Source organism: Plectropomus leopardus, chromosome 10 (assembly GCF_026936395.1).
Source record: "Plectropomus leopardus strain MGB_pleo_1.0 chromosome 10, ASM2693639v1, whole genome shotgun sequence".
Lineage (NCBI taxonomy): Eukaryota > Metazoa > Chordata > Actinopteri > Perciformes > Serranidae > Plectropomus > Plectropomus leopardus.
This window is the reverse complement of record NC_142185.1, coordinates 20,003,710-20,292,067: the sequence shown is the minus strand read 5'-3', so window position 1 is coordinate 20,292,067 and position 288,358 is coordinate 20,003,710. Positions and strand designations below refer to the sequence as shown.

The 288,358-nt window shown below is 38.0% G+C and overlaps 8 protein-coding genes across 17 annotated transcripts in view; 3 read left to right on the top strand and 5 right to left on the bottom strand.

Annotated features, from left to right (window-relative positions):
- The window catches only part of cirsr (corepressor of RBPJ and splicing regulator), an 8,273-nt gene extending 5,504 nt beyond the window's left edge, over positions 1-2,769 (top strand). Inside the window, exons 8-10 of the mRNA XM_042495317.2 lie at positions 605-711; positions 1,032-1,117; positions 1,527-2,769. Of these exons, the coding sequence (XP_042351251.1) occupies positions 605-711; positions 1,032-1,117; positions 1,527-2,247 (914 nt within the window). The 3' untranslated portion in view covers positions 2,248-2,769. The remainder of the gene's footprint in view (positions 1-604; positions 712-1,031; positions 1,118-1,526) is intronic.
- A 1,558-nt stretch (positions 2,770-4,327) lies between these two features.
- sp9 (sp9 transcription factor) lies at positions 4,328-7,126 on the bottom strand. The gene is made up of 2 exons (XM_042494296.2): positions 6,686-7,126; positions 4,328-6,128 (listed from the first exon to the last, which is right to left on the bottom strand). The coding sequence occupies exons 1-2, from the start codon at positions 6,704-6,706 to the stop codon at positions 4,830-4,832; spliced, it is 1,320 nt and encodes a 439-aa protein (XP_042350230.1). The 5' UTR covers positions 6,707-7,126; the 3' UTR covers positions 4,328-4,829.
- A 2,637-nt stretch (positions 7,127-9,763) lies between these two features.
- Positions 9,764-62,016, top strand: ola1 (Obg-like ATPase 1). The gene is made up of 11 exons (XM_042494298.2): positions 9,764-10,201; positions 10,311-10,402; positions 15,592-15,735; positions 17,485-17,612; positions 33,371-33,546; positions 37,087-37,167; positions 37,522-37,619; positions 50,286-50,426; positions 50,978-51,074; positions 56,704-56,826; positions 61,547-62,016. Exons 1-11 carry the CDS (start codon positions 10,187-10,189, stop codon positions 61,646-61,648), a joined length of 1,197 nt encoding a protein of 398 aa, XP_042350232.1. The 5' UTR covers positions 9,764-10,186; the 3' UTR covers positions 61,649-62,016.
- Positions 62,017-69,375: 7,359 nt separating this feature from the next.
- On the top strand, positions 69,376-82,225 carry sp3a (sp3a transcription factor). Of its 3 annotated transcripts, none has more exons than XM_042494480.2 (7): positions 69,376-69,557; positions 69,942-70,039; positions 71,605-71,694; positions 74,122-75,376; positions 77,262-77,448; positions 77,533-77,729; positions 80,245-82,225. In XM_042494480.2, the coding sequence occupies exons 1-7, from the start codon at positions 69,551-69,553 to the stop codon at positions 80,535-80,537; spliced, it is 2,127 nt and encodes a 708-aa protein (XP_042350414.1). In that variant the 5' UTR covers positions 69,376-69,550; the 3' UTR covers positions 80,538-82,225. The 3 variants fall into 3 exon arrangements, with proteins under 3 accessions (XP_042350414.1, XP_042350413.1, XP_042350416.1); XM_042494479.2 differs by having other exon boundaries at positions 71,596-71,694; XM_042494482.2 differs by lacking the exon at positions 71,605-71,694.
- An 80,077-nt stretch (positions 82,226-162,302) lies between these two features.
- Positions 162,303-167,324, bottom strand: cdca7a (cell division cycle associated 7a). Of its 2 annotated transcripts, XM_042494836.2 has the most exons (11): positions 167,167-167,324; positions 165,978-166,118; positions 165,761-165,883; positions 165,478-165,672; positions 165,266-165,343; positions 164,717-164,908; positions 164,484-164,612; positions 164,242-164,391; positions 164,009-164,145; positions 163,839-163,920; positions 162,303-162,958 (listed from the first exon to the last, which is right to left on the bottom strand). In XM_042494836.2, exons 1-10 carry the CDS (start codon positions 167,185-167,187, stop codon positions 163,887-163,889), a joined length of 1,200 nt encoding a protein of 399 aa, XP_042350770.2. In that variant the 5' UTR covers positions 167,188-167,324; the 3' UTR covers positions 162,303-162,958; positions 163,839-163,886. The 2 variants fall into 2 exon arrangements, with proteins under 2 accessions (XP_042350770.2, XP_042350769.2); XM_042494835.2 differs by having other exon boundaries at positions 162,303-163,920.
- Positions 167,325-168,480: 1,156 nt separating this feature from the next.
- On the bottom strand, positions 168,481-198,497 carry map3k20a (mitogen-activated protein kinase kinase kinase 20a). Of its 2 annotated transcripts, XM_042494483.2 has the most exons (20): positions 198,148-198,497; positions 195,340-195,529; positions 193,295-193,382; positions 189,374-189,475; positions 187,752-187,817; positions 187,591-187,619; positions 186,758-186,895; positions 184,879-184,965; positions 183,981-184,055; positions 183,778-183,884; positions 179,309-179,444; positions 175,028-175,072; positions 174,908-174,938; positions 174,665-174,804; positions 174,474-174,536; positions 174,291-174,380; positions 171,036-171,152; positions 170,843-170,917; positions 169,943-170,093; positions 168,481-169,778 (listed from the first exon to the last, which is right to left on the bottom strand). In XM_042494483.2, the coding sequence occupies exons 2-20, from the start codon at positions 195,496-195,498 to the stop codon at positions 169,051-169,053; spliced, it is 2,427 nt and encodes an 808-aa protein (XP_042350417.2). In that variant the 5' UTR covers positions 195,499-195,529; positions 198,148-198,497; the 3' UTR covers positions 168,481-169,050. The 2 variants fall into 2 exon arrangements, with proteins under 2 accessions (XP_042350417.2, XP_087939381.1); XM_088083255.1 differs by lacking the exons at positions 168,481-169,778; positions 169,943-170,093; positions 170,843-170,917; ... (4 more) ...; positions 174,908-174,938; positions 175,028-175,072 and adding an exon at positions 175,953-178,238.
- Positions 198,498-198,638: 141 nt separating this feature from the next.
- rapgef4a (Rap guanine nucleotide exchange factor 4a) lies at positions 198,639-250,054 on the bottom strand. 4 transcript variants are annotated; one of them, XM_088083253.1, is made up of 33 exons: positions 249,332-250,051; positions 249,088-249,163; positions 247,270-247,480; positions 241,894-242,036; positions 241,696-241,784; positions 240,131-240,277; positions 220,946-221,018; positions 215,551-215,615; positions 214,430-214,480; positions 214,211-214,317; positions 213,090-213,211; positions 212,796-212,979; positions 212,618-212,702; positions 211,359-211,419; positions 211,125-211,201; positions 210,860-211,006; positions 209,267-209,382; positions 207,985-208,070; positions 207,612-207,690; positions 207,349-207,499; positions 206,428-206,516; positions 206,255-206,285; positions 206,061-206,139; positions 204,468-204,614; positions 202,704-202,801; positions 201,887-202,012; positions 201,557-201,735; positions 201,340-201,430; positions 200,153-200,203; positions 199,871-199,958; positions 199,684-199,748; positions 199,516-199,570; positions 198,639-199,352 (listed from the first exon to the last, which is right to left on the bottom strand). In XM_088083253.1, exons 3-33 carry the CDS (start codon positions 247,335-247,337, stop codon positions 199,225-199,227), a joined length of 3,078 nt encoding a protein of 1,025 aa, XP_087939379.1. In that variant the 5' UTR covers positions 247,338-247,480; positions 249,088-249,163; positions 249,332-250,051; the 3' UTR covers positions 198,639-199,224. The 4 variants fall into 4 exon arrangements, with proteins under 4 accessions (XP_087939379.1, XP_087939380.1, XP_042350214.1 ...); XM_088083254.1 differs by lacking the exon at positions 214,430-214,480 and having other exon boundaries at positions 249,332-250,054; XM_042494280.2 differs by lacking the exons at positions 240,131-240,277; positions 241,696-241,784; positions 241,894-242,036; ... (1 more) ...; positions 249,088-249,163; positions 249,332-250,051 and adding an exon at positions 238,476-238,599.
- Positions 250,055-256,482: 6,428 nt separating this feature from the next.
- On the bottom strand, positions 256,483-286,162 carry ppp1r9ala (protein phosphatase 1 regulatory subunit 9A-like A). 3 transcript variants are annotated; one of them, XM_042494257.2, is made up of 20 exons: positions 285,997-286,162; positions 282,838-284,922; positions 271,992-272,124; positions 271,532-271,652; positions 271,020-271,124; positions 270,077-270,212; positions 268,183-268,341; positions 267,988-268,041; positions 266,673-266,902; positions 266,344-266,440; positions 266,126-266,252; positions 265,808-265,959; positions 264,268-264,592; positions 264,124-264,181; positions 263,961-264,032; positions 263,039-263,240; positions 262,375-262,419; positions 260,501-260,617; positions 258,778-258,966; positions 256,483-257,743 (listed from the first exon to the last, which is right to left on the bottom strand). In XM_042494257.2, exons 2-20 carry the CDS (start codon positions 284,767-284,769, stop codon positions 257,585-257,587), a joined length of 4,413 nt encoding a protein of 1,470 aa, XP_042350191.2. In that variant the 5' UTR covers positions 284,770-284,922; positions 285,997-286,162; the 3' UTR covers positions 256,483-257,584. The 3 variants fall into 3 exon arrangements, with proteins under 3 accessions (XP_042350191.2, XP_042350192.2, XP_042350193.2); XM_042494258.2 differs by lacking the exon at positions 262,375-262,419 and having other exon boundaries at positions 285,997-286,161; XM_042494259.2 differs by lacking the exons at positions 260,501-260,617; positions 262,375-262,419 and having other exon boundaries at positions 285,997-286,161.
- Between the last annotated feature and the right edge of the window lie 2,196 nt (positions 286,163-288,358).

Sequence of the window (288,358 nt, the reverse complement as noted above, 5' to 3'; positions counted from 1 at the left end):
TAAGTCATCAATTATCAATGCATTACTTAAAATAAAGAACCATTGCAAGCTGAGTGGATATATATAGATTTTTTTTGATTGCTGAAATCTATATTTCTGTTAAACATGGTTGTTATTAGCAGTAGAATAATTGTACAAAAGAAGAAGGAACCAGATTATCTGTGCTGCTGGACATTTGTGGCCAGTGTGTCAGCTTTCATCAGACTTTGCAGCAGGTACACCTACTGTATCTTTCCTGTCGGGTTTCAGCTGGAGCTCCCAGACTCAGGCTGATTCTGACTTCTGCAATCAGCGAGTTGAGTAGTAAAGTAATAATGTTTACCCTGGGAGAGTCCAGTCAGCGCATGGTGTTGATGGTGGAGTGCCGTAATGGTCCCCCTCCTGTGCCGGGAGAAAAAAAATGTAATTATTGTGTATTCTGATTCCCCTAACTGCTGCTTTGGCAGAGAATGATATTGTATGATTTGCTCAGCCGGAAGTGGAGTGAGTTGATTTGATGTCCCATTCTGTTAACAAAGCCGCCCCTGAAATTCCCACTGTGGAGATAGTGGTTGGCATGGGTTTGACATCAATGGGACTCTGAGGCTGTGATTTGTGCTAACAGGTCCGTCGATGCACCCCTCGGAGTTAATGGCGGAGATGCGAAACAGTGGGTTTGCCCTGAAAAAATGTGTCCTTGGTAGGAATGCTACTGTTTGTGATCCATCGCAGGTAATTGTCTGTCTCGCACTCCCATCTTTGCACACATAGAACAATATATGAACACACACACACACATACGTGTACCCTTCAGCGAGAAAAGTATATCTTTGATATGTCCTCATAATATATATAAATGCTGCACAGGGGCAGGTTTTGGGGGCAACTTAAGTCAAGTGAACAGATTTGATAAGATAAATTGTATCATTTGTTAAAGGTGTTAAGCTGGTGAATTCACATAGATTTCTTTAAATTTGCCTTTTGAGATATGCATTTATCATGTTGCCGCTTTGATTTCAATGCCAGTTTTGATGTGCAGTGTGCTTTCACAGGAATTTGTTGCCAGTGATAAAGAGGAAGATCCCGAGGTTGAATTTCTGAAATCATTAACAACCAAGCAAAAACAGAAGCTCCTCAGGTAAAAAAATTAAGTATGATTTATAAATCTTAATATATGAAAGCTGCAAAGAGTTGATCACATTTTTTTTTACTGTTTTTGTAATATTGTTTCAGTATTGATTGAATAAAATGATGGAAATCCTGAAAAGTTATCTGATAAATCGCAAGGTCACTGTGATGCTTTAATATAAATGTTTTTTAAATTTAAAAAGAAAATACACATGCATTTGTAGCTTAGTATATAGCAGGTGTAAAAAGGGAAATACATCAGTTTTTTTTCTAATTGATTGTTTTCTATTTTGGTGGTGTTTTACATTTACCTTAAAACGTCCTTATGCCGTCCTCTTACACTTAAATGTGATTTATAGACATAAATGTTGCTGCCGCGTTGAGAATGTCAAGTAAATTTTTGTGTTCCGGTTTTACAGAAAACTTGATCGCCTGGAGAAGCAGAAGGCCAAGAAAAAGAAGAGCAAAAAACAAAAGAAGAAAAGCAAAAGAAAACACAAGAAAAAGCATGAAAGTAGTGACAGCTCGAGTGACTCCTCCACTAGCAGCAGCAGCAGCAGCAGTAGTGATAGCGATAGTGGCTCAGATTCAGACAGCCATGGCAAGTTCAAGAGCCAAAAGCGAAAGAAGAACAAGAAAAAAGATTCCTGTCGGGATAACAGCTCTAAGAGCGAGCGCAGAGTCAAGAGTCAGAAAAAGGCCTCCTCTCATAGAAGCAGGTCACCGAGCCCTCACACTGGACAGAAGCGGCCTGAAGAGGAGTCCGGAGATTATAGACAAACAAGGACAGAGAGGGGAAGGAGCAGGAGTCGAAATCACAGCCCGGAGAACAAGATCAAGCTGGAGGGAGGTCAAGAGAGAAAGAGACACAACAGCAGGGACAGGCAGAGACCTAGCAGCTCCAAGTCTGGCTTGGACAGAAGTAGGAGCCGCGAGAGAGGCAGGGAGGACAGAGGTAAAGACGGGCGTCACAGTAGAGATGGGGAGAGGAACAGAAGTAGCACAGATGGAAGGAGAGGCAGAACAGCAGATGGGAGGAGTAGAAGCAGAGAAAGGAGGAAAGAAAGGGAGGGCAGGGGAAGAAGTAGGAGTAGGGAGAGAAGAGAGAGGAGCCAAGATAGAGCAAAAAGAAAGCACTGACTGTTTTCTTTTCCCTTTTACAATATTGGATAAAACCTGTTGTATGTTTGCTTTTTTGTTTTTGCAATGGCTGTTTAATAGTATTCTCGGTTATCATCCCTCTATTTAAAAATGTAGATACTGTGCCGTAGTTGTCCTTTTTCTCCAGTAGAGGGAAGTAGTGGACAGAAGATATCTAGCAGTAGCTCATTGCACGCATGTGTTGTCTAGCTCTGTCTGAAAGGCTCGAAATTAATTGATTACTATTGGAAGCAATTTGTAGCAATGATCTGCTGATAACAAAATATTGGACTCATTAATAGGCAATTGGCCGCTAGAATTTCTGCAATTTTTTTCTTGCTTTCATTATTGTGTCTTTTTAGGAAACATTGTAAGATGTAGTGCTGAAGCAGATGTTGATTTAAAAAAATAGACCTATAAGCGTTTTAAATTTCTGATTTAGATTTTTAATCATCTCAATTTAATGCGTTTGTTTTGCGATGGATGAGGTGAATGTCCGCGTTAAAAATCGGATGAAAATGAGGATTTGTCTGTTGATTCATTACCGTTTGTATATTTCAACTAAATACTAAATGGTCTTAAAGCTCTTGGCACATACAGAAAATTATGACTATTACTTTTTAAATTAATTATAATGTTTCTTAATATTTCAGGCCGGTTTCCTTTAAAGACATGACACAACGTGTTATTACGAAAGCTGTGAAATGCGTCCAACTGGGTTTTCTGCGGGCGTGAAAAGACAAAACAAATATGATTTCTGACCAGATATATTCAACGTGTAAATACAACCACATTTTAAACGAAACAAAATTAAATTTTTCTTATTGTTTTGGTATATTTTATATTTTGATATGGTAAAAAAAAAAAAAGATGTAGAATTTTTAAAAAATGACCCACCTAATTTGGACAGTTCTTTCTTCCTATTGTTCGCATTAATTTTAAGACTTAACATTACGTATTTTCTTTGACTTCAAAATGTAGAAAAAAAATTATTTTGATCCCAATTTAAAAAATAAACAGTGTTGGAATGTTAATTAAAAAACAGATTTGCTTAGATTGTTATGGCGTTTACTTAAATTGTAACATTTTTTACGCCAGTCTTGCTTCTGGGTTTTTTTTATTTTATTTTGCTGAAATTCAAATTGGCTATCCAATTTGGTAGTTTTCACTATCTGGCCGTTTTCTCGAAGCCGCTGTTGCACAAAAGGAAATGAAAATAATTTCCCTCTATTGCCTTCTGGTCAATTTAACATCCTCTTCAAAAAAAAAGAGGGGTGTCTGGATGAGATGCTTTTCCCTGACGTATTCCCAGTCCTGGACCCACGCTGTAATTATTCCCCGGCTTTTTCTTTGAGAGTCGGACGCTGCACTGGGTAAGCACAAAGAAGTCAGAGAGCATCCTTGAACCCTTTCAATACGGGGCCACTGATATTCAAATAACATGCAGGCACCATTTGACTGCGCTGAGCAAAGAGCATTTCAGATTCAAACATTTGCATGTGACTCTTTGCCCCTTCTTTTTCTAAGTTTAAAAAACTGTTCCCATAACATCTATGTGGCTCCTGGCAAAGAGAAAGACGCCATATCCTTATTCTCGGGCCATCGATTGGTATGCAAATGAAAGCAGTTAATTTGGACAATTAGAATAAATATTCAGGGACCTTTGTCGTCAAACCCCCTTGGAAACCCCCCGATAAAGTGAAACTGAACAAAAGATGTCTCGGAGATTAATTAGATATTTGATAAGACACGAATCCCTAATCGCAAATACAAGACACATGGGGCTGCGATGTGCTCCAAGTCATAATTAATACCATTTAACAAGATTTTCATTTGGGCATGAAATGTTTTTTCCGGGGCATTAAACATTGATTTATTCCATAGGGGAAATAGTGAAAGTCACGGTATTATAGGTGACTTTAAGAAAAATAGCCTCACGCTTACAAAAAAAAATTCTACATTAAATAAAATTAAAACCTAATGCAAATAATTAAACCAAAAAAATATAAAATCTACATGACACAATTAGAGCCTTTTTTAAAGATGTTTTAATTACGATAAAATGAAAGTCTTATACGTGTGACTTTATACAGGTAAACATTTATATATAGATATTTTTTAGCAAAGAAATAAAATGGTTAACCAAAGTTGAAAAAGCTGTGTACATACATATCCACAAAGTGCGTCGAAAGTAAACTCCCTGATTGCCAGGATACCAACACGAATAAAACAATCATAGCCTAACATTTACATGAAAATAACACATAGTTTAGTCGTCAATATACAAGATGTAACTCACATTGTCCAACCAAAGTTCAACAGGTTTCGCGCACCCTTTATAGCAAACATCCATTTCATTTTCAAGTTGCCCCTAAAAATCCCCAAAGGCCTACAGTATAAATCACCGTGTTTTCTTTAGATGGATTTACGAATGAAATACTCGTTACGCCTGTGGAGAATATATTTTTTAGACTTTGCAATCGCTTCTTGAAATATTCTCTCCTTTTATTGTCCGTCAAATAAGACCCGTTTTCAATGCTGTGCAGTTTTTGAATTTAGATTTTGGGGGGGGTGAAGCCTTATTAGGGCTCGTCGTGGGGAGACTGATCCTTAACAGTGATTCTGGGATTTACCCCGTCCAAAATAAGTTCAGGTGACTCGGACCTCGGGGTCTCCAGGTTACTGGTGTCGGTGTCACTGTCGCTCCCCTTTTTGCCTCCTCCACCGGCCGTGTGCGTTTTGATGTGCTTGCTCAAATGGTCACTCCGCATAAAGCGCTTGTTACACACCGGACAAGCAAACCTTTTCTCGCCGGTGTGGGTGCGAAGGTGTCTCTGCAGCTCATCCGACCGAGTGAACCTTTTGCCACAGAAAAGCCAGTTGCAGACAAAAGGCCGCTCGCCGGTGTGCCACCTCAAATGCGCCTTGAGGTGAGATGTCTTTCCGTACACTTTACCGCAGCCGGGAATGTGGCAGCTGTGGAGTCCCTTCCTGCGCAGGCTGGCCCCGGCGGGTCCCAGCCGCTCGGCCTCCTGGCAGTTCGGACAGTCACATGTTGCTCTGCCGGAGTACCGCCGGGACGACCTAGAAGAGCTACTTATTCCTGAACTGCCCCCAGAGATCATGGCGTTGGCGGCAGAAGTGTCTGTGTACGTGGGGATGACTGTTTTGAAGCCGTCCTGTGTTAACAGGTGCTGGCTGGTGGACAGTAGGTGAGACGCGGTGGGGCTGATTCCAGTGGAGCTGAACGCCGAGTGCGTCAGCGAGGAGAAGTCCGGGTTGTAGCCACTTAGCTGGGAGTGGATGGCTTGAGGCGTCCCGGAGTGCAGTGAGGTCTGGAGGGAGCTCGCGGGGTTCTGGACATCGAGCCACGAGCCGGGGTTGGTGTGGACATCCCACCACGAGGACGCACCGTTGGCAACGTCGCCAGAGATGGTCGAGTGGAAACCGGACTTGTACCACGACTCGTACGGGTGCGCCATCCCCACCCGCGGGTACAGAGTCTCTGCCGATGTGTGGACTTTGGAGATAAAAGCTGACTGTCCGGATTCTTGGGATGTGACGCTGGCAGAGTTGGAAAACAGACCGCTGTACTCTGTGGAAAACGCAGAGGAGGTCGGGGAGGTGGAGGCTAAGCAAAAGGCGCTGTTGCCTGTGCCACTGGTCGGTGTTAGTCCTGTCGACGCGCGGCTTGTTGCTACTGTGAAACCGGGCAGGCTGGATCCCAAGTTGCAGCTGGAGGAGGATCTTTTCCACGGGTGAAATCCACCTTTTGAGAAAGCGCTCGAGTCAGGCAAAGTTGTAAGAGGACTGGTGTTACCAATTTTGTTGCAAGTTGCAGCCAGCATTGCTAGAGGTGTAGTTCCAAACCGTGGCTCTTCCTGAGAAAACACACACACACACGCACACACATACACACACAAAGTTGGACTTAAAATGAACAACAACAAAAATTGCTCAAAGATTTACGTTTAAATCGGATATTTGGGAAACAGGCAATTGATTCGGGATTTAACAAATAAATTATAGCAACTTTAATTATCAAAAGTAGCTGTCGTAAATGCATTTGGAGAACGTGTTTTAACAAGCGAAAGGCATAAATTAAAACAACGTACACGCAATAATAATACACTTTGTTTTTTGTTTTTTTTTAAACAAACTTTCTAATAATATTTACCGCGTCTGATATCTACTGTGAATGTACAGCAAGTGGGAAATACTAAAAACGCTACAAAGTTTTTTTCTAGATGTCTTTACGACATTAAACTAGTTATTTTTAATAATAATTAACCACTAAAGTAATTGCTATTCTTACAGTAAGACGTCAAAAATGCAAACTTGAAAGCAAGCATGTTTATGAAAGCAATAAACACTTTAACTTACAGCCGAAAACAACTTTACGCATAACCTTTGCGCATAAACACAAAGTCGGACTCACCCCAAGTATAGACGTTGCCATATCCAGGGTCTGTGCTGTGATGAGAGTGTTCGCGATTTCAATGCTGTTCGGCTCCAAATTTGATTCAGACTCACCGTGTTTGACTCGGGTCACACGGTTTCTCTCTTGGCTTGCAGCTCCCAACACTACCTAGTTGTAGAGAGCGTGTTCTTTGAAGTACAGCTGGCGAGGACGCGCAGCCAATCTAATAGCCGCATTCATGGCCGGGGATGAAGTCAGCCAATGAGAGACCCGACCGCAGACAGAAACACCAAAAACCCCGCCGTCAATCATCTGTTGTGCAGCCTCTGCTCAGACTGTCATACAAGACACGATTTGGTATTTTTTTTAATGCATACAGTTATTTTTATGTATTCTCACACGAAGGCTCAATGTCTCCTTTTCATTGCAGAATTGAGTTCACACGTCAGTTCTTCAGGAGGTAAGCGTTTCACTCTTTTTTAAATCGTCTGTGAATTGTGGGGACACGTTGCAGTTCCAGGTTTCCATTCTGATTTTTCAATGTTCAGATCATGCGCAACACGTCATTGAGAAATTGTTGCGATTTGAGCACATAGTATCCTGAACAATGTGAGGGACGCTGTTGTTGCTGATGACTTTATCAGAAGAGTGCAGAGCCAAGCGCATGCCTCTGCTGCTGCTGTGTTTGGCACGGTATAGTTAGCGCTTCGGGGGAACAAGTGGTGTTATATGCTCTGTCATAAAAAAAAAAAAAACCTTATTTACTTAAAGTGCTGCTTTTCATATTGGAAAAAGTCACAGATGGATTAAGTTAAGTGAAGAAGTCCAGAAACAGGCCTGACAGCGCGGACCTCACTTCTCCAACCGCGGTTAGATCATTTATGAGCTGGTTGAATAAAACCACTTGAATGCATGACGGAAAAACAGATAATGGTTCGCGATAGATCAAGTAACATACCGTTTGTTTACCTCCAGTCAAAAAATAAATAAATACGCGCATCTGTGCTCGTGCGTGTGGCACGCGCCCCCTCCCTGCTTACTTGTTGGGGGAGTGCAGGTGAGGGGTTAATTAAAAATGACAGCTTGCTTTATCAGCGCGTGTAGATGTGTGTTTTTTAAGACAAGTATTTTATAAGCGGAAAAAAAGTTTCCAGGGGATGCCTGCTGTAAGGCCGCCAGTCATCTCTATAAACTGCTTTAGGAGGCACGGTGTCTGTGTTGCAGCCGAGAAATAAAAAAAAATGTAACGCCACTTTAATCACTCATTTATTAAATTGTGGACAATTAAAGAGGATGTTTCAACACTTTTCCTAAACTCGTGACTATCTCACATATATTTTTTTTCTTTTAATATCACAATTCAATAAGCCCGCATATCCCATAGCTTGTTTAAAACGCCCAGGGATAATGGCATAATGTAAAATTGACCTGCTCTGACGTGAACCATCATCCCTTTAAAAGTTAAAGCAATTTTCCAGAGAAAGGCTTGACCGAAAGATGTGCATTACAGTATTCAAAACGGGCAAATAATGCTCCATTATAGAGTATGAATGCTGCCAGTCAACACAGGCGCAATTTGTTCAAATACTTTTTTTTTTTTTGCTTTAAAACCACCACCTTTGAAGGGGTGAATAAAATCAGTCTCATCAAATACTGAGCGCTGCCGAGAAAATGGAATCATTTTTTTTGCAATCATGGCAATTTGACAGAGTGCTGTTAACAGTATTAAATGTCTATTCTACATAAATAAAGTTGATTGCTGCTAAATATGTCATATTAATTCGAGCGTTAAATGGAAATGAACGCACAATGTGAGGGCTTTTCTTTTCATTATACTTTAATATAACAAATCGGACAATAGTTTTACCCTTAAATTTAATTAATAATATATTTTTTAAAATAAAAAAATATTTCTTCCCCATTAGTAATATTGATAATATTTCAGTGTTCTGTCCGTTTGTTCAAATTAATATTCTTGTTCACATGCTTTGTGTACTATTATATCTTAATAAGGAGCAATGTGACGCTCATATAACAAAGGAATCTGTACAGTCTTTATGCACCAATATTTTTTATTTATCTGCTGTATTTTAAAGTTATATGGAAAAAAATGTGTTTGTCACATTAACCTAGAATAATGAAGTAATAGTGATTTTTCAGACGCTGTTTACTTGGGACAAAAGGGGAGAACATGACCTGGCCTTGTCATTCAAGTGAGAATTTTGAGTTGAATCTGCAATTCTGGACTCCATTCGTGAGCACATCTCTGTGGCAATTAGGAGCCTATTACAAGCCATTAGATTGATCAATGTACCTTAAACAATGGGAATGATTTATTTGGTCGAACAAAACGCTCTGCATCTATTGTGATGAGTCTAAGTGGGGGTGCATCCATCAACAAAAGATAAATGATTAATTCAGACCTATTCATTTGAATTCTTTCTACAAAGCCAGCCCTCACTTGCCTCAAATCCAGATTATTAGAGCCTCATTTTCTGCATGTTAAACCAGACAGGCTGCTGGATTGGGTGATGGTTTTTGGTTGTGCCCCTGTGTGCTTTAATTTGTATTTCTGCTGGGGGAAGTTTATTTGAGGACATTTAACTAATTGTTGTAATTTCGCGCGCTCATGTGGCTACACCTGTTTCTCTCAAAGGGGGGTTGGAAGGAAACTATGAGTGCAAGGATGCTTTACTTTATTTCTGTGGCGCTGAAGCTGCACAGTTCTGTCTGACAACTATACTTGTATCATGAGAGGAAGCTCATTGAACAGAAAAAGTGGGCACCAGTGTGAAGATTTTGTCAAGATGCTTTTACTTAGAATATCTTCCTTTTCTCACAGACATTTGGGGATTGTTTTGACATTTGACATTTTTTTTCTGCGCTATTGTATAATGCAAAGATGATAATAAAAACAGTATATTTTTCTTTGTGGCTTTAAATGACAATGTCTAGCTCCTCTAGCATTTTCCCCAGAGTTTGCTCTTGCACTTTAAGGTTGCAGGTCATTGTTTATTTTAGTGGCAGGTAAAGGATTTATTGCTGTAGGAAGTCGATAAGTGATAAAAGAAGGGAAAGTGGTAAAATTGCTCAGACCTGTCAGTGCAGAGACGCAACTCGTGGATGTCTTTAGTTAGGCGACTGTCAAGACAGATGATTCAAATGTTAATAAAAAGCAGGCAGCTGTTGACAACACAGACAAGCCTCTGATAAAGATTAACTACGCTTTCAATACACACATTTCAACCAACAGTTCTGTGTAAGATTGATCTCACAGCAGCTCATCAACCTCCATCGATAGTATTGACAGCTAAATTTGGAAGCGCAGGTCAGCCTGCCAACTTACAGTGTCAACTTTCATTTCCAGAGGCTGCATGTTCTATTTTGAGCGCGGGGGAACAAGCCAGTTGAAGTGCAGTCGACTGGTTACATTTTGAGGACTTAGCTTAGCACATTTTCTTTCAATGAATGTTTTCTCTGAGCTGTTGTGGAAGTCTGCGAGGAAATTAACTGTGGGAAATGGCTCCAAAGAAGGTGCAAGTTACAAGGAATGGCTTCATTGGAAAAATGAGCATGCTTTGTAGATTATGTAATGGTATTTAACCCATTCTGACTACAGACATTTCCACACTGTCTTTATTAGGGGAAGGGAGATGATGCACCAAAGCCACCACCACTGATTGGAAGATTTGGCACTTCACTGAAAATAGGAGTTGTTGGCCTGCCCAATGTTGGGTAAGTAAAGAGTTTTTATCTACATAGACAGTGTCGCATTCGAACCATTCACACTAGAAGCACCAGCATGTGCAGCTGAACTCTGCCTCCCATGATACCATAAATAAAATGCACTCAAGGCAGGGTGTAAGCAGAGTACAGTAGAAAACATGACTACAGAGTAGAAATTAGATTTAAAGAAACATTGTGAATTAATTTTTCAGAAACTCCGGACTATAAGTCGTTCATGTTTCCCTAAAAGAAGCATTGACACCTTATTTACACCACACGTTATACTGGAACAAGCAAAATTACATTAAGTGTGACGTACATTATTTTAGATGTACACGAGAGTCCAAAAAAGGCTCCCACTTAGACAGCTGTCTGTGGGGAAAAAAATTATCAGTGTTTTAATGACTATAGGAGTGTTCCTAAGTGTCTGTTCCCTGCATGGCAAGAATCAAATCCTGCAAGAGCTTCGTCTTTCCTTCCCTGCGTCTTAACTTTCACTCTGACTAAATAATGTGCTCAAACTTTTACAAAATGCTTCAAACATGACCTTTTGTAGGGTGATAGCAGAGAAATATTATAATAAAGGGTAAACCTATGACTTCAAAGAGTTGTAGTGCGTCAAAATTCATAGTTTTTATAAAATAGTTAAAATGCTTTGGCTGTGTATCCTGCACTGAATTTACAAATGTGAGTTTTATTATTTCAGTAGCGTGTTTTCAGTTAGAGGAAATAGTTAAATTCTATGTGACATCTCATTGATGAGAATGTGTCCATCTACTTTTGAATAAAATTGTATGACAGCTAGCAAGAAAGATCCCATACCATCACAAATGCAGAGAGGAAAAGCATGAACAAACCTTGCTGTCCATTGGTTTTAAATAGCCACTTTTCACTCATGCACCAGTCAAAGGTCAGGGTGCATCATTGCTCTAAAGTCAATCACAGCGAAAACACCTACTGTAGACAGTCAAGCACAATCACCATCACATTCATGTGTCTGGTAATTTATAGTTTGCAGTTAACCTAACCTGCATGTTTTTGAAGTGTGGGAGAAAATCTGTGGAATCAGAGGGTAAACCGCAGTGTGAACACAGTAAACACAGCACCACTGAGCCTCTTCACAGTCTCTGCTTTAGATTAACAAATCATTCGACTATCAGCAGAGACAGCACATTACAATGCGATTCACGGAACATATTTTTTACTTTTAGATTTTTCACTTGTTTAAGTCTCAAGATTCAAGAAAATTTTATTTGTCCCTGTAGGGAATTTATCTCAGTCATAAAGGCTGCCACATAAAAATACATGCATAACTCTCAACTGTCTGATTTGCACAGTGTCTCTATTACACTTGCATGAAATAGTGCTGTGTCTAAAAATTCATCATGGCTATTTGCCCGTAGCTGCTCGAATCAGCTCCCAGTCTCACAGGTATACAAGCTTCTCTACATTTTAAGATTAATCCAATTGTAATTTCCAGGAAAAAAACACATCTAGTTTTAGAACTGAACAGCACCGAATAAAAGTCCACCATAGAAATCATCATTAAAAACACTGTTGTTATGTTTTCTTTTTCATTGATCTTATCTCACTCTTTTTATTTTTTTTTATAACTAGAATAATATTTCTAATGTGAAAGGCAGTGTCTTTATGTCTTTAATTATGATATAATGTTTTGCAGCTAACCTTAAACTCTACAGCACAGTGAAGTAAAGGATTGCTAGCTGATAACCAATGATAATACGTTACAGGATATAAAACCGAGTCCCGGATCTTGTTTCTTTTTTGTCTATCAAATTATGCAATTATATAAGGGGTGGGAAAAACGGTACATGTATAGTGTTAGTGGTTAGGATGTGTGAAACGATATATGTAAATAAAGTATACAATGCCTAACACCTAACAGTACACTGTAAATTCTAATTAGTTAAACGTACTTAAAAAAAGCAAGTAAAGTGCCAAAGATATTTAATGTTGTACTAACAAATGTTGATTTAATGTAGTACATTTATACTCGCGTTTACATGTACTCTTGACTTAGACAGATGACTCAGAATAACAGTTTAACAAGTAATTTTTTTAAATTGGGCTTACTAATGTGACATTTCCAGAAACTTAGAATTCCTCATTTACTTGAACAGCAATCTGGGTTACTCATTAAAACCATGCAAACTGACAAAGTAAGTGTTACTTGTATAACTGAGGGTGCATATATGTTAGTGGTTAGGGTGTGTTCACATTGAGCACCTAACAGTAAAGAGACGGTGCCTTAAAAATAAACTAGTTTGGAAAAGTCTATCTCCCGTGTTTTTGTTTAATCATTGTTGATCAATACATCAATGTAATACAACACAATTAGTTGATATGAAAAATAAAAAAATGTGAGGTAGTTGTGGAATAATTCAATTCTCTGACAAAATGAACCCGTGAGTCAAAGAGTTCCTCAGTCTGTGTAATTTTCATCTGTAAGGTAGACAACTTGACAAGAATCTGTGCTACATTGCCACAGTTTGTGTTAGGAGGCTGACACACTGTCTGCATGTCAGACCTGGTCTGACAAATCCACCTTGTCAGCATCCACCAAGACCTTCAGCAGCATCAGTGACAGAGCGTAATCACAGGGCAGACCCAACATGACTTTCCTCTGAGCTACAGGAAAGGGCTACAGTGATAGGTTATCTTCTGCTCAGCTGACAGCTTCTCAGAATTTTGCAGCTCCTTAAAACATTTTTGAGACATTTTCAGCAGAACTGTTGTTTTCAAGTAGCCCGGAAAGTTTTTCAAGAGCATAAAGCTGCAGGTTTTGAAGGGACAGAAAGTCCAACGATGTCGAGATTTTGTCCAGTTCCAGTATCCAGGACTAATTTCATTATATATTCAGATACTGGATAACAAAGAATAAACACAGATGTTTGTGCTTTCTCACATTTAGTGTCCTAGCTGTTTTGCTAGATTTTTTGAGCTTATTGCTCAAAGAGCCAACTCCCCAGAGTCCAGTGTTTTCATTTCTTACCCCAGCAAAACCACAATTTCTTCCTAGTATAACAAGTAGAACTCATTGAGGTTGTGGCCTGCCACACCACATTTGTGTCAAAGTACAACTTGTCAACCCTCCCATGGTTTCATCATGAATGAACCATGCTCAGATGCCAGCCTGCTGTTAGTTGGGCGTAACTGACCACTCTTCACACACACATGGGAAACTTGAGAGTGTGATTCAGCCAATCTCGCAGCTATTTCTACACTGAGTACAGCACATGTTCTCTTTCTGCTCAAAGACACGAAAAAGTTGCGCTCATTTAACCCCTTATTGGGACACACGTAAAAGTCTGCGCAGTATATGGCCTAACAAACTCATGTTGATTCTTAAAAATCTCCTCTAGGTAACCCAGACATTAATTTATTTTAATGTGTACCTGTCTTTTGCATTTTGCATCAGCTCAGACTGTGTTGTGTAAACTTGAGGGATATATATATATATATATATATATATATATATATATATATATATATATATATATATATATATATATATATATATATATATATATATATATATATATATATATATATATATATATATATATATATATATATATATATAGTGAAACTATCTAACCTTGTCAGGGCCGTAGCACCAGTCTCTCTATGCAGTCTCTTTGGGCCCCTGGCCCTTCTTCTATTGATCCATGTGTTTCTCAAGCACCTTTTTCTTTCACAAAATCAGTCTACCTTTTTCCCTTTCCTTTCTTTTTTTTTCACTTTTTTTGGAAACCCAATTTCCATGACAGTGTACGTAGGTGCTCCTGCTGCATTATAAGTCACTCACTCGGCTTTAGAGTTTTTTTTCCCTGTCTTTATACAGATTTATTCAGCCAGTTCTAATTCAGTTATGATAGTTATTACTTAAAAATAAAGAAATTGCAAACATAACCAACATTTTCATTCTAGGCTTTTTGCGGGCCTCCCTCTCATTGGGGCCCTGGCTAAACAGTCCTTTTTGCCCCTACTACAACGCCCCTGAACGGTGTCATTATAAAACTAAATAGAGCATCTTGCATGAGGATAACCAAGTGGACTGGGATTAACGAGCCATTCAACCAGTAAAACAAAGAATCTAGAATCTTCTTAGCTGATCTCTAGTTAATGCAAACATCAACCGTAACACGGGTCATGTAATTTATTAGAACCACAGAAACAGAGGTAAATGACAAATGTGCAGCTAACATGTTTTGTTGTTTGTAGCTACTCCTGCACTCTGACCTCTATGAAGAAATGAATCGATGTAGGAAAATATGTGTATATGTTATCAGGTAGTGACTTGCAAAATCATGAATTTAAACTGTATGTGCATTGACTGTACAGTTCCTCTCTTCCTCATAGTTCTCTTCCCCCAGCTTAACCTTGTGACTAACATTTACAACTGCAGAGTAAATGCATTGTTGTGAGACTATCTCAGACTGTCTGAGACTGTCCCCATGCTAAACTCTTATTTGCATTTTAGTAATTTGCTATGTAATTATTTCTATCATTAGGAACATTTTAACACCTGATTATATTTGCAGTCTCCCTGTGGACTGTCTTTCTTTTTTCCCCCAAGGTGACCCAAGAATAGCCTTCAAGTATGTTAGAGAAACAATTTAGCTTTATGTAAGAAATTATTGCATGCACTTTAGCAATCTTGAGCAATTTCATGCCTATAGGACGTAGCAAACAATCATTTCAATGTGAAGCACCGAGTGAGGAGGGAAAAAATGGAAAGTCCTGGATTATAGTTAACTGCCATGTCATTATTACTCTTAAACACTTGCCATTGTCTGTAGATTCTGAAGTACACTTGAGCTGCTTGTGCCATAGAAAATAAATCTCTGTGATCACAACATGGGGCAGCGTTTGGCTGATCCTGTTCAACAGCTGAGATCTATCAGAAATGTAATTTGCCCCTGATTCCTTGTACAATTGATCTATTATGGGATTATCTGACCTTGTAATTGGGCAAAGTATTTCATGGAGTATTTTTGGTTCAAGCGCTCAAATATTCAATCCATTAGAATAACCTTTTCCCTCTTGTGCAGGAAATAAATGAATCTAATCTTGCATAATTTACTGAAGTGTATCAGGATCATCCTATCGAACCATCAGGTTCTGCACACCAGCACTTTTAGATGGATTGACCTCACTGCTGTTTTTATTTTCAGGAAGTCAACCTTTTTCAACGTGTTGACAAAGAGTCAGGCTGCAGCTGAAAATTTCCCCTTCTGCACCATTGACCCAAATGAAAGCAGAGTGCCCATTCCAGATGAACGCTATGATTTCCTCTGCCAATTCCACAAACCTCCCAGGTATGGGGTCTCATCGTTCTACTATTATTCACACTTCAGATCTGTACTCGCTGACGGTCTTCTTGCAATAGGTATGAGAAAACATATAACAATGTTGTTGACATGTAGCTGCCAGTTCTGTATGATGTATGATTGCAGCTCTACTCTGATGTTTTCTGTTAAAGGAAAAGCTGAAGCGTCTGAACCTCAAACACCTGGTTATCATACACATTTACAGAGGCTGTTAAAGCAGGCTGAATTCAGATTTGCTGGGCTATACTGACAATGTACTGGCGAGAGATCCCTTTTTGACTGACAAGAATGGTGTGATTAGCACAAAGCATTTCAGTGCATGAACTTTGGTCACAAGAATAGACATAAAAATAAAACATAAAAAAAATATAAACAACTCTGCATACCCACCTATCTACCTTTCTCAGAATAATTCTGGTGATCATTCTTATTATAATCATTTTATTATATTTTTTTCCCCAAGAAAAGACCATTTACTGTATAAAACAATTGGCTAATGTGACATCACCCGTTGGTTTGTGGACTGCCATTTTGGAGCCTCGAGTTTGGCATTTCAGCTGTCGCCATCTTGATTTTTTGGAGCCATAGGAGATCATATTTAAGCCAGAGGCTGGCACTGCGGAGGAGCAACTTGAGGCCGAGGGCAATATCGGCAGACGTAATTTAAAGCCTTAATAAAATGTAAATAGGTCAGTTCTATAAAAAAAACACTCCCCTCACAGTTGTCTTAAAGGTTAAAATTAGCTATCAAAACTGTTTTTTGTACGGGTTGTTAACATGTTTATCTCTGCTGTAAAGTTGGGCATTTTAATACGGAGGTTAATGGGGATTTACTGTGTTTTGAACTCAGCCTCAAGTGGTCATTCAATAAGCTGCAGTATTTTGGCACTTTTGCATCAGATTTTTTTTTCAGCCTCTGAGGTTTCTGCTTGGAAAAGACCAAAATCAACAATAAATCGATACACAAAAAGTGCAGGAGAACAGGGTGTCCTGGGCCTCTTAGTCACATCCACCTCTCGCCTCTTCACAAAGTTACCCTCTCACCCAAATATAGTCACTGCTGAAAACAAACAAAAAAAAAAGATGATGATGATGGCTATAATGCTGAACTGGAAGCTTCAAAACAGAAGTCCACAAAGCAATGGGTAACATCACAGTAGCTACATCCATTATTTTACAACCTATGGTTACATTTATTTTCTTACCAAATTAATACCGTCTTCATGTATAACACATAAAGTAAATGAAAAAAGTGGATTATTGCTAGGTTTTGCCTCATATTTATTCACTACAACATCACATTGTAGCAGGATTCACTGCACTGTTCACATTGTACCGTTGGTGGGCAAGGTTTGTAGGGGTGTCATGTGGCTGCAGCTGTCCATGTTAAAAATTTAGAGTAGGACCAGCCTGATCTTTAAAGATTTCCACTTTAGGGTTTTTTTTGTCGACTAAACATAATTTAAAAGAATGTCTAATATTTTGTTCACCCCTTTAACAAAATTATATTGAAGCACCCCACCAGCTGATGCTGTCCAGTACAACAACATCATAAATTGCAATCTGAAAAAAACTGTAGTTTAATCTAGCACAATTAAAATTTCACATTTCACAAACACAGAGCTTTTTCAGGGCTGTTGTATTGGATTGCAGCACAATGGTTTCTGTGTTCTGCTCTGTTATAATGTTTAAAGTCTCAAATGCCTGACTTTTTCCCTTTTACTCCCTGGGCTGCAGCAAAATCCCAGCATTCCTTAATGTCGTTGACATTGCTGGCCTGGTGAAAGGTGCTCATGCTGGCCAAGGCCTGGGAAACGCCTTCCTGTCCCATATCAGCGCCTGTGATGGCATCTTCCACATGACACGTGAGTCACAGGCTGAGGTCTGCTTTACCTTGTATGATTTCATATCATCCACAGAGCACAGTATTTCAGATTTTTAGCTAAATCAATTGCAATGGCAAAATTTGGTCTCACTAAATAGCCCCAACGTCGTCTTTTTGAAAGCAAAGGCCTTAGTTGTGCAAAAGCTTTCCTGGTAGGACATCTCGTATGGTGCGTGCCAACGTCAACATACAGTCAGTGTTAATGAAGTCAGATCAAACCTCACATTCCTACCGGGAGGCTCCCTGAATGAGAATCCCAGAAGTGAAAGGATCTGTGTCTAGTTTAGGCTTCACACAATCAGTAGCATATTCTGAGGTTTGGAAACATAACAAGACAGTACAAAAGGAGCTACACATAATACAGGAATATGATTCCCAATGCCATGTTTGATTAAGTTTGGGCACAGTGGAGGTAAGTAAGTTATTTATTGACATAATATGAGCATGCAGTTTTTACTTTTTGTCTTTTTTCACACCCGTCATACATTTATAATAATGAGTTAAATCATAATAAATCAAGAAATACTATTGTCACTACTTATAAAACAATAATAGCGGTAAGGATAATAGAAATAATGGAATTTAAGGTAATTTGAAATACTACCTTCTGTGTACAGATGTGATTATCTCAGTAAATTATTCCCAGTGTGGCTTTAAATGACTTTCCAGGTCTCCCTCAACTTCTCCTGTGTCTCTGACATGGTCTTTGTCTAACACAATTAAAGTATTATACGGTAGAATAATTCAAATTACAGCAATTGAAATGAATGCAGAGGCCCTTTTAAAAATAGCTGAATTTGTTTACTGATTGTATGCTGTTATTGACTTTCCCCACTGTGTGAAAGGAGCTCTGATTAGAGTGTCGGTGATGGCAGGCAGTAAACTGGGCAGAAAGGGTTAAGATTAAGGTCATTTTTCTATATTGTTCCAAACTTGTATCACTGACAAGAGTATTACATTTGTTTCTGCACAGTCTTCAAATAAGCTTTGACTGTGTAGTTTGTGAGAAGTGGAACTGGGAGACCACCCACTGTAAGACTTAGTAATGATTTACAGAGTGGACAAGACATGTAAGGGCAGAGACCGACACTGTTGTCAGTTCAGTTTTTAATGACTTTTGGTAACATTTAAGTTAAAGGGTAAGGCTGGTGTTATTCTATATCTTTCTTATTGTCAACAAAGCCCTTAAAGAGATCAGACCCAACAATGTGTTAGTCCGTTTCTCAATACTTTCAGACTTCAAAAGCCTGTTTGTGGCTCTTTGAAACAGGTTACAAATATATAGTTGGTGTTTGTTTTTTTTTTTTATAAAAAAGAAGGATGTGTAACTTCCCAAAACATCTGGGCACTGTAGTTTAACAAACTTTACTCAAACAGGAGTTAAAAGTGTATTTCTTGGGAATTACTTTCAACTCCTCCTCCTCCTCCTTCAATGCCAAAAAGATGTAGAAGGATTTTAGGGTCAACTTTAATTCATTTTTTTTCTTAAACCATATTTAAGAAAAATCACAAATAAAATTACCTTGTATACACGTTGCTACACCGAATATTTGCAGCAGCAGGACCAACTCAATTGCCAGCAAAAAAAATGGCCATTGTATGTGTCTGCATATCACAGAAATGTTACATTTTCACATTATTATGTTGAAGGTATGCTGAGACTTAACATTTCAACAACTCTGTAGTTAACATTTAGCCAAGTTTCAGCTACCACTTGGCTATGATTTAGAAAAGATCATGTTTGGGCTTAAAATACCTCGCTTTTTGGGGCACAGTCTCGGCAGGAAAGGCAGTGATGTCTTGGCAAAAAACAGTCTCTTTTGTTGCCATTATCCCAGCTGGAAAAGCAGCAATGTCTCTGTAAAAAAGAATCACTTTTTGTCCCTCATTCTCAGCAGGAAATTCAATGTCTCTTTGAGAGACAACAGCTTTTCGTGGCACTATCACCACTGTAAAAACAGTGAAGAATCGATACAAAACACCCACATTTTGGGGCGCCCAGTAGCTCAGTTGTTAGATCGGGTGCCACATGTACAGAGGCCTTGTCCTCATAGCAGCAGCCACAGGTTCGATTCCACCCTCGGCCCTTTGTTGCATGTCATCCCCTCTCTCTCCCCTTTCACGCTACAGCTGTCCTGTCCAATAAAGCCAAAAAAACCACCCACATCTGATTAAGAGGCCGTGAGAAAAGCAGCGATGACTTTACAAACAAATGTCTCATTTCACTTTCAGAAATTATTCCATTCGGTTCAGTGCCATTTCAAAAGTCTAGAGGAAATGCAAGTTTAAATAATTTTCTTCCGCATTCAGGTTAGCTCAGTGCTAAATTGTAAATTAGCTGCTCACCCGCTCATCTGGTGCACTTGCTCTATAGGTCCATGGATGGTAATGGGGCTGGGCCCCACAACGCCGTATCCAGTTCCCTTTGGTTATGCAATTGACCTGACTGATGTGTTTTTTTAAATAGTTTTTGGGCAGCAGATATGTCATAGGGGAAGAAGTTAGAAGGACAAATTCATTGTAGGTTTTGGTCTTTTCATGAGATTTTCACAGGTAGAAAAGTGTTCAGATTTTACGCCCTGGGTCAGTGTTTTCAAAATGTCTAGAATTACTCTGCTCATTTTCTTGTGGTCTGTCCACTTTTTGAGATGTCACTTTACATAATTTGATATATACATTACTGTCACTTATGTGGGTTATATGTATGTTTAAAATCATTATGTACATAACTAAAAACACCCACAGTCCCTTTGGTATGGGCCAAACGTATATATACCAGATCGTCTCTCAAAACCAACTCTATTGTTTGTACTTGCACAAAGACAAACATCCGCAACAGTCATAAATAGGAAGATCGAAAACTTCTTCTGTGTGTGTGTGTGTGTGTGTGTGTGTGTGTGTGTGTGTGTGTGTGTGTGTTTACATGTATCTGCTCTGCCATTGTTTCCACTCTCACGAAGTCCTTGGAAACAATGTGGTATGTTTCACAAGTTAACCATTAAACATAGCTGGTTTGTTTTGTAATTATATCTATCTGGTGTGAGGCAGACTGCAATGTTGAAGCCACTACTTTTATATAGCGTGATTATAGGGTTGTGGGGGATCACACTTTTTCGTGTCTGGAGTGGTATGTTTTGGGGATTTTTTGTCTGGGCATTAGCAGAAGGGTTTATAAAGATGCTTAAGGAAGACACTCAGCGTTAGTCAAATGAAACATTGATTGTTAGTACAAACTCAGGACTTGCCCTGAGCCTGATGAAACTAAGTCTGGAAGTCATGTTGAGCTTTTACTAACCCAGATTGATCATGGTGTATGGACTGCTTACCTGCTGTTATTATTGTGAAGAACCCTTTGTTTGATTTGCATTAACAAAGAATGAAAAAATAGAGAAAATTTAAGATGAATTGAAGTCATAGGCGACCATGTTGAACTACAGCGAAACTATATCAAAGCATTCATATACATCCTTTCACAACCCGTTCAGGATAATCCAAGTCTAATTTATAGTTGTATGTTCAGTACTTGCCAAACAGACAGCCCTTTTTGATTGGGGAGCTGCACTAAAAGTGAAACTTATCTATGCTCTCTTCAGACTCCATTGACAAAAACAGTAATTTTACCTTGCGGCAATTGGTTTGTTAGTTTTTTGTTATTGTCTGACTTTGGTGTTTTAAAGGGTTTACCAAAAGTGTTTCAGATTTACCAGTGTTACACAATAACAGAAACAAATTTCCAGTTGAGGCAGCAGTAGACCAGCAGCTACCGTAATCGCCAAGTTAAAATCACTGTTTATGTCCATGGAGTCTGGCTCTGAAGAGAGCACAAACAAGTTTAACTTTAAAGTCAAAAAGGGATGTCTGTTTGGGCAGTATATTGAGCATAAAACTAGATAAATGAGACATACGTTTTACTGCACAAGTTGTGTTAGAGTTTGTAAACCGATGCTTTGATATAGTCAGCTGGATTCAAACATGGACCCAAATGACTTAACTTCATCAAAAATTTTCTCTGTTTTTGGATTCTTTGATCACCGCAGTCTTGTGGGAAAAAGGTTTTCTTCATGAATTCACCATAACATGCCGAGTAAATGATGGACAAGCAATCATTTCATGGGTGAAGTATTTCTTTAAACTTTAGAGATCAACCTTAGTTTTCTGTTAGTTCTGTCCACGGCGTTATTGTGTGGTCTTTTATTCCCTGTATAGGGTTACATTAATTTGAATAGAAGTTGCGTAATTTGAGAACAGCAGGTTTTACAATGGTTTAAAGGCGGAATAGGTTACCACGTAGTGTATTTTCATCTTTTGAAAAGATCTAGCTTTTTCCAGGGAGTAGTCTAACTGGATTTTCCTCTCGTGTCTCAAAATTCCCCCAGTAGTGCGCACAATATGAATATTTTTCAACCTCTAATGACTTTGAAAAGCCTGTGTAAACAGAGGATTTGCTTTCAACAATACCTTCCAACAACTATTAAGGCGCGTGATGACATCCTGAAAGCTGATTCTGTTGAATAGTTGGTGTTCCCTGGTCTCATAACAAAATGGTTTGCAGGCTAAGTGTTCCCAGTGCTTCTGCAGTGACTGGAACACGGCTGTATCCTCGCTGTCTGAGACAAGACACAGACATGTTCTACTTCATCTGCTCTTCTGTTCCCTGCTAGCAACTCTGCCAGCTCACCTGGCCTTATTCCCAGATGCTTGGTTTCCAGCAATTAGATGTTTGAATGCTCACACACTGTCCCCCTCATCACTGCAGGAATGCTCTGGTTCACTTCTAATGAAGACTTATTTATGGTTGCACGACACTCTGTAAGAATCTCGCCTTAAGATACTGCGGTATAGCACATTTAATCTTTAGGGACTGGTTGTGGTTGTAGGCAGCCGACTGGAAAGTGGCTGTTATTTTTGGCATAGGCTCTTCTCTTGCTGTGATATTCATGCTTTCAGCACCTGAACTCCTGGTTAACTTCTCTCTCATCATCTACTGCCTGAAGGAGACACAAAAAGTTCCCATTTTATGAAATAATGGTATAAGTTTTTATGGAAGTACACCTGATCAATTGCATGAGATCTTATTTTTAGAGAAGTAGAGATGCTACATTACTCTTTTACTGGACAGAAACATTTGGTCTATTAATCCAAAAGTCAAAAACTAAAATTAATTAGAAAATCATTTATCAATTAAAGTGACAATCTTGAATGTTTTCTGATAAATAAATGTCTGTTAATCTACTATCACCGAATGAAATAACACAATGCTGACTGAGCCCACTAATGAAAGCTCTTGCATTTGCAGTATTAAAAATTCGGCGTCTGTGGTGACATTCCTAGGCAAAAAGAACAAGCGGCACACAGTTAGTGATGCGTTTTCTGTTATTTAGCAGTGGTTGGTCTGCTAGAAAGGGTAAGCAGAGCTATCGTTACAGACCCACTTTCCAAATCACTAGCATGTGAAGCGAGGAATTTTTTTTTTTTCTCTGCTGGCATTGTGAGTAAACAGTTACCATGGCCGAACCATTCACTGTGAGGTAACGATGGACTAGGTTAGGTTAAGTTACAGCTCCTTAAAAGTGAAGCCATAACTTATATATTGTTATTTGATGCTATTGAAAAGGCCGCCTGACATCTTGATTGACAGCTGTGTGTGCCAATAAGTGTGCTCAGGATCAATGGCAGTGCTTGAGATTGGTTTGATAAGTGTATGGACAAGAACTTGATACTCTGGAGATCACTACTTTACAGCTACTGGCTTCAAATGATGTCACCAGATCAAGATGACATCAGCCGTATCGCTGATATTTTGGCTTTTTGTTCAGTTAAAGGAAGTGGAGAGTCGTTTTCCATCTTTATTTACAATCTATGGGCTAAACAAAGAAAATTACTGACACCACACAGGCAACAATCCAAGCATCCCTGGAAAATAAGATTCAAAAACACAACTGCAGTTGCCACTTATCATTTTAGGTGTCGCCAAAGAGAACGGATTGGAGATCTTCAAGATTGTAAAATAACTGTTAGTTGCAACTCGAAAACTTTACATTATTTGTCCGAAATTGCTATCATGGATAGAGCACACATCCAAAGTACAGAATCCTAAGAACAGCACTTTTGATTTTTGTTTTATATTTCCTGTGAGTACTCAAGACAGTGACTTCCTCAAGCATTAAAATATGACAGAAAAAGCAAATCTGCAAAGGTCTCTTTTATACACAGAGTATACATTTTATATTCACAAAATTCAGTGTAGATGTAAACCCAGACTTGTGGCCACAGTAACTGTAGTTGTGGTAACAGCAGCTTGTACAACATCTAACAAACCAATAGCCAATGAGCTATGTTAATTCTTTAGTTGGTTTGCAGTCTTGGATACCTGGAAAACACCTTCATAAAACATTACTTTTGGCAGACTGTTGACAGACTTATGGAGCTATGCATCTTTGTGTTTTTTAAAATTATTTTATAAATTTAGAAAAAGCCTATTTTACTCTTGTTTGCATTGTTTAAATGATAATAAGCATAAGTAATGATTGTTACCAATGTCTGAAAATGTTAACAACTTTATTAAGTTTGATTTAGTTGCTGTGTGTTAGTTTGTTTATCAGATCTGTTAAAGTGTTGCTAGGAGTTAATCATCTGTTCCCATTTTTGGTAGCAGTGTTCATCTAATAAAATAAAAGTCAGTCAACAACAAATTGACAACATTTTGGCCTCTTCAGAAATTGTTCCTATTCACTCACCTCTAAAAAATGTCAAAATTTAAAAAGCTGATATATACCCCACAACTTCCACATGAATCATCATTAACTAATGAATACCAAAATCTGTTGATACAGAGTGAGTGAATTAATAAGTTGGCTTCACTTTGCTTAATCTGTAAGGACACTGTATTTGTGTTTCATTATTGCATCATTCAGACATCATCCCACACTACACTAATCGCTTATAGTGAACAAACCAAACTGATTATTTAGCCACAGGCATTATGAACAAACTGGATTGACTATTCAGACAGAGATGATTTACGGCCACCCTGCCTCCTCACTGACGCCAGTAATGGCTGGTCTCCAGGAATCCTGCCTTATCACTCACCAACTCACAAATTCTCAAACTTGACAAACATCCAAAACGCTTCACCCAGCCCAGTGACTTCCATGTGTGTGACTATCTAAACAGATCAGGCAGTGAGTGAAGCTCTCAGCAATTCAGCTGCTGAATCAGTTGTTGCGTTGATGTATTAATTTATACAACCAACAGTCACTATTAGAAATGTCATTTTTATTTTGCTGAAAGATTTTTTTTTTATAAGCAGTGTAGTTAAAAGTAATATAGACCTGAGCGAGAAAATGGAAATCAAATAGTGAACACATCTGTGCATTCTTTTACACATTTACAAAGGTATGACTTCGACTTGGTAATATTTCATACCTTTATACCTTCCTTAAATTTAAAGGGAATTTGGTATATGAAGGTGCGAGTGTGCTGCTTACTTTCAGCTTTTTAGATTATTAAATACACAAAGAAACCCACAAAATGTTAGGAAAAGTAATATTCTCACACCGATTTTCCTTAGTAGAGAGAGAAATACAACTGTACACCTTTTGAATTCAAGCTTCTCTCGGTCACTGGTGACTGACAAGGCGTAATTGCCTCATTAACTCATCATAAAACACACTTTATTCAGACTTGACAGAAACAATATAAAACTAACCCAAACCATCTTGCTATCATGGAGGGAGAGTAGTTGATTTGGGTTATCTGGTTTGGCAGAGAAATAGATCAGTGTATCATCGGCATAACAGTGATAAAACATGTTTTGGAAGCAAGTGAACAAATGATCCAGAGGAAGCGTGTTCAAGGACCAATCCTCTTGTATTGGGGATACTGTGGCATGTGTCAGATTTTGTTTTATTGTGTCTTTATCAGATTTAAAAAAAACAAAACAAAACTTTAGCCATAATCTACTCTGTTGTTGCAAAGTTAACTGGTTTATAAGAAGCAAGCAATGCACCTCCCACACAACACTTGGACAAAAATAAACTGTGTGGTACAACAGTCTCAGCTGGGTCCTAGCACCTGCCTACTGTTGTGTCTTGTTATTCTTGAGGAAAAATGTAAGTATTTCATCATAGATCAGTCAGAAATCTATGCTTCATTGTGCAGTATGTGGTTCTTTGTTTAAGTTTACTATTGTTTCAACCAATACTGCAATTCTAAATCTAGATCATTTAGCCGTGGGCATCATCCTCCCATTGTGTGTGTTCAGAGCTGTGTTGAGGTGCTGTCACAGCATTTAAATGAGCATTTTGCTTCAGCGAGAATGAAGAGTTTTTGTCAGCCTCCACTCATCGTGGATGATTAGAGCAAAATGTCTACCCATCTTGACTGGAGATCGCCACAGCTCCAGATAACATGCCCGGTGATTGAAGGTCGCAATATTTTGAATTCTAATGGGGCTGCAAGATGAATTGCCTGAAATAGACTGTAGAATCTTCCTGCTTCCTCCTCATGCCCCCCTTGCCTGTCCGCTGTGAAAAGAACCACTGGGAATGGCAAGGCCCGATGATCATAGAATTATTGGATGGTGATTCTAAACCCTTCAAAGAGGAGTTGCTATGGAGATCTCGCTCCAAACTGTGAAATGATTCACCTTTGAAAGGCTGGAGGGCCTGAAAGCTGAACACATCATTGTTCAGGTGGCGGTTGGTTAGGAAATTGCTGGTGCCTGTGCAATCAGCAGCACTATAGTAGTTAAGGATCTAAAAAGGTTTGTTCTTTGAATGATGTGGGACAACAGTGGTGTGCATATGACGGTTCCTTTCAATCAAGGCACTCTCATGCTCCGTGGTTTAACAAAATAAATGGAATGACAGAGGTTAAGATAATGATAAGGGGAATTAACACTGTTGTTTTCTGTCAGAGTTCACAAAAACTGGAGCCTCCCCTGTGCATTCACTTTCACACAGATCACTCTTGTCTGATGTGTAGGGCTTTTTTTTCAGTCAGTCATATCAAACATAAAGATGCACCTTTTAATACTCAGTTTGGTATGAGACGCTGCAATTGACAGTCGATCACATAGGAATTGGAGACACCTTGCAAGGTACAGATATTCATACTATTGAGCACTGTGATTTCACTGTTTTGAAAAATGGGATCATGTAGAAAACATGAGTGTTTCTCTAAAGGGCTCAAACCCCCCATTTTTTGGTGTCAAACTACTTTTTAGCAGCCAATGTATTTGCCGTAATTGACATATGCAAAGAAACAAGGCTGAATATGCCACAAACTCTGTTACAGAAGCATTTCTGTCAATTGCTGTCAATTTTGTGTATCCTAAAATGAATGTCAAGAAGATATTTCCTGAATGAACATAAATACCCTTGTGTGCATTGCCAGTGTTTCTATGCTGGAAAGACATCCATAATGTGCTTTTCCTGACAGACTCATAAAATAGCTTTTACTGCTCTGAATACCAGGAGAATTGCAGCACTGAGTTTGCATGAACATTTTAAAAGCAGCGTGAGGAATGCAAGTTCTTTAGATGTGCTCTTACCCATCTTGCATGTGAAAACATGCACAGGAAGTTAGAAGTCAATGAATACTGTAATTTGACTGAATTATGTTGACCACATATCCTCCCAGGTAGCAACATCAGAGGAAGCAGCTCAATCAGTATTGATCTAGACTTGACTCAGATGACTGCCTTGTCTGTGTATAACTGACAGAGAAGTGATGGTATAAGCTTGAGCTCGTTTGTTAGTTTTTGGTGTTAAACTCGTAGAGACTGGGAACAGGTTGCGTATTTTTTAAAAACTTTACTTTATATTGAAAAATGCGTTCTTAAATTTGTTGCAGGGAACTTTTGCATGGTAAGGTTAAAGTAAAAAAGATGAATAAAGTCATTAAAATTTATTTGTTTTTTTCCCCTTTCCTGTCTGTTTTTCATTTGTAAATGTCAGCTCATGGAGTTAAATCTCCTCAGGCTGCACCAGCTTGCAGTGCCGCTGTAAGTCCATAATTTTGCTGAGCTTAGCCTGATCCCTAATCAGGCCGTTAAACACCACTCACCCTCTAGAGACTAATCCTTTTGTTCTGTCAATAAAGAAGCACCTGTTAATAGTGTCTTCAAAACATACACTATTTGAAATGAAGCAGTAAAATTCAAATTGTGAGACAGTCCTGACTCCTGAAACTGGACCTTTCTAACCTCTTTTCTCTCTCTCTCTCTCTCTCTGTGTGTGTGTGTGTGTGTGTGTGTGTGTGTGTGTGTGTGTGTGTGTGTGTGTGTGTGTGTGTGTGTGTGTGTGTGTTTTAACTGTCATGCATATGGCTTTGTGTGGCGCCGCAGCCTCATAAGAGCTGTCTTCACAGAGCCCTACCCAGACCCAGTTGTTAAAGGACTAATTGTGGAGATTTCCCCCTCAGATTCGCTCCTCTCTTTCACTTCGTGCATTTGTTCTCCAGCTCTAAGCCTTGAATGGGACAGCGGTAAAGTAGATGTGAATGTTAAATTAGGCGAAATTAATTAAAGCAAATTACTTTGGAATATGCGGCAGTCAGAGGAGAGTGTCAGCTGATGACTAAATAGTGAGTGATCAGCTGCTCCTGCTCTCTGAAAGCCTCTTTGAAATTGTGATTTATCAGCTTTTTATTAGGGATGTATAACAATAGTTAGAAAGTATCAATAACTGTTTTAAGAAAGTAAGAAAAATTGTTGCAAAGTGATTCTGATTGCTTTAGGTGTTAAAATATTTTAATAAATGGACTTGCGCATAGTAATTTCTCATGCTTGCCGTAACTAATTTAGAGAGACATGAGTGGTTTATTAACCTGTTTGAAACCTCTTTGCTCCTCATTTGTGTGTACTAAACTGAACAACATGCATTTCCCATTTGAAACACAGTGTATCAAAACTGTACATCATAATTGTTTATAATATATGTATATTCCTGCAGCTAACAAAATGATTATATTGCATTATATTTTCTGAGTTCATGCAGACACAATAGCAAATTTTCATTCCAATCAGTGCTGAACAGGGAGCTGGTAAATTGGAGCAGCAAAACAATAATTCCACTGATTAGCCCCTTTCTGTGCGGCGTAAGTGAACTGTTTATACTGTGGAGTACCTCTGCAAGAGGAGAGGAACCAAAACAGCCTGATTAGGCAAAGAGTAATTGGATAAGTTCATTTCACCATGAGGACAACGCACAGGATGACAGCTTGCACAAAAGTCTACAGCTTCTGTTGACTCGCATGAGTAATAAGGCCACTGGCGTAGGATTTTTCGGTTGTCTGTCATTTTTGTTATTGAGCGTTGATGTTTATATGTGACTGATGAGTGATGCTAGATTGTAAAAGCCCTGTCGTTTAGTTTCCTGGAAAATCAATTACATGTCCCTCCTTAATCCAGTAGAAGTGCAAGATATAATATTTTGTGTGTGTGGAAGATGACTGAAGGGTTTCATATTGGTTCATTTTACAATTTGGTGTCCTTTTGCAATTGAAAAACACTTAGAGCCCATTTTAAAAGGAAATGTTTCTAATTAATGAACCAAACCAAGAGTGTACTGTGAGCCTGAGCTTAATGCTTATGTCTCCATGCTAATATGCTGATGTTTAGCAAGTCATGTTTACCATAGTCTCACATAGCCAGACCTATGTTGCTTTGTGCTAGCACTGGAGAAAGGTCTGGCTGAACCCATCATAATTATGCACTAAGGGTTTGTTTGTATTTCTTTACAGCAGGGGTCTTCAATGTTTTTGAGGCCGTGGACCCCTGAGCTGAAAGAGAGACAGAGCAGAGATATTCTATTAAATATATTGCATAAAATAACCTGCAGGGCAGCCTGAGGTACTATATACACCCATTTATGGTGCGTAGGATATTAAGCTATAAGATTGTAATTATTGGCAGATTCATGTATTTCTACATCATGTTTGTTTTTTGGGTGGACGTTATGTAAGAGTGTCTTGCTCGAACGGTTACAAAATGATCCATTGTGGCTCACAAGTATGTCTGTACACTTGAAATAATAGTAATACTGCTAGCTAGCCAGTATTTTTCAATAACATCTAAATCTTAATTAGCTAGTTTGCCTTGCTGTTAATGGCTAGCATCATTGCGCACAGATTCAAGGTTAACAGTGAGCTTATCCGTAATGTTGTGTACTGCAAATTTAATGTTTGTTTTTACAAAAAGTCCGATTTGTCTTTGTAACATGTTGGATTCGTATAAATATGTATATTTTTGACATATTTTAATTGTTGAAAAATAAAACCAGCAACTCAAATTCAAATTTCCAAACAATAATTTGGCAGCCACCCTGCAGTAACTCTTAGGCCCCCTTGTGTCTTGGCCCTCGTTGACCCTCGTCAGTGTTTGCTCTGCCAATTCAACATGCTGATTTGGCAGCTGTGGAGCCCGTTGGTGAATAGAATCGCTCTGATTTTTATTTTAGCTCAGCTCAGCTCAGCTCATGAGAATAAAAACAGAAGTGAAAAATGCAAACAAACAGCTAAATTTAACACTGGCGAACCGTAAATATGCTTTTCAATATTGGGTTGTGTTGTTTAAGTGCTCACTGGCCAACCAGTATAATGGCGGTCTTCCTATCCCGTTTTGAATGATGATTTCAGACGACCGCCATCTGCAGGAATGGTTGAGTATTTCCTCTCATGCAGTTGCAGAACATACGTGCTTGTTGGCAGTCGGTTGGGTGTGTTCCTGTGCAGCTTTTTGGCCGAAACACTGCAAAGTTAGGCGAAGCAGCAGGAGGCTGTCATCGCCACTAGTTCTCTGATGTCAGTTTTGTGTGTCACGGCCTTTTGGGGTTGTGGATCCCTGTTAAAGACCAAGGTTTTAAGCCAATTCCGACCATCTTGTGCAGTGCTAAGCCTCAACAGTGCCCTTGCAAAAAAGGTGTTGCAAGGGAACTGTTTTTGTGGAGAGGTGAGCACTGACATTAACATGACAAAATCCCCACAAAAGAAAACACGAGAGAAAACATTTGGAGATGTTTAAGCATGTAGTTTGCTACTTCAGAAGTTGTTCTTTGGCTTCTGGAGCCAGCCTCAGGTGGCCATTTGGGGCACTGCAGCTTTTGGCACTTCAGCATTGGCATCATTTTTGAGCCCTGGGGGTTGCTGCTTGATGTATATCCTCTTAGTTTAGCTTGTTAGCATCCTGATCCCCGTTTATCTTATGGAGAACGGGAACATCTGGCAAGCTATCCCATTGTTGTTGAGACATTTCACTCAAAACCACAAATGTTAAACTGATAGTGGCACTGGAGGAAAAGTCAGGGAATTACATAAGTTATTGCAGTTCATTCTCTGGAGATCGTGAATGTGTGTACAAAGTTTCATGGCAATCCATTCAACAGTTGAGTATTTCAGTCTGAACCAAAGTAGTGGACTGACATTGTTTTGCAGCCAAAAAACTGAGATGGTCTCAAGGGCTCCGTTCTTTGACAAACAGGATATTTATCTGATTGGCAGGGGAGGACTTTATTGTTTTGACTAATATGCCTGGAATTCTGTTTATAATGCAGCTCTGTCAAAAAAGTCCTGAATCTCAGGTGTGTTTTTGTACATCATGACTACGCACAGCTGTGAATCATCAATATTTCCTATGTATCCCTGTTAGAACTTGGTGAGAGACAATATGACATCCCTGTGATGAATAGCGTGGATCACTTGGGTGACGTAATTATCTCGCAGGGCCTCACCTGTCAACACACGTTCACCGTTCAGGTGTCAGCATGTGAATATGGATTGTTGATAACGTTAAGTGACTCCACCATGCACATTCCAAACATAGTGTCCCTCAACATAGTAATACTTAAGTAATCATTCACCTGACATCCACTTCCCTGTTGAATGAGATGGCATCCCCATTATGCCACAATGTGAAACTTCACAAGTCACTGCTGACTGATTTACAAAACATGCTTAGCCATATTCCAAATGTACAGGACTTATGCCCAGTTGTACACAAGTCATACATGAACCCAAAATTTTAAGTTAACCAGGTAATATGCAACAATTTCTCTCGACATCTCTTAATAATGTTTGCTAATTGCAATAATCAATACTCCTGACTTATTGACACATTTTGGGGCACTGTTGAGTATGCTCACAGAGTAAATTCATATATTGTGAACCTCTCAATTTCCCAGACTTTGATATAAAGCACATGATGTGAGTGATTTTTGACTACTTGTATGATGACACAAAAATCTTCTAAAAAGCAAAGAGGGATTAGGTCGACAAGAAATACCACCCCAAACTTCATGGTTAACACGGAAGTAGATGCTAATGATAAAAACATGGAAGCACTAGGGAAAGCAGTTGTTGTAAGCCTCAACTGACTCATTTTGTGAGGAAAGACAGGCTTTTGTTGCTTCTCTACACTCTTCACTGAGTTTGTTTGTTTAGTACAAATGCTGCCTGATGTTTGCCTGATCATGCCTTCACAGTGGTAGGGTTGACGGAAAAAAGGGTTGGGCTTATTTTTTTTCTTGTTCAAAGATCATCTGTTGTGGTGCCCAGTAGCTCACCTGGTAGTGCGGGCGCCCCATGTACAGAGACTGTGTCCTTGCTGCAGCAGCCTCAGGCTTGACTTCAACCTGTGGCCATTTGCTGCATGTCATGCCCTCTCTCCCCTCCTTTTATGTGCAAGCTGTCCTTAAAAAAATATAAAAGCCCCCCCCCCAAAAAAAGAATTTATTACTGTATATGACCATATATTGTCATTTTTGCTACTCTTTCTGTGTTCAGATTCTACGTTCATTGGAATGGACATAATGAAATATCCTAAAAAAAATGTAAAAAAAAAACCAAAAAAAACAACAGTTTTTTAATTAAATAAAGAATCTGAATATCACTTCACCAGAGAAATGTGGTAATCCCCTTATATTTGCAAAATAAGTGACAAACTGTGCCCCAGCTGTATGGGTTGTAAATTAAAGAACATATTGCAGTCCACTACAGTTGCCACTGATAATGTTAAAGGCTGTCACTCTAATGTGACAGATGTACGCCCGTGCCCCCCCTCTCTCCCCCCCTCCCTCCCTCACCCCTGAGCTCTGCTGGAGAATCACAAGGAGTCCTGAGAGCTGCTGCTGCTAAATGGCCTGCTTCAAAGCCTCATTACCTAATCACCAGCACAGCCAAGGCGGCTAAGACGCAAATGATTAGGGGAAGACTGTCGTCTATGAATGCTGACATTTTTCTCTTAAATCATACTGACTTTTGTGTATTTCACACATTTTTTTTTAACTTAATGGCTAATAGTTTTAAGACAGAGGGGCACAAAATGCATGACCAAACACTCCACATTACATGCAGATTGACACACCAACTGTTTAGTTGCACTTAAAGCCAATTTTAGTGGAACTTACTTTGACACTGTAAGCTGGTTTCGTACAGTTCTGACACTTGCACACTGAAAAGAAATATTAAATATATTCTCGAGTATTTTTATTGTATTTGTTATGACTTTCCTGTGACTCCCGCTGTGCTTTTTCATGTGCATGTTTATTTTTCCCATATTCTCTGTAAAAAGCTAATGATTTTTGGGACTAGATCTAATCACCGTTGCACATTCGTTCTCAGGAAGTCAATGTCATTGATTCTGCGGCTGTGATCCTGTTGCTTGTACTGTATGTTTTCAGTGTTGTTGTTCTTGCTGTAAAAAAAAAAAAATCTTTGTGTGTTTGTGTCCTGTCCCTGCAGGTGCTTTTGAGGATGAGGATATCATCCATGTTGAGGGGACAGTGGACCCAGTGAGGGATATGGAGATCATCCATGAGGAGCTAAGGATGAAGGATGAGGAGATGATCGGCCCTATTATTGACAAGCTGGAGAAGACGGCCATTAGAGGCGGTGACAAGAAACTCAAACCAGAATACGTGAGTCAATGTCCCAGCAGGCCCTTTGCTCCCCCTCACAGCAAGGCACAAATAATAACCCTCCCACACACATGGCCAAGGAGAAAAAAGAAGTATGTTTTTTTTAATCTCCCTCCAATAGGTCTCACCCCTCCCCCTGCCCCGTTTTTTCTCTTTCTGAGATTGAAAGTGATCAGGGGTCAGGGGTTTTCTGCTGTAGAAATCATTAATAGAGAGTTACTTATTCAGCTGCTGACCCTGGGTCACAGCACTGGGCTAATGAAAGTGTTTCCACACAGCTCTTTTCATCTAAAGTAATACTCAAATCATGGCACAGCTCTCGCTCATGCTTATACACCTACAGCAGCTCAGGAAATTGTATAAGGCCATACAGTGGGTGACACATATGCCAATACCGCGCTATGAATACTGTAAATGTTTAGAATATTCTTTGACAGAGGATTCCTTGGGTTCAGGGCCAAATGCAGGGTAAGATCAGAAAAAAAATCCTGGATGTCGGATCAAAATGCATGTGGATGCATTCAGATATTGTTAAGGTAACGAGACTGAGCAGCCAACGTTAACAATGATTTAGTTGTAAATGTCTCATGATGCCCTTCCATCATCGGAGCGGGATAGGATGGGTGAGCACGCGAGGGGATCTGGCCTTTCACTTGGAGCGGCATGCCCAATTTCAGGCCCTGACACAGCGAGGCTCTGGCCACTCATTACACTAACGAGAGGGGCTTTTTCACCTGCTGCAGAGGCCCCGTGTTTGGTTGGTTCCCCTCAGACTAAACCCCCCCTTGCAGCCAACAGCACTTCCCCACACCCCTGTAGCCCCACAGACAGGAGCCATTCAGGCTAGGCAGGTGGCCGCTTACGCACATAATTGCTAACAATTTTAGGCAATGAATAAAAATGATACATTACTTGTCAAAGGTTGTGCACACGTCGGCAAGTGAAATCTATAGAAGACCTCTTTAGATGGCAAAGAATGGTGCTTATCAAAGGCTGCAGCGAGCTTTTAGATGGGAGGGATTGTGTGATTGTCTCACAGGCTGCGCCGGGCGTTTGACACGCTCAGCTGTGCACAGACACATATACATGTTTATGTAAGCATCTATATGCAGAACATGTGCATCGCGACGACGTCTAAAAATGTGCAGTTTAAAGGAAACAATAGTGCTTGTAGTTTCTCCTGGAGAACCGCAGGATGCAATGAAATAAAAGGGACATTTTATGTAGATGGTGATTACTTCCTTAGATTTTCCTCTTGAGTAATTTACAAGAAACCAGATCTAATTTCCATTGTTGCATTCACTTCCCTATAGGCTCTACAGGTCTTTTACATGCCTAAAATTTCATGAACAAAAATTGCTCTTATTCTGCTTGTAGTTGGTTCACAGAATTATTTTTCCATTGACATTTCCTGCTGACATAATTCAATATGACACACTTATAGAGCTGGTTTAGTGGACAAAATTGTTTACATTAAACTATGTCCTAAAAATGTTTTTGTTTTTTGAAAGTATACTTTCTCTCATTTTATATTTTCTGTCAGTGGAAGTGAATTAAAACTGCAACAAAATGTACCTATGCTCTTTGCTATATGAAGAAAATAATAACAAAATGATGTGAAATTCTGGAGTAATTATGACAGAAATAGTTGCAAAACATAAAAATTACAGTAGTTTCTCCAAGAAAAATATAGGCAGTGTGGTACATTCCCTGTCCATTATTACTACCACAGACACTATCCCTTAACATATCAATATATCAGAAATAAATATGCCTTAGAATACAATACATTGTACATGCACTCCTAAAAGAATAATTTGAATATTTGTGGTTTGTGTTTGGAGAGCATTTTGTTTCTTTTTTTTTAATGTTCTTCCTGCTGAAAGAAGACGTTGGGGAAAGACAAAACACACGAGGGGATGATTAGTATTGTAAACTAAAAAAGAATAACAGTGAGAGGAATGCTGTTTTATCTGATAGGCAGGGGAGGCAAAATTAATGTGAAAAAACTAAGGCTTTATTGGTTTATGTTTACATACGCTGTAGCTCAAAGCTGAAGATATGCTGTTTAAGAAAACAGGATTTTGTAAGAAAAAAAATCCAAAATTTGAAATTTATTGTAAAATAGTATATTATGGTTTAAATTTGTTGTCTGGGTAAAAAAGTCACTGAATATTTCATTGTGAGTTTCAGCTAAATTTATGTGCATGCAGCAGCAGCGCACGGCTCATATGTATGCATTGTTATAAAGATTTAAATCCATTTTGCCGGTGCTGTGTTTACAAGAACAATGTTTCATTGCTTTTGTCTGTGTGAATCCTCAAAATCCCTATCCTTACAAAACAATAATAAGAAGCCGGCCCACCAGCGGCGCTTCATGGTGGCAGGCATATGTGTTTGACCCCTGTGGGACCTATATGCCTTTTATTAACACCTGCCTGTTAGAGGAGCGCTGCACGGCGGCTGCGAGCTGATGAGGGAAACCTGGAGCGGGTTCAGCCTGTGTCACTGGCCGTTTGCTGTTTCCATTTCACAGATGATTAATCTCTCTGTGAAGACTTGGGACGGCGCGGGCGGAGTGTATGCAGCTCTTCCTGCGCTCTCTCCCGCTGGCTGCACTCTGGCTGCCTGACTAAAAGGCCTTTAGAATTCCTGTGGAGAGAGATGTGCAGAGAGTGAATGCAGCTGGCTGGGGGTCAGTGTGTGGAGCTTTTTCTGCCATTGTGTAATTGAGGCTCTGGCAGGATTTTTTCCTCAGTTCTTTCAAAAGGGAGTATGATTGTGAAGTGCTGCAAGGGTTTGGGGAGGGAAAAGGAGGTAGGGGGAGTGTTGCAGGGGGTGGGGGAGTTTTTATATGAAGGGGGAGGTCAAGTTGACAGGAACAAAAAGAATGTGTTCCGCTAATTTCTGTGGGGCTGGATCAACAATAATAGGCTCAATTTCTTTATTACAAATTTTATAACTACCTCCCTCCCATTTTCCCACCCTTTTCCGCTTCCAGATCCTGTCAAGACCCAGTCTTGCCTGTGGTCTCAACCCACAAGTACCTCGGTAATGAATGTGGCATACATAGCTGGAAATGCTCAATATTTTCTCCAGAAGAAACAGTGAATAATTAGTTCTGTACCTCACTAGTGCTTATTCAGTATGACTACATTCTGCAAAGTGCCTGAGGAAGGACCAATAATTTACACCTAACTAACCAAGTTCCAATTAGTTCCCCGCTCTTTCCAATTTAGTCTCCTCTCTCCATCCTTTTCATTAAACAGTCCCGATGGAATATTGATGTTCAAAACTGCGACTCTAAGCGAGACACCCCAGAAGGCATTTTGTCATGATTTAAAGGAGGGAAGGGGGTCTTGTGCATGCCATCCCTGTCAAAGCCAGGCCACTCCTGCTTGAATGCGAGCACAGCCATTGTTCATTTTGGCATCAGGATGCCATGCATTTAGGAAATAATTACCCCATACCCTGCTGGGTTTATATTCTTTTTCATCTCCTTTAATGGCTTCTTGTTCATTCTCTTTTAACCCCAAACAGGACGTTATGTGCAAAATCAAGAGCTGGGTAATGGATGAAAAGAAACACGTCCGCTACTATCACGATTGGAACGACAAGGAGGTAAGCCTTTGATGTTACAGTCAGATTTATTAATGCGATTTATCTCGGTAATCTTTTTATCTGACCTAAAAGTACAACTGCTGTTTCCTCCTTTCTTTTTTGTCTTTAGTGCAAATCACCAGTTAATATTATGCACAGTCTTTTGTTTGTTTTATTTTGACATTACTTTTGTACAAGCTAATGACATCTGGCCGTGCTGATCTTAATTTAGAGGCTTTATAGTCGCTCCCCACAGCGCCTATACACCAGACTCTAATTTGATTTGGCTTCACTTATCTCTGCCTGTGCTGTCCCTCAAAGGCTACTTTTGAAAGTTTGGATTCTCACCACTTGCCCTGTCTGTCTCTGTCGTAGATCGAAGTGTTGAACAAATACTTGTTTTTGACTTCCAAACCAATGATTTACCTCGTTAACCTCTCAGAGAAAGACTACATCAGGAGAAAGAACAAATGGTAAGTGCTTCGAAGAAAGGCGGAAGCCAACTCATTGCACTCATTAATCATCACCAGAGAGCTTTCCTTCTACTTATGCACAGAGTTACATTGATTTCTCTTTCTTTGATTGAATCTGAGTATCAGCTGTAAAAAGTGTGTGCATGCGTCTGCTGTAATGTGAGAATTATGTGTGTGTGTGAGTTAGTCCTCGCTGATCTACTGACTGCGGTCTCCTGCTGACAGAAACGGTCATATCTTTGTGAGAGGATCTGCCTGGAGGTGGCACTAAGTAGGCTCTAACACAACATCCAGCTCTGCAAACCCCAACCAGCCTCCAGACTCTGTACTTCATTAAGCACAAACCCGCATATGGTCCCCATTTTCCATCAAAATTTGTCATATCATATGGAAGGCTTTAAATGACAAAAAACAAACATGTGTACATTCAAAGCCAAACAAGTAATTAATATCATCTGGAGAGATTCAATAAATCATAGGGATTAAGCTCTTTGAATATTATATTATCCAAAAATGTTTTGCTCCAGATATTTGATTTTGTCTTCACATGTTTTTGCTCAAGTAGTTTTACAAGCGAAAAACTTTACAGCCATGAAATTCCCACAGATCACAACGACAGCTGAGGCATTCTTGATACACAGTGATTCTGTTTATTTGCAAACTAATAATCCTCTATTATTCCAAATAAGACAATATTCTGAATTTAGTGTAGGTCATGTAAACAGCATATTCTGAATTAGGCTTTTTGCAGAATGTTTCGGGTTTTAGAAGCTGTCTTTGTAGGGAATTCAGAGTATGCGGCTGTAGTGGGGTTTTTACAACAGTTTGCGACACACAGCCTCTTGTCTGTTTATGGTCAGCTCTGAGTGTTGTCATGGATGTGTTGTGCTAACCCAGCTTGCTAACAGTTTGCAAGGCAGGTGGAGAGATGCATGCCCAAAAGAAAAGACAAACATTTCTGGTTGAAAGAAGAAACACACCTTAAATATTTTGAAAGATATTAATCAGTCTTCCCATGGTCTTGGAATTCTTTAGGAAATTAGAAAAAAATTTCCAGGCCTGAAAATGGTTTGGAATTTACAGAATATTTTGGAAAAAAAATTGAATATACATTATTTTGGCTAATTCAAAATATGATTTATAAAATCCCAAAACATGTCAGAATTTGCACTTGCTAATATTAAATCTAGTGCTTTGCTGCATGACCGTTGATTAGATCTTCAGTTTTCTATCCCTCAAAAAGGGCCACCACCTTGACCTTTGTTAGGTACCCTCGCTGGTCTGGTCTGCTGATGTATGCAGCTAGTTGGCGGCACAAAATGTCCCACTCGTGAGTATGGATAGTAAGCGCTAGCAGTTTGCTTATCTGTAAAATACCTTTTAAGTGCGTGTTCAGTGATCTGTGGCTTTAGCGCTATGTAGGCCCACCCATTTTAAACTACTAAATAAAGTAATGAAAATTAGGTAAAATATTATGGAAAAGTTTTGAAAATTTATTTTTAAGAACGTGTGGGAACCCTGTTGAGCATCAACAGGTTTTTCATTATGCGCAGATATCAGCACTGACTTTTTCAAAAAGTCCACCACTGATGGAAAATGTAAAAAAAATATTCTGTTTAGACGCAAAGAAGCAAAGTTCTCGTGTTAGTGGCTCCAGTCATTCTTTTTCATATTTTGATGTAATTGACAATTTTAGATTGCCTCATTGAGAGTCTTCACGCCTACATGTGAATGTAAATATTAGCCATGCAGCATAGTGGAAATATTGTCTCTTTCAGAATAAGTTCATAAACTGTGATATTTTGTGCAAGTAAATGTACTTGATTTAAAAAAAGGGATTTACTTTCAATGTTAAAATTTTCACTTTTTTTCTTTGCAGGTGCAATACTACTCAGAAAGTGAACTTAGTGAGGACGAGCTTTAGTGCACTAAATAAACTTCTTTGCTGTGTTTCCAGCTCAGTCAAACCACTTTTTATAGTAATGTTGTCATGTGGCCACAGTGAGAGCTGGTGTTAGACATCCATTATATCTGAAAGGGCTACTTTTCCACACTACAGCCGTTTTTGTCAATAACACCAACTTGTGGATTGTTAACGCACTTTTCCAATCGCCCTCTAGGCTTGTGGTGTCAGTTCTTGCAAAATTTGTTTTTGCTTGGCAGCGTTGTATTACAAGGGGAAGTTGTTTACCTATGACTGTTTGTTAAAATGTTCCTGACACGAAAGTATGAGTGTGTGACGGAGGGAGGGGGAAGAGAACTCATAAATCAAATGATTCATGGCATGTGGAACATCCGTCATCGGTAGGAAGAGGGGTTTTTTTCTTGTTGCGTGTGTGTGCGTATTTTAACTGTGTGAAACGCAATAAATCTTAGAGCGTTTTAAACAGCCAAACAGTAGTGCTCAGGTGTCCTGAGGGCGCCACGATGAACAATGCCGACATCAAAGTGTTGATGTTTGACAAGTGATGAGTCACTTCCCTTGTCCAGAGCGGAGCTCACACCTGTATGGAGATGATTACAGGTAGATCTAGCTGGCCCTAATTGTACAATAAATGCTGCTCTCAGCCCTAATGGCAGCTAGTCTGCAGCAGAGACGCCAGACTGCCATTTGGCTGTCGCCATGCTCCCGTGTTTTTCCACCAGCACAGTTGAGATGATGATACGGTTAAGGACTATTCAAAGCAAACAGCAAGACAAATTGCAATCTCAGCTTTAATGTGTGTGGGGAAAAGAGGGAGAATCCTAGAATGAGGCAAATAAGCCAATCTTATCTGTGTCTCTCAGGATGTCCATTCAGGCCATTTCACAGGTTCAGGTTTTTTAACCATTGTTTTATACTCTAGGTGTTTTGTTCCATACATGCTGCCACTCAGGCTTCAGGTTAATGTCATTAACTGTAACCGGTTGCTCCATCGAACATTATTTTATGAGTTTGATATATGTTTTTCTATAGAGTTTGTTATTATATACACTCAGTTGCAGGTTGTAGAGACACACAGTTGATTATTGCAGTACTTTTTGTCTCACATAGGTGATTACAGCCGTTTTATCAAACTTTTTGAGCCTCCAAAACAGTCTATTGTTAAAGATCATTCTGTTTGGAGTATGGGAACCACATACCAAGCTGCCCTTGTTTAGACAAGAATACACAGTATTAGCTTTAGCAAGCCATCATTAATGGAGGGATCAGACGAGGAGCAAGGCCTCCTTTCATCCCCAGGTTCTCTGCTGGAGACAGTACATCATTTACTGTTGAGAGGAGCACATGGCTCCAATCCTATACAGTGTATGTGTATGAGAATGCGTACATGTGCATGTTTGAAGTCTGTTTCAGAGGCGACTCCATGCTCATTTGGATGCTGGCGTAATTGCGGTGTGGAGATCAAAGGATCGCTGGCCGAGTGATGTTCCAGAGGAGACTTTACCACACAGCCCTCTCCTCTGTGCAGAGGGGGCCGCCTGCTGCTCACCGCTCCCCTCTCCCCTCTAACCATGCACTGCCCCCTGCACATCCCTGCTCGTAAAAAATGATTAAGGCCGCATTTGTCATGTGTTTATGACTGAGAGGCATTGCGTGATAGGGAATGGCATCTACAAGAGTCTATCAAGAGGCTTTCTCCTCTTTGCTCGGCGTCAGTGAGCTGCCTGGAAGACTTTTTCTCTGCGCCACATACCGTAGTTTGTGTGTTAGAGAGGGTCATTAGAGCACTGTTGATGATGCGGTGGCTGCAGCCTGCCCAGTGTTAGTGTGTTTTCACTTGTCAGTGAAGTTATTGTTTATTTTACAAGCTTGTGGCCTCGCCATCTTTATCAGTCTTTATTTTCTTTTAATAGGTTTGATATCTATTTATTCGATCCTCCTCAGAGAACTAAGAGCAGCCACATTTTCTAAAAGTAAAAAAAGCAGAGCTGAGAATACTCCAGATATGCTGTGATGTTTTTCTTTCTTGTCAGGTCTTTTTCTATTTTTTTTTCCATCTTTTGGACAATGTGCATTAAAGTAAATTGGTACCTCTTAAGTAGATGAGTTGACCTTTAAGGAAACCAGCAAGCGTGACCTGTCTGTGAGTGCCTCTGCCGTGTGGGTTCTCCTGGTGAGTGTAAGAACTGCAGGGTACCATTGCTTGGGGCTTTTATTAACTGTGTGTATGTATGAGTGTGTGTGTCTGGTTGTCTGTATGCAAGTGTGTGCATATACATATGGCCATGTGTACTTTCTTCTTTAATCTGTACAGACGTTCCTTGAGTCTTATTATTACACTCTTTCAAAGATATTGACTACTTTTTTCTCTTTGAACATTATTTGCTTCTAAATGTGTGTTACATTAGGTACATCTGTCTTTATGTTTGGGAAACAACAACATACCACAGCCGGCCAGCCTTTTTAATCATCTTCTTTTTTTTTCCTGCCACAAATGCATAAATTTATCTTTCACAATTAATTCCCCACATATTTGTCTGGCATGGTGTAATTCAGAAAACTGTGTGCCATGCATGTCCTCTGTTGACTAAGATGTTGAAAAGAGGGTTTGAGTCTGGACAACAATCACTGTGTCTCAGCACCTCAGGAGACTTATGATTAACAAGTCCTTGTCCAGTTTGATCTCAGCAAAAGGCCTTGTTTCATGTTAAGGTGTTCTTAAGCAAGATGCTGACTCAACTCCTGTTTACTTTACTCATTATGAATTACAGGATCTGCTCAGTGATGTTCTGTATTTTTCCTGATACATCTTATTCCTCTGTGCCACAGAACTCCATTGTTGTCTAAAAACTATTAGTAACACACCAATAAGCCACACTGTTTTATGAGATGTGTTACATTTACATGGGCAGTGTTTTTTTTCCTGCTGCTGTGAATACTTACAAGTAAAAAAAAATGTGTATCAGTCTGTGGGAGAAAATAGTCCCCAACAAATGTGCTGTTTACTCCTGCTTGTGTGATGTTTACTAAAAACTACAATGCCCAGTCATTTAGGGAAACTATTTAGCCTTTCTTTTAACAGATCTAAACTATATATTTGTGACCTGTTTTCACTGGGATTTTCTGACAATTAAAAAAATATCAGCTTCATCTTAAACCTTTGTCTCATTTTAGGTAATAATGCACTGAAAACATAAGGAGAGATTTTTAAAAGAAACATGTCTGCAGTTCTTCAAAAGTCTTTAAAATATTTAATTTTTTTAGAATCAGTGTTAGGCCTTAAATGTTATTAAATAGTCTTTTTTTAATTGTGAGGCCACAATTACCACAAACATTTAATTAAATGTATCTCCAAATTTCTTTTTGTCAAAATTACTAGCTCCTCTGCGTTAAAGTGCACATTTCTGACTCGCCACTGAACTTAATATTGTACTTTACACTTATACATACCTATTGTCAAAATGTAGATTAACCTAACTTACTCTAATAACTATATATCTACACAAAACCTGCTCAGGACAAAATATATATGACTTACATTTATACCTACCCGCAGTGCTTAAATAAGAAAATGATTATTTGATCAGAAATCAGCCTTCAATTTGGTAAAGCATTAACTTTAAGTGTCTGATACCTGAAGACACCTTGAAGAAGGAAAAAAATGTCTTTGCTGAGTTTGATTCTCTAGTTGGCCTGCAGGAGGAGCTTTGACAATTAAAGTAAAGTCCTGACAGGAGTTGCAGCATGACAGTCCTCTCAAGCGCTCACACCTATTTCCCCAGAGTCTTCTCCGGGCATATCATATAGTAAATGCATCCTTCATCTGCTCAGCTTTAGTATTGTTTTCTGTTTTTGCATTTTTTTTGTTTTTTTAAGCAGCCCCAGTAATGAGTTAAACATGCATTTCTTTTTATGTGATCATTTTGACAAACAGCCAGCCATTTCTGAGCACCCGTCAAGATTCAGAGACAGAAGAAAAACTGAGATTTGGGGGGGGCTATTATGATTCACTGAAAGCCACTCCATGAAAGGAGTCACTGCAGCCCACTTCAGCTACTCCAAACCATAATTCCCATAAACACAACTGAAACTTTATTGAGTGCAAAACCACTGGCTCCATCCAAGTTTTTAGGAACTACTATCTGGGGAGTTAGAGTTCCCTTTTCAAAGCCTTGAGGGAGATATACGATCGCTTGTTCCTTTTTGATTTTGTGCACAGGCGTCCACTCTCTCCTTGTGCAGTGTGGGATGCTAAGAAACACTTTCCCATGGTAAGATGTGTACCCTACTGCCCACAGTCGCGCCTAATGGATGCCTTTAGCTAGCTTTCAATGAGAGAAAACAACAGGAGAGGCTGTATAGTAAAACTGAAACAGATGGTGCTAATAAAGTCCTGTCGGTCCAGTTAGCCTGGTTATTGACTGTCCCCAGTCCAGGTAATGAAAGGACACTGTTGACATATCACATGTCACCCTGTTGTTGTCTTCGTTGTGCCCTGGTGGCAACGGCCAACGCGGTTTTTGTAACTAATGAGACAGACCCTAAACTTGAAACTGAAAGAGACATTTTTTTGTTCTTGTTTGTTCTTTAATGACCCTGCAAGAAATCTCTAAAATCCGGTGTCACTTCTCCATCATTTTGGACCCAAGAATGCTGAGTGAGCATCCCGCTGTTCATAATATATGTAGACACCTCTGTAGAAGCACATACCATGCTCGCTTCCTTTCAAAGGTGCCCTGGGAATTGTTCCCCTGCAAAGACTGTAGTTTGGCATTAGACATAAAAAGAAAAGTGTGCAAGCTTCAAGTCTAATGATACATTTTGATAGCTTTGGCTTTGTTGAGCTGTGCTTTTTATTATCTTTGCGATAAGGTTAAGCCTGTATGCATGTCACAGTGGTTTGCCCGCGGCCTCGGCAGCTCTAATGAGACAAATGAATTTAGTGTTGCCACATACAGCTCCTGAACGCTTATTATCAGGATTATTGTTGAACTGTTGTGAATGGGGGAGAGAGAGAGAGAAAAAAAGATGCGGGATTGGAAGGGGGCATGATTGGCTGATGTTACATATGTCCTTGATTACCTTCCTTCTGCTTTTATTCTAATAAGTGGCATTCTTTGTACTCCCTAGGACAGCTAGACAGTCTGACACACGATGAGAATAAATATTGCATGTGGTAGACATTAAGCTGTCATCCCGGAAAAAAAGAAGAGATGGAGAAATCCGTGTGGTGTTCTTCGGCGCTACACTTTGCCTGCTCTTGTCACAATTGTCACATCTTGATGACTCCCCCCACTCTACCCCAGCCCCCTTATTTTCTCTCGCCCAGTCAACTGCTGTGAATGACAGCATGGATACCCCATATAGAGAATTATTTTGGGTGATGCAGAATGTACTCCTCTGGGTTACTGTTTGAATTTCAGATGTTTGCCTTTTTGTCACCCCCCCCCCCTCCTCACAAATACCCTTAAACAAGGCCATAGCTTTGATAATGTGCTCTCAAAAACCATCGTAAAGCGGAAACCGGGGAGAGACGGCTTTTTAGGGTTTTATCTATCATGTGCAAACATTTAAAGTCACAAGATCTGTCTTTAAAAAAATTAATGGGTGTAGTTATCAAAGAAAAAGTTGTTCAAAAAAAGCTTGTTACCAGCACACCCTCGAGGTTTGTTTGAGATATGATGTGAGATGATGCTCTTAATTAAAGCTGCTCCCATTGTGCCTACGCTGGGTTCTGTTTCCTCCAGCCTGTGATTGCTTTGAAGGCTGAAAGAAGTTCACAATATTGGAGATAGTGTGTGCGTGCGTATGTGTGTTAGATCTCCTCCTTTTTCAGAGACTGATGTGTGATGCCTTTCCATCCGGCCATGGCCACAGGGAGCAGAGAGCGTCTGCACTCTTGTCGCTCAGGAGCTCACCACTGGGAGGATGAAAAGCTTCCCACAGAGCCCCCGACTTCCCAGCCTCAAAAGCCACCATGAGCTCATACCTCTCATATCTGTCTCCCCTCACAGAGGAGGGAGAGAGGAGGGGGTTAGTGTGCACTGTGTGCCGCAGCATCCCCTAGGATGCATGTCTCTGTAACCGGGGACCGGCAAAACAGAGGGGACCCCGGGTTTATTACTTGATGAGTCTGTGCCTGGCATGCAAGCCAGCAGCTGCCAAGATTTGTAAAATGTGTGGCTGGTTGGGGCGGCCCGTGTGAAGCTGAGATGGCTTTGTGGTAACTGGAGACACCTGGCCAGTGCTCCTAAATAATCTAAGCGCACCTGCCCAGATGCCTTCCCTGCTCTACAGTTTGGGTGTGTCGGTGATGAAGCGGTAGTGGATGCAGGTAGTGGATTACTCTTCAGGTCTGTCAGCATTCAATTGCATCTGAAAGGAGCTCTCAAACTGGAGGTGACGGCCCACCTTTTACAGGCTTAACTGGCTAAGCACTCCTAATAAAGCCAACCTGTATGAATGTGTGTCAGACGCAGGCCCAGGTCATTGTCTCAGGTAGCTGCCCCTGTACTTTAGAAACTCCCATTGTTTTCCCCTCCTGAGCCATTTAAGCAGATCAAAGCTCTGACAAAGCCCAGGGAAGCCCCAGGCATGCGGAAACACAGGAATTATCCCCCCCTCAGGATTCCCACACAAAAAGACAAATAGACTAGCCCCAGAGGGTGGCCCCCTGTGGGACATCTCCATTCAGAGCCAGCCTGTTGTGGAAGCTCCAATTGTTTTTTTTTTTTTTCCTCATTTCACAATATATTGTTCTTTAAATTGGATGCATTGTAAATATAACAGGCACTGGATCTAAAGCTCAGAACAAATAACATATTTTATGTAAGATAAACAGATTCACATTGCCTTATTTTTATCAGTTTACATAGAAAAATAGCATGTTTTAAATTTTTTAAAGTTTGATTAGAAAACTATTTTCCTCCTTGAATCGAGAGCAGCAGGAAGAAGCACAAACATGGCTTGTTCTTTAGCTTTGTTTGAGTCTTCAAGCTGGTGAATGATTAGCAGAAATAATGTCCCTGTCACCCTTAATCACATTAAAACGTGGTTAACATTTAATTTTTCCCACTTGATATGCAAAAATTTCCACTTGATTTGCAGCAAAGGCCATTGGAATTCCATTATAAAAAGAATAAAAATTTCAGGCATCATTTGTTCAGAGAGGGATATCGAGACCAGAAAGTGCTGAATCTTTCTATTAGCCGAGCAGTGAGAGATGGCACTCAGTGCTGGGACATAATGGGAGACTGACAAGACATGCACGCACATACACACACGCACAGTCTCGCTCACTGTTTTTTTTTTTTGTGTGTGTATAGCTGAGAATTGTAAAACCGTTTTAAATGTTTTACATGAACAAATATTTTATCTGTTATTTCTGTTATGGAAGTTTTCTGTTTTCTCTTTTTACATGTGGATGTAGAAAAAAATAAACTATAAATAAGTCAATTTTCAGGAAAGGAGATGCTACCGAGCAGACTTCAGCATAAACAGTCCTTGACGTATAGAAAACATGATTTGATTTTCTCAGAAACACAGATTTACATGAAGACCGTTATGATTTCATGAATGACTGAAAGATAAAAGAAACCCGCAGCGTGTTTTGCATAAACATTTCCCCAATTTACACATCCACATAGATTCTCACGCAAATAATTGGAAAGGACATAAATACAAATTGCAAAGTGGCATGGGTAGACAGCGGTGAAGTTGACAGAATCGGTTTTGGGAGCCTCGCTGACGGAGCATCAAAGCTCTTAATTGACAGTGCTTTGTTTCTGGAGTTGAGGGAAGGGGGTGTTTCCATGTTCCTGTGGCAAGGTGTTTGTCTGGTCCCGTGTCACTCAGTGCAAGGACCCAGAGACCCCCGTGCTCATTTGCAGCTCACGTTCTCCGTCTCGGCTTCACATTATTAAAATCATCCCTCAGCCTTCTAGCAAGAGCCTCTTTGTTACTTGGCTGGCTTGGCTCGGCTCTGTCAAGTCTTCACCAATTACAGTCTCAGGTACAATGGTCTATTCAAAGGATCACAGCCCTTGACTGGTGTGGAGAGAGTGATTTGTGAATCATTATTCAGCCGCCTGTAGAGTACGCAATACCTGAGGAATGCAAATAACGTGCCACCAAATAGACAGCTGTGCTGCTAAAAGTGACAAACTACAGCTGTTATTATCTCAGATTGGATTTTTTCCCCTCTTGTAGCGCCCGCCATCTCCTCTGTTTGCAGCTCTTTTTTTGGCTTTGCCTAAATGTGTTTTATTTTTCTATCCTTTATTGGTGAGACATTGGTGACTACCTTATTGCGGTGGCAGTCAAACGTCAGCCTCACATCGAACAGAAAGGGAAATATTAGGTTACGGCTCCTAATAGATGTGCATCGGAACAGACAGACAAAGTAGCATATGAGGCATTTCAAATTTATCCTGTAGTGTTATTCTAGCTTGTTGGGAAAAACATCCAATCAAAGCAAAACTGTGCTCTCCCTGCGGTCGGTCCCCTGTCATATATTGTATATTGATAATCATTAGGTAGGAGCAGTGATATGGTGCTGTAGGTGATAAAGCGGTGACATTGTTATTGGAATAGATGTGGTATTGAGGTGGTCGGGTTCCTCCCAGTCTTTGATTCTTATGGGCTTTAAACAGGAAACTAGGATTACAGATAATGACAGGGACCCCTCAGAATCAATCCAGTCTAGGAGCTCTGTCAGGGCCGCCGTGTGAAAATGGATTTGTGCGATGCTGTTCTTTGAGACCTGTCCAATCTCAGCCTGAGAGCTTGTGGGGCTAATCTCATAATTGCCCTAACCCCCTTGTATTGTTCTGACTGAGAGTTACCATTAAGTGTGAGGATATCTTTGTCCTGCAATGTCAGGTGTCCTGCTGGACTGGAAGACAAAAAGAAGGAAAAAACAAAAACTCTGGCAAAGACATTTATGAGTAAGGAGTGTTTAGCTCTTCTACTCTTTCCTGGCTTTATTGTTCATGATCAGTTTGGGTGAATGAACTCTATTTGTCCATTATTAAAGGTCCAATTTGTAGGGTTTAGGGGGATATATTGGAAGAAATGGAATATTAGATCAATAGCCAGGTTTTTATTGGTTTACAATCACCTGAAAATAAGAATTGTAATTGTGTTACCTTAGAATGAGCCATTTCTATCTACATACAGAGCGGCTCCTCTTCCACAAAGTTCGCCATGTTGTTTCTACAGTAGCCCAGAACGGACAAACCAAACACTGCCTTGAGATAGGGCCATTTGCGTTTCAGAAGTTTCAGTTGGCTGCAGTCTGTAATCTCACCACCAGATGTCACTAAATCCAACTCACTGGACCTTTAAGGCCCAGATGCACCAAACCAAAATCAAAGAGCGAGTGGTGATGAAGGCCAACTGTTGCGTCATCTCATGTTGCCTGTGTTTTGGCCAAATAGTTGCACTTGAGCACACTGCAAAGATTACAGCCAATGGCCAACTTGCACATAAATTCTACGTCTGCATGAGAGGAAATAACTCTCCATATCAGCAGACAGCATGATTCGCGTCATTAAAAAAGGGAAACCAAAAGACCTCCTAAAACATGATGGACGGTCCTCTTGCAAGCCATTTTCATTTCTAATTAAGTCCTAAGTAATCTTATGTTTGTTACATGACTGCAGTGAGAATATTCCAGCCTGTTTTGAATACAAATCAAGTTTGTTGTAAGTATTTTCTGGGGGGAAAAAAAAATCACGTTTGTCTTTTGTTTTTTCAGTGCAGCAATCTGCCTTATTATCTCTTGTTTCAAGATAAAAATACACATTTCTTGAAGGTTTTTAACAAGTTGATTTTCATTATGAACAGTCAAGCTACCAAATATAGTAACCCTCGCACATTTTCACATTCATTTCAACAGAACAGCAAATGATGACCAAATCATGTTACCTTGCCCAAAATCTAATGCTTTAAAAAGGACAATCATTCATCGCGCCATCAATCATCGGAATAGCTGCCTGATTTACATACACCGATTCAAAAGTAAATCCTTATTTAGATGTCATTTACGATTGCATTCTGAGGTCCACGTCACAACTTGTTTTTGTTCTCTGATGATTGACCTTGAGGCTAATTCTTGGACTGATAGCAGGACTAATTAATGTGAATGTTATTGAACGTGTATCAGTATGGATGCTTCAGTGAACCTCTGTGACCAAAATATACTGAGATGCATTTATGAAAGTAAGATAGAACAGATGTGAGGTAGTATACAGCGTCTTTAGTGATGAATCTGATGTACATCAAATACACGTGTTTGCGATATGATTATATGAGTACAATTTACTGAATTTTGGACCCCAGTAAGATTAGCTAGTTTCATTGGCATCAGTTAATGGAGATCCTTTTAAATAAAGAAATAAACATGTTGAAATAATTTTTACTTTTTACATAATGACCACGTTCACTGCTTGTACTTAAGTATTACAGTAGTTTATTTTGATATGGCTAATATTACATTTAAAATCTTTGTGCATCTTCGCTCTTTTGAATGAGAACTTCTAAACTCAAATGTTGAGTTGGAAACTTTTATGGAAACAAAGTCGCACTCTGAGAGAAATGCCACCTTTGGAGTGCAGTCTCCTACAAGCACTATGTTCAGCTGCTCTTATGAATATTCATACGCCAGCAGATAACAAATACTTTCTATGTTAATCAAGTCCTCCGACTGGCTTTGTGGCTGCTGATTTATTTCCTTTTACCAGGTTGGTGAAAATCAAGGAGTGGGTGGACAGTCACGACCCGGGAGCCTTGGTTATCCCCTTCAGTGGCGGCATGGAGGGCCAGCTACAGGACAAGAGCGAAGAGGAGAGGCAGAAGTACTGCACAGAGCACAAGACGCAGAGGTTAATTAGCATTCAGTCTCCCCACACTTTATTATCAGCTGTGTCCTCCATGCACTCCTTTAATTGCATGTGCTGATAGAATAATAAATGGCAGAGTAATTACCATTATAAAGCAAAGGATCCCTCTTCTTACTGAACAACTCAGTCAAAGGGTTTTCCTCTAAATTAAGTTTTTAACTGTCATCTGTCATCTGTAGGTATAATTATAACTTGGGCATTTTGGGTTTATTGTTCTCGTGTGAAAACCTCTATGGAGAGAAAAATTGTGACAGCAGATGTTTTTTTTTTCCCTCTTGGTGCAGAACGAGGCATCGCGTTGAATTCTTAAAAATGCTAAATGAGTCTCCGAGCTTTCTAATTAATCAAAGAAACCATTGGAGAGTTGAATGTCTTGTGTGAAACGAAGTGACCCATCTTATTCACTTAATGAGTTTATATTGGAATGAATGGGGCCTTGCCACCGAAGTGAACTTTGTCTAGGCATCAGTGGCAATAAATAATACTTAAACCGTTCAGACCCCTCGATTTAAACTGAAATTTCTCTCCACCAGCGCCCTGAGCAAGATCATCAAGGCAGGCTACGCAGCCCTGCAGCTGGAGTACTTCTTCACTGCTGGACCAGATGAGGTCCGTGCATGGACCATTCGGGTAAGAGCCAGCTGCCTGCTGTGCACAGACATATGAGTGTGAGGGTGTGACACACACACACACACACACACGCAAACGAATACACACAGTGTCCCACGTTCCACCCTGCTGGCACCCTCACTGATATCACACACTTTCAACTTTGTCATGGTTGTGCTTTAGCTAGTCATTACAGGCCAAGGATAACTTCAATTACTGGTGAGCTGCTGAGCAGTGAAAGTGGGGGCTACATTGATTGAGGAGGGCAACAATTGATTTTGCCCATTACGTCCATGAGAATGTTTCCATCCTGTGCAGATCTGCCTGCCCTCCTCCTGCCGCTGGAGATAAGGAGCCTGTGCATTGTGCCTGCCTAATCTGTGTGACGGAGGTTGTCTGTGCCAAAATTGATGTCGCTTTTCATTCGACTGTTTGTGGGCCTTGCAGGGGGCTCCTCCTCCCCGTGTGTCTCAGTTTACTGAGCCCGGCCCGCCAAGAGCTTTGTGCAACGGGATCGCAGGATTTACATCAATACAGATGTTGGCTTTGCGTGCTGGTATTGTGTAAAAAATCCTTTTTTTATTCTTGAGCAAATAGAAGGATTGAGTGGAGATATAATAAGCTGTTTGTCTGTTCAGGAGATGCATATTATAAGTTCATGTAGATGCTTTAAAAAACACAGCAACTTTTTGGAAAACTTTCTGATACTAAAGATTTGTATCCTGTCATACTTAATCGTATCCATTCATCCACCCCATCAGATATTTAAAAGGATTGCAAATTTAAATCAAACCTTTTACAATGCAGAATGCTTTCAGGGCCATAAACATAACTTGGACGACCATTTTCAGAAAGCATTGCAATTTTCCACAATGACATCTATTCAAAAAACCTGTCGCCAATAGATCATTAAGGCTTTGTTCCCTGAATGTGAGCTACTTTAGATAACGGTAGATAAAACCTCCTGGTTGTGTCTGTTCACTATCTTTGTTCAATAGGCTGCTACAAATAATGACAGAAAAATCTTATTATTGCAGACTTTAAAATTCTCTTGAATTGACGTCACTGATAACTTACAGCAAATGCATGGGAGGCTGTTTTTCTGTTGCGCATGTTTTTGATCGGACATATTATTTTTGTCATGAGGTGAGATCTTTCTAAAGTCTCAACTTTTCAAGCACACCCACAAACAATTTATGATGCTCTTGTCATAGCCTTTCCCATTTTTAGCATAGCTATGGTTATTTACAGGAAAAAATTTAAATTAAGAGTGAACGAGTGTCCAAGCAAAGCCAAAAATGTTTAGCAGTTCACCAATGAAACAAACATGCTGATAATCTTATTTCATTTTTCCGGAGGGCATTATAGATTGATGTATAATAAAGACCCACCTCTGAGGTGAGCACGGTGGATTTCTCACAAAAACCAAAGCACAAGTCAAAACATTTTCTTCTATAAATCCCGTTGACATGTGGTAAACTACATTTACGACCTAACCAGTATTGTCATAGGAGGGCTTCTTTTGTGGAGTTGGAAGGTCAAAATGTGACTGACAGCTTATCTTTGTTGCCCTTAAATGTCTCAAAACTGTAACAATATGCACTAACAAAATAAGAACTCATAACAGATCTGATATTTTGGTGTCATGTTGCAAAATGTAAGACAAAAAACAGACTCATTAATCCATACTGTGGTTAGTTTTTTTTTTTTTTTTAAGATTATTTCAGGATGTTGCTTTTATTGCTCTGTTTACAAGCAGAGAACCAGGAAGTTTAAAAAGTGAGAGAAAGGGGGGGACAACATGCGGCAACCCCCCTGATCAGATATGAACACAGGACATGGCCGTTATACAGTATGAGTGTCAGATCGCCTGCCAACAGGACACCCCATGCTGGTGCTTTAGACAAATATTCACATTTTGATCATAAATGCAAATTTTCTTTCTATGCAGCAAAAATAACAACCACAATAATTGTTTGTATTCTTTTGCCACTGAGCAGATCAGATCATTGTTTTAGTGCTTTTACTTTACATGAATATTAAACTTCTATGCAAGGAACAGCAACCTTCAAATTGATTCATTTAAATACTATTTAATATGAATATTAAATGTTTTTCTTTTTTTGCAAATGATATGAAACATGTCCACATCAGTGGCACAGCCACCGTGATACAATCGCTGGACCCTTCTCACAAAACAGGATTGTTGTGGACCTCAAAATGTTCTGTATTGGTTCACTGTGAACCTCAGTTTGCTCACTCAGCTTAAAAAATCATTGAAAACTTTTAATTTGGCAGAATATAGTAACATGAAAGTTATGAGTAGACCCGACACAAAATAAATGTGTCACACGACCCTTGCAAGATTGGAAATTGATGTCAGTTTAAGAGAACTCTTTTGTTTGTTTGTTTCTTGTTTTGCCATATTAACAAAAAATATCCAGGTTGCTGATTGTTAATTTTTATGTATATGTAACACAAACATAACAATGTGTTATAACTTAGTCATTTTATGTACAAACAGTAATTTATGGTTTTAATGGCAAATTAAGATAAAATGTTCCATTTTACAATTGCACATCAGATAATTTGTAACTTTATCTGTATGATATGAAACTAAAGTATATCAGTATATGATTCCTTTACTGTCATTTTGACATTGTTTTCAAATAGCCCACGGCTGTCACGATACTTTCACTGCAGGATAATCCTGGCCAAAAGAGTTCATGATAAAGATATTTTTGGGATATTTACAGAAAAAAATAAGGGGGAAAAACAATTGATAATGCTGTCAGTCAGACTTATTTTTAACTTTGATTATATTGTGTTTTATTTTTTGGCAAATGAATTACACAAATAATACAAGAGGTGGAGAGAGAGTCTGTAACCATACCTGTACAGAAGCATACAAAAAGAGTAATAATTATTTAATAGATGTAAAAAAGCAAGATGGCATTGAAGAAGGGAGACAAAGCAAGAACTGAAAGAAACTAAAGTGATTTAAGAGTTGTTGGATAACTTACATATACTATTCTCATTTGTGTATTATTAACACAATATCAATATTTCATTTTTAAGTTATTATTAATACCGGTATATCACTATACCCCTAAAAACGCCTGTACTCATCAACGACATAATAGAATTCCTGAAATTCAGTCATCGCTTTTGGTTTTGATGCACCACCCTAAGATTTTCCTCATCTGGCCACCCCTATAAAAAATTGGGCGCCACTGGTCCACATAAGTCTGTAAACAGGAACTTTGGGTAAATGTTTTCATGATGGCCTCTATGACTATGTACAGGCCAGAGGGGAAGGTGAGCTCACTTCCATTTTATTTCTTTATACAGGATACATTACATTTTAGTCAGATGACATCATCGGGTCTAGGCGTCTCAGCATGAGTGATGTCCTGGCTATTTACAAAAAAAGTCCTGAAACACTTCAAAGGCATCCTCGAAAACACGCTTGTCCTGGTCGACATAACTGATTACAGCCAGCCTTGATTGTGTGTGAGGGGCATTTAGTCAGGTAAGCATCAGTGAGTAACTATATTAAGCCAATACATCTTGCATTGTAAAAACTACACTCAGTAATGTCGTGTTCCTAAGTCCTTTAACATGCTTTATTAGGCAGCCTCGAGGTGACCATTATCTATCAGCCTGCTCTGCATAGCTCTTAACTAGGACAATGTGGATCTCTTGTAATGCTCCGTATGAAAAAAATCCCTCCCTTAATCTATTTTTCTCCAGATAGACAAACCTTGATGCTGATTAATGGTAGTTAAACTCACAAGCACTCCGTCAATGAGATTGCAAAGAGATGGTAATGTATTAGAGTCATTAAATACGCATCATTCTTTTGGCATGAAATATGTTGACCCCAACCTGATTATATACATAATTAAAACTGCTCAACAGTTCCTGAGCACAGAGCTGCGGAGCAGAGAGAGAGCAAGCAGGTCGACAGGCAGGAGTCATAATGATACACAGCAGCCACGTCACTTATTTGGGTCATTTGTCATTTACGCCCTGCATTATTTCAGTGCATATAAATTGCACATTTTATCAGTCACCAGTTGTGTCTTGGAGTTTTAAAGAGGATTCGAGGCACAAAGAATTTCTAAAGCTATTAAATAGGTATTCGTGTTTTGTAAATTGTCATCCGAAATAACATTAGGGACATCTCTAAATGTAGTAATGTTTTGAAGATAAAATATTCAGTCAATTTAAAGTAACCCTGTCTCCTTAAAATTATGTTTGTATATTACTGAAGTGCTTGTTCATGGCAATGTAATCTCTGCCTGGATTTTGTTCAAAGACGATGTTTCCTTATGGTAACGAAACACTGAAAAAAAGAATACTTAACACATCTATTTCAAAACAGGTGCATAAGAAAGGGACAAGTGGGACACAATTTGCAGACAAACTGCTGTCTATGTGCAAAAAAAATTATAAATTTATTCATCAGGCAAAACTGGTGAAAGTCTAGTTACCAAAACATTGCAATATTTTATTTTATTTTATTTATTTATTTTTTGCAAGTTAGACAGGAGTTTGGCTGCAAAGACATAACCAAACAATGCAATCATGTATCAGGTAGGTTTTGGAAGAAGGTGGTTTGGGGCGGATGGCGGAGCGGACAAAGTGCAGGACTTTGACACCAGAACTTTAGGTTTACATCCAGACTCAAGTTTAGTCGACAAAAGCGTTCTAGTTAGGTTTACGTAAGATTGCGATTTTGGTTATATGTTAATAAAAAAGGTTACTATGAGCTGATACTATCACAAGATTGCCTATTTTGGCTACAGAAAAAACTGAAATATGTTGAAAAGCACAAAAAGTTTAAAAAAAAATATATATTATACCTCAAATAGGTAAACAAAGAAAATACCCCACAGAGACACAAACTTCAATAAGATACAAAACTACCTCATACAGACACAAAATTACCCCACAGAGATACAAAGTTACCACAAAAAGTTGCATAATGTCTACAAAGAGATGCAAAAACTATCACAAAGTCTAGGTGGGAGAGGTGGTGGGGCCCTTTGCATATCTGTGCCAAGGGGCCCACAGTCTCTTGTTCTGCAGATGTGTTTCCCTCAAAATGTATTTGCTGTTTCAGATTAGTTGTACTTAAACATAATCTGATTTACTTAAATCAAAAACACCTTCACGCACTCCAGCAGCCCTGCATTTACCACAGTGAAATATTGCTGAAGGTTTTAACATGAATTGATAAACTCTGGTGTGCAAAAATAGTACGGCCCAATGCAGTGAGGCCTATACCACCCTGGCCTCTCACTGCAACACTGGGTCTTCTTGCTGTCATGACCAGAGAGCTGAGCAGCGACCCACAATGAGGCGAGATTGCTTGGACAGAAATCAATACCAGCACGGAATGGGAATCAGAAGGCATTGATAGCAGTGCCGGGTCCTTATCGGTGTCCAGGCTGCCCAAGCAGGGCACAGCCGAGTGGAAAGCTATCCAGAAATCAGGACTGAGGCAAGAATACCCCCGACTGAAAACACCCCCCGAGTGATGCTCACGACGCTATCACCCTATCAAACACTATGTCGCTCGCATGCTGTAATCCATCTTCTCCAAAACAATTCATTTGTCCTCTCTTTTCCTTCCTCGTGACAGAAAGGAACTAAGGCTCCACAGGCTGCGGGGAAGATCCACACAGACTTTGAGAAGGGCTTCATTATGGCGGAAGTAATGAAATTCCAGGATTTTAAAGAGGAAGGCAGTGAGAGCGCTGTCAAGGTGAGCAGTCAGGGTGCCAGAGGAGATGAGGGGAAGTCTCCTGTGATCAGTGGAGCTGACAGTCACCACACAGCTACCTACTGCAAACTGCTCTTCACCTTTACTCAGGGGAAGAAATTACTGCACACACTCCAGCACCACTCCTGACAAGCCAACTGATTCTGGCTCTAAACACTGCCATTCTGCTCCAGCTGTGCATATCTTTATCACAATGTGTCTTAACTGGCTGATGGCAGCTCTTGCTTGCGGCTCAGCACAGTCGCTCAGAGGTAGCATGCCGTCACCTCACCAGGCATTTATCAGATCTATAGAGTGCGCTGTTAGCTTAGAGCTCTCTGTTGCCAAATCCCCAAGCCACTGTAGGCATGTGACAGTGATGTAAAGCGGCAAGTTAAATAAAGTGTGAAATTCCTCAAATAAGGGCTGTTTCATGGATGGGTAGCGCAGAAATGTGACTTGCATATCTTATTTTTATGATGGCCAGTGTTTGTTTTTGACCTTTTAACAGGGGTGTGGGTTGTTCATGTGTCTGTCAAATGCAATAACTGATTTCATGGTGAATTTGTGAAGACAATAACTGGGCGCCAACTACAGCAGGTACTTTGCAAAATTCTTCAAAATGCTTTTCTTTCCTACTTCCAGTGTTGAGGAATCTACTTTAAAAACAGCTCTATTACTTCACACTGGAAGAAGTGTTTTTCTCGCTACCTACCCGAGGGAGAAAAAACACTTAGCTTAACTAAAGCTACCTAGAAAAAAGTGTTAAAACTATTAACAAGACAAAGTACATGTCATATGGAATTTAAACAAAATATAGCACAAAAAAGTCACAAGCCAGCAAAAAACACCACACTATTGGGTGTCTTACAAAAATCAAATAAAATAAAAATAAACTAAAATGAAATAAATAAATTATACCCCACTATTCATGGAAAAGTACAGGAATGCAGCTTTGGTTTTGTATTTGATGTCCGTCTGTCACATGCCTTTAGAAACTAGAGTCCAGGTGGGATTATTGCACCAAACAGGATGACTCAATTAGTCAGGTAACGTCTAATATAGCCTGCAACAACTTCTCTGACATGTTAGTAACTAGCAATAATCAATACTTCTGTAAAAGGGCTTCGTAGTGGGGGAAAAGTGGGACTGATTACCAAGGGCCCCTAAGTTTGGGTTTATTTGTAGCATTTTATTTATAAGTAATTCATGCCAAAACTGAATTGAAAGTGACTGAATAAATCGGCATAAAGATTTTCATTGCATTTTCATTTTAAAAACAGTGAAAGCTCTCTTAGGCCCCTGTAACCCCAGAAATGTACAAATGGCTTAGTCCGCCCCTGCACTATATTCATCTCTAAATGCAGCAAGAGCCTAGCAACTCATTGCTTATCCCGTTGGAGCACCAACGTACAGTGTCGTGTCTTTACCCCAAAAAAGGGAAATCAGGGTTCCAATAAGGAAAAATAGAAAGAAAAGAGAGAGAAAGCAAACTGCCATTGTAAAAAAAATAACAATAATAAAGGTGCATAAGAGAGATCGATCAAGAGAGAAAGTAGTCAAGTAACTGACTACTTGAATCACCATGTAAATATGAATATAGTTTAACTACCAGCAAGCTACTGCAAAACGAAGCTTACTTATAGGCCTACCATTTTAATTTGGTGGTAGATGAAGTATTTAGATCCTAGTATTAATACAACATTGTAAAAATACTACCAGCAAAAACCTTGCGTTAAAAATGTTAAAAAGATAGTAATCGTGCACATGTAAAAACTGTTCGACAAAAAGGATAGCAATATGCAACATGAAAAAGAGTTGGCACACTCCCTTTAAATGCAATTTATTAGCTCGAAACTTCACCTTTGCTAATAAATTGCGCTTCAGGGAGCTACAGTGTGCAGACCTCCTTTCATTTTGTTTGTTTACAAAGTACAGCAAGTGAAAATGTATCTAAGTATTCAAATTAAAAGCAGTCAGCACAGAAAATGTTTAATCAATTTAAACAGTTCAAAACAATTAAAAGGAAAATCAGCAAATCTTCATATTTGAAAAGCTAGAAACATGAAATGTTTTTGCATGAAATTGATTATCAGAATAATTGCCAATGAATTTTCTCTCTAATCAGTCGACTAATCGTTCCATCTGCATTTGCTTATTTTGTTATGGTTTGTGTTGAAAAAACCTGAAAGTTGTCAAACAATTGTAGTGGAGTGAAGAGATCAATATTTCCCTCTGAAGTGGGGTGAAGTAGATGTAGAAAGTGGCATGAGATTAAAATACAAAGTAAAGTAAAAGTAATGCAAATCTGTACTTAAGTACAGTACTTGGGTAAATGCACTTAGTTACATTCCACTGCTTATTTAATAACATGTATTTCTCTACTCCCCAACACTTTCTGCTGCAAGTGTTGTTTTTCGGTTTGGCATTAATTTAGTTTCATATCTGCAAACTGTAATTTAGTAATTGAAGGTACAGAGTTAATAATCCGTTAATCAACGCCGTAGGATGCCTTTCATATCAAAGATGCTCTTTTTTATCGTTTAATTTCTGCACAGACACATTTTTAAAAAATAAATTCTCAGTTAATTAAAGCAGAAGTGACTTAAACCTTGCTATGTGTGACATTTGTGAGCAGCAGCTGTAAGCCATGCTGTTACAATCCCACTATCGCCACCATCAACTCCATGTGCCCACTTACACACTCAACTAATGTAATTATGGTGACACACAGGGACCCGCGGGGCTATGAAAACATTTAAATCTCTTTACTATTCAAGCGCTTTTTTAATAAGTATTTAGAATTTAATGCAGCGGCAGTGTATTGTCCACACCCATCATAAGCTGCAAACAGAGGGTGAAACGTGTGGGCCTCTGGGGAGTTCCACCATTGTTATCCGAGGTTGAGATCTGAGTGTCAGGTCCTTACTGCATGCTCTCTTACTAATCCCTTTTTGGGCCCCATAAGAACATGGAGCGTTTCTGACTGTGGCATTAAAGTCTACGCTATTTAATGCCAGTTGTGGGAATAGGCTGTCTGAAAAGGGCCAGTGTACGGGGATATCACATTATTAGTAATCATATCTGCTTAAGCCAAGCTTGCTGCTCCAGATGGCTGCTTTCAAGTGCAAATGAACCAGTTAGACGTGTCTGGTTTAATACATACTCAGGAATCACAAATAGCCATTGATTTTTTTTTTTTTTTTTCCTGTCTCCCTCTCCATCCAGTGTTTCTGGTGGTATTGAGCTTGGATTAAATGGTCTCCTGAGCCTTTAAAGGGACATTGATTCTTCTAATTAATTGTGCGCTGTGCAGAACCAGAATGCATAAACCTGTCCGTATTAGCACTTCAAGTCAATTATTTTTGAGTTTGCCGGGAAGGAGAACAAACACTTACTGTATACAAAAGAAATGTTAGAACTTATTTTGTTTCCTTGAGAAGTTTGATAAGGCTGTAATCAAAGACTTATTAACATTTTGTGCTTGTACACATGAAACTGAAATGGGCAGAAGAGAGGATTATTCACTCAGTGGGAATTCGGGCACCCCCTGAACAAAACATGGATGCAAGTGTGTGCGTGTGTGGGCGCATGTGTGTGTGCGCGTGTCTGTGTGTGTGAGAAAGAGAGAGTGAGAGAGAATATGACATTTGCAATTGAAGTTAAGTTATTGTGGGTGATGAAATAGATTTATATTAATCCTGAGCTATTAATTTCTATTACTATTTACAATGCTCTGTAGGTGTAGATTTCAGAGCCCTACCCCTCACACCCTCCCCCAGCCCCCAGGAAAACATGAAATTCGCAGAGTACTTTTACTTCGACAAAAATAAAGACATTTAAACCATAAACTGATGCAGAAAAGGGACAAAGTCATGCATAAGAATTTACCAAAATGGAGGAAATTAGGTGTTTGATGCGCAAAATTTTCTGGCAGAGGAGCCCCAAACCCACCCATTTAATTTTTCATTATTTGCTATTATTATTTACAGTGTCCCATAGGTATACATTTCAAAGCACATGCAGGGAACATAGCCCCCCATCCCTCACACACTTCCCCACCCCCAATAAAAACATGAAATTAGCAGAGGAATGAGATGAATGTGAGACATGTACACCATAAATTGATGCAGAAAGGGTAAAAATGTGCATAGAAATTCACTAAAATGCAGAAAATAAAGTTTGATCCTCAAAATTTCACAATTTTTTATCCCCCACCTCCCCAATGTTGAAATAAAAACGATGCCCTTGTTTCAGAGTAAAACTGTGATTGGTCCGTTTGATTACAGGACCAGGTCAGATTTTTATTTTCTCAATAAGTATAAAAATCTCTGGTTCTGTAGAACACCAGAAAAGAGTGAAAAGGGCCAATTAAATTCCCAGAGCCCAAATTTACATCTTTAAATTGCTTTTATTCAGTCCAATCAACAATCATAAACTAAAATATATCCAATTGACTATAATGTAAGATGAGCAAGGGCAGCAAGTCCTAAAAGATGCAGGAAATTAAGTGTTTTAAGCTCAAGATTTTCTGGCGAAGGACCCCCACAGCCCCTGTTTCAATGTGTCACCAACAACTGTTGAAATGAAACCTACGCCCTTGCAATGTACTGTGTTATTATGTGCTCTACATAGTCCATTATACCAGTAGATTAATAGCTAAAGTAACATACAATATATTTTATTTAAATGTTAATTAATTTTTTTCTTTATTATCTCACAGGCTGCAGGGAAATACAGACAACAGGGAAGAAACTATATTGTTGAAGATGGAGACATCATCTTTTTCAAGTTCAACGCACCAAATGCACCAAAGAAAAAGTGACACGAGAGCAATCTGTTTGTTTACATAACTGACTGTGTGCTTGTTACCCCCCCTGTGTTTTTCTGGCCTGATACCCGCTGCCACACTCTCACTTTCTGTAGGATCAAATCTCCCTCTGATCCAAAGCACAGGTTCAGTAAACTCTGACAGCTTTGCTATTTAAGATCAGGATCGGCCCCCACTCCAAATTGTAGCAGCATTTGAAGGAGCATATTACTCTCCAGATACCTCATTAATCTCCATCACGGGTGCCAGCACTGACACAGCTGACAGCGGGGACAATGCCACCTGCTCTTCTCCCCCTTCTGCAGATAATGCATGTTTTACAGTAGCCCAGATGTCTACACTCAATAAAACATTTGACAAAACCAGTCTGTGTGTGTTTTGGGATGTCTGTATTGAGTGGGAAGCTGCATGGGGATGGTGATAGCGGTCCTGCCGACCACTGATTAGAGAATTAAAAGACACAGCTGACATTGACTGTAGCAGAGAGGGGACAATTATAATTAAATCTGTTAAGTGATGCTGATTTTTGAAGGGCACATGCAGGATGCAGGTGTTTCGGCCAAAAGAACTGGTCAGTTTAAATGATTATTTGTAAAGTGATTGAGTTAACCTTTCATTTACAGTTTCATTTGTGATTGATGAAACTGCGAGTCCTCTCTTTAACGGTCCCTACAATCCTCAAATATTGACAAAAATAGCATCTTTGTTATGTTTACAGTTTCTTTTTCCTATCTGAACAATGAAGGCAAAAATACACCTAGAAATAAATAAAAGAAATATTCATTCAAACCATATTTTCACAAAAAAAGTCCACTTTTTTATGATATTCTGTATAGTATGAAAATAGAGGTTGGCACAATCCACAACCAGAAAACGATTCCTGTTGTCTGAAGTAGTGTTTTTCTCGCCCCTATACTTTGTGTGTAAGTGTTTGTGAAGCGTTTATGCTGATGGAATTGTACGGCTGCAGCCGCAGTGCTCCAGAGTAAGATTGTATTCTCCGTGGGAGTCCGAACAAAGAGCTGTAGATCAGCAGTGCTTTGGTGAATATCTTGTAACCATTAAGACTGCAGAGAACAAAATGGCCTTTTGATGGGAACAAAAAGATTGAATAAAAATGGTCATTTTATAGAGATAGTATTGCATATCCAAGTTTTGGAAAGGAGCCGCGCCTGTGCTAGCACTACAAAGCACAGTGTTTGTCATGGAAATAAGGTGGATTATAGTCTTTAAGGTTTGAGATCAGTGGCAAAATATAGGATAGTGTTTATCATGGTTAGATGGTTAGATGCATGACAACATGTATAAAATGACATTAAGCTTGGTGGCTTTAGCATTAATCACTGAGAAATATTTCATGCAGCAGATCAAGGATGTCACTGCTACCAACACTTAGAGCTCTCGTATACTGTCTGCTATACGACAACAGGCTGTTTTCGGCTCCCTGTTTTCTAAGTGAAACCATACAGATCCTCTGGGGAGCACAATGGGGGCTTGAGACAAAACTGTTTTTGCATTCCTCTCGGGGTAGTGGTGGTGTTGGCCAACCTAAAGCCCACATAGAAGATTATTCATCTGCTGTAGTTTTGAGGCTTGAGATTGATGAGTTTTTCCCAGTGGTGTGGGTCATGGAGTATTTTGTTTTTCATAAAGTGACACTAAATCTTCTCAAGCCGAGTAATAAAGCTATTTAGAATCATGCAGATGTATAGAAACAGAACAAGGTCTCTTGCTCTGTCAGTATGTCCTCAGTGGGCTGTTTCAGGGTTGCATACTAACATATTTCCTGTCCCAGGAGAGGCAAGAATTATAAACTCATTTGGTGTCCATTCTGTCCCATAATTTCAAAGTATTCCTGCAAACATGAGCAGAATAGCTAACAAGGAATGACCCAAAAATTAGCAAGAAATTAGGAAAAAAATTACAAGAATTACCTGTGAAAAGGAAAGTAAGAAAAACAAAAACAAATTTGAATACGGCCTGAAAAACAATACTTAAATAAAATGTATACTCTGTAGCATATGTTTAATGTATGATTACAATAATATATATTTTTTAAAATCAAAAATCGAAGATATTTCTTTCTCGCTCTCATTTTAAACATTCATTTTGAGTCTGTTTTCCTGTCACCTTTTACCACCTTTTGTTCATTGGCTTTTCCACCATGTTTCTGAAAAAAATCTAAACTTATTTGCTCAGATCATAAAGGTTTAAATACTTGTGAAAGTTGTCTGAATGCAGTACAAGACAAACTCATGTTGATCCGGGTTTCAAAGGGTTAATAAAAAGGTTTATAAACAGTACCAGGTGACGTAGGTTGATTGTTAAAGCCGTCTAACTGTCATAACCTCAAAGTAATAAAAACAAGTCCAGAAATGTGACAGATTCTCTGTTGGTACAAATGTTCTGTCAGCACCATCAATCAAGCGGTGCCACTCTGCCCCGAGGCAAACCACAGTGGCATCAAACCAACAAGGGCACAGAGTGGAAAGCTCGCTTTCAAACACACACCCAAGAAAACAAACCGCGGCCTGCTGTTGTAAATCACATGCAAAGACCTTTGAAGCATTTTTAAAAAGGAATGTATGAGCTATAACAAATAAACATATAAATAACTGTGCCATTTTTCAGAGCACTTACAATGCATCAGGGACTGCATTGGGAAATTCAATAGTTATTGTAAATGCATTGTATCATATCATTACAGAGAGGAAATTATCTCTATTTTGGATGACAATAACGTGTTGCCATGTTGTAATTATTGCTATTGTGTGAGTCCTCTGTCTGACACATGCACTATATACTGTACACAGAACAGATATGAAATCACTATAGAATCAGTATTTGACTAAAATAACGCATCATTCATTTACAAGAGTTTATGCAACAATTTCCTTTCCTCCATGTATCATCATACTTCTTGTAGATTTGATCTATTTCTCTCTCTGTCAAAGTGATAACACACAGGCGGTATAATGTTGAGAGAAAGGAGCGCCATAAACAACTCAGAGGAGTCTCAGTAAGGATTGTTTAAATCAAAATATAAGACTGACAAAATTAACTTTCTGGTCGCATCTACAGTTCTTATTGGAAATTACTTTTAAAAGTTACCTGCAATTTAACTTTTTATTATTATGTAATTTTAATTTTATCACATTAATGCTTTTGATTCTGCACACAATAGAAATTAGGCATCAAAATTGTTTTTGCCTCTGTGCCTGTAACAGCCAAGGCCGAAGGCTTTGTGGTTTTGGGTTGTCCATCCGTCCGTCCCATTCTAATCAATGTGATAGCTCAAGAACGCCTCAAAGGATTTTTTTTTTTTAATTTGGAACAAAAATCCACCAGGACCCAACGACGAACTGATTGGATTTTGGTGGTCAAATGTCATTGTGACCTCACAAAACGTGTTTTTGGCCATAACTCAAGAATTTATACGCTAATAATGACAGAATTTTACATAAATGTCTAACAGGATAAAACAATAAAGTGTTGACATTACGTCATCTAAAAGGTCAAAGTTCACCGTCACTGTGACATCATAATGTTTTTCAAAAACACTTTTCTGGCCATGATTCAACGTCATATCTCAGGAACAGAAGGGGAGACATTTGATCAGACGATAAATTGGTGACACTAATCTTGCAGCTGTGCTGATGGTATAAATATTCTGTGCTGCTGGGGGAGGATGTGTGGGAAGCATCCATGTTTTCACAGACATGGATGTGAACTTTATATGCGACTTGTCTAGTAAACGGAGGCGAGCAACCACAAGTCAGTAATTCTACTGTCTAAATGTTTCTTCTTGCCTGCCATCGCACTCATGAACAAGTGATGTCCAAAAGTTAATTTCATCGTAGTTACCCTGCTCATCTTACATAACACACTGTACATGTGTAATTCCATATGTATATATATTTATATTGCACAGTGTACATGGTACCTATTTATTGTCACTTTTTAGTCGAGGCAGGCTGTTTTTCTAAGACTTGTTTTCCATCTTTTTTTTGTCCTATTAACATTGTGTTTTAAACTTGTTTCTATTTTAATCTGGATTTATTCATCAATGCATGTAAGCACAGGAAACACTTTTAGGCAAAACCTGTTTGCTTTTGAAGTGCTATGTAAATTAAATTATCTTGAATCTGCATAGATGAGAGGGGCAGAAAATCAGTGACACATCTCACTGTAAAAATAAACAATTTGTTTCGCTTAAAAAAGCTACTGACCAGGCTGCCTTAAAAATTAAAGTTTTCTGAATTTGGGAAGACAAGTCGAGGTAATTTTGCAATGATTCAACTTGTCGTCTTGTATTCAGTCAACTGAAAAATTTAGGGTTGCCTGGAAACTAACTATTTGGAGCTAAAACAAATAGTTTATTTTTACAGTGCTGAATATAATGCAGTGTGGTACAACAACTCAACCAACAATGGCCTTGATTCTAAAACACAGAGCTAAAATAACACTTCAATGACAGGGCAAAAAAATAACATTACAGGCATGATAAAAGTCCACTTTATGGCAGAACAGCTGATTTGGATTGCATTAGACTGTGCATGTGTGCCTAATGAAGTGGCCACTGAGTGTAAATCTACATCTCAGCAAACAAACATCATCCTCATATGTACATGGAGAAACGTATACCATATTTATTCAGTGTTCTTTGCACTACCACGCACTTGTATTTCTAGTAATGCACACCATACACCGTTTACATGTTTCTCAGCATTCTGTATATAGATGTTTGGTGCCTGATTGTTGTTTGTTAAGTGATGAAGTGAGTTTGAAACCTGTAGCGACATCCCTTTTCTTGTGCTGCTTTAAGACACCTTTCACAAGTACTTAAACCATTGGTTTGATTTCTTTCGAAAACACGGGGAAAGGGCATTGAGTAACTTGGTCATAAATGTTTCACAAATTGCAAAAAATGAGCACATTCATGAAATTATTTTTAAAAAACAAACAAAATGTCTTGGGAAAAAGAGAAAAAGTTATAATAATCATAATTACGTATTTAAAATATGTTACAAAATTATTCTAAATTTTAAGCACTTTTTTTCTAGGTCATTTTCTCTCCTTACTTTTTAACTTTTAGGGGAATGTTCTTGTATTTCTTACTAATTTCTTGCTCATTTGGGGTAATTTCTTCTTCGATGCTCAAACCCTTCCCCCCATGTTTTTTGTTTTTGTTTTGTTTTTTAAGAAATCAAGCCAGTTGATTAGTTTCAAATGTTTAATTATATAAATATGTATAAACATGATTAAAAAAAACCTTTTATGCAACCCCTCGATCAGTTAAATTCTTAGTCCCTCGGACAAAGAACAGTACGATTGTTTCTCAGGTGCTTCAGAATTATAGTCTCTAACACACATTTGATATTCCATCCACACTTCTCTGTGTTGCAACAGTTTCAATTCTCTCTCTCAGGTCCCATTTACAGTGTCCCACGAGGTGCCTCCAGCAGGGCAGTTTCTCTCCGTGGGGTCACTCTCTCTTGGACTGCTGGCCCTCATGAAAACAACTGTCAATATGTTAATATGAAACACTCAGAGCCATTGTGGACTCACTCTGTTGCTTCTCTTTTCCTTCACATTTCGGCACAGCGCCACAACAACGTCAGCTCCTTCAAGAAGAGGCCTTAAAAAAATGATGTTTTGATTTTTAATCCATTTATTCTGTGAAGTTTGGTTAAAAATCATATATTATTGCATTTTTCAACAACAAAGGAAAGCTAGTTCCATGCAGTGGGGTCATTGATGCCCCTATTTAGAGTTATATCTATCACACTGAATCCTTATAGGTGTGCTGAAACTCCCACTGGGTGATGCTCCACAGACTTCACAGATTCCTCTCATGAGGTGAATTTGAGTTCTGTCAATACAGTCTCATTTCCTTTGTTTGCAGCTCGAGCGGGAGACAACACTCACAGGTCTGAGACAAACACAGCGGCAGTTATACGTCTCGTGTAGGCCGCTGTGTCCACCCGGGTGTTGCATTTGAGCTGCTTTTAGGATATTTGACTTTTCCCTTTAACTTGGAGGTCTTTGTAGAAATTGTTGATACGTTTCCAAGGACTCCTGGAGTAAGACAGACATAGCTGCAAGGTTTTTCTAAAGCTGTTTCCATTGGCCTGTGTTTACCTGACACTTGGATTGACAGCAGAGTGATTGGAAATATCCACCATTCACTGCCGTGAGCTCCTGAGTGCACGGAAAGTGCTTTTGTAGTCTGGCTGTAATGGGCCAAGTTTGAATTGAAGGTTGAGAGAAATAGCCTCACTGCGGTCGCGCACTGTGAGGAACTGACACACCACAAATAATACTCAGAAGTGGGGTCCTGATAGCATCACAGGCGCAGAGCAGGTACAATAGCATGCAGGCTCTCATTTCAATGCACTTTCACAATGTTGTACTGAGCACAATCAGATGGAGGGGAAGAATTTCAGTCAAATACAAACTCAGATTGTGTTTCGATTGTGTTCCTTTATTGTCCTTTAATAAATACACATCTTAAAACTCAATTGCTGATCACTTTCTTATTCACCAGGTAGGAGAGTGCCACTATTAGTTTGCAGGAGCATATGAGCGCAAACCTGCCATGATAAATGGCATCATTTAGATTCAGCATAGAGTCAGAAATGTGTATCAGCACCTTAAAAAGGAGTAAATCTGGTTTGTAAGCTTAAAAATTGGGATCACTGATCTAATCTGCTGTAAACCGACCAATCATCATTAAATGCTGTTCCGTTGTCCGTGTCTCTATACTTTATCCATTGTTTCCTTGCTCTATCACTTACGTTTATTCACTCACAGCAAGCCACTGACTCAGTTTTTAAAGCCACAGCAGTTCAATATGTTACCTTAAATATTGTAAAAATGACTACAATTAAGCACTGTTCAGTGACATAACCAGAGTGCCAAAAAAAAAATAATTAATTAATTAAAAAAACATTGGAAGCCATGGGAAAAAACCTCAGGAAGAGCAAGTGAGGAGGGATCTGTCTCCCAGGATGGACAGACAAGGTTTTTTACTCATGAATGTTTTTTTAATATCGGAATATTACGACTTTTTTCTGATAAATTTACAAGTTTAATCAATCAATCAATCAATCATTTTCTGTAACCGCTTGTCCTCGTAAGGGTAAGTTTAATCACTTAATATTAAAATTTTATTTTCATAAATTTACAGTTTACAGTGATTTTTTCTTGAAATCATGTATTTATTCTCGTGATATTATTACTTTATTCTCAAAATCTACCTTTTTTTTTCTTTGACATGACCCCAATCCTCAGTCATACCCATGGTTGCAATATGAGGAAGTGGTCATACCTGGACTGGTGATCACTTCTGCGATTTAATTAGGGTTAAATGCAGAAGATAAATCCCATGTATTTTGGCACACAGTGTGATTGCACAACTGTGTACAACTCAATTGTATGACCTCTGATTGCTATTTTACATCATATTACAAAGCTAGTTTAAATAAACAGCTGTGTCGCTGAAAACATTTGATTCACTGCAATGTAACTGACCGTAAACAATGTAACTACAATTCTCTCTGCCGTCAACACCATAAAACTGAAGATGCATAAAAAACAGGAAAAGAATCCAACAAAGGATGATTGACACGCCGATTGATAAATAATAACGCGATGTGCAAAACGAACAACCAATCACGTGTGTGAAGGAGGGCGGAATTTCCTGTATGTGACGCAAACAGTCCCAGTCAACACTGGAGGCCCCACCCTTTGTGTTACCTACCGCCCGTCAATCAAAATAGAAAAAAATCCTGACAGTTATCACCTCTTTCTAGGCGTATACAATCAATTTAATGTGATGATCATGTCCGGTGGCTTGTGACTATCACGACTCTCCGTTTCACGACAAGTCGCGTAATGACTGGTATGTGATATTTTATATTTACTCTTCACCCACGTAAGCTAACAAGCTACCATCCTCTGGCTAAATTAGCTCGCTAGCAGGCTAGCAGGGATGCTTGTTGCTGATATTGCTAATCAGCGCCGGCTAAGCTAGCAGCGGTAGCTAACGCTGCGCTCGTTAGCTTAGCTGTTACCTTGTTTAGGACACTGTGAGCTCGTTAAACTAGGTATTGTTACGTCTGTGTTTTCTTAATTGAGTTTGATGTAGTTGGCAGCGGTGGTTGTAATTTTATAGTTAGCTCTGGCGTTACATATATTAGCTAGCCCCTTAGTTGAGAGCAGGCTTGTTTAGCTAATGTTAGCTTCGGCTGTTCCCACACTTAGCTTTATGCTTTTTACTACACAGCCCCAGAACAGCCGATGAAGCCAGAAGATATGGCTGCCTTGGACGTGGACAGCAGTCAAAGCGACTTTCTGCTGCAGGAGCAAGGCAGGAGCAATCAGGTGAGGTTTCCCTCTCGGGATTATGACTCTCATTATACGTCGTTGCTGCGTTTCCAGAGTGGTGCTCACCGAAGTTCACACATTTCAAACTTGGAAGGGGTTATTGTGCCCTCATTGAACCTCTCAGGCAACACTTCCTCAGAGGCAGGTTACAGATCCCGCCTCTTTAGCCAGGATTGAGGTGACAGACTGAGACCTAAACATGACCGGGGTGCTACCGTAGGTACTACCTGGGGGGTTCAACACTGGACATGCACGTCCTGTAAAGGGATATTTCGCCGATTTTCAACCAGCTTTGTGTCAAAACAATGTGAATAGTATGTGTAGATAACCTGTTGTAGACTCTTCTCCATCTAAAAGTCAAAGGTCAGTCATCTTTATTGTCAGTTCTGACATGTTTCTTAGGCATACAGGAATTGAGATTGCATTTCTCTTCATGCCCACTGTGCAAATGGTAAAAGGACAAAAAGCGAATAGAAAAACAAAGAGAAATGTATATATGTATATGTACATAAAATTAAATAACTGGGCAATAAAAAGAAAGAAAATAATGACATTGTGTATATACATACCTACATACATACAATAGACATATTCACATGTGTGCAGTAATCCTAATAATCTAACTAGTGCCTGGATATCCCTCCTCTCCCCACAGCGAAACTCCTCCAAATGATGTAAATTAAGCTGTTTGGAGGAGTTTTGCTGGCTCTTTGGGCTGTTGCTCGAACTACCATGGATCTATTAGGACAACCTGGAAATAGCATGGACGCGGGGCTCGTTCATTCCTATGAGAGGTGCGCTGTGATATGCAGCAAAACACGCTCTATTTCCACGGTATGAAAGTACCTAGATCTTCTGCATCATGGCCCATAGAGCATGCACACTAGCAACTTACGGTGGCCTAGTGTGCCAGAGCAGGTAACATCTGACGTCAGTGGGAAATAGTCTGTTTGGGCCCCATAGCATCATGTGAGGGACACAGAAGTTTTAATACCATTTTTTGCCACTATGTAAAATTTGCTTCCAAGCCTGGCTACAGGCAATATTTCTGCATTTCCCTATTGCCCACTGCCAGCTGCTATCTCAAACAGTATACAGTTGATCGAGAGACTTTCGCTGTCTCTCAAACTTGGACACATAATACACGAAAAATAGGCAGCACTGATGAAATATAAACCAAGACTATGTTACTGCAGTGCATATTTTTTTCACCTGAAAATGTTTTCAGAAACATGCTTTTGCTTTTCCGTTTAACTGTAATATGAGATCCAGTCAGGCAGCAATGTTTCACATGGACAAATCCACTTTATGCCACCCACCAGCAGGCGCAAAGCATTCTGGTCGTTGTAGGTTTTGTACCTCTTGAGCAAAAGCACACTTTTTCTCTGTTTTCTTTCGTCATGTAGCACCATGAGGGCCTTCTTTATATTGCTGAAATACTTCTTTAACCTCCTAACTTAAAATTTTGCTCTTTGGCAATACGTCATAGTTTCTATGGCCCCAGACTAATGGCCACCCACTCTCTTCCTTTTAAATTTGCCCGTTGTGGGAAGGACACTCAGCCATCACCCCTCGACCTGCTAGCAACCACCTGCACTAAGGTTGGGTCGCCGTCGTCAGAGGTGGACAGAGGTGCTGCTGCTGCTGATGTGGTAAGTCAGCACCTCTGCTAGATTCGACACAGCTTCGGGAGAAGTGAAGCCTTCACTCACAGCTGAGCAGAATTGGTGGTGGGAGTGTAGCTAAGCTTGCACTTGCTTTTGTGGAATAATAGCCACTGCATTTTGACATAAAAACAGGAGGGCATAGAATTTCTTTAGCTTTTTGCAGTTTTAATTACTGAAACAGACTCAGTAATTACATCCATATCCTCCTGGCCATGTGACTACATTCACCAGGGCTGAATCCAGTGGCCCCGATAGAGTGCCCCGGGAATGATTCCTTAAAACCTGGAAATGAAATGGCATTTCAGCAACTACGGTTTGCACTTCTCAAAGTCAGTACGTTTTTTTAATGGGTTTTGGTTAGAAGCGTGAGATAACAAGAGCTTAAGAGACTTTCACGTTTTGTTCTACGACATAAAATATATCAGTAAATACCCCACTGTCAACACTGAAACTTTTATGTGTCTTAAGAAATACAGTTGCTAAGTGGCTGAATGAAACTATAAAACCTCTTCACACCACGCTGTGCATAATATGGCTTTGCAGCCTTGTTGTGATGGCAATGTTAAGTTGTGCAACCAGAGTGTAGTTTGTTTATAGCCTAACATTAGCTTTTTATCTGTGGCAATGTCATTTAGACCTCCAAAATCCTAAAAGTGGTATTCATTTGTGAAGATCATCTTGCTGAACAAATCGTGAAAGTATCATAAACATTTGTATATTCTCTGCTATTATCAAAAATCCAATGGGAAAATCCCATACGTTTTTTGACGAGGGAACCAGGGTGATGCCAACTCCTGCATCGGCATACAGAAAAACATCATCCCTGGGGCACTCTATATATAACATATTGAATTCAATTACAATTAATGGAAGTACAGTGGAAAAAGACTTTCCATGTTCGATGTAGTTTATTCAGCTGGCAACTTCTTTTGCTTCAAGCTTAATCTGTAACATGCTCTGATTAAACAGCAACATCAACCACAAGTGTGTCAGGGAAAATTAAGCTCTTGAATTGCTTATTGTAGATCAAGATGTAGTTTGACTGTTTCTGTTCATAGATTTATGTTTGTGCTCATTCATTAAATTCTTTATTAGTAAATGCACAGGGTCAGTTGGTGCCAGGGTTGGAAATTAGTACAAGCCACCAGCCATGCTGGTAAAATATGTAAGTGGCTGCTAGATTTGCTTCACTCACCAGCCAAAAAAACAATGGTAATGTATTGAGTGGCTGGTAGATTTTGGTATTGAGCAGCCACAATGGCAGGTGGACAAAAAAGTTAACTTCCAACCCTCAAAGAGCTGGCTGAAGTACGATTTCTAAAGGTCTTGTTATCCAAAGATGTTCCTCAGACCATTATTGGGTTGAAAAATTAAACGTGACATAACATAAAATATGTTTGCCAATATGTTGTAATGGCTTAATTATTTGTAATTCGTAAAACTGTATTTCAGTGGTATTAATGGTGTGTATAATATGTGTTGTTGCTTGAGATTGCAGTATGGGCTTAGATGACATTTAGGCTCTGCTGGGAGAAAAAAAATACTTTAATGTATTCTGTTTGCTTGCAAACTTTGGTTTCATTTTTTTTTGTAAGACAAAGTCTACCATATTTTGTCTAAATTACTTTAATTTACCAATCTTGACTAAAGACATGAAGCCAGGAGCACCACTTACATTTTTTCACTTTAAAGCAGCTGCCCAAGTTTATAGTAAATTGACACTTCATTACAGCTGTGATAGCAACACAAGGCAGATTGTACTGTGAGGTTTCTGTCTGGCTGTGTTGGCACAGCACTAGTTTGATACAGCTGACACAAAAAACTCAGTTGTGTTTGCCCATTTGCTCAGGTTAATTTTGTTCAGTAAGAATCCTGTGGACATCTGCATGGAGGCCACCTGAAAATATAGCACTGACCAAGCACTGACCACCATAAATAAAGCCTTGAAGCACAATTAGGTGTTGCAGGCGTTGCAATTGGCCTCCTTCACGGGTAGTATAACACTTATATTGCAGGAAGACGGACCACTGACATTGTCACAGATATCTTTGGATTTGTCGTGGTTCATTATAAATCAGCTGCAGGTGCGAACAGAGCCATAGATAACCTTTTATTAAGAACAGTAACATACATATGAAACAAAACTTAAGTTTCTTGCCCACTTAACTTATACTGACTCAATAGATTTTTGCTCATTTTGCCCACTGCCCACTCATGTTCCCAAGGCTGATTGTGTGAAGTGCTGGCACCATTTTTTTTTCATCAAAATGTTGGGCTGTGTAAGTCTACAAAATTATTTTCCTGTCTATTTTAAAAAGCAGGTTAACATCAGACTTTTGTGCTTTACATTGCTCAAGATGATTAACAGCAGGTGCCTGTCTTTTTTGTAATGTCGATCATTTCTTTTCTCAGACCTCAGATCCATCTACGCAGCTCACTGGGACTGATAAATGGGAGGTGTTAACCCCAACAACAGCAGCAGCAAAGGATGAATCTGGATTGATACAGATCCAAAGTCAAGGAATACTAACATCAAACGGGCAGTATGTTCTTCCTATCCAGAACTTACAGAGTCAGCCAATCTTTGTGACGTCAGGAACGGACGCCTCCTCTGCCAATTCAGTGCCTAACATTCACTACCAAGTAATTCCTCAGATTCAGACAGCAGATGGACAGCTGAGCTTCTCCACTTCCGGTGTGGAGGGAGCGACTCTGACTCAGGATGCCACGGGGCAGATTCAGATCTTGCCTGATGGTAGCCAGAGTCTCACTGTAACATCAGCTGCAAACATCCTTAATAACAACCAGAACCTCATATCACAGACTGGTAATGTCCAGCAGCTCCAGGGGGTTTCTCTTGGCAGCTCCACCTTCAACAACCAGGGTCAGGTTGTTACTAATGTGCCTGTGGGTTTGCCTGGGAACATTACTTTTGTTCCTATTAACAGTGTGGACTTGGACTCCCTCGGCCTCTCTGGTGCTCAGACTATAGCAACAGGGGTCACTGCTGATGGCCAGCTAATTATGACGAGTCAGCCCGTGGATGGCTCAGAGAGTCTGGCGAAGACAGATAATCACCTCTCACAGACACTACCAGTAAATGACTCAAATGCAAATCATGAGATATATGTGCCAACGTCTTCCTCTCAGCTACACATTCCAGCGAGCGAATCAGGTCTGCTGACACAAGACACTTCACTGTCATCAGTGGCTACGGAGCAAGCCGACTCGAGTTCTGGTCTCCAGGAGGGCTTTATCCAACAGAATCAGGAGCAGAGCGTCCAGGTGTCCTCCGCTCAGCCCATCATCCAGCTGCAGCAGGTCCCTATTCAGACCACCAACGGTCAGGTAGTCCAGTCCATGGCGACAGGCGGACAGAACCTGCAGAATGTGCAGCTGATCAATCCGGGAACCTTCATCATCCAAGCTCAGACGGTCACACCGTCGGGTCAGATACAGTGGCAGACCTTCCAGGTGCAGGGGGTGCAGAATCTGCAGAACCTCCAGCTGCCCACAACACCGCCCCAGCAGATAACCCTGGCTCCAGTCCAGACCCTGTCACTAGGTTCCAATCCAGTCAGCATCAGCACGGGACAGATCCCCAACCTGCAGACAGTAACGGTCAACACCATGGCCCAACAAGAAGGAGACACAGACAACCCTGGAGGTACTGTAGCTCTTTACATTGATAATGTACTCACATACGTCATCTTTAATTTGTTGTGTTTATTTTTAAATATCCAACTTTGACATCTTTCAAAAGGGCCCATCTTCAGCAAATTACTCTAAAATGCCATTCTGTACTTAATCACTGCATTTGTTACAATAACACAATAAAGGTGCATGTATGTTTGTTTGTGTGCTCAAAGCAGACAGTCCAAGGAGCTGTCTGTGTAAAATCATCTGCACTGCTGTAGGAATGTAACCGACAATCATTTTTTAAATTGTTAAACAATCAAACTATTTTCACTAAATCATTCAATAGACCTTTTTTTTTTTTTTACTAAAGACATTTTGACATGTCACAGCAGGAAAAGTTGTAAAGTTGTAGCACAATTGTAAATCAGGAAATTAATGATGGTCGGATTCCATTCAGCTGTTTCAGTTTCACAGTCCTGGTAATGTGCATGCTGGCTCACTGTCACCATGTCATGGTTCACCAGGACAATTGAAAAGAACGGTAATGCTGCGTTCACACAGAGTCAAACAGTTTGCAGACGTAATAAAGCTTTTTGACAGCATGGGAAAAATAGAGAAACACGATGTGTGTGGACATTAAGTGTCCTTCTTTTATTGTAAAAATTATTATAATTGCAAATACAGATTAAACTGCTAGAATATTAAAATAAATTGCTTTTTCAGTTTACTTGTTACATTTTGTTGCAAAAAGAAATTACCGAAGTGAAATTAACAGACTGAAAACTTTTATCTTCAGATAAAACTTATAAAAGCAATGTTGACAGTTGTCCTTTTTTGGACATAATTTGCAGTAGAAAAAAGGTAATAAGTTGCAACAGTTCTAGCAATAAATAGCATATTGCGAACTGAATGAGAATGAGATGTTTTTTCAAAATTTGAAATATTTTTGAAAATTAGTGTTGTCATTGTTAATTGTGATACGATTAAGGTCCCTAATTAACATTTTAATTTTTTGTAATAGTGTTAATCACCGGCCAAATTTCCCGTCTTTAAGAGGCAGTACTGGGCTTAGATGACGCAGAGATGTTTTTGGAGTGTATAAATATATGGATCTGCCAATGATTATTTAAATAGCTTAGTATTGTGTGCATCATAAAAGGGTATGTTCATACATGTACATGTTACTGCAGGCTCAGATTAATATTCAGCTAAATTCTAGTTGAATTAACTTACTTAATTCACTTATTTATTAACTTTGGACAGCAGTCTCTCAGTGTCTGCTGTTACTGTTGCTGGTATTTTATGCCGACCTCACCCAGGTGAACTGTGGTTCATGTGAACACAGCTTAACACCTGTGCTTTTCCAGCTATGACAAGTCAAAATGTGTGCTGGGAAAATGGTCGATAGTTTAAAAATAAAATTGTATCATTACATAAAACAGAGAAAATCAACAAAGCACTAAAATTTTAGAACCGTTGTGCAGCAAAGCATATTTTAGATGATTCTGTATCTAAACAGTTAAAGTTTTCATTGTAAACATAGTTTATATTTAGCATCTTACCAAAATACATTGTGTGTATCCTTAAAGCCACTTTCTGCTGAATTTCTATGTAATTATAGCTATCAAAACATTGTGATGAAGTTCCTGATTGTAGCAAAGTCCTTCCATCAATTTCCTGACACTCATGTGGGCTAAAAAGTCCACAGGGTGTGTTTAATTTATTATCAAAATTGTCATTGATACATTTTCCGTCAATCAACTAATTATTTTATCACTGTGCTTAAAATGGAGTTTAGCTTGTGAAATTTGCTGCCATGCTGTCAGTCACGCACAGTAATAAAGCAACTCTCACTGTGCAGGCTTTTTGATACATTTACCAGAGCTTGATATTAACGTACACATTAATTCCAGACATTCGGATAAAAGAAGAGCCAGACTCTGGAGACTGGCAGCTGAGCACCGACTCTACCCTGAACACGAGCGATCTGTCCCACCTTCGCGTCAGGCTGGTGGATGAGGAGGATCAGTTGGGTCAGGAGGGCAAGAGGCTGCGCAGAGTGGCGTGTACTTGCCCCAACTGTAAAGAGTCAGGTGGGAGGTGAGTGAGCCTTCATCTTCTGCACAGTTCTGCGTAGGAAGTATACATATCAGAGCTCTAACTACTCATACCTCTGTTTCTCAGAGGATCCAGCACGGGGAAGAAGAAGCAGCACATCTGCCACATTGCTGGCTGTGGGAAAGTATACGGAAAGACATCGCACCTGCGAGCACACCTGCGCTGGCATTCAGGAGAGCGACCTTTTGTTTGCAGCTGGATGTTCTGCGGGAAGAGGTTTACACGCAGTGACGAGCTGCAGAGACACAGGAGAACACACACAGGTGCCCTTTTTTTGCTCTCTCAGTGTTTACACATCAGGGAAACATCAGTAAAATGTGTTAATTTGTGCCCTGCAAAGTGTGAGTCATGTAAAAAATAACAGTGTTTGTCCCCTTCTGGATTTACATGTAAAATGTCAGGTTAGGATTGAAGGCCATGGTGAAAAACACATCCAGATTTCACAGACTTGGTGATAATTTTCCGGTTCAAAATGGGGTTTAAACAGTTTGTTCTGCAGTCTAATTTGCAGGATCTGTTGATATCGGAGTGTAAAACAAAAAAAAAACCAAACAAACGTGACAAGAGATGCTCGTAGAGAGCTCCGCTTTTTGGTTTAATTTTCATCGTGTGATTCTGCTTTCAATCTAAACACTAACCCAAAAATCAGCAAAACATTGTAAAAAATACAAGAAAATAATTTGAAAATGAATAAAAATGAGCAAAAACAAAACAAACCAAAAAAGAAAGTAAGGTAAAAAAAAAAAAGTGCAATACACTGGCACTCTAACGGCACTCTTATCGGTACTTTTTAGATTTTTTTAGAGAGAAAAATGAAGAAAAGAAAATAAAGAACAGAATTAATATTGCTTTATTATCTATGTATATAATAACAGTTTATCAATAAATATTCTGTGAGAGCATTGTTTTGAACAAATCACTAATATAGAATGTAACATACCGGAGAAGGATTGGGAAACGGGAGGTGAACTACAAGCTTGGTGGTCGAAAACAATACATTTCTCCCCATGTATGTGATGAAGTCATGTGGTTACATGTCATCAATCATGCCGTGAGAACTACAGACACACATAAGATCAAAATATAAAACAATTAATTCCAAACTCTCACAGAAAATTCCTAACAAATGTCGGCATCTCATTAGAGTAAATAATAAGCTCGACAAACAAAATATAACTCTGTACCTTGTTGGCTGCTTTAACTTAAAGAGGAGAACAGAATGGTGTCGAGCGTCTTCACCGTTCATGTTTTATCTTCACAATTTATCTTCAGCTGCGATTTCACTACTCAGCCTCCATTACCTTGCAGGTAAGGAGCTCAGCTCTCGGGGAAAAGGGGGAGGGGAACACCTCACACAAGGGAATTTATATGTTCCGGTCCTTCCAGAGACAGTTTTATAATTCATCTTACACACAGCATTTTTTAACAAAAGATACACAAAGCATGATTTGATCCAACTCAAATATTGACTCAGTTGATTCGTTATTAAAATTCAACTTGAATATATGTATAACTGCCACTATAACTGCATCTACTCATGGACGACACTCGTGCTCTTGACAGAGCAAGATGTAAATATTACGGCATCCTCCTTAGCTAGGCTTTAGCATTAGCTAGCTCAGTGGTGCGAGGTAAGCTAGCAGTAAATGCACGCTTCCTTCTGCACAGTGACTTTGGCAGGTGCACTTCAGAAAAAACAGAATAATTCCTACTAGAAATGGGCAATATATATTGATTATATTTGATGTATCGAGGCTTGGTCCACATGGGACGTATGAAACGACTATATTGCCAACATCAAGTGTAAATTCTCACTTTTTTTAAGCTTCTAGCATCAGACTGGCTTAGATGTTTCAGCTCTCTCCCTCTCACAGGCACACACATATAAAGATAGACTCATACATTTGTATTTACATCTGCAGGGCTCCAGACTGCTACTTTTTTGTTGCGTTTTGCAACCATGGAGCACCACAGTAACAATGTTATTAATATATATTATTAATATGTTATTAATATTTGAACTAGAGATAAACTATCCTTAGTTCATTTAATAGTTTTGTATTTTATTAGTCTACGGTAGTTTAGAGGAGATTTCAAAATATTGAGATATGTATTGTATCGCGATATAGCCAAAAATTATTGCGACATTATTATCAAACCATATCGCCCAGCCCTAGTTCCTACATGAACCTGCTCACAACAAGGTTTGTGGATTTTCTTGAGTAACCTGGTCACGATTTTTGGAAAGAGGCATTGCTGTTGAGTTCCTCAAATTTATTTTTTGGGGTCTTTGAGTGCAAGTCAAGTGCCATCCAGTTTCATTATACTGGAGAGAAGGCAGACATCTCTACGTCCGACGTTTCCAACACTCGGCAGCTCACTACAAAATAATCAAGATCGATAAATGGCACTGCAGGTAAGAGGCATGATATGATTTTTTTCATTTTGGGGTGCACTGTCCCTTTAAGAGTTTGTGGACACAGTAAATTTTTCAGTCATATACTTAGAATTTGTCGTCAGTTTATTTGTCACATTTCTCAGTGACAGGATGGTTTGAGCAACTTATAACAATAAAATAAAATCTGCTAAATAGGAATTTAGACACCGGTGACATTTCTGCCGTTTATTTTATTCATGAAACAAATTGAACTTGTTTTGCCACTTCCTTAAACTCTTCTCCTCACCTTCGAAACATACCCTCCAGATAGTTGGCGCATTTGACCAAATGTATTCAGGATCAAACTCTTTATCTTTCAAACTATATTTTCTGTCTGGCAGGAGAGAAGAAGTTTGTCTGCCCAGAATGTTCCAAGCGCTTCATGCGGAGCGACCACCTGGCGAAGCACATTAAAACTCATCAGAACAAAAAAGGCGTGAACTCTGGCAGCGCTGTGGTGGCCTCAATGGAATCTGCGGGGTCCTCAGACAGTATCATCACCACGGCAGGCGGGACCACCCTCATCCTCACCAACATCCAGCAGGGTTCCAGCAACGCCCAGGACATCCTGGCCAACGCAGAGATCCCTCTCCAGCTCGTCACCACAGTCGCGGCCAGCGAAGTCATGGAGTGATTTACACTCCACTTATGAACTTCTACAACCTCTCCCATACTGTATACTCCTACCTGCATTTTTATCCAAGTTTTGAAGAAAAACTAAAATTATAAATATATATATATAAATATATATATTTTAACACAGAAATAGTCAGTCCATTTCCATACTCAGTTTTTACTGAACTAGTAGTGGAGACTAAAAGAAGATAAAGGTGGAAAAAGACATTGCAGTAAATACACAAGGAAATGCCTTATTTTGTACAATATTGTGTTGTTGGAAATGTAGAATGCCATTTCGTTTGGAATCGTCTCTTTTTTTTCTTTTTTCTTTTTGTTAAGGTGTTTTTCACACAAAAAAATGGTAAGTTGAGCAATTTTCTCTTTGCCTTTTTGTTTGGATGGTATATTATGATGTCCTTGTTAAGCTAAGTTTGTCCCATCCTTAAAGCAAAGACTAAATCTCACAACAGAGCTAATTTTATCTGGCTGAAGTAATGGTATTGCAACGTCCATGCAAAATTATTCATGTTTTTTTTTAATATATATATTATGCATTCTTTTTTCAGTGTCCTTACAGTCGGTCTGCTTGCAAATAAGTGAGCCCTCCTTCCTTCAGTTTTTGAAAAACTTTGCTCACACCTGCTACATTTTGCAGGTGAAATCAAAACAATCAGAATTTTGTATTGTAATTCCTCTTGAACATATACTGTTGATATGATACACATTATTTGCTTATGAAATATTTTGACTGAACAGCTATTTATATTTGGGCTTTACATAGACAATGCATTTGTGATATTAAAAGTCCAACATATTTCAAATGGCTCCATTATATGTGATTTAAATGTGTTTTTGTAAAAACCTTTTTGGAGGACTTCAAAAACGATGCATTGTAATATGAAGAAGAAAAGCCATTTTTTTGGAGGTAATTGCCAAATTTGACTACAAACTCAGGGTGACTTGTGACTGTGTGATATAATTAGAGTAAATCACCCCTGTAGCTTCTCGGGCCATGGCGGGGATGTTGTGAAGAAATGTTATTCGATGATGGACCAAAATCTGAGGTGAATTAAGCTGTCACCATGTCACCAATGCTTGATGATTTCTACCATGTCCAGTTCTTACTTTTAAGGACGACCCCTGTTCATGTTATAGAAACAGCTTTGAAGAATTCTTGCCAGTATCTTGCTCCATCACAGAAAAATTACTGAAAGCGGTACTCTTTTTAACAGCACTATTCTCATCACGTTCATGTTGTTGTTAATCCTTTTGTATAAAAAATGTTTTGTATACTTCCCAAGAGACTGTCCTTTATATTCATTGTCAGTAAATGTAAAATGTTTCTGTCTTTGTGTTGATACTTTTTCTTTAACTGTATGTTGCATTTCCCTGTTCCATTTTATATTTTTTATTTTATCCCCTCCCCCAGCTGTTGAATTGTTAAATTGAATACACACTGAACAGTGAATTTTGGTGGCATATTTGATTCGATTTTTTTTCTTTTTGTGACACATAATGAAAATTATGTGATGTGATCATTCTGCCCACATGGACGTGTTGTCCTCTTCAGGAGATTATTCTTTACCCCCATTCAGACAGCATCTTCTGTTATGTACTAAGCACTGAAGGTTTGTCCTCATTCATAAATCTTCTGTATAAATATGTCAATATAACATCAATATAAACCTTTCTGTTACACTTAAATTTCCTTTCATTTTTTTGCTTTCATGTTTGGAGATTGTACAATGTGTGCTTTCTTAGGGCCTGATATTTCGTACTAAAATGACCAAGACAGGTTTTTCAAAACACGTGAAATCTATTGTTTCTTGTCTTTTCGAAGTCATGTCTTCCAGCCAGGAGCTTTATCCTTCCCCCACGGCGCACACTCTGGGTTGGTAGTCCAGTAGATGTCACTACTGCCAAGGGAGCAGGACGAGAGGTATGTTTGACCCCTTGACCTTCCCCATGTAGCGCTGCTAAGATAAAGACATAAGTCACAGAGGCCAACAGGAGGTGTGAACCCTCAATTAACCACAAGTTAATGTCACACAGAAATGTCAGGAACATATTCTGCTGCTGGAGAACAAAGTACTGTCTCATGACTTTGAAAACAGACATGTAACAGAGATGTAACGGCTTCTAGTTTTATGACCTAGATTCATGTATATTTCAGTGAATTATCAAGACAGCCATTTAAATAACTGTTTTGTTTCTGCCTTTAAAGTGGGCACACAGACTCCTGTTGCTATAATTTGCCAACTATTTCTAAATATTTTGATATATTAACCTGATTTTACCTTCCCAGAGCAGCACACGCATGCTGCATCACTTTCTGTGCCTCTCACACTAAATAGGACATTTTACTAATTAGGTACTGTTGCTATTTTTTCTTTAATATTAGGCTCAAGACGGCGGCATAAGGGATTTAAAAATGTATTATAGCCTACCTGGTTTTAGTGCCTGTGAACATAATTGAAATGGTATTCTATGAAAAGCTTTATCTGGTAAATCAGAGTGAAAAGCACATGCTTTTTGAATCTTAGTCAATTTGCAGAAAACGAGTCAGAAAATGTGGTCTATAATGTTAAAAAGGACTCGTCCGTTTTGTCGTTCCTTTCATTTGCATAATTTAATGAATCCAATTCATTGTAATGCAATACCAAGTGCACCAGGAACATAGAATGACAGTTTGAGTTAATGAAATGTGTTAACGGTATCATCATTTACTTGTATGTTAATTAGTCCAATTAATTTCCCCTGCTCGGTAATCTGAATATTGTAATAATCTTTGCTCCCCTGCAGGAATGAATCTATGATACACAGACCTCTGGGACAATCTACGTCGAGAATCGTGGTTTTTCCAGTTGACACAAATGAAAAACGTGAGTGTCTTGAAATTTTTGTTAGGTCTGAGATTCAGTAATATTTCTGCAATTTTTGTGTGTGTGTGTGTGTAACAGGGCAGGGGGGTGTTACACTCTTTGCTCAAATTTTGTTTACCACCAGAGGTTGTGTATAGTCTGCCTTCAGCTTCTATAATGCAAATCACACCCACAGTTGGAAATGTATTGAGAAAAAAGAGGGTGATTGTCCAGAACCAGGATAACTTTGTCTTGCTTGACAAAGTGCCATAGCATTGTAACAGGAAGAGGCATGGTTCTTCTGGCCGTTAGAGATAAAAGCTGCCATCAGTGGGCGATCCTCCCCGGCAGCTCGGCAGGTTAAAGAAAAGGAGAGAGATCGGCTGGCTGCTGAGCGTGACTCTGTCCACACTGTCATTTCAACTGACCACTTGGATTGGAGGCCAGCTTTGTCAACAAACTGTTGTAGCTCCTCTTTTATGCACTAACATGTATGTCAGCATTGGCCTGCAGCAAAATGTACAGATTTTAGCCCAATAAGTAAATCTGGAGAGGTAGTATCAGTATATGGTTATTATATTTAAAAAAAAAAACTGATGCAAGCAAAGTAAAGCTTCTATTTGCTTTTATTTGTTGAGGCAAACACGTCTTTACTGCACACACTCAGCTCCTCATTGTCACCCCAGAAGGTTGAACATTATATGAAGTGAATTTTGCAAAAGAGAAGTGAAACACAATTCAACTCAAATCGTATTTTGGAGAGTAAAAGGAAAGCTTTTTCAATAATGCCCTTTCAGCATTGTGTTTTTGTGATAGAAAAGCAGTGTTTACACTACGAGTTGTTTGTGTTTTTTTTATTGCAGCAAATAGCTTTGGTTCTCGTAGCTCAGTTTGAATAGCGGTGCAATTGTACACGGTGCTCAACTTCTCCTCCAATTCATGTGCAAAAATGCATAAATACAATAACTATGCAGAGGGAGAGAAACACTGTAATCATGCAATAACATTTCCAACTGTATGTGTGATAGAATTCAAAATGCTATTGGGATTATGGTTCTTAACCATTGGGAGGTAATGTGAACTGTTGGCAGAAATGACTTCTTTCATTATACTGTCCCAAATATACAAAATACTTCAGCGAGAGGGCTGCTTCTTCCCTATCCCTGCCCAATTTTAACTGTTTCCCCCAGTTGTTGAAGGATGGGCCTGCAATTTTGCAAAGTGACTATTATTTGCTTTTCTCAAGGAATCAACAACTTGAAAGTACAGTGCAAAGAATTGTTGGGGTTCTGCAGCTGCATTTGTTTACAATATGTCTCTTCGGTGAAACACAGAATTTAGAGCCTTTATTTAATTTCCTCTTGGATATGAACTGCAAGTATACATAAGTGAAAAGCACTCACCATCCTGCTTAAAATGTTGTTTACAGCAGAATACTGATATTTTTTTTCTCTTAAAACATTAGCAGATTTAAAATGACATAAAAAAGTGTCCCGTGTTTCTACATTCCTGACACATTCTTGCCCTTGATCAACTGTAGAAGGCAGACAATAGTGCAGATCATTTTCCCCAGGCAGGGAAACACAGCATGGATCAACTCAATAACCTGATATTCCCTGTCTACTGAGTGTGGACAATTTAGCAGAAGGTCAGCGCCTTTTTTTTTTCATTCCAGAGACAATTTGGTGACCTCCCTCTGGAGCCCCAGCAGGACAAACAGAATCGTCGGGCTAGAAAGTGCTTGTGTTGACATTGCGTTTAGGTGTGGACTCCTCAAGGTGAACACATACCTGGTGAGGGACAGGGGGGCTATTATGCAAAGCTGAAGCACAGACAAGTCGTAGGCTTGTGGATTCATTTTTTTTTATGTGTTTTTGGTAATTATTGACACTGTCGGGGTGGATGTTTAAATTTAAAGATGTCTACTGGGTGTAAAAGTGTGGTGTATGTGTGTCAATGCAGCTGCAAATCATCTTCCATCATCCTTTTCTATGCAAAGGTCCCATGCACAGCTTCAAATTAAACACTCTTGTTTCAGGAAAATTATGGTCTGACTATGTTCTTTTTCTGCAGGGTGGAATTCAGATTTGATCAATCTTTGCTGTCTTTATTGTTAAATTTCTCTCCCCTGCTGGTTTGCATTTACTGTATGTATGTTTTTTCCCCCAGATCCGACTGTGAAAATTGAATCGACAACAATGAGACACCTCCATCAAATTTTCCACATTATGTCGTCCTTTGTGCTTGCACGCAGCATGTGAGTGTTTTTAGTGAGGAGACAATTGCATAAGATGATGTTGAGATCTATGAGAAGATTAGGAGGGATGATTTTTAGCCATTCCTCACAGCAGTCATATAGTTTTCTCACTGTACGAAATAACTCTTTGTCTTTATTGTGCACCTCAAGGTCAAACAACGGCTTCAACTTCAAGTCAAGGATAAACTGCAAGCGTGTGTTCAGTATTCTCTTTTGGTGACAAGAGCTGGCCTCCAGTGTTATTCAGCCCATTGAAAACGATTTCAGATATGAAAGGAGACGTTTTGTATCTGAAAATGTACATTAAATGGTGTCAACAACACGCTGGAGGTCAGAGTAGAGTCCCCATGGAGACTGAATCTGGCTGCTGCGCTGGAAGACTCGACACCCCCCTGAGTGGCGGCTCCGTGATGGCTCTCAGTTTCTCTCGTCATGTCCCTGGCAGCTTTGACACAGGTAATATGCATGCAGGCTGACAGTGCCTGGGATGTGCGGCAGAGACAATGATGTACATATCATTTTCCTCCCTGACTGATTGAAGACTGTAATCTGTGCTGGACTTTCTCTCTGATTACACACGTCTCAGGGAGCAAAACAAGGACTCTGAGCTGCCACTGGGCACTGGACTCATCCAGGGCTTTCAGCCTTCAAGAGGACTGAAGTCCGCCTTTAAGGTGAGCTCAATTTTCGTCCCATTTACACTATTGTTACAAGTGTCGGATGGAATGCATCTGGTAGATAGTGGTCAAACAGTGGCTGTCTGAAGATGACACAGGAACAGAGATGTATCTGGCACCCAAGGTCATCCTATTCCCGTCTCCAGAAAATGTTTAGAGCTCCTGTAAAGGCACAAAGAGAGAAACAATATCATGAATTTTACATTGGCTGCATTGTGCTTTTTGCTTACAAAATGCAAAGTGCCTCCCACATCAGGCCAAAGTTAAACCTGTCCAACAAGACCAACCATGAAATACAGACAGAGCCTATGTTGCCGACAGCTATAGTACTCTATTGTTCTCCATACAATTTAAGTGTTGCACTTGTTTAATAGTAAAGCAAACCGGTATTTCAATATATGTTAGCAAACACTCCAGTATTCAACGCGCTCTTAACCCGCCTGTGTAACCTTGTGAGGTGCACTTGCGTCTTTATGCAAAACCTGAGAGATTTCTCTGTTGACAGTGGGTCAATCCTTTACAGAAGTTACCTAGCACATTACAAGGTTGGTCTCTGGGGAGAAGTAATGGGTTCTGGGCAATTGACCAACCTGCCATGCTTTACTGCACCTGCACTGAGTTAGAGCTGTCATCATTACCACTTCCTCTAACGTTCCCCCACAGCAACCCAGACACTCCCACTTGCAGCGATATTTCACTTTGGTGGAACATTTTCACTTTTTATCATGCATCCCCTCCGTACGGGAGCGGAGGCAGTTCGGCTGTAAGATTTGAAGCAGTAAGGTAACCTCTAACAGGCCTTTGGGGTCCGCACTAAAACATAACGTTTCCAGTCACCAGCTATGATTCTGACTTCAGCTTTTCAGATTGAAAGCCTTGCTTGCCAAAAAGAAAAAAAATCTTGAAGATGAAAGGTTGTACAAGGCGTTAACCCAAATTTTCTCCATGTCAAAATATGAAGACGATGAGGTCAGTCATTTGAATAGCATTCATCCTCTATTTTAGTTGAGTTATTCAAAATGATTGCAAGATTGTACAATCTGAGAATAATCATTAGGCAGTTCTGTTTAAAGAGAAGCTCTTTGAATGGTTCATTAGAATGACTCAAAAGCACCTTCAACTTATTTTGTAGTTTTTCCATCTTTCCTTTTCGTCAGTACAGAAATTGTTATACATTGAAATGAGTGCATCTACACTACATACAGGTCAGGGATCCAAACTGTGAAGGTCAAATGCATGAAGTTTTCTAATTATGAAGCCGCCTGATTAACATTTACAACAATCCTTACGTGTTTTTATAAATAAGTATTTTTCCTTATCCATAGTTTTTTAACAGATTGTTTTGGTCTGAGGTGCTGAGTGTTGGAGATATCACCTGTAGCAAAGTCTGCCTTCAGATTTTATAGCATTTCTAGGATTTTAGGACATTTCTTGGATTTCAGAACATTTCAAGGAATTGGGGATATTAGTGGCTTACCTAGGTCCTCTGTCGGGGGTTGCGGGGGATCCCCCACTGGCACTTTTTTTGATAAACAAGCTCTATTTTGATGCTGTTTTATGCACAGTGGCACTTTCTTTGTACTAAAAGTACAAAAACAATTCCCAGTGTGAATCACTTTATTTTTATTGTGAATGGGGGGGGGGGGGCACCCTGCACCCTGCACCCTGCACCCTGCACCCTATTGGGGTCAAGATTTGGCCTGCAGGCTATAAGTTGAGTATCACTGCTCTAGACTGATAAATAGCACTACAGATAGAAGAAAAAATTGTGCTTGATTTTGGAGTGCTCTGCCCCTTTAGCATTAGTCACATTGTTAAAAACTTCAGTATTCATTGTGAGCATACATTCAGAAGAGACCTCTCACACAGAGTCCATTTAGTAGGTGCTCAGCGTGTTCCCATCAGATCACATGCTTTTCATTAGCAGATGGAGTTTGCCCAGTTGAGACAGTATTATAGATGTTCAATTTTTAATTTTCTCTTCAAGCACTTAATTTTGTTTGACATCCACCAATTTCACATAGAATACAAGAAGTGTGAATTAAATCTGTATGCTGACTCTAATTCGCACACATTATGTATTTCAATTAACTGCTTTGTTCTGTGCTTAGTAAAAAATCTCAAACAGAAACCGACAAACATTATTGTAATAAAACCATTAAGCATTTAGGATTTTTAACAAATATCAGGAATGATCAAGGCCTCAGCACGGCAAGCCTGCAGCAACTTCGCTCTGACTTGCAGATGTTTTTCCCCTCAGTTTTCACTTCCTCCTCCCACACATGTCTTATATCAGTATTTGCCGGATCCAAAACGACCAGCTTTGAAAATGAAGGAGAGGAACTTTACATTGTGCCAGAAAAAGGAATGGAAATTACGGGCAGTGTCAGATAATTGAGCTTGTCGTAAGAGACATGTTAATAACAGACGGAGATGCAGAAGACTTGTCACTCCGTACCCTGGGTGACAGACTCTCTCTGCTGTTGATGAGCTGTTTTAGAGAGGAAATTGTTCCACGCAAACACCATCGTTATTACAAGCTGGCAAGCTGCTCGCTTGTGTACCCAATTCTGCTTGAACTGACAGAATCCAATTGACCGGCACATATTCATGCACTTTATTTTCTTTATTCTCACCAACAATGCAGATAATTACTGCACCAAGTAAAACTGAAAATAGAATTTCACTGTGTCCCAGAAAACAATGCCAGAGCTGTCTCAGCAACATGTCTGCTGAAATTGCTGTGACTGGGAGAGCTACTGTAAGACAAGCAGCAATCCAATATTACTTGTCAACTTAAAACCTACTGAAACCATATTGGCGCTCTCTTCTTTTATAAAATAGAGTGAAATAACTTAACATTTTTCATGTTGTCATTGTCCTTTGTGAGGGCTGCACGCAAACCTCTATTCAGCAAAGCACTTAGAGCTTTATCTGTGCAGTTATGACCCAACCTGTTCTATGGGTCTCTGTATACTCTGCGGGTAAACACATCTATTCCCGCTCGCTCAGTTGTAAAAGTTAGAAGTTTACTAACTTCTAAAATCATAACATCGACATCTGAACTTGGGATGTCATCAATAACTGTATCTTTAGCAGGGTTCCTGCAGATCCTTATCAGTCTTAAAAAGTCTTAAAAATGCTAAGATATGGGAAGTTGGATTTTATGAATCACTTTTTATGGTGTTGCATCAATGTAAAATCTCACAATAAATGGTAATTTCTTATTTAAAAATAATGTTCAGAGCGCCTCCAGTGGTTACATCACACAGATCAGGATATCAGGACCAAAAACACTCATATTGTGTTTTTATCAAGGAGCCGAGGATCTACTGTTTGCTAGCTAGCTTTCACAGTATCCTGGACAGCATGGAAAACTGCAAATTATATAAAAAGTTGAGATTTGAGATTTTGCTGCATGGCTGAAAAAAAAATCTAAATGAAAACTCCTCTACAAACGCCAGGAAACGCCAGAAAACTTTTCTTAACCCTAAGTAATTGATGACAGATCATGTTTTTTGTCTTCAGTTTTGGTTAATGTAAAATTGATCTTAATTTTAATTCATTTAATTCAAAAAGTCTTAAATCTGACTTGCCTTAAACTGTCAGAGCCCTGTTTATGTTACTTCCAGTGAGAAATATTTATTAGTTGGTCGCAAACTGGAAAGTTATCTTTAGAAGATGCCAGTGGTCCTGGGTGGTTAGCTGAATAATTCACTATTTTCACTATTACTATCTATGAATTTGCCATGAGCACTTTGTTAACAAGACTTATGATCAGAGGAAGAAAAAACACATATTTTGATAAAACAAGGCATATTTAGGTAGTGAAATCACACTTTAATCCTAAAATGTTAGGTACTTAAATCACACTTTAATCTCCTAATTAAGCCCACAAGCCTGTTTTACTTTAAATTGCTTAATTTGCATCAATAAAATCAGGCCACATGACGTTTTTACCACTGATTAAATGAAATTGTGATTTACTTCTTTGTTTTAATCCAACGTCAGAGTCGTTTGTTGATTAATTTGCCGTCGGTAACTGGCCTTTCCATGAAGTATTTTTCAAATGCAGTGTGTCAACTGCCAGAAGAGTCACCCTTTGAAAATAATAACCTTGTTTTTTTGTTTTTTGTTTCTGTAAAATTCACAGTTGACGGATATTTATAGCAGTGCATGTGGTTTTCAAATTACAGCCAACTAAAGATTAGGTTTCAGAGGGCTGGAAAATGTATGTGGACGTTACCCTGATAAGTTTAACTGCTAAATGGGCTCATTCGTCTACAAATGACCAAATATACATTTTGGTGTGGTTAAAAGGCACATTTACCCTAAATTTCATGTCTGTGTTCCCATCATTAATCCCCTTGGGAGTTAACGTGATCAGCCGAGTAGCAAATGGGACGTTGTCTCTGATGCTTGTGCCCTCAGAGAATAGCGGCCATGGCGGGACGGTAAAGTGTCTCTCAGGGACCAGACCACATCTGCTGAGTTCACGTCCCTCTGCCACCTCTAACACAACTCGTTAATAAGGATCTTTTACTGAAGCCATGTCAGTGTGTCATGTATTTTTTGTAAACTTTAACTTTGTCGTGAGTCCCACAGTGCAGGGGATGTGTGGCTGTCATATTAATGCATTGGGACACTCTAGCGCCGCTGTCCAACAAGTCGTCCGTTATCTGAGGGAAATGTGTCCGTCCAGAGGTGAGGGCGGCTTTGTGCTCTCAACCAGGCCACCTCTCAGCCTTTGTGCCAGTAACAAGCTCAGCTCAGGCTCCAACGAAGCGAGAAATTGTAAACTCTCCGGAGAGGCCCTGTGGAGAGATAAGGGCTTAGTGTTTGCTGGCAATGTGCATGGGGATGAATCTGATACGGCCGAGTCCCACGCCAGAATGGGAGTGATGATACCTCCCCTTCTATGGAGAGTTATGTTTAATCCCCTTTGCCAGTGTATTCACTTGCAAATATTCCTGTCACCATTAATATGTATTAACATCCTTCACACACTGTTCAATACAGATTTATCAGACTCTATTTTTCCTCTTGTGCTCACCATCATCTCTCTGCTGCTCTTGAACCAGCGCAGCTTTTTATGAGGAGAACAGTGTGTGAATGTGCTGCTGATGTTCAAGCAGAGAACATTTGCCTGTAGATACTGCAAGGTTCAATACAGAGCCCACTGATGGTCTGCAGGACACAGACGAGACAAAATCCACCATAGTTTATTTTTCTTACTCATTGGTGAAGATTTTGTAAATAGGTACATACTGAAACATTTAAATGTGTTATAATAAGTTGTTTGAGTAGTGTTCTGTAGTAATATAGATAAAAACAAAAAGTACAATGAGTAATGTTTCAAGTTTCTGAAAAGTCGCAAAACATACCAAATTCAGAATTACAAATTGCAGACTTTAAGATAATTTGAACTCACGAGGTCTTGATTACAACATAAACATTTTAGCTGATTTTATGAGTGTTTCTTTTTGTCTAAAATGTCTGATAATTTCACATTAAATTCCTAAGTTATTAGAACTTTTAAAACCCCTAAATCTAATGTTTACCTGGATCCAGGATGTCTGCGGGTCCTTAAAAAGTCTTTAAATGTCTTAAATTTAATTTTATAAATAGTATTGTATAATAGTAATTTGACTTTGTTGGCGCTAATAGCCACAAACATTTTTTCTAATTTATTTATCTATCTCTTAGTTTCTTTTCATCAAAATGAGCCCAGCTTTTCTATGTGAAAGTCCAACTTTCACATAGTTCACATAGTTCACAATTTACCATTGAAACTAATACCTTCTTGTAACTTTATACTTCAACTTATCTGTTGGCAAAATGTAGATTCACGTAACTCACTCTAATAATATTCACATATAAAACCTACCTCTGCACAGGACCACATAACACATCTGCAGGTCCCTAAAAAATCTTAATCTTTTTATTTCTTTTTGTCAAAATGAGTCTCCTGCATGAAATTCCACATTTCTGATGTTACAAACCTTTAAACCTACCACTGAACCTAATGTCTTTTTACTTTAACCTTGCACTTATCTAGTGGCAACATGTAGATCATCCTAACTCACTCCAATACCTATATCCCTACGTAAGATCTACCTCTGCACAGGACCACATATCACGGTATCTGCAGGAACTTAAACATTTTACTGTGCTTAAAATCAATTTTAGAAATGCTAAGTCTTAAAAGTAATTAATCAGTCTTAATTTGAATTTGTGATGCCTTAATCGTCATAAACGTTTTATCTAATTTAATTAATTCATGCATATACTATCTATTTCTTTGTGTCAAACTGAGCCAAGCTCTTCTGGGTGAAAGTCCACATTTAAAATATTTGTACTTACCACTTAAAATAATATTGTTTTTTACTTTATACATGCAGTTAATATAGTGTATAGTGTAATATAATGTAAATCAACTTACGCTAATCACTATATTCCTACATAAGATCTACCTCTGCATGGGACAACTTATATACTAACCTTTTTATTTACCTGCAGTGTTTGAATAAGATAAAGATGATTTTTCCAAAATCTGTCTTAAATTTGGTTAAGAATGATCTTGAAAAGAAGAGGCAGCTTTAAATTTACATGTTTGATTTCTGCAGACACCCTGGGATGCTAACATACATATCTTTTATACTCACCTGCTCTGCATTGCTGTTTTGGTTTTAGATAAACTCTCTCTAGTCTTACATCTCCTATTGTTCCTGCAGAGAAAAAATATATGAAACATTGCTGCATAATTAACCTGAATGCCAGTATTGAATTTCTTTACATTTGATCTTGAAAAAGATGTTAAAAGTATCTCAATCTCTGATATCTGCTGTTTGACTTGCCACCTCCTGTTATCACAGTTGATTTAGATTTAAATGTAAAATTGGTCAAATTTCTTTTTTAAAATTTCACTGTAATTCTGAATTACAGTACAAAGCATAATCTAACAAGATAAAGAATGTTGAATTGGATTTGAGTGAGACTTTTTCCTGTATTTGGTGGTCTAATCCAGACAAAGCCCTGCGAAGCTCATTATAGCCTGGTGAGGCCTTAAGCCTGTGCTGCCTGCATTAAAGCAGCCAAGAACTGTCTGTCAGCTCCCTGGCAGAGCCCAAATCAAGCTGTCAATTACTGGACGTGTTTATGGAAATTACATGTTTGTTAACATGCTGGAAAAATGTGCTCTCGGCTCAAGCAGCATGTGTTCGGAGAAACAATTTTGCTCGGAAATCACCTTTCAAATGGATGAAGGTGATCCTCATCAGATCACAGACACGAGAGGCATTTTAACTCTCCCCGTCCTGATACATGCAAAGAAAAGCCCAGACAGAAAGAGCCACAACTAACAATCAAAGGTGGAGTCCGTGTATGATGCTATGTTTTTGTTTATTAAGTCATTTCCCTCAGTCTTGGCTGGTGTTCAACCTCCTTTGTTACTCTTAGAGATGTGAAAGCGCAGGTCTGGTTTCTGATGCAGCAGTGAAAAACGACGCAACAGTTACGTCTGACATCCAGCTGTGCAAAGTAAACGTTACATTAAACCAGTTGTATTAAATATACAAAAGGTGGATTAACCACCAGAGGGAGCAGTATGCTCTGATTCTAATCAAGATATCAAAGTAATTTATGCACATTATTACATTTTCTCTGACCGCATTTCGACGTCTTACACTTTTAAATAGTTTCCTCCTGAAAAACAGTTCTTTTAAAGTGTAGCTTCACTTTGAATAGATTCGGAACAATGCAGTGTAAAACTGAAGCTCCCATCACCATTCAGCATCTCCGATGAGATGTTTATGTCAATTTCCCTGTTGATTTTCTCTCACATAAAGACCTTGATTTCAGCCTCCCAATGATCATGAAATTGAGCCAATCGACATGCATGTCTCAGATGTCTGGTCGAGCTCATCTTAGACAAGGTAATTTTGTCAGAGCAATTACCATTGTAATGTATTCCAAAGTCAGGGCATTTTCTGCTGCTTAGGTGAGCCGCTGACAGCATGTTTTGATTTTTAAGCAATTGTGCTTTTCACTCAGAGATCACGCCAAGGTCTGCATTTCTCCCTATGTAACAAGCCGCCATGATTCCATTATTTCACATTAACATCTAATTACCTCACTCAGACCCGCAGCTATATTGAAAAGACACATCGAGTTCTGGGGTTTGACAAAGCTGTAAGTAAAGATGGGTTGGGGGGTTGGTGGGTGTTTATGAAGAAGAAACTCTAACTGTAAGACATACCCAATTCCCAGCGGACCCGTATTACCTGTCAGGGATGATGACAATGCCCTGGAGAATGTCACTGTGCAGTGAAACTGTCATCACACAATTACTCTCACCATTACTGGCCCTACATCTCCATGTAATGGCTGTGACACACTTTACAATTCAGATTGTATTCTCAGTCATTGGCACTTAAATGCTGCACTCCGTTTTATGAAAAGATAAAGATCTCTGTAATCTGCCAGAGCTCAACCATCCCTTGAAAGCTTGTCAGGCGGCATTTTGTCGTTCACAAGAAGTTGTCATACCCTGTAGCATCTCCCTTTGTTGGCCTGGTGAAAGTGTCTTTTTGAGTGCACTATTGTGTGCTTGTTGATATGTGCTTGCCTATAGAGTCGGAGTGTGTTTTGGTCCAGTTATCTGTTTGAGTCATCACAAGAGGAGCGTTGTATATTGTATAGAGTTGAGCTGCGACTACAGATCAACGCAGAGTATCAGAGGGTCCCTCAGTCATAGATCAGCAAATTAAGATCCAATCGTGGTTCTTGTTTTGTTGGGTTTTGGTTGACATGCTCAGCATGCTTTCACTCTGGATTCTTGCAGTTTTTCACAATAAGGGTGCAGATATTTTTGTTGTTGTCCACAAATTCCATGAAAAGACCAAAAACCAACAATGATGTAGTTCCTACTAAAGACATAAGTATTTAAAAATGCAACAGTCTGTAGTGTATAGTTAACATTTTTTTTAATTAAAAAATCAATTTCCTAAAACAGCTGGGCACTGTAGTTTTTTAGCGAACATTACTCAAACAGGTGCAATAGTCTATAGACCATATCACAATGTTTGTGTAGAATAACTTTTGGGTCGAAACCCCGTTACATAGATAAAATGAAATGGTGCCGAGGTAATGCTGCCTCAGTTAGTTTTTAGCCTCCTGAAAAAGATCAACCTATAAACATCAATATCAGTTTGAGTGTACACAATATTTAGAAGATTTATCTTCTAAATATTGCCATCAGAAAGCTCTTTTCAACAGGTGATGGAAGCCGTTACCTCACAGCCACCAGACTCCATCATCAAAACTAGTTATTTTACCTCGCTGAACATGGGAGTTGCCGGTCTACCTCTGCTTCCAGCACCTAGTGTGTAAGTTAAAGCAATGAAAATATTTCAAATACAGTGTACACTTAAACAGATATTTATTTTTTACAGGTGACTAAAATAGGTTTTTCTGCAGCCCCGTCCACATCAGTACATTGTTTAGCTTCTGATTTAGTAGATTGGGTTTATCAATGATGCCAGCAAAGCAGCACAGTACATAAAATATTCACAGCAGTAATGTCTTGTAGGTTGGGCCACCGTGTTTAACTATATACATTGCAGTTAGAGCTGAAAATGACGACATTAGCAAATTTGCCGATTTCACATATTTCATTTTTTGACTCTCTTACTCCAATGTAACAACATATTGCAAAAGTAAACACAAAACGCAGGTTTAAGAAACATGCTGTCATAAAGGGTGCAGCACTAGCTCTTAAAATTAGATTTGAAAAAATGGCAATATATTGAATTGTGACCCCGCATCATTATGCGTATAGTATCACCAGATTCTTGCCAATGGACAGCCCTAATGGATTTAGCAGTCTGTGTAAGAAAATGTCGGACAACGAAAAAAAAAGCCAATGCTCATCATTGATTTGACTTGCCACCTTGACAGTATTGCCCAGTTGATTCCTGTTTCTTTTTTTAAAGATAGTTTTTAAGGGCTTTTTGTGCCTTTATTTGATAGGACAGACAGCGTGAAAGGGGGAGAGAGAGGGGACAATATGCAGCACAGGGACCCGCGGTCGCTGCGGCAAGGACGTAGCCTCTGCACATGGGGCGCCTGCTCTACCAGCTGAGCTACTGGGTGCCCCTGATTCCTGTTTCTAATACTTACGTTCTCATACCAACAAGAGTGAGTCAGTGAGACATCATCAGTGAGACATCCAGGAATGATCTGCTAAATACCATCAGCTTTCATTAAAAACAACCTCCATAGAAAATACAGTCTTTGTTGTACTCTCTGGTATGTTTGAATCAACTTTTTGTTTTGATCTTTTCATGGGATTTGTTCAAAATGATAAAACAGAGATTATTACCAGACTCGTTCCTTAAGTTTCAGCTGTTAGCAGGTCTGGGAACAGTCCAACTGCACCACCAACTGCAAAAACTGCCAGCTTGTGTGTGATAGCAGATTGAGTTTAACAAGCCAGATGGGTTGTAATTGTCTGATCAATCCAATGTTTGTGAGCTTTTATGCCTTTTATTATGGTTTGTTTTCCTTACGTGCTATTTCCTCTGCTGATTTGCCTTCCCTTGGGGAGGGTCTGTGTCAAAAACACTTTTGCTGCCTCACCAGCGTTACTTCTCTCAGGATGTGGAGCCACATTGTGTGCTCTCTGAGTTGGGCTGCACCTCCCATGAAAGTGACTGGAGCAGCATTATCTTCCACGCCCGTCGGCCATGCCGCTGCAGTTTTACTGTTCACCTTTTCAGAGCAGTTGTCTGGTGCAGCGCTATATGATTAAGGCTGCCCTGCTTTCCCCTGTGCAGAGGTCACTAAAGGCTTTCTTCTCCACAGTTTTAAGGAGTAAAAAAATTAATTTAGACATTTGGAAATGTCATTTGTGTCTACTAAGCCTTTTGAATTCTCTGAGCTTTTTTTTTTTTAAAGCCTGCAGGGATCAACCTTTTACTGTTTTTAGTCACTTTACATTAAGATAACCATTTACGTGAGCCATCAAGCTGCCTTTCTCCTTCAACATCTGATTCATCCATCAACATAAATAATTTAAAAAAAACACGCATAGAACATGCAGATGTGATTTTTAGATGTGTGCTATATCTATATATATATATATATATTCTCAATCCCCCTCTCTATCTATCTATCTATATATATATACATATATGTATGTATATATACATATATATATATATATATATATATATATATATATATATATATACATATATGTATGTATATATACATACACATAATACTGTATACAGTACTATATACGGTATCAAGGCTGGCTGTCGCCTTTTGGGGGCCTTAAGCAGGATTTGGGTTTTGGGCACCCCACCCCCCAAAAAAATCCTATGAATGGTGAATGGTCCTCTTAAATTGACCTCCAAATGTAATTGATTTTACTTACATTATGTGCCTGCAAGCTGTAGAAGAATAGCTTTTGAAGAGTCTTATCCCAGCTTGTGTTGACTTTGGTTTTTGTCCGGTTCAATGATTTTATTTATCCTATTTAATACACCTGCAAAATCTGATTAAAAAACCAAACATATATATCAGATTTTCACTGCATGAGTATTGTGACTAAAAGAATTTAGTCAAGAATATTATCGTGACAGTTGTAGAAAATTTGAAAAAATTCCCACACTAACTATTTAGTTGACTATTCTGTGTTAGGGTCGAGTGTCTCGGTGTCATCGGTCATCTCCGCCAACCTAATTTTGCACGACAGTAGTAGCCACACTCTGGTAGTAGATCGCTAGCTAGTTACCGTGTCCCAACCATAGACTATAAATAATGGACATAGCTAATGTGACGTCAGCCATTGGCTTGTGGACTACCATTTTGAAGCCTTGTCTTTGACATTTCAATCTTAGTGATCAAGTTTTTTTGGAGCCAGAAGTGACTGAAGTATCCAGACAAAAGGGTGGAGCTGTGTAAGAGCGAGGGGTGGATCTAAGTCATAGACTGAAGCATCCCTTTATTATGCACAACTTTTGGCCTTAATAAATTTAAATGTGTGAGTTATTAATACAGGACAGAAATGGAAAAGGAGGGTCATTTAAATTATATTATCTTATGTGTATTATCAGTATTTTTTATATCATGATTTTCCTCAGTATTGGTGTTATATGTATATATATATATATATATATATATATATATATATATATATATGTATATATATATATATATATATATAACAGCAGGCTTTTTTCCCAATCATAATCAAATCTTCCAGTTGGCCCTCGTACACGTATGAGCTAGTTCACTTTTGGAAGCTGTTGACTGGTTTTCTTGTGTTTCTTGAGTAATTGAGACTCTTTCATGGCACTTCTGTTTCTTTTCTGAGATATATAATGTACTGGATAGATCCTCAACATGCTCAATCACAGTGAACTAATTTGACTGTATTGTTTGACAAGTGTTCCTTACAGCTATGTGCGAGTGAGATGCAATCTGAGAACAATTATGCCATTTTCTGAGAACAGTATGGGGCAGATAAGAACCATTTGAGACTTTCGCAGGTTAAATGTAATGACCACTCTAGGTGTTGAGGTTTTTTTTATTTTTAAACCTGACTGCTTTTGCTCCTGGCAAGAAAAGAAAGTGAAGGATTGGTATTGTATACATGTATATGCAGATATGGCATCATACATGAACCAATGATACTCCTAACCACCTTCTGTGCTTTGTCCTTCTGTAAAAGCTGCTGGGTCTGTGAGTGTCTGCTAGTCATTTTCATATATGGTGAGGACTTAATTCTAATTCTGCAGCACATCAGGTACCTAATCTTTAAAAATGGTAGGTAAAAGACCCTGAAGGTGCACTGGCATTTCCGAGGTAGTGAAGTATATGAACTCAAGGTTGTTGAGGACTGAAACCCATCTGAGCCACGTCTTTGAAGCCCCTGTTGGACTTTTAAATTTTTATCACACCTGATATTTGTTCTCAATGGCAAATTAACAGCCTTCCTTGTGCCATTCAGTTACCTTTCCGGAGATCAGGCTTAAATTTTGTCTAACTGCCTGAATTTACTACTCTTCTATTTTTCACACGACAGAATCAATACCAGGACTGAAGAAGAGAGGATAAAAATTTATGGTATCTTGCAATTTAATGGTTGAAAAGATGCAATTTGAAAGATCATAAATTGTGAAGGAGCTTATGCTTCATTGCACTTGATTCAGTGCTTGCTGTTAGAACTTGATTTGCGAGTGTCTGCAAAGTGTGATTAACGAGGCGATCAATGTGCAGTGCAGCACAGTATGGCACTCCTAATGCTCTTCATTAGAATAAATAAAATAAATTGACTGCAGCTCTATGAAAACTCTGTAATGGTTAAAAATCAAAGAATGTCATCCCCCAGCCACGATTTAGCTTTTCTCAGCCTGCATCCACCTTGATCACATTACCCTGACAGCCTTGTCTCTAAACCTGCAGGGGCCCTGAGATGAGCTGGCGTTGGGGGAAGTAAAGGGAAGTGGTGTGTCGGCAGGGGCCACAGGCTATTGCTTAGTTGACTGGTAATCATAAATCGGAGGGCTTTTGTACTGAAAGTGTTGGGGGGAATGCAGTTTGTGGAGTATTAATGCATGAAATAGCATTTCGGGCTGATAAACGGTTCGCAGAATGGTCAGTTGGCGCAGATTGCTCGTCCCTCTTTCTTTTTCATGAAGGCATATTGTTTGTAATAACATTTACCAGGAGAATTTATTCCACTTCATCTCATGTTTTCTCGCCAGACAGCTTGGTATTGCTGTTGTGGAGGGAGGTGGGCTGTCAGGCTCAGCTGTAATATTCACTCCTCCTGCCTGTCCTCTTTGGATTATTGTCTTTTCAGATTAGACTATGTCGAATCGGCCACAATATGAGCTGTCATGCAGTCACTTAACTTGGCCCTGCGATTGATTTCTCGCTATGTCTCCCATGCGGTTGTTAAAATCAATTAACTATAAGTAACTGGGCAACAAAACACATTTGTAAATGAGCTGGTATTGATATTTTCTTCATTCTCCATTAAAAGCAAAGTATTGACTCAAAGGTTTATGTTATGTGTCATGTTGACTCTTTGTAGACACTATTATTGGGGACATATGAAGGTGCAGCTGATGAACATCCGACATGAAGCGCAACACCAACAGTAATACTGTATGTGTCAGCTGGAGCAAATATCACATTTATAAAGTCAGAACAGCTGAAACACATACCAAGTTATCATCTGAGTGCATATATGGGAATTATATTTACATGTTTATATTTTATTTCTTCTTTATTTAACCACAAAAACCTCCTGAGATTAAAAATCTTTTTCAAGAGTGTCGTGGCCAAGAAAGGCAGCAACATAAGTTACAGACAGACAGACAACACGAAACAAATATACAAAATCTCAAAATGCAACTCTAAAACAAGCACTATAAAGCAAGACAGTATGTGTTTGGTTCGAGGCAGCGTGGGATATACCGTTATGGATGATAACACTGATATCATGTTAGCAATACACATTTCACAATATTGTATAAAAAAAATCCAGCACCTCTTAAATAATTTCTGTTTCTTTCTATTCTCCATTTGTCTCATTCTTTATCTCCCTACCCTTGTGTTTTGAGTGTAATTTATTTAATGAAAACAATTCAAAATGCACAATGTACAAAGTTGAATGTGAACTTAACTAATTGCACTTTGATGATTATTATTAAAGTTTCAAATTTCCTATAGATATCGTAATAATATCATTAGTGTGAATTCCTCTGGCCACAATAATCATGAAGTAAAAATCTAACATTGTGCCAGCCCCAATGTGGACATGATCTGTTTGTTCTGTATAACACTCTCATGTTGTTGATGTAATTCCTGCACAGTGTGAAGATATTTATATTTCCATTTGTGTGTACTTGCAGGCTCGAAGCTGCTGCTGATGAGATGTGTCTCCATTCGGGAAGATGATAGGGTACCTGTCGGAGTCCGTGCGGCGACCAGCAACCCTCCCTGCTCTTGTCTTTGCAACACCTTTGGGCTACTACTGTAGGGTGAGTCACCTCTCCTCCCGCTTAGCCCAACCTTTATTAGCTCTCTGTCCATTAAATATGACCTGAGTGCTCATTTTGCATGGAGACATTTAATTGCATGCTGCTGAGGCACTAGTCCTAATAGGCTAAGTGCCGGCTCCTACGGTGACTACATGAACTGTATATGAACTGCAAAACTTTCGTTTGTCTTGCAACCTCCCTTTTACCACACATTATATCAATCATCTGACAAATCACACTTTTTGATCTGTTAGATTTGTCTAGATTTACACATAAATTACAGATAAAAGCATTTCCTCTATTTCTTTTACAGAGTTGTTTTATGGTTCACAAAGAAATCAGTCATATTTAACTTCATTTAAATCTAAAATTTAAAAAAAAATATTAGTGCCCAGTGTATAAATTATTTCAGGTCTTGTTTATCATTTGTAAAATATGAAACAAACGGTATTTTTAGCAAACATGCTGCAAGTTTAGGCTGAAATGCACTCAGGTGTATTTGAAGACGATTGCCTGATAAAAAGGAAATATTCTACCTTTATATTGCAGTCCTGGTGGGCTCAGTATGACGCTACCGCTGCCAAAATGTGTGCTTCAGTTCCTGCAGAGTGCATTCATGTTAAAATGTACTGCACTTGTGGTAGTGTTTTGTGGTTTGGATTTAAGTTTCCATCAAATGTTCCAACAGCATTTGGCTCAGAGAATCCAACAAACTCAAGAGAGACTCTCCGGGACTATTAAAATATGTCCCAATGTGCAGCTTTTCGACTTAAAATATCATATTGAACAATAATTCAGTCCACTTTTTATGAGATCGTTAATATGGTAGTGTTAAAACAAAAGTAGCTCCATGATGACAAAATAATCGGTAGTCGCTACTAAGTGAAATCACATTTTACAGTTTTTAACCCTGGGTTATAGACACCTTTGTTTTTCAGCATGCGTTCATTATCAAAAATGTGTAATGAAAATACTGTTCAAATTGCAAAATATTGTTTGTTTTAATTTGCACTGTCACTAATTAAGAAAACCCGTCTAATCTGGTAGGTTTCTTAGCAGCCATCCCCCGCATGTTAATCTGATATCAAACAGAGGTGCTGATGGTGTTGGTGAATCACCCTAAAACACCTTTTTATTTTCTTTTAATTGCTTTATTTATCAAGAAAGACTACAGAATAGTGCTCATATTGCAGACGACAAAATAGAAAAACATTTACAACACCTAAAACATAACACGTGCAGACATACATTAAACCAAAAAATATGTTGATTCACAAAGGTAAAGCGTAACATTGGTACTTTTCGACATGGACCATGTTTTTTGTGTCTAAGCGACTAATGGAAACAACAATTTTGGAAACTGGTCCAGTGTTGAGTGAGAGTGTCCCGAAGCACGCTCAATATTCAACCAGTTTCAAAAAACTGTTTCCAACTGTCTCCATTATGAACTTAAACACAAAACATGGAAAAATACAGAATGCTAGATTCCTAAATGTTACATTTTACAGATTCAAATTGGTTTATAGCACTACTTTTATCCTCCTTTGTCTACAGAGTTAGAGGCCATGTCAGACTTATTGTCTTTGTGAAAGGGGGCTTAACTTACACTTGATTTTTGTTTCATTATTCCGAGACAGTGGCACATCCGCACCTTGTACATAGAATCAGCAAGCCTGCTCTTAACTCCAGCAACATTAATACGTTTGAACATCTAATGATTACTAAATGACTTATAAATATATTATGAGCAGCACTGAAGACTTCTTATATTTTTTTTAACAGAATATAGTTGAAAGTGAATCTTGTTCACAGTCTGTGCAGTCATTGTCCAGGTGGTCAGTTTTTGTACAGTTTTTTTTTGTTTTTTTTTATCGAGGGAGTGTTTTAGCCATCCATAATGGGAGGTGCATTTCTTGTCCCTTGTTTGTTCGAGATTTCTGCAGCAACTGTGGGTCAAACCCCATACATGGTGGCCACTGATATATTCCATGAGAGAGCACTGGATACCCTAAAGTAATTATTGCAGCATCCTGAATTTTTTTGTTTTTTTGTTCTCTTGATGATTTCCCTGGGTATCTCTTTTCAAATGGAGGACAATGTGTGCAATCATTTCTATATTTTTGTTTTCCACCATCAGCCAGAATACTGCTAATAAACCATGAAGGCCTTTTTCTGGAAGGTAAACTGTAACCGAGCTCATCCAAATGGGAAGGGTCAGTGCCGAAAACAAAACAGATCAAGTTTTTTTGTTTTGAAACTGTGTTTATAGTAGGCTTCATGTTGCATGGCGTGTGTCCATGAATAATAGACAGTACAATTTATTTCCAAAGACTGCTTCAAGACCATGCTAAAGTGTTCAGAGGAGATAAACAGATGTTGACTGCACGTGGAAAACCTTTTTGTTGAAGGGGTTTATGTTACAAAGTTTTCATTTCACTCTCGAAATGACACACAGCTCAGTGTGAGGTACAGCCAACTGGAAAACATACTGCATCCGTCTCTTTACAGCTGCTGCGATTAGGAATTTATTAACTCGCACTGTTTTAAAGTGGGCTGCAGTCCAGATTGAAAGATATGTGACATGAATTTCACAAAAAATACAAAAGAGGAGTTTATTCTGTCAGTTTGAGAGCAACATTATGTAAAGGTTTGTCTTTGCACTAATAAAAAGAGTGTACAGATACTCTTTTATAAGTAAAAGTACTCGAAAGAGATTGTTGTTGATTGTTGAGATTGCAAAACTATACCAAAACATCTACAGTATTAGATGTACAGTACTAATTTTTAAAAACAGAGTCTGCATACGTATGCAGATTCTGTAGGCTTTGGAATTGAAAACATTTTGGTTTTAATTTATAGTCTTCTTTTTTTGTTGACCAATAACGTTTGAGTTGCAGGTTAACAGTCCATATGAAGAGGTGGACTGCTTTGGCCAAAATCCAATCTGGCAATCCTTCGGCTATCATCTGATGATGATTTAGGCACAATACTTGTCAGTGCCTAAGATTGTTTATGTGTGAAGTACTTAAACAGCATGGTTTTAGTGAAAATGCATGTGTCTGGGAGGTACTAAGCATATGATTGGATAAAAGAGACTTACGAGCTTTGTGGAAGTTTGTAAAAAGATGTTTTGATATAGTTTTGCAGTTGTTAAACACAGTCCCCTATGACTTCTATTCATCATGATCATCTTTATTTCATCACTGTTTTTGGGTTGGAGTAATTGATATTCAAATGATCATTTGGGGGGAGAGCTAAGTAAGTACAGTATTTGAGTGAATGCAATTTTCAACTATTACACTCGTGTCAAATCTGAGATTTTTTACTATTTCAGTTAAGATAAAATAAGATAAACTTTATTGCCCCCCCCAAAAATTGTCTTGGACAAAGAAGTGCTAGACACTGCTGCATGACATTCAATACATAACAATTTGTTAACCACAGGGCAACAATATACAGTGGAAATCATGGTATCACATGACTTGGGCACAAAAATTGAAGAGAAATATTGCAAATACTCCATTATAAATTATCCATACTATAAGACAATAAATACTTTAAAAAGGCTTAAAACGTGATCTTGAGACCATAATTAGTGCAAACATAAGCAACTAAGCCTACCTGAGTCCAGCTTAGCTTTTTCTACCCGGTGATGTAGTTTTAGCACAGATCCCACGCAGGTTTTGCATTTGTGAGTACTCTGCTGTCATACAGTTTCTGGTGCATCTTTTAGCTCCCACTGTCCTCCTTCAGGCTGAGAACAGAAGCAGCACCGGTCCGTTACTTCCATAACAGGGGGATGAATATCGTTGTGTGAAATCATTGCTTTAAAACTTTAACAACACACTCCTCATCAGGTTGGAGCATAAGGAGCTGGGAGGGGGCACAGGGCAGCCGAGCTGTGAATAGGCCTCATCAGTGAGGGTGAGGGTTCACATCCTTATATTAGTTATACAGGAGTCACCCTCCCCGACCTAAGGCAAATAAGCCACTTAAGGCAATTATTTGCAATCACTAAATGTGGTATTCATTATAAAAAGATTTTTTTGCTCTTGCTTCGACATAATTTCCTATTGTTCGTGTGAAAATGGCAGGCAAAAGAGCATTTTAAGTGTTATTTTCTGGAGGGAAGGGCATCTTTTTTTAAAAAAAAAAAAAAAAAAGAGACCGCTTCAAAGTCTGAATAAACTTTCACATTGTAAGATGAAACTGAGCCTTATTGTGCACAAAACCCCTCTGAGGGAGAAAATGGCAGGCTTCTAGAGCACATTGTATTGGGCTGATTTGTAAATATAAGCTTTTGAAATGCAGCATAATACACCATCATGCATATTTCAGCTGTTGCGCATTTCATGCCATTGTAATACTTGAACTGTTTTTATTAACCTTATCAGTAGGTATTGTGGTTGGAAATGTACACACACTCTATACCTGGCACCTATAGATGTGAAATCACAGAGAGGGAAGCGTCTGTAACGAGCAGATTTCTCCCAGAAGAAGAATCAGTGTGAACAGAGAGAGCAGATGAACAATTATTCCAAACTTTCCCTCTAGTGTTTATCTGTACATCTGTCTCTGTTTGATTACAGTTTCAAGAACAGAAGCCTCACTCTCTTTAGCCTCCTATCTGCGCGGGGCGTAATGTTCTATTTGGTAATGCAAACCAAATATCTAACTAATTAGCAGTTCCCTCACGTTGCTATACGTTTTTTCGCTCTGCATATTTCTGCCTTCCAGATAGTAATGCAATTAAGCACAACATTTTTTTTTTCCCTCGACAAAATTGCTTAAGTAGATGTAATTAGGGAGTGAATGTTTTGATGAGGAGAACAGAACTTATGGAATATATCCATAAACCTTCACTCAGTAACATCATACAGTAGCTATAGGAAGTGTCTGTTTGTAACTTTGTGTAGTGTCTCGCATTTAAAGGATTGGTTTACATTCTTAAGCACTATTTTGATGTAATACTCTCATGCCCATATGTTACAGCATGCTGTAATTGTTAATCTTCTTTACAATGTAAGTTACATTGTAAGTTTGGTCTTTCTCTCCCTCGCTTGCCTTGTGGATTTTATGTCAGAGCCAGCTTGGTTTTTGCTGTTCTGCCTCTTCAAAGTGTATGACCAAGCTAGCTCCACTTTCTCATTTTTAACTGTGCTTTTACTGTCTCTTGTTTGTTGCGCTCCCACAGGTTGATGTTGTTGATTGTGTTTGGCCAGTGCTGCTTCTTAGACGGTGATTTCTGAAGGTCTGCAGCTTTGTCGATAATGTTAGTGGTGGTCCCCCAGGTTTCAGATTCATCCAGCAGTACGGCTGTAACGTTGGAGTTGAAGATTTTGAGCTTGGAAACTGGTAACTACTTTAGGGATTTGGCTTTCACTCGGGGCAACCCTTTATGTGATCAGGCCTCACGCAAAAGGTCACCAATTGTTAAAGTATCGCTATCAGAAATAATTGCTAATTATTAAAAAATTATTGTTATTTATGTTAAATAATGTGACTTAATTTACATTAAATCACCTCATGGGGCACCATTCCTAATAAGGGAAAAAGATAGCCGATCAATAAAATCAGTCTCCAAATACACTAAATTATCAATTTGGAACATCCACTATCAATAGTCGTAATGATTACAATGACCAGATCTTGTTTTAATGTCATTATTGACATTATATTATGGTGGATTAGGTACTAAGATTTTTTTTTTACTTAAGTAACAGTTGCAGTACTTTGGTGTAGAAACACTCTTTTAGAGGTAAAAAAAACCCCCTACTTTCAGAAAAAAGTACTGGCATCAAAATATTCTTAAAGTACCAAACACAAAAGTACTCATAATGCAGAATGGCCCAATTTAGAGTAATGAGTAATTATATTATTGGATATTAATTATTGATGTATTAAGTGAATTCATTTTGATGTTGCAGAGGGTAGAGGTGGAGTTTATTACACGTCTATCTATATATTTTTTATTATTATTTTATATATAGCCAGGCAGCTTGTAAATGACTCCTTTGGGGTCAGTGAGGTCTTATTATATTTGTTGATTCTATTTTGTGTTATTGATTTAAAACTGCAAAGTAAATATTAAATGATACACACAGTGCAGCATAAATTACAATTTTTGCCTTTGAAATTTATTACTGCTGTTCTTCTTCTTTGTATAGGCCACTAATTGCTAGTGGCTGCTTTTTAAATCTCCTGAGGTGGGTCGTGCACATAAACACATCATCAAAATGTCACGTCCGTGCCGCCATGGTCGCGTCTTTCAGGCTTTATGTTTTACACAACCCTCATCGCAGCGCTGTTACTACGCCTTTACTGGCTCAGAAGTGAGACAACTCTGCCTCCCTTTTCCACGATCATACCTTATTATACAGAACGGCAAGGCAGCATAACAGTGTGATATTCCTGCCGTGAACAAGCAGTGTAAAAGGGACTATTGTCAGGTCTTTCAGCACTGATACCGTTGTTCGGTTCGTTCCATGATGAGAGCCATGTGCAGACAATCTGAATAAGACTCTGAATCATAGATATGCTCAGATTGTTGTATACACCTCCTTTAAGTACAGCGCTTGAGTAAATATTTTAAGTTGCTTTCCACCAATTCAGTTCAGGTCTATTTTATTATGAAGCCCAATATAACAAATCACAGTTTGCCTTAGAGGGCTTTAAAGCATATGACGTCCCTCTGTCCTTGGACCCTCATAGCAAATAAGAAAAAAATCCCCCCAAAAAAATCCTTTAACGTGGAAAAAAATGGTAGAAACCTCAGGTAGAGCAACTGAGGAGGGATCCCTCTTCCAGAGCAGACAGATGTGCAACAGATGTTCTTCGTACAGAACAGATCAACGTAATAAGATTATAGTAATACATATGACAAAATGATACATCGAAAGAGATAGAGAGAAAAATAGTAGGCATGTTATCACTGTTATAAAGTAAAATGATTTAAAAGAAAATGTGAACCTATCCTTTAAGTATCAGAATCAGATTTTCTTTAATGATTTCCAGGCTGAAATTTTGATTTTTACCGTCGCTCTGATGCCAAGCATAGAGAACAATAGATGTAGAAATAAGAATTAAGTAAAAATATAAAATGAAAAAAGATATAAATAAAATCTAAAATAAAACAAAAAAATATATGTGCATTGGTAAAAATATAAAATAAAAATACAATACGGACATTATGCTTTAATTTCACACCAGCATGTAAAAAGATGTAAAATATGCATCATATGTTGAGCATGTAAAGTGTGTAAAAGTATATAATTACAAAAAATACAAATATGCGCCTAATGCTATATTACAGTGTACAAACTAGTATGTGAGCCAGCCAAATACAACAATTAATTCTTACATAAACAAGTATTTCATCATAATGAAGTTCTTTGAAATACTAACTGCTCATTGATATTGTGTCAATTAAACTTCCGTTCACTTAGTGAGGAGCAGTTGAACCGGTCCCTGCCTCCATTAAACTCCATATATTGAGCTAAGAGTTGGGGAACTTGTGGTGGCATGCGCATCTGTGTGAAAACTGGTGGCAGCATGATGCGTCACAATCGCCTCTGATCAGTTACAATGGAAATAAATAATTCATGCTGGAGGAAATGAGTCTAATTAGCAGGCAGTTTGGGTCCTTTGATAAAGCTGAGGACTAATTCTATGAAGGGCAGGAAGCTCTGTCATCAGTCAGCCCTGAACAGATTAGCATCTATTATGAATGAGGGACGAGCACCCTGGTGAAACCAAGTGTGTCCGAGAGACAAACTTAATAACTCCTGCGATGGGACAAACTTCCCCGCACCCTTCAAACCCCCCTTCTCCTCCTCCTCCTCCCCCACAGCAACACACATCCTCCCTCCCTCTGTCTCATCCGTCTATGCTCCCATCCTGCAGGTCTATTGTGTGCAGGTAGAGGCATGCCGCTGCAATGGAGAGACTCGCCCCTCTGTCCATCATCCTGACAGCTGTGGAAATAAATTTGCCATGCTGCATTAAGGAGCGTCCACAGTGTTTAACACCACACTTAAACACAAAACGAAATGTGGGGCACCTTTTTCATGCTCATCTTAAGCGTCCATGCACCGTATGACTTCATTTCAGTGCGCTATTTCCTCACGGGATTTGTTTTTTCTCAATTTGTAAAGAATGAGAAGCCGTGAAGAGATGCAGATTCTTGCGAGAACAACACAATAAAGGCCAATTAGAACTGAGTGCGGAGCCGTTGTGACAAGCAAAAGGTCCTGGTATCAGGGGGGACACGCATGGGCGGGGTGGACCTGTCAGCGCTACATTGAGGGAGATAACAATAAATAGCTAATAATGACACTTAATGAGCTTGATTAAGTTGATTTGTTATGGAAAAAGTGCGGCGAACGGTGGATGTAGGCGAAGTGATGAGAGATTGATTTTAATAGATAGGAAACTCTGTTGGGGCTTTGCTGCACAATGGGACTGCAGAGGGAAAATAAGGTACAAAGGGATGCTGAATGGATTCTCGCGAGACACATTGGAGATAATTAGATAAATTTCACACTAACACACATCATTCACTCAAGGACATTATGAACATGTTACATTTCCAAGCATAGGCAGAGGACTTCATATATTTCCAAGCTTGCTCTGATTATTTTCAACTTACATGTTTCCAGCAAGAGCAATATGTTCATACAGTATATGAATGTCGTTAAATGCTATTATGGGAGCAGTAATGACTGCCAGATAATTATCCCTCCCACTCAGACTTGACGGCTGCTGAATTTCTCTCATTTCACCACATAATTGTCTATGATTGAATCGGAGGTTTTATATACTTCTCTGTTCTTTCAGGCTGAGTTGACTTTCCACAGTGATGGTGGAGGTTATCACAGGCCCTACAAGTCCCCCCAATTGCCCCTGTAAACAACATGCAATAGTGAACAAAGTTTCCCTGGCTTTCAATATGCCTCTCCCAATTTTCCCTCGAAAGCGACAGAAAGTCAGATGAAGGGAAGTTTAATTAAGTAAGAACCTGTTGAGGAAGATTTCCAATCATGGTCTTCAGAATGAGTGCATTCAGCGTATTCATCTCCAGGCGATATGCTCTCTCTTTATCCAAGTGTGCGCTGGAGTTCTCTAGAGGGACCCCAGTTAATTGAATACATTAAAGTAGAGCGCCGGAGGCTTTATTTATTTTTCTACTTTAGTCAGACTTGTTTAAAGGAGACCAACTGCTGATGTTTGGCCCCTTCTAGAGTTTAAATGGTCTCTACACTGGGAGTGGCGTGCAGGAGTAGTGGTTTGAGAAGAGATTTGATGTAATCCGCAGCCTTATTTATTCACCGTGAACCCCTGAGTGAGCCTCGTTTACGTATTTGGCAGTCATTCAAATGTGCATCTTGGCCCTCAGGCCTGTGTCCCATTATGTATCTAAAGGGCTCAATGCAGAGGATTCATTTTGGTTCCTTTAATGTTTGCTGCTGCATTCTTTCTCTCGTGTAACTTCTACGACAAGTTAGGACGCACTCTTTGCAAACATGAGCCAGATTGACACCGCTCTTTTGATCAGTTTTAATTTTGGTATCTTGTGCATAAACCAACTTAAGACAGGAAAGATATCTCACAAATGTGGCTCATTTTACAATAGATTTTATGTTTTCGGTTTCACGTGAACACAAAATCACATGCAGTTTTGCAGTAGGTGAAAGTAATTAAGTACATTAACTTAAGTTCTTAACAATTTTTAGGTACTTGTACTTTACATTAGTATCTCCATTTTATGCTACTTTGTACTTAAACTCCACTACATTTATTTCACAGCTATGATTACTTTTAAGATCAATATTTTATTTTTAAAATATTTGAATATCTTTATTAAGATATTATAAAATAGCATTGTTTATGCCAAGATGAGACTCTCCAAAAGTAGAGCTCAGTTGTTAAGATTGCCCTTGTGTTGACAGCTTTGAAATGTAGCTATTTTCCAATAATTATTTAAAAATCTGCAAATGGGTACAGTTTGCATAATGAGTACATTTACTCTGATACATTTAAGTACTGTCATCACAATACTGGAATTTCTAACTTTGATACAAAACTTATATCAGTGTTCAATAACATTTAAGATATGATGGGGAAAAATTGACATTTTATTAAAAGATAACTATAACAAAGCTGCAAAATGACAACAGCTTTTCTTTGTTAGTATCAGAAAACAGCAGAGTGACTGTAGCAAACATTAACAATAATAGAGCGAGAAAATGCAGCTGGTACCACCGCAATGTGGAAAATAAGTATTGAAAGCATTTAAATATTCCAAATTTAAATGTATCTGTAAATCAATGTTTTGACAAGTACATTTTGCTGTACAGTGCAAGTCTCCCTTTCTTTTACTTAAGTAACATTTTGAATGCAAGATTTCTATTTGTATTGAGTATCTTAACATTGTTGTATTGCTACTTTTAATAAGGTAAAAAATGTCAGCACTTGTTTCACCACAGCATTTTTGACAGATTTTGTAATTATTAGATATGCACAACAGTTTCTACAGGTGTAAGAAATAAATTAAGGTAAACAAAACTACGCACATTCAGATGATGAACACTAGATGCTAAACAAGAGATCATGCATGAGACAAAAACACAAAGTCCACACACTGGACTATGCTCTAATGATGAACAATTATATTTAATTGAATTAATAGCGTTTTAAGTTTCACTCACTTCATCAGTCAAAACACGATGTAGAGATACACCTTAAAATACGACCTAGGCCAAGTTGCCTAAACTGGTCACCTAAATGTTTCATTTAAGGGAGCTGACAAGGACTAGGTAACTTTGTCTGAAGGACAGTTTTTCCATTAAAAAAACAGTATGTATTTTTTTTTTTTTCATTTCCCATGTACATTTGATAATAAGTGTTTTTTTTAGGTCGAAACATAATACAAACAGACACAGAAAACAGTAAATCTTAGGTTTTCACTGAAGGGTTTTTTGTTTTGTTTTGGGGTTATTTTTGGTCCCTAAGTAAATAAGTTCCTTTAATTTGCAGTTTCTTTTGACATCTGCAAAAACTTGCTCACTTATTTTTATTATTAAAGATTAAAAAAATCTATTCGACCCTTAAGTTGAAATATTATTTGTCTCATTAGTTACTAGCAGTTACTAATGATTACAGGCTCATTGGGGTGAGGAGAACTTTGATTCTGACTGCGTATCACCGGTTAACGCTGTTTCAAAGCAAATAAGATCATATAAGAAGCTGTGAGTAGACAACTTTCAATTACATATAAACTGAACCTGGATCTGCATGGGTCAGAGGGAACATAGAAATGACAGGGGTGATTCTTTAACAAGCGGCTTGACTGGTGGACCTCGTGGGTATTAACATCATGTGGAGTGTGAAATCCAGACGGTGGCTATCTCCCCTGTGGGCACCGAGATCAGATCCTTGGACAACACTCATTAGTCAACATGCTTTTCACCTCCATCGTCACATTTATCACAACACAGAAAACTTACTTGCTCAAGCACATTATATGCTCATTAATAACCTGGTACAACATTCATCTTGCTGGAAGGAAATTAATTTCCTTGCTGTGGTGCACTTGTTCATTTAAACCAATTGTCAAAAACCTTTTTTTCTTTGTTTGCCGCGCAGGAATTGCTCTGTCCCTTCAATCATAGTTAAAAAGGTAATGGGACAAATAATATTTTGCATTATATAAAAATGGCTGGATATCAAGGTCTTAACCTGCGTTTTGCAGTATTAAAAAGGTGCTTTTTAAAGGCGTATTTGCTGTTGAGAGAAAGTTCTTTGAATTGAATGCAGTTTCATCTGAATATGTAAAACACTGTCATTTGAATACTGGGATGCCTTTTAATAAAAAGGACCAAAGTGAGATTTAAAATGAACAAAGTGATTAAGAGCGGCTGTGCTGGACATTTATATAGCAGGACCTCACATAATGAATAAAGATTCATGCTTTAGCTCCAAATTTAAATTTTTGCACAAAATGTGCCTGATGTAGTCAGCTTTTAATCACCTTACTGACAGGAGTAACTGCTTTCATTTAACCTTGACTGAAGATCATGAATTCTAAAGCATTTAATTGGATACGTCATTTAACAGAATGAACAGAGCAAATTTTCACCAATTCAAAGGCTCAGATTGACAGACAGTGGCAGTAAGACCCACCACAATTAAAGCTGATCTGTATTCACTGGCCCTGTCACCCATCGCCATTAGTGATGTGACTGTTTGATCATCTCTGCAGAGAAACTTTGCTGAACTTCACCTTGTTTTGAAAGGACTCGACGTTGAATGAAAGACGAAGGTTGAGGAGGGGAAGGGGCTCTGGAGGATAGCGACACACACACACACACACACACACACATACACACCTATCTACCTCTGGGACCAAAGCTCCCTCTGATGCACCTCTAGTTTAACAGCATCCTGAAAATGGACGTGACAGCACAAAAGACAACAGTGCAAGTCTCCCACCATTATGTTTATTATCTCCATCAGTGGCTTAATTGAAATGTTTCAAAATCAGAAAATAACAATGCCATCTTTTTCTGAGACATTGGGAGTAATGGCTTTGTCTCGACGCTCTCTGCAGACAATTGCCCCAGTGATGTGAAAAACTGTGTCAAGTGGTACACAGTGAAATGTGCGGCAGACACTTAATTGTTTTCCTGCCTTTGACTTCAGAGAGAGCAAATTCAATCTGTGTGCCAGACATTTCCTCTGTGACTAAGTCTAACCAGCCAAAGCATGTTTGGTTAAGCATCCAGCCCCAGGGTTAAATTTCACATGTTGCAATTACAGTTTTTTTTTTATCCACAAAAATAAAATGTGTTATTTAAATGAACATAGCTTTGGGATGTTTCTGCTAACCAGATTCAATATAGGGGTTCTCAGAGTGAGGTTTGTGGACCCCTGTGGGCCCATTGGAGTGCCCTGGGGGTTCTCCAGAAAAATGAATTGTAGATTAATTTCCCTCTATTTTAACTCGTAATTTCATACAGGGAAGAATAGATTGTCTGTTTTTGGGTCATCAACAAGACATCTCTATATGTATCATGGAGGTTTCAGATGTTTTTCTATATTCTAATTCAAAGAATGAGAATCCATATGATTTTAAGAGATAAATAATCTATTGTTTTGATGGGAATAATAAGTGGCATAAATTAAGCCCATTTCCTAGTGGACAAAAAATTCCTAAAACCCCGCTAACATCTAGCTTTTGTTACTCCTGGATCAAATTCAGTTCAAATCAGTTGTCACAGATATATTGGGTCCGGCTTTGATTACTTCTGAAAGGACTCGATAGAAATTTAACACCAGGATTAACATTCTGATTTAAGCCTCTTCTCTGGTGCAATGCAGTGACAGGCAGCCACAAATTACCGTCCTTCTCCGTCCAAGCAGCGCTTAAACATCTTTTAGAATGTAGTCAGCACCAAGTTTGAGAGAGAGACTGAATGGCCGAAGAGAAATAAAAAACAAGTAACTGTCATAACATTTTCACTGGCCTCCATGCTGCTTTCTGCTGTTTACCAACCGGTTTTCCAGAGTTCGGCCTGACCATGATGAAGAACATAACGCACCAGATAAACAAATACGCGCAAAGGCATACTTGTCTATCTCAGAGTTATGGCAATGGGAAAGCAGTCTATCCTCTATTTTGCCCGCATTTTAACAAGTCGCATGCTGTCTCTGGTCAAGTTTAGGCAACAAAAGCACTTTGGTTAAGGTTAGAGAAAGACTGTGATTTTGGTTGAATATTGATAAAAAACAAGGTAATTAAAAAATAATGCTGTAGCCACTACAAGTCGATACTGTATTTCTAGATTGCCTATTTTGTCATTATTGTCATTTGCCCATATTGCCAGTGCATATCTTAATACCACAAACATCCCAAAAACAGCAATAATTTATTGAATTGAATAGTTTTAGTATTTTTTTTAAATAGAAATAGCATATACGCAGAAAAAGCATATACATTTGTTAAAGATTACCATTGTAAAAAAAAAAAAATAGAGGGCATAGAGCAAATCAATGATTCAAACAATCAGTCAGTGCCTTTATTGTCGTTGCATAACAAAATAAGTTGTCTCCAGTGATACGCTTAGAAACTTCACAGAGAGTCAGACACAATATAAACAATATACATATGTATAAAAACAAAAAAATAAGTATAACAACAGTGTATCAAAGCAGGATAAGTACGAATATACATATTGCAAATAGTCATACTAATTTTGCACACATTTAGAATATTTCACTTACTGTTTTAACTCCTGGCCCCCAGGGTAACAGTTGAAAATTAGCCTTTGGCTAACACTGGCACATTTAAAGCAGTGTTTATTAATGTGCACTATCCCTGTGAGAATACAATCATAAATAAATAATAAATATAGCACAGCACCATTTTTAATTTAAGAGTTCTGCTTTGAACACAGGTGCATCTCTAAGTTGGCAATCTGAGTCACTTGCAAGGCCCTGTAATCCACCTAATGGATTGTTGGGGGGCCCGCTCTTTCTATGGGGCCCCAGTTTAACCACACTGCCTGCACTGTCTATATTTATGCCCCTGACGTTTCTTATATGGGCTTGATCTTTGTAACACTTATACATACTATATTAGTGATTCCTCCTTCATTCCAAGGGGATTTAAACACAAAAACATACAAAAGAAAATTAAATAAGTGTTGAGTCACAGGCCACAACAAGAAACACTGCCTCAAACCAAACGCTTTATTCTTTCCTCTTGGGAAAAATCTTGTGAAACATTTTGCAACTGCGATGACACACACCAGCTTATTCCAGCTGGATTTGATCAACGCTGACATTTTGGAACAGAAGAAAGGCATGTTAAAGGAAATGCAGATTAGGGAGACCAAATCAAATCCACTCAAGTGTTGTTCATTCTGCCCCGCCACAATACAAACCATGTGCGCTGCTTTTTAAGTGGTGAAAATAATCTTAAGATTATAGAGTGGTCTTTGGTGCTAATTGTCTAAGAGCTGTTTTTCTTTTGCTCCCATTAATTCTTCCTTTAAGAGCTTTCCCCCTTCGAATGTTTTAACTGGATTTTGTCAACTGTTAGCTTTGGAGATATTGTTTGATGGCAAATGTAATGAGGGAATCATCATTTCAACATGTGTGGTGAAACAGATCTCACAAATGTTCTCCAGGACAGCTGTCGTAACAGATTTGAAATGTTAAGAAGTTTATGCTGCCTCAGAGGAAAAGCACTTAGCGCCTGCTCACTGATGTGTGTTGTTCTCATGCTCAGTGAGGGAAGAGGCTGACAACAGGTTTGAAGCATGAACAACTTCACCGCTTCCATATAACACAGATACACTCAAGCTACATACAAATGCTGTGTTTGAAAAGTCTCAGATTTAGCATTTATTGATATTTTAGCACAAAATGTCATTATTTTATGAGCATTTTTTCTATGTTTTACTCCTATATTATCTTTAAAGTCTCCCTCCACTCAGAAGTGATTTTTTTTTTATTTTGTCATGTGAATGTTATGTTGAACCTTCACTGTGCAGACTTTGACACTAGAAGGCTGTTTTGACATTCATCTGCGAAAGGACAAAAGCATCTTATTAAGTCTGAGTTTAAGGCGTGTACATATAGGATTATGTGACATCACTATTAGTTTGGCAGCCAATAGAGTAGTACTTAGCATTTCTATAGTTCCATCGTTAAAAAGCCAGTGGTATGTTTTTTAATTGGATTTTGGATTATTGCACAAAAAACTTTGGTAAACTTTTATGATACTTGATACAATACAATTTAAAAAAAAAAAATCAGCACTTTTAGAAGTTAAAAGCTAACATTAGCCTATAAATGAACTACACCAGTGTTGCATGACTTCACGTCACCACCACAGCAAGGCGTTCGGCATTAATGTTGTCTCATTCAGCCACCTGTTAGCAACCGCCTTTTTTAAGAATATAAAAGCTTTAAAAATTCATGATTGGGGTATTTACTGACGTATTTTATGTCATAGAACAAAACACGAAAGTCTTTTAAGCTAGTAATACCCACAGACCTTATTTCAGGCATCTAAGCAAAACCCTATGACTTTAAGACAAGGAAACCAGGAGTGCTAAAATCAAGCGGCAACATCCAACACTGATAAATGAAGCCACCACTTAAGTGCCAAAAACTGCAGTTCATCCAAAGGCCTCTTGAGGCTGGCTCCAAAACAGAGTAAATTCCCATAGACCCAAATATTAAAATGCCCAACCTAACAGCAGAAAGCACAGAAAATCGATTTTGGTCTCTACAGCTTATTTCAGCAGACAATTGTACTTTATGTAATTCACCTATTTACATTTTAGCCGCTGACAGTGACAGGCTGTCTGAGAGACGTTGCTTGAGTCTGCGAGTCGGATCCACCCCTCGCTCCTCCACAGCTCTACCATCTCCTTCAAATATAGTCAATTCTGTTTTAAAAAAAAGAAAAAAGATTGCAACAGCTGAAATGCCAAAATTGAGGCTTTAAAACAACAGTTCACAAACCAATAGGTGACGTCATGTTCACCACATCCCTAATTTATGCAGTCTATGACTAAAATGCTAACTCATTTAGGACTCATGTGGCAGTAAACCTACAGTATACATACACCGAAAACAAATGAAGTAGGAGGCATCTTTGTCCACTAGTGAAACATGTTATTCATAGATTCTGAATTTTTCAGTAGAGGAAGAAGGAGAGGAAGAATTCCTAATGAAGTAATTGAACTTTTTTTTAAGGGTATAAACATGTCAAACACAAATCGTTATTCCCCCAAAAATATTTGGATATGTATTAGAAATATGTGGAGGAGGTCTTTAAAATAATCTCAAATAATGCACATTTAATACTTTCATTCAGAACTGAAACTTTCGAGCTTTAGCTCCCTTCCACAGACGGCTTCTCACCTGCAGGTTCAGTGAAAACACTCTCCTCCCAACTTTTCTCAAGAGTTCTGCACCCGCTGTTGATTTTTCACAATGACACACACACACTCCCCTTGTTGCTGAATAGGTCAATCACTTAAAAGACAGGAAAGAAAAAAAGTCAAAAGCAAACCAACACCATCCATTTATTCCTCCTTACCTCCCCTCCCTCCTCTCGCTTTGCAAACCAGCGAAGGCCATCACTTGTCTGGAGTTAATGGTGACGCAGGGCAGAGCAGCATGCATAGGTGCTTTCATGACTGATTGATATTGTTGGGTTTAAGGCTATAATATTAAACAAATGGTCCATTCTAAAGGGCCCACTGGGATTTTTGAATTCCTTGCTGCGAAACAAAAAGCGAGCGCTGCAGCACCTATTGGTTTGTAAAGTGGTAAACACAGAAGTAAGTGAGCAAACTGCAGGAATACAGTAAGGACAAGGGTGTGTAATCTATAATTATCACGCTGGATTTTAAACCGATGCATTTAGAAAACATCAGTGACACTCATAATTGCCCCAAAATGCCCCTTTGTCAATAACAGAATTAACACCGTATGTATAAGATCTCTAGTGAACTCTCTCTCCTCATTGTTTTCGTTTCTGTGGCTGTAATGACTTTCTGACAGCTAAATTGATACAGCAATTCATCTTATTGTGACTAGAATGAATACTTTTATTCCTTATGAACTTGTTTTTTTATGTAAAGCCACACAAAAAAGACGTGACGTTGTGCATTAATACGGATTGATCTAGGGTTATATATATTTCATGTGTTACTGATTTGTTTTGACAGTGTTACTTCAGTGTATCCACTTGGCTGAAAGTCGTCCCGCGCTTGTCCATTCTCCTGTAGCCTGGATTCATGGCCGACAATGAATTGTGTGTTGAAGGGTCTGAAGGAGAGAGTTAATGAAGTAAAAATTAATGAAGCACGTGAGCACCACCATCTCAAGGCTGTAAGCTCCTCCATGCCCCATTTATAATGTATGATCTCAATAAAATCAATCCAATGTACCAGTTCTCACTTAGGGTAAGAATAGATTTACAGATTACAGCCCTGTGTTCCCCTGGTCATAATTACACCCACCTCCCCCTCCCACAGTCAAAGTGCGCTGCTGGACTCCTTAAGAAGAATTTAATGTGAAGTTTCACAACACTGTGCACAGACAATGTCATTGTCGTCCTGTCATATCGCTGAATATTCAGCTCCGATGTTGCAGGTGCAAAAACCGTCTTTTTTTAAAGACATAGTGAATTTCTAGCACACATTAAGCAACTCTTTGAGTCTTTCCTGGTTTGCAGAGTAGCTTTTTATTTGATTAAATGTACATGTTATGTGAGGTGAAGCTCTGATAGCCCTCTCACTTTCTCCTCCACTTCCTGAGGACTTGTTGAAAGTTGGAGGGAGACAGAGTGCAGTAAGTTGCCTGTATTAGAGCTCCCCCCTCAGGTGCTGTGGAGAACTATGTATCATGAGACTGAGCTCTCTGTGTCAAACGATGAGAAGCAGCAGCGTTTCAGTTCATCCACATTATTTGGCATCAGCATCGATAGATCATGAGCATGTGTTTTGTAGATTTAAAAACCTGTCTGACAATGACCCATCAATGTTGATAATGACTTTGTGTCCAATGAAAAAATGCAGTTAGAAATCCCAAAATCAAATTCAAACCTTTATTTAAAAGAAAGCAATTGAGGGAGACAATCAATAAGCAAACTTAAGATAATTAAGAATGAACAAATAACCAATATGCCAACCAGTTGAAATAGGAATAAAATCCTACCAAATATTAATAACATCAATTTATGTAAGCTTTAGGTTGAAATACAGGATAATAAATAAACTAAATGCTATGGAGGACATACTTGGTTAAAAGCATTTACACTCAGTTAAAATGAGATCTGAAATAAGGCCGTTCAGTAGTTGCAATGGTGGCAAATTGTCCAAGTTAAGGTCTTTTGCAGATTATTCCATGTATAAGGTGCACTGTCAGTGTAAATACTGTCACTGTGGTTTTTCAGAATATGCAGAAACATGAAAGCAAAACTCTATTAACTACAACTGACTGCATATTTACTAGGGATGCACATGATTAGTCAATTAAATGTTGTTACCCTCACCAGTCTGCACCCGGAATACTAGCTGGTTATAGATATTATAATTTTCTGTGGTTATCATGCATGCGCCTAGTGAAAATGCACATATCCTAAAGATTTATTTTTCCTAAAGAATATTATTATTAATGAATGTTATTTCTTAACTTTTATTCAGTAATTTTTGTTATGTTTTGTCAGATAATGTGCAATGTTCATATTTCACTGTGCAACACAATTCAGCAGCACTCAAAGTCCAATTTGGTCATAGAAAATGTGAATATAAATTGTAGCCGTTTTTGTTTGGATTTTTTTTTTTCTTCGGTCAATACAGAAAGTGTGCTCAGTTTTGGCAGAGAAAGTGTGTTCAGTTTTGGCTGTTAACTGTTTGGCTGACTAGTTAACTATTCTTAGTTGAATCTTCTGTTTAAAAGTCAGGGATTTTAGTCGTTAGGAACATCCTGCTCGCACTATATGTAAAGTGTGCATGAGATTATTTGCATATTTTTCATATGCACTGTATCATGCAAATTTTTTCCTGTCTCACTCCTCCTGGAGCTGAAGTTGTAAACTACCTGAAGCTGCGAGTATATTCAAATACAAACATCCACAATTACAGCTTAAAACATTTTGGGAATGTGTGAATCCGGAGTGGCTGAGAAGCTGATTTTGTTTTAGATAAACCCCATACAGGCTGTGCGTGTCGCACATGAAAAACAGAATTGTCAAGTTCAGCTGCCTGATGTGCCTACCCCTCCACCTCCATGAACAATTCTGTATTTATAATGTCATCTTATCACGCTCCCCTTGAAGGCAGCAGCAAGTGCACTTATGCCTTTCTTTGTTAGGGTGAGTTGGCAATTTCCTGTGAGATGGAGCAACTGCAGGCAGCCCTTTTCTTTGATAATGTCCCTGACACCTGGACCAAACTGCTGTTTCCATCACTTTGCAGGCTGGAACAGGAGGAAAGGAACATGTCATAAGCCTCCTGCCACCCAGAGTCACTCACTGTGCATTTAGCAGCACTCTCCTCACTACACTTGCCACGATGTCGAGGTCAGAGCCAGAGGGTAGAGGAAAGTTGTCTCGCTCCGCGTTAAAAAAAACAGGAACAGTCGATAGAACTCCTCATTTTATTATCAGAAAAGTGTTTATCCAATTATACTTTATGTGTTCCCTGTAATATCTTGGCTTTACATGGTGTACAATGATACATTTGTACCATGTAAAGCTGGTTATTAAGCAGCAAGCCTGAAAGGGTGTTTATTACAGAGGCCTGACAGATTGATTCTAAATTATAATTAATCAGTTGATTTTGACCCACAGATTGTGATTGTGCCCTGTGAGTTTCATTTATTCAGCTTTTCTTCTGGCTCTACTACAATCACCGTAGACCTGCAGGACTCCCAAGCAAATTAACAGTCTTCACGCTACCCTGCAGCCATAATGAAAATATCAGTCAATCAAAACCCATATTATGCTGTGAAATCCTACCACATATCTCCAGACCTGCATACAAATAGAAGCTGCCGAATAAGTGCTCAACCTGTTTCAGCTTTATGGCTGGCAGTACATCAGTGACACAATATTTAAAAGCCTCGCTGCGCCGAGCAGGTCCACCTGAAGCACCACTGTACCGAGTGAGATTACTTTGTTGTCATGCGATAAAACAGATAATCTGGACGTTAGGATGCTTTAGGGAAATCCAGGCGTAATTCCTGGAGGTAGGGGAGCAGAGCATGCTGGGATGTGGGGCCCATCTGCGACCTGTCTGCAGGTCCGGTGATGTATAGCTGTGGGCTGGACGGTCACAGTCAGGGCTGTGTGTTGCTGCTCAGTGTGCCATGGCACTCAGGGCACTTCAACCCCCAGTCCCTCCTTACAGGTACCCCGCAGCCCGCCACCATGCGCTACTCATTTACTGCTACACTGGTTTTCATAATTAGCGCCGCAAGGCCTCATTAAATCTGCTCTAATGAATAAATATTGTATTTCATAGCCTGATTACCAGATCAGCTCAATGCTTGAGCGTTGTAAACAATTACTTCCCTAAATATTCATCACCCCAAAGTGGATGATCATTGGTATTTAATACAGGACTAGTATTTTCAAGTGCATCTTTATTATACTAATAATAGTTTTTGAAATGTTCGTTTTTGGAGGGGAAAAAGAGGAGTTGTTTGTCAGAAGTTGTGCTCTTTCCTTACAAAGTACATGATGATGATTTTTATTTGTATACCATTTTATGGCTGCAGTACAACACAAAACCCTGCATTGAATCCTGTATTTCCCTTTGAAGCTTGTGCTTTTGTGTCAGTTTAACCGCATGAACATTACTGATCATAATTTACCAAAATTAGTGTTCTGATGAATTTTAATATATATAGAGGTATTCCTAATATAATGTTCATATATATCTTAACTAGACTGGTCAAAATATAACACAGTTTTACAGATATTACAAATGTGTCTTATTAATGGGTTGTCCATTTTTGTCTATTTGTATGCTTGGAGAATAGAACCTGGCATTTTTTTATTGTGTTTATTGTTGTGTCAAAAATGTTTTGTTGTTTTGCTTTATTGTTGTCTTAATTGTTAACAGTTTAGAGACTTAATTAGAAATATATAGTAATGATGGAAGACTACTTATTAGATATGTAAATTGCCAATTATTTGATCTTATCTAATGAGCTGTTCAGTCACTCTTTCTTTAGTCACAAAAAAAACCTCAGTATTTGAGTCTGGCTTTGAAGAGATTATAGATAAGTTTTACCTTCAGTTCAGTTTTAAATAGTAAAGTTTTTTGCAAAGTGAGCTGAGCCAGCGACTTAGCAAATCAAGTTTTCTTCACAAAAACACGGTCAGAGTGTGTCACACTTCAGTCATATACTTGGTATATTCTAGTGTATTGTTGTTGGTATAAATCACTTATACTGCATCAGTAAGCATTATGTGTGTTTATGAGTGTAGTCATAAAATATTATGAATGCATTATAATTAAGTATGAATGCCTTCATAATGCATTACAGATGTGGTCTTCATGGAAAGTTTTTTTAAAACAATATTTTTATTAAATTAAAGCATGGAGTCTCAGCATAGTATTTAATCAAAAATAGCATAAACAGTCATAGTGTAATATGTCATCCAAAATAGCACAAAAAAGTCCTAAAGCCTAGTGAAAGTTTAGTCAGGAAGACTCTTTAATTCTTTCCCAATTTTCTTTGATCCGCTCTGGCTCCCACTCTATCATCTAACCATGGTTGTGACCCTAAAATTATTCAACCAGATTTTGCCAGTATCTCCCTGAACCAAGCTCTGCTGTTAAATATTTTAAAACATTGTTCTTTTCTTCTGCTGTCTTTTCTCTGCAACAGACCTCCTCCCCATTCACCTCCAGTCATCTGCTCATCCACTGCTCAGTCCTGCTCCTCATCCCTCAGCCATCCCTCTCTTCACCTCCACCATCACCACTGTCTGCACTCCATTGTGGTGAATATTCCTGATCTAACCATGACATCTCTACCCCCCAAATATACGTCATTCAGGGGTATAATCTCCAAAGAACTTTTCACTATTCCTCCTATTGTGCATTTCTAAAGAAATTATTGTTCACTCAGAAAAACGAAGTATTTCCCAATGTAAATAGTATAGCATGTTGAAAACAGCATAAAATGTCATAGTAAAACATGCCGTCCAAAATAGAATATAAAAGTCATCGTATAGTATGTTATCCAAAAGAGCATAACCCCCCCCCCCCAGTATGATATGTCATCCAAAATAACATGAAAAAATGGGTTGAGAAAATTAAAGTAAAGTTTGTTGTCCAAATTAGCATAAAAGGCTCATATTATAGAATGTTGTCCAAAATAGCAGAAATTTCATGGTGTGTCATCTGCAACAGCATGAAACAGTCATAGTATTTTATGTTGTCCAAAATGGCATAAACAAGTTGTAATATACTATGTCTTCCAAAGAGCATAAAAGCATCATAGTATAGTACGTTGTTCAAAAAATGACTAAAAAATCATAGTATAATATGTGATTAAAAAAAATCATAAAAATGCCATAGTATCGTACATCATTCAAAAAAATGATCAAAAAATCATAGTATAGTATGTCGTTCAAAAACTGATAAAATGTCATGGTAAAGTATTCCATTAAAAACAGAAAAAAAGGTTATTAAAAAAGGTCATTAAAAAAATGTTAAAAATGTCATAGTATAGTACGTCTTTCAAAAACTGATGAAAACATCATAGTAAATTATGTTATTCAAAAATGGATAAAAACGTCATACTATAGTGTGTCATTCATAAAATGAAAAAAAAACATCATAGTATGATATGTTGTCGTACAGTATGTCGTTCTAAAATTTATGAAAACGTCATAGTACAGTAAGTCGTTCAAAAAATGTGAACAGGTCTTTGCATACTATGTCATAAAAAAATTGTTAAAAAAGTGACAGTATAGCATGTTGATCAAAAATGTATAAAAATGTCATAGTATAGCATTTAGTTCAAAGATTGTATAGTATAGTTCAGTATAGTGTGATGTGGTATAACTTTCAAGAAATTTAAAAGAATATATAATAGTGTAATATGTTGTTGAAAAAAACATCATAGTATAGTATGTTGTTCAAAAAATGATAGAAATGTGACAGTATTGTATGTTGTTAAAAAATTCAAAAATCAATAAAAATGTCATTGTAAAGTATGTTGTTCAAAAATTGATAAAGAGGTCATAGTATGACATGAAAAAATTGACAAAAACATCACAATACAGCATGTTGTTGAATTAAATCGTCATCGTAATAAATGTCACGCTATAGCATGTTGTTCAAAAAACTATGTTATAGTATGCCCTTCAAAAACCAATAAAATCGACATATTATAGAATGTCATTCCAAAATGGATAAAATCGTCAAAGTATAGCTTGTCGTTCAAAAATTGACTAAAAGGTCATAGTATTGTATGTTTTCAAAAAATGATTAAAACATCATAGTATAGTATGTCGTCGCTAAAATTGACATAGTAAAGTATGTTTAAAAATTGATGAAAAGGTAGCAGTATAGTATGACATTCAAAAATTGATGAAAACGTAATACTATAGTATGTAGTTAAAAAATAAAAAATGAAAAATAAAAAAGTAAAAAATAAATATGTCAGAGTATAGCATGTCGTTCCAAAATTGATAAAAAAAACATCATAGTATAGTATGTTGTTCAAAAATTTATAAAAATGTAATGACCTCATACTATACTATGACCTTTTTGGGTCATAGTACAACATACTATACCATTACATTTTTAGGTCATTTTTGACGACATAGTATACTATGATGTTTTTTGGCATTTTGGGTCATTTTGATTACATACTATACTATGACGATTTTGGGCCATTTTTAACAACATACTACACTGTGATGTTTTGGGGTCAATTTTTTCCGACATACTATGCTATGACATTTTTGTGGCAATTTGGGTCAAACTATGACATTTTGATAAGATATTCTACTATGACGTTTTTGTGGCATTTTGTATGGAAGCCCTAAAAGGACCTGTTTTTATACATTTTACAAACACATGCATTTATTTTGTCAGTTTTCTCGTGATAATGGCATTTTTTCAGTTGTTTTCTCAAGATTACAACTTGTTTCGTGCTATTATCTCACGTTTACAATGCTCGTTTTGTCAAGCAATGAAGGTAGAAATAGCGTGTTTTAATATAACTGTTTTACAAATACTGTTACCCTTGTTACTTGTAAATACTTGAGTGCTGTACTGTACTGTAAATAGATTGTGTTTTCACCAGTTCTTATATTTCCAGATTGCTTTAAAATGTATGCAACTTTACCATTCGATAATTAAATTTGTTTTACAAAGTGACTTTTTTCTACTTGCATAAATCAACAATAATTAAGACATTACCATATTATATGATCACAATACTTTTTGAACAAATTTTAAACAATATAAAGATCTGCATTTGTAGCATTGAGATTCACAATTAATACTAGACATGTAATGTCTCAAAAGTGATACCTGAGAAGCTTATGAAAACAGAAAAAACGACACTTTACATATTTTTAAGTCTTATTTGATAGATGGCTGAAATACAAGATTGGTGGGCACAATATATAGATAAATAGCAAATTTAGGGTTGGAATAGAATTATAAATACTTCATTGATCCCCAGGAAAAAATTGTGACAGTTTGCTCTCATAGTACATATAAACAAAGACAAATAATGAATCTTTTTTTAATTAAAAAAGTACTCAAAATATAAAATAAATGGAGTCCTTTCAGGTCCGGTTAACTGTCGCAACCTCTGAAAAGCAGCTCCGGTGTTCACACTCATTTTATCTCAGGTTCATCTGGGACTGACATGGGTGGTATTTCCCCTGTAGAGGTGAGGAAGAGAGCAGACTGATGCCTGATGATTATAGGGTGGCCTGCTATTGTTTTAATAGTTATTTTATAAGTTTATAGTTTATCTGATTTTATCTTTCTCTTTTATTCTCACAGTTTTTAGGTATTGTAAGGTAGTACCACTGCGTTATACCACCTGGTTGAAATTTTATCCCGTGCTGTCTCTGGGCTTATCTTTTGGTGTTTTTCGATTATTCCAGGCAGCACCGTGTGCTGAGTTGGCCCGTGGTGTGGTGTTGTGTCACTTTAGGGTAAGGGTGTTTTGTGATGTGTTGTGTATTTAGGGGTAGCGTGTGTGGTTATATTAGTTTATGCTTTTTGTGTCATTTTTTCTCTTTTGTTTAGGGATCCTGCTCCTCCTAGTCTGCCCATGTGCGTACATTTTATAGTTTATATTAATACACAGAGCCAACAGTGTTTTAAATCCTTGCAGCATTTGTTTTACTACTTTTTTCATCTACCATTTCTGACTCTTTTTAACCTTTTTATTCATGTTGGAATCTTAACTATTTGAATATTGTTTTTTGAAGTTTTTATTCACCTTTTAATACCATTTTTAGCAGTTATTTAGAACCAACAACGTTAAATAAGGCATTCACATAACTGTTGTAAGCCACGTTTCTGTCAATTTCAAAAATGAGCCTGTATGTTAAGGAACTGTTGAGTAATCCATGTACACCTGACGTGCTGTACGTGGTTTTCGGCCATTTTTTTGACATGCTATATGATGATGTTTTTGGCCTTTTTATCGAGATGCTATACTATGCTGTGTCTCTAGAAGCTATAATAAGCGGTTTCAAGCCATTTTTTGGAAATGTCAAAATTTCAAGATTTTTTGCCATACTTTACTACTTTACTTACTTTACTACTACTTTACTTACTATGCGGTTTTGTGGACCTTTTTTTGCCATTTTTTGTACATGCTATACGATGGCGCATCTCTAGGAGCAATAACAAGCGGTTTTCAGACATTTTAAGGACATGTTAAAATTTGAGATCTTACGCCATGCGATACTATGCAGTTTTTGGCCATTTTTTCAACATGCTAAATTTGGGCATTTTCAGCCTTTTTTTCAACATTGTATATCATGACGCAACAATGCAGGCTATTATCTGTGGTTTTCAGCCATTTTTGGGACGGGTCAAAAGTTGACTTTTTTCGCCATAGTATAGTATGCGATTTTTTGCCATTTTTTCAACATGCTAAATTATGACATTTTGGGACTTTTTTGGCCTTTGTTTCCACTTTGTATAGTATTATGCTTCTCTACGAGCTATAATATGTCATTTTCAGCCATTTTTGGGACGGGTCAAAAGTTGACTTTTTTCGCCATAGTATAGTATGCGATTTTTTGCCATTTTTTCAACATGCTAAATTATGAAGTTTTTTGACTTTTCTGGCCTTTGTTTCCACTTTGTATAGTATTATGCTTCTCTACGAGCTATAATATGTCATTTTCAGCCATTTTTGGGACGGGTCAAAAGTTGACATTTTTCGCCATAGTATAGTATGCGATTTTTCTCCATTTTTTTCAACATGCTAAATTATGACATTTTGGGACTTTTTTGGCCTTTGTTTCCACTTTGTATCGTATTATGCTTCTCTATGAGCTAAAATATGCCATTTTCAGCCATTTTTGGGACAGGTCAAATTTTGACATTTTTCGCCATAGTATAGTATGCGATTTTTTGCCATTTTTTCAACATGCTAAATTATGACATTTTGGGACCTTTTTGGCCTTTGTTTCCACTTTGTATAGTATTATGCTTCTCTACGAGCTAAAATATGTCATTTTCAGCCATTTTTGGGACGGGTCAAAAGTTGACTTTTTTCGCCATAGTATAGTATGCGATTTTTTGCCATTTTTTCAACATGCTAAATTATGACATTTTGGGACTTTTTTGGCCTTTGTTTCCACTTTGTATAGTATTATGCTTCTCTACGAGCTAAAATATGTCATTTTCAGCCATTTTTGGGACGGGTCAAAAGTTGACATTTTTCGCCATAGTATAGTATGCGATTTTTTGCCATTTTTTCAACATGCTAAATTATGAAGTTTTTTGACTTTTCTGGCCTTTGTTTCCACTTTGTATAGTATTATGCTTCTCTACGAGCTAAAATATGTCATTTTCAGCCATTTTTGGGACGGGTCAAATTTTGACATTTTTCGCCATAGTATAGTATGCGATTTTTTGCCATTTTTTCAACATGCTAAATTATGAAGTTTTTTGACTTTTCTGGCCTTTCTTTCCACTTTGTATAGTATTATGCTTCTCTACGAGCTATAATATGTCATTTTCAGCCATTTTTGGGACGGGTCAAAAGTTGACATTTTCGCCATAGTATAGTATGCGATTTTTTGCCATTTTTTCAACATGCTAAATTATGACATTTTGGGACTTTTTTGGCCTTTGTTTCCACTTTGTATCGTATTATGCTTCTCTATGAGCTAAAATATGCCATTTTCAGCCATTTTTGGGACAGGTCAAATTTTGACATTTTTCGCCATAGTATAGTATGCGATTTTTTGCCATTTTTTCAACATGCTAAATTATGACATTTTGGGACCTTTTTGGCCTTTGTTTCCACTTTGTATAGTATTATGCTTCTCTACGAGCTAAAATATGTCATTTTCAGCCATTTTTGGGACGGGTCAAAAGTTGACATTTTTCGCCATAGTATAGTATGCGATTTTTTGCCATTTTTTCAACATGCTAAATTATGACATTTTGGGACTTTTTTGGCCTTTGTTTCCACTTTGTATAGTATTATGCTTCTCTACGAGCTAAAATATGTCATTTTCAGCCATTTTTGGGACGGGTCAAAAGTTGACATTTTTCGCCATAGTATAGTATGCGATTTTTTGCCATTTTTTTCAACATGATAAATTATGAAGTTTTTTGACTTTTCTGGCCTTTGTTTCCACTTTGTATAGTATTATGCTTCTCTACGAGCTAAAATATGTCATTTTCAGCCATTTTTGGGACGGGTCAAATTTTGACATTTTCGCCATAGTATAGTATGCGATTTTTTGCCATTTTTTCAACATGCTAAATTATGAAGTTTTTTGACTTTTCTGGCCTTTCTTTCCACTTTGTATAGTATTATGCTTCTCTACGAGCTATAATATGTCATTTTCAGCCATTTTTGGGACGGGTCAAAAGTTGACATTTTTCGCCATAGTATAGTATGCGATTTTTTGCCATTTTTTTCAAGATGATAAATTATGACATTTTGGGACTTTTTTGGCCTTTGTTTCCACTTTGTATCGTATTATGCTTCTCTACGAGCTAAAATATGCCATTTTCAGCCATTTTTGGGACGGGTCAAATTTTGACATTTTTCGACATAGTATAGTATACGATTTTTCTCCATTTTTTCAACATGCTAAATTATGACATTTTTTTACTTTTCTGGCCTTTGTTTCCACTTTGTATAGTATTATGCTTCTCTACGAGCTAAAATATGCCATTTTCAGCCATTTTTGGGACGGGTCAAATTTTGACATTTTTCGCCATAGTATAGTATGCGATTTTTCTCCATTTTTTCAACATGCTAAATTATGACATTTTGGGACCTTTTTGGCCTTTGTTTCCACTTTGTATAGTATTATGCTTCTCTACGAGCTATAATATGTCATTTTCAGCCATTTTTGGGATGGGTCAAAAGTTGACATTTTTCGCCATAGTATAGTATGCGATTTTTTTGCCATTTTTTCAGCATGCTAAATTATGACATTTTGGGACTTTTTTGGCCTTTGTTTCCACTTTGTATAGTATTATGCTTCTCTACGAGCTAAAATATGTCATTTTCAGCCATTTTTGGGACGGGTCAAAAGTTGACATTTTCGCCATAGTATAGTATGTGATTTTTGCCATTTTTCAACATGCTAAATTATGAAGTTTTTTGACTTTTCTGGCCTTTGTTTCCACTTTGTATAGTATTATGCTTCTCTACGAGCTAAAATATGTCATTTTCAGCCATTTTTGGGACGGGTCAAATTTTGACATTTTTCGCCATAGTATAGTATGCGATTTTTTGCCATTTTTTCAACATGCTAAATTATGAAGTTTTTTGACTTTTCTGGCCTTTGTTTCCACTTTGTATAGTATTATGCTTCTCTACGAGCTAAAATATGTCATTTTCAGCCATTTTTGGGACGGGTCAAAAGTTGACATTTTTCGCCATAGTATAGTATGCGATTTTTTGCCATTTTTTCAACATGCTAAATTATGAAGTTTTTTGACTTTTCTGGCCTTTGTTTCCACTTTGTATAGTATTATGCTTCTCTACGAGCTATAATATGTCATTTTCAGCCATTTTTGGGACGGGTCAAATTTTGACATTTTTCGCCATAGTATAGTATGCGATTTTTTGCCATTTTTTCAACATGCTAAATTATGACATTTTGGGACTTTTTTGGCCTTTGTTTCCACTTTGTATAGTATTATGCTTCTCACTGAGCTAAAATATGTCATTTTCAGCCATTTTTGGGACGGGTCAAAAGTTGACATTTTTCGCCATAGTATAGTATGCGATTTTTTGCCATTTTTTCAACATGCTAAATTATGAAGTTTTTGTACTTTTCTGGCCTTTGTTTCCACTTTGTATAGTATTATGCTTCTCTACGAGCTAAAATATGTCATTTTCAGCCATTTTTGGGACGGGTCAAAAGTTGACATTTTTCGCCATAGTATAGTATGCGATTTTTTGCCATTTTTTCAACATGCTAAATTATGACATTTTGGGACTTTTTTGGCCTTTGTTTCCACTTTGTATCGTATTATGCTTCTCTACAAGCTATAAAATGCCATTTTTAGCCATTTTTGGGACAGGTCAAAAGTTGACTTTTTTCGCCATAGTATAGTATGCGATTTTTTGCCATTTTTTCAACATGCTAAATTATGACGTTTTTTGACTTTTCTGGCCTTTGTTTCCACTTTGTATAGTATTATGCTTCTCTACGAGCTATAATATGTCATTTTCAGCCATTTTTGGGACGGGTCAAAAGTTGACATTTTTCGCCATAGTATAGTATGCGATTTTTTGCCATTTTTTCAACATGCTAAATTATGAAGTTTTTTGACTTTTCTGGCCTTTGTTTCCACTTTGTATAGTATTATGCTTCTCTACGAGCTATAATATGTCATTTTCAGCCATTTTTGGGACGGGTCAAAAGTTGACATTTTTCGCCATAGTATAGTATGCGATTTTTTGCCATTTTTTCAACATGCTAAATTATGAAGTTTTTTGACTTTTCTGGCCTTTGTTTCCACTTTGTATAGTATTATGCTTCTCTACGAGCTATAATATGTCATTTTCAGCCATTTTTGGGACGGGTCAAATTTTGACATTTTCGCCATAGTATAGTATGCGATTTTTTGCCATTTTTTCAACATGCTAAATTATGACGTTTTTTGACTTTTCTGGCCTTTGTTTCCACTTTGTATAGTATTATGCTTCTCTACGAGCTATAATATGTCATTTTCAGCCATTTTTGGGACGGGTCAAATTTTGACATTTTCGCCATAGTATAGTATGCGATTTTTGCCATTTTTCAACATGCTAAATTATGACGTTTTTTGACTTTTCTGGCCTTTGTTTCCACTTTGTATAGTATTATGCTTCTCTACGAGCTATAATATGTCATTTTCAGCCATTTTTGGGACGGGTCAAAAGTTGACATTTTTCGCCATAGTATAGTATGCGATTTTTTGCCATTTTTTCAACATGCTAAATTATGACATTTTTTTACTTTTCTGGCCTTTGTTTCCACTTTGTATAGTATTATGCTTCTCTACGAGCTAAAATATGTCATTTTCAGCCATTTTTGGGACGGGTCAAATTTTGACATTTTTCGCCATAGTATAGTATGCGATTTTTTGCCATTTTTTCAACATGCTAAATTATGAAGTTTTTTGACTTTTCTGGCCTTTGTTTCCACTTTGTATAGTATTATGCTTCTCTACGAGCTAAAATATGTCATTTTCAGCCATTTTTGGGACGGGTCAAAAGTTGACATTTTTCGCCATAGTATAGTATGCGATTTTTTGCCATTTTTTCAACATGCTAAATTATGACATTTTTTTTACTTTTCTGGCCTTTGTTTCCACTTTGAATAGTATTTTGCTTCTTTACGAGCTCAAATATGTCATTTTCAGCCATTTTTGGGACGGGTCAAATTTTGACATTTTTCGCCATAGTATAGTATGCGATTTTTCTCCATTTTTTCAACATGCTAAATTATGACATTTTTTTACTTTTCTGGCCTTTGTTTCCACTTTGTATAGTATTATGCTTCTCTACGAGCTAAAATATGTCATTTTCAGCCATTTTTGGGACGGGTCAAAGTTGACATTTTTCGCCATAGTATAGTATGCGATTTTTCTCCATTTTTTCAACATGCTAAATTATGAAGTTTTTTGACTTTTCTGGCCTTTGTTTCCACTTTGTATAGTATTATGCTTCTCTACGAGCTAAAATATGTCATTTTCAGCCATTTTTGGGACGGGTCAAATTTTGACATTTTTCGCCATAGTATAGTATGCGATTTTTCTCCATTTTTTTCAAGTTGCTAAATTATGAATTTTTTTCACTTTTCTGGCCTTTGTTTCCACTTTGTATAGTATTATGCTTCTCTACGAGCTATAATATGTCATTTTCAGCCATTTTTGGGACGGGTCAAATTTTGACATTTTCGCCATAGTATAGTATGCGATTTTTTGCCATTTTTTCAACATGCTAAATTATGAAGTCTTTTGACTTTTCTGGCCTTTGTTTCCACTTTGTATCGTATTATGCTTCTCTACGAGCTATAATATGTCATTTTCAGCCATTTTTGGGACGGGTCAAAAGTTGACATTTTTCGCCATAGTATAGTATGCGATTTTTTGCCATTTTTTCAACATGCTAAATTATGAAGTTTTTTGACTTTTCTGGCCTTTGTTTCCACTTTGTATAGTATTATGCTTCTCTGAGCTAAAATATGCCATTTTCAGCCATTTTTGGGACGGGTCAAATTTTGACATTTTTCGCCATAGTATAGTATGCGATTTTTCTCCATTTTTTCAACATGCTAAATTATGACATTTTTTTTACTTTTCTGGCCTTTGTTTCCACTTTGTATAGTATTATGCTTCTCTACGAGCTAAAACATGTCATTTTCAGCCATTTTTGGGACGGGTCAAATTTTGACATTTTTCGCCATAGTATAGTATGCGATTTTTGCCATTTTTCAACATGCTAAATTATGAAGTTTTTTGACTTTTCTGGCCTTTGTTTCCACTTTGTATAGTATTATGCTTCTCTCTGAGCTAAAATATGTCATTTTCAGCCATTTTTGGGACGGGTCAAAGTTGACATTTTTCGCCATAGTATAGTATGCGATTTTTTGCCATTTTTCAACATGCTAAATTATGACATTTTGGGACTTTTCTGGCGTTTGTTTCCACTTTGTATAGTATTATGCTTCTCTACGACCTAAAATATGTCATTTTCAGCCATTTTTGGGACGGGTCAAATTTTGACATTTTTCGCCATAGTATAGTATAGTATGCGATTTTTGCCATTTTTCAACATGCTAAATTATGACATTTTTTTACTTTTCTGGCCTTTGTTTCCACTTTGTATAGTATTATGCTTCTCTACGAGCTATAATATGTCATTTTCAGCCATTTTTGGGACGGGTCAAATTTTGACATTTTTCGCCATAGTATAGTATGCGATTTTTGCCATTTTTTCAACATGCTAAATTATGAAGTTTTTTGACTTTTCTGGCCTTTGTTTCCACTTTGTATGGTATTATGCTTCTCTACGAGCTAAAATATGTCATTTTCAGCCATTTTTGGGACGGGTCAAAAGTTGACATTTTTCGCCATAGTATAGTATGCGATTTTTTGCCATTTTTTTCACGTTGATAAATTATGAAGTTTTTTGACTTTTCTGGCATTTGTTTCCACTTTGTATAGTATTATGCTTCTCTACGAGCTAAAACATGTCATTTTCAGCCATTTTTGGGACGGGTCAAATTTTGACATTTTTCGCCATAGTATAGTATGTGATTTTTTGCCATTTTTTCAACATGCTAAATTATGAAGTTTTTTGACTTTTCTGGCGTTTGTTTCCACTTTGTATAGTATTATGCTTCTCTACGAGCTATAATATGTCATTTTCAGCCATTTTTGGGACGGGTCAAATTTTGACATTTTTCGCCATAGTATAGTATGCGATTTTTTGCCATTTTTTCAACATGCTAAATTATGAAGTTTTTTGACTTTTCTGGCCTTTGTTTCCACTTTGTATAGTATTATGCTTCTCTACGAGCTAAAATATGTCATTTTCAGCCATTTTGGGACGGGTCAAAAGTTGACATTTTTCGCCATAGTATAGTATGCGATTTTTGCCATTTTTCAACATGCTAAATTATGACATTTTGGGACTGTTTTGGCCTTTGTTTCCACTTTGTATAGTATTATGCTTCTCTACGAGCTAAAATATGTCATTTTCAGCCATTTTTGGGACGGGTCAAATTTTGACATTTTTCGCCATAGTATAGTATGCGATTTTTTGCCATTTTTTCAACATGCTAAATTATGACATTTTTTTTACTTTTCTGGCCTTTGTTTCCACTTTGTATAGTATTATGCTTCTCTACGAGCTAAAATATGTCATTTTCAGCCATTTTTGGGACGGGTCAAATTTTGACATTTTTCGCCATAGTATAGTATGTGATTTTTTGCCATTTTTTCAACATGCTAAATTATGAAGTTTTTTGACTTTTCTGGCGTTTGTTTCCACTTTGTATAGTATTATGCTTCTCTACGAGCTAAAATATGTCATTTTCAGCCATTTTTGGGACGGGTCAAATTTTGACATTTTTCGCCATAGTATAGTATGCGATTTTTCTCCATTTTTCAACATGCTAAATTATGAAGTTTTTGACTTTTCTGGCCTTTGTTTCCACTTTGTATAGTATTATGCTTCTCTCTGAGCTAAAATATGTCATTTTCAGCCATTTTTGGGACGGGTCGAAAGTTGACATTTTTCGCCATAGTATAGTATGCGATTTTTTGCCATTTTTTCAACATGCTAAATTATGACATTTTTTTTACTTTTCTGGCCTTTGTTTCCACTTTGTATCGTATTATGCTTCTCTACGAGCTAAAATATGCCATTTTCAGCCATTTTTGGGACGGGTCAAATTTTGACATTTTTCGCCATAGTATAGTATGCGATTTTTTGCCATTTTTTCAACATGCTAAATTATGACATTTTTTTCACTTTTCTGGCCTTTGTTTCCACTTTGTATAGTATTATGCTTCTCTACGAGCTATAATATGTCATTTTCAGCCATTTTTGGGACGGGTCAAAAGTTGACATTTTTTGCCATAGTATAGTATGCGATATTTTGCCATTTTTTCAACATGCTAAATTATGAAGTTTTTTGACTTTTCTGGCCTTTGTTTCCACTTTGTATAGTATTATGCTTCTCTACGAGCTAAAATATGTCATTTTCAGCCATTTTTGGGACGGGTCAAAAGTTGACTTTTTTCGCCATAGTATAGTATGTATTTTTGCCATTTTTCAACATGCTAAATTATGAAGTTTTTTGACTTTTCTGGCCTTTGTTTCCACTTTGTATAGTATTATGCTTCTCTACGAGCTATAATATGTCATTTTCAGCCATTTTTGGGACGGGTCAAATTTTGACATTTTTCGCCATAGTATAGTATGCGATTTTTTGCCATTTTTTCAACATGCTAAATTATGACATTTTGGGACTTTTTTGGCCTTTGTTTCCACTTTGTATAGTATTATGCTTCTCTACGAGCTAAAACATGTCATTTTCAGCCATTTTTGGGACGGGTCAAATTTTGACATTTTTCGCCATAGTATAGTATGCGATTTTTTGCCATTTTTTCAACATGCTAAATTATGAAGTTTTTTGACTTTTCTGGCCTTTGTTTCCACTTTGGTTAGTATTATGCTTCTCTACGAGCTATAATATGTCATTTTCAGCCATTTTTGGACGGGTCAAAAGTTGACTTTTTTCGCCATAGTATAGTATGCGATTTTTTGCCATTTTTTCAACATGCTAAATTATGAAGTTTTTTGACTTTTCTGGCCTTTCTTTCCACTTTGGTTAATATTATGCTTCTCTACGAGCTAAAATATGTCATTTTCAGCCATTTTTGGGACGGGTCAAAAGTTGACATTTTTCGCCATAGTATAGTATGCGATTTTTTGCCATTTTTTCAACATGCTAAATTATGACATTTTGGGACTTTTTTGGCCTTTGTTTCCACTTTGTATCGTATTATGCTTCTCTACGAGCTAAAATATGCCATTTTCAGCCATTTTTGGGACGGGTCAAATTTTGACATTTTTCGCCATAGTATAGTATGCGATTTTTCTCCATTTTTTCAACATGCTAAATTATGACATTTTTTTACTTTTCTGGCCTTTGTTTCCACTTTGTATAGTATTATGCTTCTCTACGAGCTATAATATGTCATTTTCAGCCATTTTTGGGACGGGTCAAATTTTGACATTTTCGCCATAGTATAGTATGCGATTTTTCTCCATTTTTTCAACATGCTAAATTATGAAGTTTTTTGACTTTTCTGTCCTTTGTTTCCACTTTGGTTAATATTATGCTTCTCTACGAGCTAAAATATGTCATTTTCAGCCATTTTTGGGACGGGTCAAAGTTGACATTTTTCGCCATAGTATAGTATGCGATTTTTTGCCATTTTTTCAACATGCTAAATTATGAAGTTTTTTGACTTTTCTGGCCTTTGTTTCCACTTTGTATAGTATTATGCTTCTCTACGAGCTAAAATATGTCATTTTCAGCCATTTTTGGGACGGGTCAAATTTTGACATTTTTCGCCATAGTATAGTATGCGATTTTTTGCCATTTTTTCAACATGCTAAATTATGACATTTTTTTTAGTTTTCTGGCCTTTCTTTCCACTTTGTATAGTATTATGCTTCTCTACGAGCTATAATATGTCATTTTCAGCCATTTTTGGGACGGGTCAAATTTTGACATTTTCGCCATAGTATAGTATGCGATTTTTTGCCATTTTTTCAACATGCTAAATTATGAAGTTTTTTGACTTTTCTGGCCTTTGTTTCCACTTTGTATAGTATTATGCTTATCTATGAGCTAAAATATGTCATTTTCAGCCATTTTTGGGACGGGTCAAATTTTGACATTTTTCGCCATAGTATAGTATGCGATTTTTTGCCATTTTTTCAACATGCTAAATTATGAAGTTTTTTGACTTTTCTGGCCTTTGTTTCCACTTTGTATAGTATTATGCTTCTCTACGAGCTAAAATATGTCATTTTCAGCCATTTTTGGGACGGGTCAAAAGTTGACATTTTTCGCAATATAATAGTATGCGATTTTTGCCATTTTTTCAACATGCTAAATTATGACATTTTTTTTTACTTTTCTGGCCTTTGTTTCCACTTTGTATAGTATTATGCTTCTCTACGAGCTAAAATATGTCATTTTCAGCCATTTTTGGGACGGGTCAAATTTTGACATTTTTCGCCATAGTATAGTATGCGATTTTTTGCCATTTTTTCAACATGCTAAATTATGAAGTTTTTTGACTTTTCTGGCCTTTCTTTCCACTTTGGTTAATATTATGCTTCTCTACGAGCTAAAATATGTCATTTTCAGCCATTTTTGGGACGGGTCAAAAGTTGACATTTTTCGCCATAGTATAGTATGCGATTTTTGCCATTTTTCAACATGCTAAATTATGACATTTTGGGACTTTTTGGCCTTTGTTTCCACTTTGTATCGTATTATGCTTCTCTCTGAGCTAAAATATGCCATTTTCAGCCATTTTTGGGATGGGTCAAATTTTGACATTTTTCGCCATAGTATAGTATGCGATTTTTTGCCATTTTTTCAACATGCTAAATTATGACATTTTTTTTACTTTTCTGGCCTTTGTTTCCACTTTGTATAGTATTATGCTTCTCTACGAGCTAAAATATGTCATTTTCAGCCATTTTTGGGACGGGTCAAATTTTGACATTTTTCGCCATAGTATAGTATGTGATTTTTGCCATTTTTCAACATGCTAAATTATGAAGTTTTTTTACTTTTCTGGCGTTTGTTTCCACTTTGTATAGTATTATGCTTCTCTACGAGCTAAAATATGTCATTTTCAGCCATTTTTGGGACGGGTCAAATTTGGACATTTTTACATAGTATAGTATGCGATTTTTCTCCATTTTTTCAACATGCTAAATTATGAAGTTTTTTGACTTTTCTGGCCTTTGTTTCCACTTTGTATAGTATTATGCTTCTCTACGAGCTAAAATATGTCATTTTCAGCCATTTTTGGGACGGGTCAAAAGTTGACATTTTTCGCCATAGTATAGTATGCGATTTTTTGCCATTTTTTCAACATGCTAAATTATGACATTTTGGGACTTTTTTGGCCTTTGTTTCCACTTTGTATCGTATTATGCTTCTCTACGAGCTAAAATATGCCATTTTCAGCCATTTTTGGGACGGGTCAAATTTTGACATTTTTAAGCCATAGTATAGTATGCGATTTTTTGCCATTTTTTCCACATGCTAAATTATGACATTTTTTTCACTTTTCTGGCCTTTGTTTCCACTTTATATAGTATTATGCTTCTCTACGAGCTAAAATATGTCATATTCAGCCATTTTTGGGACGGGTCAAATTTTGACATTTTTCGCCATAGTATAGTATGTGATTTTTTGCCATTTTTTCAACATGCTAAATTATGAAGTTTTTTGACTTTTCTGGCGTTTGTTTCCACTTTGTATAGTATTATGCTTCTCTGAGCTAAAATATGTCATTTTCAGCCATTTTTGGGACGGGTCAAATTTTGACATTTTTCGCCATAGTATAGTATGCGATTTTTCTCCATTTTTTCAACATGCTAAATTATGAAGTTTTTTGACTTTTCTGGCCTTTGTTTCCACTTTGTATAGTATTATGCTTCTCTACGAGCTAAAATATGTCATTTTCAGCCATTTTTGGGACGGGTCAAAAGTTGACATTTTTCGCCATAGTATAGTATGCGATTTTTTGCCATTTTTTCAACATGCTAAATTATGACATTTTGGGACCTTTTTGGCCCTTCTTTCCACTTTGTATAGTATTATGCTTCTCTGAGCTAAAATATGCCATTTTCAGCCATTTTTGGGACGGGTCAAATTTTGACATTTTTCGCCATAGTATAGTATGCGATTTTTTGCCATTTTTCAACATGCTAAATTATGACATTTTTTCACTTTTCTGGCCTTTGTTTCCACTTTATATAGTATTATGCTTCTCTACGAGCTAAAATATGTCATTTTCAGCCATTTTTGGGACGGGTCAAATTTTGACATTTTCACATAGTATAGTATGCGATTTTTTGCCATTTTTCAACATGCTAAATTATGAAGTTTTTTGACTTTTCTGGCCTTTCTTTCCACTTTGTATAGTATTATGCTTCTCTCTGAGCTATAATATGTCATTTTCAGCCATTTTGGGACGGGTCAAAGTTGACATTTTTCGCCATAGTATAGTATGCGAGTTTTTGCCATTTTTTCAACATGCTAAATTATGACATTTTGGGACTTTTTTGGCCTTTGTTTCCACTTTGTATAGTATTATGCTTCTCTACGAGCTAAAATATGTCATTTTCAGCCATTTTTGGGACGGGTCAAATTTTGACATTTTTCGCCATAGTATAGTATGCGATTTTTTGCCATTTTTTCAACATGCTAAATTATGACATTTTTACTTTTCTGGCCTTTGTTTCCACTTTGTATAGTATTATGCTTCTCTCTGAGCTATAATATGTCATTTTCAGCCATTTTGGGACGGGTCAAAGTTGACATTTTTTAAGCCATAGTATAGTATGCGATTTTTTTGCCATTTTTCCACATGCTAAATTATGACATTTTGGGACTTTTTTGGCCTTTGTTTCCACTTTGTATCGTATTATGCTTCTCTACGAGCTAAAATATGCCATTTTCAGCCATTTTTGGGACGGGTCAAATTTTGACATTTTTTGCCATAGTATTGTTTGCGATTTTTGCCATTTTTCAACATGCTAAATTATGACATTTTTTTTACTTTTCTGGCCTTTGTTTCCACTTTGTATAGTATTATGCTTCTCTACGAGCTAAAATATGTCATATTCAGCCATTTTTGGGACGGGTCAAATTTTGACATTTTTCGCCATAGTATAGTATGTGATTTTTGCCATTTTTCAACATGCTAAATTATGAAGTTTTTGACTTTTCTGGCGTTTGTTTCCACTTTGTATAGTATTATGCTTCTCTACGAGCTAAAATATGTCATTTTCAGCCATTTTTGGGACGGGTCAAATTTGGACATTTTTCGCCATAGTCTTGTATGCGATTTTTTTCCATTTTTTCAACATGCTAAATTATGAAGTTTTTGACTTTTCTGGCCTTTGTTTCCACTTTGTATAGTATTATGCTTCTCTCTGAGCTAAAATATGTCATTTTCAGCCATTTTTTGGGGACGGGTCAATGTTGACATTTTTCGCCATAGTATAGTATGCGATTTTTTGCCATTTTTTCAACATGCTAAATTATGACATTTTTTTACTTTTTTGGCCTTTGTTTCCACTTTGTATCGTATTATGCTTCTCTACGAGCTAAAATATGCCATTTTCAGCCATTTTTGGGACGGGTCAAATTTTGACATTTTTCGCCATAGTATAGTATGCGATTTTTTGCCATTTTTTCAACATGCTAAATTATGACATTTTTTTCACTTTTCTGGCCTTTGTTTCCACTTTGTATAGTATTATGCTTCTCTACGAGCTAAAATATGTCATTTTCAGCCATTTTTGGGACGGGTCAAATTTTGACATTTTTCGCCATAGTATAGTATGCGATTTTTTGCCATTTTTTCAACATGCTAAATTATGACATTTTTTTCACTTTTCTGGCCTTTGTTTCCACTTTGTATAGTATTATGCTTCTCTACGAGCTAAAATATGTCATTTTCAGCCATTTTTGGGACGGGTCAAATTTTGACATTTTTCGCCATAGTATAGTATGCGATTTTTAGCCATTTTTCAACATGCTAAATTATGAAGTTTTTGACTTTTCTGGCCTTTCTTTCCACTTTGTATAGTATTATGCTTCTCTACGAGCTATAATATGTCATTTTCAGCCATTTTTGGGACGGGTCAAAAGTTGACATTTTTCGCCATAGTATAGTATGCGATTTTTTGCCATTTTTCAACATGGTAAATTATGACATTTTTGGACTTTTTTGGCCTTTGTTTCCACTTTGTATCGTATTATGCTTCTCTACGAGCTAAAATATGCCATTTTCAGCCATTTTTGGGACGGGTCAAATTTTGACATTTTCGCCATAGTATAGTATGCGATTTTTTGCCATTTTTTCAACATGCTAAATTATGACATTTTTTTTACTTTTCTGGCCTTTGTTTCCACTTTGTATAGTATTATGCTTCTCTACGAGCTAAAATATGTCATTTTCAGCCATTTTTGGGACGGGTCAAATTTGGACATTTTTCGCCATAGTATAGTATGCGATTTTTCTCCATTTTTTCAACATGCTAAATTATGAAGTTTTTTGACTTTTCTGGCCTTTGTTTCCACTTTGTATAGTATTATGCTTCTCTACGAGCTATAATATGTCATTTTCAGCCATTTTTGGGACGGGTCAAAAGTTGACAGTTTTCGCCATAGTATAGTATGCGATTTTTTTGCCATTTTTTCAACATGCTAAATTATGACATTTTGGGACTTTTTTGGCCTTTGTTTCCACTTTGTATCGTATTATGCTTCTCTACGAGCTAAAATATGCCATTTTCAGCCATTTTTGGGACGGGTCAAATTTTGACATTTTTAAGCCATAGTATAGTATGCCATTTTTGCCATTTTTCAACATGCTAAATTATGACATTTTTTCACTTTTCTGGCCTTTGTTTCCACTTTATATAGTATTATGCTTCTCTCTGAGCTAAAACATGTCATTTTCAGCCATTTTTGGGACGGGTCAAATTTTGACATTTTTCGCCATAGTATAGTATGTGATTTTTTGCCATTTTTTCAACATGCTAAATTATGAAGTTTTTTGACTTTTCTGGCGTTTGTTTCCACTTTGTATAGTATTATGCTTCTCTACGAGCTAAAATATGTCATTTTCAGCCATTTTTGGGACGGGTCAAATTTTGACATTTTTCGCCATAGTATAGTATGCGATTTTTCTCCATTTTTTCAACATGCTAAATTATGACATTTTGGGACATTTTTGGCCTTTGTTTCCACTTTGTATAGTATTATGCTTCTCTACGAGCTAAAATATGTCATTTTCAGCCATTTTTGGGACGGGTCAAAAGTTGACATTTTTCGCCATAGTATAGTATGCGATTTTTTGCCATTTTTTCAACATGCTAAATTATGAAGTTTTTTGACTTTTCTGGCCTTTGTTTCCACTTTGTATAGTATTATGCTTCTCTACGAGCTATAATATGTCATTTTCAGCCATTTTTGGGACGGGTCAAAAGTTGACATTTTTCGCCATAGTATAGTATGATTTTTTGCCATTTTTCAACATGCTAAATTATGACATTTTGGGACTTTTCTGGCCTTTGTTTCCACTTTGTATCGTATTATGCTTCTCTACGAGCTAAAATATGTCATTTTCAGCCATTTTTGGGACGGGTCAAATTTTGACATTTTTCGCCATAGTATAGTATGCGATTTTTTTCCATTTTTTCAACATGCTAAATTATGACATTTTGGGACTTTTCTGGCCTTTGTTTCCACTTTGTATAGTATTATGCTTCTCTACGAGCTATAATATGTCATTTTCAGCCATTTTTGGGACGGGTCAAAAGTTGACATTTTTCGCCATAGTATAGTATGCGATTTTTTGCCATTTTTTCAACATGCTAAATTATGACATTTTGGGACTTTTTTGGCCTTTGTTTCCACTTTGTATCGTATTATGCTTCTCTACGAGCTAAAATATGCCATTTTCAGCCATTTTTGGGACGGGTCAAATTTTGACATTTTTCGCCATAGTATAGTATGCGATTTTTTGCCATTTTTTCAACATGCTAAATTATGACATTTTGGGACTTTTCTGGCCTTTGTTTCCACTTTGTGTCGTATTATGCTTCTCTACAAGCTATAATATGTCATTTTCAACCATTTTTGGGACGGGTCAAAGTTGACATTTTTCACCATAGTATAGTATCGATTTTTTGCCATTTTTTCAAGATGATAAATTATGAAGTTTTTGACTTTTCTGGCCTTTGTTTCCACTTTGTATAGTATTATGCTTCTCTCTGAGCTATTATATGTCATTTTTAGCTATTTTTGGGACGAGTCAAAATTTGACATTTTTCGCCATAGTATAGTATGCGATTTTTTGCCATTTTTTCAACATGCTAAATTATGAAGTTTTTTGACTTTTCTGGCCTTTGTTTCCACTTTGGTTAGTATTATGCTTCTCTACGAGCTATAATATGTCATTTTCAGCCATTTTTGGGACGGGTCAAAAGTTGACATTTTTCGCCATAGTATAGTATGCGATTTTTTGCCATTTTTTCAACATGCTAAATTATGACATTTTGGGACTTTTTTGGCCTTTGTTTCCACTTTGTATAGTATTATGCTTCTCTACGAGCTAAAATATGCCATTTTCAGCCATTTTTGGGACGGGTCAAATTTTGACATTTTTCGCCATAGTATAGTATGCGATTTTTCTCCATTTTTTCAACTTGCTAAATTATGACATTTGGGGACTTTTTTGGCCTTTGTTTCCACTTTGTATAGTATTATGCTTCTCTACAAGCTAAAATATGTCATTTTCAGCCATTTTTGGGAGACGGGTCAAAGTTGACATTTTCGCCATAGTATAGTATGCGATTTTTTGCCATTTTTCAACATGCTAAATTATGAAGTTTTTGACTTTTCTGGCCTTTGTTTCCACTTTGTATAGTATTATGCTTCTCTACGAGCTATAGTATGTCATTTTCAGCCATTTTTGGGACGGGTCAAAAGTTGACATTTTTCGCCATAGTATAGTATGCGATTTTTCTCCATTTTTTCAACATGCTAAATTATGACATTTTGGGACTTTTCTGGCCTTTGTTTCCACTTTGTATAGTATTATGCTTCTCTACAAGCTATAATATGTCATTTTCAGCCATTTTTGGGACGGGTCAAAAGTTGACATTTTTCGCCATAGTATAGTATGCGATTTTTTGCCATTTTTTCAATATGCTAAATTATGAAGTTTTTTGACTTTTCTGGCCTTTGTTTCCACTTTGTATAGTATTATGCTTCTCTACGAGCTATAATATGTCATTTTCAGCCATTTTGGGACGGGTCAAATTTTGACATTTTTCGCCATAGTATAGTATGCGATTTTTGCCATTTTTCAACATGCTAAATTATGACATTTTGGGACCTTTTTGGCCTTTCTTTCCACTTTGTATAGTATTATGCTTCTCTCTGAGCTAAAATATGTCATTTTCAGCCATTTTGGGACGGGTCAAAGTTGACATTTTTCGCCATAGTATAGTATGCGATTTTTGACATTTTTTCAACATGCTAAATTATGACATTTTGGGACTGTTTTGGCCTTTGTTTCCACTTTGTATAGTATTATGCTTCTCTACAAGCTAAAATATGTCATTTTCAGCCATTTTTGGGACGGGTCAAAAGTTGACATTTTTCGCCATAGTATAGTATGCGATTTTTTGCCATTTTTTCAACATGCTAAATTATGAAGTTTTTTGACTTTTCTGGCCTTTGTTTCCACTTTGTATAGTATTATGCTTCTCTACAAGCTATAATATGTCATTTTCAGCCATTTTTGGGACGGGTCAAAAGTTGACATTTTTCGCCATAGTATAGTATGCGATTTTTTGCCATTTTTTCAACATGCTAAATTATGAAGTTTTTTGACTTTTCTGGCCTTTGTTTCCACTTTGTATAGTATTATGCTTCTCTACGAGCTATAATATGTCATTTTCAGCCATTTTTGGGACGGGTCAAATTTTGACATTTTCGCCATCGTATAGTTTGCGATTTTTTGCCATTTTTCAACATGCTAAATTATGACATTTTGGGACCTTTTGGCCTTTCTTTCCACTTTGTATAGTATTATGCTTCTCTACGAGCTAAAATATGTCATTTTCAGCCATTTTTGGGACGGGTCAAAAGTTGACATTTTTCGCCATAGTATAGTATGCGATTTTTTGACATTTTTTCAACATGCTAAATTATGAAGTTTTTTGACTTTTCTGGCCTTTGTTTCCACTTTGTATAGTATTATGCTTCTCTACGAGCTAAAATATGTCATTTTCAGCCATTTTTAGGACGGGTCAAATTTTGACATTTTTCGCCATAGTATAGTATGCGATTTTTTGCCATTTTTCAACATGCTAAATTATGACATTTTGGAACCTTTTTGGCCTTTCTTTCCACTTTGTATAGTATTATGCTTCTCTACGAGCTATAATATGTCATTTTCAGCCATTTTTGGGACGGGTCAAAAGTTGACATTTTTCGCCATAGTATAGTATGCGATTTTTTGCCATTTTTTCAACATGCTAAATTATGACATTTTGGGACTTTTTTGGCCTTTGTTTCCACTTTGTATAGTATTATGCTTCTCTACAAGCTAAAATATGTCATTTTCAGCCATTTTGGGACGGGTCAAAGTTGACATTTTTTCGCCATAGTATAGTATGCGATTTTTTGCCATTTTTTCAACATGCTAAATTATGAAGTTTTTTGACTTTTCTGGCCTTTGTTTCCACTTTGTATAGTATTATGCTTCTCTACAAGCTATAATATGTCATTTTCAGCCATTTTTGGGACGGGTCAAAAGTTGACATTTTTCGCCATAGTATAGTATGCGATTTTTTGCCATTTTTTCAACATGCTAAATTATGAAGTTTTTTGACTTTTCTGGCCTTTGTTTCCACTTTGTATAGTATTATGCTTCTCTACGAGCTATAATATGTCATTTTCAGCCATTTTTGGGACGGGTCAAATTTTGACATTTTTCGCCATAGTATAGTATGCGATTTTTTGCCATTTTTTCAACATGCTAAATTATGACATTTTGGGACTGTTTTGGCCTTTGTTTCCACTTTGTATAGTATTATGCTTCTCTACGAGCTAAAATATGTCATTTTCAGCCATTTTTGGGACGGGTCAAAAGTTGACATTTTTCGCCATAGTATAGTATGCGATTTTTTGCCATTTTTTCAACATGCTAAATTATGAAGTTTTTTGACTTTTCTGGCCTTTGTTTCCACTTTGTATAGTATTATGCTTCTCTCTGAGCTAAAATATGTCATTTTCAGCCATTTTTAGGACGGGTCAAATTTTGACATTTTTCGCCATAGTATAGTATGCGATTTTTTGCCATTTTTTCAACATGCTAAATTATGACATTTTGGAACCTTTTTGGCCTTTCTTTCCACTTTGTATAGTATTATGCTTCTCTACGAGCTATAATATGTCATTTTCAGCCATTTTTGAGACGGGTCAAAAGTTGACATTTTTCGCCATAGTATAGTATGCGATTTTTTGCCATTTTTTCAACATGCTAAATTATGACATTTTGGGACTTTTCTGGCCTTTGTTTCCACTTTGTATAGTATTATGCTTCTCTACAAGCTATAATATGTCATTTTCAGCCATTTTTGGGACGGGTCAAATTTTGACATTTTTCGCCATAGTATAGTATGCGATTTTTTGCCATTTTTTCAACATGCTAAATTATGACATTTTGGGACCTTTTTGGCCTTTCTTTCCACTTTGTATAGTATTATGCTTCTCTACGAGCTATAATATGTCATTTTCAGCCATTTTTGGGACAGGTCAAAAGTTGACATTTTTCGCCATAGTATAGTATGCGATTTTTTGCCATTTTTTCAACATGCTAAATTATGACATTTTGGGACTTTTCTGGCCTTTGTTTCCACTTTGTGTCGTATTATGCTTCTCTACAAGCTATAATATGTCATTTTCAGCCATTTTTGGGACGGGTCAAAAGTTGACATTTTTCGCCATAGTATAGTATGCGATTTTTTGCCATTTTTTTCAAGATGATAAATTATGAAGTTTTTTGACTTTTCTGGCATTTGTTTCCACTTTGTATAGTATTATGCTTCTCTACGAGCTAAAATATGTCATTTTCAGCCATTTTTGGGACGGGTCAAATTTTGACATTTTTCGCCATGCTTAATTATGAAGTTTTTTGACTTTTCTGGCCTTTGTTTCCACTTTGGTTAGTATTATGCTTTTCTACGAGCTATAATATGTCATTTTCAGCCATTTTGGGACGGGTCAAAAGTTGACTTTTTTCGCCATAGTATAGTATGCGATTTTTTGCCATTTTTTCAACATGCTAAATTATGAAGTTTTTTGACTTTTCTGGCCTTTGTTTCCACTTTGGTTAGTATTATGCTTTTCTACGAGCTATAATATGTCATTTTCAGCCATTTTTGGGACGGGTCAAAAGTTGACATTTTTCGCCATAGTATAGTATGCGATTTTTGCCATTTTTCAACATGCTAAATTATGACATTTTGGGACTTTTTGGCCTTTGTTTCCACTTTGTATAGTATTATGCTTCTCTCTGAGCTAAAATATGTCATTTTCAGCCATTTTGGGACGGGTCAAATTTTGACATTTTTCGCCATAGTATAGTATGCGATTTTTTTCCATTTTTTCAACATGCTAAATTATGACATTTTTTTACTTTTCTGGCCTTTGTTTCCACTTTGTATAGTATTATGCTTCTCTACGAGCTATAATATGTCATTTTCAGCCATTTTTGGGACGGGTCAAATTTTGACATTTTCGCCATAGTATAGTATGCGATTTTTTGCCATTTTTTCAACATGCTAAATTATGACATTTGGGGACTGTTTTGGCCTTTGTTTCCACTTTGTATAGTATTATGCTTCTCTACGAGCTAAAATATGTCATTTTCAGCCATTTTTGGGACGGGTCAAAAGTTGACATTTTTCGCCATAGTATAGTATGCGATTTTTTGCCATTTTTTCAACATGCTAAATTATGAAGTTTTTTGACTTTTCTGGCCTTTGTTTCCACTTTGTATAGTATTATGCTTCTCTACGAGCTATAATATGTCATTTTCAGCCATTTTTGGGACGGGTCAAAAGTTGACATTTTTCGCCATAGTATAGTATGCGATTTTTTGCCATTTTTCAACATGCTAAATTATGACATTTTGGGACTTTTCTGGCCTTTGTTTCCACTTTGTATAGTATTATGCTTCTCTACAAGCTATAATATGTCATTTTCAGCCATTTTTGGGACGGGTCAAAAGTTGACATTTTTCGCCATAGTATAGTATGCGATTTTTTGCCATTTTTTCAACATGCTAAATTATGAAGTTTTTTGACTTTTCTGGCCTTTGTTTCCACTTTGTATCGTATTATGCTTCTCTACAAGCTATAATATGTCATTTTCAGCCATTTTTGGGACGGGTCAAATTTTGACATTTTTCGCCATAGTATAGTATGCGATTTTTTGCCATTTTTTCAACATGCTAAATTATGAAGTTTTTTGACTTTTCTGGCCTTTGTTTCCACTTTGTATAGTATTATGCTTCTCTACGAGCTAAAATATGTCATTTTCAGCCATTTTTGGGACGGGTCAAAGTTGACATTTTTCGCCATAGTATAGTATGCGATTTTTTGCCATTTTTCAACATGCTAAATTATGACATTTTGGGACTTTTTGGCCTTTGTTTCCACTTTGTATCGTATTATGCTTCTCTACGAGCTAAAATATGCCATTTTCAGCCATTTTTGGGACGGGTCAAATTTTGACATTTTTCGCCATAGTATAGTATGCGATTTTTTTCCATTTTTTCAACATGCTAAATTATGACATTTTTTTTTACTTTTCTGGCCTTTGTTTCCACTTTGTATAGTATTATGCTTCTCTACGAGCTATAATATGTCATTTTCAGCCATTTTTGGGACGGGTCAAATTTTGACATTTTCGCCATAGTATAGTATGCGATTTTTTGCCATTTTTTCAACATGCTAAATTATGACATTTGTGGACTTTTCTGGCCTTTGTTTCCACTTTGTATAGTATTATGCTTCTCTACGAGCTATAATATGTCATTTTCAGCCATTTTTGGGACGGGTCAAATTTTGACATTTTTCGCCATAGTATAGTATGCGATTTTTTGCCATTTTTTCAACATGCTAAATTATGACATTTTGGGACCTTTTTGGCCTTTCTTTCCACTTTGTATAGTATTATGCTTCTCTATGAGCTATAATATGTCATTTTCAGCCATTTTTGGGACGGGTCAAAAGTTGACATTTTTCGCCATAGTATAGTATGCGATTTTTTGCCATTTTTTCAACATGCTAAATTATGACATTTTGGGACCTTTTTGGCCTTTGTTTCCACTTTGTATAGTATTATGCTTCTCTACGAGCTATAATATGTCATTTTCAGCCATTTTTGGGACAGGTCAAAAGTTGACATTTTTCGCCATAGTATAGTATGCGATTTTTTGCCATTTTTTCAACATGCTAAATTATGACATTTTGGGACCTTTTTGGCCTTTGTTTCCACTTTGTATAGTATTATGCTTCTCTACGAGCTAAAATATGTCATTTTCAGCCATTTTTGGGACGGGTCAAAAGTTGACATTTTTCGCCATAGTATAGTATGCGATTTTTGCCATTTTTCAACATGATAAATTATGAAGTTTTTGACTTTTCTGGCCTTTGTTTCCACTTTGTATAGTATTATGCTTCTCTCTGAGCTAAAATATGTCATTTTCAGCCATTTTTGGGACGGGTCAAATTTTGCCATTTTCGCCATAGTATAGTATGCGATTTTTTGCCATTTTTTCAACATGCTAAATTATGAAGTTTTTTGACTTTTCTGGCCTTTGTTTCCACTTTGGTTAGTATTATGCTTCTCTACGAGCTATAATATGTCATTTTCAGCCATTTTTGGGACGGGTCAAAAGTTGACATTTTTCGCCATAGTATAGTATGCGATTTTTTGCCATTTTTCAACATGCTAAATTATGACATTTTGGGACTTTTTGGCCTTTGTTTCCACTTTGTATAGTATTATGCTTCTCTCTCTGAGCTAAAATATGCCATTTTCAGCCATTTTTGGGACGGGTCAAATTTTGACATTTTTCGCCATAGTATAGTATGCGATTTTTTGCCATTTTTTCAACATGCTAAATTATGACATTTTGGGACTGTTTTGGCCTTTGTTTCCACTTTGTATAGTATTATGCTTCTCTACGAGCTAAAATATGTCATTTTCAGCCATTTTTGGGACGGGTCAAATTTTGACATTTTTCGCCATAGTATAGTATGCGATATTTGCCATTTTTCAACATGCTAAATTATGAAGTTTTTGACTTTTCTGGCCTTTGTTTCCACTTTGTATAGTATTATGCTTCTCTCTGAGCTATAGTATGTCATTTTCAGCCATTTTTGGGACGGGTCAAAGTTGACATTTTTCGCCATAGTATAGTATGTATTTTTGCCATTTTTCAACATGCTAAATTATGACATTTTGGGACTTTTTTGGCCTTTGTTTCCACTTTGTATCGTATTATGCTTCTCTACAAGCTATAATATGTCATTTTCAGCCATTTTTGGGACGGGTCAAATTTTGACATTTTTCGCCCTGGTATAGTATGCGATTTTTGCCATTTTTCAACATGCTAAATTATGAAGTTTTTGACTTTTCTGGCCTTTGTTTCCTCTTTGTATAGTTTTATGCTTCTCTACGAGCTATAATATGTCATTTTCAGCCATTTTTGGGACGGGTCAAATTTTGACATTTTCGCCATAGTATAGTATGCGATTTTTTGCCATTTTTTCAACATGCTAAATTATGACATTTTGGGACCTTTTTGGCCTTTCTTTCCACTTTGTATAGTATTATGCTTCTCTATGAGCTATAATATGTCATTTTCAGCCATTTTTGGGACGGGTCAAAATTTTACATTTTCGCCATAATATAGTATGTGATTTTTTGCCATTTTTTCACCAGGCTAAATTATGACAGTTTTTGACTTTTCTGGCCTTTGTTTCCACTTTGTATAGTATTATGCTTCTCTGACTATAATATGTCATTTTCAGCCATTTTTGGGACGGGTCAAATTTTGACATTTTTCGCCATAGTATAGTATGCGATTTTTTTGCCATTTTTTCAGCATGCTAAATTATGACATTTTGGGACTTTTTTTGTTTCCACTTTGTATAGTATTATGCTTCTCTCATAATTGTCATTTTCAGCCATTTTTGGGACGGGTCAAAGTTGACATTTTTTCGCCATAGTATAGTATATTTTTTGCCATTTTTCAACATGCTAAATTATGACAGTTTTTGACTTTTCTGGCCTTTGTTTCCACTTTGTATAGTATTATGCTTCTCTGAGCTAAAATATGTCATTTTCAGCCATTTTTTGGTCAAATTTTGACATTTTTCGCCATAGTATAGTATGATTTTTTGCCATTTTTCAACATGCTAAATTATGACAGTTTTTGACTTTTCTGGCCTTTGTTTCCACTTTGTATAGTATTATGCTTCTCTCACGAGCTATAATATGTCATTTTCAGCCATTTTGGGACGGGTCAAATTTTGACATTTTTCGCCATAGTATAGTATGCGATTTTTGCCATTTTTCAACATGCTAAATTATGACATTTTGGGACTTTTTGGCCTTTGTTTCCACTTTGTATAGTATTATGCTTCTCTAAGCTATAATATGTCATTTTCAGCCATTTTTGGGATTTGGTCAAATTTTGACATTTTTCGCCATAGTATAGTATGCGATTTTTGCCATTTTTCAACATGCTAAATTATGACATTTTTTACTTTTCTGGCCTTTGTTTCCACTTTGTATAGTATTATGCTTCTCTACGAGCTAAAATATGTCATTTTCAGCCATTTTTGGGACGGGTCAAATTTTGACATTTTTCGCCATAGTATAGTATGCGATTTTTTGCCATTTTTTCAACATGCTAAATTATGACATTTTGGGACTTTTTTGGCCTTTGTTTCAACTTTGTATAGTATTATGCTTTTATACGTGCTATAATATTTCATTTTCTGCAATTTTGGGAGTCAAATTTTGACATTTTTCATAGTATAGTATGCGATTTTTGCCATTTTTTCAACATGCTAAATTATGACATTTTACTTTTCTGGCCTTTGTTTCCACTTTGTATAGTATTATGCTTCTCAGCTATAATATGTCATTTTCAGCCATTTTTATCAAGACATTTTTCGCCATAGTATAGTATTGCCATTTTTCAACATGCTAAATTATGACATTTTAGTTTCCACTTTGTATAGTATTATGACATTTTTCATATATTTTATTTTCATATGTTGGTATAGTATGTTTTGCCATTTTTCAACATGCTAAATTATGACATTTTGGGACCTTTTTGGCCTTTCTTTCCACTTTGTATAGTATTATGCTTCTCTACGAGCTAAAATATGTCATTTTCAGCCATTTTTGGGACGGGTCAAAAGTTGACATTTTTCGCCATAGTACAGTATGCGATTTTTGACATTTTTCAACATGCTAAATTATGAAGTTTTTTGACTTTTCTGGCCTTTGTTTCCACTTTGTATAGTATTATGCTTCTCTACGAGCTAAAATATGTCATTTTCAGCCATTTTTAGGACGGGTCAAATTTTGACATTTTTCGCCATAGTATAGTATGCGATTTTTTGCCATTTTTTCAACATGCTAAATTATGACATTTTGGGACCTTTTTGGCCTTTCTTTCCACTTTGTATAGTATTATGCTTCTCTACGAGCTATAATATGTCATTTTCAGCCATTTTTGGGACGGGTCAAAAGTTGACATTTTTCGCCATAGTATAGTATGCGATTTTTTGCCATTTTTCAACATGCTAAATTATGACATTTTGGGACTGTTTTGGCCTTTGTTTCCACTTTGTATAGTATTATGCTTCTCTACAAGCTAAAATATGTCATTTTCAGCCATTTTTGGGACGGGTCAAAAGTTGACATTTTTCGCCATAGTATAGTATGCGATTTTTTGCCATTTTTTCAACATGCTAAATTATGAAGTTTTTTGACTTTTCTGGCCTTTGTTTCCACTTTGTATAGTATTATGCTTCTCTACAAGCTATAATATGTCATTTTCAGCCATTTTTGGGACGGGTCAAAGTTGACATTTTCGCCATAGTATAGTATGCGATTTTTTGCCATTTTTCAACATGCTAAATTATGAACTTTTGTGACTTTTCTGGCCTTTCTTTCCACTTTGTATAGTATTATGCTTCTCTACGAGCTATAATATGTCATTTTCAGCCATTTTTGGGACGGGTCAAATTTTGACATTTTCGCCATAGTATAGTATGCGATTTTTTGCCATTTTTTCAACATGCTAAATTATGACATTTTGGGACTGTTTTGGCCTTTGTTTCCACTTTGTATAGTATTATGCTTCTCTATGAGCTAAAATATGTCATTTTCAGCCATTTTTGGGACGGGTCAAAAGTTGACATTTTTCGCCATAGTATAGTATGCGATTTTTTGCCATTTTTTCAACATGCTAAATTATGAAGTTTTTTGACTTTTCTGGCCTTTGTTTCCACTTTGTATAGTATTATGCTTCTCTACGAGCTAAAATATGTCATTTTCAGCCATTTTTGGGACGGGTCAAATTTTGACATTTTTCGCCATAGTATAGTATGCGATTTTTTGCCATTTTTTCAACATGCTAAATTATGACATTTTGGGACCTTTTGGCCTTTCTTTCCACTTTGTATAGTATTATGCTTCTCTCTGAGCTATAATATGTCATTTTCAGCCATTTTTGAGACGGGTCAAAAGTTGACATTTTTCGCCATAGTATAGTATGCGATTTTTTGCCATTTTTTCAACATGCTAAATTATGACATTTTGGGACTTTTTTGGCCTTTGTTTCCACTTTGTATAGTATTATGCTTCTCTACAAGCTATAATATGTCATTTTCAGCCATTTTTGGGACGGGTCAAATTTTGACATTTTTCGCCATAGTATAGTATGCGATTTTTTGCCATTTTTTCAACATGCTAAATTATGACATTTTGGGACCTTTTTGGCCTTTCTTTCCACTTTGTATAGTATTATGCTTCTCTACGAGCTATAATATGTCATTTTCAGCCATTTTTGGGACAGGTCAAAAGTTGACATTTTTCGCCATAGTATAGTATGCGATTTTTTGCCATTTTTTCAACATGCTAAATTATGACATTTTGGGACTTTTCTGGCCTTTGTTTCCACTTTGTATAGTATTATGCTTCTCTACAAGCTATAATATGTCATTTTCAGCCATTTTTGGGACGGGTCAAAAGTTGACATTTTTCGCCATAGTATAGTATGCGATTTTTTGCCATTTTTTTCAAGTTGTTAAATTATGAAGTTTTTTGACTTTTCTGGCATTTGTTTCCACTTTGTATAGTATTATGCTTCTCTACGAGCTAAAATATGTCATTTTCAGCCATTTTTGGGACGGGTCAAATTTTGACATTTTTCGCCATGCTTAATTATGAAGTTTTTTGACTTTTCTGGCCTTTGTTTCCACTTTGGTTAGTATTATGCTTTTCTACGAGCTATAATATGTCATTTTCAGCCATTTTTGGGACGGGTCAAAAGTTGACATTTTTCGCCATAGTATAGTATGCGATTTTTTGCCATTTTTTCAACATGCTAAATTATGAAGTTTTTTGACTTTTCTGGCCTTTGTTTCCACTTTGGTTAGTATTATGCTTTTCATTTAGCTATAATATGTCATTTTCAGCCATTTTGGGACGGGTCAAAGTTGACATTTTTCGCCATAGTATAGTATGCGATTTTTTGCCATTTTTTCAACATGCTAAATTATGACATTTTGGGACTTTTTTGGCCTTTGTTTCCACTTTGTATCGTATTATGCTTCTCTACGAGCTAAAATATGCCATTTTCAGCCATTTTTGGGACGGGTCAAATTTTGACATTTTTCGCCATAGTATAGTATGCGATTTTTTCCATTTTTCAACATGCTAAATTATGACATTTTAACTTTTCTGGCCTTTGTTTCCACTTTGTATAGTATTATGCTTCTCTACGAGCTATAATATGTCATTTTCAGCCATTTTTGGGACGGGTCAAATTTTGACATTTTCGCCATAGTATAGTATGCGATTTTTTGCCATTTTTTCAACATGCTAAATTATGACATTTGGGGACTGTTTTGGCCTTTGTTTCCACTTTGTATAGTATTATGCTTCTCTACGAGCTAAAATATGTCATTTTCAGCCATTTTTGGGACGGGTCAAAGTTGACATTTTTCGCCATAGTATAGTATGCGATTTTTGCCATTTTTTCAACATGCTAAATTATGAAGTTTTTTGACTTTTCTGGCCTTTGTTTCCACTTTGTATAGTATTATGCTTCTCTCTGAGCTATAATATGTCATTTTCAGCCATTTTTGGGACGGGTCAAAGTTGACATTTTTCGCCATAGTATAGTATGCGATTTTTTGCCATTTTTCAACATGCTAAATTATGACATTTTGGGACTTTTCTGGCCTTTGTTTCCACTTTGTATAGTATTATGCTTCTCTACAAGCTATAATATGTCATTTTCAGCCATTTTTGGGACGGGTCAAAAGTTGACATTTTTCGCCATAGTATATTATCCGATTTTTGCCATTTTTCAACATGCTAAATTATGAAGTTTTTTGACTTTTCTGGCCTTTGTTTCCACTTTGTATCGTATTATGCTTCTCTACAAGCTACAATATGTCATTTTCAGCCATTTTTGGGACGGGTCAAATTTTGACATTTTTCGCCATAGTATAGTATGCGATTTTTTTGCCATTTTTCAACATGCTAAATTATGAAGTTTTTGACTTTTCTGGCCTTTGTTTCCACTTTGTATAGTATTATGCTTCTCTCTGAGCTATAATATGTCATTTTCAGCCATTTTGGGACGGGTCAAAAGTTGACATTTTTTCGCCATAGTATAGTATGCGATTTTTTGCCATTTTTCAACATGCTAAATTATGACATTTTGGGACCTTTTGGCCTTTGTTTCCACTTTGTATAGTATTATGCTTCTCTCTGAGCTATAATATGTCATTTTCAGCCATTTTGGGACAGGTCAAAGTTGACATTTTTCGCCATAGTATAGTATGCGATTTTTTGCCATTTTTTCAACATGCTAAATTATGACATTTTGGGACTTTTTTGGCCTTTGTTTCCACTTTGTATAGTATTATGCTTCTCTACGAGCTAAAATATGTCATTTTCAGCCATTTTTGGGACGGGTCAAAGTTGACATTTTTCGCCATAGTATAGTATGCGATTTTTTTTGCCATTTTTTCAACATGCTGAATTATGAAGTTTTTTGACTTTTCTGGCCTTTGTTTCCACTTTGTATAGTATTATGCTTCTCTACAAGCTATAATATGTCATTTTCAGCCATTTTTGGGACGGGTCAAAAGTTGACATTTTTCGCCATAGTATAGTATGCGATTTTTGCCATTTTTCAACATGCTAAATTATGACATTTTGGGACTTTTTTGGCCTTTGTTTCCACTTTGTATAGTATTATGCTTCTCTACGAGCTATAATATGTCATTTTCAGCCATTTTTGGGACGGGTCAAAAGTTGACATTTTTCGCCATAGTATAGTATGCGATTTTTTGCCATTTTTTCAACATGCTAAATTATGAAGTTTTTTGACTTTTCTGGCCTTTGTTTCCACTTTGTATCGTATTATGCTTCTCTACAAGCTACAATATGTCATTTTCAGCCATTTTTGGGACGGGTCAAATTTTGACATTTTTGGCCATAGTATAGTATGCGATTTTTGCCATTTTTCAACATGCTAAATTATGACATTTTGGGACTTTTTGGCCTTTGTTTCCACTTTGTATAGTATTATGCTTCTCTCTGAGCTAAAATATGCCATTTTCAGCCATTTTTGGGACGGGTCAAATTTTGACATTTTTCGCCATAGTATAGTATGCGTTTTTGCCATTTTTCAACATGCTAAATTATGACATTTTGGGACTTTTTTGGCCTTTGTTTCCACTTTGTATAGTATTATGCTTCTCTACGAGCTATAATATGTCATTTTCAGCCATTTTTGGGACGGGTCAAATTTTGACATTTTTCGCCATAGTATAGTATGCGATTTTTCTCCATTTTTTCAACATGCTAAATTATGACATTTTTTTACTTTTTTGGCCTTTGTTTCCACTTTGTATAGTATTATGCTTCTCTACGAGCTAAAATATGTCATTTTCAGCCATTTTTGGGACGGGTCAAAAGTTGACATTTTTCGCCATAGTATAGTATGCGATTTTTTTTGCCATTTTTTCAACATGCTGAATTATGAAGTTTTTTGACTTTTCTGGCCTTTGTTTCCACTTTGTATAGTATTATGCTTCTCACTGAGCTATAATATGTCATTTTCAGCCATTTTTGGGACGGGTCAAATTTTGACATTTTTCGCCATAGTATAGTATGTGATTTTTTGCCATTTTTTCAACATGCTAAATTATGAAGTTTTTTGACTTTTCTGGCGTTTGTTTCCACTTTGTATAGTATTATGCTTCTCTACGAGCTAAAATATGTCATTTTCAGCCATTTTTGGGACGGGTCAAATTTTGACATTTTTCGCCATAGTATAGTATGCGATTTTTTGCCATTTTTTCAACATGCTAAATTATGACATTTTGGGACCTTTTTGGCCTTTCTTTCCACTTTGTATAGTATTATGCTTCTCTACAAGCTATAATATGTCATTTTCAGCCATTTTTGGGACGGGTCAAATTTTGACATTTTTCGCCATAGTATAGTATGCGATTTTTTGCCATTTTTTCAACATGCTAAATTATGACATTTTGGGACCTTTTTGGCCTTTCTTTCCACTTTGTATAGTATTATGCTTCTCTACGAGCTATAATATGTCATTTTCAGCCATTTTTGGGACGGGTCAAATTTTGACATTTTTCGCCATAGTATAGTATGCGATTTTTTGCCATTTTTTCAACATGCTAAATTATGAAGTTTTTTGACTTTTCTGGCCTTTGTTTCCACTTTGTATAGTATTATGCTTCTCTACGAGCTATAATATGTCATTTTCAGCCATTTTTGGGACGGGTCAAATTTTGACATTTTTCGCCATAGTATAGTATGCGATTTTTTGCCATTTTTTCAACATGCTAAATTATGAAGTTTTTTGACTTTTCTGGCGTTTGTTTCCACTTTGTATAGTATTATGCTTCTCTACGAGCTAAAATATGTCATTTTCAGCCATTTTTGGGACGGGTCAAATTTTGACATTTTTCGCCATAGTATAGTATGCGATTTTTTTCCATTTTTTCAACATGCTAAATTATGACATTTTGGGACTTTTTTGGCCTTTGTTTCCACTTTGTATAGTATTATGCTTCTCTACGAGCTATAATATGTCATTTTCAGCCATTTTTGGGACGGGTCAAATTTTGACATTTTTCGCCATAGTATAGTATGCGATTTTTCTCCATTTTTTCAACATGCTAAATTATGAAGTTTTTTGACTTTTCTGGCCTTTGTTTCCACTTTGGTTAGTATTATGCTTCTCTACGAGCTATAATATGTCATTTTCAGCAATTTTGGGACGGGTCAAATTTTGACATTTTTCGCCATAGTATAGTATGCGATTTTTTGCCATTTTTTCAACATGCTAAATTATGAAGTTTTTTGACTTTTCTGGCCTTTGTTTCCACTTTGTATAGTATTATGCTTCTCTACGAGCTAAAATATGTCATTTTCAGCCATTTTTGGGACGGGTCAAAAGTTGACATTTTTCGCCATAGTATAGTATGCGATTTTTTGCCATTTTTTCAACATGCTAAATTATGACATTTTGGGACATTTTTGGCCTTTGTTTCCACTTTGTATAGTATTATGCTTCTCTACGAGCTATAATATGTCATTTTCAGCCATTTTTGGGACGGGTCAAAAGTTGACATTTTTCGCCATAGTATAGTATGCGATATTTTGCCATTTTTTCAACATGCTAAATTATGACATTTTGGGACTTTTTTGGCCTTTGTTTCCACTTTGTATAGTATTATGCTTCTCTACGAGCTAAAACATGTCATTTTCAGCCATTTTTGGGACGGGTCAAATTTTGACATTTTTCGCCATAGTATAGTATGTGATTTTTTACCATTTTTTCAACATGCTAAATTATGACATTTTTTTTACTTTTCTGGCCTTTGTTTCCACTTTGTATAGTATTATGCTTCTCTACAAGCTACAATATGGCGAAAAATGTCAAATTTTGACCCGTCCCAAAAATGGCTGAAAATGACATATTATATAGCTTGTAGAGTAGGATAATACTATACAAAGTGGAAACAAAGGCTAGAAAAGTTTTTAAAATGTCAAATTTTGACCCGTCCCAAAAATGGCTGAAAACAACATATTATAAAAGGTATTGTCTGTTGTTTCCAGCCATTTTTGGGACATGCTAAATTATGGCATTTTGGGCCTTTTTTTCAACATTGTATGCCATGACGCAACTCTACAGGCTATCATCTGTCGTTTTCAGCCATTTTTGGGACATTTTTCACCATACTACTCTATGTGGTTTTTGGCCAATTTTTCAACATGCTAAATTATGGCATTTTTGTCCTTTTTTTCAACATTGTTTGCCATGATGCTAATATACAGGTCTGTCGTTTTTCTGCCATTTTTGGGACGTCAACATTTTCAAATTTTTCGCCATACTATACTATGCAGTTTTTGGCCATCTTTTCCACATGCAATATTATGAGGTTTTGGGTAGTTTGCTGCCCTTTTTTCGACATGCTATATAATGGCGCGTCTCTGCGAGCTATCATACGTGTTTTTTTGTTTTGTTTTGTGGGGTTTTTTTGTTTTTATTGTTTTTTGGGGATTTTTTCCCTTTATTGATAGAACAGCTGTAGAATGACAGGAAATGTGGGGGAGAGAGAGGGGGGGATGGAACCTGGGCCGCAGCATAGGCCTCGTTACATGGGGCATATTTGGGAGCATATTTTTTCAACGACAAAGTATACTGACATTTTTAGAATTTATATAATGTTAAACGTGTAATAGTATCATATGTTGTCCAAAAAGGATAAAAATGCCACAGTTTAGTATGTCATTCAAAAATGTATGTCAAATCATTATATATATATATATCATCAGTATCATCATATATATCAGTTTTTAACTGACTTTCTATGTCTTTCATGGACATTTCCTATTTCCTATAATTTAATCTTTTTTTGAAAGATATCATTTAAAAAATTAAAAACTTCATAGTATAGTATCCTATTCAAAAATAATAAAAACATCACAAAAGCATGTCATTCAAAAATTTATAAAATATGGTATTTAGTGTCTCAAAAAAATTATAAAAAATTCATACCAAAGTGTCATTCAAAAAATGAAAAAAAAACATAGTATCCCTTTCGGAAAATGACAAAAACTCCATTGCATAGTAGGTTATCTAAGATCACATTAAATTAAATGGTGTATGTTGTGTATAATTGCATTTTAAAAAATCATAGCATAGTATATTATAAAAATAGCATATCAATGTTATGATAAAGTATAAATAAAGTATAAGATAAAGTAAAAATAGCGTAAAAACATCACTGTATGTCATTCAATTAAGCACAAAAAAGTGATGGTATAGTTTGCCATCCACAACACCTCAAAAATGTTGCTGTAATATGTCCTGCAAAATATCATGTAAAAAAAAAAAAAAAAAATCACAGAATGGTATGTTGTCCAAATTACCACAAAAATGTATCGTGTAGCGTGTCATCCAACAAAAAAAAAAAGGTCCTAGTATAATATGTCTTTCTAAATATCACTGAAAGGTCATGGTATTCTTGGTAACAATAAGACACAGTACAGTATAAACAATAATTGTAAGCTCCACATCATTTTGTAAAATTTTGCATTTACACAGCATTTAACTTTGTTCAAGTTACATGCTTTGCTTCCAGTTCCAATAATCAAATCTTTAATGTTTTGTTTGTTTAGTATCTTTGACCCAGGTTAGTGTTGCTGCAAGTTGTGATTTGACCCATTAAAAAAAGCTTGTGCAAGCAGTTCAATGACAGCTCTAGACCAGGATAACAAGTTTTACCTTCTTAAGAATGTAAACTTACTAAAAACACTGACTGTGCCTTCACAGTGGCGAAGCATTAATAAACTTCTACCCTTCGGCTCCTTAAGAGCTTAAATCCCCACTAGTACTAAGGATTCCTATTGTGTTTAAATAACAGTAATTACAGCTGCCACTGTTCTGGATGAGTGATGGTCAAGTCAAAGAAAACGGATAACATGACTCTGCAGTGATTAACACTTTTATCAAAAAATGTACAGTTAACCCAATGAGCAAAAAAGCAAGCAGCACCACCATAACAAATACCCCCATAAACAGTTCAGCATTGCTCTTCCTATAAGGAGAGGATTGCCTGATAAATATACATAGCAGTAAGATAACCTCCACCTGCAATTACACCGAAACAGAAATCTCGACCGTTGATTATTTTGAAATAGTATCATATAATCAGTGTGTCCTGGTGCAGGTCGAATGAAGTACATTTCAAAGATGAGCGACACAAAGGTTAATTCCATGTCATTTCGCGTAGAGTATCGCACTTCTGAACAGAAAATGCGGGCCATAACTCTATTGCCACTTCAGTGGCACCTTCAACCATTCCTACTTAACAGTGTAAGGCAGAAAATGAGCCAAAGAGACTGAAGCAGAGCGAGAATGTGCTTTAACAGGATAAAATGATTTACAGGTATGAGATTCCCATTAGAGTGTGCTAATTGTTTCCACACCATTAGTGACAGTTATCTAATGAAGGATATTTAACCAGGCGCTGTAGTATATCACACAGCTCCTCTCGGTTTAGATGGGAGAGGCAGTGGACCCCAGAGTTTGTGCCCTTTCCACCTGCACCACCTCACTCGCATGCAGATCATTGGGCCAATTCTACAGGACATCCCAACAAAAGCAAACATTTGTTGTCTTTTTTTTTTTCATTAACACTTTCAGCAGATTTACAAAAGGCTACACAACTTGTAAAAACACAAGCATACATTTGCAACTAGAAAAAAAAGGCACAGATTAATCAATTTAAGGCCAATTGGGTCCAAATAGGCAGAGTAAAAGCAATACATTTAAAACAATGTAAAATACAGTAGATCATCTAAGCGAGCCTGATCGCTTTGCAGCAGGAACAGAAGAATGATTCAGCTATAAAAAAGGATTTTTTTTACGTGCTGTGGGGATTTTTACATCAACCGTCTTAACACATGTAAGATCTCAAAGAAATGCAAAAAATGACTAAAGTATAAACTATGCAGGACTTTCCTAAAAAATGTTAAGACTCATATATAAGTCATCCATCTCAATCAACATCTATGACTCAACAGAAATGTGTGTCTAGGTGAGGTCAGAGCTTGATAAAAAAGGCAGAGACCAGGTGCCAGACCATAAACAGCCGGCACCAAAGAGATACGGCACAGAAAAAAAAACCCTCAAAAACAGCGAGGAGTTTTTACAATCTACAGTCCTGTATAGCATACCTTAAGGTTAGAACATTTTCCTGTTTTTTTGGTCCAATTTTGTTTAACATCAGCAAGTCTAAACGTAACGGCTCAGCTCTTTAGAGCCTGCAGCAAAAAAGTTTTGGAACAAAAACAAAGCAAGCATTCGGCCGGAGAGAAGCGGCTGTGAGCGCCTCCTCCAAATGTCAATCTCAAAAACAGAGTCGATGCTCAAAAACAATGTGAAATTTCAGAAACGGGAACAACATTGAGAACTGTTATAATGCTTTAAACACCATGAAGAATAATTGAACTGTGCGTACGTAAAAATGGCCGCAGAACGTCAGGTCCAGGATCAGCACCATAACGCTTCAGTTGCTGCTCTCTTCCAGCTCCTTTTTCAAGCTGTAATAAAGATAACCTCAGTGTTAAAAACAGACATTTCCGTCTAAAAATATAGAGAACAAAACACTTTTACAAATGTCCCAGTCACCTTTTAAGGTAGGCGTGCACATTATCATATCCATGATATTTAGCCAGGTACACCAACACTCCGGTAGCACAGCGACCTTCTCGGGCCCGACAAAAGCTGCAGTTACAAATCCCTCTGCATGGCGGGCAATGCCACTCCTTACAGGAACAATCATTAAAAAGTCAAACACACACATACACACACACACACACACAATAGATTTTAAATACAACCCTGTATGTTTATGTACTCACTGGATTCAGCAGAGCATCTCGGACCTCCTCTCCATAGCGGTTACGGAGACAGGGGCCACAGAACTGGCCCCTGACACCAACACACTCTGGATTACGGCAGTTGGTTTTGGTGTCAACTGTTTTCTGGCGGCACTGGTGGCATGTGGATCCCTGGGAAAAAAAAGAAAAGAAAAAAAGGTTATCTTTAAGCAAAGAGCTTAACAAGCAAATGCTGAAATCTTCACAGTGAGTGTGGGACCTACAGTGGAGCTGTTGTAGACTTTCTCCCGCACGTTGAAGCAGATGCGCTCAAGCTCTGCCTCTGTGATCTCATCCACGGGCCGCACTACATGAGGGATGGCCTTGGTACCATTGAAGGAACGGCGACGGGGCTGCACGGGAGGTAAATGCAGTTAATGCCGGTTCTGTATATGAGGAGAAGACGACGCAGAGTAATAAGTGACAAAACACGCAGACTGTTTCAGATGTGACTTACCGGCTCATCGTCTTCCTCATAGTAGCGGCTTTTGCGAACCAGGCAGAACTTGTCCTCAGGCTCTTCCTCTGGAGTCGGGCTGGGGGGTCCGTCCACCAGTGTGCGGGACCGCGTGTGGGGTCGAGACACACGCTCCGGGTTTCTCCTAAGAGTTCTTGGAGTTCCTGTGGATCGCCGAGGTGCCTGTCGAGGCTGAGGAAATTGTAGTAGTATTAATATAGAACGGTGATTGAGAGAGCTGCAAAGATTAGTTAAGTGAAAAAACAAAATTACCAACTATTTTGATAATCCACCAATGGTTTCAGTCATTTTTTAAAGAGAAAAATGTCAAATATTTGCTAGTTTTAGCCCCTTTAAAGTGAGAATGTGCTTCTTTTTTTTGTCATTTGTGATAGTAAATTACTTCAATGTTGTAAATGTATGTATGTAAACTTTGTCATTTGATGTGTCATGTTAGCTCTGGGGAATTATGATTAGAATTTCACACAAATTTTGGATATTCAGTGGACTGAAAAAGGTTATGATTAATCGTGAAAATGATTTAATTACCGTAGTGGATGCGGACATTGCCATCCGTCTTGGGAAGAGTCCGGGTACTTTGTTCAGCTCCGCCATGAGTTTTGCAAGCTTATATAAATTCAAAAAATGAATAAAAAAATTATGATCAGATGAGAGGCACAATAAAAATGGACACTGTTCTTGTTAAAATTTAGTTCATAAATGCTGGAAGTAATTAATGTGAAATAAACAGAAAATTGTACCATTTCTTTGTTCTCTTTAATATTCAGGGCTCTCTTGCTCATGAAGTTCTCCTCTTCCTCAGAGTCGGAGTCCTCCACTTTAGGCTGGGGGAGTGGTTCGGACGCAGGCCTCTTCTTGCCCGTCTTCTTGGCGGGGAATGTCATGGCAACCTTCAGGACAGCGGACCTGCGACCACGTTTAGGAGACTCTACTTTCTGAAAAAAGAAATCAGAATGAATGATTAGAGGGATTTTTTGTGACGTTCTGATATATGTTGCATTAGTATTTCTCCTAAAATCTTACCATGGCTTTCATCTGACTGTTGATCACACTCTCCTCGAACCCGCTGCACGTGTCCTCCTCTGATGAAGCCTGAAACACTGTCAGTTTCCTGGGTGTCCTCCTAGTCTGTCTTAAGCCGCTCCTCTAAAACACAGATACAATATTTAGTTGCAGACGTTGTTGCAAAAACACCAAAACTGGCTAGCAATAGGATGGCTTTTAGAGATTTTATCTTTACCGTATTTGCAAACCCTCCGTCAGAGCCAAAGCTATCACAGCTGTCATCTGAGGATGAAGAGGAGGTCTCCATGGGAACCAGAGGGACACTGCGAAAGCTCCTCAAGTTCATCCTGGTGCATGGAGGCTGGGCTGCCAGTTTCTGTAAAACATAACAGTTAAGTTTAGAAATCATGAGCTTCCTTATAACCAGGAGGGTTTCTGTGTCTATAAACTTAATTGTTAGCCTGCCAATCGAGGACACCAGCGCACAAAATTGATACCATTGACCTCTGAGCTGCACGAATACCTGAGTGTTAAAAACAGATTGTGATATAAATATATGCACATAGTTAACATTTGGATTTCTGCAAATGAACGTACTTGCTAATGTTCGAAGGGTTTGTGGTAGGTAGGCAGGGCTACAATTAATGACTATGGCCGGGGGAATTCATCAACATAATCCATCACAGAAATACATCGATCTGCAAAACATGCACCAGCATGTCACAACAAAGTACGCTGTGTTAAAGTATGGATTTCTAAGAGATTATTTACTAATTATATAATTATATTGTCTACAAAATAGCAGAAAATATTAATAAAAATGTCTAAACCACAAACAAACATGTTCAGAACCCAAATATTTCAGTGTAACACTTAGATCAAACCAGGAAATATTAATTAGAAGAAAAAGCTAAAATCGGATATTTTTTATTTTAAAAAGAAAATTGAATTTTGATTTTCTATCAGTGGACTTATCGACTAATTGACTAAGACTAAAGTTTAAGGTCTTATGGTTATGAGACACACCCCTGATGGCAAACCAAGCAAACTGACATTAAATGGCTCCTGCATATTATCAATACAACGGATATGGATTTCAGTCATGGTATATTAACAAGTTAAGATTAAAGCCCTTTTTGTAAATTAACTTCAGTTACTAAATGAGATGTAAAAAAAAAATATTTTCACTAACGAATTGAAGTTTACCTTGACTGGTTTTGTGTCTTAAAACTATCAATTTGATCCGAGACAATCATTTTTAACTTCCTGGATAAACTTCAGTTAACCGTTAACTTTAACCATTAGAGGAAAAAGTGGGATTTCACTGGTAACCTAAAAGTTACAAAATGGTCCTAACAGGATCGAGAACATAAATGTCGCTGCTAATGGAGGAAGTTACGAAAAGTGTTGGCTGTTTTTCTTACCTTGGAGCGGGTGGCTGGCATTTTTCTTTTAATAATCGTTGCACAAACACGGAGACGAGTAAACACGCCGTGCAGCAGCTCTGCAGTGAACAATGCAGAGCGCGCCGCTGTAGCTTGTTCACTTTCTGTTCATTTCCCGCGCCACCGGAAAGTCCTGGAAGGTGTATAAAACGCAGTGAAGTATTTTAATAACATAAAAAAACTTTCTTTGCAAAATAAGATGTTAATTTTTCAACATAAATTCGCTGTTAATATTTAAAATTGTATTTGGTGTTTGTCTTAATAAATAAGCGTCACGAACGTATGAATTGATGAGGGTTTTGGGACACGAGAGCAGTGTATCTTCCATGTATTGTGCCTTGGCGCGAGTTTTTTTATTTGTGAATTTGCATGCAAGGCGGGTAAAATGTTGAGCAACTCTGCAACTATTAATTAGGTCAAGCTTTTTAAAAAGCCATGTAGTTTTGAGACTCAAGTGCAGCAGTGATTTTCCCATTATAGCATTAATGAAATATGACACAATGATTTAATAAAATGTGAGTATTTTAGCCACACTTTATGTGGGTCATAGTGGATGAATGGATTAAAAGAGGGGCATTTAATGGCTAAAGAAACAGGAATATATGAGAATTTAATTTAATAAAGTGTAATAAATGGGAATAAGAAAAGATGGCACTTAACACTGAAAATAAAAATTAGATAAGACAAAAACAGGATGATGCCAACAGGAAGTGGATATGAAGTATGAACATAAAAACAAGGGTGGGGCACATGAGACTAAAAGGTTTGCACTAGTAAAATGTACTCATGCTATATCTTATTTGCCCTACTATATTACAATGTTAATGTTATGCTGTTATGCTGTACATCATCATCGTACATCATCATCATTATATTAATATATAGACAAACACTGAGTAATATTACTTTATAACATTATTGGTCTGGTGTATGCTGTTTCTATCATAAACTAGGCCTATCTATACCTTGCTAACATTGGTGCTTCTAATCACATCCAGCCACTGTCATGTTTGCTTTGTCATTTTTTGTCTGTATTACTCACATTACATACTTAACATATATATTTTTAAAATTCTTAATATTTTACATATTAGTGTTAAACATTTTATAATAATGCATTTTTTTCATACCACTTATTTCTGTTTTCTTATGATTTCTTATGCTTTGCATCATAGCGAAAGTAACATCAATGTTTAAATCAACAACAATCTAGTATTTCTGATGCTTGTTCTAATTGCTCTTCTAACCTCTCCCTTATAATTTCTGTAATTATTTAGATATTCATAATCTTTCTTATTTTTTAAATATTTTTAACTTTCTCTGTACTTATGTTCTTTTGCTGCTGCAACAACCAAATTTTCCTGCTGTGGATTAATAAAGGCATATCTCATCTTATCTTGTATGACCATTCTTGTCATTATCATCATCATAATCATCATCATTCTATATCTCTGTGCCAAACGTACTCCAAACAAAGACAGACATTAATGAGGCAACTCAGAAAGTATAGATTTGGAGAAATGTTAATATTTTCTTAGTTATGGATATTAAAAAGGTTTACTTGATTTCTTCAGAGAAAGCAGGCTGATAAATAAATTGCAATCTGCTATTTAATGGAAGAAAGAAAGTAAATAATGGGGACTGAATTGTCCAATTTTATAATAATAATAAATCATTTATATCAATCTGACAGGAGCCAGTTTCTAAAAAATAAAACCTTATGTTCGTACATATATACATCATCAATATCAGTGTAATTCTTTTACCACAAGCAGTTCATTTTTGTATGCAGACATAATTCTAATGTAAAACCTTTCCAGCTCATGACATGTCAAGAGGCTGTCAGTTCATGTGTGTCCCACATTAAGATCTTCCACCAGCTCCAGCTCCACGCCCTCCCCTGCCCCCTCTCCTCGGTCGACCTCTGACTTGTTTATTGTCCTGACGTGGTAATCTTTTCTGTCGCTCCACTTTGATCCACCCTCCTTCACTGGCTTTGGCCCCATCTTTTTCCTCGCTGGGGCTTTCTGTCACAGACAATATACCTGGTATCATGGAGGGGCGGTTCTGTGGTGTGACACTGTAACTGTTGGACCGTGGCCTCCCTGGCTGTCGTGAGGTTTTGCTGGTTTTATTATGAATATAGTTACCTCTAGTATTGGTCCATGCGTGCCCCCTACCCTGCCCCTCTCCCACAGTTAATGTGTTACCAAAATAGCGGTTTCTGCGGTGATCTTGCACCACTCCGGCACTGAGTGGGCGCTCCCGTTCCCTCTCTGAGGTGCTCTCTGACGTGGTGCTGGAGGGGCTGCTGCCCTTTGACCCAAGATGAAGCGAGGAGAGTTTGGCCGACAGGCTGGTAGTTGGCGAAGAGCTCCGTGAGTCATTCCAAGGCGATACACGAACGCGGTTTGGAGAGCGGCGCACAGCTGCAGCATAAGAAAACCCCTGGCTCTCATGTGCAGACAGGAACTGAGGCAGAGTGCAGGCGTCAGAGCTAGTGAAGGCAGTCAGAGGAGCAGTCGTCTTCAGGGATTTCTGGGTCATCAGCTGCCTCTGCCTTACGTTGTGCATCCATGTGGGATCAATGCCTAAACAGGAAGATATGCATTGATAAAAATAGAAGCAAAGTCCGTGTTTAACACTGTTAAATATATTTAAATTTAGGTAATTTAACAGCAACTATGTTTATTTGTCGAAGATTTAAAACTGTTACTTTGGCACTCTAAATACACACAATAAATAAAACAATTACCAGAGTTAGACTTGTCCATGGGGCTGTAGTCAATGTTAGCCGGTGTTGTTTCGATGACCAGCTCCACGGTTTTGATCTCATCTTGTCCCCCACTGTGACTCCACGTCACTGGGCTGCTGTATCTGGTAGACTTTGGTGACTTGACATCATTCTTAAATGTGAGGTCAAGAGAAAAGGAAAATAGGCTATTTCAGCAAACATAAAGACTTTAGAGAGAATTCCACAACATTGGAATTCACCTAAACCACCGAGCACCTGACTATAGATAACAACTTATGCTAACAATTAAAAAGATTGAATACACAATTAGTGAATCCAAGGACCTCTTTTACTCGACCTGGAACCATGTTATGTCTTATCTCAACAAGCGAAATCCCCTCCTAACAACTCAAGGTGAAATATTGTGTGACGACGTGCAACAACATACAGCCCATTATAAACTGATCAGTTACACCCTCTGATACACCATCCATTGACTTTCTTTTTCTTTTATTTTAGTGTTTAATTAGTTGTGTTTTAATTATTCTAATTACCTTGTTTTATTATTATTATTATTATTATTATTATTATTATTATTATTGTCTTTTTTTTTTTCTTTTTCTCCCCTTTATGCTGGGTTTCACTGGGATTTGGAGGATGGGGGAATGGGTTAGAAATTGTATATTTGTTCTATGAAAAAACAAAAAACATACTGTTTTCTTTTGTCTTACCTTGACCTTGTTTTCAGTTTTTGAAAAAAGGTTTAAAAAACAAAAGGAGACTATTAGGTGTCAAAAATATGTACACTTGTTGCACAGGGTTCTGTAAGCGCATTTGATGATTTTTTAAATTGAAAATTTAAATATTTCAAACGGCTAACATTTATATTTGCTTTGTTTTGTAAGAAAAAAAATGACTCACCTCATAGTTGACCGTGTAGTCCACTTTCTGGTTTTGCTGTGTTCCAACGATCCATTTGTCCATCACAAAAGGAGGCTGCATTGCAATGGCATTAATTCATAAAAAGGTGACTATGGCAACCATCCTGTTATGTCAGAAACATAGACAACATTCAGCTTAGAACATGAGTGCTTGTGTGTGTTTCTGACGACACCTTAGTCATCCGCAGGATTTCAACATCCTGCCGGTTGGCATTAAAGATGACATCTTTGATGTAGGTTACTGCGACTTCATCTCCATCAAGTTCCATGTACATTTTCCATTTGCAGTCCTTCAAAGAAAAAGAAAAGATAATGGTGAGATAATGTAGGTCTGGTCTGATGCACTCAGAAACAAACACCTGGTTGTATGGAAAAGTTTATAATTGCAGTATTCTGTGTGGAGAACTTGGTGACTCTTGTATATAAACCAACAGCACAACCTAGAGGTGTTTTGACTGTAGTGGCAAGTTATTGGCCACAAAGCCTCACATCGTGGGGGTAGGACAGAGGACAGAAACGATAACATAAAAATATATTATATATAATAAATTGCAAATGGAGAGAAATGATATCAAATGCAACTTATTTAGAGAACAAATCTAAATGGAATCAGGACCATACTAACGCCACAACATTGTGGTAAAAATTGTCACATTTTGTAAAATTACTGTAACACAAACGACAACAAATGCTTTAATGTAAACATTGTAAATTCCTTGTCAAACATCTGATGTTAGCATCCCCGGTGGGATCCAAGATTAGTTTCTCGGAGAAGGAATCTGGTGGATTTTAAGTGATAAGTGCGAGGAAGGTTTTTCCTCATGAGTTGCTGCATGCGGCACACATCAAATCCTCACTAGGAGGCACAAATCTCAATTCCCCAGCCCTCTTCTCCTGCATACTGAATGCTGACGAAGCAGTAATGATTCTGCCAATCCCCAAAAGCCGGCCACGAAGCCACAGGTCACCGCTTAACCACACAGGGTTCATGGCACAGGCCAATCCATTGTGTAGTGATCACAGAGAAAGACATCAGAGGAGTGGCACTAACACACTCGTCTGAGGAGCCTTCGCCCTCTCCTGCATCGTCCCCAGGGGCTGGAAACAGCTCAAAGGGGAAGCTTCAGCAAGCCTCTGGCTCAGAAACACACCAGTGGCCCCGCGCTGGCCTGGTGTCGGCACTGGACGGTCGCACTGGGGCTCCCAGGTCCATGCTAGTCTAATCACTCCAGCAGAAACAATGTCTGGTAATGATGCCTAGGACCCAAGTGCATCTAATGACAACTCATACATAATTCAGCACCTTTCACTTGGCTGCACGGTGATATCCTCATTAGTAGGGGACCCTCAGTGGCTGTCAGATGGTGGCCGCACAATCGCAGGCCCTCATTTTGTCTTTGAGAAGTGCAGCTGCTTCCATGACATCGCCAGCAAAGAGGGGCGAAGAAAAAAAATGCAGTGCGGGTTTGTTTTATTTAGTGCAAAAAACCTTCCAGTTTGTAAAAACAAGGCTGACACGGAACCTGACACCAGGCAGGGGAAAATAATTAGCTCTCATTTTCTCAGCCTCCTGTTTCCTTCTCCCTGCTGTGTTTTCTACCCACTAAACCACCACATGTCAGAAGAAATGGGAGGCAATTAGCAGGCTCGTTTCAGCCCTGCCGAACACACTGAAAGAGGACTATTTATGATGGGACAATGAACAGCTGAAAGATTAAATAACGTTTGCCTTTTAAAAAGAAAATGACTTCTGGCTAAATGGGCTATTTTTGATTAAATTCAAACAGCAAGTGAAGAGCCACCCTTTCTCCACAGTTTGAGACCTTAACAAAGGGCTGCGAGCAAGTCGAGGTGGATGTGGTACATGGCTGAGAATGAAATGTTTATTTGTCTGGTTTTATGCGTGTCTAGTGATGACTTCAATGGTCAGTGTAAAAGCCGTCATTGTGGATCCTCAGAACAAACACCTTCAGTACAACGAGGCTGATTCAGTCATGGCTAAAACATGATTCTGTACATCTATTTGCAAAAAAATAATTATTAGATGTCATCAATTAAAGGTCCAGGTTATAGAACTTAGGGACATCTTTCGGCAGAAATGGAACATAATTAATAACTATGTTTTCACTAGTTTATGATCATCTGAAAATAAAAATCGCTGTGTTTTCATCAAAGTTTATATCAACATATGGAGCAGGTTCTCGTCCACAGTCGGCAGTGTTGTTTCTACAGTAGCCCAAAACAGGCAAATCAAACACTAGCTAGTTAGAGCCATTTGCGCTGTTGCGTCAGCCACCATAGTTCTCCTACACATTTGGCACACCGGAGAAGTTTCAGTTCTGCATCCTCACCGTTTAAGTATGGCTTCTAAGTAGGCTTAGTGTACCTGGGACAAACACTGAATGAAATAGGAGAGATTAACTAGTTGCACTGCATCCAGTGTTCTTAATGTCTGATGCGATTTGTAGCATTTGTAGTATGGTTTTGTTGTGTGGTTAAATTTTTAAAATTTTAAAACTTGTTTTAAAATTAAATAAATAATGATTTTCGTGTTGCTGGTTTAAAAATACTTAAATGGCTAAATTTTGAAAAATGCTATTTACACGATATTTAAATTAAATGTGGGAGACAACAAATAGTGTATCTGCTGATAGTAATATTTCAGTATTTCAAGAGGAAATGCTTTTATTTTGACATGCAAGAAAGTGACCTTTTGAGCATTGTTGTCACGAGCTTTAACACTGATATAAGCAGCAACTGAGATTAAGAAGTCCATTTGTTTACCTTTTTTATTTTTAAACTGTAGCACATTTGACAGTGTATTGTTTCATTTGAATGACACCTGTTTTTGTCACTATTGGAAGCTACCGCTACACTACATGCGAAACCATTTTTGTCCTGGGACATAATACAAATTTCAGGGTTGGTTTTTTTTTCGGACAGTAAAATGAAATCTTCACCTTTTGATGCCACTTAATCCTACAAGCTGGACCTTTAACAATCAAAATGCATACAGCATTTGTTAGATTATCCTCAATTTTTGGTAGTTACCTTTCACAGAATGAACGATGAACTATATTTGACGCTTACAGCCATAGCATATGCTGCTCTTGATGCAATCAGCGTGTGTGTGTGTGTGTGCTTGTCTACAGTCTACAGTATGAGATTTTCATGGTATGCCAACCTTGTCAGAAAATATTGTGGTTTCATGGTATCAGGGTATTTCATAAATATTATTATTGTTATCATTATTATCAGTTAAATTGGTTATGTGTAAAATGTCTCCCTTTGAAAATAATTAAAATAAAGGTGAGATTCAGTCTAGTTGCACTTTAAAAAAAAAAAAAAAGATAACCCTCAATTTTCACACTATGGTATAGCTTGAAAACGGACTACTACTGCAACCTCACGTGTCATTACAAACTTACAGACTTCCCAGTTCCTGGTTTCCAGTGGTACCCAAACACCAGCTCCAGATTTATGATTTTATTCCTCTCCACTTCTTTTTCCACCTCATCCTGGGAAGAAAAGGAAGTAAAGGTACCAAATATTCACTGAAAACGAAAAAACAGAAACAACTCTTCCTGAAGATAAAGAATAAACTTTCATACCTTCAGCAGAGGTGGGAAGTGGACTAACCCAAGGTAATCGTTCGTTAGCTTTTCAATTTCAAACTGCCAAAGAGAAAAAAAGTGAGATTCACTGTAATTTCAAATATCAATGAGCACAAATCTCATGCTGTAAATTAAATATGAGATAAAAGAAATTAGACAGATGTGTTGAAAGATTAAGTGTGCCATGCCTTGAGGTGCATAGCGTGACCTTTGGACTTCACCCCCATGTCCCGCATGTCATTCTCTGTCAGCAACAGCAACCTCTTTCCAGTGATATGATTTTCTTTAAATAGGTCTGCATACAGTTGCATGCCACACGTGCCCTCCCCTGAGATAAAAAAAAAGGATACACCCCATTTTTAAACAACAGATCACAAATAAAGAGGCTGAAGAAGCCAAAGTTGGAGTAAAGATAAAGTAATTGGACAAACCTGCGCCAAACATTTGCTGCATCCAGAAATACTACAGGAATGAAATGGTAATATATTTGTTTTAATGACATGAAAATCAAATTTAATAAATTAGTTATGAGGCAAATACAAGGTACTGACCACATGCTCCTCTGTCCATGTGTAGATGTCAAGGGTGGGCAGCAACTGCATGAAACACAAAACAAACAGAAGTAACAGCAGCAGAAATTTGGTGGATACAGACAGTGTGAAAGGTGTGTGTTCAGATTTTAAAGTAAATATCACAAGACTTAAGTAAATGTTATTAAAATGGAAAATAGCCATGTTTTTCGTGTCTGCAAAGCCATTACTTTTCCGGTTATTGTGCTGTGCCATTAAGACAACTTCTCTCTAATGGTCTATATCACACCAAAATGTCCATCTGACTGATCTAACGTGATCTGTTTGAATGATAAATCATTTATTGCTCATTAAATGAAATCAGGCAGAAACGTGCCAGCCAAAATAAAGATTTCATCATTGTGATCATGAGACTGGTGTGTAATGACAGAAATAATGCAATGGAAAATTGGAGGAAAGATGACTAAATGAATGAGTAATCCCCCATTCACTGTCTTCTTCCCACGACATCTGATAACAGCTCAGATTATGAGCTGAATGCCGCTCTCAATAGACAGTCGCTGCCATACATTTCAGTGCAGCCCGCCGCCTCATAAAGCCACTCAGCCCTGCAGCGTTTTCCGCCTCCTCCAGTGCCGCGGTTCGGAAGTAAACAGATTCAGAAACACTCTGCCGCTGCCAAAAGTCTCATTGGAGTAACTTAACATCACTTTTCAAGCAGCATATTGTATTTCACAAAAATGTGTTGCGGAGCTTCGTTCTCAAAGCACTATCTCAAATTCCAAACGGGAGTTTTTGTGTTTATTTGTGTGGGATCTGCAGGAGGAATAAAGACTTGGGTTTAGTTCACACAATTCTGCCCCCATGTGGACTGAGTAGATGATGGGTAATCAGACCATGAATACCGGGAGTTATTCATATCGCAAGAAACAGCTCAACCAAGATACCTAGTGGAGCAATATATTTTACAATCTTATTAAAATGATACAAGTCACGCTCTGTTCTGTCTTCAGTCATAAAAGGTTTGGTAATAATAGCAGTAATACAACATCATTATCACGAAACAGAGTTAACAGAAACGGATTTATTGACACAACAGTGAAGGAAAACAAGTCACATCAAGAAGCTGCTGGTCGTATGATCTCGGGGAAAGCTCCAGGAGATGCGTGTGTAGGCTGAATGTTTCTGAAGTGTCTGGATTTCACACAGGGAAATGTAAATATTGCTAGTGTGTTAATTGTTATGTCTGCTCTAAGTGTGTGTGTGTGTGAGGCTTGATGGCGCAGCGGTACAAGCAATGTTTGAATGGGAATATTAGCTCATGGCAGGACTCTAACAAGCAACAACACAGGAACACAGAGGATTACATCCTCAGGAGACTGACTGATGATAACAAGCCAAGGGGACAATTTAATGGGCTATGCTCAAGGAAGCATGTCCTTCCCCCAGATGAAGCCTAATACCTAACTGAACACTAATGCTAATACAGTTCTCTCTACTGTTAAGTGCAGGAATGGAGGATAATATTCAGTTGGACCATATGATGTGTTACTGTATGTAAAATGTGTCTGCAGAAGGAAATAATTCTATATTTGGTAACAATCTTTGGCTTGTGAATGCGGCCTTTTCCTGCAGAAACGTGTTATTATTAAAGGAGTAATGTGTTGCATTTAGTGGCATCTAGAAGTGAGCACTGCAGTTTGCAACCAGCTGAAACTTCTCTCCTGTGCCAAGCCGGAACTCCCTGTTAAGATTCCTTCAATGTTTATTGTTCAGAGGGTTTTTTAACAAGAGCCGAATTATCTGCAGAGGTCTCCTCCTCTCCAAAACAAACAAACCTGGTGATTTAAACCTGTAAAACCACTGAACAAAACAGCTTCATGTTAAAAATCAGTGTTTCTCAGACACTGTTTGGCACGTCAGGGAATGGCAGCTGCATGCTTTTGTGTGCTCAACTTTTATTTCTGAGAACTAAGACTTTCAGGAAGTTTTTAGCGGGAATCGAAATCCACAGAGGTCTCTTTATCCCCTAAACAAACGGACGCTGTGATTAAAACCAGTTCAAACACTGAATAAATCAGTTTTAAATTTAAAATCTGGGTTTTTCACAACCTGCTTGTCTCAGAGGGACAGATGCAAAAACAAGAAAATGTTTGGTGGCCACCTGGCACCCTATCAGGGGCCATATTTGGCCCATAGGTAGTGAGTTGCGTATCACTGCCCTAAATTATACACACTGGACCTTTAAATGAAAAACATATTTGCTAAAATCTACTACTTCTGATTGAGGCTGTTTAGTGCCGAGACCTTGTTATTATTACAAATACTTATTCATTTTAAAAATCTTTTTAGGCCTATAAAAGAAGCCTGTCTTGAAAAGTAAAATGTGAAATGAGAGAATGAAGCTGACAGCCACACAGAAAAGTCCCTCTCCTGCTGTTTTGAACCTGGGTCAGTCAGAGGAAAAAACATGTACTTTCTCTTCCTGGTAAGAGACTGCGTCTCAACAACTGCACTCCACCACATCCAGAACAAATTGGCCAATCTTAATGTCAGCAAAATGTCACTTCATCATAAAAGCCTGGCCTTCTCTAAGCAACTGGCTCACGTGGCTCTTTCTTCACAGCATGGCACTATACATCCAGTACATTAGGCATACGGTAAATGACATCCATAATATCCATAGGTGGTGGGCTACAAAAACATATTCTGTAATATTGTTCCATGCTACATTGAGCTATCTCTGAATACAACTTGAACAAATAGTGATTCTGATGTTACTCATGATTATTGTTCAAAATAATCATGACTTAACAAGCAATTCATTACAAAGTAGTGCTTCCACAACACCAATAATGTATTAAGTGACATTACAGTATATGACAGATGCAGCTGGGGCAACACAGAGCGTCGGAGAGCTTCATTCACTGTCGTCAGACCAAGTGAAGCGTCCCATCCCCAGAGTCATGTTGATTTTGTGTCCTTCTCTGACACTGCTCGACACGGAGGAGTTCTGCCTGGCCTGCATGTTGACCTGCATGCCCGAGTGCAGGACAGGCCGGCCAAAGTCCAAGGAAAGCACGTCCTCAAAGCCTTTCATCATCGACTGTAGATTCACCTCCTCGTTACCGGAGGTTGTGATCTGACACGACATCTGTGAACTGTTTGATTCTTCCATCTTAGACTGATAGAATGACTTAGCGCTTATCTTTTTTGCCACAGGTAAGAAGAGCTGAGAGGCAGAGACAGATGGAGAGAGGAGGGATACAGGGGTAAAAGATAAGAGGAGAGGATAGATCAGAAAAGGAAGTAAGTAATCAGTTGCAAACCACAAAATAAGTGTAAATAAGAATAGTGGACTATTTTAACCCCAACCCAAGAAGAAAATTACAGTGGAAAATCTGACGAGTTGATCTTACTTAAAATTTTCATACTGAAGTTGTTAACACTTAGAAAGACTTATTTAATTAAATTTGTCATTTTTAAGTTGCAACAAATTCACAAAATTCAATAAATATAACTAAATTTTAAGTCAACTTAACAATTATATATAATGTTCACATAAATTAGGACTAATAGTTATATTTACTTTTCAAGGCAATTCGTTTCCTAGATTTTTTTTAACTTAAATGGACTTGTCAGATTTTACAGTGTAGCCGGTGAAGTTAAAATAACAGAACTACAGAATAAAGAGGAGAAAAGGAAAAGAAACACCAGAAATGATTTCAGTGTACTTGATTCAAAGGTGTTCACGTTATCTATACTGTAAGCCATGATGGCATTCGATCACGGGTTTTAAGAAAACAAACACGTTTTGTTGACAGAAACACAAAGTGCAAACAAGGAGAACCAGATTTTTTATCTGTTGTGTCTGTTGCATGCAAATAACACAATGCATGAAAACAAAAGTAAACAGCAAAGCTGTGAACTGCAGCTCTGCAACACTCACAATTCAATATGAATTCCAGTGAGAAATGCAGAATTCACTCTGTGCATCATGATTGTTGGGCAACTGTGCACTACACTGCACATAAATGAAGTATTGCCTATAATGTTCTCATAATGTGCTTTTCCCCTTCTCATTTCACAGTTTTTATTTTCATTTCACTGCTTGTCCATTTCCACATCACCTCACAGGATGATCAGGGGAATTCTGTCACTCTCCCAGTGGGACTAAGGAAACACACATGTAACCAGCAGTGTAAAAGTGAGGTGCTGCTGCTATGACCACTTTACAGTTTGTGGCAGCTGTCCTGAGGGTGAAGGTGGACCAAGGTGGAGAGGGGATAATGAGGAACTCACCGGGCTGTTGGACTGTTCAATGAGTTTGCGCTCCCACATCTTTAAACGGCGCTCACGCTCTTTCAGCTCCTGCTCTTTGGTACTCAGATCTCTCTCCAGCTTCTTAAGTCTCTCAAGTGTTGCTTCAATTTCACACCTGCAATACAAAGCAAAAGAGCAATGTCAACATTTCACATTTGTGTTCCATATGTAAAAGACTTATATTATTCAATATTTTTCACTAGAACACTAAAACCAACAATATGTTTTTCAATATTTTCTTGACTTTGGCACTCAGCCCCAAGCCTATTTCTTCCTTATGAAGATGTACATTTTTTTGAGACGCAAATATATATATTTTTTAAAAATCAAACTTGTGTCCTGAAACAAGTGGGCACTGTTGCTTGTGGCCAAAATGTCTCAAAGAGGACTACATTGTGCATTTGTTGGGAACTATTTTCAGTCACGTATTGACACACATTTGGTGCCCTTGACTATCCTTACAGCAGGACAGTGTGTGTTGGTTAAACTACAGCGCTCGCATTTAATAAAATGACAAAGCATGTCATCCAGTCTCCTTTTTGACACTGAGTAAACTGACAACCCATGACTAAGTTTCATGTTATATTCAATGCATAACAATACAGAACAACAGCATAGATTAACCGATGAACTGTATAATTAGCCTAAACAGTGAATGCAATAACTGTAGGAAGTTTGTGTATAACTGGCACTTTGGATGAATTTTAAGCACATTTTTCTGTGTATATTTCATGAGAGATGACCTTCTATGATATTTTTTGGGAACCTTTTGTACAATATTACATACATTTTATTATTTATAATAATCACACATACTTTATATACTTAGACAAAGTAACTTTTTCATTCCCTCTAAGAATATTTTCAATCATGGTCTTTTGTAATGCAGGAGGAGGCTGTTAGGTGAAAGCTCTGTGAATATACAGTAGCCTGTGTTCAGGTCTTCATCGTGCCCTTATCCTGTGAGTTTTGTTTTTAAGTAATAATCAACAAGGCCTTGTGGTTTCCTTGAAGCTTTTGCAACCCCTACTAGGGGTCAGAACAACCAGGTTGAAAACCAGTATATTTAAGAGTCAGGTTGGGAGATGGATGGGTTGCGAAAACTGGACTTTTCCCTGAGACTTTCCACCGGAGAACAGTGATTGAGTGAACTTTGAGTGAACTTTGAGTTATTTTAAGATATGTTGTCACTATGTTTCTTTTTCTAAACCTAACCTCCATAACTTTACATGAAGCATGTAACGCCATCTGTGGGCATTAATTTGTAGGGTGTCATTCGAGCCGCTGTGTGAGGATAGGTGTTTAGGTGGATAGGATAGGTGGTTTTTATGGCTGCATCATTCCATTAAATAGAAATATTTGGCATCTTTTGAAACTTTGGGATTTCCACTAGGATCTGAAATTAAGTCATGTGGGTTTGAGCAACAATGATTGGCTGCATAGCAGTTGTTTGGGTTGAGTAACTCACCAGCAGGTCAGAGGGTTTAATAGGTTACGGAGCTCTAATCTCAAGTTTTGGTCTTTTCATTGGATTTGTTGACAATAAGAAAATGTTAAGTATCACCACAAGCTTTATCCATTAAACCACATAGCGTAAATAATAGTGAAATTAATCAGAGTTAGAGCATTAGGACAGTACACAGTGACACTTCCAAAACAAAACACAAACAAAACTGTAAACAACACCAGAGATGCCCTGCAGTCAGAAGGTGATTAGTCTGCATCTGACGCTTTGAATGCCAAGGACAGGACAATGTCTCATGTTCACTTCACGTTGGGGGAAGTTTGTTTTGCCCAGCAGGTGGGGCTGCACAGTGTGTCGTGGAAATCCATGCTGAGCTTCAGCCCAACAAAAACTTCGTTCTCACACTTTTCTGTTCTTAAACACACGCAGCCTAAGCAGGAAAGCCAGTCCTTACTCCCCCCGGTCCTCCCCCTGAAGCTTCCCACTTCAAACAATTTCCACTCAACACTCAACTTCCCTAATCATTTACTGTGCCTCCCACTTTCCTGACAAACATTTGGGATTTCAAGTCACCCAATGCATCACAGAATTCTCTTTTCTAAGTAGTTCTTATTCTGTCCAAACTGCTCTGATACAGAGTGCAACAGGAGGCATCTGTTTAGTTTTACATGTTTACCTAATGTGACTCAGTCTATATATACTTCTTAGCCAGATAATTCCACATACATTCCACAATACAAGATATGGATTTAGTGGTTGTAAAATAAGCAACCACTGAGTTATTTCATCTGCTTTGACCATTATTCTCTCAGAGCTTGACATTTGGTCTTTGTACAAACAAAGTACAATGCAGTCAACACTAGGACAATGGGTCTGACAAAAGGATAAGTAGTGACTCTCCACTTAAAAACAGCAAACAGTGAGTGTTTACATTCACAGAGTGACGACAGAGGGCAAGGGAGATGACTGAATTGAGGTTTACTGTCTACTCCTCTGCTCACCACATGTTGACTGTTTCTTTTGTTTGTTTATTTGTGTCTCTCTCAGGATGGCTCATAATAACTTTCCTGACTTTTCATCTAGTGCCATTTTCAGGTCAAATTTTCCATTTTTCCAATATTTTGCTTTATGACCAAAGAACATATTAAAATAAAGCCAAAATACCTCATCTTTTTCTCATATTTGCTGAAATTTTCACTTTATTCTTAAAGATGTACATGACACGGCTATTCAGTGAAAAAAAAAATCATGTTCCTCCTCCAAATGGCATTTGCTAAAATGGACCACGGTGCACAAAAAATAACCAATCAGAGACAAAGAGTCTCCGAAGCAGCTGTCTTCTTACACTCCTTCTCATATTATTTTTATTGGCTTCTATTGCTTTTATTCTTTAATTTTCTTAAATTGATTAATTCACTTCTTTAACTGCCATTTGAGATCCACTAGCGCTATCACTTTTATTCCTTTTCGTGCTGTAATCTTGTTGACCTTCTGTATACACTTTTTGTTCTTGCCTCTTAGTGTTACTGTTTACTGTTTTACTGTTTTACTGTCCATCAAAGCACTTTGTAAACAACTGTTTTCAAAGGTGCTATATAAATAAAGTTAATATTATTATTATAATCATATCAATCAAGGCTCGTGTGCTGTGGCCAAACTGTCAAAGAAGGCAGCGCTGATCAAATAAGAATCAAGTTTCTGTTACTGCATTGCAGCCTTAAATGTTGTCATAAACATACTTTTGTGTACTGTTTAGCTGTAAAATGAGAACGTTTGTGACATAGCTTCCATGTTAGACAGTGAACAGAAGCTGAAAGCACTGCCCACCAGTCAGACCAACTTTCTCATTTCGCAGCTAAACAGTACAAAAAATAGGTTAAAAAAAAGGTAAATAAAGTAAATCCTGGTAAATCCAGTAACAGAATATTGTTTTATATCTGATCAGCATATTTGACAGTTTGACCACAATTTATGAGCAGTGACTGAAAGCTGCATAACAGACTCCTCAGCTCTGATTGGTTGTTTTCATTTACATGCATTAAAGCCATTAGAAGTGCTACAGGGCAACAGAGTAAGCAGATTTTTTTTCAGATTCTCTATCTCATTTAGTGCTGATTGAATACAGTAAAGGCAAATATGAAAAAAACATTTTTTTTATAAATGTTACCAACTACAGCTTTCCACTTAAAGTTAGCACTTTAACCACAAACGTACGTCTGCACCTTATATCTATCTATTCCTTAGTAATTCCTTGATAGTGCAAATTCAGCTAACTGAGAAAAACAGTAATATGCACAACATATCTTATTGTTCTGAGGTCAAAATACCACATATCTGCCCCTTTCTGGTGAAGTTACCTTCTGCTCTGATCACTCACAAGCCTCTCCTTTCACTTTCTGCCAGCTAAGTCGACAGTATCAAACCTCTTGAGCTAAAACAAATGCTTCTTTCTGTATCACACATTCTTAGTTTCTGTTTTCCAGCAGCAAATTCACTCCAACCTGCTCCACCTGCAGATGGCTGCCTGGACATGATGCCACCAGCACAACTTCTGAGGAAAAAAAAACCTCAGAGCACAGACAAGCCCCGCAGAGAGGCAGACAGAGAATAAAGTAACAGCTGAGACTCAGGCTGTGCTGAACATCACCAAACCTCCAGCTGCTCATACAACCCAATTAAACACTTCTACTTGAAAAAGATGGTGATTATTTTTAGGGCCTTATGGGTAAAGAGAGGAAGTATATCCAGATGGATGATTCTTTGGAGGTTTTCATGCCTTTATGGAGCTATCAGTGTAATTATTAAAGATCTATATGCACGATCTCAAGTCCTTTTTTGAATTTCACGGCCCCCATCAGCTACATTTCCACATCATTCTTTGAAAACAGTTGCACATTTCCTTAGGCTGAGGCAGTATGTTGGTGAAAAAAGAGAGAGTTATAAATACGTTTACTGGGCCGGGGAGAATGGCTGATCACATTACCTCCATTCAGCCTTGTTGTGAAGGAAAGAGTTGCACTGTTGAGGAAGTTGGCTGTCATTAGACATGGACTCCAAAGTAGAGAGGATCTGCTTGAACATTGGCCTTTCCTAAATCAACACACAAACATTCGCTTTGTATGATTGAAATGAAAGCATACATATGTTGTCAATTTGCATGCTAATGTAACTCAGCGGATCACTCACTTTTGGGTCTGTTGCCCAGCAGTTCCTCATGAGCTCAGCGAAGCTGGCAGGACAGCCACTTGGGATGGTTAACCTCTGAAATACACAGTTAGATGTGAATGTGAGGAAGGGGAGCTGATTTTAAGGAATAGATTGATATTTTGGAATATATACTCATTCACTTTCTTGACGAGAGTCAATTAAGAATACCAGTATGTTGTTTCCTTGACCAGAAAACAGAGCATATAAGTCTCAAACTTGTGATGTCCTCAAGTATTAAGTCTGGAACTGCTTTTCTTTTTTGAAGCCTAGTTCATTTGCAACGAGACAATTTCAAACCTGTAACTGTTGTGCAAGAAATTTCACCTACATCTCAGTGTCATCAAGAAAATCTTTCACCATTCATTGTCTATAGAGCAGCTCAAAGCCTAATACTTGGTGGCATCACAAGTTTGAGACTTTCTTCTTGGGTTTCTGACTTTGAGAGAGAGTTGTTAAGGTTTACTTATATTTTCAGACTGTTTTAAACCATAGAAATAACATGTATGATTTTAGAAAATGGGGATAGTTTCCCTTTAAAGCTATGATAAGCTAAAATAACCACCTGTTGGCTGTGATCTCATAGTTACCGTGAAGACATGAGAGTGGTTTTACAACCAATTCTCAGCAAGAAAGCAAATGAGGGTATTTCTGATAATTTCCTTAACATGGCATTTCACACCTTTAACCTCGAGCAGGGAATAAGTATAACATTGAAGTACAATGATGTCAAAATGCAGTTAAGTACCGTTCCTGACAATATGCTGCATATACGTATAAATCAAATTATTGATTCAGTATTAAAGGTTATTTATCTGGACAATAATGATTCTCCTATACTGTGAATGGTATATACACATATATTTACACACTGGAGTACCTCATTTTTCTCCACCACGAGCCAGGCCACTTGTAAACCTTCCAGGCCTTTGAAGGGGATCTCACGGGTGAGCATTTCCCAAAGCACCTGTTACAGAAGTCAAGAGCCAAGGTTAGTATACAAACAAATATTTAATTTAGTAATTGATTTTACCTTGTGTATCTTATCTCTTTTCTCTTTTATTGCAAATCTGTATCTTTTTTCATGTTTTTATATTTTATTGCTCTGTAAAGCACTTTGAATTGATCTGTTGTGTGAAATCTGTTATACAAATAAAGCTGCCTTGCCTTGCCTAATGCTAAAAAATGATGCATATACATGTGTAAGCTTTATCAACAAACAACATCTATAATCTTTTTTTTGCCCCACTGTGGCTGGCTTTCACAGGAAAAAGGTATAGGCAGAGCTGATAAGTATCTTTTGTCTGTTTCTAAAGGATGTGTACTCATATGCAAAAAAACATCAAAAACTTGTTTCTTTTCCTAGAGACCACATTCAACAGACAAAAATATTAATATCAGATATCAAACAATGATTGAAGGTTGCAATGATTTCTGGATAACAATAATAATACTTGATAATTTATGTGGTTTTAAGTCATTATTCAGCATTGTCTGAAGCAACAACATGCATCAACATCTTTAAAGAATTAGATCATTAAAAGGCGAAACACCCAAGGGCTCTACTGTATATGTGCACTATATTTTTGAATTTCTGCAAAATACATACATGTAATAAGAGGCAGCTTTGCCAGCTGCCTCTTATTACATGTATTTATTTTACTAAACAAATTAGCTCCTCAGAAAAGTGAGCAGGCTGTAAATCTGCCTGTAAGTCTGTAAATCACAGACTGTAAATCTGAAACCATTTTCACAGTACTTAAAAGCACTCATTGCAACTATTAACAGCGTCTGTTTAGCTTGTAAAATCCTACCCATTGTACATAAGGAAACTTTTTTTTTAAATTTTATATCAGTAATTTACTCTAGTATAATGAAAACTGCATTTTTAAGCCAAGTAAGAGTGACTGGTTTACATTTTAAAATGACATCCAAGACTCTTTCGACAGAAACTTCACAAGAGATTCAAGAAGAAAAAAGACACAGAAAGTTTTGAAGAGGTTTCTGCAAAGGTCAAAATAACTTGTAAAGTCCACTAAAGCAGAGAGAGAAATGCAGAAATGAAAATATCAGTCGGACTGGTTGACTGACAGGTTTTGTTTTTTAAGCCATGAGTGACTTCAGTGCAATTTCTACAAATGTACTGAACATTTTTGATACAATTACATAGCTTTGTTTTAAAGACAGAATTATACATTGTTGGTCAAATCTTGTCTTTCAAAGCAAAAGGGCATTATATAAATGGGTCAACTCAGCTTTGAGTCTTTCTGTTCTCATCAGTCATTCATTTAATGATCTTTGATGTGCTACAATGAATACAATCTCACTGGATTTTACGACCCTTTCTGTAGAATAACTGAAGCAGTATGTACACTGGTCAAACCTTTAAAAAAAGACAATGGTCCTACATTTTGACTCATGAGTCAAGAACATTTTTAGTGATGAGTCAAACTTAGACACACTATATAAAGTAGCTAAAACTATTTTTTTTTTACAGGCTAAAGGGGCCAGTAGACTCTGAATGGATTTCTGGGACCTCTGGAGCTCTGATTTGGTAGCTGAGATCAAGCTGTAACACTTAAGAACATTTGTGCACATAACTTACTTTTAATTTTAGGAATAAGTGAACTGTCCTAGACACTATACGTGGGTCAGACTATTGCTGGCTTTAACCCTGTAGCTGGCAATATGTGCCAAAACAATGATCTATACATTTTTAAAATTGTATCAGTTTTATGAGGATGCTTCTTGTCACTCACCACACCGAAGGAGAAAGTGTCACAGGTCTCAGATACAGGCAGACTCTGGATCACCTCCGGAGCCATCCAGGGAAACGTGCCCACCAGGGACATGTGTGTTGTGTGGGTCAGGAACTTGGATGCCCCAAAGTCACAGATCTGAAGTGATGATGATATGATCACATTGTTTATTTTGGTATCCATAGCCATCATCCATAGACCAACGTACTTATTATGCACAAATCAAACCAGCAGCAAGAAGGGTTTTTTTCTTTTGAAAAAGAACAGTGGCTGAAATTATCTGCAAGTATGCATCTGGTGGTGATGCTGATGTTAGTAAATGCTACAAATGTGGGTATCTGCTGGACTGTAATTACATCATTTACGCCTGGACTCAATTGCTATTTTCGTCACTGCTATTTGGCACACTATGCTCTTGTTTCATTTCAGAAAATGTGGCTCTTGTTTCATTTCAGAAAATGTGGCTCTTTATTTCATCAGGTAAATGCAGAACCTGTTTCAAAATATGTTGGAGTTACTGAATAGTTTTTATAAAATATTAACTCTGCAAAGAAAAGGTACAGTATAGTGTGATGAGTTTTTGTTAAATTTCTTTTCTACTGGTCTCATCCACCAAAGATTCTTGTACAGTAAAGCATCTCTATAATGCTGTCACTGGTGTCTTGAACATGTTAAGTTAGTCACTGCCCTCTTGTGTCCACATACTGTAGGTAAATAACATGCCAAGATCTCATGCTCTTACTCCTCTCAAATTCTGATATAGAAGTTTAAACATTCAGCTAACCAGACAAAATTGGAAAAATGTGTCTCTTCAGGGTATAATAAAAACCTACCTTAAGAACCTTGTCTGCTGCCACAACAACTGAAAGAGGAAATAAGGTTTAAAAGTCAATTAAAGTCAATATTCACTTTAAATAAACAATATGTAGCATTCATATAAAAAATATTATAGTTTTGAACACAAAAAGCACATGATATAGATCAAATTCGTTACCATTCCTGGACTTCAGGTCACGGTGGATCACCTTAACGGGGGCCTCTGAATGTAAATAGTGCATTCCTAAAGCGGAAATAAAGAGTTTTTCAGAAGCAGATTACTTGAAATTCCTACATACACTGCTGGAAAATAAAACATCTGTCATCCTGTTTGAAATATTGTATGTGTATGAGTAGCAATAAGGGAGACCTGCTGCTTTGACTAGAAATGTATACAATTAGTACTCTACTAATGAGCAAAATTAAGATTTCATACTTATTTATATTTCCATCCACATGTAGACCTACAGTATCCTTTTATTGGAGGCAAATCAATGGAAAAATAACTGAAAACTCCATGTAAAGATAGGAAGGTTTTCAAATTTATAGGCTCCTGTAATTCTCTTATTTCAGATTACCAAAGTGATAAGGTGCTGTTCTGATTTAATTATTGATTTGGCCAAAACTGACATCGCTTTCTTTCAATGTAAATTGATTTGATTTGATTGATTTATTGTTTGGAGACTCTTTTCTGCGTGGATGTACATGTTGCCATGATTTATAATTTGTATAAATAGCATTTTTCTAGGTCCCGACAGAGTGACAATGTGTAATTCAAATTTAAATAAACATTGTGTCTGCGCACAATAAAGCAATCAAAAAATTGTTTACAATAAGTACATTAATAATGACTGCAACAAATGAGGACTTCAGCCTGCAGCAAAAAAAGTGAAGAAAGATGTCTTGCCTTATAAGACATTTTAATAATTTCACAGCTATGGTTGTTTCTTACCAAAATATCTGATTTAACCTGCTGGCAAATGATCTGTTTTTCAGACCTCAGCACAGCGCCGCTTCAGCATAGATTTGAATTCGACAAATCACCATGGTGCTGCTGTTTAACAATCTGTTTGCATCTTTGATACCATGTTTTATGATATGTTGAGATTTTTACAGGTACTTTAATAGGTCTACAGACTGGTTAAGCTACGACCTGCTAAACAATTTAAGAGGTGTTTAGCTAAAGATGTGAACAATCAAACTCTAAACATCAACGCAAGTGACTGAATGAAGGAAAAACAGAGAATATTTGTGGTTTTCTCAAATCTTTTTCCCTCATCATTAACATTATATTGGATGTTTGAATATTGCAAAGTGTTTTTTATTTGGGTTAGATAAATAAGCTCAAACTCTAAGTTGGCTTTTTATAGAAAGTTGGCTTTTTATAGAAACATATAATCTTTTACTGAAGAAAGTAGTAATATAGACATATCAGTTTTGTTACAACTGTTTGCTATCCAAAAGAAAATTTAAACATACTGTACCAGCCTCCTTACTTTCTAAAATTTAGTTTCTCACATTTTCTGTTTTGTTATATTTCATATTTGTCATATAACAACCGCTTTCTACATTTGGTAAGAATTTTAGTTAAGTTGGACTTTTATCATCACCAGCAGGGTATGTAACCTATTGTTACATTGTAAAACTCTGTAAACATTCAAGCGCTTGCTCTCCATGACTTACCCCTGCAAAAATAAAGGATTTATATTAATTAATTCATATAGACTGTGTTATTGACAGGCACAATCAACTGTTAATTACTAATATAATCAAGGAAATAGAAAAAAATGTCACATTTACCTCTGGCAATCTCTGCAGCCCACGTCATGATCTGGCCCATGTCCATTTCCTCACTCTCGGGACTGGACAGGTAATCATACAGCGATCCACCGCTCGCATACTCTGTGGAGAAACGTGATTGTGTTTGAGTTTGTATCATCTGGAGTGACTGACAGTTTGTAATGGTGAAATGTCTTACAATGACAAAACTGTTCTCTTGAGCTGTTACATTGTCCATATGAGTGCAGTATGTGAGAGCATTACGTGAAAACAATTGAAAATTGAAATTCTGCCAGATGACTGCAAGAAGCCAGCTGACAGTGTGTTGTTTACAGTTTGCTCCTGTCACTGACCTGTCGCTGTGGGTGAGCGCAATTTATCACAGTGTAGCTGAACACTATGAGCTTCAGGCGCCCACACATTATCAACTGTATCTAGAACTCTGTTTTCTTAAATTTCATACACTTGGAATGGAGCATTTCCTGTGGGCCTTGACAACCTTTTGCAAACGCCCCTCACAGCTGTCAGATATACAGATAAAGATTTGATCAAACACAAATGGATGAAGCAGAGCAACATTTTTGCTACCTGTAGACAGAGATATAGTGAGGCTTGAATCAAGATTAACTAGCACTATCATACCAGGTGAAACAGCAGGAAACCTCTGTTTGTGCATAATAACCCAATCATGGTCCAACACAGCAATGTAAACATACACAGGCGCCAAGACAGGAATCTAATTAACAATCATAAAATGCACCAATGTTTTTTAATATTATGAGTATAATTTTTGCATGAGTTTTTTAATTGTGTTTTAGCAAACGCTGGCTGACGTACAAATAAGCTCACCTGACTTCACCTGTGTGCAAGTGAGGACTTGTCTGCTTCTGCACCTTTGCACTTTAATACGTTCATCTACATTCCACGGATAATATGGTTTCCTGTTGTAAACTGCATTTTCATTTTATCATTCATTAGTGTAAAGTCAGAGACAAGTTTTCATCAGTTTGTGTTAAAGTGTATTGCACAGGGAAATTCACCTTTACATTAAACTATAATTCAGTTTATGAAGCCGCTAAGTGACAGCAGATATCATTAAACTCACGCAGGTTACCAGAGACATACAGGTTTATCAGACAGGTTATAGATATGGGCTGTTACAGAGAGGGAACTGCCGAGTCTGATACTGTATGTCAACAGACAGAGGAAATTTATAACAGAGCTGATGACTGTGCACATGGCATGGTCAGGATGACCATAAACATGTTTCCTGTATCTGGTGCTAATTAGATTCTGCTTTAATAAACAGAGACACAAACCAGCTCCTTGACAACAAAACCGAACTCTTTCACAGCTGCAAAATACTACAGCAGCTACTAAGGTGCCATGAGGTTTAATTATCACAACTCCAAATGCTATCACTTAACTGTTAATGATTTCTGGGTCTTTTTATACAGTTATGTTACAACAGCAACAACATAGAGAGCATGACATTTACAGATTTCACAGGACTCACAATTATTTCAGTCTTCTTTCTAATGAAGACAAAATCAGTTTCCCTTTTGTGGTCTAATTCACAGGGTGAGAACATGCAGAGACACAAAACATTTGAATTCATAATCTATGTAAAGTAGCATGCAAAGTGTTGTCAGGTAAATTAACTGCTGTTTGCTAAAAGTTTAAAGCAGAGAAATGGGAAATACACCGTCAGGACTCACAGCTGCGTGAGTGAACGATAGGAAACTATAGAGGCAGCAGTTGCCCAACTTTGTAGTCTTGTCAAAAGATGATGTCTCACAATACTTCTATCACTTAATTCCTTTAATAAACGGACATAATTATCTCAGCATGGTGATGGAAATTTTACAAACACAAATTTCTAGTCACCAAGGTTATGCAAATTAAATTGTTACCACCCTAATCATGCAAACAATTACGGTGAAAACATTTCATTAGTAGTAAGTTTCAAGCTAGAGAACTAATACTGTTTGTACTGTATCACTATTAGCATGTTTGTTTACAATTTTTTGATGGTATCCAGCTTTGTTCTTGTGGAGTTTAAGGGCTTAAGGGCTTTAGACAAATGATTCTGTCACTAAATGTAATGTAATAACACCTAAACATGTCATTTTACTGCATCAGATAACAAGCCCTAATCACATTTGCTTTAAAGAGAACACATAGGAATTATGGGCTCTTTTATTTATCAATTTCCCTGCCTGAATCACAGAACAAAACAAGGAACATCTTTTATGTGTTCAAGCTGCACTGTGGGATGTGGTGTATTGTCCACATGAATAAAGGAGGTGATACTCCCTGTTCAGGATGTGAGTGAGGGCTGCTGAGACTTTCCCTGACAATTTGTTCAACTTTTTCCTGGAAGGAAAGCGATCTCTATGGACTAGACATTGAAATCATATGACCTGTGGGGAGTCACAAGGTTTCCCGAATGTGACACAGACCTTTTAATAATGGCAAAAAGAAATGGTATTGCTTTATTCACCCCAAGAGGCCTACAAGTGGATATTGTGTAAGTGAACATGTGAGCCTATAACGCAGCTTCCTGAGCTGCTGCTGCAGGGCTGCCTGGTGAACTTTTCAGAGGGGGAATGTTCTTTATTTGTGCAACTGCAAATTAAATTTCAATTGTATCTAGTGCTGACATAATTACTTGATTATTTGATTGGTTTATAGACGGAAAACCAATTGACAACAATTGAGAAATTGTTTAAATGCATTTATCAAGAAAAATATACTGTTTCCAGCTTCTGAAATGTGTGGATTTGCTGATTTATACCATTGTAAACCTGTAAACTGAATATCTTTGGGTTTTCTGCAGTTGGTCAGACAAAACTAGAAATTTGAAGGCATCACCTTGCGCTGGATAAGAAATGTCATCACTTCATTTTATCCTTTTAGATATTTTTGTGAAATTTTGTCAGAAGTTGCTTATGAATTCTTGAGCTATGGCCAAAAACATGTTTTGTGAGGAACTAATTCTTATCAATATATGAGTCCAAGTCGACGTTTGTACCAAATTTGATGAAATTCCCTGAAGGTGTTCGTAAGATATTGTGTTAATGAGACAAAAAAGGTCACAGGGACTTTAACTTTTGAGCGATGACCGCCAGAAAATAATTAGTTCATTGTTGAGTCCAAGTGGACGTTTGTTTCAAATATGAAGAAATTCCCTCAAGGCGTTTTTGACATATTATGTTCATGACAATGGGATGGACAACCAGAAGAACAAAATGCAACAGACCTATCACAACTGGGAGAAGTAGTCAGTAGTTGCATTATATATAATAACTACTATATTCGCCCTATGTAGCTAATTACCATTAACCTGTGATTTGGGGCATCATCAGAACAGCAAACTGTATGTGAGTAAAAAAAAGCCACAACATTCAAAATAGGCAAAAGTTTTTTTAAAAAAAGGCCTTCTGCTCCAGACAAAAGAATTTAGTTGAATTTCTCTTACATCCAAATGTGGATGTTTATCATCACATAACAGAGCAGGGCGATTGATGTTGTTACAGTAAGAAACACAAAACTGTAACAGAAAAGAGAGTTTAAGACACAATAAAACTTAAATGATATCTCCACAGTAAAGTGTAAATTTGTGCAAAGGCATCAAGGGCCCCATGCTACATTAGGTTTATTCTTCTCAGCCTCTAACCTAAACACACACACAAAAAAAACAGGGGCATACAACTACTGTATCAATGTGTGCGCTTCCTGAACCCTCTGGCATTCACTAATGCTTCCATAGAAACCTCTGCACCATTCAGTGCTGAGCAAACTGCAACTGATGCAAACAGATTCAGCTGCTGCGCTTTCAATCATGATGTAGCCAGGCTGCTCTGTAGAGCACCGATTATCATAGACATACTGCATTTATGACACAGTCAATACAAAGTCTTTACAATTAAAAAATCTTACCGGTCACAATTCCATAGTTGGGAGCCTCAACAATCGCGCCATAAAACTGGATGATGTTACGGTGGCTGAGGATACTCAGGATTTCAGCCTAAGCAATGAACAGAGAAGAAGACAAACATGACTTATAAGTGATAATGGAGGTCACTATGCAGATATCTTATCATTATATAAGTGCAGTGTTTACCATACATTGGTTTATTTGTGGCCCAACACGATAACAACATTGACCACCACATATTAATTTTCTATTTTTTTCTATTTAAAATGAATAAAATCATGGTCAGTCCCTCCTTGCCTCGCTCCCTCTGTGAATCAGAACACAAATGAGACATGCTAAATGAGATCTGTTGAGCTAACACACCATGCAGTTCCTCTGACCCACTCCCCACCTAGGAGACTACTTTGCAGAGGTGAGAGTGGGCCGCAGGTCTGGAGCAGGACCTTTAGTAGTGCCTGCAGCAATTTGAATTCAGTCGACTCAAACCCAAGCGTTGGATTTGTGTAGCAGCAGCATCAGAAAGTTTGCTAATCCGGCTGAGAATCTGGGCAGTCAAGAATCAGAACCCCAGTGCTAGGGTTTTTCCTGGTTGAATTCGAATTGCTACAGGGTGCCATCACAACCCTGCTAACAGCCAGTGGTACTTTGAGCTTAATGCTAATGGCAGCATGCTAATATGCTGATGCTAAGGAGGTGTAGTGTTTACCATGCTTACTGTTTTAGTTTAGCGTGTTAGCATTTGATGATCAGCACTGAATTAAATGCAAAGAACTGATGGAAATGCCATTAGCTTTGAAGGTAATTGGTCACAAACCAAAGTAGTGAACCATCCAACAGACCAACATTGGCATCCCAAGAGCCATGTCATTAATGGGCCTAGAGCAGCAGTTCACAACTGGTCCAGCCACAGGGTCCAGATGTCTCTTTAGTCATTAGTATAAGGTTCACACATTGGTTAGATTACCATGCATTCAATTTTTCATGTTGGATTAGAGAACAAAGAAATAAAATATATTGCAAGAATTAACAGAAATGGAACTCCAAGATAAAAGCTCTGTGTACTGTACTGCACTTTAACATAAACATTTGGAGTTTTTTTCCAACAAACTTGACATGTCCTCAAGTCATTTGTGGTCCATTCAGAATGGACCCATGACCCACTTTTGGACCAAGACCCACCAGTTTTGAACCACTGGACTGGAGCATATATGCTGTATGTAAGGGATGATGTACAGCGAGCATGTCATTATGGCCAAATGAACCCAGACAAGTTGTTGCATCACTCTGATCAATATTATCGGGGTGATGATCAATGCCAATCAATCAGATCAATGGTGTGTCATAAAATATTGATTTGAATTTGATTTTATTGCTTTAACTAAGTGTTTACGATCAGAACTGCATCCATAACAATGGTCTGTTGTTCAGAAATAACAGACCATAGTGTGCAGTCTACGATCTGTCTCAATCAATCTGAGTATTCAACAAAGCTGTGTAATAAATAACTATAACATACTGGCCTAGAAAGATCACTGTGAAACCTTACCTAGAGTGAACAGCAACCTGACTGAATCAATTCATTTAATTGTAGCCAAACACTGTAATTAAATGAACAATTGCTTCAACGTGAAAGGATTACATTATTATTTTCACTGAACAATCATCTCTCCAACACTTGAGTGAAGTTAAATGGATATCTGTGATCTTTTACAATTTCATAAAAGAAACCATGAATCACTTTCTGAACATCCTATCACACGCCAACAAATGTAATGCAATTTCCCTGAAAAGATTTCAAAGATAATTCTTTTTTTGTCTGTAAGACAATGAGCCTGAGCTTTCAAAGAGATCTCAAGAACTGCTGTAATTGGGCCAAATACATTCTTTCATTTGGCAATACTGTTTCTTTCATGACTGGGGGTGTATAATAACCATGAGTGAGGGGTACAGGAGTCACCACATCCCGCTAAATTGGGTAGCAATTAAGATGATTACTATGCTGACAATTAAAAAGTATATGAAAAGCCCAGGTAATTATGACTCCTACCTCATTTTCAATCTTGAGCAGTTTCTTTATCGCCACCTCTTTGTCCTGGGAGATCCACCTGGCTCGGTACACACTCCCGAAGCTGCCGCCGCCACAGTTCTCGTAGAAGATAATGTCATCGAACTTGATTTGCACGAAGGAGGCACTTGGAGACGACATCTCATAATGACACTCAGCACCAACTCTGCATCTGAGGAGGAGGTCACAAGGAAGGAAGGAAATCTGGTTCACTCAAAGTCCTGCATGTTAAAACAAAGACACTCCTGCTGTGCAAGATGCTTCAAAGAAATGCTTCACTCTGAAACACCCCATTTGAAAGTGTGACTCAGGTTAGACCGCAGGTAGCCATTAAACTCAGGCCATCTGAGGCTAAGTGACAGCTGACTGACTGTATTCCAGTTCTATGGTGCCTAGGGTCGCAACAGTATGAGATTTTATCGTATGATAACAAAAACCTTGCGTTTTCACAATATCACAGCATTACAAAATAATTAACTAAACGAAAGCGAAACGGCAGCCAGCACAAAACATGTTCTGGCCCGATGATGGTTGCCAAATATGGGCCTTATTGGATATTGTAGACACAAGCCTAGCCCAGCTGAGACACCGCAGTTTAATGGAAGGTTAGCCAACACCAAAAGGTATTTGGTTTGTTGATTATCGCCAAGTCTGAGCCCTGCTGGGCGTAGACATGGGCCTATCCCTGCTAAGACACGGCTGCCAGAATTGGGCCAGTTTATTCAGCCTCATTCTGGGGCGTCATTGATCCTAAGTCAGGTAAACGGATGTAGCCTGACTTATTTCTTCTGGCATGTTGTGTTTGAGCCAGTGCTGGGCCAGGTCATTTTGGCTACCAGGGATGAGACTCTCACATGACTCTAAAAAGGGCCACTGTGGCTTATTCTGCACGTGGCGTCAGTGTGATATCCCTGGTTTTATCTCTTTTCTCTGCTCCACAACATGCTCCTCATTATCAGTACCAGTAAGCAATGAGCTCAGGGTCCAGATTTTGCTTGTATAAGGACGTTGGCATGCTTGGTATGCTGTGATCACGCAGCCAAAGTCACACACTATTCCAGCACGGTCTACTGTGTTCGGTACAAGTAAGGCCACAAGTGGAGAGAGCTTAAAAAAAAAAAAAGGACTGTCTCTGAGTGCTTCAAGACAAAAACACAGAGAAAACCTCATATTCTCTCAGGTCATAAATGCATTATTATATAAACTCACAAAACTAGAGTCCACACAGATTGATTATCCCATCCTTTCGTTTGTTCGTAACAGCATAAAAGCATCTTGTAAAAGACTTAATTTCATCATTACAGGAAATTGTAGCTCTGTTATTGTTCATAGGTTTCCCATTTCAAGCTGAGCAATTATGGCTTTTAAAAGGCTGTTACCTGGGTCTTCATTGGGATTGCTATCCATCCCAGCGGGAAATGCCTCCATTGTCACAAAGGGGGGGCCCATTGCTTTCAACTGATTTACAGGTATTCATTCTATACTTAGCCTTACAGCAATCTGCTCAGTGGACCAGCTCACAGTATTGTCTGTCCACTCCAGAAGCCTGGGTTACTGGGATATGGTAGCACTCCTTCCTGCCAGTTCTCACCTAATAGCAAACACTGTAACAACAACAGCCTGATAGCCATATGTCAAACCTCAGCTAGCTGATGTAATCAAAACTAAATGAAAAATAAATCACACAAAGCTAGCAGATAGTAAGGCAACAATACTCAACTACAGCCCACGGGCTGTAGGTTGAGTATCCGCCCCCCCAACCCCCACCAGTTTCTAATTCACAATAAACATAAAGTAATTCACACTGGGATTTGTTTTTGTACGTTTAGTAGCCAATACATTAGGTGTCAGAGTGCGTAAAACAGCATCAAAACAGAGCTTGTTTATCAAAAACAGTGCCAGTCCTAAAAACCTAGAATTGTTCTAAAATCCTACAAGCTCCTAAAATCCCAGAAATGTCCTGAAATCCTAGAAACATCCCAAAATCCTAGAATTGTCCAAAAATACTACAAATATTCTGAAATCCTAGAAACGTGCTGATACCCTAGGTACGCTATAAACTTGCTAAAAGCCTAGAAATATCCGAAAATCCTAGAAACGTCCTAAAATATTAGAAATGTCCTAAAATCATAGAAACGCTCTAAAATCCTAGAAACTTGCAAATATCCAATAAACTTGTCAAAGACCTAGAAATGTGCAAAAATCATAGAAACACGGGTTGCTGAGACTGGCCCCTGGCCTGCGGTCATTTTTGCAAAAGTTGCCCACAAGCAAAGCAAATTGAGTTTCCCTGTAGCAGGGTGACAGTCAGCAGCTCGACATGTTCAGATGTTACTATCACAAGCTTAAATAGTAATCAATGGTTTGACAGTGCATGGTTAAATATTGATAAGGCTCTTTTGTGGCTTAGATTATTGGGGGAATCTGCATGGAGCGTATAGATACACAAAAAGACATAATGGACTGCAAACATTTCACAATGAAAACGCCTAAGGCATGGTTTACTGTATCAACAACTAAGGGAGTGGTAAATAATGTACATTACTCTCGCTTTCAGTATTACTATGACTGTATTTATTACATTTTTACGGAAGTCCTAGATAAACACTGCTTTATGCTTTAGCCTACATCCCCAAAATAAGAGCAAGCCGGTACAGATATCATGCGTCCTGTCGCTACATTAACGAGCTGACCATTAGACTAACTGTTCTCACTCACATGGGTGTCAGTGAGCTACCGTGTCAAAACTGTGGCGAACTTTTACACTCTGACATTAGTAAACATACATACCGACATGAAGTGTGAAGTTTTCCTCTTCAGAGCAGCTCGTACAGACGCTGAATAAGAAAATGGGAAAAGTTCAGAGTTCCGGGAAATCTCATGTGACGTTTTTTAACGTCTCCACTCTCTACGCGGTTGTTTTACTGGTTGCACAACTTCTTCCAGCAGCAGTCAACACAGAGTGAACTGGAATCTCGGTCATGATACTGATGGCAACAGCTCCTCCCGCCGGACCAAAGTGGGACACACTCGTAAATCCTCCAATGTTGTTTTTCTGTCCTAGGACGGCGGTGACTATGCCTGCCCCGCGGACCTGGCGAAGTCCCCACAAAAATGTCGTGTAAAACGACAGTTTTGTGTTGCCCTAGCAACAGAACACCCCGATTACTTCCTTGTTTGTGAACTCAAACAGCAAACTATACAATTTTTAACATGCTATTATTGGAAACAGTGTATTGATGAATGGCTAAAGAGAACAATAATGCCAAACGATGCACAAATACGTCTAAAATATTTAATACTTTCAGCACACAAAATGTTTTCAGACATTTACCATAAAGAGAAATGTGCTCACATGAATAAAAAGGCAAACAATCATAATAACTCTTTGCATGCTGATGTCAAAATAAAAATTTGTGTACAGTTTACAACACGTAAGAGTCTCACAAACTTAAATATGTATAAATATTGTTTGATACAAAAGATACGAAACAACTGAATATCAGAAATATCAAGAGTTTGCATTTTTCAAGCATCACATAGTGTTTGCGTCTGAAATGTTAATCTTATCGATGAGTTCCCCCAAAGATTTTTAGTTCCTTCAATTGTTGTTCTTGTGTGACTTGGAGATGATGGTGCAGCGCTGTGATATGAGAGGTACTTCAACCGCAAACAGTTACTGTTGTTAAAGTATCACAAATTACTGTAATAAAAGGCTTAACAAGTCAGGCATCTGAAACAATATCTCATGATCTAATACACCATTAGGTCCTCCACTGCCTGTGTTGGAGTAAATTCATCCCAACACAAGCATGTGTCATGTCGTGAAGCAGCATCAGAGTGTAACATTTCTGTCCCTGAGTGGTTTCAAGACCTGCGGGGCTCGAGTCCGTGAGACAGCTGAGTTAGCGTCCTTTGGTTGTCGATCACGTTAAGCTGACGAACATAAGTCCGAACTTCTGGGTGGTTCTTGCTGGCTAGAGGTGAATCTGGACCTTATTTAATTGGAAGGATGAGTAGAAATGTTTTAATGTCATTCCCCTAAAACTTCAACAGAGAACTGGGGTTTAATTTAATTGCATAATTTCATATTTAACTGTTTGATAAATTATCCCTATTTTCATCTCTATGAAATAAAATTTTGAGATGCACACTCACTGAACGGCTGGCTCCTGCAGTATCTCACTATCTTCACCGTGTTTGCGATCATCCGCTGAAAAAAAAAAACAAACTATAATCAGCAACAGATCTTAGCAATTAACTGAGTGGCTATAAATAGATTTACACCCACTGTTAAGATAACAATCTGCACCATCAGAGCCTCACCATTTTCTCAAAATTGACCAAATAGTCGATAAACGTCTTGTTGCCCTCATGAGTGAATGTCATGTCTGGAAAAGTCCAATTGTTGAGATGGTTAAAGTTGTTGAAGAAGCAATTCAACAACAGATCAATTGTGTCAGAAAATTATGTTGAACCAAAAGTAAACTGTTGTCAAATAAAAACCTCTGACCTTTGATCAGCAGTGGCATGAAGGGAATGATGGGAGGCTCCAGCTTGGCAACTGTCAGTCGGTATGCCCGGTGATTCCTGGACGGGTCCTGTGGAAACAATCACACTGTTCTGAGATCTGCCGTCACTGTGTGAAACAGATCCATCACAGTGCCAGCAGAGGATGATGCTGCTAAACCCACATCTGACCAGCTGACAGTGCAAAATATGTCGATAATGAGCAGAAAAAACAAAACAGAGAATGGAGACACTCTGATGCAAAAAATGAGTTCTTTCAACTTACCATGAAGTTTTCAAATTCCCCGTAAAACTTCTTGAATTTGCTGGGAAGTTTCTGTTAAAACAGACAACACTCAAAGTTAACCTGCAGTTAGAATAGGAATAATTTTAAACTGTTGTAGTACTTGACACTGGTCTCAAGACCTCTTTCTGAAGGTGTCAGTCTCATCTAAATCAACAGCAATTTTTTTGGGATTGGGATCCAGGTGGTTCTTTCTACTTTTACTGTGGGTGGTAGAGGGCTCTAAAAAAAATTTGTGCAGGTCCCGGAGGTTAAGTAACATAAAGGATGGAGAATCAACAAGTGAAGCGGAGAAGACGATAAAAGCAGGAAACAACATTACAAAAGAAAGGCAAGACAAGTCAGACATTTGGAGGAATTTCTCAGGAATATTAAAGATAATAACACTGACTCCAGAGACACCCGAATAACTGTAATTATGAATCTAATTTTGTACTAGAGTGTAATTTTGCTACAGGTGCGGCATCTTTATACCATAGTAAAAAAAATGTATTCCCTGTGGGACGCGAGAAGACTCCATTGATAATCAATCTATTGTACAGGCATCTATGGTGAGAATAATTAACACTCTGCCGGTGGTAATTGTCAGAAGTCCAGTGGGAGTGGGCAGTTTTAGGACAAAAGTCCCGTGCAGGGCTTCATGGTCTTGTCCTAGTCTTGGACAAAAAGAACTCTTAATTTACCTTTTAGACCAATCAAGATCACAACCCCGGGGAAGTGACTAAATCGCCTGTGCACTGTCCGATTTATTTTTTAACATCATTACTGTGATTGGATTAAAATTCATGCTTCAAATGCAAACAATAACTTGACTTGTTTCTGATTTAAATTTTTTTGTTACTGTTATTGGCTGTCACCCTGCCCACCTTCACACGCACTTTGAAAAAGTGAACATGGGAGTCAGAGAAAGAGGTTGTGGCTATCAGGGCACAAATATCAGCCAAATAGTAAGTACTAAAATGTGGCTACCTAAAAGAAATCTTCATTTGCTTTCTGTGGGTGTTTTTTTTTTTTTTTTTTAAACAGGGATCTTGCTATTGTTTACATGTTCCTTATTTTATTGTTTAAGTGTCATCATGTTGTGTGGGACTCGCAGTCTTGGTCATAACTTGGTCTTGCTTTTGGTGGTCTTCACTAAATCACTGATTTTGACAAAGACAGGTACTCACCTCCCAGGTCTGACTCAACCTGCACACTGCTGGGTTACTCAGTCCCATGATGATAGCAAAAAAGGAGTTCAGATTCCTGTAGTCCTTGCAGCTTTGTCAGAAAAAAAATGAAACTTTACATCACAGTAATAAATTAACATAACAGTAAGCTGACTCTAAGAAACACAGAACAGACAATGAGCTTGTTTCATTGTCTGCTCTGGTCAGGTCCACTTACTGAGCAGCAATCTTGATGAACTTCTTGAGAAGCTGCACCCTCTTGCTGAGCTGAGAACACAGACACATCTCTGTGATCACCCAAAACTGGATTTCATTAAACCTTCTCAGGAACAGGTCCAGATTCACTGTGGTTTTCTTGAAGTTTTGCCTCCCAAATGTGTGGTAGATGAGTTCAAGCTGTTAAACACCAAAAACAAGAAACACTTCTTGTAAACAAAATAGTGCATCAATTGAAAGTCAACCAAATTAAATAAGCTTCAAATCATGCTTTAACATCAATGCACATAACTCAGTTCTGTTAGTGCACCTGTTTTTTTCACAAGCATACCTCATGTACACAGTGAAAAAGCTCCCAGTCATAGGAAGTCATGTGGTAAGCCACATCCTTAGAGCTCATCAGCTCAAAGCTGGCCAGCAGTCCTGTAGAGGAACCCTCCTGCTCAGGTAAAGGAGTCTAGGACACAAGAAATGACTGGCTTTTAATTCTTGTTTTAAAACATGAAGTAAGGTCTGCATACTGTGGATCCTTTAAGTGCAATTTCGTAGCACATCCACAAGTGACATTTCTAGGTAATGTTCTTCTTCAGACAGGAATTTTTGTTTTGCAATTAAAAAAAATCATGCAAAGATCAAGAGAGGCATCTTCTTGTGACAAAAAGATGAGCCAAAATGCATGAAGAGCTAAAAAAAAAAGGCAAGATGGCAGTTGAGCTACTTCCAAGAGTAAATATTATTGTTTGACTTTAGGATCATTCATGCTTAATGTCAGATACATATACAAACAAGGATGGAGCCCTCTGTCCGTACTTTGTGTTCATTACATCCGTATTTGTGTCCGTTTTCTGAAAGCTTAGGGATACAGATGAAATGCAGCATTACCATCGGAGATCGTGGGGACAGCTGAAACGGACATATCTATACGTACGTACGTAAACTAAGTATAAATGAGGCCTTACAATAAATACACAAAAAACACTTACATGTACACATCTAAATAATCTGCTAGGTTGCTTAAAAAACTAGCATGGAAATTTGCAGAAAATAGTGTGAAGAAAGTGTTTCAGAGATGTACGGCTATGCATAAGGTTTCAGTGAGCCCTCTGTTATATGATGAGAAAGTGCTGTGTGATTACAGATCAACCCACCAAAGAATCCAACTGATCCCTCCTGCAGGCAAACAGCCGCCCGTTTATGCTGACAGTGGAGAACACTGAAATATCATTGGGCTTGAAGATGACTTTCTCTGTAGAACAAAAAACAAAACACACTGTAACAAATTGAGAGCATGCGAAAACACTAAACTACAATCGTGAACATGGTAGACACTGTACCTGCCAAACACCAGTTTGTTAGCATTGTTAATCGGAGCAAGTTAGTATGCTGATGTTAGCATTTAGTTCACAGTGCTCCTAGTGTTGCTGTAGACCAGGGATATTCAATTTTCTTTGCACAGAGGCCACTTGTGCAAAATGACAAGGGGCCAGGGGCCAGTTAACAAATAAACATTATATTAGCTCAGACCGCTGTTGGAGGTTCACAGGAGATCCTTCCGCGGTTTCTTAGCTCTGTGTTTAATGCTCTTTGGCCCCTTATTTACATTAACAGTAGAGCTGGGCAATAAAACCATATTCATATTGTGATACGGAACGAGATATCATCTTGGATTTTGGATATCATAATATCATATGTGTTGTCTTAAACTGGTTTTAAAGGCTGTATTACAGTAAAGTGATGTAATTTTCTGAACTCAGGAGATTGCTCTATTATTTGCCTTTACTGTGGCTGATACAATTAATTGATTAGTTGTCAACTATTAAAATAACTACCAACTAATTTGGCAATTGATTAATCAGACTGAGTAAATGATTTATTTTTTAAAGTAAGAATTCTCTGTTTCCAGCTTATTCAATATGAAAATTTTCTGTTTTCTTTCCTCCTACGTCAGCAAACTGCATATATTTGGGTTGGGGACAAAACAAGACATTTAGGAACTTTATCTTGGGCTATTATAATGAGTTGCAGTATCAAACTTAACCCACTTAGTCATTATATCTACACTATTGATGATATAATATACAGAAAATCTCATTGTGTAAATGTTTTGTGAAAGCACAGTGAACCTACAAAATTGCCATAATATTGATACCAGGGTATCTGCTAAAAAAAATATTGGGATATTAATTTTCTCCATACTGCCCAGCTCGAAATAACAGTACAAAATATCCCAATGTGATTCAATTTATTTTCAGAGAAAATTAAAAAATGGTCAGCGGGCGAGTATCATAGCTGTTGATACTTAGCTGTTGTTTTGCTGTTGTTTGGTTTTTTTTTTTATAATATGTCTTTATCTGCTGATGCCTTTATATCCTACCCAAACTGGTTGAGGTGGTTCTTAAGTCTTACTCTGACACAGAGGAATGTTGATGGTATCAACAACATCTTAGATCATTATATTATCATAATGTGCTATCTTTCCCTCTCTCATGCTACCTTTACCGTGAAAGCTAGAGGCAGTCATGATTTTTCCTTGCAAGGTTTAAGTTCATTGGATACAGTATATAAACTGTATAATAATGAGCTCGAGCAGGAGAGTAGCAATAGATCTGTATCTGTTTACTTGGCCTCAATAAGGAAAAGTGCAAGGTCAAGTGTGAGTAAGAGCTGCATTAGCGCTTTCTGGCAGAGACAATGGAACATCGTACAGTAAGGAGCACCAACAGCCTCGTGCTGAATGTCATGAGAAAAACTGAGCTCAGGTTTTTTTTCAAGCTGAGGCCATTCACAGTCCACAACAGGCAGATAATTTCTCACTAAATCAGCCGGGGGTTCATTAGTATATCACCCTGCTTGGGCTCTCCCTTGTGCCGCCTCCAATCATTTGATTAACGCGTAGCTGTTGGCGCTCTCACCTCCTGCCGAACTGAGGTTGACCAGGAGCAGGTCCTCTGCCGACCCCAGCTTGTCGGCCACGGCACCGATGACCTCCCTGACTGAGGCAGCCACAGGGACACGGATCGTTGTGTAGGTGTGGTCACAGCAGTAGACTTTGAGCAGAACTGGAAGTGTAAATCAGAGCAAATATGAGACTGTCAGCAAGAAGGAAAGAAGGAGCGGCAGGACTGCAAAGTTGGAGGCAGTTGAATTATTGCACTAGTTTCAAAAATAAGGGTCAAATCAGAGGGGGCAAGGGATGATTTTAAAAAAAGAGCAAACTATACTTTTTAAAAACTTTTCTCTAATCTTTAGTTTTACATAAATAAAACAACACATATTAACATATAACATATAACGTTAACATATTAACATATATTAAGAGGTCATGATTCACTCAGTCAAAGCTTCTCATGTCCAACAACATTCAATGAGAGCTGACTTTGATTAAGCATATGCAAACATTACATTTCCATGTGTGTGACTGGAGTAGAATACCAATGACTCATTTCGTCTTACTCAGAAGTAAAAACCACATTAAAAAAGGAAATCCGTTCTGTCTACAGAACTGGGCTTCCTGGAGCCTGGAGTTTCATACAGCTGATATAATGTTACAGGGACAGACAGCTAGCCTGGTAAGACCATTCGGATGACGAGAGCTCAACATTGTATTTCTCTCCCTATAACAGTCAGGATTCGCTGCCACCCAAAACACTTTCAGTGGGCATGAGTTACTCACTTTGACAGACAAACTCTTTCAGCCAATCCTGACACTAGCATTAGCGTCTGCTCCTCTACTACACAAATACGTTGTCTGTTAGACAGTAATGGTCTAAAAAATGCAATTCATGTATATTTACCCTTTGTTTGTGACGTGTACCTCGTCGACAGCAATCCCCATGAGGTTTTTGCGATACACTGGCATTGCCAGCATATTTCACCATTTCTCATTCAGCAGCCACCTGCCTCTGGACTGCTGAATCCCAGCTGGCAGTGTCCTTGTTTTATGTCCAAAGCTTTGTGAACTAGTACTGGACCTAAATATTCAGGTATTCCTTAACTGGGTAGGTATTCAGCTTTCAATTAAGGCGTTCGGTTTTTCTTTTTTTTTTTTCCCCAGAGCAATAATGCCATTTCAGTGTTTGTGATCCTGCTGCTAGCCCTGTAACACACACAGTGACAGGAATGATCATTGTACCTAATGTTTATTAACAGGACAGAGGGCTTTTTTTTTTTTTTTATAAAATGTTACAACCGCTGACAAGCAGTCCGAGGCTCACGGGGCTGGCTCTTATGCAACACTGAAGCTCCGTGGCGCACACCGTCTCTGTGTCACCTGACACGCTGAAACGGTTGGGGTCAGGATCCCATCTCTCCCTCACCTCCCTCATACATGAAGCCCATGATCTCTTCCAAAGCTGATGGTGAAGCAATGAAGCGCATGACCTCCCTCACTTTATGGAAAGGCACTGGGGCCCATCATCATCGGGATGGTCTTACCAGGCTAACAGACAGCAGTGTGTAGCAACACTCGTACTGTTTAGACTTAAGGAAACACATCTTTTACTCACTTTCATCATTACTCTTGATGGGCTGACGTTTCTGAAGCTTCTCGTCTCCCATACTAAACTGCCGCAGTAGGACTTTGTGCTGTAACAAAGTTTAAAAGATTCAGAGATCATGACAGTTTTGCACAGTAACAAAGTAAGCAATAAGTTAAATATACACATAAACTTTAATTTTGAAGAAAAATAGTCAGCATTACCTTTTTCTGTGACACTCTGGCATCTTCAGTGCTGAAGTGTGGAAAAATAAGCAATAATTAAGCTTAAGTTACATGTTTGTTCATCTACCAATACAACTTAACCTTTGCTTGTTAATACAAACTGAAAAAAACAGATGCCCTGCATTAGGATTAAGATTCATTCATTCACTTACTTTCTCTTCACACTTCTGTCCAGTTCTGTTAGTTGATCCCTGAGGGCAGGAATTGCTTTGGCATCATTAGATACTGCCACGAGAAACTCCTGCAAAACATATCATATGGCATATCTATGAATCAGAGTCTGGGACAGGATTGTCTGCACATGGTGCCCGAGCCGGCAGCTCGCAGTTAACAGTGCTACCTGAAAAAATAGTGCTAATAACTGCAACAGTGCTAAAAGAGCTAAATGTTAACCTGCAGGGGGGGAGGAGGGTGGGCATCATGCACAAAAACATAGACACATCAGCATTAAGTGTTTTATAAGCACGGTGCAGATTAACAGTGATTAGCTAGCCAGTGGGACACACTCACATGCACCACAGCAGAGTCCTGCAAGACCCAAACCGGCACAGTGACATGCAATACTGCAGCTGCCACCCACACATATGACCAACTAAGCTCTGCAAGATCGACACAAGCTCTCTAACTGGTACCGAAAGTCCCATAATAACCATTTGCAGAACAAATAATTTGGTCAAACAGCAAGTGAAGTAATCATTTTGGGCCACTTTACACAAGTGAAACTAAGATATTATTTTCATTCATTCATTTTTAGGAAATACAATATAAACTGATATTTTTGGCTGACTCTCAGAAATAAATTAAACAAAATACCACCCACAAATCACCTTTTTTGTGGGGCATCTGCTGAGTACCTGACCTGATGCAGGACCCAGCGGGACAGTTTACCACAACAACAAACAGCGCTTGCAACACACAACACAACACACACATAGGGAGCATTACTTCATTCTCTGCTCAAGTCATCATTACTCCACAGTATCAGTTTATAGTAAATAGTGGTTTGCTGCTATATTACAGCTATGAAGCGTCAAATACATCTCCTTTAATGTGATCCAAATCTAGAGGCTGACCTCTATGAAAGCCATAGAGACGTCCTCCTCCTGCAGGTGATCTCCATGTACAGCAGCCCACTGCATCACCAGGCGGATCACCCTGCGCTTGTTGTTGAGTGTGTAGTCCAGCTTCTCCTGCTCAGAGCCCTGAGAAGCCTGGGCATGGTAGGTGCACAGCAGTTAAAGATCAAAATATTGTAAGCAGAGCAGAGAGGAAGAGGGTTTTTTTAAGCTCAGTTTCACATTTAACCACATTACGTAACACAGCGCTAAAAGGATATTGGGCCATCAACACTGGACACAGCTGACTGTTTGGGATGAAGACACAGTGCATGAGCACAAAGTCATCTATGGCCGAGTCTGTGACAAAAACAGAGAGATGGTTATGTCAAACACCTGCGTAAGAGCAGATCAAAGAGCATCCAGAGCCATGAGGCCTTGATCCTGCATGGCACTGCCTCTGTCACCTCTGCAAGAAAAAAGATCAGCTCTGTGACGTGTGGCTAATTATAGATAAGAACAAACAGGTCAGGGCAGAGCAGCAGGCCGAGGACGTACAAAGAGAATACTGCACAGAAGAAAACCCTTAAATGATCATCACACTGATAGATCATATTAGAGGCATTAATCTGAATGCTGCATGCTGAGCAGTACCTGACTCCGTGAATTGAGAATCCAATCGCATCATTTCGAGGAGGTGCTCCAAAATCTTCTCCGGGGTTCCCGACATTACCTTGTATCTGGAGCAACACAGGATAAAACACACCCTTCACTAATCAAGAAACACTGGCTCTTAGTGCTCTGTGACACCTCGATGGCCCTCCACTGATTTGTCTTACTCCAACATGTGTCTGTGATTGCTTCATTTGATAACAATCCTATTTACAATCACAGGGTTCTCGGCCCGGCTCAAGATTAAGGGGAGTCTGGGCTAAGAGCTGTCAGAGAAGCCAAAATAAAAATGTCGGGGCATCTTCTCTGTGAAGGGGAATCAACACAGTCCAGCCTCGGTCGTTTTCATTAGTTGATAACAGCACAAGAGGGAGCTACACGACACGTGTTGTGTCTCCCCCACAGTCTTGACACTCTCGTGTGTGAGGAGCCGAGTTGATTAGAGGGCGACCCCGAACAAGTAATTGTGACATGCCAGGTTTTCTTTTTCCCCTGGGAGCCAGGGCCATCGTTACCATTAATGTGTCTCTCTATATTACAGCGACCGTGGTGCGGTGACAGATGCCTCTTTTAAGATAACGCTTGTTGGCTGCAGTGCACAGGATCGTGCACACACGACCAGGAAGCATTTTTATCTGCTGGTCACACTGACTGTTTACAGTCCAGTACTCACCAGAAACTTGTGATGTTTTTAAGGATAAAGCTGGTGTTGTTATTTTTATTTTTTGTTGTCAACAAATCTGGCAAAAAAACAACAACAAAGTATTATCTGTGTAGCCAAATATGTTCTCCCCTCAAGAAACAGTTAAAACATTTAGAGTAAATTAGCCACATTCAGAGCTCCCACACATTTTCTTTGCCAAAATATATACATATATAAATATATACAATAACACTTAATAACCATTCACAACATATAACAGAATTGGTGGTAAATTTGAATCCTAGTTTGAATTGCAATCAAAGTGTCTTAACGCTTAACAAATCACCTACTGATTATAACAGGGTTTTACTACATGTTAATCCATTGTCTTTTTATACAACAGCCTGTTACACAACTTTTACCTACGGGTGCTATAGTTTGAGACTAACCATTTATTCAATATTTAAAAAAATGCTTCTAAATTGTGAACTGGGAAACTTAAAGTGTTGCCATTTTAACAAGCACATGTCAATCACAAATAAGATGTTCAACGCACATATTCTTACACGCTGCATTTAAACATGAGTGACATGCAGTGCAGTGGATTGTGGGTACATTTACTTGTAATGGGAGGACGAGGCTCCATGGGTGGAGGTGCGACTGTTGCTGAGACTCTTCTCTAACACCAGAACATCCTGACCGTGCTCCTTCAGACGCACAGTGTTGGCCTCCACGTCCTACGCACGCACGCACGCACGCACACGCACACGCACACACAGAGAGTATACAGTAAAGGACGAGCAACAAGCTGCGCAAGCTAAACAGATATAATGATGTTTACAACACTGGAAAGTTGTGTGTACTTTTATCTGAGCCTGTATCTGATTTAGTCAATATGAGCTGTCTCTTCCATAACTAGCTGAGAACAGCACGTCACCAAGTGAACACAATGTTTACACCATCACAAAATTGCAGAGGTTTGACTCGCTGTCATTTTCCCTGTTGCAGAGAGAGCGGCATTATGTCAACAGGTTCTGGTCACTGAGCAGAGTGGATTAGTTGGCTTGTCCGCTGTGCAGTCAGCACACAGCCACACTAACCACAGCAAGCAGGGGGCTTAAACAAAGTTCCTGAAAATGCAATGAAGCCAAATCATATTTTGTGAGCCTTAACACCGTCTCGTGTGGTGATTGTTACTCTATAAACAATGTTTACTTTATTGATGAGAGATCAAAAACAAAAAAATTCTAGATTATTTAGACACTGGATTAATTCTATTCTAGTGAGGTAGCAGTTTGGTCAACCCTTTGAAACCTCTTTGATTTCTTTTGAAATCATTAGCAGATAGAAAAAAGCAACTAAATTGGACATGGCCCAAAAATCAGCAAAAATAACTGGAAAAAAGAGGTTACAATAAAATTACCCGAAAATAAGAAAAAAAGTTAAAAAAAAACAAAACACAAAAAAGGTAAAGTAAATTACATAAAATAAGTATTGAAGATGCATATTCATTTTATATATTATATTACATTTGCAATAATAAAGTTTTCTGTACATTTTTGGATAATCCATTAATAATCCTCTCCACTTTTTCAAAACAAACACATTTTGAGGTAATTTTCTTGTCAAAGTTTACTAATTTCTTGCAATTTGTGGAACATTTCTTTCCAAGTTGATCATTGCCTCTTTTGCCCATGTTTTTGAGAGAAATCAAACCAATTTGCTAAGGTTTCAAAGAGTCAAATTGCTTGTGAAAGGCACCTGAATTCAGCATAAAAAAATTGATATCGATCCAGGTTTCAAAGGATTAAACCCCTGAACAAGAAGCGGCTTTCGGTGGGGTCAGTTGTCACAGTCTCATTTTGTACAGCAAAGTTAAAAATGACACATTCTTGAGCCTGAATTTTAGGAGACAGATAGAGACACTGCATTATTTAGTGGAAGAGTGCAACCATAAAAATTAGGAGCCTTGGGTTTAAATATTTAAGTTGAATTATTTACAGTTGTTATTATCAGTACAATTATACAATTATCATAACATGTTTTATATTTTGATGACTGAGCTAATGTGTGCAGAGGGCTGGGGTATTATCTCAAGGGACACAGTACATAACTTTTGTAACTGCATTGCTGAGTTTCTACCAACAGAGGGCACTACAGCTTTTTTTAAAATGTAACAGTAAAACCATCAGAAGATATTTGACAGAAACTAACCCTCAGAATCCTGTTGAAGTCCTCCTTGTCAACTCTCAGGAAGTGGCAGTTGTCCTCTCGCAGGACAATAGAGGCAGCGCGGGGGGCGTCATTGACAAGAGCAAGCTTTCCAAAGTCATCTCCCTCGTGAAGAGTGCAAACGACGCCCTGCGTCACACACAAAGTGAGCGGTTACTTGCCAATAAATTAACCTGCTGGTCAGAACAACACAAACATATCACCATGATTATAGGATTAGTGTGATCTCATCTAGAGAAATACCTACTTTTCCATAGATGACAACGTTGACTGAGCCTTTCAAAATAATGTACCATGACGTGCCCTCCTCCCCCTGACTGAACACTGAGAGGAAAGAAACAAAGACAAGCTTTGGTAGACTGATATACCCTAATATGACATTTGTTGGATTAATTCTGACTCTGTAACACATTTATAAATTGTATAGTTTGGCGTCAGCTGTTTGAAAAAGTCACATCATTCATTTTATTGCATTACTTACACACTGTTCCTGCCTTTGCATGAGACTCAAATATCAGCACTCCTGCCAGCTCTCTCTTTACCTGCAGGGGAAACAGATAACTCATGAAGATCAATGTGAACTAAATTCATTTTACTTAGTAGCGCAACAATGGAAGAGTACAGTCACGCAAAGTTTACACTCCTGCTTCCTCGCTAGTATAAAACAGAGTTTCCTGCAGTTCAGTGTGAGCTAAAATTCATCACAGAGGCAGCTTGCAGCAGTTCTCATATAGCTTGTTTTTCAGTTTTACTTAATCCTTGCAGTGATGCAAAGTACTGATTTTGCAGAACATGAATTAAAACGTTAAGTTTATAAATATGTGATGATCAGTGCTGAGACGATCTCACAGGTACATATGAGTGATTGGTACTTCATACTCAAGTACTCGAGACCTCGTTTGGCTGTAAGTATTCATTTACTGTATAGAATAATCACTGTCCTACCTCCCACAAAAGAGCATGACTTTTTCAGTGCTGCGTCTTGCCTATGTAATGTTAATGGTGGCTACACATAGCTTTGCTTGTTTTTAGTTTACTTCTGTTAACTTTGAATTCATAGTTCAATAGAGTAATTTCAGGCTGTTTGTTAATTAAATATTTTTTTAATTTCACTTCAGAGATTGCAGTTTTCCATTGTTGGCCAATTTGTATTCTTAGTGCTATGTTAGATTATTTATTTTTATTTAATTTTTTTGTCAGGATTTGAGTACTTAATAATAATTTAATGCAAGTACTTCAATATGGCAGAAAATGTCCATCTCCAATACGCCCTCACTCAGCTTTTATAGATCTAGTGTGTGGGATTTAGGTTACAAAGTGCAACAAGCTTAAACTTCTCCTGTGTGCCGAGCATGTAGAAGAACTCAAAAATGCAAATAGCCTAATCTAGAGCCAGTGTTTGATTTGTCCGTTCTGGGCTACTGTTGAAACACAGCAGACTCCATATAAGAGGACCCGCTACATATGTAAATATAAACACTTCCTTCTAAGGTAATGAAAAAAACTACAATTCATATTTTCAGGATTCAGATTATAAACGAACAAAAACATAGTTAGGAATATTATATTGTATTTCTGCCAATAGACGCCCCTGAATCCTAAACACTGGATCTTTAAATGTGATAAAAGTTGAGGAGCTGAGCGTGTTTTTTACTGCCACAGGAGAGAGAAGCTTTTTTAATGACTGCAGAGTGACAACAGGGTTCATATGGTCACACAAGATAGAGAACCCGCACTCACAGTGGTAGATAGGTGAGATAAAGCCTTTATGTGGAGCAGCTCTTCATAAATGATCTCCAGATCATCTGCTGTTCTTTCAGACGGACTGGAAAAAAGGGAAATAGGTCAACAAATAATACCATCACACTGATTTGCTTTATTTAATGCTGATTTAGAGATTATTGCTTTAGAGCCGTACTGTTTCCTCAGAATCATCCTCATATGGGCGTCAGGTCCAATCTGCAAGAGGAGGAGCAAGGTGTCCTGCAGCTCCTCCAGACTCTCCCTCCTCTCCTCCTCGCCGGGGAAAGGAGCGTCCTCCTGCTCGTCGTCAAGGAAGCGGTAGAAAAGGTACTTGTCCTGGAAGCTCAGCTCCTGGTCCACTGCGTCACAACAACACAGGCACAGACAGCAGGGCTCACATTTGTTTAAAAAAAAATCACTGCTTCGCACGTACATGTGGTGCAGACACAGACATCACACAGAGTCTCACCATGGTTGAGAACACCTTCTTCCAGCAGCACCTGCCACATGCCCACAGCCTGAATACGAGAGTGGACACAGGCGCTCTGCTGCATTTGCCAGTCAACCAACTCTGTCCCCACACAACACTGCCTGGGAATCACAGGAGAGGTCTACATAAGGTTTTATACAAGACTGAGCAGTTATGTAACACATTTCCTCTGATTTTATTAATTGAATCTGCCTGTTCTTGGTTCTTTTTTGTTTCCAAAGTGTTTATAGGGCATTGCCATAAAAGAGCCAGGTGGTTAAATAAAATACATGAATACAAAGGTGCTGCATTTAATTTTGTTTTTATGTATTATTTGTATTTTTTTTCCTCTTTCTTTAATCTTAACACTTTTTGTTTTCAGTTTTTTAGTTCAATTCAGTTCAGTTTGCTTTATTGGCATGATTGTTTGTAAAATAATATTGACAAAGATAGTTTTGTTAACAGAACAGAACATTCCCTAACACAGAACCAAATAATAAAAACAAAAATAAAAATAGCGTAAAATAAACCTATTGTTCTGGAAACTTCCACAGAAGCCATTTCGAGTATTTTACCAGGTTTTTTTTATGTCAATAGTGTTGCAGATTGGTTTATTGTGGCATGAGTGACCGCATGGCAAGATGGTCTCTAGTTTATTTGGCAATCAAAAAAAAAAAAGCATCCACAACATATACCTCTAAACTGTGGCATATATCTCTTAAAACCTAGAGACGTACTGTATATCTCTAAAGGGATAACAACTTCTATAATTTTGTTAATTTCCTCTTTAACACTTTTCCAGACCCCTTGAATTATTGATCAAGGTATGTGTGTGGTCCACTATTTTTAAACAGTTTCTCTTACAAAATGTTACAGATGGTTATTTCACAAAACAAAAATAAAAATAAAATGTGTATTTGAATATTGTATTTTGGAAATCCATTCAAACTCTCTTCATATTTGTATTTTCAGATTGTTTTCATGTGTGTGAATGAACTGTTAACGTGTTTTTACTTGTCTAATAGTGTCTCTTGATGAAATAATATAAATAAAGTATTTTGAATCAAATTGAACTGAATGATGCAATCTTCCAATATCAATTAATTAAGATGCTAACTAACCTGTACGTCTTCAAGTGGTACTTCCTGTCTCTGATCATGTGAGGCGCCCTGGAGAGGATGGCGTTACGGAGAATCTTTCCTGCCCGCAGGATCTTCTCAGAGGGGACCTGCGAAGCAGATTCAAGTTAAATATCAGCACATTAGAGTCCTACTGAGCGCCCACCACATTAACATGTAATGAATGGTCCCTAAATACACAAAGTTGACAGTGTTTACTACCTGAGAAATGCATTTAAGGTGGGATTTGGCAGGACTTTCAATGAATGACTTCTGCAAAATAAAACAAAAGAAAATATAAGAGGAAGTGAAATGAAACACATCATGAATGACAAACTAAGGCTCTTCTGATGATACAAAACTCAACATCACAGAAATCTGGTGAAATGAAGGTTTGTTGTTGTGGATCACAACAGTCCTGTAATTGGCCATAAAAGATGTCAGGGAAACAACAACATGTCGGACAGTCAAGTGTTTTTCTCTCAGTGCGGGCCACAGGATGTCTGTATAACTCACATCCGACATTAGCTGTCAACTTTAATTGAACTTGTGGCTTTCTTTATTGCTGCTCCGTCAAAATAACAGTCCGTTACCAGTCTCTTGACTGGTAGCGACTGCTTAAATGGGACACAGATATTGTGAATTACTGTATGCAAATGTGTTTTGGTTTTGGTTTTTTTCCCCACTGGGGCCATGGGGTGGGCTGCTGGGCTGTGACATTTAAAGTGCATTCTGCATGCTTCAGAGAGCAGCATAACCAGTGCATTTATGTGAAGGCTGTAAAGTTCATCACTTATTTACAAGAAAATTAGTCCACTCAGTATGCAAAGAAGTCGGGCTTTCGAACTGATTACTTATATATGTTAAAGTAAACTAAAGCTGTTTGTTACACAGAAGAAAACAAGCTATTATTACATAACAGAGTGTTCTTGTGCTCATGTTATGACTAATCTGTATGTAGGAACAAAGCATGGGGCACCATTAATCTGCTGTAGTGCCACCTTATCTAGCCAGAAGTCAGGAAACGGCCGCAGGAGAAAGGTGGGACAGGAACTGTTACGATGGGAGACAAAAGCAGTCATCTTGCTTATATTTAGACCAACTTTAAACAAACTTCACATTCTACACTCCTTTCCATCCTCCGTTGGAGAGGCGAGTAACAGTAAAGGAAGTCATTACGTCAGACGACAAAACAACTCAGAATGACTTACTACCTAAAGGTTTAGGTGTCGTTCACTTGCAATAACTCCCTGTTAGACAGGAGCAAAGCCAATAAACCAGCAAGTTTCAAAACTTGATGTAATAAAAAATCACATAAATAATTCATGTGTCAGCCAAATTACCTTATTCTGATGTTTAGAAACTGAAACAAACGAGTTGTTGCTGATGTTCTCTTTGTCCGGCATTCCTGGTGGAAAAAACACAGAGTATATTCATGAAGTGACTTAGGATCTGTGACAAAGATCACTGTGAAGAGTGTCCTATTATCTAACTAACCCCTGAGGAAATAGTCCTGTACGGAGCACATGCAGGTCAGTGTTTACAAAAAGCACCTTACAATCTTTATACTATGCTTAATCTTCTTCACTGGGCCTTTTGCTCAGGCTTCTGCTTAAAAATGACATGCCTAAGAATGGAAACTGACAAAACGTTACACTTTAAGAGTGAAGCACGTCGCTCCGTGTCTCATTCAGTGGCTTGTGCTGAGCTCTCGTTACTATAACCAGGGACAGATATAGGGATTTGGAGGCCTGGGGCCACAGGTACATTTCCTTATTTTCAAACTTTCTCTTAATTTAATATAAAATATCCCTAAAATATGTCTTCAGTTCACTCAATGATAGTAAAGAAGTCCCTGAAGGAAAAGGTTAGGAACCACTGTACCTGGTCCAGCCATATACTAGGTTCTAACCTATTCTTGTATAGGTACATCTATGCACCCTCTTTGATTCCTCGGTAAAGTGTCAAACTCATTTGACGTCTTTTCTATGTTACTGTAAGAATCAAATCCATCTGAAAACAACAATTTTTGGCTTTATTTCTAAAAATAAATCAGCCTTTATACATGTTGACAAACAATCATCAGTAATGTGGATATAATAACCATGTGGGTAAAATTAAATATTTAAACAGTTAAAGCAGTCTGGTAAGTCAACACAGTCTCACAGAAATACATGAAATAGATACAAACTTAGATTAGGTTTCTGGGGGTTTATGTCTTTAATTGATAGGACAGACTAAGCATGAAAAGGAGAGAGAGAGAGGGGGTGACATACAGCACAGGGCCGAGGCCGGAATCAAACCCACGGCTGCTGCGGTGAGGCAATGCACAGAGTTTCTCACACTTTATACTGTCTTCATGTGTCTACTATGGCAAAAGATCCTCATGATTTTATACTGGCCTTGTTCTCTTGTAACAAAATATAGTTTTAATACCATCGGTGGCCACCATCACGTAACCTGGAAAAGACACAAGACTTCCTAGATTATGATATCCAAAATCAAAGACGATATCTAGTCGAATTTCACGATATTGATAAATTGCTCAGCCCTCCTTCAGATTATCTCTGGTTTGATTGTCAGATCTTGTTATTGTATTTTATTCCCCTTGTTTGCTTTTCCAATCATATACATATGACATATATTTCCAGGGTTCCCACACATTTTGACTTTTCAAGGACCCCAAATTATAATTTAAAAAAATTACACACACAGCAACATTAAAATTACTGTGACTATTTCATTACACACAAAAAAATCCATGAATTTTTCACATATTTTAGTTGTTTTTACTTATTCCATGAGTACTCCAGACATGGAAAATGTGTTTGTGAAAATCTATGACTTTTCCAGGTTTTCCATGACTCTGGGAACACTGCATTTATTTCTCTCATCATTATGAATCAGAAAGTTATTAGTTTTTCTTCTTAACATTATTCATAATTTGAGATTCCATGCACTTTTAACTTTTGGATAAAATTGACTTTCTTAACAGATCTAAGCTGTAAATTTTGTTTTGTTTATAATTTATTTTTCTCCTTAGACAAACGTGCTGTTAAGACTCAACAAACATGCTGTTAAGACTCAATTTCTCTGGTTGTTACTGTACATGAGCAGCAAAACGATGCAAATGAAGGAAATCACTGAGGGAATGTGACAGTCGTGCGGAGGGTTTGCAGACTAAGAGCTTTAAGCTTGTACAGTTCCCCTCCAGGACAAATAGCATAATCAGTCAAAGCTGCTCAGTCACAACTGTATCTGCAGGCAAAAACTCTGCTATTCTTAGACGTGCCTCTCACACTGCTGATACCACAAAAAAACAGACACAGAATCCACATGATACATAGAAAGTGGAACATAGCTAGAAGTGTTACGTTATGCTTCTGGCTATACATCCAGGAATGAACCTCATCTGTATCTGTACAACTTTGTTCACAATGTTCTGCTATTTCTGGCTTTGTTTTGTGTTCCTGGTTATTTGTGCTATGGTTCTTTCCTGCAAATATTTTTCTATTGTTACTTTCGTGTTGCACAATTTGACTTAGCATTTTAGACCACCTAACCACTGATCAAACAATGTCCAACAGGGAAAAAAAATTATGGAAAAGTCTGAAAGAAAACCATGATACAAATATAAAGAAAATGGTCAGTTGCTGTGTTCACAAACTGCCAGTTTTCTTTCACAGCAAAAATGAAGGTTAATAATGTTGCTAGCAAAGGTTTGACTACATTAGAAATATTTGAGCGAGAACAAAAACTTGGCAGGAAATGTACTGCAAACTGCAAGAAATCTGCAGATTAAAAATATGATTTTCAAAAAAACCCAGGGAAAAATGTCCACAGAACTAAAAATTTAGAGTCATTTTTGTGGCCACCTAAAGAATTTAAGTCCGATATTCCCTCTCTTTTAGCTGTTTTTTATCTTCTCAGTCTCCTAAGGAATGTAGTCGTCATTAACTGCTAAATGCTCCGCTATGTTCACCAGCAAGTCACTAATTGGGTCTGTTTAGTGCAGATAATTATATGTAGCTTATCACATTGCTTCACATTATCATTAAATACATCGAAAAGAAGTCTTAAAATCTGCTCAGCTCTGTACTCGCTGACCTCTTTAATGTGACAAGCATTCATTTGTGATGCTCCATTGTGTGTAGTTCCATGTTGCATCGTCTGTCTCGTGTCTGCTCCTTTGTATCACTTTATATCATATGCTATGGTGTGCATTGTTTGGCTTGTGTGGGTTTTTTCTTTTTTTTCTGTACAAGTTAATATTTTTATGTTATTGTACCGTGTCTTTGTCCTGACCTGCTGAGGGACTGCAGAAACTAATCAGCTCAGGGCTATAATCTGGTACGGTGCATCAAATGGTAACATTTATGTTATAAACCGCACATGGTCCTTTTAAATAAAATAAATAAACAAAACACATTGTTGTGATTAAATATTGATCATAGCTCCTTTAAAGGGTAACTTTGCAAGAGAGAGGTTGGACACCAAAGAAGCAGCTGGGGAAGACAGCGTGTATACAGCCAACATATTTTTACATCTAACAGGGTGAATTAAGAGTTTATTTCAACCAAATCAGAACTGGTGATTGCTGGCACAGTGGACAGACAGTGACTTTTGTTTAGTTTCTGTAGCGTTTGAATGAAGAGTGTTTTACAGTTATAAAATTGCTGTTTACTTAAAAGGAGTCTTTAACAAAAAAGTCTCTCTCTCTGGATATTTTCTGTAATGCTGTCACGGACACTTTTAACAAAAGTTTGAGCCTGTTTTGTGGCTGCCAACTGCAGCAGTCTAGCAAAAACATGTTGTTCCCTTAGTCACTTAAGACTCAAAAATATGGGAAAATGGGTCCAGATTGAAAAATACTTAAGTTATCTTTAATAATGAGTCTCATTTTGGTGTTTGTCTTCTTACAAACTCTTTCTGCATCTCTATTTATATGCTTTGGGTCTGAATAGAATCGGTGCTTGTTTATTGTTTTTGAGAATTTAACACAGCTGTCCATCATTTTATTCATGATGCTGACACTCTGGTCCATGTGACATCACAGCTCTCATTCAAGTGCCACATCAAGTCAGTCACATCAGTAGAAACGCAGCAAACAGTTTCCATGTGAGAGATGAAGCCGAGATAAGTGAGAAAAATCTAAAATTGAATTTCTTGTTAAAAGATGAGATTTAGTTTGAGTATTTCAGAGCTGAGAGCAAAGTGTTGTGTTTTATTGAACAATAGTGGAGAAACGTGTGCTTTAAAAAGGCGCTCAGGTAGAGTGACTGCATGCCTGAACGAAACAATGCTGACTTTAAAAGCTCCACCTGTTAAGTGCTGTAGCAGCACGGCGCTGTTGTTACTAAGAAAATTGTTTAAAATATGTTTAATTCATTTGACTTTGCCACTACAGTTACAGCACCACTAAGCTGCTGTGGATGTAGTGTACAGGAGAGTGCATCAGCCTCCAGCTGCTTGATGCTTATGTCATTTCTGTCCTGGTGTACTCATGCATAGAGTGTATACTGTAAGTCCCCTAAGTACTGCACAGTATACTGGAAAAAATACTGTGAGCCCTGCTCTTAAAGTGTTGCTCCACCGCACATCACAGTGATGAATACTAAAGCAGACACATGGACTTTTAATAGCAGCACAAAAGGCTACAGTAGTCCACTGAAATCGCTTTGATTGAAACATTTTCTTTAAAATGTGCCCATCATTTCCGAACTCTTTAAAAATACATAACAACATACTGTGAACAAGCAGCCAGTAAGTCAACAGACTCTCTGGATTTTCTCACTGCTGTTTGTCATTTTTATGGTGCATGACTTTGAAGCAAGCTAAGTGCTCTGTTTGTGCAAAGCAAAGTCAATATTGAGTTAACTTGCAACATAAAAGCAGAAATAAAAGTATCAGCGTTTATCGCAATGCCAGAGGATGAAGGAGGATCGGGCAGTAACGGAGTTTAGACCAACAAAATTATTATTACATAATGTACTAAATAAGATGTTAAATAAGATTCTATGTTATATTACACTATCTAAACATGGTGAAATCTTAATGTACAAAGTAAAAAAAAAAAAAAGGTCCCAAAAAGTTACTTTTGGGAATATTTAAAATATAAAGAGATGCCATTTACTGTAAACACTGTTCTTTAGGTTCTTACACCAAAGATATTCTGCTTGCAAACCTTGAAATACATCGAATCTACTCGGAGCTCTGCTTTTCTATTTCTACCATTACATTTTGAGTAACTGATTTAAAAAAGCAGCTAAAAGTAAACAAAATGCATCGTTGTACGTGTTTCTGATTATGTAACACTGTTACTGAACATCCTACCAAACCACGTGCACCAAATGAAACATTTGAACATTTGCACAATCTCCTGTTTTGGTTGCCCAATGGCTGATGCACTTCCTTTGTGTTGTACATCGAGGATTTGTTTTCCAAGGAGATTGTACCCCATGGCAGACAGAACTGCACAGTGGGGAACCGATCTAAAAATGCTGATGGTGTCTTTATTCTAGAGCTGTTAAATTATGCAATCAACATATACTTCATAAGTATCACAGGGGGAAGCAAAACACTTGACTATTTCCACTTTATTTAAAAGTTAAAATAATATTTTCAAATCTCCCACAGCCCGTTAACAAGTTAATACAACAACTCACAAAAATTTAGAAAAATTTGTGAAGAAAATGTGCAATTGCTAAAGCGCTCAGAAATATCAACAGTAATACTCACTGTCGGCACTACAACCGCTTTCCATCACACCATAGGGCGGGGCGAGCAGTCCAGCCATGCACTGATGATATTTCTATCAAAGATAAAGAAGAGAACAAATCAGTCACAGCAGTCAATAGCTGACAACAAATATTCAATTTATCAGAAATGTGCAATCTAAACATACAAAAGATAAAATGTGCATTTTGCCATTTAATGGTGGTCACAGGGTTGCAGCACATAATATGTCAATAAGAAAATTGTAGCATCATAAAGACCGTAGTAGTTTTTTTTGTTAAGGAGACTTTGTCCATTTGTCTCATCATTTTATCAACTTGACCATGGGAGGCCAAAGTAATGCACCATGTCCAAGTGTGGGAGAGGTAACATGCTGTAACGCAACAGCTGACTCTCACAGCTGGTAATTCGGATAAATGTAGAGACTTTTGACGGAGACGTTGCCTTCAAAGACAGCTCTGCAGGATCACCATCAGTGATGAAGCACTGAAATCATTTACTTGTGCAAAAGTATCAATATAATAATGTAGAAATCAAAAGCAAAATGTATTTTTGTTTCAAAAGTTCAAGGACTCATTCTGCAGCAAAATAACACCCTTTGACTGATTTTTCACTCTGTTGCCAGTTTATTCGGTACACCATGGGAAAGCTGATGCAGTCCAATCCATCACTCCTGAAATGATTCTTTCCTCAGTGATAGAGCTTTTTTGTTATTTAGTCTACTCATGTTCATATAGATGAGATGGATAAATAAAAGGAACACCTGTCTGTATGAAAAACTGCAGCCTCCAAAATGCATCTCTGTAACAATTTAAGCAAAAAACTAAACACTACAATATACAGGTTCCCACTAATTTTTATTGACAACATTTCTAAACTTTTCTATGACTTTTCAAGGACCCAGGATAAAATTTAATGACCATTAATTCAAATTATCATTTAGACTTCTCTTTTTTTAATAATATATATATAAAACTGCAACTGTAACATCCTCAGTTTGATTCTGTCTGGGAGTAAATGGTGGTAAATGTTGCATGTTGTTTCTCTTGTTCTCTCCCAACATATCCTGTCCCTGCCTCTCATTATTGTGCTGTCAAATGAAGGCAAAGTGCCCCCTCACACCCATCCCTGAAAAACATCAACCATCAACATCACTTGTCTCCAGGCTGTGAGGACAGTGCTGATAAAAGTATGGACTGTTTGTTGATATTTTATCCTCATTAGACCTAATGTCCAAATGGAAGAGGGGTCAATGACTAATGATCACTAAGAGTAATTATTATACTGTACTTATTATTATACTTATTTGACAATAATACATAAAGGGGATTCATTGTGCTCACTTTCAAGTTTAGATTTGTATTTTGGGTTCTACTGGAACATGTTTACATGATTTAATGTTGCAAATTCTTTTACTCGTACTGTCTGCGCTGGAACACCTGTATTCATCCTCTGTCTGAGAGTCCTCTGTTTTAGCGTCTGTCCCCCGAAAAAGCCCAGTCTTCTCCTATTGGTCAGCATTTTAACGGTCTTCTGTATCTCAGCATCTCTGCACCATTGTTTCAGCCAGAAAATGACCATAATAGCATACAGTGCCAATTTCTACAGTGAAAAATCTCAAAGAAAAGATTCTAAACAAAAATCTTCACAACTAGACATGTTGCAGCAAAAGCAGAAATCAGTGAGAAAGTAGCAACATCAGTGAACAACATGACATGTTTCCCTGACATTAGCATGTAGCTAGATGGAGCAGTGTGGACTATGTAATGCAGAAGACAAAATAAATAAATGTGTCTGTCAGCTTGTCCTTACAGTAGAAAAATATTGGAAACAGACTGAGATTATTATTGCAAATGGTCCGAAGCCTGAGATTTCTGCTCAATTTTACATATTTCCTCTTAATTTTACATTTGATTACCTCATTATTTGAAACTCTGACCATGTTTAATACGAACATCCAACATACTAACATTATATGACAGAAAATACTGAAAAGCATGATAGGTACCCTTTAAATGCTATAACCTTGGCACAATGCTAAATCTCAGTGTCAGTTTCTAGTCCTCTTTCACTTACTTGTTTCAATTAGTCATGAAGCACTTTTTCCGTTCTGTCGTGCAAGATGCAAAGAGCCACATAGCCAACAGAGCATGACAATATTAATGTACACGCCGTACTTATACCATCACTTTGCCCTGCAGCATCACAGATGTTATGTAATGAACGTCATAGTGCATCCATGCTCTCCTGTAAATGTCATGTTTTCTTCATGACACATGGTTCAAATAGGTCAATCCAACCGTAGCCAATAAGCCATAAAAATATGTATTTGCCTTATACATTGTTAATGAAGGCCCCTTGGTAGTATTTAAAAAGCTGGGTTTAGCATATAATAGCTAACAGTATATCCCAAAATATTAGATTTTGGCAAACTGGGGTTGACCATTTAAATATTATTATCTAATAGGGATTTATTTTCTGTTTTGGATGCCTTTCCCCCTACAGAATACATGCCATCCCTGCAGGAAATGTCAATGGTTAATAAGTGCTTAATAATAAACAGTAGCATATGATATGATTACACACATGAACAGGACTTGCAGTGTGCTTTTTTTAACTATTTATAAGCATGTACAAATCTATGTTTGTGATTTCCTTTCAAACTAATGAAGACAAGTTATTTTATTATAACAACTTAATATTATATAATCATGTATTTGTTAATTGGTGGTATACCAGTTATCATTGCCTCACAATGGATTTTAAATGAAGGAGCAATCATTTTTAACAAATATGTAAATACATATGAGTTTTTTTCTTGTAACTACTTACAAGTCACTCATAATGTGCTGTAAGTCACTGATTCATCATGCATATGCTCATTATAAATGCTATAATGCACAGTTAAAACAAAGTAATAAAATGAAACAGAAGGCGCAATTTCCTTAAGCGCTGTACTTAAATATAATTGTAATAGTACCACTTGTTCTTTGTCATAATATTTGGCAGCTTTATTGACAACAAATTGTGTACTGTCTAGTTTACAACATTTATCTGATGGCAACATCAAAACAAATACTATTATAAAAATGTTATACCACTGTATACATTTACCTACCAAATTTGCTCCACAAGAACTTAAAATGTTGCTCATCAATAATTCTGTACAAAGATCGAGAATATTTCTACCAATATTATGATTCCTTTTACAGTATAAAAAACTGTAGTTATTCTACAATAACTTCACGGCTGTATGACTTATAGCAACTTGCTGGCTAATTGTTGCATATAAGTTACTGTAAACCTTTAATAGCACTCAACTCTGCATCTTTTTAAAAGGATCCCTTCGTATTTAGTGTCTATTCTAACATGAGTGAACTCATATAATGTATTCTTTAATCTGTTTTTTTAAACAATTTGTCAAGTAGACTGATGGTTCGAGATTTGTGGTTTTGAATTTGTGGTAAGAGACAAACAAAAACTGATTATGTGCCGAAGCAACTACATTATGAGTCGATAAAAAGCTGATTGAGGACCACTTAGTGACTGACCAGCTCTCTCTACCTTCCCATCATCTGGTCAGAGGAGACTGAAAGAAAGCTACAGCTATGGAGCCATTTGTTTCTGGATGTGTAATGTACTCTCAGAGGTCATGTTTTAAATTCAATTCTACCCCCTGAAGTCAGTTAATCAGTTTAGCAACCCTTCAGGGGCACACGGCTTTTTCCCTCAATTAAGAAGCAGTTTAGAAACGTCTCAGTGACCTCAGTGTTAAACCACATTGTCTAATCCAGAATGAGGATTGACTTGCAGCTCATTAAGACACTTAAAGATATAGATTAATGTTGACTCGTGCCACATTCAGATTATTAAACTGTCTCTTTTGTGGAGGGGATTATATACACGTGCAAACAACAGATTTAAATATCTAGTTAATCAAAAGAACTGAAGACCTATGTTTGTTGACAATTAAAGGATTTAGGATTAGGGAGGAGCACTTAAACTGAGCAGCACATGAACAAATGAACTCAACCCCTCTGAGCCAATAAAGCTGTGCTCCCTGAGGGGTTGAATCCAGTACACAGGGTGGAGGCGTTATCTCAAAGAAGGCTTAGGACCATTTTCAGGTGTGTAAAAAGCACTAAATTTCTATTTTGTTAGTAATGATGTCTCTGACTCTAATGGCACACAATGCATTTGTTTCTTTTACAGCCTCCAGATTGCCATTAAGCCACTGACATTTCAAGTATGATTTTATTTTATTTTTTGTCTACTGCTGTATTTTATCTGTATGGATGGCAAAAGTATCAATAACACAGATCGTCATATCAAATTATGGAACATCTCAGTTTTCACATTAATGCTTTTGGTGGCATGCAAATGCAAGACTTGGGATTCATTATTAATTGTTAAATACTGAACAGGGTTAAAGGAATAGTTTGACATTTTGTGAAAACACTTGCTGAGAGAATGATACTACTCTCATAGTCAAGAGCGGTATCAACATTTGGCAAGAAAAATGTCAAACTTTTCTTTTGAATGAATCATAATTCGCACATTAGCTTGCTTCATTTCAATCCCGGGAGAGTATTAGAGCATTAAATGATTTCACACATCAAGCAGAGAGTTTGCATGCCAGAATTCTAACAAAAACATTATGATAGTATATAAAAGGCAAAATTTAAAGATTTATGAGCCTTGTTAAGATCTAAACATACCATGCTCCCTTGAAACACAAAATCAAATATTAATGAGATCGTTTCATGTCACAATAAAACAACCATTGGGTGTGATTTATGCAGCTACTGTCTCACTTTATAACCATTACACTCAGAGAAATGTCCTTATCATCTATTATCTCCAGTAGTAGAGAAAAAGCAGGCCTGTAAATGCTTTTTAGGATCACTAAGTTGTTACACATCAGCGTTTACTGACAAATGGACAGTCAATAGCCATAGAGGCACAAACAAGCTCCTCAGGGACTCACACACAGCTCTGAACAGAACGTGTTTTAGTGGTCAAATGTTCCTGACCGCACACACTGTGTAAAGCACGGATATACCTTTAGGCGTGTTCAACTGGGTCGAATTATCCGTCCATCTGACATCCAGACAGTTTATAGTGTCTGATTCAGGTTCTTAAGCATTATTGTGTTATTTCTATAAACTGATTCCAGCACATTAGAGGAGATCATGATCTGTTGCTTCAAGCGGATTTACTCAGAGCAGGTGCGAGGTGTTACAAACACTTCCACAATAACAAGGATGTTGTTTGAAGAGATATGATCAGACAGGTTGGAGTTTAAATCCCTTCACATCCATGACTGCCAATGGAGTATCTCTGACCCCCGAAGGCAGCTTTAAAAGCCCTTTTGAGACATTTCACCCTGACATAAAATCCATCCATCACTGAACAAAACAAGCAGAAACAACAACATATATTTTCCTCATTTGTAGTAGAGGTACCTGCTAAGTTGGAGAACCGATAAATCTTTCAAGATTTTTAGCCGCTCACATAGTTCAAAGAAGTAACAGATGGTAATCCAAGAATATCTGGACATAAAAATATCTTGAAATGATCAGACACGCGACAACTTAAGATTTATGATAAATGTAAGCAGCAGCCTATGAGGATAAAAAATTAAGCCAACGTAATCCGAGCTTCTATGTTCTTTGTTGTGGTAGACGGTCCTACCGCATGTGCATGTTAGTGCTAGATAATCACCGCCGCTCTGCACTACACTCATAACTTGGTCACAACACCGTCCCAACGTTAGCCAGTATCTGATTTGCCCAAAATGCATCCCCATCGTTAACCTGCCATCCCTCTCTATCCGGATTCAGAACCAGATGCTGTTGGAAAGAGGAGATTCTTCACTTTTTATTGATATAAATATTGGTTTTGTGCTCCAAATATTGTTAGAAAAAGGCCTTCAAAGTTTGCAGTACAGTGGTTACAAAGACGGCCTTCCAAACTGGGAGCTCATGCTGTACTCCAGAGACTGTCGCAAAATGACAAACAGGAGTAAAAAATAACAGAAACAAGCAATATTCAAATTTTCAATGAAATGAACCCAGGTCCATCCCAAATGGTAACCTCCAGGGCTGAAAAATGACGCCAATACCAAAGTGGCAAAAACTGCAGTTCATTAAATGTCCACTTGAGGCTGGCTCCAGCTGTGAGTCAATCCCCACAGACCCCCCATGTTAAAATACCCAACTTCACAGCAGAAATAAACATGTTTAAAGATTACAAAAATGGTTTTGGTCTCAAAAGCTAAAATTCAGCATTCATGAAACTATACCCTATATATATATATTTTTTTTTAAGACTTAAAATTGTGCATAATGAGGGCGCCCGTTGGCTCAGTGGATCGAGTGGGCACCCCATATATGTAGGCAGTGTCCTTGCAAGATAAACTTGAAAAAACTTTAAAAAAAAATGCATATTGAAGGGCAGGCTGCTTTAAGTGACAGGCTGTCTGCGAGGCGTTGCTACAGTTAATGAGTCAGAATACCTGACTACAAAATTGACCCCGAAAGCATTTTAAACAGCTGAAGGTAATAACAGGGTTCTACAAAGTGTAATTTCCAACTTAAGCCCACGATTTCAAGCTTGGTAGCTGAAGGTCTCCTACTTTACTCCTTTCAAGTCTTTGTTGACTTCTGTCTTCTGAGAAGCCCACAGTCTGACATGTTTGAATTTCTATCAAAGATAAAGATTTTTCTATTGTGGTATCTCAATTTCAATAAAAATGACTCAAACAGAAAATGTCACGCCCATTCAAAGCATTCAAACTGCCAGATCACTACCAGCCACGTACTGCTGTAACCCTCGAGATAACTGCGAGTGTGTGGGCTGTGGCACTGGCATTAGAAAAAAACACTGAGGGGCACAGGTATTGTAGTAAAAGTTGAAAAGCTAACTTGACTCAAACGTGATTTATTTTCTGGCTGACAAAATGCCAAAAGCTGCAAACACTGAACATATTTGGTCCATTAATTACAGGTAATATGAATACCACTGACAATTAGATAGTGACATTTTTTATAATAACTTCACAGAAAAAATAAAGATATTTAAACACTAAAAAGTGACATTTTCTGAAACAATGTAAGTTCACACAGTTAAAATAATATTTCATACACTTGACTATTAACCAGGTAAATGTAGCGTATACAGATATCTCAGAGTCATTCGAGCATATGATCCTGCATTCATCACCACATGGCCTGTTTTATCCCTACATGAAAAGGGGGTTTACAAATGTCTGCAATAACAGATGTGTCATTCTGTATTCCTCTAGTGAGGCTCGGTCCACTGTTTATGCTTATCAGCTCTCAAACACTGAGTTCACTGTTCACAGCTAAAGCAAAACTCTTAGATATTCCTAACCCTTTCTTTTACTAATCTGTTTTTATATATCCTGTGTATGAAACCGATTGTTACCATGGAGTCCACAATATCTCAATCTGATGTACATGTTTATAATGCTTTAAAGAGTCCACAGATAAGTTTCGTCTTATCTGATCAGCAAAGATATTAACCAAGTCGTCTCAAGGCAAATTCAAGCTCCTCCTCTGTCTTTCATGCTTGAGCACATTATTGCATTGTGAGCATCAATGTGCATGAATGCACTGCTGTATTTTGAATAATTCACCCCAGATTACATAACCTACGTAGTGCAAACTGTTCTCAAAGCAGTCAGTGATTATTCTGAACTCTGACAGGCACACTTTAGGCCACTTGGGGGAAACAATTAGGAGGAAAACCCCTCCCAAGAGTTTCAACTCTCCTCTGTTAGATTTCGTCCTTAAAACAAACAGTGACAACATGAACTACGATACTCTTAGTAGGATGCAAATACTGAGTTTTACTTTTGAAACCTGGAAATTCTGAATTTCTAAATAGTTCTGCAACACCAGCAAGAACAGTTCTGCACAAATGTCAAGCATTTTTTCCCTTATTCTTCATATATTGCACAGTGTTTCTCATGCAACAAATGTATTAGATTGTTAAAAAAGTTTAGCAAAGATTACCTAAAGATGCTACCAGCGTCCCATGCAGCCTATTATTCTTGTTAATGACTGGAAGCTCCTCCACACCCTCTTAATCCAGGCGTTAACAAACACTCCAGACACACTCCAAACATGTAAGTCCAGTTCTAAGAGTCATAAGTCGCATCGAGCGCAGTCCAGCATGAACCAGCAGCTCCGTCAGCGCCACTCAGAGAGCAGAGAGAGCAGACTGTGTCAGCCCAGCAGAGTGCCAGTCAGCTGCTGACTTCTCCTGAGCAGCAGTTGCTAGGAGATTACTCAACTCCAGTGAGTGAGCAAGCAGGAGAGCATGCTCGATCACTCTCCCTCTCTCCCTCTCCCTCTCTCTCTCAAGCCTTAGCCAATCTACACACATAATACAGAGTAGTTGCTCATTTTCAGCAAGTTAAAACAGAGATTAACAGGATGTGAGGACCAATAATCTGAATTATACAAAACATATATTGCAAAAATGCCCCTGTTGCTTTAATGACCATAACTCCTTTGGAAGAAATTTTCCTCAGAATTTAGCTAAACGAGAATTTTCCTTTGTGCTTCAGATCCAACTCTAAAATGTACTGATGGCACCATCCAGTATCCTGTTCCTATCACTGAGCTCCTTCCTCTCAAGGACACAGACCAGATGGCGTCTTATCTTTGACCTTGTCACTTATCAAAGCCACAAGACAGCTGCATTGAACTCCCTGAGCATTTTCCAACCAAGAAATTAATCAAGCGCTTAAATATGTGGGCCTCCCCAACGATAAGTTTTAAAGTCCGGTGAATATTTTGACATATATCGTTTGTCTCACTTTAAGGATCCTTTAATTAGTTATTGATGTGGTTATTGTCTCAAATGTTTGAGACTTGCCTCAATCTTTAATTGGCTTTAATTGGTGCAGTCTGAGTCAGTCTCGGACCTATGACGATAAGCCTCCGGGGGCAATGACCAATATTTGGGGGGTTCTGGTGTAGCCAGGAGATATCCGAACCAAGACCTTGTCTTCAATGTCATTTCAGCTAATCTCTGTAAACAAATATCTGCTCATAAATGAAGATAAATTGCTACTCAGACTACAAATAGACACCAGAACACTTCTGATATCAAAATCTTGTAGCATTGCCTACATATATCTGCAATCATATACAAGTATCTGTTTAGCAGGACTATGATATGATACAACACAACATGAAACAAAGTTTTTGAGCCCCTTATTGTTCCTGTGGGAATATTTGTCTTGGACTGACAAATGTCTTCACAATCACAATTAAACACACCACATACGAATAAAACAGCACTAGCTGTACTAAATCACCCAATAAATTGCACATAATCCAAATTACACATACCAAAAATAAATTTGTAAAAACATTGCACACCCATTACCTGCAGCTTTAAGATGCTGTTTTATACTGATGGTTTGATGCCTGGCGAAGGTCCATGTTAAAATGTCGACCCTCTGATAAAACTAACCGTGAAAACTCTTTCTTCTGAAGTAAAAAAATATCAATGTTTCTGGAGAATAAAAACAATACAAAATCAAAATAATCCCACACTTATAAATCACACAAGCAGCTTCACTAGCACATTTCAGTGCAGCTTGTTTATGAGTGACAGTGCTGACGAGGGTTGCAACAGTGAATTTAATTAGGGAAAATAGCCATAGATGGCTCATACAATGCTCAGTGAGTAAATTTGACCATAATTAGCTGATTTTAAAGGATTTTGTACATTTTTTTTATAAGTGACAAGCAGTCATATCACGTTTGTATTGTGAAAAATATAAACATAACCTTATACATATTTGTTTTTTACTTCTGTTATTTCTTCGTCTACAAAAGTATCTTCATGTACCGCATTAAGAGAAGGGCGAAACATCAAAAAAGTGACATGCAAGTCGATTTCCATCTTACTGATTGTATTGTGATTGATTTGTCTCGTGTATTGTGAGTCAACAGATAAAAAAAAAGAATGGATGTGAAGAAATAGAGAGATGGAGCTGAACAGGTGTAGATGTGCTTCACTGAATCATCCTGTCAAATCCCTGTCACTTTACAGAAAAAAAAACAAAACAGCTAGCTGCTACAATTTCAGGACAACCACATGTGATTGGAAATAATGTTTCAATTTGACATTAGTCATCTTGAATTTGATGGAATGAAGCCTTGTACTGAACAGGCACAGATGTAAGACGAGGCAATTTTATAAAAATGTATTTTGAACGTCAATATGATGGACTGAGAGGCACTGCAGAGAGAACAGGCTATTCAATTTTCCTTCTTTACTTCCAATGCCAGTAACAGATTTGATTGGACATTTGAAATTGATTTAATGTTTTTCTTATTGTTTGAATTCAGTTTAGTCAGCTCCTCCATGCTGTTGTTTAACTTGAAGATACAGATCAGCTGAGCAAAAAGGCAAAAATGTTTTTCTGCACTACAGGTTAGGATACGGTCCTTCCTTTACTTGACTATGGTGATGCGTTGTACGTGCATGTATGTGCATGATAACTGTCTCAATATAATTTTCCTAAATAGTGATGTAATAAAGTAATGACCACATTTACCTCCCACCATTTACCTGAAGAAGAAAACTGAGCAGCAGCAGTAGTACAAGAAGACCGGGGGGTCAGCTGACCGGCCACAAAAGCGCATGGCAATGTTATAACATCACAACAATATTCAAAACACATAATAAATTGTTTTTAGTATGATTGTTTTGACCACGGATAACATCGCACTGTGAGGGAATTCACCACATAACATTAGCAACAGTAGCTGTTAGTCAACTCATCTAACACGAAAGGTTAGTTAATAAGTTAACCAGCTGTTTCATATAATGATATGGGTAACGTGAATAAAATGTTTATACATTAACACGTCTGTAAAGATGTAAAATGACTTATGATTGAGAAGCGGCAGAAATGTATTATGTGGGTGTAAAACTTACACAGAAAATACTGACCACAGTTGAGATTTTTGTTTTGTTTATTTATTGTTTCCATTGTTAGCTAAAACACTTACAATAGTCTGAAATTGTCTGTCCAATTAAGATTTCTTTGTCAATTTTCATTGTTTAATTAAATAACATTATTTTGTTAATACAGCTGTTTTTAAATCTACCTCAGATTTGTGAAAAGTTTTGCAAAATCAGTTTATCATGTTCTGATATAAATAATAGTTTAAACTACAGTTAACAGTTTGGTTTCTTCAACTTTCATTTAGACGCAAAACTCAGCCTTTAAACTTAAAGGAAATAATGATTTAACTTTTTTGGTGGATAATTAGCAATATTTGTATTGCGATAACATATTTAGCCACATCGCCCAGCCTTAGGTGCATGTCTCTGCCAAATGCTTAAAACAGCTGGATGGTGGACCATAATGTTCTCAGGTCTGTCACCATCTGCAAAGCTCTCACCCACCATTGCACCCTTTATGCCAAAGTTCAGTGGCCTTCATTGGCCTTGTGCAGACTCTTTACTGGCACACATTTATATATATGTCCATCCTTGTTCAGCTCCCCTCTTAAACTTTGTGGGTAAATCTCAGTTAAATGTAGTAACTATTGTGTGTGCGCTACACCATCTTGCTTTCCATCCACAAGCTTTTCACTGAAATAAACAACAGGACCTTTACGTTCTCTGCCCCTGCAGCCTGGAACCACCTGCAGACAGATGTGCACCTAAATTGGCTCATCTCAGCTGGGACAAATTAAAAAATGTAGTAAAGAATCTGGAGGGAAATCAGTTGGAATTTGTAATTGCTCCTCTTGCTAGATCTGTCTCTTCCTGTCTGACTTTCAGGCTGTCTATGATGCTGTTTATTGCTACTGTGTCTTTTGGTCAGGGCTCACTTGATAAAGAGAGATTCTCTGTAGTGCAATTAATCTCCTTTTATCTAAATATGACCAACTTCTCAAATAAATCCTGTGATATTATTTAGGGCTTTTCTATTGGCACTTTTGGCCGCACCAAGTCAAACCATGCCGTGCCGATTTGCATCTCCATTGTCTTAAACATCCCACACCAGAGAAGAATCATCTCCTGATTTGGGTCAAACAAGCGGCCCACCGCCTCCGAGCAGGTAGCAGTGACATCTTGCCAATCGCAGCAAACTCCTGACAACCTGCTTCTCCTCATCAAACAAGGGTGTGCTGCGAGACTTAATTGATGTCAGTGCAGGAGACCAGAGAGAGATTCATGTTTTTTTTTTTTTTAAGTCTCTGTGTGTTCACCTCTCAGTATTTTTGTAGCTTCTAACTGAATCTCTGTGGTTTAGTTGACTTTTTTCTCCTGCTTTCTTATTTCATTAATCTGACCAAAAATCCATAAAAAAAAAAACACCGACTTCGAGATGAGGAAACCAGGAGTGCAAATATGCTAATACATTTCTGGGTTTTAGGACTCATTCCTGGGGCACTCTGTTTTAGTGGAACTTTTTTCAACAGTTATTCTTCAATAAAAACTCAAGCGCCATTGACTCTTGTCAGTTAAAGACACACCTTTCAGGGAGTAACTCTATTGAAATCGAGACGCATATCTTTGCCCTGCTGGGCTGACGTACATAGTCAAACCAGGGAAGCATGTGTGTGGAAAAAACAACATTTTTTAACTGAATTACAAGGCAAAAATTGAGCTGATTATATAAACTTGCATGACCAATTGCAGTAAACACGTTTGATTTTTTATGTTGGAGTTCAGATTCTGGGCTTTTGATGATGTAACGACTCTGTGAGCACAGATAAGGGAATAAAACAAATGTTTTGATATAATCTTCCTGCTCTTTCTGTGCATGTTTCCTCTGAGCTTTCGGAGGGACTCCGGCCTTGGATGTGGGACTGGATGCTGAACCGCAAGAGTATGCATGTGGCCTTGTTTTTCCAAACCCCCTCCACCCAATCCTTAAACACCAGAGGGCACGCTGCGTCCCTGCCACTTCCTGTTCATCAGTCTTCCCCACTGGCTGCCCACCAGGCTTGTTCTACGGACTGATGACACACCAATCCCACCCACTCTCTTTGCTCAGCGCCCAAAAGATACGCCTCAAGCCTAAACATGCAAAATACATGCAACCGAAAGCATCTGAAAAATGATGTTACTCACAGAATGAGCAGTATTTATAAAACTGTCTTCCTGTGTGTAATTTGTCACATCTAATCTAACATATCAAAGCTTCCAGATACTGAAAGCAGGTCGATTCAGGCCACATGCAGGCTGACGTAACTGTATGAGAGTTGTCTTATGAGCCTTTACACAAAAATCACAACTGTGTTGTTTCAATCACAGTGCCCATCGGAAGCAGGAAACAAAGGGAAGAGCAAATTGATGATCAGGCCATCTAAGCTTCGGTCAGCATGCCCGTGTGTGCTGAGCTCGGCTCATGTCTGCTCTGTTAAACAAACAGCACGCGGCTGCTCGCTCTCAGTGGTTGTAACAGTCAGCAGCGTAAGAAAATAAATGTTAAAGTTGCACGCATGAGTGATACTCAGAGACACTAATACACGCAAGGACTTTGCCTTGTGTACTTATCATACACTACAGTCACGTGCGAGAAACACTGAAACAAACGCAAATAAATGTCCTCAAATTTACTGAACAAAGCCATTAAGATTTTAAGACAAAGAGCAAAAACTGGAGAATGATATGCACTGAATAATTGACACAGACATTCATGAATAAATAATATAATCCATTGGTTCATTAGGGCAATTCTGTGCTCACTCTGGCATAGTTTTGTAAGAGTGGTCGGCCACAAAGGACAGATCTGTGTGGGAGGAGGAGGATGAGGTGAGGAACTTCTTCTCTGCTCTGAACCACATACTTTGGAATATGCATATAACTGAGGCAAACTACTTTGTTATAACATTGCACCCAGACCTCTGACCCCCTGTCATCTATCTGTTGCAGTCTGTAGCATGAAATTTGAAGAAAAAAGGACAAGTATGCAATTTGGAACACGGCAGATTTTAACATTATCACTTAACTCAACCTTGGAGATGCAACAAAACGACATTCACAAAGCTTGCAGAGGTCAACCCAAAGAGCTCTGCTGATGTTACCAAGTTTGGTGCCACAAATGCTGCTGGAAAATCTTAGGTATCAGTAAGAAACACCTAGGTCTGGAGCCACAAAGACTTGAAAGGTCTCCAAAAAAACCTCACACTGTTTGTTGATTTTGAACACTGGTCTTCAGCTTGGAGATATCTCACTTAGATGAAAACACCATCTACAATCTCCTTCATCTCCGGATGACAAAGTCAGCTTATGTATTGCATCACCTTATACACGTCAATAGGCTACGTATGAAACAAGCAAATGTAACATATTCACTATTTGCAGAAACATACAATGCAACTGTTTTAAACAAGAGCCTGAGCTGTGTACCCGTATACACAGTATACACAGTATACACAGTATAACATTCCCCTGAGTACTCTCAGTGTCATCTCTAACATCTTTCCTAATTCATTATCAATGGAGAAACTCACAGCTTTATACTTGATGACATCAATTGTGAGTTTTTGCACTCTAGTTTTTGGAATAGAGAGAGAGTTTTCATTATAAGAAATATTTTTGAACTGCTCTGCTATCTCGCCACATGATCTGGCATCAATCAATGAGTATTTCTCTTTTCATCTTTGTTTTCAGGCTGTAAACAATAAAAACATTCATCTCATGCAGCTTAAGAGGTTTCATGCACAACTAAATGCATTTCTCTTTAATAAAAGCCTGCGGGATGTACATGAATTTCATTTATTTAAACAGTCAGGGAGACACCCGGGGAAGTTTGTCGCCACAGTTCATCAGAACTGGCAGATAAAGTCTGAAGTCTGATGCCACCAGTAACAAGATACCATATAAACAATTGTTCTGCATTGCGGCAACACTGGGAGGAATAAAAGAGCAACAGTGGAAGGCAGAATAATTTGGTGAAACTGTTGTACTAACAACAAATTGTAAAATACTAGGAGCTAGTGTAATGACTATCTGTCAACAAGCTGATTATGTGAATGTTGACTCCATAGCCCTTCAGTCACAGCTTGGCCAACTTGCAAGGCAAAGCCAGCTCAGCACATTAAACAACAGAAGATCCATGTATCGATTCTGATGCTGAAAATAGTTGTCATGGTTTTTGGGCAAAGTACATCTGGAAACATTTCTGGGGGCAAATTGAGTGAACATCTCCTGGACTGCAAGAGTGATGAAACTGATGTAATATGAAACACATGCTTTAAGACTGTTTGGAATAATGTTTTTTTTGATAGGATTCTTTTCCAGCAAAAAGTTATAGTACATTTATCCTTTCTCCCTCATTGAAAAGGCCAGAAACACTACACAGTTCTCACAAAATCTTAAAACTTTCCCCTGACTTTTCAAGGCCCCATAGTAAAATTTTCATAACCGTAACGTATAACACAAACAGAACTGTGTAGTATTTTTTACTCTGAATGTCAACTATTGTCAACTATTAAACCACAATCTTTTCCAGTATCTAATAGTTGGTTATGTTTATGTTTACTTCAAATACTTGGGCAAAAAAATGGGCACAATCAATACGTTGCCCTTAAATTAGCACAACCATAAACATCTACAGCAGTAAAATGCAATATTCACATTAATGCAGTTGCATATTAATCCAAAAAGGATCATATGTAACAGTAAACACTGACAGGGACAATGTATCTGACTAGCTAGTACATTTATTTTTGATACTTTCAGTAAATTACCTGACAACAGATACGTATATTGTTTTACTCAAGTAAGGTTTTGAATGCGGGACTTTTACTTGAATATTTTCAGTGTGGTATCTGTACTTTACTTAAGGGTCTGAATACTTCCTCCACCACTGCAAGTTTCCATATCACACTTTTGTAAAAGCATATTGGACTGCAATTGGCTCACAATCTAATTGTGATGACAGGGCTGCAGCAGCTCAGTGAACCGGCAAACCCTCAGGCCAACACAAGTCCCTGTACAGTAGTATGGAGTGTGGCCTAGCATTAGTAGAGGTGCCAATTCGCTTCTTGGGCACTGCCGAAATGCCCCTGAGCAAGGTACCAAAATCCCAAACTGTTCCAGGACCGCCAAACTATGACAGACTCTGTGCTACCCCTTCGAAAATGCATGTATGTGCAAAAGAGGGAAAATTCTAAAGTTACATTTCGTACATTTCGTACATTTCGTACTGGTATGGTACATTTTGTACCATACCAGTGTATTTTCAGATTCTTCCTTCACCATACAGGCATGCCAGAAAAATTCAAGGTAACACAGGGTGAGTAATTAGTCCCTTTTACACTGCCTGGTCAAGGCAGGAAAGTCAAGCCATCACTCTGCCTTGCTGTTCTTTATAAAAGGTACAACTGTGAAATGGGGGACAGAGTTGTCTCACCTTTGAGCCAGCAACAGAGGAAGCAGCAGAGGAAGCAGCAAAGACAGTAACAGCAACAAATCAACATCTGTGTAAAAGGGACAAAAGGCAGGCAAGGACCACTAACAGGACGGGGCTGACGTTTTGACGACATGCTATGTGTGCAACCCACAAGGAGATTTAAAAAGTAACTATCAGAGGCTACTCAAAGAAGAACTACAGTTGAAAATGTCTGTAACCTGGGAAAACAATGAGATTCGGGAGCTCCTTATCCTTCGAGCGGATGAGATCAGCCGCCATAACAAGGACAGTAAATGATTGTTACCGATTATAAAGCGCTGCAAATGTATTTGTTATATGTCACACTAGAGACTGAAATGGTTGTGTTCCATGTCATGTCCCTTAGGGTTGCAAATCGTAAGCATTACTAGTCAAATTAATGATCAAATAATCAATTCATTGTTTTGTTTTTTTTCAAAACACATGCTCACAGCAACATATTGCATATTCTTTGACATCACTGCATAGCCTATTGATTGATCAATTCAATTTCACATGCTTGATTAAAATCTTAACAACCGATTAATCTATTAACTGTTATCATCTCTAACATCTGTCACACTCCTTTTGTTTTTGGGATGCCTGCATGCTGTCTAACATCACACACTGGAGCAGCATGGTGTGTAAAGAAAGGGATTTCCTCGCTGCTTTTTAACATGATTTTCAAATAACCATTTTGTACTCCTTTGAGCAAGTGAGCTGGAAAAGATGACAATAATTTGCCCATTGCTGTCAAATCAAAATGTTTTTAAAAAAACATACATTAAAGCAAAAAAAAGAAAGAAAACTGCAGCTGATCAAATAAAAACGTGTGCTACAAAGTGGCTTTTTGCTTCCTAATACCTTATTGTGATTGAAAAAAAAAATTGCAATCATACCAGATACTGTCCAAAGAAGAGCAGTCTCATTATATGTGTTCAGTGCCCAAACTGCATCTGCACGCAGTCACATCACAGTATGTCATTATATCACAAAACAGCCAAGCCCATAGAGATCTAAGGACAAGATACGACAATGCTCTGACGCCCAGAATCAAAAGCCATCAAAATCTCATCTGAAACACACCTTACTGAGGAGGTCGCCTCAGGGCAGGGGTGAAATGTGTTACCTGGCAGCACTTCCACGTGATCCTCAGCGCACATCCAGACAGGGTTAAGTATTCTGTCACAATGCTGCTGGCCAGTACACTGACACAGACACACAGCCCATAATTTAACAGCCCCTCATGCCCTTCAGTCCCAGAGGAAATGGGCTGTCTCTCAGTTAAACCAGCCCTTCGCAGCAGCTCCAGCAGAGGGGAAGCTGAGAGAGGAGAGGGGCCTCTACAGAGTGTGACAACTCACAGGAGATGAAGGGATGAATGATGACTAACCAGAAACAACATTGTTTCTATCTGGCATCTTGTCTGAATCAGTCTCTAGAAGTATTTACAGTATGTTAAATTTCATGTTTGTCCTGACAGAGTGAGATTCTACTGCATCATGTTATCTGAATAGTTGGTCTGTGTTGTACTTGTGTTGAGTGACTGAACTAGTGAATATAAGACTCACTCACAGAACCAGAGAGAATTTGCTTCTCGTCTGCACTGCACTCCCATCTAGTGGTCAAACAGTATAAACCTTCTACACCCTGATAAAACCAGAGCAGAAGGTTAAAGTAAAAATAAAAAGACAGCTCATGATATTCCAGCAGGGGGCAGACAATAAATTCACAATCAAGCCTCCATGAATCCACTTTTCCTATGTCCCACCTACGCTTTGGCTTGTGCTTAGCTCAATTCGTCACAGTTTTCACATTTAACATTTAATTTCCAACAAGAACAAACTAAGACAGGTGGCTGTTCCCAGGTTTACAGTAGCCCCCTCAGTGGGTCAGATATTAGAGGATGAATGGACAGGGATGCATGCTGCCTTTAAGAGGCCCACTCAGCTGTTTTAGGAGCTGTATCTGCAAGATCCACAACATTAATATAGCAGCTAATAACTGTTTGCTATGTAAAGACACAGTGGAGTGATGGCGTCCTGAGCAAAGAATGAAGTAACACTCCTTCTGTGTGTGTTGCAAACTGCAAACGTCTATGTTCTTTGTTGTGGTAGACGGTCTGGCCATGAATGCATATTAGTGCATATAAGTGCATGTGAGTCCATGTGTGTTTATCCCACAATCATTCTGGTTTTATTGTATAAACCACTTTGTGTTACACTTTTGGTTATATGAAAAGTGCTATTATACAAATAAAGTCTGACTGATTGATGGATTGATCAGTGTAAGAAGAGACTAAAAGGACCACAATACAATGCCCAAGTTAAAGCTGTTGATAGGATTGTATTTCACTGAAGTCGTTTCTTGTCTAATTCCACTTGACAAATAAATGACTGATTGATTCTACCTATAAGATTCCTGATTCAGTGCAGCCTCATAATCAGGCTGAATTTTGTTTTTATTCTTAGAAAAGAGTCAGGAGAGATTTAGAGATCTGGGACTGGGTTTAATTCCAGAAAATGTAGTTAATTTTGTCTTAAGAAATGTGTAATCTTTATGTAATGTCTCTAATCTTAGTCCTATGACTAAAAGGAAACAACGTCAGACTGTGTTTGGACACACTGTGCCAGCAGCCTTTTCAGATCTCTTGATACAAGCACCAGCTTCAAGTTAATCTCGGAGATGTGTCACAAACTGCAGTGTATGATGATACAGAAGGAGCAGACAGTGGTACTCACCTCCCACAGAGATCTGAACTCCCTCTGCTCAATGCGTAGAAGCTCACTGAATTCCCGTGTGACAATGGTGGCATGCCGGGGGGTGTTATCCAGGATTGACTCCCCAAATGCTGTGCCAGTGCCCAGCGTGCATATAGTAACAGCATCCTGTAACAGTAACAGAGGTGGTGCCCCATGTGGATCATTCCTCTATCTGGATAAAAAATCCAGCTAGACAAGGAACCTGTAAAATGCTAATGTCCCTATTCAGCTGGAAAAGGGGCTTTTGTGTGAGACACTTGAGTAGCACTGATCAAATCATTTTCAAATGCTACAGGCAATCATCTGAACACTTGTGGTAGATAGATGGATGCTCTCCAGTCAGCAAAGAAATATCACCACTGAGCAGCCAGCCTGAGGTGCGTGAAGGCGCAGTATTAAAAGCTATTCAGCAATGTCCCTTAATGTTAAGAGCAAAATGCTCTTTACAGGCCACACTCCAAACAAGCGTCATGGTGGATGTCAATTCTTTTGCAAGTGTGGTACATTTCAAGTGTACCTTAAAGCTACAGAATGTAACTTTTTACAAAAAAATACTTCTGTCATGTTTGCTGAAACTGTCGCTATATCCACACACTATTACATGAGACAGATAATCTGTGAAAAGATAAAGTTTCTCCTCCTCCTCATACTGCTTGTAATGACATTTGCAACAATCGGCTGCAGCTGAAGGAAAACAACCAATAAGAGCTAAAGAGTCTCCAAAGCAGCTGTCAATCACAACTTGTAAACTGCATTTAAATGAGGCAGAGCTCATCAAACATGAATCAAGATTCTGTTTCTGCATTGCCCATTTCTCACCTCAAATGTTTAAGTATACTTTAGTGTACTGTTTAGATGTAAAATGAGAGTTTGTGACCTGGCTGCCATGTTGGATGCAGTTGACCAAAGTCCCAAAGCACCACCCACCGGCCAGATCAATATTTTATAGCTAAACAGGACACTAATATATGTCTCTGAAAACATTTGAGGCAAGAAATAGGCGATGCAATAACAGAATATTGATTCATATTTGATCATACAATGGACATAGCCATGTGACGTCACCCATTGGTTTGTTGATTGCCGTTTTGAAGCCTTGGATTCAGCATGTGTACGTCACCCTCTTGGTTTTTTGTAACCACAAGTGACAATATTTGGGCAAGAGGTTGGAGTTGAGGCGAGGGGTGGATCTGACTGAGAAGCTAAAGACACAATCCTGGGGCCCTTTGCTGCATGTCGTCTCGCCCCTATCATGCTATATCTGTCCTATCAAATAAAGGCAAAAAGCTAAAAAAAAAAAATTGGGAGAAAAAGAAAATAGTGGGAGGATTAAGAGGAACATGTTTGGGTTTTTTTTTTCCAGATTATATGTCCTATGTGCCTCTTTATGGGTATAACGAAAGTTTCATTGAATATGACAAAAAGTATGTGGTTCAAATATCCACAGAAAGATTGTAAGATGATAGATGACAGATTTAGTATTCCATTTTTTACCACACCAAAGTACCATTCAATTAAAGAACATAGATGTGCATCAGTTGTACCTGATAACTTGATGTCTCTGAAACTTTAACATCCAGTGAACCAGAGAGGACGGCATACCAGCTGGTGCCAATGTCTCCTTGGCGATACACTAAAAAAAAACAACAACAAAAAATCAGCATATTTTTAAAAAGTCATACTCTGCTATACTGGCACCAGATATAAATTACGACTGATTCGGGGCCTGTATTTTGACCTACAGGTGATGCCTTTCTCCAGGCACTCATAGAATCCACACAGGCAAATCTGCTGCAGCAAACTGGGGTGGAATCTCTCGAAGGCCTTCACATTTTTCAGACGTGCCAGAATTATGTCAACATCTTCCCCAGAGCGCTCCGCTGGTCTGAAAAGATGAAAAGAAAAATGGTAAACGTACAGGTGACCGCGAAAATAAATATACATACAGTAAGGTACCTAAATAGGCTGCAGGGCTTGAGTCAGCATGAATGTTTCGTGGCCTGGATTCGAAAAACTTCTGAAGCTCTGCAGAAGGGACACCAATCTATCCCAGAGGAACAATGTCTTTCATGTCCTAACATAAACTTACAGTTGTACAACAGCAGCACCATGCACGCAAGGTCAGGAATCACAACTGTTCTCTGCTGTAATATTCATGAACCTGGACAATAAACCAGTGTGTGCTGCAAACCACCGCGGATCAAGAGCTACATGCAGGATGGTAACAGCAGTGTTTTTATTGTCTGTACTCATTTAGAAACTCCTGTGCAGCACTGCAGTTACATTCTGCTGTAATGAAGCGTTGAAAATTTTCAGTCTGGAAGATTATCTTTTCTTTCCTGCTGCAACTCAATCAGCTGACTGAGGGCGCTCACACGGTTTTAGTCGCCAAGACACATCTCTGAAACCTTTTCTTCTATTGTGTACACTATTTTTAATAAAATAATTTGTTAATATCTTAAAGCCCATTTTTAATTAGTCTATAGATCAGAGTAGGTCATTGCAAGGGACAGAGCTGACAGTCCAACAGACATGTGAAATCACAATGGGATTATATTTAGCCAAAAATAAAACAAACGAACACCATACAAACAAAATTAGCAATAGAATTAGTCAACATAACATAATTTAATTCAAGCTATGCTAACTGAACAGAAACAAAACTGAACAGACCTAACAAAGACAAAACTGACCTGACAAACAGAAGACAAAGGCGACAGTATAAAATTATGCTGATCAGAACATTTTTGAAACAAAAGGGCGACAAAGACAAACACGGCCACCTAAACCACAAATAAAAACAAAACAGGACAGTTAGTCTGAGTATACAAATATTTAATCAATTACCCAAAAACAAAAGCACAAACACGCTAATATTAAAAAGCCTCTCAGAGGTGAAGTGAAGGGTATAAGCAGGTATACGGGACATATACTCGCCTATTTTTCTAGCTGTATACAGCATATCCACATATCAACCAAAAGGCCAGAATATGAAGGACAGTATACCCACATCTTCATTGGTAACCGTCCCATCTACCTAATCCTTCAACTACCACTAAACCACAGACTGTGCCGATTTTTTATCACAATATTTGGTGATATTACAGTCTACCATTCAGTTCAATTTAATGGCCTGCAAATCGATATGAGAGGATATCAGTAAATATCTTTATTATCTTTTTCTTGGCTGTGTACCATTGCCCGGATATTAGCACTGTTTGAAAGTTTTGGAAAGCAGTGTACTTGGATGGAAATGGTGACACCGACGTGCCATGGAAATTTAAAAAGTAAAAGCATATCCTAAAGATGACAATAGGTATCGATGTTTTCACTTTGTATCAAAATTTATCACTGAAGCGATATAGCAATCCAGATTGATGTATGGATACATACCCCTACTATTTAAATTCTCGGCTTTAAAGGGCCTGCCTCCAGCAGCAGCACATTCAGCAACAGTAACTCAAAAATTAGAAAGACTCAAGGCAAACTTATCTAAAAACAAACATTAATGTGACTGTACAGCAGTTAACTAGATGTGTGCACGAAAGATAGAAACTAATGCCAAGAATACTAAATAAACTAAAGCTTTGTGTCATTTATGGTTTTTCTGATGGTTGAGTAATGTGCATGAGGTCAGAAGGTCAAAAAACTCAATGGAGGAGAAAATGAACTATTAAGTGTGAACTATAGAAAACTAAAGTGTGTGCAGGAGGGTTACAGACTGCACTAGCTGTGTGGTAGCAGGTGTAACCATTAGTCCTTCTGGAGGGTCTCTGGTTGAGATAAAAGCTTTGTTTCACTGAAAACAAGTCAATTGCAAAGCACTTGAAGTCAGAATTTCACAATGAAAAGTCTTACAAAGCTTTTCAAGTGTTTGTGAAACTTAGTCTTTATTCTAATCAGGAACATTGACAGTTTTGGCTGCAGCTCACTGACCATTTGTTTCAGGTGGATCGTGCAAAAAGAGACTGTTATGAGATCTGACATGCTTAAATTAACTATATATTTATTATCACACTGAGCTCTAACAACATGTGTGACCTAAACTGTGACAGAGTGCTGATCACATCATCACAGATGTGTGTCTGTCTGTGTTTTATCCCTCTCACTCCTCTGCTGCCTATACTCCCCTAAATTTGTTACACTCAGTCTGGAGCCTCTGATGTAACACGTGGGTGGTTGCACTGTAGCTTACATCACCTTTAAATCCATATCCATCTCCATCCTTTAAAGACATGAAGCCAAACGGTATCAATAATGCAGAGAGGGAAACAAGTGCTTTCTTCACCGCAGTAACAATCTTGTGACTTGACGTAGCTCTGAAGATGATTTACTGCACTGTGTTATGTGTGTTGTCACATTACAATAAAAGTGTTTTCACTGAGCTTCATCGTGTACTCCCTGGCAACCTCTCATCTTACATCAAAGTATCTCTTTACTGCTCTTCGTGATTGGGCCGTATAATCACACCTGAGAGCCCCTGGTCCGCTCCCATATCGTCTACAGAGGAACCCTGCATTATTTTAGCACTGCGTACTTTATCAAAACACGGTACACAGTGAGGACAACAAGGCAGCAGAGAGATGTGTGGGAGCCTGAGTTACAAAGCCAAGGTGTCTGTTTGGAAACCAACCAAGTCAACAAAAAAGAGCCTTCAAAAAGTGCTGATTCTGAGTCCAAGTGACGACAGATGTTTTCATAACAAGGTAGCTGGAACGCTATGAATCTAATGCGGCAGCCGCTTTTACAGTCCAGTTACAGAGCCTGAGACTTTGAAGCAGAGAGAGTGAGATCCCCAAGGGTCTGAGACAGGATGTACTGTTTTAGTGACACCTGTGCTTTTTGCGCTCACTCACATTTTGTATCAAATTTTTCAAACAGAGGGAGAATACGCATGGAAACACATGTTCATCACCTGATTGCATTTTAAAATTAGCAGCAAAACAAAAAAAGTAAGCACACACACTGCAGGTATTTGCTCATAACAGGTGAGTCATACAAGAAGCATTCAATATGAGAGACCCAGGTGGCTTCTAGGACTAACCAGAGGATATTACTGTGCAAACACATCTGGCATACTGCGTCACTTGGCTGTTTATAGCTGATGCACTTTGGACCTTTTCTTTGTAACGGCCCCTCTCTCTGGTTCGAGTACACCTGGTCTGTGTCCATCATCTCTGCCTGTTTGACTCCTAAAGCACATTTACTCTCCACTATTTTGAGTCCGTGTGAATTCAAAGTCTTCGCAATTCCCACAATGGAATTAATGAATTAATGTGCATATCATGTACACGATCACAAACACATCACAGCTGTGCAACACTGCACTCATCAGTCATGGCGCAAAATGGTGATGACTGCATTTTTAACAAATATTTTATTCAGTTGCTGCTCTCTTATTTGCTGCTGTAACAAATTGATTTGTTACAGCGGCAACGGGATTTATTAAGTATTTCTATTCTATTGTATTCTATTCATTAATATCTGATATACCATGTTCAATTTTTATAGCTATTTCTAAATCAGGTCTTATTATTAGATCACTTTTAAAAGCAGCCTCTGCAGCTGCTTGGTGCTTTGACAACTCCTCTGGCAGGTGTTCATGCAGTAGTTTCACCTGCTGGTCAAGAGCTCTACAGTGAGCTGGGGCACAATTTATTCTAAAGCCAAAGCGGCTTAAACTAGCATAATTCATTATGATCAGAGCTATCCACAAGACATGTTAAATATTTTAATGGCTTATTGATGAAAGCTTTGTACTCAAATGTAATTTTGCTCTATACTAAAACAGAGAAATCTGCAGGGCTGTTTTACTGATTTGTGTTAGATTACATAATGAGCCACATTATCACTTAGCTCAGGGCATGTTGGTGAATATGATATATGTTAGGGGGAGACACATCCCCCCCAAATATTCAAATATGCTCAAAATGTCACCCCAAATATATAGATAAAACATAAACAATGAAATTCTAAGTCACTACAGGAAAACCACACACCACTATCTGAAATAAAACTAGAACAAACAGGAAATATGTATACAGTATTAAAAATGCAAATGCTTGAGAATAAAACAACTTCAACAGGCTAAAGTTGCAAGTATTTCAGTACTTAGCATGTCTTGAACTCTCATGGGCAGATAGCATGAGATACAAATACTAATCTTGGGGTGAATTTACAACAGGTTGCATTCAAGAAATGTCCAAAGCTCAATATTGACGGTTTGAGCTACCTTTTGCTATGGTTGTACGATTCCATCATTCACACTCATTTTGTTTTGACTTTTTTTGGCATTTTAATGCATTGTACATGTTCTTTGTATTATTTGTTAATTTCATATGTCTATATACTGTATCTCAAACCTGTGGTGACCTAAGACTTTTACACAGTGCTGTACATATATACAATAGGAAATTATTTGAATTCCTTTATTCTTTTCTGTAGGGGACCCCCAGGCATATATGCCTCCCACCCAATGTCAACTCCAAGGCTACGCCCTTGGCTTATGGCAATACATAATCCAAGCAATAGCATCAGTTTGGCTCTTTCTCTACTTAATTAGTGCATAATGACCAGGGAGACTTTTTTACATTTTATTTTTGCAACTTTTACTTGCTATTGTTAATCAATTTTGTGCATTTTGCCTACTTTGTGCAAAAAGTTTCAAGAATCACAATATCTGTCCTGGACATTAATAATAATCACAGTAAGTAACTAAGACAACTGGAGGTATAATGCTCAGTCAGTGATTAATGAAGTGGAGATAAGCACTTGAGCAGCATAGTAAACGCCTGTCTGAAGTTAAGTCTTGTTAATTAGATTGTTGTATTTAATTTTCTTCGGATATTTGACCGTTCATTTGTTTAGAGCCCTTATCCAACCCTGTCCTGAACGCAGCACCCCTAAACTACTCACGGCGCTTTAAAAGGTGCCTTAATTCAAACTCTGAAGCATCAAGTCTCAGTTCCGGTGGGAAATTAAAACAGCGTTTTAATTCAGCTGCTGAAACATAACGCCCAGTCTCCGGTGACAAATCAAAATCGCGTTAATTTTCCATCAATCGTCGCTGGCACATTAACCTAAAATGAGTTGCAGCGACGTGAAATAAATAGGCCTACCTCTTATCCAGACAAATGATCCACTCGGCAGATTCCGACGAATGCGAAGAAGAGTGCGCTGCTACCATCTTGAGATCCTGCGGCTGCTGCTGCTGCTGCTGCGGAGGTGGAGGAGGCTGGACCAACTCTTCATCTGCCTTCACTCATTCACTGCTGACAGGCGATACACCCGCTGCTGCTGCCGCTGCTGCTGCTGCTGTTCAGTGCTTACCTGTGCAGGAGCAGCACCAACAGGAAATACATTAGCTGTGATTAATGTCAAGACTGTGAAAGTAGAGATGCTCTGTTTTTGTTTTGAGGGGGGAAACGTGAGTCACATTTCAAAGCAGAAAAAAAATCAGCAGATCTCGGTTTATTAAGCCTTAAGGACTTAATGGATCATGGAGCTGAAGTTCGCTTTCAGTTCGTAGCCTCCGATTCAGCAGTTAAGGGGAAAGTAATTTACGTGGTTTAGCGACCGATTCTCGGCTTTTTGCACCTTTTATTGTGGTGAAAGTGTTTTAGACATTCAAAGTAATGCCCCAACACTGTCTGAAACCCACTTAAACATCAAAATCTTATTGTAAAAATGAAAAAAAAAGCAGTGAAATCTACCTTTTTTGCATTTCACAAACAGATTAGAGGTATCACTAATCTGAAACTGCGTTCAAACCTCTCTGGGATAATCTAGTCCAGGTCTCACCTGTCTAAGTACAGTGTTTTTTGATCTGGACCTGGTCTAATGTGGTCAGCATGGAAAATAAGATTTCACTTATCCGAACCTGTGTTTTAAATGAGTGGGATAATAAATCCAGATTTTTTATTTTTTTTTGCGTATGGTGGGTTTTTATTTGGACCTGGTATAATGTGACTAACATGTGAAGACAAAACAATGAAATCTACTTCTTTTTTTTGTTTGCATTTTCACAAACAGAAGAAAGGTTTTGAAAATCTGAAACTGTGTTTTGAGTAATGTTTAGCCTCTCTTGGACAATCCAGAGCAGATTTGACCTGTCTAAATATAGCGGGTTTTGACAGAGACCAGGTCCAATGTAGTCAACATGTGAAAAAAGCAGTGATATCCCTTTTTTGCATTTTCACAAATAAAATGGTCTCACAAAATTGTGCTTTAAATTATATTTAGTCCCTCTGGGATAATCTAGTCCTGGTTTGACCTGTCTAATTATAGTAGTTTTTGGTCTGGACTTGGTCTAATGTGGTCAAGGGGGGGGTGCCTGTGTTGTGTCATCACAGACAGAATAAAGGTTTTCACAAATTGAAACTCTGTTTTCATTAACCTTTAGCCTCTCTCGTATAATCCAGTCCAGATTCCTAAGTATAGTGGTTTTCAAAAGAGACGTGGCTCAGTGTGGTCTACATGCGAAATAAGCAGTGATCTCTCTCCTTTTTTGCATTTTCACAAATAAAATGAAAGTTTCACAAATTTCAAAGTGGGTTTGACACATCACTAGAGGCACAGCAGGAGGTCCATAAGGTCGGGGATGGGTCATTACACAATGTAAATTAGGCTATGTTTCTCTTAATTCTCCCCTTGAACTGCTGAATGGGAAGCTGCGAAAGGGAGGCTTACTTCAGCGTTGTCCAGTGGTGCCAGTGGGCAGGTCAATTGTTTTGGTTATGAAGTGCTAACTTTTCAAAGATGTAAAGGTGTGTGTTTAACCCTTCTGGGTTATTCTAACAAATAAATTAAAACAGCTGTGGTTTATGTAACATAGAAACAGTGAACATTTCTGTCATGAGGATGACAGAAAACCACCACCCCAGAGAGGAGTGTTATCCCGACATTTATACTGTTAATTCCTAAGGATGTATACTTACCTTGGTTGGACCTGTTGAGCTATTCATGGAGGGTCCACCAGGGGGCGATCACACTGTGCTGCTCAGAGTGCAAGTTCTGTAAGCAGGATAAGCATTACCAGAGAAAAACAGGACGCTTGATGTTACAGCTACATGTAAGACGTGTGCGTAAAAAAACAGTTTAAACTAAATTTGAGACAACTGCTGTATCCCAACCATTAGGGAAAATTACACCAAAGACCTACAAATAAAAGAAGTGACTTACCAATTAACCAGTTAGGTGTGAAGCGTCAGCATCTTCTGATTCAGACAGATCCTGAGGTTGTGTTTTGAACAGAGTCCAGGCAGCAGCAGCTTGGTGTCCGTTAGGATGCGTTCACAGTTCACGGTTAGCTTCTGCTCCTTCTGAGGCTCCAGTTTACACAGAAGTTTCCCCTCTCTACAAAGGTATCCTTTCATCCCCACTGTTTTTTATTTTCTTGAATGTTTTGCCTTATTCATTAACCAGTAAGAGTCTGACCCAAACAATTGACCGGTGGCATAATACATAGTTAAACACTCCAGAAAATAGTGACGAAGGAAAAGTGCTGTCCGACAGCGAGGTGAAGTGGAAAAAATACTCTAAATGTAGTTTCCACTTATTTTATGACATATTGCTTTTTTTTTTTTTCTTAAATGTTTCTTTTTTTGTTCAGTAGGCCTTTTAAGTGGCTAAAATATGTTTTGCTGTTAACCCTAATCCACAGCAATGCATTACTGAGATACTGGGCCTCGTTGTTCAAAAGCAACCTGATCAGAGTTCTGCTGTCAGATTGGATCAACCCTTGACAAATGTTTCAAAAGAAAAAAAATATTCTGAAATCATATTATATCACATAATCCAATCTTGATTTTGAATTGGATCAAACCTTCAGTTTGTGTTTAAACCTTTTTAGTGGGATTAGGATACCTTTGATCCAAAAAAATATGAATTATCCTGATCCCAGCAGAAGGGTGAATTCAGGTTGGATTTCAGCAACAAATGTGATAAAACTTTTAAATTGGTCGGTATAATTATGTAATATATACATTTATCTAGAATTTGCACATGCTTTGTTTAGTAATAAAGTAGACATTAGACATAAGGCTAACCAATAAGCCTTTCAGTACAGTAAAGAAAAATAATAGAGGAATTTGTCCACAAACAGCAAACAATAAAAAACAAAATGTATTTGATTTCATCTTTCATTTATCAGCTTACAATAATTACAATGCTGAAATTAAAAGTAGTTTCTAACAATTGCATCCCTTATTGCACATCCAATCACAGGAGTTCAGAAAAGAAAATGATTTTGTCTCGTTAAGTTACTCATTGCTTTCTACCCAAGTTTTTGAAATACGTCCAACATGAAGGGTTTAAAGGGTTAACTAATAGAACATAAGTTGTAAAATAAAAACAATGACTAAACTTTTGTGAAATGTAGCACACATCAGTTTGTTGCTCATACCAGCTAATGTCTTTACTCTGCTCACTCCCTCAGCTCACTGATATTAAAAACGTGACTGAAGTGACTCTCGTTGGGGCAGCCTTGTGATGGCAGGAGGAAGATCATGTTGCCCCGTGCATGACATTGACCATGAAGCAATGGGCAGCTGTCTGCAGGTAGAGGGCATGGGTACATGTGCCTTGAATAAAGTGGCCGGTCAGCACAATGGGTGACTTCTCTACTGCAGGATATCTGCATGCTGTTGCGAAGGGGTGACCTTATAGGTCCTATAGAATAACATCCACATTATCATGATGAGCATCCACATGAGAGCTCATCGGTAGCGTCCAGGGAAATTACATCAACTCCTCGTTGCATTAATCTGCTTGCATAACTGATTCCTGCAGCACCTTCTGTGGGGACTGATGGCTTGCCTTCTATCAAAATGGGACATGTTCACAATGGCCCTGAGAAAATTATGTTTTGTAATAAGAGGCCACATAATGAAAGGGTCATTGGTCTCCCTCAGTTACCTTGGCAACAAACCGCCACAGAGACAGAAGTAACGAGACTCTGTGGAGCAGCTCCACAATGCCTTCTGTGCTGATGGAGGTGTGAGGCAAACTGTTTGTTCTTTCTTTCTCTTCTCTTTAAACTGAGAACTCATTTTTTGAGGTTACAATTAAGAATTTTCTTTGTATTTTCCATAAATATAGATGTAACCACAACATTGCAAAACAATAATATAAAACAATACATTAAATCGTTAAAAGAAATTTAATCTACCATGTAACCACAATAGATAACTAAAGTGAAAATGTAGAGTTTTTCATTATGAATTGACATATTAAAAGCCCCATCAGTAGTTTGTTTAATTAGTTTTTTGACCATCTCACTCTCATCTCACACAATTCAAAAGACCATAAGAACAAAACTACTTGTGGAACATTCAAGAAACATCATCCAACACCACTTCATGAAGACCGCCCTCCTACTGCTACAGACCCATCTGCTCCTGGTACGCAAGCTGAAGAAAACACATCATCTCTTTCCCGCTGCATAGATAGAGACAATGGTGAGAGTACATCCATGATTGTGCCAGTGTGGATTTCATCAACCACCACACCTGAAACAGAGACTTTAATGTATGATCTACTAAACACACAGAGTAGAAACACCTATGTAGACAGAGAAGTATGTCAGAAAAGGGGGGCAGATTTAGAGCCAGTCAAGTTAAAGCTTACCACTATGAAAAAGGAAAAGATTACATTATTCGGAGAGAGTCAGTGGGCTTAGAGTTAGAGGGTTTACCTCACAAAGCTTTATTCACTTGCCACCGGCCTATACCAGAGACTTCATCACACTTGAACGTTCCCACATTCCTACCCCTGAAACCGCCAAAAGGTGGAAACATCTGAGGGGAATAGCAAAGGAAATCCCAGAGTTGATGGATTGTAGGGTCGGACTCCTCATAGGTTATGACTACTCCAGAGCCTTTGCACCACATCATGTCATCACAGCACATAACGATAATCCATATGCAGTCAGGACTTACCTGGGTTGGAGCATTGCTGGCAGCTCACCATAGGCCGCAAAGTCAACAGAAGTGAAAGGGGTTTTGCCATTGTATGTCTCTCAAAGAACTTCCACCACTGACGCCAGCAACTGTCATTAGAGTCCTTGAATTAAACTGCAAAGACAAACTCAGGGGAAAAGAGCATATCGCAAGATGACACACAGTTCGTGCATTTACTGAATGACGGAGTACACCAGATGACAGATGGGCACCTGGAGATGCCCCCATCCTTTAAGACATGCCCACAACTGCCAGAAAACAAGAAGCTGGCTCTGGTTAGGCTAAAGCACCTGGAAGGAAAACTCAAGAAAAATCAAAAATTCAAGGATGACTATGTTAAGTTCACAGAAGGTGTCTTCAAAGGTGGTGATGCAGAGAAAGTTGAAAATCATCACAAAACAGGGAACATATGGTACATTCCTCACACTAGTGCTCTGCATTTTCTGCAAAAATCCAGTCGCAGTGACTTGTCATGTGGAGAAAATGTTCCACAGATTTTATGAAAGTCAAGAGGAAAGTGATTACTTACAGTTCATGTGGTCTGACAATGGCGACGCAGATTCAGAGCCAAGAGTATCGCATGAAAGTCCATCTTTTTGGAACAGCATCCTCCCCTGGCTGCGCAAATTATGGAATGAAGTGTCCCACAAGCCAGAATAAGAAGGAATATCCTGCAAGTTTTACTTTGATGATGGCCTGATCAGTGAAGAGTCTGTGGACACAGCCATCAAACTAGTGACAGAAGCATAAAAAGTGTGTGCTGAAGGGAGGCTGCACCTCCGTAAGCTCATTTCTAACAACAGAGAAGTCTTGGAGTCAATGCCCGACAGTGAGCGAGCCAGTGAAGCTCAGGATGTGGATCTCAGTCGAAATGAGCTCCCAGTTAACTATCCCAAGGCTGGTCTATAGTGGTCCTCTCGGCAGTCAGCAGCATGTTAAAGAAGGAGCTGGAGCTCAAAATCAACCAAGACTACTTTAAACATACTCACAGGTGTTCTTGGGCTACATTAATGATGAATCCCTCATGTTTTACATCTTTGTTGCAAATAGAGACCAGACAATCAGAGAAACAACTGACCCAGCACAGTGGTGCCATGTCGACACCGATCAAAATCAGGAGGGACAAGGACAGATCAGGTTTGCGGGCAGTGGCAGAGTTGATCTGTTCTAAATGGCTCACTGGACCCAAATTCCTGTTGGAAAGAGAGATTGTCACACCAAAAACAACTCCAGAGCTTCAGGTGTGTGATCCAGAAGTCAGGTCGACACAAGAACTACAAAGAAATGTAAAAGAGGACAATATTTTGGAGAGGTTCAAACGGTTCTCACAGTGGAACAAGGCAGCAATGTTGTTGTTTGAATCCAGCAGCTAACAAAAAGAGCCAAAACAGCAGAACCTTGAAATGTGGAAGACAGAAGGGAGGCAAGTCTTACACTAGTAAAACAAAATGATGCTTTAAAGGAGGAAATGCAAATACTGAGTCAATGCAAACTGCCACACAGCCATCAGCTGTTCCAGCTCGACTCAGTAATGCAGGATGGTCTTCTCAGGATGGGGGGGCAGATGAAAAAAGCTTCCCTACCTCTTGACTTCAAGCATCCTGTAATCTTTCCAACACTACACAATGCATACTTTTGAGTCTTCAGAAAATCAATTAAACCACTGATATAATGATTGTCAGCATGGTTTAGAGCGGGGATACTCAACTTGCTTTGCCTGAGGTCACTTTTAGTGGTGCAGCATAGCCAACAATATTGTTTATTTTGTGATAAAAGCATTTGGTACATACATAGCCTAATATATTTAAAGGAAATCTGAATATTGGGCCTTCGCAGATTTGCATTCTGTTGACCATGACTGCTAACTGTTACTGGTACCGAGTATCAAACACTTTGACCACCCACAAGCCCTTAAATACAATGTAAGGCAATGATAAATAAATTAAAATGCAACATAATGGTGAGATTGCCCCTACATGTTTTAGTATCAACCGGATTTAACCGTAAGAGAAGCGAGTGTAGTTGTGTATTATAGGCCATTAGGGTTGCAAAAGTAGAGCGTAGCATTTTAAAATGCTATTATTTTCTTTCGCCATCACTGGTTTACTTACAGCCGTATACAAGCACACTTTCCAAACCACCCATAAGAGCTGAAAGCACACACACAGCAGTAAATATTTCAGCTCGTACATGAGAGAAACATAACCATAAACCATATAAATAAACACAAGCAAATGAGACTACTATTTACACGAGCGAAACAATCAGCGTCAGTGATATTAGCGTAACCAAAGTACGTCAGCAGCTATTTTTAGCACGGAGACTGCGACAGCTAAACACTTAAATTTACACTAATTTACCACAATGTCAGTTAAAAACACACACACGAAAACAAAAGAAACATGTTAAACTACATCATACCTTGTTTCCATCCCAACCTGGCGCTTTACAGCAAGAAATAACTAGAAACTTAAATACAAACATTTCAGTGTTTCCCTCCATATTGCTCAAATGTTTGTGACGTAAGTACTGTTTCCGCCCTGACGACTTCAAAATAAAGGTCCCAAAAGATCAATAGGAAATGGGACTTTCAAAATAAGACGGTACAGGAAGTGAATTCAACTTTAGGTGTTTTTTTTTCTTCTTTTTTTTTAACCTTAATTACGGAAATTCTTAACGTTTTAAGGGTAATTTACAAGCTTTGCTACTTAAGTTATTTAAAAAGACCAGTGTAATTGCTGTATACTATTTAAATTATTCTTTAAATCCATCTTGATCATGTTAATTGTTCTTCACGACAAAACAACTTGCCATGGACCAGGCACCTTAAAGTTTAAGTTAATAAAATATATCATATATATTTTTATATATTATATTGAAATGTTGCTTACATGCTCCTGTGCTTTTTTAAATTAAAAAAGTGTTATACCCTTAGAGTGTAATCCTACCCATAGGGTGACATATCTAAGAAATAATTTATTCTAAAAGAACAAATGAGAACTGATCAGTGAGTTGGCTGGTCTTTAGTGGTTTTACTGGTATTAGGTGCTAGCTGCCAACTGACTTTATTTGCAACAATAAAACATATAAAAAACAAATCACACTTTCTCAAAACAATAATAATATAACTCTTAATAACAAGTATTCATTAATCATTTCCATTCAAAATCGGGATCTCAATAAACATACAACGTACAATAGGCTTTTGTATAATACTAAAAATTGGATTTTAGCATATTTAAAGGTATTATTGTTTCTCATTCTATATACTTGTTCATTGTTCTCTAAATTTTCTAACTATTGTACAGTGTCTTTGAGTGTATGAAAAGCGTTTTATATATAAAATGTATTATTAAATGCATTATTGTTTTATATCCATATTTACAATTTAGCTTGATCACAGTGTTTATGTTCCTTCAGCCCACAACCTGAATGTCTGGAGTCACTATGACAAAAAAGGCAACTGAGTCTATATTAGTTCAGCTAAATCTACGAAACCACAATAAGCCATAAAATTGTTCATAATTGACAGTTTCTGAACAAAGTCAATAACAACTACCACCAGCCCTATCCCTAAGGACCTTAGTAAATGTGTTGTCACGTGTTACATTATCAAAAGTAGAAAAACAAAACACACATACACAGGAGCCCTGCGCTCAGTGACAATATGCTCCAAAGTCTGGTCATACTTCACAAGAGTTGATGCCAACATTGCTCATTACTACAAGTGCAACAATTCTCTCACATGTGAGCGAAGAAGCATAAACAATCTTTCAAAACATCCAGTGAATGTGCATCATATAGGCTGCAAGCTGAGAAATGCACCATTTACATCCACCATCCTAGCTCATAATTCATCTACTGTTAACCCATCCACCTCAGTATGTTTTAGTCTGTAATAGTGATTTGTTCAAAGCAATGCTGTTGCAGAAGGTAAATTTATATCATGTGCTTAAAATGACATGCAGCCAGTTAAAAGAAAATGGGATGTTACAGTGCTAAACACACCCCTACCGAAACTTTTTAAAAATGTGTTGCAGGTGTCAAATCCAGATTGAGGGCATATACAAAAAAAAAGAAAAGTTTCTCAATTTTGACATTAATTATCTTGTCTTTGTACTGTATTCAATTTAAGTCAAAAAGGATTTGCAAATCATTGCATTCAGCTTTTATTCACAGTTTACAGAGTTACCCAAATGTTTTTGAATCAGTGTTGTATTACAGGATTACTGTATAGGATTATGTCATTTCCCTCAAGTAGTTTTTTTGTGTATTAATATATAACATTACCAGTTCGCAGTTATCTGGTGCTAACTGTTAATGGATTTTAATCAAAGTTGTTGTGAGACTCGAGCTTAAAACAAACACACCACATAAAGTGAAAATTAGTTTATTGATGCTATATGTACCAAGAAATGTTTCTTCAACTGAAGACGTGAAAAAACATGATTTTCTTGCAGTCCAACATGTCGTATTGTATACAGAACATGGAGTCATGCGTAAGAAGAAGAAGAAAGGAAGCACTTGGGTTTGGCTGTCTGTTGTTCAGCCTCACATTCATACAAAATGCTGTGCTCCCGACTCAAATAAGTCCTTGTCGTAGGCACATCTTACCGTCTAACAGACCGGTGAGGTGTGCGTGTAGCAGACCTGCATGCTGTGTGTATTTACATGGAGCATCACGGTACCATCTCAGCGACACACAGCCAGAGTCAGGGACAGCAGAAGCAGCATTCACCTTGTCCCTCCTTAATTTCTTTGTTGCTTTTTATTCAGCAAAAATGATGGCCTCACTATTCTACTTAGTAGAAAAATTTAGATAGTATAAAATGAACAATGGTATTTAAGTAAAAAAAAAAAGGATATGCAGTTAATAAGCACATGTATAAAACTCATTTATACATTTAAAACCTTGTTGCCCATTGAAGCTTAAAAGACAAATATAGTGCTTTTATCTGATCTGTACAATAACCGTTCCTGCAGAGGAGTGGTACACAGAAAACAGGCAAGTTATACTAGCAAAAATATAAAATGCTGAAAAAGCAGTATACATTTGACTTCCATAGGTAAATATGTGCAGGATCTGCAACAACTACATTAAATCTGAAAACAGACTTTTTTTTAATATAATAATTGTAGCTTCTAGCTTTTAGTGGTAAAAAATGTTAGGATTCCTTTTTGGTCACTTACCAAACTTTTTTTTTTTTTGTTGACATTCCCCATCTTTAGTTACAATGGTTTGAGCTGAAGTTTGTTAAAACATAAATCAGGAGCTACAGTATGAAGATAAATCATTACTGGCACCTCAGTCGGCACAGGTTACGCTCCTGGCAGTCATGTTCTGTGTTTGTTGGCATAAACACTGTGTGACATGAACATCATGGCACCAAAAGCACATAAAAAAGAGGGTTGCTCAGGGTTCTGCTTAGTGATCAACTTTATGATCTGCATGTATTCAGAGAACAGAGCTGCTACCTCAGCAGACAGAGTCCGTGCTGGCCGGCAGCTTCCCACTGCGGCGGACCTCCTTCTCTCTTTTCTCTCTCTGTTTCTCCAGCTTCTCCTGGGCCTTACGCATGTCCTTCAGCTTTTTCTTGATAGTTGAGCGGTCGCTCTGACTGGACACACCGAGAGCCTGAAGTGAAAAGCGAACAGATTCAGGGCAAAATAATGCTACAATATATTCTGGCCACAAGGTGGCAGTCAAAGGCGACTAATACAGGGTTCCCACCACTTCAGGCAGGTTAGTTTTTAGATTTTTAAGACTTTTTAAAGCCATATGGGAATAAATTTAAGACTAATTTTATCTTAACCAAAGCTGAAGGAAAAAAACATGAACTGATTAACTCAATTTCTTAGGGTAAGGGGCAATTTTACCCAAATGTTTATTGTTACATAAAACTTTACTTTTTTGGGGTCAAGTTATAAAGTTAAAAAGTCTAATTCAAATGCTGGAAAAAAAAAACACGTTCAACAGTGCAAATATCTTACTTTAATCACTACAATCATCTTCTTCATTCTCTTTTTTTTTTTAAAAAAAGGAAGCAAAGCAAACACTCACTGCACATCATTTATCAGTTTGTGAGCCACTTCACTTTGAAAATACAAACTTTGTCATTTTTACATTTTTATCAACTTTGTATTTCTGCTTAGTTCTGAAATTTTGATCTAACATCTTACATGTTTAAACTTTTTAATTTTCTTTTTGTCTTTTCTATACATATGTACATGCAAATAAACAAATACAAAAATAATTTGGTTGGCCTTTAAAAATGCTTGTTCCTATGTCTTTTAATTGTTTCATTGAGTGCTGTTGGTTCCACTATCCTGATCTGTGAAACATTAATGTGAGAGGCATTTGGTAAATGATTTAGGAAAAAAAAGATGTTACCAATTATTTTGAGATTTTACAATGGAGCATCAAAAATGTCAGATTATACTTCCAGTGTCTTAGTATTTTTAAGACTTTTGAATGATTGATTAAATACATTTTTATTTAGGAATTGTTTTGAGATTAATAAATTCGATGCCTTTTAAGGCTTTTTAAAAATCCGTGGGAACCCTGTGAAAAGTGACTTTCATTGCAATAAAACATCATCATCATCATTCCATTACCATACAAGTAAATCAAAGTTAATTATCATCATCATGTTTTTTTTATTTTTTTACCTTCAACTTGTCACTGTCCAAGTACAAGAGCTGCTGGCCGTCCACTCCCTTTGCTGTGAATTCTGGTGTGTATTGGTCCATATTCATGCCCATCAACCAGTGACAGACCTGTTGATTGGTCCATTCAGAAACAGGCCGGTTTTGCCACTGATACTCTTTTCCTGTAGCTACTGGTTCATCATCCAAAGTCTAAAGAAGACACAGATAACAGAAACAGATGTTAGAATAATACTGTTACATTTGCAAGAGCATCATCATTTTATATTTTTTGTTCAAATACATTTTTCTGAGCAGTGCTCTTAAAGTCTGAATGAGTTCAACCGCCGGTGTAGCCTTTCATCATTTAACTGTTCACTCATAGAGAAGAGATTACTCATGTCTTATGCAAGAAAAAAAAGACTATAAAGACTTGCACAAAAATACATATATATATAGATGCCAACAGCATGCAACAGCCATCATATGCCATGAATTGTACTGTATGTGTCTGATCAATATTCTTTAGTGGCAATTTGAAACGTGGGGTGACATCAATTTTATTGTGCATCTTTCAAGTTTTGTAACCTTTGAAACTGAGTAAATTTGGGATTTCTTTCAAAAACATGGGGGAAAAGGTACGATACAACTTGGTAAGAAAAGTTCCATAAATTGCAAGTAAATTAGTAGATATAGCTAGGGAGAAATGTGTTGCGAAAACGAAAAAAAAACTAGGGAAAAACTATATTTAGAATTACCATAATTACATACCTAAGATTAAGTTGCAAAGTTATTATAATTTTTCAAGCAATTTTGCCAGGTCTTTTTCTTTAAAAAAATTTTTAACCTCCTTCCTGTTTTTAAAAACTAATTTTTTAGGTAATTTTCTTGCTCCTTACTAATTTCTAAGTACTAGAAATTAGTTCTTACTAATTTTTTTGCCGTTTATTATTTTGTTACTCATGGCCTTTTTCCCATGCTTTTGAAAGAAATCATGCCAATATGCTTAGGTTTCAAAAGGTTAATCATGTTTCCCACTTCATTCATAAAATCACATAAATAATGCTGTTTGTAATTATTTTAATTTAGGTACATTTGTTATTTCTAAAGATGGAGTAATTGCTGAAAGGCTGTTGGAGAAGGGTGAGGCTGAGTGATCAAAAATAATAAGTAAAGCTAACTGCAGCATGTATACAATAAACAAAGACAACATGTAGTGCAAGTTCTGTTGAACAAAACTGTGTGCAGTGTACAAATTCCCCAAGCTAGCACCAAGAAAACGAGCGTGCAATGACAGCGAAATACCAAAACATTCTCGGATGCAGGCCTACGTGTGTCTTCATACTGCATGTTTTACTGAGAGAGACTGAGACACTGAAAACTAGAATTTCAGAGAAAACAGCTGCTGAAACGCCACTGAACAGGCAGTAGAGCAGTCAACGCCATCCTGTGGTCTGCCAAAGCTTGTAAAGAACATGAAGCACTGGTTGACGCTTTAACAGAGGCAAAAGTACTAACTATTAACATTGCAGCTGACTTAAGAATAGCTTAGCTACAAGACTTGCTTTAACAAACAAAACAGCATTGATACACACATGCAGCTCTCTTCTATCCTCTCTGCATTCATGATTTAATCTCAGCTATGAAAGGGGGGAGGCTCAAAGAGCATGCTTGAGAATGTCCCCTTTCAGCTGCATCAAGGCGTCCCACACGGCTTTTGTGACGGCGCAACAAGGAGAGCACTCACCTCGCTGGAAGAGAAGATTAAAGTGTGTGAGCGCCCAGACAGATTGGGTTCAGCAACTAACCCAGAGATGTCTGAACTGGGGCTGGCAGGGTTAGAATCATCTATGACTGAAAAACTCTGGAACAAGTGGAAACAAGGAACGCATTTACTAAGGCAACAGTTCTTCACCATGACAAGCAAACAAATACAAAGACTGCAGGTGTGAGGGGTGAGTGCAGTGCTGTTTCCATAAGGACTAAAATTATTATAATTGATTAAAACTGATTTCAGTGGCAGCAATCCAAGTCATTGATTTGAGCAATAAGTGACTGTGATCTTCAACACAAAATGTAGCACAAATATTATATTATATTAAAGCTAATCCACCACCAGAACTACAGCAACAACCTCTAAACTACAACAACTAACTAAACTACTTCTAGTGAAAAACACAAACACACAAAAAGCAAGGTATGGGGTAATGTTTTCTATTTAGTTGAGTAGTTACTGTGAAATTAACAACTTACAGACGCAGAGAGCGGCCCTGCTTGCAATTTTTTTTAATTTAATGCTGTTGTCTCAAGATCAAAAGTGTTGTGAAAAATATCGATTTATTGGTGCATAAGGATTCTGAATATTTGAAACTGTTTCAACACACTGCTACCAGCTGCTCTTTCTTACTCTCTCTGATTGTTAATGTGAACTACAGTCATTTTGCTGTCCTCTACTACTCATCAAGTAAAGAAAAGTTTCCATCAACTTATAGCCTTGTTAAAGTCTTGAAATATAAACTTACATGCTCTGTATGTCCATTTCTCCCCACTGTATCAAATATCAATATTTTTTTTAAAGTATTGTATTAAAGTTAGAAATTCCAGTAATGCTTGATCAAAAGTTCAATATTTTTTTATCAAGATAATAAAGCTCATTTTCTTGTGACAACTGGTTAATTAATGTAAATTCTTTACATAACAAAATGCAGATTTCTCAAGATAATTTATATCGAAAATGAGCGAGTGATTAATTTGATCACACCTGATTTCCGCCTTTATGATCACTGTTGTGACCGTCTGGTGAGTAAAGTAACATTACTATCTGGTTCAGTAATGGGTACTCCTTGATCTGATTCATAAAAAACTAGTTGCTACAGTTGTAGTGACGCCTATGCATGCTGGCATGGCACTCCTGATCTCTGATAAACATTAGAAGTAATAAGAGAAAACAGCCTTTTGTCTTGTGATAACAAGTTGATATCTCATTTTTTTAAGATAAAATAATTACCATGTAATCTCATGACAATGGCATTAAAAAAATAATTGCAAGCACGGCTGTTCTCGGCTTCCAGAACTATTTAGACTATTTGATTAGGAAAGTGCTTCTTTTTGGTTTTTTATGCAGTCTAAAAGTTGTGTGGCTTGTTTTTCAGACATGAATGTGGGTTAAATTTAAAATCAAGGAACTATCCAGACCTGTGGGCTAAAGCACCAGCTATGTGCAAGTTCATATGCAGTTTAATTGAATATAGCATAAGAATCACACTCTAAAAAACTGGTTGCACAACACAAGTTAGTTACAACGTAGGAGTTAGCGTTGATGTTACACACAAATCTGCAATCGAACTTTCGATTAGCTGGCGCAAAAAGCCCCAGAAACTGCTTTTGGCATCATTTGTTTCCTCTAATACAAGCCACGCGGCTTTCCGAAAGCGGACAAATGGAAAATTTTAGAACATCAGTTTCCTATAACACTACCACATACCCAGTTCAAAAGAAGCTGTGAATTATTCATAGAAAGTATTGAGGTGAGAAATTACAAATCGCAGAACTCTATTTGTTAGTAATGCTCTACCGTGACATCTACAATCAGAAAGTAAAACAAGGATATGTATACTGTACCAAATCTAATGAGCGACTGAATAAAGAGGACCAGGAGAGATTTGTCTGTTTAAAGGAAACACGGTTCAGTGAGATAAATGTCCAGGCAGCAAAGCACTGACAAAAACTACCATAATGCACACAGCAACAGAAACCAAAACTTTTCTCTCAGTAATCATTTTCTGCTTGGTTCAGCCCGTGTCTTGAACTCATTAAACGGCATCGTGGGAACACCAGCCCGACCGCAGCCTGTGTGACAGTTAGCCACGCGTTTCACTGGATGCGTTTGAACTGTCACTATATGCAGACTCATTGAAAAGCCACTCAGTCCTTCCCTGCTCTCTGGCTAACATCTGGATCCAGTTTCTGTAGCCTTTGCATGATGCAGCTTGTTTGCAGAACTAGTTAACGATGGCACATGTCTGGAAACAGCCTCCTGTTTCTTTTTCTACTTATTTTACTGTTTCCATGAAGAAACAAATCTATCGTGATGGTGGGGGATAGACGAGGAGTGTCATCCACGGTGAGAGCAGAATGACTGAGAAGGATCAAGTTTGTAACCACACTGATTTTATATCTCAGTCTAATTTATGAAGGATTAAATACTGTATAGCTAATAGGTTATTAAGTTTGTACTGGATGCTAAGTCTGTGGCTGATATTTATATTAAAAAAAAGTTACATACCTTATTCTTGCGATCCTGGCTTTGTTCACTGCTGGTCTCAGTTGCAGCGTACGGCAGACTGCTGCTGGAGGACGAGGGCTCTCTGTCTCTGTCCTTGTCTTTGTCTCCAAACCAGGAGAAGGGCATACAGGTGGGGATGGAGGTCATTGACTCTGCCGGAGACAGGTTCCCTCCAGACTCCTCCAGTAACTCTGCTGATCCCCTGGGCATTGGAGAAACAGGAAGATACAATTATCCACACTCGCATTACATACACGACAGCTCAATACATGATGTGTTGCATAAGAAAATACTTAATCAAATAATTAAAAATCAAAAAACATCAAATATAAGAGGAAAACTCATATATCTATCTATCTATCTATCTATCTATCATCTATCTATCTATAAAACTGTACAATTTCCCCATTGCACCTTTTGTACATACCTTTTGTGTTCTTTATATTCTATTTTTCATTTTACATTTTTGAATTGCTTCTATATTTTTATCTTATGTCTTACACTATTTAAATTCACTATTTTTACTCTTCATTTACATTAATTGTTTTGCACCAGAACAATAAGTCAAATGCCCTGCATATATAAATAGGTTCATTCATAATCATAATCATAAAAATTGTAAATTGAGTGGCTGTTTTTCTGTGTATGAATTTGGGAATGCATTTTCTGCATTTATTTGTGGAAGCATCTTTGTGGATGTATTTGTATCTGTTTCTTGTGCATAAATGTGCATTTTTAATGCTACTGTGATATCCTTATCCAATAAAATATATTTATAATTGTAGCACATGCACTGCTATAAGTGTTTACAGCAACATGTTTAACAATGGGAAGCTTCAACAAATGTGACACAAATGACTATCCCCAACAACTCAGCAGATATTTGGACTATTTAACTGTTAAAAATGGAACGATAACGTACCTGCTATCCAAAGATGCTCTCATCACCTCCTTGTCATGTTTTTTTCCTTTGCCACCTGATTTGCGCAGGCCACTGTTGATGAATGGTGACATTTTTTTTCATTAATGGTAGAATGATGGTAAAGTGATGGAAATAAATGACAGTAATCACTATGGAGACTTACCCAAAGTCTGGGAATCGTCTTTTAGATTTTCCTGCTGATGAGGCCTCATTTAGCTCCTCTGAAATGACACAACAGACTCAGTAACAACTCAACAACAACTGCAACAACTGTAATTCACAGCCACCACATTTTGGTCTCACATACCTTTAAGCTCTTTGCCCTTCCCTTTGGACTCCCTTTTTTTGGCACTGCGCATGAATCCAGAGGGGGACTGCGGTGACAAGGTGTCTTTGGGAGGGGACAAAGAAGGACTTCCACCACTTTCAATACTGTCTCCCTGTGATGGTGACAAAGACGGGCTGCTGGTGAGCTCTGCCTTACTCCTGGATCCATCTCTAGTCTCTCCTGAATCAGCTCTCTGTGAATTCCCAGGATAGCAGACAGGCACTGGGAGGGCGAGGCTCTCCTGGATAGACCTCCTCCTCCTGGGAGATTCCTGCTCCTCCTGGTCCTCCTCTTCTTCAGTTTCCTGTGGAGACAAAGCTAATTATCCAGAAGCACAATGCAAGGAAGAGGAGATAAAAGCTTATTTATATAACAGAAAGTTCAGCTCTCCAGTCCTGATTGTCTGAGTCATGTATTTTTTTGTCACACACATTATAAAGAAGGTAGAAGGTAGGAAGGATTTATTAGTCATTTTTTAAACTTAAAATCAGCAGCTAATATGAAGATTCTATCCGGCTGTTCGTGCATGTTGCTGCTGGTGGCATCTTTCAATTCCTGCAGTGCATTTTTTTAAATTTGCATCAGAGTTATGTGTCTTTCTGGCTCCCAATAAGGTTCGCCCATCCAGTGCAACAGCTTGATCCAGGATGTTAGGGGTTAACCACGTCTCTGTGAAGATGTGCGCAGAGCAGTCCCTGATCTCCTGTTGCTGAGTGAGCCTCAATCACATCTCATCCACTTTATTCTCCTGCGACCGGACATTAGCCAGAAGAAGGCTTAGTAGAGGAACAGCTCCCGGTCCAAGTCGGGTCAGCCTGATGCCGGCTCTCCTCCCTTTCGGTTTGGTTTCTGACCTATGGCCTGACTGGCCGCTCGGCGTATGCCGGTTGTCGGGATCCTCTCACAGTCTGCTGCATTCAGCCCAAGCCCCACATCACTTTTCCTGATGTTGAAAGGTGTTTCTCTATCATACAAAAGTTATGCCTCAGCAGGAGGGGGCCATGGTGTAGAAAAAAAATTGAAAAATAGAGCAAAATACTGCAAAAAAGTAGCAAGGATTTGAGGAGCTACTGGCTGCTGCATCTACATACGCTGCCATCTTGGTGCGTTATTGTTTTTGTTTGTTTTGTTTTTAAAAGATACTCAAGGATGTTCCCTATTGTATTCTAGAACAGCTGCGAGTATCTCCGGGCAATTCAGTTGTTTAGGAAAAGTGCTGCCTCAACAGCAAAACAACCACAGAATATATGGCAGTGAAATTGTCAGATACCATCACTGCAGAATGTTTTCACTGTGATTGGTCAGCACATCTACACAAAGTTATATATTACTCAAGTTAGTAAGTGCTCTTCTCACCATTAGTTTCACCTCCAAGATGGCATTTTGAGCATGAGGGGACTGGATGGGGTTTAAGGTTTCATGTCATACCTTACATCTGGCCTCAGGTGGCGGACTGTTCAATCCAATTACATGCTCATACAACACAGTAATGTATCATGTTCAGCTGTTCCTGGCTGACCTGAGAATGACTTGAAGCCACTGCGAGGCTTTCCTTCAGTTTGGTCCGAGATGGAGGCTGACGTTTGGCCTTCTGAGCCAGCAGGCCTTTCGCTCTGTGTGCACTGGTGTCCAAGCGTTCTGTCTCAGGGACCAACTCACTCCAGTCTTCTTCTACACAGGAGAAAAAAAAAAACAAATAAGTCATAAAGCATAGTTTTAATGATTTACCAGGGTCACTGGAGTTTACAATGTGTTGAATGATTTACAGATCACACAATAAAAGAGTGGCGTGTGGACTTCCAATTAAATTCATTTTAATTCTAGTAACCCTTTGTACCTAGTAGTGAGTCGACTGATTGTGTGTTGGTTACTGGTTCTTGTCCGATTAATCTCTCATCTGCTGCCGAGTCCTGGCCACCCTGGCGCTCCACACCTGAGGCCCCTCTGGACTCCAGGACAGATATCTGTAGATAAAACAACACTCAGGTCATGTCAGTGTCTCTAGCAAGTCTGCTATTGTGTATAGGCATTTTTTTTCTTAAGCTGGGGTCTTACCCTGTCCTGCAAGCTCTCCAGCTGGTCCTTGTACCACTTGTCTTTTTCATCTAGAATTTTTTTCAGCTCCTCCTCTTTCTTCACAAAGTCTATCTCTCTGGGGAGTAAACAAGGAGATTTGGTTTCCCATCAGCCCTTTAGCTTGTAAACACGTTTTTTGTGATTATCACATAACTACATAAATTCCACAAAATCTTAAATCAGAGCTTGAAGTTAAACAATATTTTTTTTTAACAATATTTCTTTGTATACTTTTTTTTGTCAAAATGTATTGTTTTTAAATGTACAAATCCAACAGCACTGAATTGTGTTACTCAAGATAAACTTACTTCTGCTGGTAGTCCTTGAGGAGTTTCTTGGCCTTGTTGTACTTCTTGTCCAGAGTCTCATGTTGGGCCTGAGTCTCAGCTAATTGTTCATTCACAGTCTTACACAGCTCCTGAGCTTCCAGCCAGTAACTTTCCAACTTCAGGATTTTGTCGTTGCTGTCGTCAATCTTTTGCTCCAGTGCAGACTCTCTGGCTTCCCACAACGATCTGTCCTCCTCGGACACCCTTAGCTGTAAAGAGATGGTGACATGTTGTTTTGAAACAGTGGCCCACCTGTAAAATGAAATGTAGGTGGGCCACTGGCCTGGGACAGCTTCTGGGTTACTTGTAGTGTTAAACAGTAATTTAAAAGAACCAGTTCACACATTCTGTCTGATTGTTGTTTGACCTGGTTTTCTTCAATAACCTACTGCAAATGCATCAACATTTCAGACCTCTCTATAGACTTAAAGTTTGCAGCCTGCCAGGAGGCAATCAAAAGATAATTTCGAAAAGCATCTTCAGAATATTAATCGCTCATTGTTAGTACATCAAAGTTAAAAGTTCAGAAACAAAAAGGCTGGTATAAACCATCATTCTCAAAAAACTAACATTATAATTACTGATACACTGTAAAATCTGACAAGTTGATCTTACTAAGAATTATCTTGGAAAGCAATGAAAAATGAAAGTAAATATAAATACAAATCTTAAGTTATGTTAATAGCTAATTGTTATGTTCACTTAAAATTTAGCTGTACTTAATTGTTGTTGCAACTTAAGAATGACAAGTGGATTTAACTAGTTCTGTCAAAGTGTTAGCAACCTCAGTAAACCAAGTTAGTCTGACTTAACTTTAGCCAATGATGAAGTTAGGAGATCTGCAAGTTCTATTTTGTTAACATGTTTAAGAATATACAAATATGACTGACTAGTTTGCAACCAGCAGAATACAGATATATAGCTCAGTAAACTTGGTTTACTAAAGTTACTAAAACTTTGAAACATTTGAAACATTAAGTAACAGTAACTAAATTTGAAGTAAACTTAACAGTTACATATAAAGTAAACATAAATTAGATAAATAAACAGTTATATTTACTTACATTTTTCAAGTCAATCAGTTTTCTAGATGTTTTTAGTAATATCAACTTGTCAAATGTGACAGTGTAAAAGAAACTTGTAAAGTTTATTAAAAAATCATTTTTCTGTTGCGTGTTTATTTAATGGTACAATAATGTATTTGTATTTACTGTACTGAATATTAATTTCATATTATGTGAATATCTTAAAAAAAGAAAAAGAAAAGAAAATGTTGATTTCATCTTCATCATACCTTTTCCTTTAGTTGATTAATTTCAGCTGTGGCAATGCTGTGTTTGAGCTGCAGCTAAGGAACAAAAATAGGAAAACAGAAGACTTGGTTACACCCATTTTTATATGTTAATCATAATGTTTAGATGTTTAAACAGAATACTGAAACTTTGATATCTATTTTAAAACACATGAGACTTTGTGGTTCGGGTGATACCTCTTTGAACTTGAAGACCATCTGAGAACTGTCCATGTTGGTCGGCATAAACAAAGCTTCTGAATCAGGCAGCTCAAACAGCTCTACGTTCTGTCCTGGGGAGAAATTGGAGCACAGAATCCTCTCATCCACTCCGTCCTCGTCCTCATAGCGCTCCTCCTGAAATATGACATCACACATAGCATCACATACTGCAAAAACTGACACACCCTGCATGCCCACGGACATACTCGGCATGTGTCAACAACACTCCCAGCAGCGCAGTTCACCACAGTCTGGAGGGCACATTAATCAATACTTCATAAGCACTGGGCTGGGTCACGGGAAGGTACTGCAGAAGTTTGGCAACATGTCTGTGGCACATCTGCAACACTGAAAAAACTGAACAACAATATTCTCAATAGATAACAAGACAGTCAACACACCTACACGCACTTTGCATAACCACAGAGCTACTCAAGATGGTGTCCACTTCCTCACTGAAAGTTACGCAACATTCCTTTTAAGTCTTTGCTTCAGTAAATCCCTCATGTATTATCTGCCCAGTCTCTCTGTCGTAAAACAGGGGCTTGTGGCTGCTTGAACTTCAGAGAGCAAACATTTCACAACTCTGGCAGACAGGAGGCGGTCGACTGAACACCTCCCAACACAGCAGAATGGTTGACACATGGCTTACTCACAGCCAGCTGCTCATTTCCTGGTTCAGCTGAGTGGGATTGGACTGGGCGTGGCAAGGGGACCAATGCCGTGTTCATGTCATGTCACAGTCATCTTGATTATGAGTGTCCAACTTGTTAATAGCATTCACATCAACATCCAAGTCATAATTTAAAATGGGAAAACTCCAATTTTTCTGGATGTTCAGATATATTCAACTGGGCACTTGATCATAAAAACACAAAAACATGAGACACCTTACATCAGCCAATTACGCAGGGCTCAACACTAACTTTTAACAGTGGTTGCCAGGCATTAGCTTTTGGCTGCTGAAACTGAAAATATGGTTTCCTTATTTTAGTCCCCTCATTTTTTTTAGAAACTCACATATCGGGTCGGCTTATTAATAAAAAAGTGATCAAAAAAGAAGACTGTATAAAAGCTTTATTACAGTAACTGAAGAAGATTCTTTGTAGTTTGTATTTGATCTGATGCTATCAGTGCTTTAGGTAGACCTGGTTCTTTGTCAGTTGCATCATTTCACAAATTAGTTAGTCAAATAACCTAATATGCTTACCCACTGCCTATAAAATAGGTGCCTTTACACATGCATGTAAATGCACCAGTGCACATGCAGCAGTCACATGCAGTTTTGTCTGTTTCCTGTTATGACAATAACAGCGATTTGGGATGCACTATACTGGATTTTTTTGACAAGATCCAATATGCCAAAATATGACAACTCACTTGGCCAATACCCGATACCAATATTAATACATACCCTATTTTCCCCACATAATTTTAGTGATCATCAGGTCTCTTCTGTAGTGGAATTGATAACATATTATGCATACTGTAACTGTGATGCCCCCCCAGCAGATGGAGACATGAAATACCATGCTAAAAATAAGAAAAATACTTCAACTTAGGGTTTATGTTTTGTACATGTTCACTCATCACATTTTGTGATATTAGCAAATTCAGCATGTTTGTTGACTGCTAGATTTCATTTTAATAGCCAATATTTGCTGATACTGATGCTGTTAATATTGTGTATACCTTTACCCCACCCCCATATTTACACATCACTAATGCAGTAAATGTTAAAAACATATTTATTTGGGGGTTTACGATTCACTGTTCCCTTTTCTACCATCCATCACATATGACATGAACATGGCATTAAGGTTGAGCACCGACTGAACTTTCTGTTTGAAGTCCTGACCAGCTGACTCACCTCCTCCGTAGAGTGTTCGTAGGGATCATCCAGGTGTTGTTGCTGTTGCTGCTGGTTCTTCTCCTGCTCTAGTGTCTCACTTATGAGGCGGGCTACCTCACTTTGCGTCCCTGGCTTCTCTCGACCAATCAGGAACCTGTTTTTTACAATGCCGTGCATTAGTGCGCCATAAAATAGGATATTTTACATGTTGCCTGAAAACAACTCAGAGCAGCTTCTGTCATGGCTTACTTGCTACAGGAAAATGCAAATTCTAAGATGCAGTTAAGGCTTGATCTCTTCATGTGTGGGCGTTTCATTTCAAATCATTACCTTGCTACAGTATGTTGTGTTGCCTATTCCACTTTTCATTTCTCAGTATTCATTCATGGCTTTTGGACTCACTGGAGTTAAAAAAAAGACCCAACTGTTTACCACCTATTTCTTGTTGTACTAACAGCAGGGTTCTCACTCTTTCATGGATAAAATTTCTAAATTTTTTCAGGAATTTTCAAGGACCTATAATATTTTTTCCTTGCCCCACTTGTCCATAATTGTAATTTTAGAAAACTGGCATGAATGGAGGGGAAGATGACACACAGGAAAAAAACAAAGAAACTTTTGTGATGGTAAATAAACTCTGTCACACACTGACGCATATTAGAGCTCTGTTACGTCGACAGCGTCAGAAAAATTAAATGCTGTTATGTTACATCACATGGAGGGTTATCCATGGAAGGCTGCTGTAACAATGTCATTAAACACAACAAAATTCCAAAACTTTAAATGTGTTTTACAAATTCCATGACTTTTATAGGCCTGGAAAACTTGATTGGGAAATTCCATAAATCTTTCAGGTTTCCATGAGTGTGAAAACCCTGTAACAGTGGCTCAGTCTTGTCACCAACAAGATCTTTCCAATAAGGTTGATTTTAGGGGTCAAAAAGAAGGACTCTGAGCTGACCTCACTGTGCCTTTTGTGTTCTTCAGGACTGTTGCAGCAAACAGTTGGGTGACGCCCACCAGACTGATACCATCCACCTCGACTATCTGGTCATTCACCTGTATGCTAGGGACACAGAGGATGGTTATTATAAGGACAGATTTTGAAGCATTTTCACAGAACAGTTATGCATCGCCTTCAGCATAGTAGTAAAGATAAAAAAAAACAGTATGCTCAAAGCAGCTGGCAATGAAACAAATCTAAAAATGCCTGGGAAATACAAGTAGTGACTTTTTTCTTTAGCTTCCTCATGCAGTTATAAATAAATCAGATTATTTATGTCTTGTGTGTCACTGGGGACTGGGGGAACGAGCAATTCCTAGAGTGCAACATTAAAAACTGTTGTGGTGGTGCAGTGTGTACACTGAGTGTGTACCATGTGTCCAGTTGTAAACAAAACATCACAAGTGACTGTTTTGTAACAAGACTTAAATGTAGGGTTATGCAAAAAAGTTTTTAATGATTGAACTCACCGTCCATCATTCTCAGCTGCTCCTCGCTCTGTTATGGTTTTCACAAAAATGCCCAGCTTCTCCAGACCCTGGTCAGCTCCCACTCCCATTCCTATGATACTGATGCCAAGCCCATTGTCTCCTGAGTGCAGGGAAATTAAGATTTTAGAGATTTTAGATTTTAGGGTAGAAAGAACTGTATCTAAATAGGCTCATTTACACATAATGCTTGAGACACTCTGGTTTATAAAGATATAATAAAGATTCTGTAAAGGGATTAAAATCAGTAAATGTTTAGACTACACAGCATTTCTCAGAGCGCTAAATTGTTTGAATACACAAGTCAAAGTCACAACTGTTTGCCTTTGTAGGGCTGTGCTCTGTGCACAGCTGTATGAAAACAGGTTTCCCCCCTTATGAAATGATTCTGAACAGTTGCTCATGACATGTAGAAATTTACCTTTAGTGCTATGACACTCACCTTTCTCAATCTCTACAGGGAACACATCCATTTTCTCCACTCTCTTCTCCAGCTCATATTCTGCAGATGCCGCGACCGGATCCACATCGTCATTGCGGCGATCATATTCCTCATTGGAGAAGGTAGTGAAGACCTGTGTTGATCAAAATAGTGCATAGCTTCAGTATACCACACTTTATGTCCTTCCCAAGTAGTTAATCATCAGACAGATTTATGTTGAGGGGCTCCTACAGGATCTACACAGACATAGGCATATTATTTTCACTTCTTTTTTATCTTGGCAGGCTGAACAAGGACACATTTTTCATTTGGGAGAAATTGCAGAGCGAGGGAGAATTACACTCATACTTTGGACCGTTTACTGTGTAGCGCTACTAGGGAAATTAAAGTGCCAGCACACAACTGAAGCACACTTTAACAGCTGCTGAGGGACAGCAGAGCTCTTTGATAATTTGAACCACTTGCATTGTTCCATTGTTCTTAAAATTGTGTCTGACAGAGACTGAGAAACTGAATGATCTTTAGTTTTCTAACTGTATAGACCGCAACATCAACTTTTGGTGGTCTTTTGTATCTTTAATAAATACTTTATCAGCCACCTTTGAATAGATATAAATCATGTGTTGACGACACTGAAGCAGAAGATGCATTCCCATGACATACTCTTGAGGACTTTCATCAGATTTTAAGAAGTTGTGAACTTTGCAGGCAGGCCTCACAAAGCGCTGGAAATGTCCCAGAGGCCTTTTTCTGGTTGGAATTATAAAGCACATACACACAGTACAGCAGAACATGAGCAGCGTGGAAAGTAGGGCACAGCTGGGGAGAGCTGAGCAGTGGATGTACCAAAGATCAATGCTCGGAGGCGACAAGTGTTGTCAGCAGCAGAGTAAAAAAAAAAACATAAACAGCAATACAACGAAAATAAGTAATCCCTTGAGCTTCAGTCAAAGGGCATTGCCCAGTACTTAACACCAACCTTAAGGGTTATTACATATAACAACACTATGTGCTATTTACCTTGTACTCTACTGATGCTACCAAGCAGAAATGGCATTCCTAATCCACTCTGAAAAACACTCCTGGGGTAAAGCTAAAGTGAGCACTACAGCATAAAATGGACTGGGGACGACCATCTGTTGTGACTCTGTAACTACTGTGTATTAAGAGTATAAAGCCTATTCAATGTTAAGACAAGGTTAGCACCAGGAATACAACATATAATTATTTTCATTATTGATTAGTCTGCCCTTTTTTTGAGTAATCATATCAACCAAAAGGAAGATAATAGTGAAAAAGTTAACCAGTACAGTTGCCCAAAGGCCAAGGAGGCAATACTCAAACATATTTTACGTAACAAAAAGGGACTAAGAAATACAGCAAATTTTCATATTTTAAAACGTTATTCATCAATTCTTTTTTTTTGAAGTTGTCAATTAATTTTCTGTCACTTAACTAGCTGCTTTAGCTCTAGTTAGGCTCTTGTCCATTGGACCTAACATGGTCCCAACAGACTAAGGAGAAAAGAGCCAGAGTGAGAGACTAGTAAATAGATATAAAGCATTGTTTAGATTAGAGTTTTGCAGACTGCATCAGGGGCTAATGCCTGATTACGGGGATGAACCCAACAGTGGGTCTGTAACATAAACCCCCTGCTTGGTCATCATTAATGTTAATCTGGGTGGAGTCATGACTTTAATGGTCGTCGTGGTGGCAGGAGGACGCTGGCATCAGTGTCCAGGAGTTAAAAACAAGCATGACCTGACTGCACTGTACGTACTGGAGGATGAGTTGTAGTTTTTTTTTAACAGCAGGCTTACTAGTTGGATGGAGTATAAGTGGAAGAGTTGCCTTTTGGAAATTAAAACGAGAAGCATGAGAATAAAGGATACAGGCAGCAGGTAGAATATGAATAAAGAGACCTTCCTATTAAACTTTTGCTGAGCTTAATTCTATTCAATTGAATATTGTTTTATGAAAGGGATGAATATATATATATATAGAAAAGATTCAAGCCTCACAGTGGCAATGAATACAGGACGTAAACTTTGAATTGGAATTTGGGATTTTAATTTGGATTTTATAATGGTCAAGGTTAGACTCAAATGGCATCACTGCAAAGGATTTTCAGACATCACTTTTGGTTGAACAAATGTTTTATCACTATAATTAAGACTTGAAACCATTTTTAATGTGTAAAAAGTGGCCCTTTTGAAAATAACTGAAATAAAAGTGAGATTCTCCATCTAGTTGCATTCTTTTCAATATAAAAATGTTTACTGTATGATAATTGGTAACTTTGATATCATGGTATACCTTAAAACCGGTATATTGCTGTAGCACTGTTTAGTGTATACAAGCTGTTAGCATCAGGCAGACGGCACAGGGTGCCAGCCATCCGAACCAACCTGGCTCGCAGATCATTTGTGCCTGCCAATATTGCTCTGTTGCACAAACTGTGAACAAACTGTGTAAACTAATTGAACCTCTGTGTGAAAGGATGCGGCACCTTGTATGTGGAACACTTTAATGTGTTGATGTTTTTTACTTCTGGTGTTGTTGTTGGTGTTATTATAGTTGTCTGTATATTTATCTGATGATTGCTGTAGAGCACACAATGAATATCTATTTACCTACCCACATACCTACATACCTGCCTACCTACCCACCTACCAGGAGTGTAATGATCCATCGATCTACATCATTATATCTATTAAATGAGCAGTGATCCAGTATTATCAATGCAAAGTGATCTATAATCTATCCATTTCATCCTCTTTCAGATGCACCTTTATTTTGAATGCCTGTGTCATTGTCACACAGTGTAAGGCAGATGATGACAAGCAGCCAAGAGAAAAACGATGAGGGTAACATTATTTACTCAGGAATAAATCATCAGTGTGGAATTATTTTGTTTTTGGTGAAACTCAGGGTTAACAGACAGAGCACGTGTCATGTGTAAAAAAAAGCCATACTCAGGAAACACGGTGTATTTAATAAATGCCAAAACACAGATACAGGCTCACAAACTCACAAACAATGAGCTGTCAGCTGGCATGTTGTATTCTAGTGGGCATCTGTGACAAATGTTTGAGTTGTGCTCTCATGATATAGAGTCCAACCCAGGTTGTGGTTAACACAATCAAAATAAATCTAACAACAAAGGGTGACAATTTACTACAGGATGAATTGAGACATTTGCCATGAGGATGTATGATGTAATCAAGTAAACATTTCCACTCTGGGCAACAGAGTCTGAGGTCTAGATCCTGCAGCATATCAAGACTTGAGGAATTAACCACAAACAATCCTTTTTTCCCCTCTGTCTTTCTGTCTCCTCACTGTGTAGCCTTTGGACACTAGCCCAAAACAGTGCAGATAGTAAATTTCCACGATACCTTACTGAAGTCTGTTCAATTTGTTAACATGAATTACTAGAGCTATTTCTGTTAAACACCATCCTGCTGATTTTCACACACATTTAAAACAGCAGAATCAAATCGTGTTATCTTGGAAACAAGGCATACATGTACACTTGCGGGTACCTCTCTCATGAAGCCTCCCAAACCAAATGAAAGAAGATTAGAAACTTGTGGATTATGCACACTACTGCAGCTCTGTGGTACAGGCAGGAATGCTATTCATGGGGCCTCGACCCTCCATCAACCCAAGTGAGTCCTCCTCTGTCTAAATTCTCCTCCCTACTCTTATACTTGAGCAAGCTTTTTGCCGTAGGTTTACAATCTGTGACTGTGACCCATATATTGTGGTGGATAGGCGTTATCTTTATCACACAAAGGCGAGGCCAGCGCATATAACATAGAGGAGCACTGCAGACTTTCTAAAATAACCAACCAGCCACTCAAGAGAGTTTTTGTCCTGCTTGCATCTTGAAACTTATTTTGCATGTCTGAAAAACAAGCTTCAAAGTGTTTCTGTTAATAAGACTGACAAAGCTTATCATCTTCTAATTTAGACCATTAAAAATTGATTCACAGAACTAGAGCAGACAGAAATTCCATTAAGGATAAAAAGCTACTTTTTACTTAGACTTCAGTAATCAAGGGTTGAATATGTAGGCTAATAGAATATAGGGAAGCACGAATGACATCCTTGGACCCGGCACTAGCTGAGCAGCAGCCGTTCAGACTGGCTTCTCCCCTCTCCTTCACAGGACTACAAAGTCTGACTTTCCTGTGGACATGAAATCCCAGACCTTTTTCAAACACTGTTCTGCTCTTTGCTGGAACTTAATCACTCAACCACTGTTTTCTCAGCAAGAAAGACAGAAATCAATCTCTTTATTAGCCTCCCTCCCAAACAAGCCTTACACACAGCTCACTAGTATCACTGTCTCCATTCATGAGACCAAACAGACATCTTCCCTTATTGTTCAGTACATGTCCAGTCCACCACCTGCTAGACCAAAACATTCAACAAGGAATGCCCCGATCAAGTATTTTTTGCCCCTGATCCCGATCCAATTCATTTGATATTGAGTATATGCCGATAACAAATTCCAATCCAATACTTGTATTAACCTTGATAATACAGCTACACAATGCACATTTAAAGTAATTCAAAGTTATTCAAGTCAATCCAGTGTATATGCTTGGCAGTTTAATAGTTCTACAATGCAATACAAGAAAAAATGTCTGCATCCAAACAGTACATTAGGAGTTTTTATTTTATATTTATAAAATAAAAAGTAAACACACTAAAAAATGTGATATGGCAATTATCACAATTCCACTTAATGTCGCGTTTGTTTTTTTATGAAGTAAAGTAAACAAACTAAAATATGTCTTCAGAAATTGCTCTGAAATCCAGTAATGGAGTAGCAGCATTAAATTAAAACCTGTATATCTGCCACAAATCGTGCTCATCATTTATGATGCCTGTATGACAGCGGACGTAAAAAATGCACAGATCGGGCTTGATACCAATCCTTTCAATCTGATCAGGACATCCCTACTCTCAACTGTTGACCAGACAGACTGACCAACGAACAATTAACAATTCATATTCAAGTTTAAGCAGAACAAAGTATCCATCTTTTTTAAATGTCAATTTCTCTTTCTTATATATTAATGCGTTTACTGAGGTTGTGATGTGGATCAAATGCCATCTTCACATTTCCATTCCTTTCAATACCTTTCATCCATCTTCAACACATTTAGTGGTCTGCCCTCTTTACATGTGCTCACATGCACAGACGTACACATGCCTACACCCAAACTTAAACCCCTTCCCACAACAGAATACCAATGTGGGAAATGAGTCAGCAGCTGCGAGGAAAAGCAAACCAGAGAAATCTCTCGCCAGTGCAAAACGAGGGCTGACCACTGGACTGGGGAGCTGGTAATGTAAGCGGGCTGACAAAAAGACAACAAATCAAAACATGCTGTGAGAGTGAGCTGGGGCAGGGGTGGCGGCCTGGCGCAGATCATAGAGTAATTAGGCAAAGAGGCATGGGGCCCAGTTTTTAGATCCTGTTTAAACACACCAGAAAAAGAACAAAAAAGATACCTAGTACTTCCTATATACATGCCATCGGAGTAATTAACACTTTGCGCAGTTCACAATGATTGACTGCAACTGAAACAACAATATTTATGTTTTAAGTATAAACGTGTGACCTAAAGGCAGGAAGAGGTGGAGTCTGAGAAGAGCACAGTGTCATAATGGAACCACATTTCCAAAGGCATGCAAACATAAACAGGTTAAACAGGTTTGTATATAACTGGCCTACAAAAGCTACTTTTGTCCTGCAAGGGTTGCTGAAAACTTTAACACACAATTACCGCTAACTTTCAGTGAAAACACACAGCATCTGCTAATGTGTTTGTCTGTAATCACATAATGAAAGCGTTTAAGGCAATCACAATCAGCCCGAGAATCATCCCATGCCAAGTTGTTTAATGAACAGCATTATGCCGACTGCATTAGTATTCCGCCCCATTTTGTCGGATAGTCACCCACTTGCCCAGGTGGCTGGGGGAAACTCAGATCCTACAAGGGGAGGGCCTGTCTGCTGGTTGGATGAGGGTGGAGTCTCATCAGACACATTCCTCTGGCCAGCAGAATACCCATTTCAGATAGGAAATGGAAAGCATAACACTGTGGGATGGGTTGGCTACAGAGGCTAAAGTCCAAATCAGGGGTATGCCCCTTTTCAGAAGAGGCAAAGATTCTGTCCTCCTGTTATGAACTTTCCAACATATATAAAGGCGTGGAGAAAAGATCCAATTCACGTAGGGAAAAATACATTTTTGTGTGTTGTTGATAGTCATGTTGATGCAAAAAACAGATTAGATTTCAGTACAGGGCCTGTACAATACACAGTGCACAAATGCTAGAGTTGTAGTTCATCTTCAAAAGGGCTATCATTTAGGTATATTCTGCATTTATTAAGCGAACGCTAGCTGCGAAGAGCACTAAACTTCAGCACGAACAAAACTGTCACTGCAGCTCCTAACTAAACTTACAGCCAACTCTGATCCAGTGAAGTAAATAGCCCCATTCACGGTTTCATTTCCGTCATTCAAGTCTACATAGTGTTTTAGACAGAGTGGGCTGTCCCCTATACTAACATTGCAGCAGAGAGGTTGTCCCCCACTGTAATGTTAATAACAACACAGTAGAGTGCTATGCTGCCCATCCCCTCCTTAAAAATGTCTGCAGTCAGTACCACAGGGCATCTTAAAACTCTTGTTGTCTGGCTCCACTTTAATGTCTACAAACTGCACTCTACCTGACACAGGTGAAAAGCCCTTCATGTCTCCTGATACTAAAGAAAGCTTTACTGCAGGCATACGAGAAGCCAAAATGACGAAAGAACAAACTGAACATTGACCAATGTGGACAGTAACTATATACAGTGCAATGTGTTCACGAGGGCATAATGTGGTCACTTGACCAATAACTGCTGGTGGTATTTCCTGAAACTCGAGGGTGGGGCAAAGCAGCAGGTGCAAATTCTGGTTTTAGACATTTAGGGGTGAACTGGTTTGTGCCTCCTGCTCCAAACCCGGACAGCAACATTTCTAAAGATTCCACATAACTACCCTGAAAATGACTGTGTAGGCTTTGTCTCCAAGCAGATAACACGCCTACAGCGGGGAGCGTTAATGATTCAATAACTCTTGGCTTTTTCTCAAACTAGAGAATTCAGAGAAAGAGAGTTCAAACCAGTACACTGCTAAAAAATGATTTTTAGTTTTAATGTTTCTCCGTATAGGGACATGCAGAGACACACTAACATTACATGCCTGTTTTTTATTTGCAGTTATAGAGAAAACAGCTTCCTCACTAACACCAAAGATATAATCAGTATGAGCAGTGGTGCAATATTTATACTGCTCATACAGCCAGAGGGTATAGCAAACTTATACACTGACACAGCAGCAATGGGATTGCAGCATTTCAATGCCCTACTAAAGTGTGAGTCTGTTACCGTATATGCAGAACAATCTTCTCAAAAAACACGTCTGAAAATAACTGCAGAGCTTTTTCAACAACACCATGTAGTCATCTATTTTTTAACGCTATGCATTTTAGGTATTTCATTATAATGCAACTTAATACCAAGTACATAAAATGCATTTATCAACCATAAACATCCAACATTTGGCTTGATACAAGACTCTCACTTTTAGAATGATGACCCCTTGGAACCAGAGAAATCAGTTTCTTTCAAAAACATGGGAAAAAGCAACAAGGATTTTCACAAGACATGGCCCAAAAATTAGCAAAAAATTAGTAAAACGGGTATAGGAAAATTAACTGAAAGTAAGCAAAATCATTTTTAGGTAATTTCTTGTCCCCTTTCACTAATTTCTTGTAATATCTGAGACAATTATTGACAAGTTGGTCATTGCCTTTTTTTAAAGAAATGAAACCAATTTGCTCAGGTTACAAAGGGCCAAATAGCTTGTGAAAAGCACCTGAGTAAACTATGAACTATCACTGACTGCCATAGAAAAACCCTTTTCAACCAAGTTTGCTTTTCAATCCTGATGCATGTTGGAACTGGACATCTCCTTTTCCCCACAAAGAGGACCTTTATTCCACACAGGACACCTCCTCTCTATCAAGGAGACTCGGGTTACGTAGGGACCTAATCCCGTTGTGAGCCAGGGGCACAAAGCACTTCCTCTCTCCCAGTTAGCTGCGATTTGAGTGTGCTCTATCCCAGTGCCAGCTCTGACTAGCAGACTGTGGAGTATGATGCAGTGCTGGCAGGAGGGCTTTGTTACCCAGGCCACAGGTAGAAAGGTTGGCCGAGGGACATTTGTGCAACTTAATTAGCTAACGCACATACCACACAATCTTGACCCCATGGTTCTTGATCCAAGCACATGTAATTATTTTGAGAAATCTCTCTGTGTTCTTTCCACCCTGTCCATTGCATGCACTCATTCATGCAGTGATATAAATAGCTTACAAAGAAAATTATTAGAAAATTTAAAAAAAAAACAAAGATATTTATAATTATTATTTTCAGGTCATTTCCTTGTTTGTTTTTGTTCTTTACTTTTCTTTTTTCGCAAATTTTCCAGGTAATTTCTTTCCAATATTTTGGGTCAGTTTTTTTAAAATTACTCATTGCCCTTCTTTTTATGTTCTTAAAAGGAAACAGGTCAAAGGGTAATAATACAATTTTGAAAATGATAATGAAAGTTCATTTCAGCCCTATATTTAGTATGAATTTAGTATGAAAAATTTGTATACAGCTAGAGTCTTTCAACCAGCCCTCACATATCAACAATTACAACCTTGTGTCAGCTATTTCTGTTTTGCATAAATGTTTCTGAGTACTGACTACGTACTCAGCTCTGAGTACTGACTACGTGAAAAGCTGCACAGAGATGACAGAGTCGAACATATTGTTGTGAACTATAAAGCTGTGTTCATCTCGTTCATGGCTCCACATTGGGTGGAAGAGGAACACTGTTGTTTGTGTCCACTCCAGGTCAGCTTCTGGTCCCCTCTCCCAGGACCCCCTGCCAGGATGACTGGGATGGGGGGGGGTCCACACCCTGAGATAACAGTGCATTTTAAGGCCTGGATAAACACTGAGCTGTTCACAAGCTATGTGGAATGCACTGGTGTGATTTGTTTTTCCCTGCTTCGGCAAAATATTGTTTAGATATGGTGATTGAGGAATATCTATGGTCGTAGATAATACCTCCACCCCCAACACACCCCTTAAAATTTCACTAGCCATGTCAACAACACATGTGTGACAATAACTGGAGGACAAAACTGTGGCTGGAAGATGCATCAAATATGTACCATGTTTACCATTATTTGAAAGTATAGGTGTTTTCTTTACTGCAATATTGCAGTCTGTTTCTTCAAACCTATTTGTTCAAGAAATAAAACAAATCGGCATTTATAGTGGTGATGCTAGTTGTACACAGAGCATTTGGCACCTCTTAAACTGAGATTAGATTATGGATGAAAGCATCAACCGCAATTCAAGAGCCAGAGTCAGTAAATTGTAATACTAGTTATTCTATCAATCACCCAAATCTACTAACTCAATTGTTGGACTTCTATCATCAATGAAAGAGATATTAGACCTCCACAAATAAAAACTAACAACATGAGGGACTTTCAGAGAAAAGGAACAAAAACTATGCCCCATTCTGCTTTTCAAAAAGGCCAAAATCCTTATAAATCAAGGGTTCTTAAAAATAAGGAATTCCCCAGCTGTAATAAGATGACTTAGCTAAAAAAAAAAAGATCATATAGATGAATAAAGATCTCTGAATTCCTCATGTCCATGTTGGAGAGAAGTGAAAAGTCCCTCATGAGTATAACACATGATTCACTACCAGAGGGGAACCACTCTGAACGAGCAAAAATATCCATGCAGTGCAGTGACTCAGGGGTGGCCAGGATTTTTTTTACTGTACAGTCTAAAGTTTCAAATGTCTCTACCTCACTGCTGCCCTCATTCAGCTGTGGTCCCGCTTTCACAAGCTCTTATGCAATGTCAACAATATATTTCCAAAAATACCACAAACAATGTTGCCTGCTATCTTCTCCCCCCTCTCTCTCTCTCCTGACCTCTTACAGGGTTATTGCACCGGGTGATGAGGCTGTCACCTGCCTCCCTGGTTACCAAGATTACATAAACCCTAGTTTACATTTTCTGAACTGGGATGATGATACGGTGCAGCAGCTGTGACGTCAACATACCCCACAAAAGCATTAATTCTCAGCCTCCACTAATTTGTCTAGTGTCTGCAGGGAAACACCTAGGTCAGACAGTTGCTGAATCAGTGAGACAGTGGTTTGGTTTATAATGACGGTGCAATGCCATATGTTTTTAGGAGCTTGAGCTGAGCAGCAACAGCTCTGATGTAAAATGAAATGTAAACTCCAAGATTTTGATACACTCTCTGACCAGAATAAAATGCAAAACCTACTTGGTGAAAATAGTGTCAGCACCATAGAAGAGCAAGATATGTCAGTGCATGTCACAGCCTAAGATAACCGACACAACAACACATAACAGCTGGAATTCATCTCCTCACAGCTCACACTCAGCCTTTTCATTTACTACTTTACTTGATTTTACTGACTTTATTACTGATTTTGAACTAATATATTGTTGTTAACTGTTTCTTTGGTGATCTGTATGTATAGAAAGACAGACAGACACATACAGAGAAAAAGATGGACCTGTAAATTTAATACGTATTTGTAATATGTTTAAAATGTTTTTTTTGTTTGGTTTTGTCTTGTTGAACTGCTTTGGCAATAACATATTTTTATTCATTCTAATAAAGCAATTTGAAATTTAGATTTGAACAACACATAACAAGATACTAACCTGAATGGGGTGTGTGGAGAACTTGATTTTCCTCTTTGGGGGAGGCTCTTCCTCATCCGACAGACCGGTGGTCTCGTAACAGTCGTAATAATCCCTATACATTTGATCTCCCTCCTCTTCCTCTTCTTCTTCCTCCTCCTCCTCCTCCTCCTCTTCTTCTTCTTCCCTGAGGACCTGGTCTACATCTCTGTCATCCACAAATGCTGCATTCTCAATCCCGTACACCACTGGTGAGGCGCTATCCAGGATGCTCTGACCCACCTGCTCCTCCAGCTCATTATCCTCCTCTGCTACCTCATCATCTTCCTCGCCATTTTCGTCACCATCTTGATTAACAACAGAACTGTCTTCCCGTCTCTCCTTTTTCAACCCAAATCGCTCGTTGTCCTCCAAGATTCTACCTTCACCCACAGTCTCTGCTATCCTGTGTGTCTCTTTTGAGACGTCTCTCGCTAAGACATGACGAGCAGCGCTGCAGTTTTGTTTTTCTGGTGGAGAGACTCTTTTCAGGTCTGTTGGCAGGTCATCTTTGGGCCTTTGCACTTTCTGTTCCTTAAACACATTATCTTCAACACTCTCATCCTCATTCTCCTCACTCTCCGAGGACTCATTCTGAACCACGACCAGTTCTGCCCGTACCATGCCCACCTTCCTGGAGTCCAGTGATGAGGTCTGGCTGGATGGCTTGTCCCTGGTAGAACTATGAACCACACTGTCATTACTCTTGGCTTTTTCTGGGTTTTTAGCCCTGTTGGTGTTCTGAAACCCACCAGCTGATGGGAGAGGCTGCTTCATATCCCTTGGGGGCGGACTATGTGGCTTGCCTTCATCCCCACCAACAGATGTCCTACTAAATCCATCGTCAGACGATGAGGAGAGTTTGTGGCTAACTGGGGTTGTTTGCTCTGGTGATTTCTGAGTGGCATCAGTTGTTGGAGACTTGTATGCTGCATTGGTAACTGGGAATGTTGACTTAACACCTGATCCCAGAGAAGCCGATTTGTTATTAACACATGCTGTCTGGGATGTATTTCTGTTAGTGGTATCAGACACAGGGGCGGAGTTAGTGGCTTCTTTAACAGGAGAAGTAGATTTGTGCACACCATCCCTTGTTTGAGAGGAAGGCAGTAAGTGTTCAGTGGTACTGTGTTGTTTAACAGACACCATCCCTCCCTTTGTAGCAGCTGTGTTGTTGTCTTCTGAGTCATTCTGCGCCATGTAATTCCCTAACCTTTTTGACATGGGTCCTGCATTCAATGACACTCGAGACACATGTTTTTTCTCGCTATCAGCCTTCTCGTCCGGTTGACATTTAACTGTTGATGTAGGGGTTTTCTCGGATTTGACAGTGGTCTCAGAGGATCCTGATACTCTCCTTGTGCTTTTCCCTTCATCAGAGGCACTTCCAAGGGACAAACGATTTACTACTCTGTTTGGAGACTGTTTTTCAGCTGCAGGCTGCTCTTTGATGCCCCTTTCAAAGAGTTTTCTGGTCACAGAAAACTTCTCTGCCAAAGCCACTTTGTCAATCTCAACATCTTCCCCCTTGGGTGTTTTATCTAAATTGTGTGATTCTGGACTTGTGGCACTGTTGAGGTTGTTTCTGTGAGAGTTGACTGGAAATTGCACCTTTTGTGGGGACACCGGGGACACATCAGGCTTTAAAGTCACTTTTGCCTCTTGGCACTCCTGTTGCTGACCATCCATCTGTAGGAATATGTTCTTTATCTTGTTCACTCTGTTCCCAAAAGGCCTTCCCCTTGAGTCCTCGCGGGTGTCACTGGAGCCATTTGCATAAGATCTGGAGTCGCCCTCAGACTTTGGCCCATCAAAGGAGCACTTAATGGCGTGGAAGTCAGACTTGTATGCATTTCTGTGAGGGGATGCGCTCCTCAGGGTCCTTTCACCTCCTTTGTTTTCTGTTTTGATCATTTTTGCTTTTTTGTAATTGAAGCCAGATTTGAAGAGACTGATATTGTTTGTTGGTGAACTGATATCCCTCAACCTTACACAAGCGGTGCCATGGGTCCGGCGGAGCTTCTTTGGAGCACAGTTGTCTTAACTAAACACTCACAGCAAAGTCATCTAAAGAAAGAAACGCATAGCACAATCTGTTAATACAGAGACCACATACAATTATTCACTATGCCTAACACAGGTCCATTAGATTAGTTACTAAATAATAACAGTAATGTGAAAGAGTCTTAGGCTTCCTTAAACATTGTTATTTTAGCCAGGTTATAGTGTTAATATTTATTTCTCTGAGTCGCTTTACTAAAATACAACCAGAACATACAGGACAGGAAATATGTACAGTACAGTGTTAAAAACAGAAACATTTCAGAATAAAACAACTTCAACAGGCTAAAGTTGCAAGTACCTAGTGTCATCTCCCTTTCCACTTAGCATGTCTTGAATTCTCTTGGGCAGATAATATGAGATTAACAATACTTATCTTCTGGTGAATTTACATCAAGTTGCATTCGAGAAATGTCCAAAGTTCAATATTGATTGTTTTAGGTACCTTTTGTTATGGTACAATTCCAGTCTTCACACTAAATATTGACTTTAGTCTAAAGAAACCATTTTGTTATGACTTTTGGGGTGTTTTAATGCATTGTAGATGTTCTCTGTATTCTTTGTTTGTACCTCGAAAAGAGACTGAGAAATAAATAAATATCTATCCCCATTACAAATTTTCTAAAACAACAAATCTACGGTGGTCTAAGACCTTTGCTCAGTACCGTTTCTGTTCGTGTACGGACACCAAAATAACATGAAAAACTTGTAAATAAGGATTAACGTTGCCTGTTGGTAAGTTAAAACGTTAGCGTGCACAGCCGTTTCATTTCACTGGTTGTCTGACTTCTGGCGTTAGCTAACGTTAAACCCAAATTGTTTTGATTTGAAAGTAACTTTAACAAACTATGAACTTCACTTGTACTTAATTAAACCGACCAAACGTTGTTAGCGTTGTTAGTAACGCCAGATGACAGATAAAAAGGCGAAACAAAGTTAAACTCACCGGGGCCAACAGTTCAACGCAGCCCCAGCGTTAGTGCCTCAGTCTGAACAATTCATTGTGGCATTTCAAGTACGAGCCGTTGAAAATGTTCAGCTCCGCACACACAAAGGTAAACAACTTTGTAAACCTCTCACCTCGCACTTGCTTCATCGTGTTAGCTGCCGAAAGATGACCCATAATGTCCCGTTTTAACAGTATCAAACTTGTCCCTTCTTCTCGCTCACCGCCATCATTCCCCGCTCCAGCAGCGTTTTCCTGCCTCCTCCTTGCACTTCCAGACCTGTCGCGGGCTGCGCGCGCACACGAGTCTGTCTGTGGCGCGCGCCGCGGCCGACGAGAACAGAGAGAATCGGCGGCGCGCGCACATTCCAGGACTGTAACCCACCACCCCGCTCCACCCTGCCCTCCCTTATTTCTCCACCGCACACAGACATGAGGAGCTGGAGGAGCTGGAGGAGAAAGGCGTGGGAAAGAGCTGACTGAATGTTGGAGCTCACCTATAGACCTCTGCACGGGCAGCAGTCCACACCTCGACTACAAAAACAACTCGTGTTGCAATCAGGGCTGTAAAATGTTCTGCTGTACACATGGCAAGGAGTCTGTGTAGTTGTTTCTTAAGTAGCAATGATGTGTGGAAGATGAAGAAACCTCTGCTGACACTGACTTGGTTGCATAATAATCAATTTATTACAACAAAGTTCAGCATCCACCAGGCACCATGGTCTGCCTGGGAGAGGATTCAGGACCAATGCGAATCTCTCTATCTTACAGCTCATGCAAGTCTTTTATATAGGTACAGGCATCAATACATTTGTCAGTAAAGCAACTTCTCACCTGCTGTGATCAATCACAAGATCCCACAAATATGTCCTTTTATGAAAGGAGCCTCATCCCATGTTACTTTTAGCTTGGTACCAGTATTCTGCACACTTGGCTTCCAGGCCTAACCATCCCTAGACCTTTGACCTCGAAGCCTCCTTGCCTAACCGAAATAAGAACCTTAAGAAACGGAGCATAATACACCACATCTGTTCTTAACCCTCTATGGTACCCTGTTGCATCACGGTAACATGCCCATTTTTTTGCCGTTTACACTCAATATATCCCCAATTATGTCGCAATACTTAAAAAATAGCCATGACCCTAGGGAAACTACAAGCACTGTATAAATTGTAACATGAATTTCTGGAGGCTGTGTTGAGTCTCTTTGTCGAGGCCTTCCTTGCATGGTTCAGCCCCATCAACTCTCCCCAAAAACATCGTCCGGGAACATCTTTTTCTGTCTTTTTAAATCTTGAAAGAAAAAAAATCACAATAATAGATGGGTAAAGTTTAATTTTTAATTGTTTAATTGTTTGATTTGAAAATTACTATAATGCAAATGTTGCCTTGAAGCATCGTGCCATTATAGAATCCCACATGATGTTTTTTTGTATTTTATGGCATGACAGTCATCTTTTTTTTATTTCTGCAAATTAGCCATGACAACTTAAATAATCTTGAATACATACATTATTGTAAGCTATATGGTCTTATAATGATTTTAACATTGTCCCCTTTTTTAAAATGTTTTACTATCATGGTACAGTGTTGCTATAAGGTAATGCGATCAAAAGTGTACACCAAAAAATATGTATTTTTGAAAATGTCTTTAAATTGTGTTTACTTTTTCTATTCTATGACCAAAAAAAATCTATTACCCTAGCCTATGCACTGTTTTCACTGTTTTCACTGCTTCAATAAAATATAAGCATTGAAGGGAAGCCTATAGCCTACTACTCTCTTTATACAACACTAAAAATTGCATAATGTCTTCTTTGGCCCTACTGGTGATGTCATCTCAGTTATCTTGGCTTAGACTTAAGACTTTAAAGGTTTAGCAGAAAGACACACAGAATGCACTGCAAGAAATCACTTGATGGTAAAACAAAACATTACAACGGCACTTATTCAGCCCATTAAATTTAATTGTTGGCTTATATCACGTTTACACCCAAATAACTAAAGTTAGTGACTGAAATAGACTATATGTATAATGAAACTGCTACATAACTTCTGTGTGCACTGCACTTAGAGCCATTTTTCCACGGTGCAAAAAAAAAACAAAAAAAAAAACATTCATATCTGGCTTTTTAGTGCAATAGGAATGGTTATAATCCACTCTGCACTAGTCTAGGGTATTTTTTGGCTCTGATAGTCATTGATGGAAACAACACCTGGGTGGATGTGTTAATTTTAGTCCTTTAACTGGTGAGATGTAATGACATACCAACACAATTTACTGTTCGTCTCCATCCCAGCAACCCTAAAATATCAATCCAAATTAGTCTGCACCGAGTTAGAAAGGGAGACTGAATAAGTAACCGATAATGGCTATATAAAGAAATAGCCACCATAAAGTTTTCACAGGCCTCTATCCAGGCTGTTGATGTCGAACGTGACACCAAAAAAAAAAAAAACCCACACACAGAAAGGCACACTCATCTGCTGCATTGC

Excerpts from the sequence above, each read along its gene's own strand:
- cdca7a (XM_042494835.2), bottom strand. The coding sequence starts at position 167,187 with ATGCCAGCCACCCGCTCCAAG. Across the intron at positions 165,884-165,977 it reads ACGGAGGGTTTGCAAATACG|AGGAGCGGCTTAAGACAGAC; the intron begins GTAAAGATAAAA and ends TCTGTGTTTTAG. Across the intron at positions 164,392-164,483 it reads AAGTCTACAACAGCTCCACT|GGATCCACATGCCACCAGTG; the intron begins GTAGGTCCCACA and ends TTTTTTTCCCAG.
- ppp1r9ala (XM_042494257.2), bottom strand. The coding sequence starts at position 284,769 with ATGATCAAAACAGAAAACAAAGGAGGTGAAAGGACCCTGAGGAGCGCA. Across the intron at positions 268,042-268,182 it reads TGGTCTTCAAGTTCAAAGAG|CTGCAGCTCAAACACAGCAT; the intron begins GTATCACCCGAA and ends TTTGTTCCTTAG. Across the intron at positions 263,241-263,960 it reads AGAGCATCTTTGGATAGCAG|GGGATCAGCAGAGTTACTGG; the intron begins GTACGTTATCGT and ends TCCAATGCCCAG.
- ola1 (XM_042494298.2), top strand. Across the intron at positions 15,736-17,484 it reads CAATTCCACAAACCTCCCAG|CAAAATCCCAGCATTCCTTA; the intron begins GTATGGGGTCTC and ends CCTGGGCTGCAG. Across the intron at positions 37,620-50,285 it reads ATCAGGAGAAAGAACAAATG|GTTGGTGAAAATCAAGGAGT; the intron begins GTAAGTGCTTCG and ends TCCTTTTACCAG.
- sp3a (XM_042494479.2), top strand. Across the intron at positions 70,040-71,595 it reads AGCAAGGCAGGAGCAATCAG|GACACTCAGCCATCACCCCT; the intron begins GTGAGGTTTCCC and ends CGTTGTGGGAAG. Across the intron at positions 75,377-77,261 it reads AGACACAGACAACCCTGGAG|ACATTCGGATAAAAGAAGAG; the intron begins GTACTGTAGCTC and ends CATTAATTCCAG.
- map3k20a (XM_042494483.2), bottom strand. The coding sequence starts at position 195,498 with ATGTCGTCTCCAAGTGCCTCCTTCGTGCAAATCAAGTTCGATGACATT. Across the intron at positions 187,818-189,373 it reads GGCTGCAGAGATTGCCAGAG|GAATGCACTATTTACATTCA; the intron begins GTAAATGTGACA and ends TTTCCGCTTTAG. Across the intron at positions 184,966-186,757 it reads ACACTTTCTCCTTCGGTGTG|GTGCTTTGGGAAATGCTCAC; the intron begins GTGAGTGACAAG and ends CTTCTGTAACAG.
- sp9 (XM_042494296.2), bottom strand. The coding sequence starts at position 6,706 with ATGGCAACGTCTATACTTGGG. Across the intron at positions 6,129-6,685 it reads TGGCAACGTCTATACTTGGG|GAAGAGCCACGGTTTGGAAC; the intron begins GTGAGTCCGACT and ends GTGTTTTCTCAG.
- rapgef4a (XM_088083253.1), bottom strand. The coding sequence starts at position 247,337 with ATGGTAGCAGCGCACTCTTCTTCGCATTCGTCGGAATCTGCCGAGTGG. Across the intron at positions 214,481-215,550 it reads TTTCTAAACATCAGAATAAG|AAGTCATTCATTGAAAGTCC; the intron begins GTAATTTGGCTG and ends TTTATTTTGCAG. Across the intron at positions 199,959-200,152 it reads GGGAATTTGAAAACTTCATG|GACCCGTCCAGGAATCACCG; the intron begins GTAAGTTGAAAG and ends TTGTTTCCACAG.